Source organism: Mobula hypostoma, chromosome 6 (assembly GCF_963921235.1).
Source record: "Mobula hypostoma chromosome 6, sMobHyp1.1, whole genome shotgun sequence".
Lineage (NCBI taxonomy): Eukaryota > Metazoa > Chordata > Chondrichthyes > Myliobatiformes > Myliobatidae > Mobula > Mobula hypostoma.
The window spans coordinates 167,098,786-167,387,143 of NC_086102.1; the positions used below are offsets into that span (position 1 = coordinate 167,098,786).

The 288,358-nt window shown below is 40.4% G+C and overlaps 2 protein-coding genes across 6 annotated transcripts; one reads left to right on the plus strand and one right to left on the minus strand.

Moving 5' to 3' along the window:
* Positions 1-3,593: 3,593 nt before the first annotated feature.
* slc25a12 (solute carrier family 25 member 12) lies at positions 3,594-102,674 on the plus strand. Of its 2 annotated transcripts, none has more exons than XM_063052179.1 (18): positions 3,594-3,746; positions 4,451-4,504; positions 24,038-24,180; positions 26,366-26,481; positions 36,680-36,819; positions 39,141-39,287; positions 51,765-51,903; positions 53,000-53,093; positions 53,364-53,448; positions 63,189-63,273; positions 66,081-66,239; positions 74,100-74,152; positions 76,928-77,008; positions 83,846-83,986; positions 90,145-90,283; positions 91,142-91,300; positions 91,407-91,497; positions 100,744-102,674. In XM_063052179.1, exons 1-18 carry the CDS (start codon positions 3,735-3,737, stop codon positions 100,934-100,936), a joined length of 2,031 nt encoding a protein of 676 aa, XP_062908249.1. In that variant the 5' UTR covers positions 3,594-3,734; the 3' UTR covers positions 100,937-102,674. The 2 variants fall into 2 exon arrangements, with proteins under 2 accessions (XP_062908249.1, XP_062908250.1); XM_063052180.1 differs by having other exon boundaries at positions 3,741-3,804.
* A 281-nt stretch (positions 102,675-102,955) lies between these two features.
* LOC134348585 (cytoplasmic dynein 1 intermediate chain 2-like) lies at positions 102,956-208,582 on the minus strand. Of its 4 annotated transcripts, none has more exons than XM_063052182.1 (17): positions 208,516-208,582; positions 192,435-192,558; positions 171,617-171,728; positions 161,014-161,101; positions 152,923-152,982; positions 152,543-152,658; positions 136,844-136,924; positions 134,092-134,254; positions 133,901-134,000; positions 119,505-119,630; positions 117,871-118,017; positions 116,075-116,188; positions 113,035-113,168; positions 109,683-109,827; positions 107,760-107,900; positions 107,453-107,578; positions 102,956-104,608 (listed from the first exon to the last, which is right to left on the minus strand). In XM_063052182.1, the coding sequence occupies exons 2-17, from the start codon at positions 192,546-192,548 to the stop codon at positions 104,507-104,509; spliced, it is 1,869 nt and encodes a 622-aa protein (XP_062908252.1). In that variant the 5' UTR covers positions 192,549-192,558; positions 208,516-208,582; the 3' UTR covers positions 102,956-104,506. The 4 variants fall into 4 exon arrangements, with proteins under 4 accessions (XP_062908252.1, XP_062908251.1, XP_062908254.1 ...); XM_063052181.1 differs by having other exon boundaries at positions 102,957-104,608; positions 136,844-136,927; XM_063052184.1 differs by lacking the exon at positions 152,923-152,982 and having other exon boundaries at positions 102,959-104,608.
* Between the last annotated feature and the right edge of the window lie 79,776 nt (positions 208,583-288,358).

A 288,358-nucleotide genomic window follows, 5' to 3' on the forward strand; every position in this document is an offset into this window, starting at 1 on the left:
CTCAGATTGACAAATACAGATGGCCACAGAATATTGGCACACTTAGCCTTAGATCTATTCCTTAATGTGTCCTTTCCCAGTTCCTTCCCTCTCTCAGGACCACCAACCTCTTTCTGACATCCCCTTTCTCCCTCAGCCCCTGGCTATTTCTGGACATGCATGTAATGCACAATAGAATCCGGCTCAATGTGCAAAGCATACAAACAGCACCATCCTGTCAAGCTTCTATGCCCAGAGCAACATCTCCATTCCAAGCTGGAAAGGCAGAATGGCACAAATGACTTCCTTTATAAGAATCTGCGCTCAGTACAGATGATTTTCTACTCACTTTGTTTGTAATACGTTCCGACCAACCTAACACATAGTACCTCTCAGGGTTCGTGAGTGCTTCAGTTGACTTTGTTTTCAGATCCAGTTGAGCATTTTATTGAAAAACTACTGGTTAATATTCTGATTATTTTTTAACTTTCACATTCATCTTTATATCCAGGTATGGATATCATTAAAATCATAAAGTAATACAGCATGGAACAGACCCCCCCGCAGCCCAAAAGGTCCATGCCAACCACTGCATCTTCCCTGCTAGTCCCAGTTTGCTGCATTTGGCCCATAATCCTCCAAGCCCTTCCCGTTCATGTTACTTTCCAAATGCCTCTTAAAAGTTGCAGTTGTACCCACTCTGACCACATCCTCTGGCAGCTCATTTCAGGTACTCACTACCCTCAAAGTTCACAGTAAATTTATTATCGATGTACATGAGATGTTTTCTTGTGGGCATACTGAATAAATCCAATAACCATAATAGAATCAATGAAAGAGTGCACCCAACAGGGTGGACAACCAGTATGCAAAAGACAACAAACTGTGCAAATACAAAAAAAAGACAATAAATATCGAGGACATGAGATGAAGAGTCCTTAAAAGTGAGTCGATAGGTTGTGGGAACATTTCAATGAGGGGGCAAGTGAAGTTGAGTGAAGTTATCCCATCTGATTCAAAAACCTGATGGTTGAGGGGTAATAACTGTTCCTGAAGCTGGTGGCGTGGGTCCTGAGGCTCCTGCACCTTCTTCCTGATGGCATCAGTGAGAAGAGAGCATGATCTGGGTGGTGGAAGTCCTTGATGATGGATGCTGCTTTCCTGCAACAACATTCTGTGTAGATGTGCTCAATGGTGGGGAGGGCTTCACCCGTGATGGACTGAGCTGTAACCACTACTTTCTGTAGGATTTAATGTTCAAGGGTATTGGTGTTTCCACACCAGGCTGTGATGCAGCCAGACAATATACTCTCCACCACACATGTTTAGAAGTTTTTCAAAGTTTTAGATGCCTTGCCAAACCTTTGCAAACCGTGGACCTGCTGTCCTCGTTGGCAAATTGGAGAGGATCCAAGTTGCTTATCAGGCAGGAATTAATATGTTTCATGACCAACCTCTCAAAATACTTCATGTCTGTTGATGTAAGTGCTACTGGACAATAGTCATTTTACCCTCTGTGTAAAAATAGCATTAATTTCAAAAAAGACAAATGGCAGATCTAATTACATTTATCCATTTACAGTAAAACTCTGATAATTCAAGAACCTCAGTTGTTTGCTCTAGAAGATAATTGGAACTAATGGGTGGTACTTCCCAACACAATTTTAATTCTTTTTTTCTGTAATAATTTAAGTCTAATAATTTTTTTCATAGTGAACCTGGTAAAGTTAATGGAAACATGAAAACTGGGGCCCCAGCGAATTGAAGAGGTACGCTGCAAACTTCACCTGGTGACCTGGATGTCAGGTTATCAAGATTTCCAAATAGTTGTACAGCAGATATAGGAGTTAGCCAGTATATTCTTTATGAGTTGCTTCCACCATCCATCAAGAAATAAATCAGTGCATTTAATCTACTTAATAACTTACCAGAAACATTTCACATTATGGAGCCATAGAACACTACAGCACAGAAACAGACCCTTTGGCCTACCTAGTCTGTGCCAAAGTATTAAAATGCCTCGTCTCATCGACTTGCACCCTGACCATAGCCCTTGATACTCCTCCCATCCTTGTACCTATCCAAATTTCTCTTAGATGTTGAAATCGAACCCACATCCACCACCTTTGCTGGCAGCTCGTTCAACACTCTCCGAGTGAATAAGATTCCCCTAAACATTTCATCTTTCACTCTTAACCCATGTCCTTCAGTTCTAGTCTCACCCAACCTCAGGGGAAAACCTGCTTATATTTACCCTGTCTATTCCCCTCATAATTTTGTATGCTACTATCAAATCTCCCTTCATTCTCCTACACTCTAGGGTTTAAATTCCTAACCTTTTCAACCTTTCCTCAAGTCCTGGCAACATCTCTGTAAATTTTCTTTATGCTCTTTCAATCTAACTGACATTGTTCCTGTAGGTAGGTGACAAAAATGGCACAAAATACTCCAAATAGGCCCCACCAATGTCTTATACAATTTCAACATAACATTCCAACTCCTGTACTCAATAATTTGATTTATGAAGGCCAGTGTGCCAAAAACTTTCTTTATGACCCTATCTAGCTGTGATGCCCTTTCAAGGAAATATGGAGCTGTATTCCCAGTTCACTTTGTTCTACCATACTCCTCAATGTCCTCATCTCACACTTGTCTGTATTAAATTCCATCTACCATTTTTCAGTTTACTTTCCCTTCTGTTTCAGATATCACTGCAAGTTACTTGCTGTCCACTAAACCCCATCTTGGTGTCATCCACGTTATCATCCAGATCCTTGATACAGATGACAAACACCAATGTACCCACCATCAAACCCTGCTGCACACCACCAGTCACTGGCCTCTAATCAGAGAGCCAACCATCTACTACCTACCAGTCTCTTGCTTCTTCCGGGAAGCCAAAGTCTAATCCAATTTACTACCTCATCTGAATGCCAAGTGACTGAACCTTCTTGACCAACCTCCCATTTGGACCTTGTCAATGGATTTGCTAAAGTCCATATAGACTTCATCAACTTTCCTGGTAACGCCTTCGAAAAATTGTAAGATCGGTTAGACACGACCTACCCCGCTCAAAGCCTCGATGACGACCCCTAATTAGTTCCCGTCTTTGCAAATACTGTACTTACATATCCGGTCTCTTAGAATACCTTCCAATAACTTTCCCACTACTGATGTCAGGCTCACCGGGCTATAATTTCCTGGTTTATTCTTGGAGCCTATCTAAATAACGGAACAACATTCGCTATCCTCCAATTCTCTGGCACCTTACCCGTGGCTAAAGGACGTTTTAAATATCTTTACTAGATAGATATTTAAGTAAGCTTTAACCAAGATGTAACCTACATATAAATTGTACCATATATATTATTTGCAGAATTGCGGTACGCTTTTAATCTCAAAACGAAATCCTACAACTACAGTGGATCTAAACAGATTGCAAATAAGAAATTTACGCGAATGTGCAAGATGCAGGCTAAGGAGGGAGTTTCCTTAAACGATATCGAGGTAGAATTCTCCTCGGCCGGAAAACTCCTTTTTCAGTTTCCCGCAATTCTCATGTCATAGCGACAGGCGGAATTTCCCGAAGCACAGCCGGCGAAAGGCTGCCAAGCCCCAGGAACAGCGACTCGCCCGACTCCGAGGGCCTCGGCCCCCCGCACCGCTCGAGCTGCTTCTCCGGTGACACCTCGACCCCTGACACTCCGACGCTCGCGCGCTTACGTCACAGCTTCTTGTGACATCAGAGCTGCAGCATGGCGGTCAAGGTGACACAACTGAGAATAACTGATATTAGGTTTTAGAATAGTTGGAACTGAATAATTTGTAGGTTGATTTGCTAAGCTAATGAAGCTGGTTGTATTGTCAAGCCTTATATAAGATTTTAATTGAAAAGTGAATGCTAATCGTTTTTAAGCTTGTTGGTGTTTATCGTTTACAGGCCTCGCGCTAGTCTGGCCTTGAATTAGGTTTAAAATAATTCTAAGTAAAGGAAATCGTTAATTGACTTTAACGTCTGACTGTAAAGTCACGATATTGCAAGTTTTGTTTTGACAATTCGCTATCTTCTCCCAGCAACGAACTGTTTCTGTGCAGTTCTTTATGGTTCCGAGATCGATAGTATGAACTGTCTTTTGACTGTCGGGGAGAAATTCAAACCCCAGTTTTGCAAATAAGAATAGAATACTTGTCATATTTGGTAGTACTTGTGTAATTTTAAAACGGCTAGGCTTGACGAAAGATCATTCGCGAATCTTTTTATCAAAGGGAAAATATATTTCAAGCTTGAGTTATTAGTTGTAAATTATGGGCAACACATGACCTCACCGTTCACATACATAAGGTAATCTGTTGTATATGAATGGCGAGACACTACAACTGAATATTGAGAAATGGAGTATTCCAATGAAATGAACATTTTTATCACTATGTTTATTTGGATTGATGATGACAAGAATGTTTTTTTCCTCAGGTGCAGTCAACAAAAAGGGCAGAGGTCAGCGAATTAAAGGCAGTATTTTTGAAGGTACATATTTATGGTGTTTGTTTAATAAACTGTAGTTTTTTGCTGCTAATGTGTAATTTTGCTTTCACATGAGGAAAACAATGGAAATCATACATCATTCTGAAGTAACATACTTTTAAGTTGTGTTATAGTGCTTTAGTTTTTTCGTATTTTTAGTTCTGTAATCTAGATTGTGAATTAGGTTAGGTGGATGAGTTTAACTGTCTTTAGGTCATTGTAGCTAATGTCAAATTGGTAAATGAATTTATTATTGTCACGTACTGAGGTACAGTGTTAATGAGAGTGTCAAATACTATGAGGAGAAGTCAAGGAAAATGGGCTTGAGAGGGAAAAATCATTCAGATAGCAGAGCATATTTGATGGGTGGAATGCCCTAATTCTGCGCCTATGTTTTATGGTGTTACACTTTGACACTGAGTAATTTGGTATTATGATTTCACTTTTTACATAATGTTTGTAATGGTAAAAGTAGAGAGATATTTTTATAATGCACATCAGAATACAGTATTTGAATACAATGTTTGAGATTTAAATTCAGTTTGCGATAGAGGTTGGTTTCTAGCAAAGGGATTATTTTATTTGTAACAATTTTTACCTCTAATACAATGTTGCACAGAACCAATCCTTTCTAAAGTTAATATGTAGGAAGGTAATTTTGGTAGTTATCTTTTCTTTTTCTTCTATTCCTACCTGGAAATATAAAAATAGTTTCTTCTGATCTTAGATGATTAGATTACGAAACAGACAACTGGCTTATCTGTTGGAAGAAAGGTCATTTTGTTTTTGTAACCTTCACACCCAAGGAAGCATGATGTTTAACACTTTGTTTAGCTGTACTTCAGAAAACTTGTCTGGGGTCTTTATGAGTCTTGGTGTGAACAGAATCAGAATCAGGTTTATTATCACCAACACGTGACGTGAAATTTGTTAACTTAGCAGCAGCAGTTCAATGCAATACATAATGTAGCAGAGACAGAAAAAAAGGTAATAATAAATAAAATAAAACCTAATAAATAAACAAGTAAATTACACATATTGAATAGATCATTAAAAATGTGCAAAAACAGAAATACTGTATATTAAAAAAGTGAGGTCGTGTCCAAAGCTCAAAGTGCATTCAGGAATCAGATGGCAGAGGGGAAGAAGCTGTTCCTGAATCGCTGAGTGTGTGCCTCCAGGCTTCTGTATCTCCTACCTGATGGTAACAGTGAGAAAAGGGCATGCCCTGCGTGATGGAGGTCATTAATAATGGACGCTGCCTTTCTGAGACATCGCTCCCTAAAGATGCACTGTGTACTTTGTTGGCTCGTGCCCAAGATGGAACTGACTAGATTTACAACCTTCTGCAGCTTCTTTCGGTCCTGTGCAATAGCCCCTCCATACCAGACAGTGATGCAGCCTGTCAGAATGCTCTTCATGGTACAACTATAGAAGTTTTTGAGTGTATTTGTTGATATGCCAAATCTCTTCAAACTCCTTATAATGTATAGCTGCTGTCTTGCCTTCTTTATGACTACATGAATGTGTTGGGACCAGGTTAAATCCTCAGAGATCTTGACACCCAGGAACTTGAAGCTGCTCACTCTCTCCAGTTCTGATCCCTCTGTGAGGATTGGTATGTGTTCCTTCGTCTTACCCTTCTGGAAGTCCACAATCAGCTCTTTCGTCTTACTGACGTTGAGTGCCAGGTTGTTGCTGTGGCACCATTCTACTAGTTGGCATAACTCACTCCTGTACGCCCTCTTGTCACCACCTGAGATTCTACCAATAACGGTTGTATCATCAGTAAATTTGTGGATGGTATTTGAGCTATGCTAGCCACACAGTCATGGGTATATAGAGAGTAGAGCAGTGGGCTAAGCACACACCCCTGAGGTGCGCCAGTGTTGATCATCAACGAAGAGGATATGTTATCACCAATCCACACAGACTGTGGTCTTCCAGTTAGGAAGTCGAGGATCCAATTACAGAGGGAGGTACTGAGGCCCAGGTTCTACAACTTCTCAATCAGGATTGTGGGAATGATGGTATTAAATGCTGGGCTATCGTCGATGAACACAGCATCCTGACGTAGGTAACAGGAATTCTGCAGATGCTGGAAATTCAAGCAACACACATAAAAGTTGCTGGTGAAGCAACTTTTATGTGTGTTGCTTGAATTTCCAGCATCTGCACCTGCTGCATTCACCAGCAACTTTTATGTGTGATCCTGATGTAGGTGTTTGTATTGTCCAGGTGGTCTAAAGTCATGTGAAGAGCCATGGAGATAGCGTCTTTCTGCTCAAAATCTGACCAAAACAGTCCCTTTCTGACCAAAATCTTAAGTTTTCAGTGTGCAATTTCTTTGTATTCTACTTGATTTTATAGCTAAGTTAAAAATGGACAAAACTTCAAATAAGAATGAGATCCTATTTCCATGCCTCCATTTATTTTATAAGTACATCAGTGTTTCCAGTATTTCTTCACAGCACATATGAAACATGATTATAAAAAAGAATGGGAACACTGAGGGCAGGAAAAATTTTATTTTGTCGTAAGAAAATATTGACAGTGCTCAACAGATATATTTACAAAGGGGAGGAGAGGATTAAAAAGACTAGGCTAAAATTGTTCATTGAAATTCAAATTAGTAAATGAATCATTGTTGCAAGACCAAAGAGGATTAGTAAGTTACTGCCACTGCTCACAATTTTCCAAAATTAATTTTGGGAAATGTTCCACAAGATGGAAAGAATAGTATGGATGACTTTAGACTAGTAAACTTTGCTGGAGAGTCCAGGTTTGTGATAGTTATTTGTCAGACACATATTCAGGCAATGTGGATTTGTAAAAGACCAACCTAATTGAGGTAGTATAATTTAGATAAAGTGAAACCAGCGAGAGGGACATTTGCTGGAGGTTATAATCAGTGCAGCAAGTCCTTCATGGTTCATTCAGAGATGGAGAGCGGTATACGGCCTTCGACCAGCACCACTTAGCAACCACAAGTTAATCCTAACTGAACCATGGGACAATTTACAATGACCGATTAACCCAGCTGGTATGTCTGGACTGTGGGAGGAAACCTGAGAAAACCCACACATTCCATGTACAGGTCATCCTTGTAAAGGATACCAGGATTGAACTCTGAATTCTGACCCCCCCCCCGCCCACCCAAGCTGTATTAAAGTCATGCTAACTGCTACACTGCAGTGCTATAATTACAGATGAAACATTTAGGACTTTATTTCAGCACAGGAAATAGTAATTATTTAAAGTGTTATTTTTTGTGAGCGTTTGCAGTGAATTGTATTTTCTGTTAAACTTTGATAGTCGGAAATTATTAACTTATTGAAATCAGCAATTGATATATTCTCGGAAATTCTAGTGAGATGGTCTTGATTAGTCTTAGAATCATAGAGAGTTACAACTTGAAAACAAGATCTTTGATCCACTGAGTCCACATCAACCCTTAACGGTAATCCTACATTAATCATATTGTCTTTTTTTAATTCCCCACATTTTCATCAACTTTCCCCAGATCCTTTCACTTATTTACACACTAGAAGTAGTTTACGGGGACTGATTAATCAACTAATCTATGTCTTTTGGATGTGGGATGAAAGTGGAGCATGAGGAGAATCTGCAAACTCCACAGGCAGCACTCGGATCAAGGCTAAAGCCAGATCTCTAGCACTGAGACAGTGGCTTTGGTAGATGTATCACTGTTATTTTTCTCTTTTGTCAGCAGGCATGTTTGATACCATTTTAAATTGTATGAAAGCAATTATCATCTCAATTATATTTAGCTATTTGCATATTGTCAAAATTGATTAAAGACTATTATTGAGTCAGACCACGACAGCACAGAAATAGGCCCTTTGGCCCATTTAGTATGTACCATAACTCTCCATATCCCACCCATCCAAATTTGTCCACATTTCTCTTAAGTGTTGAAATCGAACCTGGATCCATCACTTCCTCTGGCCCCTTGTTCCACACAATCACAACCTTCTGAAAGAAGAAGTTACCCCTGAGGTTCCCTTTAAATATTTCACCTTTTGCCCTTAACCTATGATTTCTAATGTCACCCAACCTCAGAAGAAATGCCTGCTTGTATTTCTTCTATCTATATCCTTCATAATTTTCTATACCTCTATTAGGTCTCCCCTCATTCTCGTACACTCCAAGGAATAAAGTCCTAACCTATTCATTCTTTCTCTATGACTCAGATCCTCAAGTCCTGACAACGTCCTTCTAAATGTTCTCTGCACTCTTTCACTATTATTGATATCTTTCTTGTAGATAGTTTACTAGAACTGCACACAACACTTCAAATTTGGCCTTGCCAAGTCTTGTACAACTGCAACATAACGTCCCAACTCCTGCCTTTTCCTTATAACCTCAGCTGGCTGGCTGTACTTTGATCTAGGGCAGGGGTTTGCAACCTTTTTTTTTAATGCAGTGGATCGAAACCATTAAGCAAGGGGTCCATGGACCCCAAGTTGGGAACCCTCGATCATAAGGCTAAGTATATTGCTTATTAGAAGGACATACTTGCTTGGTCTGAGTTTAGCATTGTACAGAAGTTGCTGAAGCCAGTTTAGTATGTAGTAAAAATCTAGAATAGCCTATCTTTTGAATCTTAACTAGACAATGGGGTGATCCATTGGGGCACCATTGCAGAGAAGGGTAGTGCAGTCTTATGTGACCAGAATGAACATTAAGTTTTCCTGATGCTGTTGGTATCGCTTTGCTTTGGAAACTGAAGCAGAAAACCTCAGTTTATTAAAGAAGAATGACACGTAGCAAAGCAAATATAACTGCTCCTCATTTAACGAAGGACACTTTTGATGGCATCATTTCTGGTTTATCTGTCATCCTTGTGCCTCTCGTTGTCATTCTGGAGATATACAGCCCTTTCATCCCGCGTGTCTTCATCTCTTCTGTTTGTTGTTTGTCTCTGATCCTGGAGACGTGCATTTCTCAGCTCCTTTGTCTCTTCCTCTCTCCTCCTGTGCCTGTTTTTGTCATTCTGGAGACGTGCAACCCTTTCATCCCCCGTCTCTTCATCTCTTCTGCTATTTGTTGTTTGTCTCTGATCCTGGAGACGTGCATGCCTCTCCTCCTCTGTCTCTTCTTCTCTCAACTTTTTTTATCCTGACTCTTTGTTCCTGGAGTCAGTTTAGTATGCAGTAAAAATATAGAATAGCCTAACTTTTGAATCTTAATTGTCACTGGGGGAAGTGCAAAACTGTTCAAAATATTGATTGGAAGAAAAAAATGAAATATCAACAAAAATTTATTTGAAATGCTTTCATTAAAACTATACTTTTAAAACAGCCTGGTGGCAGGGTTATTTGAATATGGTTATTTCAGATGTAAATGCCAACAAGCTTGCTGAGCTGGGTGTATGCCATTCGCACTTGACTGGCTACTGAATCGGATGCCATATCAAAGTAAGATGGTTGATTATGGGGGAAGTGAAAATATGGACCAGCTGCACTGTGACCTGTCATTAAATTGCAGTCAGTTGGCGAGAGGTTTGATGACATCTGTGACCGTTGGTTTTCAGCAACCATTGCTTTTGGAGAAGTTTGGGAGGAAAGAGGATCTTCGAAGTTTAATGGTTGTAAACATTGTTTAATGTATCTTTATGGAATTAGTACGTCGTAAAGTAACTCGTGAGACTTACAAATTTAATCCTTGGTTTTATTGATTTAAATGATGTGAATGAATGGTGGGTTACTGGTATTACTTATCAGTCCAAATTAGTAACTTCTGTAGTTAAAAGGTAAATACTAATTAAAAATGAGCTTCTAAAATGCTTATGTAGATTTGTTATGCATTTTTTTGAAGTGCAACCCATACATTTAACAGTGATGATCAGTGGTTATTGTGGAATAACAGCTTTGAATATCATAAAAATATTTGGCTTATAATAGTGGTGTTGACTGAAGAAGAGCTATCTTGTTCATCCCATTTTTATGATCTTTTGTCATAGCTCTGTAAATTTGACATCACTTTTAGTTGCGTGGCACTGGAATGTAAATAGAGAAATTTTAAAGTCATTCACAATTCATCGTAATGATCTACCATTTGTTGCTGGAAGTAATCTAATAAAACAATAATTAGAATTTCCCTTGCATGCATAGCTTTTTACATCTTTTCCAGGACAAACAGTTGAAAGTGAGAGTTGAAAATGTCGCAGGGAAATGCACGGATCTGGGACATGAGCAAAAGGGTTAAGCAGTAAACTATCTCCTTAAGCAATAGGTTGATAAGGAAGTGTCAATTAGAACAAGTGAACTCAGTGCCAGATTGTATAAAGAACAAGTTAGGAAAAGACGGATCAACGTTAAAATGGCTCTGGATAAAAGAAGACAATGGAGAAGTAAAATGTGTTTATGAAGTTTTCACCAGTTAAAATCTGAAAATATGAAACTTAACAGTCCAAATTAATTGTATTTATAACCTTTTAACCATCAAAGCTAGCACAAATTGCATATTGAAGAGTGTCATATATTTCTATTAGGCATATTGATAAAGTCTTTCACATTCATTTTGTGGCGATAGTTATTGATTTTCGTGTAGCAGTAATCTGTAGTATCATCAGGCACAGTAGAAGTAACTGTACTGCTAGAGGAAAGACCAGAGAGGAAATTTTCCAGTACTTAAATTAGCATGCTTAAATTCATGGAAAGTTCACAACTGAAAAGGTGATCACTTGGTCCATTATTTCCATGTGTCCTGCCTTTTGGAGCAACTCACTAGATTCATCTCCTGACCTTTCACCTTGCAGATGTTTAAAGTTTTAAATATTTTATCCAATTCCTGCTTTGAAGGGCACTGTGAAACTGCCTTCACTATTTCTGCACATTGCATTCCAGGTCCCAACCATAAGCCACGTTCTACAACTTAACAATTATACCAAGACAGTAGTCTTCTTTTTTTCTTGTACTTGTAATTGTAGTTGCGCGTGGCCAAGTGGTTAAGCCGTTGGTCTAGTGATCTGAAGGTCACTAGTCCAAGCCTCAGCTGAGGCAACGTGTTGTGTCCTTGAGCAAGGCACTTAACCACACATTGCTTTGCGATGACACCGGTGCCAAGCTGTACTGGTCCTAGTGCCCTTCCCTTGGACAACATCGGTGGCGTGGAGAGGGGAGACTTGCAGCATGGGCAACTGCCGGTCTTCCTGGAAACCTTCCAAGGCACAAATCCATGGTCTCACGAGACTTATCGGATGCCTATATATATTAATGTATTAATATATTAGTTACAAGGAGAATAATGCATGAGATTTACTAAAAATGCTCGACAACAAGCAAAGCAAAGAAAGTTAAGTGTTAAGCATACTAGAGATAAAATTTTTGTAATTTTAGGGGGTTGTAAAAGATGGGTGTTGTTCTTAGAGTGGCATTCAAGACAGTTATTCTGGAGTGGGATTATTACTTAAAGGTTACCAAGATGTGAAGGAAAGGTTAACAACTTTATTTAGTGGCTATATACATATCAAAGCTGGCGAAAAGCCAATTTCTATTTTCTGTCCTCAGATTATTTCTGAACAGGCAGCTAGATTTCTGTCATTGACCTTCTGTACCAATGGTGACTTGGGAACTCATGAAGTTTCTGTGCTATTGGAGTCTGAATCCCTTTTTTCTTGTTAGTCCAGAACGTTATAGCATAGAAACAGGCTCTTCGGCCCAGCTAGCCCATGCTGAACTATTGTTCTGCCTAGTCCCATCAATCTGCACCTGGATCACAGCCCTCCATACCCTTCCCACCCATGTACTTACCCAAACTTTTCTTGTCTTGCTATCAACCCCATATCCTCCACTTCCACTGGCAGCTCGTTTCACGTTCTCACTACCTTCTGAGTGAAGTTCCCACTCAAGTTCCCCTTAAATATTTTACCTTTCACCCTTAACCTGTGACCTCCAGTCATAGTCTTACCCAACCTCAGTGGAAAAAGCCTGCTTGTAATTACCCTTTCTGTACACTTCATAACTTTGTGTACCTCTACCAAACCTCCCCTCATCTTCTCTGGTACAGGGAGAAAAAAATCCTAACTTAGTCAACCTTTCCCTATAACTCAGATCATTAAGTCCCAGCAATATCCTTAAAATGTTCTGTGTATTCTTTCAATTTTATTGATTTCTATAGGTAGGTGACTAGAACAGCACGTGATACTCCAAATTTAGCCTCACCAATGCCTTGTACAGCTTCAACTTAACGTTCCAGCTCCTGTACTCAATACTTTGATTTATGAAAGTCTAATGTGCCAAAAGCCGTACCTACTTGTGATGGCATTTTCAAGGGGACAAAGAAATGGCAGATGAACTTAATGGGTACTTTGCATCTGTCTTCACTGTGGAAGACACTAGCAGTGTGCCAGAGTTCTCTGAGTGCAGTGGAGGCATGGTTCTGGAGGAATAGAAGATTACAAATGTCACTCTACTCTCTAAGAAGGGAAGAAGCAAAAGAAAGGAAATTATAGGCCATTTGGCTTCTCAGTGGTTGGGAAAGTGTTGGAGTCTATGAGTAAGGATGAGGTTTTGGGGTACTTGGAGACAAATGAGAAAATAAATCAAAGTCAGTATGGTTTCTGTAAAGGGAAGTCTTGCCTGACTTCTTCGATGAAGTAACAAGCAGGGTGGACAAAGGAGAGGCAGTGGATGTCATTTACTTGGATTTCAGAAGGCTTTTGACAAGGTGCCACACTTGAGGCTGCTTAACAAGATAAAACCCTGTGGCGTTACAGGAAAGATGCTGGTGTGGATAGAGGAATTGCTGACAGGCAGGAGGCTACGAGTGGGAATGAAGGAGGACCTTTTCTGGTTGCCTATGTCTAGTGGTGTTCCTCAGGGGTCAGTATTGGGATTGCTACTTTTCCCATTGTCAGTGATTTGGATAATGGAATTAATGGGTTTGTGGCAAAGTCTGTGGATGATACGAAGATAGGTGGAGGGGTAGGGAGTGCTGAGGAAGGAATGCGATTGCAGCAGGACTTGGACAAATTGGAAGGATGGGCAAAAAAGTGACAGATGGAATGCAGTGTTGAGAAATGTATGATAATGCATTTTGGTAAAAGGAACAGAAGTGCGGACTATTATATAAATGGAGAGAAGGTTCAAACATCAGAGTTGCAGAGGGATTTAGGAGTCCTTGTGCAAGACTCCCAGAAGGTTAATTTACAGATTGAGTCTGTTTTAAAGTAGGCAAAAGCAATGTTGGCACTTATTTCAAGGGGAATCGAATATAAAAGCAAGGTGATAATGCTGAGGCTCTTTAAGAATAGTCAGGCTGCACTTGGATTACTGCCAACTGTCTGAGCACCTCTGTGATATTTTTCCAGAGTGATAATGCCACACCTCCCTCTTTAATACCTCTCCCACAATCATATAAAAAATAATGAAACCAAAGACCAGTGAGCTGCCAGTCCTCCCCCTCCTGCAACCAAGTCTCACGAAAGGCTACAATGTCATAATTCCACATGCTGATCATCTACCTTGCCTACAATACTCCGTGCATTGAAATAGATGCAACTCAGGACATAATTCCCACTATGCTCAACCTATCAATTCCTGTCTTTGTATGTAGACTTAACATAATCTTTTCACACAATGACTCCACTATCTGCCCTGGAACTCTGGCTTTCATCACCTGTTACTCTAGCTTAAACCCCTCGGAGCAGCATGAGCAAACCTTCCCGCAAGCACATTGGTTACCCTCCAGTTCAGGTATAAATCGTCACATCTGTACAACCTTCCCTAGAAGAAAGCCTAATGACCCAAAAATCTGACGCTCTCCTTCCTGCACCATCTTCTTAACCATGTGTTAAATTGTATTATCTTCTTATTTCTGGCCTCACTAGCATGTGGCACAGGATCCTGGAGGTCCTGTCCTTTAACAGACAGTCCTGTTCTGCCTGTAATTTTCTCAAAGAATTTCAACAGAGTTGTCAGGCAATATTTCCCGTCAAGGAAACCATGTTGACTTTGGCCTATTTTATCACGTGTCTCCAAGTGTCCGAAATCTCATCTTAATAATGGACTCCAGCATCTTCCCAAACAAGCTCCCTATTCTAACCCTGGCTGCTCCGCCCAAACCCAACTTCTTTGTATTGGTCATCGCCAAGTGCCTAATTACCCAATGATTTCAAGCCTATTGAATATCCCAAATGGTTCCGCTCACACACACTTGTCACAAGCAATAGCTCACACGATCCCAAGGCTGCCAAATATATTCATCTTTTTCTCACAAGAATTATTTGATTACATTAAAATATAACAATAAAGGTATTCTGCTGAAATAAGTAATAAACAGGCAATGGCCCTGAGCTTGCAGTAGTACTGTTGTGTGGCTCCCATGTATGAATACTTAACGGAGGAAATCTGTAAGTTTGTGTCATAATACTGTTCCTCCATCGAAAGCACATTGACAGAGATAACATCGGCAAGTTTCAGTGATATTTAAACTTCAATATTTAAAACAAAATGCTGTTATTCAAATCGGTAAATTAATAGATAATTAATTTTGAGTGTATATAGTTGAAGGAAGTAAACTTTGTCATTATTAAATGGTTCTCAATTTATTTTCCTTCTGTTGCTGACCCTGGCAGCATCATCTTATCTACAGTTGATGAATACAAGACCAAAGCAGATAATCATTAAACATTGAAACATGGAGAAAAAATATGTCAAATCATGGCTGTTGCACATGTTCTTTGTGCCTGTCTACGAGTACCTTATCCTGGCTGGTGAACAATGTACATTTGCAGTTGGGTAGGTGGTGTCTGCAAAGAACAACATTCCTGAGCCAACCAGCCTTTTCTGTGGGACTTTATTAAAAGCCTGATAATCCATGTAGATAACGCCTGATACTTTCTCTTTTCCATTTCTGCTGCCTCAACAAAAAAATTCTATCATGTTTTCTGAAACACTATTTGTCATTTAACATATTGGGCTGCCTTTCCTTCGCCAATTCACACTTCAGGTGCCTTTTAATATTTCCCTTTATTACTCTTCACAAAAGCTTTCCTAGAATAGAAGTAAAATTTCATAGCATGCCTTTGTCTGCCCATGTCCTTGCACTCTGTTTGAATATAGGTTTTATTTTTGTCATTTTCCAGTATTCTGGCACATCTCTTGTCTAGGAAGAATTGAAAATTATGACAAGACTTTCATTAGCCTCTACGTCTAGTAACCTGTTTCAAACACCTAGGATGCATCCCAGTACATTTTAAGGATAGCCGGCCTTTCTAATATGCCATCCTTTCACTCTATTACTGAGTCTGTATTAATGTTTTGACAACATCTCCTTCCCTGGGAAAGACTGATTTTAAAAATGACTCAATATTCCAGCCATACTTTCTGTATCAAAGGATAGACCAGTCTTTAATCAGCTTGCCTCATAAAACCGATTTAGAGATTTTCATACCTATAGAGACTTTTCCAGCAGGTCAGGCAACATGAGTGGAGAGAGAAGATCAGTTGATATTTCTAACCATTTGAATTCTAATGAAAGATCATTGACCTAAAATGTTTATTCTGATTTTCTCTTTCCACAGATGCTGAGTACTTCCAGCATTTTCTGTCTTTATGTTGGATATTTAGTATTTGATTTTTCTTGTTTTCACATTAGACTTATTCAGTTGTATCTGTCTTTTATTCATCACTTTTACTTTTTCCTCATGCTCTGGGCCTGGTTCCTTTAACTTTCTTCCTTTTTTTGCTTTCTATCTTGCACCAGATTGGTTTTATTCTTTACCAACAATCTGTTGAGAACACAGTGGATTGAACAACATTTGTGGGAGGAAAAGAATTGTTGACATTCGGTTCAACAATTGTATTGGGACAGAGAGATGGTCAGTACATGGGGTGTGGTGAAACAGGAGTCTGAGGTGATTAATGGATTTAGGAGGAGTGTAAATTCAAAGTAGATTTTATTATCAAGGTACATGTACATCACCATATACAGGCCTGAGACAGGCAGATTGTGCCACTTAGGGGAGGGATGCATGGATGGAGTTAGGACAGTGGCAAGCGAATGTTAGTTGGAGGCAAGCGAGAGGGGGGAGAAAAGGAAAAAAGGTGGGGGAAGATGAGTGTAAAGATTGGAGACAGCTGCTGTAGGCAGATAAGCGGGGACATAAAGGGCTACCAGTGCTGGATTCAATTAAGTAGAGGAACTGAGAATGGGAACTATTAGGGGTAAGGTGAATTGCATTTAGGACCAGACCAGATGGGGGAGGGATTTATAAGGAAACTTGTGTGTGTCAAGAGTGGATGAAACCAGGAGTGGAGGAGGTGAAGAGGCGTTTTCTCTTTCCCACCAGTCTTGGATGGTGGTGACCAGTTTATGCTTTCCCGTTTCTGTAATACAGGTTTTCCCCACCATCCGAAGGTAGAGCGTTCCTATGAAACGGTTCATAAGCCGGAATGTCGTAAAGTGAAGAAGCAAATACCATTTATTTATATGGGGAAAAATTTGTGAGCGTTGGCAGACCCAAAAAATAACCTACCAAATCATGCCAAATAACACATAAAACCTAAAATAACAGTAACATATAGTAAAAGCAGGAATGCGATGATAAATACGCAGCCTATATAAAATAGAAATGCTTTTCTACAATCATTGCGGCACTGTTCTCCGTAGCGAAAATCTCACATGAGTGCTCTCAGCAAAACACTCGGCGCAAGTGCTCTCGGCAGAAACACTCTCTCCAGTAATCCTTAAGCTATGAAGCTGCCAAATCATACCAAATAACATATAAAAATACACAGCCTATATAAAGTAGAAATAATGTATGTACAGTGTAGTATCACTTACCAGAATTGGGAAGACAGCGCCGAGCACACTGATGATGGTGTGTTAGGCTGAGTCATCGGAGGTTGGGCTGGTGCAGTGGTCCCCAACCTCCGGGCAGTGAACCGATACCAATCCGCGGAGAATGCAGCGGTTGCCGGGATGCACCCAGCACATCTTTAAGAAAAAAGCCGAAATAAACAAGCTAATTAATTATTTCAGCTTTTTTCTTCAAGATGTGCTGGGTGCATCCTGGCTACCGCGCATTCTCCGCAGCAATTTATCGGTCCGCGGCCCGGAGGTTGGGGTGATGGGACACTGGGGTATCATCTCATCGTTGTCTGTTTCCATCAGGCCAGGCAGGTCATCTTCCTCTATGTCTGCCTGCCTTGATGTCGAAGGTTGAGGTTCGTCGTCTGCTGTGGCTGATAGGGAAGACTTGAAAAACGACACTATGCTTGACTGCTTAGCCTCGTGCATTTTTCTGTCATACAGTGCTTTGTAAGCACTCAAACCATCTTGCAAATATGCCCTAAATCAACGTACCTTTTCAAAATTAAAGTCGTACTTTTCTGCAATCATTGCAGCGAAAACTCATGTAGTTGCTTCACGTTCAGTTTCTGGACGACTTCGCTTTCGGTCCATTCGTTACTGCATTCGGTTTCGATTGTTATCCTATCCTCTTCCAGTTGCATCAGCTCTTCATCTATCAGTTCTTGGTCATGGGATGCCAAAACCTCTTCAATATCATCTTCATCAACTTCCACAAGCCAAACCATATAACCACTTTGTCCTTACTTCGTTCACCACGATCGAAACGCTTAATTATGTCTAATTTTACGCTAAGTGTAACACCCTTACGAGCTCTCTTAGGCTTTTCCGATACCTTAGAACTCACCTTGCTAACGGCTGCTCACAGGCACGTGTTTAAGCAATGCCGGCTAGAATGCAATTCCGGGAGAGGAGCTTGGCTGCTCGGGGCGCGCGCTGCCTTTTATCACGCACTGCTTTTTTCGCGCGCTGCCTTTTTTCATAACAGTGAAAACATCTTCTGTTAGCGAAAACATGTAACTAATGTAGGTCTTCCATAACAGTGAGGTTTCGTAAAGCGAATGTTCAAAAAGTGGGGGACCACCTGCAGCAGAATTTTAGAAGAAGGCAATGAATGGTTCCACAATTTCTTCAGCCATTTAAAAAAAAATGCAATGTAGGGCTTCAAGTCCAGAGGATGTGTTTCTCAGAACTGGGTTTAATACCACTGACACATGATGTGAATTTTGTGTTGTTTTACAGCAGCAGTACAATACAATACGTTAAAAAAAACTATATAAATTACAGTAGAGATACTGTAAATGAGTGGTGCAAAAAGGGAGCAAAAAATACGTAATGTTTGTGGGTTGGCTCATTTTCTGTTAAGAAATCTGAATGGCGGAGGGGAAGAAATTGTCCCTAAAACATTAAATGTGTGTCTTCATGCTGGTCTACCCTTTGATTCAGAAAGTATGCTGGAATATTGAATGAGTCATTTTTAGTGTCTTTCCCATCGGTCCCTGATGTTAGCAAAGAGTGCATGTTCTGAGTGATGGAGGTCCTTAGTGATGCGATGCTGCCTTTTTGAGGCATTGTCTTTTGAAAATGTCCTCGATGCTGGGGAGGCTAGTGCCCATGATGGAGCTGGCTAAGCTTGTGACTTTCTGCAGCTTTTCCAATCCTTTGCAGTGGCCTCTCCATACCAGCTGGTGATGCAACTACAGTGTTTTCCATGGTACATCTACAGAAATTTGAAAGAATCTTTGGTGACTTAGTTACAACTACATAAATATGTTGGGTCCAGCAGAGATCTTCAGAGATGTTGACACCCAGGAACGTGAAACTGCTCACCCTTTCTACTACTGATCCTCAATGAGGACTGGTGTGTGTCTCTTCAATTTTCCTGTGCTGAAGTGAACAATCAATTCCCGATGGTGACTGCAAGGTGGTTGTTGCAATACCATTCAATCAGCTGATCTATCTTGCTCTAGTATTCCTCCGCGTCACCATTTGAGATTCTGCCAACAACAGTTGTGTCATTGGCAAATTTATGAATGGCTTTTGAGATGTGCTTAGCCACACAGTCATGGGTGTGGAGAGGGTAGACCAGTGGGTAAGCATACATCCTTGAGGTACGCAGTGTTAATTGTGAGTGAGGAGGAGATGTTACTTCTGATCTACACTGACTGTGATCAGTCAAGAATCCCGTTGTAGAAGGAGGGACTGAGGTCCAGGTTTTGAAGCTCGTTGGTTAATACTGACGGTATGATGGTGTTGAATGCTGAGCTCTAATTAAAAAGTAGACACCTGATGTTGGTATTGCTGTTGTCTAGGTGGTCCAAGGCCGAGTGGAGAGTCAGTGAGATTGCATCTGCTGTAGAACTATTGAGGTGGTATGTAAATAGTAGAGGGTTAGGTAAGGTTTGATTCTGGCCATGACTAACCTCCCAAAGCACTTCATCGCTGTAGATGTGAGTGCAACTGGGTAGTAGAAGTTCACCCTGCTCATCCTGAGCCCTGGTATGATTGTCACCCTCTTGAAGCAGGTGGGAACCTCCAACTGCAGCAGTGAGAGATTGAAGATGCCGTTGAATGTTCCTGGTTTTCAGTGCCCTACTAAGTACACCATCAGGGCCTGACACTTTGCGAGGATTCACCGTTTTGAAAGATGTTCTGACGTTGGCACCTGAGTCAAAGATCACAGGGTCACCAGATGCTGCAGGGTGTCATTTTATTATCCTTTTCAAAATATGCATAAAGGCATTAAGCTTATTTGGGATTCAAGCATCACAGCTATTCATGATGTTAGGTTTCGCCTTGTAGGAAGTAATGGCCTAAAAGTCCTGCCAGAGCTGGTGTGCATCTGATTCTGTCTCTGAATTTCCATTGGAATTGTTATTTTGTTTTAAACGAGCCTATCTTAGGTTATACCTGGACTACTTGTATATTTCTCGATAACCGGTCTTGAATACTATAGACCAAGCTGCAAATATCCTGGTTCATCCATGTCTTTAGTAGCTTTTGCATTTTGCTAGGAAGATATACAAAATATTTGCTTGCTGTTTCTATGCTTTTGTATTCCAATTATTATTCCCTATCTCAGCTTGTGAGGACCACAGTTCCCTAATGCAGTTCTCCCCTGTGTCTCTGCGATTAGAGGGCTTCAGCTGGGACATTGAAATATCAGCTGTCAAATATTTCATTGATTTGAGTTTACAAGCTTTACTGGAGCGGGTAGCACTTTCATGCTGGAAAGGAAAGGCCACAAGCTCTGAAGAGAGGAGCAAAAATGGAGGGGGAAAAAAAGCGACGCATGCTGACGCAATTTCTATGTTATAAATTAAAATAGATTGTGGGATCGGTGACCTTCTCAATAATGACCAATATGCTTTTCTGTCAATGAACTGTTGGGACAGGTTGTTCACTGAGAGTCAATTCTTGGAAGAGATTTTGAGCTACTAGTTCTCATGAGCATGCTCATGTTGCAGTGTATGTGAATGATGTTCCAGCCAAGGCTGATTATCAAGGAATGCATGTTAAATTGTGAACATTAGAGTAGAGCAACCATGTCTTCAATTAGTGCGTTTTGATGAGACTGGATCAAAAGTTTGCGTAAGCCTGGTCAATGGAGCAGTAACTGGGAGATGAGATTTTTTAGTATTTTCCTGTGAGATTATTAACCTTTTGGACACTGCATCCAGATCCAGATTTTAACTTCACTCACCATTTCCACTCATTGGTACTTAATGATAGCAACCTGGAGATTCAAGCTTATAGAAACTTTCTTCTATTTCATATATTGAGATGTCAGAGCAGCATGATGAAATTAGGGCACTTGTTCAAACGTGTGTTCCAGTATGGCTTTGTAACTATCTTACTGAGGACTTGAAATAATATTTGAAGGCAACAAATATTGCTTCTTTAAGTCAGGTTTCAGTGAGCGTGAGTAAGCATCCATCTCATGAAATTGCACTCCTGTAAAATTCTTTGTACAATTTCGAGTGTAATCTAATTTCTTTATCATGGACTTTAAATTGATGTTCTCCACCTTTATTTTTAAGTTATAGCATAACTTTGGCCTTCTCCACCATGCTAGTGTTTTTTCTCTCTGCTCACTTTGCTCTTTCTGGATAATTTTGAATTTGGGGAATGATGTAAAACCAGTGCTAATGGTTTCAGCCTATAGCTGTGCTTCTTCGCACTTTCATTTCTCAATCTCCCATATGTCTCTTTATTCTCTTTCCTGAGAATTGTTAGTATATATTAACAATATTGTTTTAGGGAACACCTCTATTTTAGCAGAATAATACTCTTCTGCATTGTGAGTGTATAATTCAAAAACACCATAATTTCCTATCTTGCAATTTAAACAAGAGTAGCCTTAATCACTGTATGAAAATAACTTTTCCTAGCTGGCAAAATGTGACTTGTTAATTGAGAGTGATATTTCAATGAGAAAATTCAAAACAAAAAATCTTACAAAACAGTGAAAATTGGGATTAGCTTTCTGGGTACTGTGGTTGCATGTACTCGTTGACCAAATGGCTTGTATCTGTGCTTTATTGCTCAATGGTTTTGAGTATAACATCATCACTGGCTTGTGAGAATTCCTGGCGTATGATTACTCAAATGGAGAAAGAACATTTGGGATGGTATTAAGAACTTCTAGTCTTTTTGGAGTTAGGGAACATAGAAACCCAGCAAAAATGGCCTAAATAGCACAGTACCTCCCAAACTACACACCCTGCCCTCCCCATTTCTAACCTCCTGCCCCACTAACGGCTGAATCACCGAATGTGGAGTAGAAGTAGGTCATCCTGTATTGAGAGACTGCATAAAATAATGATGATAATCAGTATATTATATGTAAATTATGCTGTTTGAGATTATGGCTTGTATTTGAAGCAGCAATGATTGAATGAGTTCTTTGGGATCTTTTAGATTAATGCTGATTTAGCTGTTAATTATATGCTTAGGTTTGCTCTTTCATTCCCTATGTTTATGGCCTTGAAATCATTGGGAAAAGCAGTTTTGTGTTGTATTTGATTTGTCTTGGTTAATGATTTGTAGATCTGCTGTGCACTGCATAGATAACCAGATCAGGCTCTATTCATTTCCAAATGATGTAGTTGCTAGCAGCAGATGATTCTCAAAATGATAACAACATCAATAGCAATATGAAGGAAAGAAAGAACTTGCAATCCGTGTAGGGATTTATACCAGGTACTCCAGTACCCAGATTTGTGACACAGCAGTATGTGGCTGTCACTGTATAATGCTATAATGGCTCTTAACATTGACTCCATTGTACTGGGAATATGTCATAGGTGCTAAGTGAAGTACAGCGTCTTGGACATCCACAAAAAGTGATCTGATATTAACCAGATAATCTCTCTTCATAATGTTGATTGAGGACTAATTCCCACCATTGATCTTCAAAATAGTATCACTTTTAAGTACTCATGATGGTGTTGCTAGGGTCTCATTTTAAAGACTCACAAATGACGCACCTCCTACAGTGCCCCACTTCCTCATTACTATGGTGAAATCTAACACCTCTCCCACTTCCTCTTGGGCTCAAAGTTATCCTTCATCCGAGTATCCAGGCTCAATCGGTGTTGCAGTGGGATCACAGACACCCTCTGCATAATCTTCCCTGAGTGCCACTTCAAGCTTCATGATTTATGCCCTTTCATGATATCTTCCCACCAAGTCCAAAGCATCTTAGGCTGTAGGCATTTTGTTTTGAAACATTTCCCTACCCAAAAGTCAGCTAACTTATCGTTCCAGCTAGTGCAGAAAAGAAAATCTTTTTTAAAAAAAATATAATTTTGAGAAAAAATGGCACTTCCAGATTCCCTAAATGTGAAACCTCTACCAACATTGCCAACTCTCTCCAAAACCCACTGTGTTCAAGATGGTAACCTTCAATTTTTATTGCTGAATAACTCTGGCACTCAACTTTGAACAATACTGTAAAGTTTGGGAAAGCTTATGGTGACCATAAATGCTAGCCTTACCAGTGTCATCTCCATCCTTTGAACAGATAAATGCAAAAATTGTTTATTGTGACCAATTTGGAAAACATTATAACTTAATATGTCATCTGGAAATGGCATCTGATCAGGTAATGTTTGCTGCTGATTCCTCCATCTGGCCAGTCTTGATTCCTGTACTTCCTGACTTGCCATGTTCTAGTTTATCCGCTCCCTCACAATTAGCTGGGCTTTTTCAAAGTCATCTATAAATAAACTTATCAGTGTCCTGCCATTTATATGGTGAAGTGCAGATTCCATTCCTATACTGTATAGGTTGATACCTAGTTGATAACAGCGTAGTAGTCAAACTATGTTCTTTTAGGGATAATTGGATTTTTTTTACAACAAACGATATTTGCATTCATTATGAAGAAACCCACAATACTTGAAAGCAAATACTACATATGTATTTTCATGTTAGAATTCTTAGAGTTAAATACTAAAATATATGTAAACAATCATTTTGCTCTGGAAGATACTGTATTATATGACAATTAGCATGAACATCTGATTGATGTCATTGGGAGGTTAACTCATGGTTCCTGAATTAATTACTGTACTACCTCCTAACAAAGTACTATTTGCGGCATACATATGTATTGAACATTACTCCACTACAATCCTAGAATCCTTCCATTATCAATTATTTGCTATCGCAACTTTATTATTTCTCTCTTAGTTTTGCAGTGTGACCAAGGATGGGGAGCAGTACATGACTCCGGCAGACTTTGTACAGAGATATTTGGGCTTATACACAGATCCACTGTATAACCCAAAGACTGTACAGCTTCTAGCTGGGGTCGCGGATCAAACTAAAGATGGGTAAGATGCTAAATTAATAGCTAATTTTAGAAAAGGACTAAGATATTTTTTGAAAAACGTTTGTTGTGGTTGTGGTATACTGTGTAAACAACACTGGACCTTTGGGGAATTTGGAAGCATTGAGTCAGTTAAATTTGTGATTTTACTATTACAGTAAAAGCAAAACCTATAGTTGTTGGCACAAACATATGAGAAGCAAGAGTCTAATTAAACTATCGAAATTGTAGCAAAGTGTGTAGAATTTGATATGTTCTCTCATTTTGTCTATTTTACTTAAATATTCTGATAATTATCAGAATAAAGAAAATGTGATTTCTTTTGCAAGAAAGTTTTCAGATAAATTTCCAAAGAAGTTATTTATCATTTCACTTGGTACCTGAAGTATAATTTTTGAATTTCGTTCTGCAGGAGAGTTGGGTTGATACCTTAATGGAGTCTTTACCATTATTACTTTTAATGTTCACATCATTTCAGAGGAATATATTTTTAACTGTCTTATTTAAGAGCTTAACAAAATTGACCAAGCTACCTTATTTGTTGTGCTCTCACTAACTTGGAATGGAAGAGACCAGATTTTATTGAAATTGAACCCTGATGGTTCAAATACTACATGATGAAAATTGCCACATCTTGGTTGAGGTGATAATGCTAAGAACAAATCATCAGCCCGCATTCAAGATCAGTAGTGCATTCGACAAATTAGAAAGATTGCTTTTATTCTGTTGTTGCATTAATTTATTTTTGATGTTTTATGTCTTTTCAATATTGAAAATACTCTTCTCAGTTAGTTACTGAATAACCTTCCGTTATCTTGATTTCTTAATTGAAGAATGATTCTTGATAAGTTTAATATAAATATAGAATGATCAAAATATTAGTCATGATTAAGGGGTGAAATTTCAGCAAAGCAGTGACTGTGCAAGTATAATTGGACACAGGAATGAGGCTAGTGGACACTATTGGTTGCATACTTTGTCATCGGCATACTGATAGAAGGTTTGCATACATTGTGGTCAAGTGGCATTTACTCATTGATCATTACACACATTAGATCTTTATTCCCTAGAGCATAGGAGAATGAGAAGTAACCTCTTAGAAGTTAATAAAATCACGAGGGACATGAATAAAGTGGATAATGTTGTGGAGTGCAAAACTAGAGAACACAGAGCTTTTAAAGAGACCTGAGGGGTAACTTCTTTACGCACAGGGGAGTGAGTACCTGGAATGAGCTGCCAGATGAAGTGGTCAAGGCAGGTGTAGTAGTAACATTTAAGATGTTTTTGGAGAGATACATAGAGGGAAAGGTCTTGGAGGGTTATGGGCCAAACGCATGCAACTTGGATTCACAAGGAGGACGCTATGCTTGGCATGGACCAGTTGGACTGAAGGACCTATTTTCCCTACAGTATTATTTTATGACTTTATGTTCAGCACTAACTGAGAACAATCAAGACAAATATAATCTTTATGACATCTCAAATTTTATATTTTAATGCATTCTTATTCTTTGTGAAGGTTTTTTAAAAAAAAAACTAATGAACACATTATCTAATTAGTTCACACAAACACGAGGAAAACTGCAGATGCTGGAATTTCAAGCAACACACATAAAAATTGCTGATGAACGCAGCAGGCCAGGCAGCATCTCTAGGAAGAGGTACAGTCAACGTTTCGGGCCGAGACCCTTTGTCAGGACTAACTGAAAGAAGAGCTAGTAAGAGATTTGAAAGTGGGAGGGGGACTGAAACGTCGACTGTATCTCTTCCTAGAGATGCTGCCTGGCCTGCTGCGTTCACCAGCAACTTTTATGCGTGTTGCGTCTAATTAGTTCAACCTACTTTAACTCAGCTTTGATTACTTAAATTGATCAGTTTAGCCAGCTAACTACATCACATCTTGGTGATCAGACTGCAGTTGGGCACTGTAATTAGCTTACTCACTGCAAAATAGCATTTCTTGTCTGAAGTTTGAGTACTACTCATAGATGTCATTTCCTGTAATTTAACGCTTCATCAGACGACTAATTTAATTCTCCCAGTGCCATATTTTATGTGTCTTTGAAGTTAAAAAGGTATGTGCAGATGAGAGTTATATTCTTTGTTTTGCTTTATAAACAAAAAAAATCCTTGAGGCATCAGCATTTTTGTTGAGTTTTCTTTAATAACAATTAATATTGAAATTATAGGTTGATCTCCTTTCAAGAATTCCTGGCATTTGAATCTGTTCTTTGTGCCCCTGATGCCTTGTTTATGGTGGCTTTTCAACTATTTGACAAGAATGGCAATGGAGAGGTGACATTTGGTAAGTTAATCATTTTGATATTCATGTACATAGAAACCTAGAAACATAGAAAACCTACAGCACAATTCAGGGCCTTCAGCCCTCAAAGTTGTGCCGAACATGTCCCTACCTTAGAAATTACTAGTGTTACCCATAGCCCTCTATTTTTCTAAGCTCCATGTGCCTATCCAAAAGTCTCTTAAAAGACCCTATTGTATCTGCCTTCACCACCGTTGCCAGCAGCCTATTCCATGCACTCACCACTCTGAGTAAAAAAAAACACAACAATAACTTACCCCTGACATCTCCTCTGTACCTACTCCCAAGCACCTTAAACCTGTGCCCTCTTGTGGCAGCCATTTCAGCCCTGGGAAAAAGCCTCTGACTATCCTCTCATCATCTTATACACCTCTATCAGGTCACCTCTCCATCCTCCGTCGCTCCAAGGAGAAAAGGCTGAGTTCACTCAACCTGTTTTCATAAGGCATGCTCCCCAATCCAGGCAACATCCTTGTAAATTTCCTCTGCACATGGTTTCCACATCCTTCCTGTAATGAGGTGACCAGAACTGAGCACAATACTCCAAGTGTGGTCTGACCAGGGTCCTACATTGCTGCAATATTACCTCTCGGCTCCTAAATTCAATCCCACGAATGATGAAGGCCAATACACAGTATGCCTTAATGCCTTAATTGAACTAAATGTTATCCCGGGCTCAATGTTGTGGAGTAAATGATTAAATATGCATCAAAAGCAGCAAGAATTCAATTTGTTGTTTAAGAATTGCAAATAAGCAGTCAAGGGGTATTGTTATGTCTGTCAACTGTAACCCATTTTACCAGTTAACTATCTTTGAACACAGTCATAGTTCAATAGTTTCCTTGTATATATTTGGCAACTTTTACTACAAAGTGAGTTATTCCATGATTGTAGACACCTTTGGTCACAGCTACTGAAACTCTGGGAGAATTGTGCAATAAAAGTGTGCCTGAAAAGGTCAGTAGATTAAGCAGTGTATGGTGAAGGGAACAGAGTTGACGTAGATTAGTGGAATTTCATTAAAATTGTGAATTGTATAGGTTTACCATAATGGAGTACATACTTGTTTCATCATTTTATTCTTGCTGGACATGTCACTGTTTATTTTTGAAACTACTTTTCATTAATTATTTTGGTTTAATTAAAATGGTTGCTGGTAACAAAATGATTGTAATTTTTACAGGGTGTATGTAAAAAGATAGGGGAATGTGAATCTGGGAGAAGATAGGGCAGAATAACTCAATTCTGAAAAGTTGTATTTGTTTAAATGTTTTTCAACAACAAAAATTGAGTAGTTTAATAAATGAAAATGATCTGTTCTTTCAAGTTGTTTTGACTTTTCAATCTCTAAGTTTATTTTTTTATATAATTCTTTTGTTGCATGTTGCAAATTCCTAATACACGTAAGATGCATGTGGCAAATTTTCCTTGATTTAGTGTGCTTGCACTTATTTAGCATTCAAGCATTTGGCTTTTTTTGGAGAATTATGATGGATTCAGTGAGCCTAAACATGCGCTGTGGGGGCAAGTCTGTTGTAGAGTTATTGTTTGCTCACATTTTCCTAGAACTAGAAAAGTGTGTGGATTTAGTCGAACAAAGAACAAAAGATAAAAGTTATAGATTTCAAAATGCAGTGTTTGCTTCCATGTTTTTGCAAATGTGGCTTTTTAGTTTGTAAGCAGAGGTATACATTAACTTGCAATTTGTTGAAGATGATAAGTGATTGCACGTGTGCAGTGTACTTTGGAATGATGTTTGAACAGTGATTAAATGGTAGATTCTCAAATATTTTTTGAGGTAATAATTCCTGGGTCTGCAGATGTTGATGAGATTGAACCAGACTTGTTGCAGTTGGGTATGGGAGAGGTGATGGAAAATTGAGTGGGGGTGATGCATGTTGTTTCAGTACTGGATAGGAGGATTTTAAGGAGTGGCAGGCCTGTCAGGTTCCAGAGCAGTATAGTATGGGAACACCAATGCCTTTGAGTGGAAAATCATACAAATAGTGGTGGATTCAGCGCAGTACATCATGGGTAAAACCCTCTCAACCATTGAGCACATCTATGTGAAATGTTGCTGTGGAAAAGCAGTATCCATTATCAAAGATCCTCACCACCCAGGCCATGCTCTTTTCTTGCTGCTGCCATCAGGTGTCTCAGGCCTTGTACCACCAAGTTCAAGAATAGATACTACCTCTCAACCATCAGGCTCTTGAGCAAAAGGGGATAGCTACACTCATTCTATTTGTGTTCCCATAACCAATGGTCTCACTTCAAGGACTTTTTATCTTGTTATTTCATGCTCATTATTTATTGCTATTTATTTATATCTGCATTTGCACAGTTTGTCCATTGATCCTGTTTAAGGTTACTGTTCTATAGATTTGCTGAGTATGGCCACTGAGAAAGAATCCCAGGGTTGTATGTGGTGACATGTATGTACTCTGATAATAAATTTCACTTTGAAGAGGAAAATGACAAGTAAAAAGTGGGTGGAGTACCTAGATCATTTGGGAGGACATTGCCAAAGTTTATTGATACCGAGGCCAAATAGCTGTGGGATGTGACACACTGGTGGGTCTGTGAATTCTTAAGAGTAGAATAAGTGCTTTTTTTTTACATTTGTGGTTTATTAGTTCTTGTCATTTTACGTAATATCAAATCGGAAGTGTTTGTGCCTGAATATGGAATTTGCCCAGAAACACACCTTATAGCTCACCAATGTCCACACCAATCAGCCCCTTCCTAAAATACCACCTTCCTCTGTCTCCTTCTGTACCTTAGTGGCTTAAGTGTTCATCAGGATACTTTTTGATTCTTACAATAACATCTGCCTCTGCCACCCATTTAAGCAGTACATTCCTTATTCCAACCACCTTCTGTATGGAAAAAGTTCTTTCTCCTCCTTGTCTGGATGTTTTGCATGAATATGAAAGAAGGTTTAGAATATTGCTAAATTTGGTCTTTTATAAACCTTTGAGCTGTAATCCAATCAAATTCCTATCTGGGGACCAAGACATATTGCACTGAGTAATTTGCATGTTTGTTTTTGGTATTTGTCAAGAACTAGACAAAGAACAGACCATGGCTGGGAAAATTTATTGAAGGAATTCTGATCACAATATGACCAGTCGTATATTCAGTGATATAGGAAGTACCTAATAAAATGGCCATTGAATCTGTGTTTGTGTAACCTATCCACTTCAAGGTTCTATATGTTGTGCATTCAGAAATGCTCTTCTGCACACCATTATTGTAATCCATATTTATTTGAGTTATTGTCACCTTCCATGTCAGCTTGAACCAGACTGGCCATTCTCCCTGATCTCATTAACAAGGCATTTTAGCCCACAGAACGAGAGGTCACTGGATGATTTTTGTTTCTTGCTTCATTATCTGTAAACTCGAGAAACTTGTGTGCAAAAATCCCAAGAGATTAGCAGTTTCTGAGATACTCAAACCACCCTGTCTGCTACCAACAATCATTCCATGGTCAAAGTCACTTGGATCACATTTCTTCCCCATGTTTATGTTTGATCTGAACTACAACTGAACCTTTTGACTGCAATGCTTTTGTGCATTGAGTTGTTGATACATGATTGGCTTATTAGACACTTGCATAAATGAACAGGTGTATATATGTACCTAAATAAAGTGGTCACTGAGTGTATTATGTTGGTTATTTTTTTCCAGTCATAATCTAACATTTTTATTTGGTTTAATAAAGTTATTAATAAGTACACACATTAAGTAAAGAAAACTGGCAACTAAATGCATTTAAGAACATATTTTCCATCAATAATAGTTCATGAATTTATCTTCATATAAATAGCAAATCGTGTGATTTAATTTATCTTTTCATTCTTGTTGCTTAAACACCAAGGTGGTTGGGATATTGAAGAGTGTAGGGGTGATAAAAGGGAAGTTATAGGTGGAAAATGTTGTAAGGAACTTCTGAAGTTAATTCCCTGTTAATGAATAGGGATATTATTCTGAAACATTTTGCAGGGATGTGGTAACTTAGGCAAAAAGCTGGGTAAGGGTAGTGGACAACATGATAGTTTTCTGCTGGTGGAGACATGTGGTGGATCTCCCAGTGGAGTGTAATTAATATAAAGTTCAGAAATTTGAAGTAAATTAGGCAATGTAGTAAATAGTGACCAAGTTGTTAACAAATATGGGGGAAGTGGAAGGGACAAACGCAGCATTATTAAATGTGAAATAATCCACTATTGGAAAACTGAAATGAAAAGACTGTGTAATATAAATTATCCTATTTTATGAAGATGAGTACATATCCACAAGTTCTTTGAAGGTGATAGAGAGGTTACGGTATATGGCATACTTGCTTATTAAACAGTAGTATTGAAGAAAGGAACAAAGCCATCATGGTAAGTTATTACAAATCATTGATGAGGTCTTTTATGTATTGTGCTCAGAAAGTATGCAATATCAGGGTGAGGGTACTGATATGATTTTTGAACAACTGCAATTGTTGTAAAGCCCAAGGGGAATTCCTTTCGGTTCTCAAAATGACACAGGATTTTAATAGAGCAAAGAAAGGATCAATGGCTTTCTTTGATAAGTGGGTTCATAACTGGGCATCACATTTAAAATAAGTAGCAAAAGAGCTCGAGGCGGAATAGCAATTTATTGTACACAGGATTAAGATGGAAACTGTTATATAAGAGTGATCACAGGTTATTCCATAGTGATCTTTCAAGATCTATTGGGCATGTACTTGGAGGGGAAAGAGAGAGGAATTGATAGAAAGAAGAGTAGTGGGAATAGAAAGTCATGGACATTGGCATGAGAGTTTTCAATATTCAATTTCCTATGTGTGCCTCCCCCCCCAACTGGGTTGGGAAGGTACAGTAGGCTTTTCTCAGAATGTGGGCACAGAGTCTTGAATCTATGCAGGGAGTACTTTTGATCAAAAGAATCAATTTAAATGTCAAAAATGCAAGTTGCTTTTGAGAGTGATGTATTTGATATGGAGCTGGCCAAATTCATTAGGAGGCAAATATAGACAATAGGTGCAGGAGTAGGCCATTTAGCCCTTCAAGCCAGCACCACCATTCACTGTGATCATGGCTGATCATCCACAATCAGTACCCTGTTCCTGCCTTCTCCCCATATCCCTTCACTCCGCTATCTTTAAGAGCTCTATCTAATGCTTTCTTGAAAGAATCCAGAGAATTGGCCTCCACTGCCTTCTGATGCAGAGCATTCCACAGAACCACAACCCTCTGTGTGAAAAAGTTTTTCCTCAACTCCGTTCTAAATTATCTACCCCTTATTCTTAAACTGTGGCCTCAGGTTCTGGACTCCAATAATAATATAATACAACAAGGTTCAAGAAGTCTTGGCAAAGGTAAAAGAAATGTGTATGAGAAGCAATTATGAATTGTGAAGCAGACAGATGGGACGTTTGGTTGTATTTGTTTGTCCTCACTTTTTCATATATTACTTTTAATAAAGTGATTACACAATGTTATTACTCTAAAAAGATCAATGTTAACAGTATAATTCCTTGCATTGAAGTAGGAAATTGCTTTTTGTCCAGAATCTGTTTCTAAATTGTAAGTCATGTATCACTTCTGTTTCTCCCTCTGCCCTGCCACCTCCTGATCCTCCGGTCCTCCCCCTTCCTTACCCATCCATGTCCCCTTTCCCTTCCTGATCCATCCTCCTATTTCATACACGTTCCAATCTGGTTTGAACTGACATTCATTTGTTTCCCCCTCTTCTAATGGTTCCTATTCTCACCTTTATCAGAATGCGGCACTGGCTCTGCTTTATGTTCCTGTCTCTCAGCAGCTGTCTCCCATCATCACACTCTCTCCCCCACCCCCACCCTGCCTCTTGCTCTATCTGTTATTGTTTTTCCTTTCTCTACCTCCATTTTCAACCCCTGCCACAATCTTCAACCCCTTTCCTGCTCTCCTCCACAACCTGCCCATCATTTCACACCTCTCCTCAGTCCACCTATCACCTCAGAATCCTTTCTTGCTACTCCCCTTCTTCCCTCATTGTTGGTCATCTTGACTCTCCACTCTCGATCTGGATGCAAGAATTTGACCTGAAATAGCTCAGCATGGACTAGATGGGCCGAGGGGCCTGTTTCTATGTGGTCGTGTTTTATGCCTCCTTTTAAAAAAAAGGCAAAAGTATGAACATGTTCAGAGATGCTGAAAGCTAATTTCATCTGAGTGATTCTAAAACAGCAGGAACATTTTTTGGAAAACTTACAATTAATTGAGTAACAAATTAATAATTAAAAATAAGTCACTGAAAATTCCCAACCAACCAAACTTGAGTTTTACTCCAATAGAATCAAAAAAATCTAAAAGGATGATAACAGATGGTAAAGATCTGATAATACAATCTGCTGAAGGCTGTGGGAAGAAAGAAACTTAATATTTCAGGTCAAATCCTTGCATCCAGATTGAATGGGCAAAGAAGTGGCAGATAGAAAATAGTGTAGGGAAGTGAATGGTCATGCACTTCAGTAGAGGGAATAAAGGTGTAGACTATTTTCAAAATGGGGAGAAAATTCAAAAATCAGAGGTGCAAAGAGAGTTGGGAATCCCACACAAGGGCTCCCTGAAGGTTAACTTGCAGGTTTATTAGTGGTAAGGAAGGTAAATACAATGTTAGCATTAAATTCAAGAGGACTGGAATACAAGAGCAAGCATGAGGCTTTATAAGGCATTCAGACCACACTTGTAGTACTGTGAGCAGTTTAGGCTCCCTTACCTAAGAAACTATTTCCTGGCATTGGAGAAGGCCTAGAGGAGGTTCACAAAAATCATTCTGGGATTGAAAGGGTTGATGTCTGAGGAGTGTTTGATTGCTCTAGGCTTGTGCTTATAATTGAAATCGATCAAATATTGAAATAGAGTGGATGTGGAGGGGTTGTTTCCTATAGTGGGCGAGTCTAGAATCAGAGGGCATAGCCTCAACAGAAGAACGCCCCTTTAGAACAGAGGAGAGGGAGTTTCTTTTGCCAGAAGGTGGTGAATCTGTGGAATTCATTGCTGAATCATTGAGTACATAGAAAGCAGTGGTTGATAGATTCTTGAATGTCAAAGATTCTGGGGAGAAGGCAGGACAATAAATCAGAAGGGGATAAAAAATCAGCCATGATGCTATAGCTGAGCAGGCCATTGGGCTGAATAACCTGACGCTGCTCCTGTGTCTTATGGTCTTGTGCATACAGTTCTCTACTACCCTTGTATTTCATGATTCAGTTTAGTATTTTTATAACTGTCCTCTGCAGACTTTGTACAATTGACTTTATTTCTTACATCCTTCACACACGAGGAGTAAAAATCTTTATGTTACGTCTCTGTCTAAATGTGCAATGTGCAATCATAGTAATTTATAATAACATAATAAATAGAACAGTCAATGTAATATAGAGTACACTCAGATCAAGCTGTCCCGGAGCTAGTTGGTCCTGGCTTTTATGCTGCGGTACTGTTTCCTGGATGGTAGTAGCTGGAATAGATTGTGGTTGGGGTGACTCGGATCCCCAATGATCCTACAGGCCCTTTTTTACACATCTGTCCTTGTAAATGTCCTGAATCATGGGAAGTTCACAATTACAGATGTGCTGCGCTGTCCGCACCACTCTCTGCAGAGGTACAGTTCTCATACCAGGCAGTGATGCAGCCAGTCAGGATGATCTCAATTGTGCCCTTGTAGAAAGTTCTTCGGATTTGGGGGCCCATACCAAACTTCCTCAACCATCTGAGGTGAAAGAGGCACTGCTGTGCCTTTCTCACCACATAGCTGGTGTGTACAGACCCTGTGAGGACCTTGGTGATATGGATGCTGAGGAACTTAAAGCTGATTTCCCTCTCAACCCCAGATCCATTGGTATCACTAGGGGTTAGCCTGTCTCCATTCCTCCTGTAATCCACAACCAGCTTCTTTGTTTTTGCGACATTGAGGGAGAGGTTATTTTCTTGACACCACTGTGTCAGAGAGATGAGTTCATCCCTGTGGGCCACCTCGTTATTGTTTGAGATAAGGCCAATTAATGTAGTGTCATCGGCAAATTTAATTAGGAGATTAGAGCTGTGGGTGGCAACACAGTCATGAGCATACAGGGAGTAAAGGAGGGGACTCAGTACGCAGCCCTGAGGGTTCCTGTATTGAGAGTCAGAGGGTTGGTGGTGAGGGAGCCCACTCTTACCACCTACTGGCGATCTGACAGGAAGTCCAGGATCCAGCTGCTCAAGGCAGGGTCAAGGCCAAGGTCTCTGAGCTTCTTGTCGAGTCTGGATAAAACTGTAGTGTTGAATGCTGAACTGTAGTCCAAGAACAGCATTCTCACATAAGCATCCTTCTTCTCCAGATGTGTAAGGATGGTATGTAGAGCAGAGGCTATTGTGTTGTCTGCCGATCGATTGTGTCGATAGGCGAATTTTAGGGGGTCCAGTATAGGTGGTAGCAAGCTGCGGATGTAATCCTTGACCAGCCTCTCAAAGCATTTGCTTATTATTGAGGTGAGTGCGACAGGACACCAGTCATTCAGGCATGTTACCTTGGTCTTTTTTGGTACAGGGAAAATGGTGGATAATTTGAAGCAGGAGGGCACTCTACACTGGGAGAGGGAGAGATTAAAAATGTCAGTAAACACACCGGCCAGCTGTGCTGCACACATCCTGAGTACTCGCCCTGAGATGTCGTCCGGTCCTACAGCCTTGCGACTGTCCACTCCTTGGAAACATCTGCGTACCTCAGCCTCGGAGATGACCAGGTTGCATCTTTCCTCGGAGGCTCAGAGTTAGCGACATTGAACCGAGCATAAAAGCAATTGAGCTCAACCGGGAGAGAGGCCGCGATGTTGGTGGCTCCACAGCGTTTGGCTTTGAAGTCTGCGATGGTATGCAGCCTTCGCCACAAGTTACGTGTGAACCTTGACTCAATCTTGACTTCCTATTGTTAGAAACATGCAAAGTGCCAGCACTATTTAAAGTAATAGTGATTGTCCTTCGCATTTTATAGCTCAGGTGTAATGATTCAAAGACAAATTCAATTTGAATTGTTGCACTTCTGTTTATCTGTGCTAAGGCATTTCTAATTTTTATATTCCTGTTCATCTTTTAAAAATTACAGTTAAGGAATATTATTGTAGCTATCTAATTATTCAAAGTTCAAATTTAATGTCAGAGAAGTGTATACAATATACATGCGGAAATGCTTTTTCTTCGCAAGCATCCACTAAAACAGAGAAGTGCCCTAAAGAATGAACGACAGTTAAATGTGAGAGCCCCAAAGTTCCCCCAGCTCCACCCTCCTGCGCGTAAGCAGCAGCAAGCAACAATCCCCATCAGCAAAAAAAGTGCATCGATAACCATCACCAAGCCCAAGTGTGTGCTAAGCAACAGCAAAGACACAGACCAAAGTTACCCCAAAGGCTTTGCATTTCAGCTGAAATTTGACAAATTACAGGTTTTCTCTCTCTCCCTGGGAAGGGAGAGGGAGGTGTCCCCCCCCATTTTCACAGCAAGCGGGAGACATAACAACAACCCGCTGGTTTACAATCTTAAAAGTCCGTTTCATCACTTTTTCGAGCTCTGTGTCCACAGATCGCAAAGACCTTGGGTCTTTGGACCCACAGCGAAAGATTTTCTGCCCTCCCTAATGACACACGGTGCCATGACACCGACCCTCGATCTGCCTGTCTTCAGAGCCCCGAGATCTTAGGCTTCCGAACACAATCGAGATTCTCAGTCCAAACCTTTGGCATGTTGAATAGTGGCCAGTCGTGGAACCCGAAGAATGGGCCCCATTTCCGCAAAGAACCAAAGCCTGCATGTAACTCCAGGTCAGGGTCTTCAAAAGAACCCTGAAAGGGAAATATAAAGATATTAAAGGTGGAAATAGAGCTGTTTCCAAAGATGCAAGCAAAGGAGTTGCCGTTAGGCGCCATCATCACTCCTAAACTCTGCAGTAATCTGGTAAAATAGGCTCTGACTTTGGGGATTTCAATTCTTTGCTTACTTTTTTTAAATACGCTTAATTTTGTGATAAGATATTTGACAGATTTACTTTCAGCATTTCCATTGCCTAAACAAATCACAGCTTTAACAATTAATAACGTGCATGATTATTATTTGGAACTAATGTGAAATTTATGACATTATCTTTTAAATATTATTTTTAGAAAATGTTAAAGAGATCTTCAGCCAAACAATTATTCATCATCATATCCCTTTCAACTGGGATTGTGAGTTTATACGCTTGCATTTTGGATTTGACAGGAAAAAGCACCTCAGCTATTCTGAATTTACACAGTTTTTACAGGCAAGTTACAATTTTTGTAATTCATCTTGAACCTATAGCCAAGCTATTTAAAGTAATCTATGTTTTAAATGTTAATCTATAACAAATCATTTTCCTTACTGCCACAAGCCTAATTTGTTTTTTTTTCCTGCTTAATTTGCAGAGTATTTTTAGTATCCTCTATTTTATTTCAGGTTTCTGATGTCTCATTCAACTTTACCTCCAAAAGCACAGCAATCCTTCAGAACTACATTTTGCTTTCATAAAATATAAAGCTACTTTGGTGACCTTAAATTTGGTATATTAACCTTTTGTGCTTAAAATAACATTTTAATCAAAGACAAACAACAGGAATTCTGCAGATGCTGGAAATTCAAGCAACATACATCAAAGTTGCTGGTGAACGCAGCAGGCCAAGCAGCATCTATAGGAAGAGGCGCAGTCGACGTTTCAGGCCGAGACCCTTCGTCAGGACTAACCTTCAGTTAGTCTTAATCAAAGAATTGGGTTTAGTGCCATTATCACATAACTTTGGGGTTCTCCCATTCATATCATTCAAGGACAGCGGCATTTATCTCACCTCATGCACAAATAAACACTCAAAATGCTGAAAACCTCAAGTGGGGCTTAAAGGAGTATTAGCCAGTGTTATTTTTGGATCAAGATTGCTGAAAAATGCAACTTATCTCTCCACTTAACTAGGACCTGGCTTTGTTTAATTGGCCGTTAAGTATCCTGTACTTTAATTGTAAAATAACAAAATCACTTGTACATTAGGCTGTGATGCATGGATTAGATAGAAATACTTCATGAATTTGTAATTTCACAAGCATTATCCCCCGCTCCTGTCTTCACTCTCCCCTACTCCCGTCTTGCTCCCTTTACTTACGTGTATGTATCTGTCCCAATCTTACTGCCCGCCTTTCTCCCTATGCCTCGCACTGCTCACCTTGTGCTCTCTATCCTTTATGCTGTTCTGGCTCTCCTCTTCCAGCTCCATTTTATTTATTTTATTTTAACGCTTTTGTCCTTTAATTGTTTTTATTTCTGTCTATTTGTGTGTTCCTCTTTTATTGTATGTGTTGTAGCGTGGATGAAATTACCGGAGAGGCAGTCACTGGTAGATACAAAGCAGCTTCTTTATTCGACACAACAAGGTACAGCAGGTATCTATGTACCGAGAGGCTTTCCGCAGAAAGGTCTGCTAGCTAAAATGTGGGCTCGATATTTATATGCTAAACACAAAGGCAATCGCTACTGTAAAAGTTACAGGCAATGCTTCCTTTTGAAGTTACATACAAACATCACACCTTCGGATTTCATCCTTTCCTTCCGACGCCAACATGTCTGTGTTGGTATCCACAGCCTTTAGTTCAATCCACAATACATTTATTTGGCATTTTACGTGCTAACATAGAAGACAATTAATATTTATAATGTATAGATAAGACTGTCTTTGAAACTACAGCATCAGGCACCAGAAGCATCTGGTATTTACACCTTTTAGGAAGCCTATTGTGGTGGACTCAATCCACAGTCCTTTGTCAAACAGTTAAAATAGAAGTCTGGTGGCCAAAGTCATTTAAGTTTTAACAAATCATCTACCCAAAAAGAAATTCACCCTAACAGTATGATTCCTCGCCTGTATCAGTTGCTTGCCTTTCATTTCTTTTTGTATTTTATCCTCCCATTCTTCTCTTCTTCATGAGCTCTCTTCTCATTCATTATTAAAAAGAGCTGAATATGAATGAAATGGAGTAAGTTAAACAACCTCGATGTATTGATGTATGGAAAAGTGTTGGTATGGCACACAAGCAAATGCTTTTCATTGTATCTCGGTACATGTGACAACCTTCCAGTTCCAATAAATGGTGAATGTCTCAGATACCAGGAACATAAGGCTAAAATATACATGATGGCACCAAATACAGAAATATCTTTGGAAATTTGTATCATGTTATAGAAGGTAATGAAAATTTGATATAACTTGAATGAGAGCATCACATCTCTCTCCAAAGAGAAAAAGGAATGACAAGTGCATTTATGTAAGGGTGAGTTCTGTGGAACTAGCAGGAACTTCTTAAGCAAATTGGCTTAAAGATCCTTTTTGGTCTGGATGCTACCTTCCTTTTGGAAGTTGATTTCCCCCATTCTCTTTTAATAGTCGTTTCCTTGGTGACATTTGTTAGAATTGATGTGATGTATGCAGAAGACAGAGTTATAATTTTTTTGTTGTATTGTTTTTCTTGGCGATAATGGGTATCACCCCAATGAATAGAGCAAATTTTTTTAATGAAATAATTCAATTTCTTAAAAATAATTGTGTATTTTCATTTTTGCAGGAACTACAACTTGAACATGCAAGGCAAGCTTTTGCACTCAAGGACAAAAACAAGAGTGGCACAATTGTAGCATTAGACTTCAGTGATATCATGGTTACAATTCGTTCACGTATGCTCACTCCTTTTGTTGAGGAGAATTTAGTTTCAGTAAGTGAAATAAATTCTTCTCTGAGAAAAGACTTGTAAATTGAAGTTAAATCCTAGATGAAATAACTTGCTGAATAATCCACTGATTGATTGTTCTTTATTAATGAAACCCCACTTAACACTGTTTTCTCAGTATGAGCTTTTATTCCGTTTTCAATTTGAAATAGAATATTAGAGTTTGTTTTAAAAGTTGTCATATTCAGGAAGAACATGCCATAAATTGTTACATTGTTTGTTGCTTCATTCTCTGGTCTTACAGTATGGTAATCTGCTGCCAAAGAGATTATGCTTTGAATTGCCAGCATTTGTATGAATTGGGGGATACACACAAGCATGTGGAGAATTCAGATTCTTGTTTTGTGTTAGTCACAATGATTAATTTCTAAAGGCACATGAAATTTAACATAATGGACAACCCTGGCATTTCACAAGCTTCAGCCTTGGTTCTTGATTGAAATATTGCATAACCAGTAGCATCAAATGTTGATTTATTTTAAACAACTGAAATAGTTTAATTGATCACAATTTTCTAAATTAACATCATCAACTTCAACTCTAGTCAAAAATATAACAAACCCTTAGACAGGAGCAGAATAGGTTTCGCGTTAATATTCTGTATGAATAATCATCACCACTGGTATACTGTTTAAATATTGGAAGTAATTTTAAACTTCTTGCTTCAGCTTTTTGAGATTTAGAATTTCATGGTTACTACAAGTATCAATATGATTGGTCTAAAAGGACTTTCTTTGCTGAGGAAATGCTGATGAAGATTTCCAGAACTTGTGGATTAGTTGGCATTTAATGAAGCTTTGAATACAGGAAAGCAAATTAACAAAATAATGCCCACTTTTCTTGAATATTCAGTTAATTTGGTAATGTTGACAGATTAATGTATAGAGATTAAAAACACGTGTTATTTCCCTTGAGATTTTTCTGATTAATTGCAAATAGTTTGAGATTGTCACATCTTTTGACAGGAATTTATAAAGCTGTATTTATGCAGCTTTGAATATAGTGGAATTGGATGCCTCCTACTCAACCCCTAGTTGTCACATTTCATAGTGCATAAGGATAAATAGTATTGTTTCTATTATTTACTCTTTTCATACCTGTTTATTGTGTGGTTGGTATTTGATGTATCGTGTTAGATATGAAAGTGGTCAAAGTTCTTCTCTGTCATCGTTTTGTTTAGTTATATTATTTGTGTTCTTTTGCCCTTTTCTTTTGTCCTCTACTCCTGACAGTACTTCATATTCTCTGTACAGCAGCCAGCATCAATCCTACTCAAGCAATTGCTGCTGTTTCTTAAGCTTGTGAGCGTTGGCAGGCTCTTCTAAAATGGTGTTAAAGCTGAAAGGTCATTACAGGTTCTCTCTGAACAGCAATTAGTGAGAATCTTGACAGCTTTTCAACTCTTACAAGTTTATCTTCCATTATACTTAGTTATTTAATGTTATTCAATGCAAATTTTGAAAAAACTTCTGCTGGAAATTTGGAACAAAATACTAGATATTTCAGACACTTGTGGAAAGAAAATAGAGATAATGTTTCAGGTTACCATTTGTTTAGAACAGTGATTATTTACCTGAAAGATTGACCCTGTTTTTCTTGCTTTACAAATACTGTTACCCCATGAGTAATTCCAGAACTTTCTCTTTTTATTTGTACTCTCTGTTGAAGCACACTGCAGGACTCATTTCTATGAAAAAGTTTTTAAGTTTAAAAAAAGTGAAGATGATGGAATCTAAAACTAAAACAGAAAATGCTGGAAAATTTCAGCAGTCCTTCAAGCATTTCACTGGATCACCATGAGCATAGTGTGAAAATGATATAAGATCTTGTCTCCTACCCTATCCTTATGATCCTTGATTTGAATATATTTGAGAGTTCAGACATCACATTTTAATTGGATGGGGAATTCCAGCAAAATTCCTCCTTGTCTCATTCTTAAATAGGTGCCCCCTCGTTCTGTATTTAATACAGCATTTAATCTGTCAAAACCCCAGGAATACTTCAGTAAAATTAGCTCTCATTCTTCTAAACCTTGATGAATGCAAACCCTACCTGTTCAGTCTTTTTACTTAAAACCATCTCTCCATACCAAAATCATTGCAGTGAACCTTCTCTGAAATGCCTGCAATGAATACATATCTTTCTGAAAACGGGACAAAATCTGTACATAGTGCTTCAAATGTAGTACGCACATTCAGGACTATGCAGAAGTATTAGGCTTATGTAAAAAAATTTGTGAAGTAAAGAAGCTTTCTAAAAAATTTACTATAAAGAGCAATAAGAGGTAAAAGCACTAAATTAAATCAATATTTGTTGTGACCACCTTTTTCCTTTAAAACTGCATCAGTTTTCTTGGGTATACTGTCATTCAGTTTTGTAAGAAAATCAATTGGTAGGTTGTTCCAAGCATCTTGGAGAACTTGCCACAGTTCTTCTACAGACTTTAGTTGTCTTGCTTGCTTCTGTCTCTCTAGATAATTCTAGGCAGCCTCAATGATGTTGACATCAGGGCTCTGTTGAGACCATACCATCTGTTGCAGAACTCCTTGTTCTTCTTTTTGCTAAAAATACTTGTCTGTGACTTTGGCCGTGTGTTTGGGGTCATTGTCCTGCTGCAAAATGAAGTTGGGACTGATCGGACACTTCCCTGATGGCATTGTATAATAGATGAGAATCGGCTTGTACATTTCAGCATTGAGGATTCTGCTAATTCTGACCAGGTCACCAACTCCATTTGCAGAAATGCAGCCCCCAACTTGCAGGGAACCTCCATTGTGTTTCACTGCTGGCTGCAGACACTCATTCACATCGCGCTCTCCAGCTCTTTAGCTCTTCTACATAACAAACTGCTTCCTGTTTGAACCAAAAATTTCAAATTTCAACTCATTAGTCTGGAGCACTTGCTGTCATTGTTCTTGTGTTTATGTGCATAGGCAAGTCTCTTATGGCCTTGTTTTCACTTCAGAGGAATGGCTTTTTGGTAGCAACTCTTCCATGAAGACCACTTCTGACAAGACTTCAAAGCAACACACACAAAAGGCTGGAGGAACTATGGAAATGAATAAACAGTCAATATTTCAGGCTGAGAGCCTCCTTCAGGACTGGAAAGGAATAAAAAGGTGGCATGGGGGAGGAGGCTAGCTGGAAGGTGATAGGAGAAATCATTTGGGTGTGAAAGGTAAAGGGCTGGAGAAGGAGGAATCTGATAGGGGAGGAAGAGTGGACCATAGGAGAACGGGAAAGAGGAGGGGACCTAGGGGAAAAGGATAGGCAAGTGAGAAGAGGTAAAAGGCCAGAGTGGAAAATGGAGGAAGAAAGGAGGAGGAGAGAAAAATTTATTTTACCTAATGGAGAAACTGATATTCATGCCATCAGTTTGGAGGCTATTCAGGTGGAATGTAAGGTGCTGCACCTCAGCTCTGAGGGTGGCCTCATCTTGGCACAAGAGGAGGCCATGGACCGATATGTTAGAACGGAAATAGAAGTCAGAATTAAAATGTTTGACCACTGGGAAGTTCCGCTTTTGGCGGATGAAGTGGAGATGCTCAGTGCTACTCCAGATTGTAGAGGGGTTGGATTTGGGTTTCTGTGGGTTCAAAGCCAGTAGCATTGTTGGACTACTAATGGTTTAAAAAGGATGTCAGTTTGATGTATGTCTCGCTTGCTGCAGTCAGCTGCATGCCCACTCTGTTTCTCTTCCTCAACCTCGCTTGCTTCTTTGGGGTTCTTCAGAAGAGCTTGGACAGCGCATCTTGAAACTCCTGTGTGCCACAAAACTTCTGCTTGGGAGAGACCTTACTGATGCTCTGTGGAGGCCATACCATCTGTTGCAGAACTCTTTGTTCTTTTTGCTGAAAATAGTTCTTTGTGACCTTGGTTGTATGTTTGAAATCATTGTGCTAACAATGCTTGTATCTATATTCGGTTAAACTGTCACATCTACCACACCCTCAGCTTTTTATTTTGGTTGTCCTTCACCCAATTTGATTCCTTCTACACCGTTTTCTGTTTGAGTTAACCAGTTTAGTTCATTCAGCTTATTATCATTGATAATTAGCACCTGTTTGTTATCTTTGTTTAATCATGCACTGGGCTATATACCTCTTGTCTTTACCTATCACCCCAGGAGTCTCCGCATGCTACACATCATTCTCTGCAGCTTCTGCTATTTCCAAAGGGATCCTACCATTAAACATATTTTTACCTCTCCCCTCTCTCTGCTTACCACAGGAATTGCTCCCTCTGTGATTTCCCCTGTCCATTCTTTCCTCCCTACTAATCTCCCTCCCGGTACTTATCCCTGCCAGCAACCAACGAGCTGCAGTTCTTCTAGCTGCGGCAACACTTCACCTGTGAATCTGCTGGGGGAATCTGTTGTGCCTGGTACTCCCAATGCAGCCTCCTCTACATTGGTGACATGCATTGTATATTAGGGCAAACACGAGGAATTCTGCAGATGCTGGAAATTCAAGCAACACACATCACTCCATCCTCCCGCCACCCCACTAGAAATAGGGTCCCCCTTGTCCTCACCTACCACCCCACCAGCCTCCGGGTCCAACATATTATTCTCCATAACTTCCTCCACCTCCAACGGGATTCCACCACTAAGCACATCTTTCCCTCCCCCCCCCCCCCCGCTTTCTGCAGGGATCGCTCCCTATGCAACTCCCTTGTCCATTCATCCCCCCAATCCCTCCCCACTGATCTCCCTCCTGGCACTTATCCTTGTAAGCCGAACAAGTACTACACATGCCGTTACACTTCCTCCCTTACCACCATTCACAGCCTCAGACAGTCCTTCCAGGTGAGGCGACACTTCACCTGTGAGTCGTCTGGGGTGATATACTGGGTCCGTTGCACCCGATGTGGCCGCCTGTATATTGGAGAGACCCGACGCAGACTGGGAGATCGTTTCGCTGAACACCTACGCTCTGTCCGTCAGAGAAAGCAGGATCTCCCAGTGGCCACACATCTTAATTCCACGTCCCATTTCCATTCCGATATGTCTATCCACAGCCTCCTCTACTGTAAAGATGAAGCCACACTCAGGTTGGAGGAACAACACCTTATATTCCGTCTGGGTAGCCTCCAGCCTGATGGCATGAACGTTGACTTCTCAAACTTCCGCTAATGCCCCACCTCCCCCTCGTACTCCATCTGTTATTATATACACACATTCTTTTTCTCTCTCTCCTTTTTCTCCCTCTGTCCCTCTCACTATACCCCTTTGCCCATTCTCTGGGTTTTTCCCCCCTCCCCTTTTCTTTCTCCCTAGGCCTCCTGTCCCATGATCCTCTCGTATCCCTTTTGCCAATCAACTGTCCAGCTCTTGGCTCCATCCCTTCCCCTCTTGCCTTCTCCTATCATTTCAGATCTCCCCTCCCCCTCCCACTTCCAAATCTCTTACTAGCTCTTCCTTCAGTTAGTCCTGACAAAGGGTCTTGGCCCAAAATGTCGACTGTACCTCTTCCTAGAGATGCTGCCTGGCCTGCTGCGTTCACCAGCAACTTTGATGTGTGTTGCTTGTATATTGGGGGTCCTCTTCTTCGAGTACCTCCACTCAATCCACCAAAAGTGGAACTTACCGATGGCGAAGCATTTTAGTTTAGATTCCCATTCACTTCCCATATGTTGCTCCATGCTCTCTTCTTGTGCAACAATGAGGTTTCCCTCAGGGTGGAGAAGCAATACTATATAATTCATCTGGATAGCCTCCAACCTAATGGCATGAATATTGATTTCTCCTTCTGGTAATAAAAATCCCTTCCCTCTCCCCTCTTCTATTCCCCACTCTGGGGCTCTTCTCTCTTCTCACTTGCTTATCACCTCTCTCTGGGTCCCCCCCCCTTCCCTTTTTCCTGTGGTCCACTCTCCTCTCCTATCACATTCCTTCCTCTCCAGCCCTTTACCTTTCCTACCCACCTAACAGTTTCTAGCTACCCTCCTTCCCCACCCCCCACCATTTTATTCTCGCATCTTCCCTGTTCCTTTCCAGTCCTGAAGAAAGGACTCACTGTCAACTGTACTTTTTTTCCATAGATGCTTCCTGGCCTGCTGAGCTTCCCCAGCATTTTGTGTGTGTTATCTGTTTTATCATATTTCCTTCCAAAATAAAAAACCTCATGTTTTTCACGTTACTTTCCATTTAGAAACTTCATATTATGAATTGCCTCCTTAAATGTTTCCAATTAATTGTCTAACTTGTTACTTGGTAATCTATATTCCCTTTCAACTTTATCTAATTCTATCTATATATTGCTTTTATCTTTTAACACAGTTGATAGAAGTTGAAGTTTCTCACTCACATGTTCTATCCTGCTATGATCACCATGACCTTGGGTGATCGTGTACTCTGAAGTTACACTTGCCTCATTATGTGTTGCTAAATTTAAAATCCACGCATTGCTTTAGGAGCATAATGCTTTGGGAAATTATCTTCAATACACCCTGTGATTTATTGTTGCTGTTTTCTATATAGAAACATAGAAACATAGAAAATAGGTGCAGGAGTAGGCCATTCGGCCCTTCGAGCCTGCACCGCCATTTATTATGATCATGGCTGATCATCCAACTCAGAACCCAGCCTTCCCTCCATACCCCGTGACCCCTGTAGCCACAAGGGCCATATCTAACTTCCTTTTAAACATAGCTAATGAACTGGTCTCAACAGTTTGCTGTGGCAGAGAATTCCACAGATTCACCACTCTCTGTGTGAAGAAGTTTTTCCTAACCTCGGTCCTAAAAGGCTTCCCCTCTATCCTCAAACTGTGACCCCTCGTTCTAGACCTCCCCAACATCGGGAACAATCTTCCCGCATCTAGCCTGTCCAATCCCTTTAGGATCTTATACGTTTCAATCAGATCCCCCCTCAATCTTCTAAATTCCAACGAGTACAAGCCCAGTTCATCCAGTCTTTCTTCATATGAAAGACCTGCCATCCCAGGAATCAATCTGGTGAACCTTCTTTGTACTCCCTCTATGGCAAGGATGTCTTTCCTCAGATTAGGGGACCAAAACTGCACACAATACTCCAGGTGTGGTCTCACCAAGGCCTTGTACAACTGCAGTAGTACCTCCCTGCTCCTGTACTCGAATCCTCTCGCTATAAATGCCAGCATACCGTTCGCCTTTTTCACCGCCTGCTGTACCTGCATGCCCACTTTCAATGACTGGTGTATAATGACACCCAGGTCTCGTTGCACCTCCCCTTTTCCTAATCGGCCACCATTCAGATAATAATCTGTTTTCCTATTTTTGCCACCAAAGTGGATAACTTCACATTTATCCACATTAAATTGCATCTGCCATGAGTTTGCCCACTCACCCAACCTATCCAAGTCACCCTGCATCCTCTTAGCATCCTCCTCACTGCTAACACTGCCACCCAGCTTCGTGTCATCCGCAAACTTGGAGATGCTGCATTTAATTCCCTCATCCAAGTCATTAATATATATTGTAAACAACTGGGGTCCCAGCACTGAGCCTTGCGGTACCCCACTAGTCACCGCCTGCCATTCTGAAAAGGTCCCGTTTATTCCCACTCTTTGCTTCCTGTCTGCTAACCAATTCTCCACCCACACCAATACCTTACCCCCAATACCATGTGCTTTAAGTTTGCACACTAATCTCCTGTGTGGGACCTTGTCAAAAGCCTTTTGAAAATCCAAATATACCACATCCACTGGTTCTCCCCTATCCACTCTACTAGTTACATCCTCAAAAAATTCTATGAGATTCGTCAGACATGATTTTCCTTTCACAAATCCATGCTGACTTTGTCCGATCATTTCACCGCTTTCCAAATGTGCTGTTATCACATCCTTGATAACTGACTCCAGCAGTTTCCCCACCACCGACGTTAGGCTAACCGGCCTATAATTCCCCGGTTTCTCTCTCCCTCCTTTTTTAAAAAGTGGGGTTACATTAGCCACCCTCCAATCCTCAGGAACTAGTCCAGAATCTAACGAGTTTTGAAAAATTATCACTAATGCATCCACTATTTCTTGGGCCACTTCCTTAAGCACTCTGGGATGCAGACCATCTGGCCCTGGGGATTTATCTGCCTTCAATCCCTTCAATTTACCTAACACCACTTCCCTACTAACATGTATTTCCGCTTGGTATACGTAGTGCACTGGTTTATTATGTTATGCAAAACAATATTAAATACTTTGCATTTCATCTGAAACCAGAATTTAATAAATGCAACTCGATGTGCAAACAGCTAATGTATTGGTGTGTTCGCTTGCTGTAACCTCCTGGCTAAATCCGATCTAGAGTATGAGAAGTCCTGCTATTGGCTTCTTTAGAGAACTTATTGGAAGTTCGTGTGGATAGTCAGAGGCTTTTTCCCAGGGCTGAAATGGTTGCCACAAGAGGACACAAGTTTAAGGTGCTGTGGAGTAGATACAAAGGAGATGTTAGGGGTAAGTTTTTTTACACAGAGAGTGGTGAGTGGGTGGAATGGGCTGCTGGCAATGGTGGTGGAGGCGGATACGATAGGGTCTTTTAAGAGACTTTTGGATAGGTACATGGAGCTTAGAAAAATAGAGGGCTGTAGGTAAGCCTAGTAATTTCTAAGGTAGGGACATGTTCAGCACAACTTTGTGGGCCGAAGGGCCTGTATTGTGCTGTAGGTTTTCTATGTTTCTTTAGTAATAACTGACACAGTTTGAGGATCTTGATGCTAGTTTTCAGGGAATGTGAGTAATCATCCAGGTCAGGTTATGCCTGTGTTGTTAAAGTTTTCTTCACTTTTGGAAAGAAAGAACACTGGTCTGGAGTGACATGGGTGCTTTTGGGATGTAAGAATTTGTAGAAAGATCTTACTAAGGTAGATGCTTGATATTTTGGTCACTTAGAGGAACTAGCAGTAATTGTCTTGAGGGTGATCATGACAGTCTTGAATCAAAGTAGACCTATTTAGCTCTCTTATCTCCAGTTCTACTTATTTATTTATCTCAGTAACCTATAATACATGTTCCCAAACATCACTACCACTGAATGCTATCAAATCACACAATCCTCTGCACGCAGTTGCTACTAACTGCTTTTGCCTAAAGCCTGCTAATGAAATCTTCATTTCTAATTGTGTTTTGAGTTTTAATAACAATTAAGGTAGTGACATAACTACGTTCATGAAATGTGCTTGCAAAGCTAGCCATCTCTGCTTACTGGCTAGGGCCACACTTATCTGGAGCAAATTCTCTGGCAGCAGCTTCCAGAGCAGTCAGGTGTAAAATGACAGGCAGAACACTGCTGACCTTCTGACCATGTGTGCTTCAACGTGGCAGGGCCAGCATAAGCCTTGGCCAAATATATGCATGTGGATAACTCTGACATTTAAAACCTTTAAAAGCTAATTCTGTTATCAAAAGAAAAATGGATGGTAAAAAACAACAGTAACTGACTTTCACTGCACTCTGTCCAATAGGTGATACAACTCTCTCAAGGACAGTAATGCTGGCAGTTCACAGCATTGGTAGCATTTCTGAGGAAAAAGAAAGGCATTAATTTAAAACTAGAACTATAATTGCACAATATGCTGTAACAGTCACATAGTTTAATGTATTAAATTAAGACCATAAAATATAGGAGCCGAATTAGGCCATTGAGTCTGCTGTACCATTTCATCATGGCTGATCCAATTTTTCCTCTCAATCCCCATCTCCTGCCTTCTCCCCGTATCCCTTCATGCTCATCAAGAATCTCAACCTCTGCCTTAAATATACATACAGACTTGGCCTCCACAGCTGCCTCTGGCAAAGAATTCCACAGATTCACCACTCTCTAACTGAAGTTGTTCCTCATCTCTGTCCTAAAAGGACAACCCTTTATTCTGAGGCTGTGTTCTCTGATCGTAGACTCTCCTGCCATAGGAAACATCCTCTCCACACCCACTCCATCAAGGTCTTTCACTATTTGATGGGTTTCAATGAGCTCACCCCTCATGTTTCCGAATTCCAGTGAAGATAGGCCCGGAGCTATCAACTGCTTTTCATATGTCAAGCCATTCAATCTTGGAATCATTTTCATGAACTTCCTTTGAAACCTCTCTAGATTCAGTACTTCCTTTCTAAGATAAGAGGCCCAAAACTGCTCACAATCCTCCAAGTCAGGCCTCAACCGTGCCTTATAAAGTCTCAACATTACATCCTTGCTTTTATATTCTTGTCCTCTTGAAATGACTGCTAACGTTGCATTTGCCTTCTTCACCACAGACTCGACCTGCAAATTAACCTTTAGGGAATCCTGCACAAGGACTCCCAAGTCCCTTTAGACCTCAGTTTTAGTATTTCTCTCTATTTAGAAAATAGCCGTTTCATTTCTTCTACCAAAGTGCATGACAGTACACATCCCAACACACTATTCCATCTGCCGTTTCTTTGCCTGTTCTCCTAATATGTCTGTTAATCTGTAGCCTCTACTTCTTCAAAGCTACCTTCCCCTCCACCTGTTGTCATATCGTCTGAAAACTTTGCAACAAAGCTATCAATTCCATCATCCAAATCATTGACATATAACATAAAAGGAATCGGTCCCTACACAGACACCTGTGGAACACCACTAGTCACTGCCAGTCAACCAGAAAAGGCTTCCTTTATTCCCACTTTTTGCCTCCTGCCAATCAGCCAGTGCTTTATCCATGCTAGTATCTTTCCTGTAATACAATGGGCTCGTAGCTTGTTAAACAACCTCACGTGTGGCACCTTGTCAAAATCCAAGTGCAGAACATCAACCGATTCTCCTTTGTCTATCCTGCTTCTTTTGTCAAAGAATCCCACCAGATTTGTCAGGCAAGATTTTCCTTTGAGGAAATCATGCTAACCAAGGCCTGTTTTATCATGTGCCTCCAAGTACCCTGAGACCTCATCCTTAATAATCACCTCCACATTTGACCACTGAGGTCAGACTAACTGGCCTATAGTTTTCTTTCTTCTGCCTCTCTCCCTTTTTGAAGTGTGGAGTGACACTTGCAATTTTCCAGTCTTCTAGAACCTTGAAATTTGAACTTTGATTCTTGAAAGATCATTACTATTGCCTCCACAATCTCTTTAGTCACCTCTTCCAGAAATCTGGTCCAGGTGATTTATCTACCTTCAGGCCTTTCATTTTCCCAAGAATCTCCTCTCTAGTTATGGTAACTGAACATACTTCATGCCCCCTGACACCTGGAACTTCCACCATACTGCTAGTGTCTTCCACGGTGAAGACTGATCACAACACTTATTCAGTTCATCTGCTATTTCGATGTTCCCCCATTACTACCTCTCCAGCGTTGTTTTCCAGCACTCGGATATCCATTCTTGCCTCTCTTTTACACTTTATATATCTGAAGAAACTTTTGGTATCCTCTTTAATATTATTGGCTAGTTTACTTTTGTATTCCATCTTTGCATTCTTAGTGACTGTTTTAGTTGCCTTCTGTTGGTTTTTAAAAGTTTCCCAATCCTCTTAACTTCCCACTAATTTTTGCTTTATTATATGCCCTCCCTTTGGCTTTTATGTTGGCTTTGACTTCTCTTGTTGTTAACAGTTGTTAACACTGTTGTGTTAACTTTACTAGAGAATACTTTTTCCTCTTTGGGATGTAAATATCATCTGCTATTCGAATTGCTTCCAGAAATTCCAGCCATTGTTGCCGTCATGCCATCCCTGCTGGTGTTCTTTTTCATTCAGTTCTGGCCAACTCCTCGCTCATGTCTCTGTAATTCCCTTTACTCCACTGTAACACTGATACATCTGACTTTAACTTATGATCACTTTTCCCTAAGGGTTCTCTTACCTTCAGCTCTCTAATCAATTCTGGTTCATTGCACAATATCCAGTCCAGAATAATAGGTCCTTTAGTGGGCTGAACCACGAGCTGCTCTAAAAAGCCATCTCGTCAGCACTCTAGAAAATCCCTCTCCTGTAATCCAGCACCAGCGTGAAGCTACCTGCATATTGAAGTCCTCCATGCCTATTATAACTTTGCCCTTTTGGCATGCATTTTCTATCTCCCTTTGTAATTTGTAGACCACATCCTTATTACTGTTAGGAGCTTTTTTTGCAACTTCCATCAGTGTCTTTTTACCCTTGCCGTTCTTTAGCTCTATCCACAATTATTCAACACGAATACAAATTAATTGTGCCATTTGAGATGAGAAAAATTATTATGCCAACAGTTGATTTACTGATAATGTATGTGACACAATACATTCTCAGTATTAACACTTTTATATTAAAATCCATTATGAATATGAGCTGCATATTCTAATCTGAAATCCAAGCAGTAATTAAACTGAATTGCCTGAGACATTTAAAAGGATTTGCTAATATAATGGGTCTATATTATATGGTATAATACTCTGATAATTTAGAATTTTTATCACTTTTAGTTGAGCAGCATTAATAGTGATTTCTCAAAGTTATTTTTTTGCAGCTATTTAAAACAACACTATTCTTTTTATTCAACAGGTAGCAGGTGGAACTAGTTCTCATAATGTCAGCTTTTCTTATTTCAATGCTTTCAACTCTTTGTTGAATAATATGGAACTGATTAGGAAGATATACAGCACTTTGGCAGGCACAAGAAAAGATGTGGAGGTTACTAAAGGTAAAAACATTCTTTGATTTCCCTCCTCCAGACAAGTGAAAAAACAGTAAATTTACAATGGAAAGGATGGGAAAAATCAGGGGACATGTTAAATATGAAGACATCCAGTTGATAGGTTAATAAGGGCAGTAAGAGAGAAAGAATGTCAATAAAGAACTTAAATACTTCGAATAAGAGCAGCTAGAGAAAGAAAACATAAACCTAAAAGAATCTTAAAACTGCAGAAGAAACTGAATGATTTTGTCCTGTGCAGTTTTACTAAATAAACCCTATACAATGACATGGGTCCTACTTGATAATATGCCAAAATATCATTGTTACTTCACAACTTTAGATCATTCATGAACCTGCAGTTGCTCTCAGTATGAACTTGAACAATCTGGTCCCAGCACAGGTACTCATGCTAAATTAAATTTAAGTCTAATTTACTTGCAAAATATATTATAGAAGAACTTTGAAGTCGATGACTTTGGAAAATTGGGTTTTGGCTATTTTTATAGCATTTGTTTTAGAATTGTTGTCATTGTAGCACTAGACAGATAAACTGGTGTATCTCCCTCACTATCCTGAGTGTCCTCTTTCACTGGAGAGTCAAATGGTGTAGCCATGTAAATATCATGGCAACAAGGGAAGATCAGAAGTTGATGCAGCAAATGACTCGCCTCCAAACACCACCATGCTTTTCCATCATCCACAAGGCACAAATCAGGAGCAGTGCCACCGTTATAAAAGATATTGATGCTATCTGGGACAAAGTAACCTGATTGTTTAGCATCCCATAAATCACCCTAAGCTTTGATTATCCACTGTATATTATCCACAAAATGTATTGCAATTATTCATCCAAGTTACTTTGATAGCACCTTCTGAAAAGGAGTAGGTTCATGGCTCTGTACCCAATTGCAGGTTTCCCAACTTCTTGCAAACTTGGAAATGTACCATTGCTTCTTTAATTTCATTTCATACCACGGAGGGCTGTGCTTTCTTGGTTTCAGGAAGAGTTTTATCCCAAATGCTAATTGCTTTTATCTGTACTATGTACTATGTTTGTCATTGGAAATGACCTATATTATCTTTATTTTCTTTTGAAATTTAGAGGAGTTTTCTCATGCTGCTAATAAATTTGGGCAGATTACACCCCTGGAAGTTGATATCCTTTTCCAGCTTGTGGCTCTGTACAGTCCAACCGGGTAATGCATTTTTTAAATGGAAGGATATTTTTAAATTTTTTAGTTTGATATTCATTTGTTTCACTTGAATGTATGGTAACCTTGGTGGATGATAACAAAATACGTTGTATTTAGATATCAATTACAATTAAAATCTTAACTCTTAAGTAGCAAAATAAAATCTTTCTCTGATCAAATTTGTTCTGTGTTATAATTATTGCAGCAAAACAAAGATAAGACATATTGAGCTCAGTGTGTGTTACACTTTTAATACCTGGGTTTTGTCTTCAGACGAGTCTCTCTGGCAGATATTGAAAGAATAGCACCATTGGAGGAAGGAGCCCTACCCTATAACCTGGCTGAAATCCAGAGGCAGGTAAGAGGCAAATTGAGATGAATACAGTTGCTTAACAATATTGATGGAGAATATTAAAAGGACGGCAAAATTATGAATTTATACTGCTGGTATTTTATAAAGCCTTGGAATTGCATTTCTTAATTTGCTCTGAGTAAATGACTGTAAATATTCTGAAATCCTTGGTCATTTTGTTTTGAAGCTTGCATCAGCATTTGAATGGTTTCATTCAAATAATGGCATGCATTAAAAGCTAATATGCAATCCATGCAAAGACTTATTAGGGAAAATAACAGGATGATTTAGAATAAGAATTTAAACAAAACGTTTTTGGATGTTGGGAAAGGGAAGATTGGACAGAAGAGTAGATGGATGAGAAAGGAGAGCAAGAAATGGGGTTGAATCAAGGGAGTCTAAGTTTGCTGGAGAAGAGTGAAGATTAGAGAGCGGGGAAAGCAGATGACTGGTGGCAGGCAGGAAATGCAGGCAAAACCTGGCTAGGAGAAAGCAAAGTGAGGGAGAAACTTCAGGTTGAGTGTCTGTGAGTGTAACAAGTTTGTACTAGCCATGAAATTTTTCCTTCATAAAATTGTATGTTGTCAGTAGAGGGTTTAGCTGAACATATTCCTGTATCGGTTGTGTATTTATCAAGGAATTAAGGTTATTCTCAAACCCGGATAAACATTAGAGAAGAATGCAGCCTCTTTTGAGGAGAGTAATGAGCCAACCATAAAAGGTTTAAGTCTGGTTGTTGGTCCCAGTTATCAGATGAAATAAAAACAGTAACTGAGTCCACATGAGCAAATGAGCAGAATTGCTGTAATAACAGCAAAATGAGTTATGATTCAAAGTAAGTGTTCTAACATGTTCAGTCAATTTAACCATTCAGACTTGCAGCAAATTGAGAATTTCATTGTTGCATCTCCACATTTTGACATAACTTCCTCTGGCAATGAAAGATAATTATGTGTTACTTTTGGAATGAAGTTTGGAAACATTAGATATTAACTAGCTTGTATGTATTCCCATAGGCCCTGGTGTTAGCACGTTATTTTGCATGTTCTTTTCAATTTTGCAGTTTTCAGTGCCTTATTGGTTCAAATTCAGTGGATGCTGTAAGCATTTATGGAGAAATACACATGCTCTCGTTTTTTTTTCTTTTGGATCTATGTTTCTGCAGTTTCTTTACAATTTTCAGCTGCAGGGAAGTGCACTTTTAGAACAAGGTAACTGAGGAAAGTTATAGAGTCATAGAAAAGTACAGGACAGAAACAGGCCCTTTGGCCCACTTAGTCCATGCTGATCCATTTAAACTGCCTAGTCCCATCGACCTGCACCCAGACCATAGTCCTTCATACCCCTGCTATCCATGCACCACTTGCGCTGGCAGCTTGTTCCACACTCTTGAGTGAAGAAGTTTCCCTTCATGTTCCCCTGAAACTTTTCACATTTCATCCTTGACCCATGACCTCTAGTTGTAGTCCCACCCAACCTCAGTGGAAAAAGCCTGCTTGCCATACCCTTCACAATTTTCTATACCTCTTTCAAATCTCCCCTCAATTTTCTGCATTCCAAGGAATAAAGTCCTAACCTATTCAATCTTGTTCTTGCGACATCTTTGTAAATTTTCTCTGTACTCTTTCAACCTTATTGGAGGTAGATGACCAAAACTGCACGCAGTACTCCAAATTAGGCCTCACCAACATCTTATACAACTTTGACATAACATCCCATCTCCTGTACTCACTACTTTGATTTATGAAGTCCAGTGTGTCAGAAGCATTCTTTAGGACCCTATTCCTACTCACCTGTGCTGCCACTTTCAAAGAAATTGTGGACCTGTACTCCCTGATCCCTTTGTTCTACCATACTCCTTAGTGCTATACGTTTGCTGTGCGAGACTTATCGTGGACGGTCCTCCTAAAGTTCAACAATTTGCACTTGTCTGCATTAAATTCCATCTGCCATTTATCAACCCTTTTTTCCAGCTGCTCCAGTTACCGCTGCAAGCTCTAATAGTCTTCTCTGCTGACTACTACACCCCCAGTCTTGGTGTCATCCACAAATTTACTGATTCAGTTAACCACATTATCATCCAGATGATTGATACAGATGACAAACGACAACGGACTCAGCACCAATGCCTGTGGCACACCAGTAGTCACAGGCCTCCAGTCAGAGAGGCATCTATCTACTACCTCTCTGGCTTCTTCCACAAAGCCAATGTCTAATCCAATTTACTACCTTATCTTGGTTTGACCAACTTTCCACGCAGGACCTTATCAAATGCCTTGCTAAAATCCATGCAGACAACACACTGTCTTGCCTTCATCAACTTTCCTAGTAACTTCCTTGAAAAACTCTATAAGATTGGCTAGACCTGACCTACCATGCACAAAGCAATGCTGACTATCCCTAATCAGTCCCTGTCTATCCAAATATTCATATATGTGCTCCCTTAGAATGCCTTCCAATAACCTTCCCACTATTGATGTCAGGCTCACCAACCTATAATTTCCTGTTTTATTTTTAGAGCCTTTCTTAAACAGCAGAACAACATTAGCTATCTTCCAATCCTCTGGCACCTCACTTGTTGCTAAGAATAACTTAAATATCTCAGCTAGGGCCCCTGCAATTTCTGCACTTGCCTTCCATGTGGTCAGAGGAACACCTTGTCAGGTCCTGGGGATTTATCCACCCTGATTTGCCAACACCTCCTCCTCCTCTGTAATCTGTATAGGGTCTATGACTTTGCTGCTGCTTTGCCGCACTTCTATGAACTGTGTGTCCATCCCCCGAGTAAATGAAGTTGCAAAAATCCATTGAAGAGCTATCCCATTTCTTTTGGCTCCATGTATAGATTTCCATTCTGATCTTCCAGTGATCAAAAGGAGAGAGAAATAGAGTGAAAACAGTTTAAAGTTTATTGTTCTCACTATATTAACAGGTTGAGATGTAAGCAAATAACTCAACAGAGAATTTTTTTGTGTATTTAGACTTGTGTCCTGGGATATTATTTTACTACTTTAATCTGATAGAAGTATTAGTTAAGAGTAATATTACGATTAGTCAGTCAGGAGATCTCTTTATTTGATTATATAGTGTTAATAGTAGTGACCTTAATAGTCAAGATATTACAAACTACTTTAGTCCAATGAAACTCCTTATAGCCTGTTACATCTTTTAAGATGAACCTGCTGGCTTTGAAATTAGATTTGCTATCATTGTCCCTCACTGAGCCGCTCCAGAAATCCATCAATTCAGATTCATAGCTTGCATCCTATGTAAATTATTGTTCCTTGACTTTATTGATCTTAAAAATATATTTTGATCCAGATTATCTTATCATCCCACTCCATAGCCTTTCATTTGTCAGTCAGTTGAGTCTGCTTACACTTGAAGGCATTCTTACCTGTTTGCTTGCAGCAAGAGGATCAGCTATAATGGATTCTGTTTCTAAATTCCTACAGCTACCTTTGCTATCTCCCTCGGATCTACCTTGCTTCATTATGTTTATCATCTGCATGCTACTCTTGGTGACCACATCTGAAAATGCATAATTTTCCATTTGTATATGAGAATACCCATTTCTACCTCGCTGTTATTGGCCATTATTCTTATTCCCCTATCCTTCTCCATGGTATATGCCTGAAGCTGAACTTACCTGCTCAAATATGACACAGCATTGCATCCAAGATGAGCTTTTTTTTTTATAGATGTGCTCCAGCACTAAGACTGGTTATTTCCATCTCCATAGCATCACTGGACTTTGTGTCTATTTTTGCACAGCTGCTAAACACCATCGTGCCCTCCTTTCTTCTAAAACTGGCACTGCCAATGCCTGATTAGCCAGCTTCCCAGTTCAATGCTTCATAAACTTAAGGTCCTCTCAGATTCTGTTGCTGAGGTCCTAATTCAGAGCACTGCTGTCATTTTTGTGTGTAGTTTCATCATTGTAATTCCTCCATATCTCTACATGTTTGCCACTCTCCAATTCCAACCTCAGAAAGAGCCCCCATGCTAATTGCTGCACAATTTGCGCAGGTATTTAGAGCTGCTGTTGTTAGCGATTAACTGGACTTTGACAACTTGCTCTCATTTCTCAATCATACTTTATTTGTGCACAGGGAGAACAGTCCAGCCCTTGTCATCAAACTGTTCTGAAACTGCTCAGAATGGTCAATGTTTGACCTAATTGAAAACTTTGTGCACTTTCTAATTATTTATTTGTTAATATGTAGCAGGCCGGCTGGTGGCACAGTGACATCAGCGCCAGACTTTGGAGCGAAGGTTCCCAAGTTCAAATCCAGTTGGGCCGCTCCCGGGCACACTTTCCATCCGTGCCGGCTTGAGTGTTGAGCTGGCAACTCGGCCTCGTAAAAAAAAAACTGCGCTGTGAGAAGGACGTGGGGGACCACCCACAGAATCTTTCCCCCAAGACAACCACTTGAAAAGTGGTCGCCGAGGCTCTGGCAGAGTATGGCACACAAAAAAAAAATGTAACAATCACAATACATTCTTCAAGTGTTAATAACCAAAAGAAACTATACGTTAATGGCCATTTATACCTTAATGTCCATTAGTTAGTGTGTGTCTTGCAATTCTTCATTTGCATCCATATCTCATGTTGGTCTGCTGAGTGTGTCCTTGCTACTTCATAGCTGTTCACATGGAAGTTTATTGTCCTGGCAACTGTCCTGTACAGCTGCCGTTTGCTGCCTATTTTAACCATTTCCATGCTGCAGAGCAATGTAACTTCTGGTTAAGCTGTGATTTTTTGTGTGTGTGTGTGTATTTTCATCTTCATTGCAAATCTCCCATCCCTTTTAGGTTTTCGTCTCTCTTCAAATCCATCCTCTAAAGCAGGCCCTGTATTAACTGCTGCAGCTCTTGCACCTATACTGAGAGTTGTCAAATCCTTAAGCTTGATAATCCCCTTCCAAAAGTTTATCTACTTCTCTAGGATGCTGCTTAAAACCAACATTTGATCATCTATGGTTATATATCTTTGTATCATTCTGTGTCAACTTTTATTTGGTTGCACTCATGCAGACCCTTTAGAATCAGAATCAAGTTTAATATCACTGGCATATGTTGTGAAATTTGTTGTTCTGTGGCAGAAGTACATTGTAATACATAATAAAAACTATAAATTACAATGATGAGTATGTATAAAAAAAGAAAATTAAATTAAATATTAGGGCAAAAAGAGAGGGTAAAAATACTGAGGTAATGTTAATGGATTCATTGTCCATTCAGAATTCTGAAGCTGTCCCTGAAGCATTGAGTGTGTGTCTTCAGGCTCCTTCACCTCCACCTTGGGGTAGTAATGAGAAGTGGACATGTGCTGGGTGATAGGGTTCCTTAATGGCAGTTGCTGTCTTTTTGAGGCATCACCTTTTGAAGGTGTCCTTGATTCTCGGGAAGTTAGAAGTGGCAAATGAAATACAATGTTGGAAAGTGTATGGTCATGCACTTTGGTGGAAGAAATAAACGGGCAGACTATTATTTAGATGGGGAGAGAATTCCAAGTGCAGAGATGCAAAGGGACTTGGGAGTCCTTGTGCAGGATACCCTAAAGGTTAACCTCCAGGTTGAGTTGGTGGTGAAGAAGGCGATTGCAATGTTGCCATTCATTTCTAGAGGTGTAGAATATAAGAACAGAGATGTGATGTTGAGGCTTTATAAGGCACCTGTGAGACCACACGGAGTATTGTGTGCAATTTTGGGCTCCTTATTTTAGAAGGGATATACTGACATTGGAGAGGGTTCAGAGAAGATTCACAAGAATGTTTCCAGGAATGAAAGGGTTACCGTATGAGGAACAACAGGAATTCTGCAGATGCTGGAAATTCAAGCAACACACATCAAAGTTGCTGGTGAACGCAGCAGGCCAAGCAGCATCTGTAGGAAGAGGTGCAGTCGATGTTTCAGGCCGAGACCCTTCGTCAGGACGTCTTGGCCTGAAACGTCAACTGCACCTCTTCCTACTGTATGAGGAACGTCTGGCAGCTGTATTCCCTGGAGTTCAGGAGAATGAGAGGGGAGCTCATAGAAACATTCTGAATGTTAAAAGGCCTGAACAGATTAGATACGGTAAAGTTATTTCCCATGGTGGGGGATTCTAGGACAAGAGGGCACAACTTCAGGATTGAAGGACGTCCATTTAGAACAGAGATGCGGAGAAATTACTTTAATCAGAGGGTGGTAAATCCGTGGAATTTGTTGCCACGAGCAGCTGTGGAGGCCAGATCATTGGGTGCATTTAAGGCAGAGATAGATAGGTTCTTGATTAGCCAGGGCATCAAAGGGTATGGGGAGAAGGCAGGGAAGTTAGGATGACTGGAAGAATTGGATCAGCCATGATTGAATGGTGGAGCAGACTCGATGGGCTGAATGACCTACTTCTGCTCCTGCATCTTATGGTCTTATAATAGAGCTGGCAGGTTTTACAACTTGCTGTAGCTTTTTCTAATCCTGTGCAATGGCCCCTCCATACCAGACAGTAATGCAGTCAGTTAAGAATGCTCTCCACAGTATATTTTTGGATATTTGTGACCGTGTTTGGTGACATATCAATTCACCTCAAACTCCTCATGAAATATAGCAGCTGTTGTGCCTTCTTTGTAATTGCATCAATTTGTTTGGCCCACTATAGATCCTCAGAGAAGTTGACACCCAGAAATCTGAATGCGCACCCTTTCCACTTCTGATCCCACTGACTTCCCCTTCCTGAAGTGCACAATCAGTTCCTTGGTTCTGCTGGCATGAATGCAAGGTTGTTTCTGCAACACCACTCAATCATCTGATCTGCTTCGCTCCTATACACCACCTCATCACCATCTGAAATTCTGCTAACAATTGTTGTATCACTGGCAAATTTATAGATGGCGTTTGAACTGTGCCTAGCTTCATAATCGTGGGTGTGGAATGAGTAGAGCAGTGGGTGACTGTCAGCAAGGAGGAGATGTTATTTTTGATCTGCACGTTCTGTGGTCTTCGGGTGAGGAAGTCAGGGATCCGGTTGCAGAGGTGAGGTACGGAGGTCCAGCTTTTGGAGCTTGTTGATTAGAACTAAGGGTATGATTGGTATAGGGATATCATTTAGGACTGTTTTACCCTGCTTTATATTCATTTTATTCATCCTGCTCAAGTTTATTTTATCCTGCTTTTTAAAAAAAATTTTCACTGTGGATTACTGATACTGTGACTGTTTTATGGAACATCAAGTTGATGAAAAAGGTGAAAACTTAACTCACTTTGCTTACTTCCATCGTTCAGAGATGAGAGATTAGAAAGGTTTGACATGGACAAACAAGTGGGCAGCCCTGAGAATCTGTAATGCCACAAATTCACTCGAGCTGAATATAGATATTCCCCCCATCCCTGTGTTACAGCTGTTCAGGTTATGGATTTCACCCTTACAGAGCTGACAAATTGCTATCCAAAAATTTGAGATACCAAATCACTGTCGCAGAATTTCTACAAGTGTTAGTGTGGGGCTGGGGTGTAAATACAAACCCCATTTCCAGAAAAGTTGGGATATTTTCCAAAATGCAATAAAAACAAAAATCTGTGATATGTTAATTCACATGAACCTTTATTTAACTGACAAAAGTACAAAGAAAAGATATTCAATAGTTTTACTGACCAACTTAATTGTATTTTGTAAATATACACAAATTTAGAAGTTGATGGCTGCAACACACTCAACGAAAGTTGGGACAGAGTTAAAATAAGATTGAAAAATGCACAGGATATTCAAGTAACACCAGTTTGGAAGACTCCACATTAAGCAGGCTAATTGGTAGCAGGTGAGGTATCATGACTGGGTATAAAAGTAGCGTCCATCAAAGGCTCAGTCTTTGCAAGCAAGGATGGGTCGTGGCTCACCCCTTTGTGCCAAAATTTCTGAGAGAATTGTTAGTCAGTTCAAAAGGAACATTTCTTAACGCAAGATTGCAGAGAATTTAGGTCTTTCAACATCTACAGTACATAATATTGTAAAAAGATTCAGAGAATTCAGACATCTCAGTGCGTAAAGGGCAAGGTCGGAAACCACTGTTGAATGCGCGTGATCTTCGAGCCCTCAGGCAGCACTGCCTTAGGAACCATCATGCTACTGTGACAATTATAGCCAGCTGGGCTCGGGAGTACTTCGGAAAACCATTGTCACTCAACACAGTCCGTCACTGCATCCAGAAATGCAAGGAGGAAGCCACACATCAACTCTATGCAGAAACGCCGGTGAGTTCTGTGGGCCCGAGCTCATTTCAGATGGACCGAAAGACTGGAGCCGTGTGCTGTGGTCAGACGAGTCCACATTTCAGCTAGTTTTCGGAAGAAACGGGCGTCGAGTTTTCCGTGCCAAAGATGAAAATGACCATCCAGTTTGTTATCAGTGAAAGGTGCAAAAGCCAGCATCTGTGATGGTATGGGGGTGCATCAGTGCCCACGGCATGGGTGAGTTGCATGTATGTGAAGGTACCATTGACTCTGAGGCGTATATTAGGATTTTAGAGAGACATATGTTGCCATCAAGGCGACGTCTCTTCCCGGGACGTCCATGCTTATTTCAGCAGGACAATGCCAGACCACATTCTGCACGGGCTACAACAGCGTGGCTTTGTAGACACAGAGTGCGTGTGCTTGACTGGCCTGCTGCCAGTCCAGATCTATCTCCTATTGAAAATGTATGGCGCATCATGAAGAGGAGAATCAGACAACGGAGACCACGGACTGTTGAGCTGCTGAAGTCTTATATCAAGCAAGAATGGACAAAATTTCCAATTGCAAATCTAATACAATTAGTATCCTCAGTTCCAAAACGATTAAAAAGTGTTATTAAAAGGAAAGGTGAAGTAACACAATAGTAAACATGCCTCTGTCCCAACTTTTGTTGAGTGTGTTGCAGCCATCAAATTCTAAATTTGTGTATGTTTACAAAATACAATTAAGTTGTTCAGTAAAACTATTGAAAATCTTTTCTTTGTACTTTTGTCAGTTAAATAAAGGTTCACGTGAATTAACATATCACTGATTTTTGTTTTTATTGCATTTTGGAAAATATCCCAACTTTTCTAGAAATGGGGTTTGTAAGTCAAAACTATTGTTTCTGCAGCTTGAGTTACTTCCACATAAGATATGCCTTATTTATGGAAAATTTGGATACAGCCGGTCTCCCTTCAACCAACTTGCTGCACTCAGTTTTACTGATCACAGTAATGATAGCTTTGTAAGTCTGTTGAAAATTATATTGAAGAAATATAAAAGACTAAAATTCAGCATACTTAAATGCTTTAGATATGAACTGCTATATTTTTCATATTGCTTGAATTAATCCACAAGGAAAGAAGATTCCAAAAGAATAGGGTTTATCCTTAGGACAGCTGTGTTCAGCAAGGCAAAAGTATTGTATGTTGGTTTGTGCTTTTCATTTGTCTAAATAAAACTTGGTTATGAAAGTGAAATGAACCTAACTTGTTATGATGATCATTGCTACTTTTTGCAATATATTCTCCTTCTAAAAAAGTCGTCGTGGCTATCCCTCGAGGTCGAGGATGATGGTCTTCATCTACTAAAAAACTACTAAAAAAGTAGTTGTTATATAAATTGAAGTTAATCCAAATTTGAAGTTGCCTGGTTTACTATTATAGTAACTTGTGTAATTCCAAACAAGATTTGCAGTAATAATTTTTAAAAAGAAACATTTCGAACAGCTAACTTTCTCACATTCCACTCCTTTGTCTTTTCTGTTCCAGCAATCATTCAGTGATACCCGCAGGCCTATATGGCTCCAAGTTGCTGAATCTGTTTACAGGTTCACTTTGGGCTCAATTGCTGGAGGTGAGTGATATGTCTCAATGTTGTTCAAAAACTTTGGCTAATAAAATAGGATTTCATCAATCCAGTCCTGTCCAAATCAGCTAAGGTGCAAGCCATTGAAATAAAGGGACATATCTGGAAGGCTTTGTAAAGTTCCTTTTATATGTATTTGTGATCAGAGGATTGATATAATACTGCAATTCCACTTCTGGCTCCAGACTGTCTTTGGGGCAAAAGCTCAATAATTGCAGCAGACTTCCGGATCAAGTTATGAAGCATATTAATTATACTTAATGGGAAAAATTATCTCAAGTGTTTCAAGATGAATTTAAAAGAAAATCCAAGGATTAAGATAAAATCTAGATTCGTGTGCTGTTTAAAAAAAATCTGTATTATGATATGCAAGTGAAGTCTTTTTTTTAAAGAACACAGATATTCCTCTCTGGCTTCATGTTTCCCTTGCATTTTGCATGTGCCTTGTCTACATTATATTGAGAAAAACTTCTGGAATTGGTACCAATTTTTATAAGCCCGTTTCATTAAAGGTGCTGTTTAATCTAATTGGATTCAGGAAAGAGTTTCATTGAGATTTATCATATTGCAACTTGAACAAGAAATTTTAAAACTTAAGTAGAACTTCCCCACTCATTTTGATTTGTTGCATGTATAATTTTCCACTTCTAGAATATTGGTTTTTGTTGGTATTTTAGTGTTTCGCATAATTGCATGAATTCTCCAGACAACTTAGCTGGTGGGATCTTAAAGTCATCGTTCTATCTATCACCCAGTCACTGCAAGATTGCATTTTATGTTTACTGGATTGAAGCTGGTCATCATTCCTGCAAGATAGAATTTGCATATTAAGGTGTTTGGTATTTAACTGACATTAGTGTAGCATTTTAACTTTGGCAGGAGACCTGTAAGGGCCAGTGTCACAGCCAAGAAACGGTAGCAGTTACAGGATGGTCAAAGGTGGCTACAGTACAAGTAGCTGGTGTTTGCTTCTTTGTTGATGCCCAGGTTGCAGTACTGCTATTCACAGATAAATTTGATCCCAGTAACTGAACTAAAGTGTATCTGTTTGGAGACCATATTTTGATCTTACCAGCACTGCTGTTGGTCTTTACCAAGATTTAGTTGTGCAATTTTGTTAATTCTTGTAAAGAATGCAGCAATAGCTGTTATTATTTTTCTTCCTCTTGTACAGTGTGCCCTGCGAAAAGATGAACTTCCTCTCCAGATTAAGCTTTCTGGCAGAGGCAATCAGTTTTTTATCCAAGATCTCCCTTTATTTAGCAGTGTTCATCTTCACATCAATCTTGGCCAGATTTCCAGTCCCAGCTGCTGAAAAGCATCCCCAGAGCATGATGTGTTACAATAGAGATGGTGTTACCTAGCTGATGAGCAGTATTAGATTTACCCTACAAGTACTGCTTAGTATTGAGGCCAAAGAGTTCCACTTTAGTCTCATCTGACCACAAAATCTTCTTCCACATCTTTACAGTATCTTCTAATACTGTAATATCAATATCTTTATGGGCAAGGATATGCTTTTTTTAAAAGCAGCACGTGTTATAAATCTAATATTGTGCATCGGTCAAGTAACACCGTCCCTAATGTAAAGTATGGTGGTGGCGAGAGGTAGTTCAACTAAGTACTGAGCAAAGGGGGATGAATGCTTTTGAAGGGCTGACATTTAAGTTTTTGAATTTTTAGTTTTACACCTTTGCCTGTTTTTTTTTGGCTGGACTGTGAAAATAGGAGCATTGGATTCACAACTAAGAATTCTCAGTTAAGTTGATCAAAATCCCTAGTTGTAATACTCATTTATGTGATCAAAGGGTTTGGGGGGGGGGGATGCTGAATAACTTTTCAAGACAGTGTATATTTGTTTATGCCTGTACAGCCTGCATAGTTTAAAATGGACACATTGCCACTATTGGACAAAATCATCATTGCCCAAGACACACTGCAAGGAATTTAGTGTGTAATTGAAAGCTATTAAGTAAATCCAGTTGGGTTAAAGCTAACAGCATGTAACTCATTTACGAAAACTACACAAAATAATGCTAGCATTTAAGTATGTGCCTTGCTGTCGTATTACATAGTACCTAAAAATTTCTTGTTTCAAAGCTGTTTGTTGTAGTTTAGAAGGTTTGAAATTAACTAGTTCACAGTGGATATGAAGAACTAACGCTAAAGTTTGCCTTACAGCAATTTCAATTGACGTGTATATAAGTTTGAGTGTAAAGAGTAAGTAACTAAGGAAATATCCCTTTAAAAAGTGCAGTAAATTTATTGAGTTGCTCAAAATAGCTGCTGCACTTAATATCTTGCAAAGTTATGGGCATGGCCCAACAGTTACATGAGCTGATCAGTAATCCGGGGGCTGAACAAATAATCTAGAAAACTGGGTTCATATCTAAACTGCTGAATGTAAATTTAGTTGCGATATTGAAATTAAAATAAAATTACTAGATTGTTGTAAATGCCCTTCTGTTTCCTTAATGGCTTTTGGGGAAGGAAATCTGCTGTCCTTGCATGGACTCATCTATGTGTGCCTTCAGTGCCACCAATCTTGTTCACACAAGGGCCCTTTGAAATCGCCTGTTGAGCTACTCAATTCAAGGGAAGATAGAGATGGGTGTTAAGTGTCAGCCTTGCTAGTGATACCCAGGTTGTTACTTTGTAATTAGTTTCTATAATCGTGGAAAACTATTGTAGAAAGTTACTTGCTGTAAACATGGCCATTGTAAGTAGGGGTAATATTTAAATATTGACAATTAGTACTATTATTAAACTTACCTTGGCCTTTACCTCTTTTGCAGCGGTGGGAGCAACTGCAGTTTATCCTATTGATTTAGTGAAGACACGAATGCAGAACCAGCGCTCTACAGGATCCTTCATTGGAGAACTGATGTACAAAAATAGTTTTGACTGTTTCCAGAAAGTTGTGCGTTATGAGGGGTTTTTTGGCCTTTATAGAGGTAGGTCTGTAGTAGAATTATGCAACTATCTGGTTTATTGAGTATGAAGCTTTACTATTTCTTTGCCAGAATGGGAAGGTATTTGAAATATTTGATCCTAAGTTCATACTCCTGCTTCTCTTTGAGTGCTAGATGCTTTTTGGACTTAGTGTCTTAACCTTCATGCAGTAAAGTTGGCACTTATTCTGTCTTGTATGAGATTGCTAATAAGTGTCTATCAGATGCTATGTAGGCAGGCAGCATAGTAGCACAACACGTAGGGCTTGTGCTTCACAACTCTGCAAACCTGCACTTGATGCTTTCCCCCAGTGCTGTCTATGTGGAGTTTGCCCATTTTTTCCCTTTTACTAATTAAGATTCCTCCAGGTGCTGCAGCCTCCTTCCATATCTCAGAAACATTTACTCGTTGGGAAGTTAATTGACCACTGTAAGTGATGCCTAGTGTAATATTACAGAATATTGGAGAGTCAGCCAGTGGAGCAGACTGGAGGAGGCAATTGATGAGAATGCAGACAAATAAAAAAGGGGCATATAGAAACCAATGATATAAATTAATCACTTCTGTCTGTACTTGATCCATATCCCTCTATTCTCTGTACGTTTATGTAGCTCTCTAAAAGCTACTTATTAGCTACAGTAACAGAGTTGGGTATATTCTAAAATTTAGAATTCAGGGAAGAGCTTGATTCACCAAAAACAAAAGTTATCTGTATTGCTTAGAAGTATCTTGTGAGGGACTGACATGGGACAGAACAAGATCATACATATTAGACTCAAGTTCCATAAATCTACTTTATTCAGTGAAGATAACTTTGAATCATAATGAGACTGAAAAAGCAACTTTTAAAAAGTGGTAACATAGTAAGCAAGAATATAACTCAAATTGTTACCACATATTAAAAGTTGCGTTTTCAGTTTCATTATGATTCAAAGTTATCTTCACTTTATAAAGTAGATTTATGGAACTTGAGTCTAATATGCATGGTTCTGTTCTGTCCCAAGTCAGCCCCTTAACAAGATGCTTCCAAGCAATGCAGATAACTTTTGTTTTTGGCAAATCAGGCCATGAAAATAACTTAGTTGTGCTAATGAGGTTAAAATTTTTAAAAAGACATTTGCCACTATTAAGGTAACCATGATACTATAGTCAAAGTGTCCCTTCATTTGAGTAGACCAGCAGGTAATTTGCCAAGACCATAGTTGTTTCATCTGGAGAAAAATAAATCAGCAATATGATAAATTGGGATGCATGGCCTTAGTTGTATGCTCAAATGAAGGAAAGACTGCCAGCCTCTGATGGGTTATTTAATTAAGTGTTGCACTGATAGTTATCTAAGCATGTTCAGCTATAACTGAATGTTTCCATGATTTATTTTTGGATAATTGTTTCATGTCTTTTGATCAACTTTCTAATAAATATAACTTACCCAGATCTCACATTTTTAGATATCTACAGATTAGAAACTTTTTAATTACAGTTTCTCCTAATTTTCCACACTCATATCCAATGGACACTTTGGAAAAAATTTTAGATCTCAATCTCTCTCAGAAAAGTATTGTAGCAATTATATATAATATAATTATGAATTTATGTCCTGATGTTTCCAATAAAATTAAAGCTGATTGGGAAAGAGAACTTAAGATTATTATACTGATTGAAAAATGGGAAAAAATTCTTCAATTGGTTAATTTATCCTCTATATGTGCTAAACATGTGTTGATGCAGTTTATAGTGCACAGGGCTCATATGTCCAAAGATAAACTATCTCGTTATTATTCTTATATTAATCCTAAATGTGATAGATGTCATTTCGAGATAGTTTCTTTAACTCACATGTTTTGGTCATGTCCTTTATTGGAAAAATATTGGAAAGATATTTTTGATATTATTTCAACGGTTTTGAATATAGACTTACAACCTCATCCAATTACTGCTATCTTTGGATTACCAATGATAGACTCAAATTATTTAACCTCTTCAGCATGCCGGATGATTGCATTTCTTACTTTAATGGCCAGAAGATCCATTTTGCTGAATTGGAAAGAGATTAACCCTCCTACTGTATTTCATTGGTTTTCATAAACTATGGTGTGTTTGAATTTGGAAAAAATTAGAAGTGCGGTTTATGACCCTTCCATTATATTTGAAGAAACTTGGAAGCCGTTCATTCAGCATTTTCATATGATGTAATTTGACCATTTCCAAACTTATTTCTCTGTACTGTTGGTTGAGAGAAATGGAGTTGTCGACACTAAGGTTTTCTTCTTTTCCATTTTTAAGTTGTTAGAATTGCCCAAGTCTTTTAGTTTAGTTGACTAATTCTGTTTAGTTTTTTTTGGGATGGGGGTTTTTTTCTTTTTTTTTCTTTTTCATGATTTTTCTTCAGTTTTTTTTTGTCCTGTATTATTCATTGTTATCCTACACGATTGGGAGTTTTGTCAATTTATACTATTTGGTCTTATAATTACTCATTTTAAGTACAACAATGTATCTCCTACTATTTGTATTATTGCTATGTTATGTTTTTATTTTATGAAACTAATAAAAAGATTGAAAAAGAAAAGAAAAGCTATAACTGAGAACCTTTGACTGGCAGCCACAGGTATTCTGCATTGGCGGAGTAGCAGCAAAAATCACTTGACCGTTTTGTTTTCAAAAGCAGATCAGGTTCACTGGCAGACGTCATTAAACAAGTAAAGACCAAAACACTGGTTAGGTCACACTTGAAGTATTATGTTCATTTCTGGTTGTCACACTACAGGGAAGGATATGATTGCATTTGAAAGAAGGCAGAGATTCACCAAGATGTTTCCTGGATTGGAGGACTTTAGTTATGGGAAGGGATTGGATGGGCTTGTCTTGTTTTCCTGGGAGTGAAGTAGATTGAGGGGTGACTTGATAGGTGTATGAGAGGCATAGATAGGGTAGAAAGTCAAAAGCATTTTCCCATGGGAGAGGTGTCAAAATCAAGAGATCATAAGTTTAAGATGCAAAGAAGGAGTTTTAAAGGGGATCTGAGGGATAAGTTTTTCTTATACTGAGAATGGTTAATACCTAGAACGTCTTACCAGAGGAGGTAGCGGAAGTGATTACATAGACCATATTGCAGAGGTGCTTAGACAGACATGTAAATAGAAGAAGGCGGCGCAGAAGAATACAGTCTTATGGGGTTAGAGTAAATGAGCAAAAGGGACAGATACGGTAGCCAAAGTGTCTATTTACGTATAAATAAGCAGGCTTGCTGCATGGAGAAATACAGCAGCAATTCATTAAGTTTTACTGTAAAGTTGAATTTCGGTATTTTATTTGTTCTTGACCAAGTTAAGATCAGCTGTCCCAAAAAATGTTAATTTGGTTAATGTGACTTTACTTGAGTCCTCCTTGTTCCTTTCTTAATCTTATCACATAAGTGATAAAAATACAAATGCTAAACAGAATTGGTGCTTCATAAAGGTAGAAAACCATCATATTCATCACCAACATACATCAAAGTTGCTGGTGAACGCAGCAGGCCAAGCAGCATCTATAGGAAGAGGCGCAGTCGACGTTTCAGGCCGAGACCCTTCGTCAGGACTAACTCCTGACGAAGGGTCTCGGCCTGAAACGTCGACTGCGCCTCTTCCTATAGATGCTGCTTGGCCTGCTGCGTTCACCAGCAACTTTGATGTATGTTGCTTGAATTTCCAGCATCTGCAGAATTCCTGTTGTTTGCGTTTATATTCATCACCAGATGTTGTGTCAGAGCTCGCTGTTATAAAATATTGGTGTAATTTTTTTTTTGTTTTAAGGTGATGAATTTGTTTCTTCATGACTTTGTAACTTTAAAAATAATTTCATGTTCATTTACTGAGGCAGCTAATATCAGAACTTTGGCAACTTCAAATGCCAAAGAGCATAGATTTGATGTGAGAGAGGGAAAGTTTAAAGATTTGCGAGGCAAATTTTTTTTCACACAGCGATAAGTGCCTGGAAAGTACTGCAGGGGTTATGATGGAGGCATTTATGAGAGGCATGTTTGAGGCATTTAAATAGTCACATGAACAGGTAGGGGATTGAGGGGTACAGAGCATATGTGGGCAAATGTGTTTAGTTTAAATTGGCATCAGGGTCAGCACAGATAATGTAGGCCCAAGGCCAGCGTCCTATGCTGTATTTTGAGACTTGCTGTTCTAAGCATTTTTATCTTCTGTCTGTCTCTATGCTGACTGAATTGAACAACATTTTCTTGAATATGATTAATGTGTATAATTGTGTCTTCATGAAGAACAAAGGACATAGGAGGTAGTTTTTATTTCCACTATAATAGGCAAAGCACGGTCTGTTCAGCAGGATCTAATGGAGTTCAGTGATAGGCCCTCAATTCAAAATAAAACTGTTGCATTGCTACTGCTAAACAAAAAGTGACTTGCCAACATCTCTATTGGCAAGCTGCTTATTTATTTAGCAGTAGCAGTGCAACAATTTTATTTATGCTATTCCAAGGACAATTGGTTTGATTGCAGTAAGTTTCATCCAAAAGCCACCAAATTGGATTACTGTCATTTGTTCTTTGTGTATAAATTGTTCAGAAAAAGAAGAGTTATCACTGGATTTGTGGCAGGTCTACATAAATGCTTGAACTTTTTGAGTGCCCGGGTCTGCTACAGACAAACCCAATCTTCAGCCTTAAATACCCCAGGAACCTTCCTTGGATAGCAGTAAGGAGTGATAATAGACAATAGGTGCAGGAGTAGGCCATTCGGCCCTTCGAGCCAGCACCGCCATTCACTGTGATCATGGCTGACCATCCACAATCAGTACCCCATTCCTGCCTTCTCCCCATATCCCTTGACTCTGCCATCATTAAGAGCTCTATCTAACTCTTTCTTGAAAGCATCCCCAGAATTGGCCTCCATGCCTCCTGAGGCAGAGCATTCCACAGATCCACAACTCTCTGGGTGAAAAAGTTTCTCCTCAACTCCGTTCTAAATGGCCTACCCCTTATTCTCAAACTGTGGCCTCTGGTTTTGGACTCCCCCAACATCGGGAACATGTTTCCTGCCTCTAGTGTGTCCAATCCCTTAATAATCTTATAAGTTTCAATCAGATCCCCTCTCATCCTTCTAAATTCCAGTGTATACAAGCCCAGTCACTCCAATCTTTCAACATATGACAGTCCCGCCATCCCAGGAATTAACCGCGTGAACCTCCGCTGCACTCCCTCAATAGCAAGAATGTCCTTCCTCAAATTTGGAGACCAAAACTGTACACAATACTCCAGGTGTGGTCTCACCAGGACCCTGTACAGCTGCAGAAGGACCTCTTTGCTCAATTCCCCTTGTTTTGAAGGCCAGCATGCCATTAGGTTTCTTCACTGCCTACTGTACCTACATGCTTACTTTCAGTGACTGATGAACAAGGACACCAGGATCTTGTTGTACTTCCCCTTTTTCTAACTTGACACCATTCAAATAGTAATCTGCCTTCCTGTTCTTGGCACTAAAGTGGATAACCTCACATTTATCCACATTGAACTGCATCTGCCCACTCACCGAACCTGTCCAAGTCATCCTGCACTATCTCAACATACTCTGCACATTTCACCCTGCCACCCAGTGTTGTGTCATCTGCAAATTTGCTAATGTTACTTTTAATCCCTTCATCTAAATCATTAATGTATATTGTAAATAGCTGCGGTCCCAGCACTGAGCCTTGTGGTACCCCACTAGTCACTGCCTGCCATCCTGAAAAGGACCCGTTAATCCCTACTCTTTGTGTCCTGTCTGCCAACCAATTTTCTATCCATGTCAGTACCCTACCCCAATACCATGTGCTCTAATTTTGTGATGATAGAGGTGGGCCGAATAGTGCCTGATTATAACAAGATGGCGATTAAAATTCTACAGTTTTCTCCTATCCTGTCTCCAGAATTCTAAAGTGATTTCACTGACTGCCCTCATCTAAATTTACATAGCCCTTTGAAGCAGAGATTTCCAAACAACCACCAATCACGGTCCTAAGTGGCCAACTTCCATCATCACCTCTTCAACTAGCAGTTCAAAGCCTATTCATGTTTCCATAATTTTGCCTCTTTTTTTTAAACTTCAAAAAAATACAGGCCATTTTGTTCAACCTATTTTCATAGCACATCCCTCGATAGCAGAAATTTTTTTTTTGCCACGTGCGTACGTGTGCGATGTTGGTGGGACGGTGTCTTTTTCAGGCCTTTTACAAGGCGCGGAGCGAGAGAGAGAGAAACTGTGTGGCGCGCCACTCGTCACACAGACATTTCGCAGCATTTTCCCCTTTATTTTACGAGGTTAAGTTGCGATCTCGACATTCAACCCGGCACGGATGGAAAGCGTACTCGGGAGTGGACCTGGCTGGGTTCGAACTCGGGAACCTCCGTTCCAGAGTCCGGCGCTGATGTCATTGTGCCACCAGCCAGCCCTTGATAGCAGAAATTAATCAAAGCTGCATTACCTTTTGGATTTGCCATTGAGCTTGATGGAAGAGCCGTAACTTGTTGGAGCAAGGTTCCATGTATATCTTGCATCTGATTCTCAGCTAAGAGCAGTTATTGACATTGTTTATGAAAGAAATTTGCTAACTGACATCTAGAAGTTTTCAATAGGGCGGCACGATAGTGTAGCAATGATCATATTCACATTACAGCACCTGCGATCATTGATCAGGGTTCGACTCCTGCTGCTATCTCTAAAGAGTCTGTACGTTCTGTGTGTGACTGGGTGGGTTTCCTCTTGGGTGCTCTGATTTCCCCACACATTCCATAGATGTACAGTTAGGCTAAGTGAGTTGTGGGCTTGCTATATTGGTGCTGGGAGTGTGGTGACAATTGTGGGCTGTCCCTAGCACAGTCCTGATTTGATTTGACTTGATGCAAACTACACATTTCACTGTATGTTTCAATATATGTATGACAAATAAAGCTAATCTTTTTATTTAATCTAGCGCTTCCTCTGTGGCTAAGGATGTTTTAAATATTTCTGCCAGAACCCTTGCAATTCCTGCACTAGTCTTTCACAGGAGGAGTTTCTTTAGCCAGAGGGTAGTGAATCTGTGGAATTCATTGCCACAGACTGGAGACCAAGTTATTTGGTATAGTCAAGTGGAGACTGATAGATTCTTGATTAAGTCAGGGTGTCAAAAGTTACAGGAAGAAGGCAGGACAAGGATGTTGAGAGGGATAATAAATCAGCCATGATAGAATGGCAGAGCAGACTCAGTGAGCTGAATGGCCTAATTTTGCTCTTATGTCTTATGGACACCTCATCAGGCCCTGGGGATTTATGCACCTTGCGTATATTTACCTCAAGATGGGATGCACCTCCTCTTCCATAATTAGAAACAATCCATGACCTCGCTACTCTTTTGCCTCAGTTCAGTAGTCTGTGTGTATTGCCTGAGTAAATACAAAAGGTAAAAAAAAAATCATTTGAACTCCCCATCTCTCTTGGCTCCAAGCATAGATGACCACACTGATATTTAAGAGAACAAATTTTTTCCCTCGCTATCCTTTCACTTGTCATATAGCTATACTTGTTAACTAAATTTATTGTTGTTTTCTGTAGTCAACTGAATTGTGGTAGACATCAGGGATAATATGAGACTTAATAATTGTTTATCCATAGCACAGTTAAATTAACTCAAATTTGCTTTTTGATCTGAGTTTTCAATAATAGAATCATCAGATTTGTATAAAGCCTTGCAGTAAGGAAAATAAAAAATGATTTGATTTGTATAACTTGTGCAACTACAATAGTCTGAGGCAACTCCAATCTTAAAAGTAAGACTTTTACAAATACTGTTCATTCTCCATTATTATCAATTGGTTTTATGATGAATGTCTCTACCTTTAGGTCTTTTACCACAGTTGTTGGGTGTTGCTCCGGAAAAAGCCATTAAACTTACTGTAAGTGTTTATTTTGTATTTAATTCCTTGTTTTGTTGTATTTTTATTTGTTGCTTGCATTGTAATACAATAACTAGGAATTCTACAACTTTATTAGATCCTGTGAGGTAATTTGAGTTTTTTTTCATTGTTATGTAGGTCTTGCTTGTACATAGGAATATATAGTGCTGCTTGCATTTGACTTTTCAAAAGCAAAACTAATTATGTTTTCTGTATTATCCTTATGAAAATAGCTCATAAAATGTTCCTAGTGAAAACAGCCAAAGAGCATGATTGTTGATTATCACCAAGTGCATGCTAAACTTCTTTCTTCCATTGCCCATATCCACTTTATTCCCATTGAATCTGTAAAGAGATGATATGATAATTTTTTTGTAACACTTCCTAACTTATGGGACTTATTCAAATATTACCATATAACAATTACAGCACAGAAAGAGGCCATCTCGGCCCTTCTATTCCGTGCCGAATGCTTACTCTCACCTAGTCCCAGGGACTTGCACTCAGCCCATAACCCTCCATTCCTTTCCTGTCCATATAGCTATCCAATTTTATATTGTGCATTTGTTTTTAAATCACTAATTAGGTATCTTTGTAGCTGCAGAAATTTTGAAACCTCAGCTAGGATTTTATGAACATGTGTTCCAGATTGTAATGTTTGAATTAGATTATAAGAAATGTTTCAAAATAAAGAGCTCTTTCCTCAAAAATCATAATAGAGTTATCAGTTCCTGGCAGGATGTCTCCAAGTGTTCCCTTTTTGTGACTTCTGTGGTTTGCTCATGTTTTACAAGTTACAACTTTGCCCTCTCTTCATGTCACCTTCCCTTCAGCAACCTCACCTCTCACTTCATTAAAGAATGGGACTCTTAAATGTCTTTGGCTGCTTATAATTGCTTGCACAATGTTAATTTTTGAACAACTTTAGAAATAAAGGATCCAGTGCTTTCCCAGCATATATGCTGAATAAAATCTTCTCTGGCTTCCAGCCAAGTACAAATATCGATTATAATTGACTTTTCGATGACTAAGTTCTTTTCCGCTAGTTTTATTTCAATGGTTTCTTTTACCAGGTGGTCTCAAAAGCCATTGGCACAGCACATTAGTTTTGTGCCATTGAAGTCAATCTTATGACCATTTTGAATGCAATGTTCTGCTACCACTGATTTCTCCAGGTAACACAGACAGATACACCTCCTGTGCTCCATGATGTGCGTTTCCTCCGTGTGCCCCATCTGGCCCATATATGCTACTCTGCCTTCACAGGGAATCCTGTAAACACCAGCTGACTTGAGTCCCAGGTCACCTTTGACCTGCATAAGCTGTGACTTAAGCTTCCTTACAGTTTTGTGGAAGGTGTTAATCAGATATTTCTTCAGGATCCTGGAGATCCTTCCAGAAGCCATGGAAATACAGGGAAGACAGGTAGTAGTGATGGGTTCCCCCTCGTTGTTAAGTTTCCTGGTTTCCTTGGTCAGCCCTTTTAAGGGCCCAATTGATTTCCTACACCTTGTAGCCATTCTGTAGAAACGTCGTATGAAATCGTCCTTGGGGAGACTCTCTGGGTCTGAAATAGACTTCGCACTGGGAGGCATGATGGGGGCTGTTATTGTTGAGGTAAAAGCCGTGAGAGAGAGTTTCCAATAGGTGCCATGTCCAAGGCTACCGTCTAGTTTCTGACGTAATAGAATGTCCAGCAAAGGGAGGCAACCATTCTTCTCCATCGTAAATTGAATGTTTGGATGTATACTGTTCAGATGGTTGTGGAACTGTTGGAGAGCTTGGTGTTTTAAATTTATAGTGGGAGATACAGCACAGAAACAGGCCCTTCAGATCACCAGGTCCGTGCCAGCTATCATTTACACTAATTCCACATTTATACTCTTAAGTTTATTCTCACCACACTCCGATTAACTACTCGGGGAAACACAGGGTCACGGTAAGAATGTGCAATTTTCACAAAGGCGGCACACCCAAGGTTACGATTGAACCTGGGTTTCTGATACTAAAGTTCATCTTAAATTCATTATTATTATAGTTCTGGAATTGAATTTAAAACTTTAAATTATGATGCATTTATTCTGTAAGCTCCTTCATCCAGAAAGAGGCAAATTCCATTGTATCAATGTAAATACTTAAATGGTTTTTAAAAAAAAGACTAGCATATAACCCAGAGAATAGTGTAACCTGTATTTTCATCACTTGCACAATCCAATTCGTTTTAAAAGCCACATACAAAACAGAGAGAAATCCTTCTTGCTTGAGTTTTTTTTGGCCCCTTTGGGCTAAATGGCTTCTGTACCATGCAATTCCGTGATTTTGTGCCTGTAATGTCAGTTGCTGTGGGTGTTCTAGTTTGCAAGTTGCAAGTTTCCTGAAAGGTTATAAAAATGCTCAGTTTAGTTATTTATCTTTTTGATATGGCTATTTATCCACTTTTCAATTTGTGAAATAAACAACTTGAAAAGAAAAATTATTTCATTGCACCAGTTTGGAATTTAATCCATGCAAAGCAATGGGCCTATGTGTTAATAGAAACACAGCCCATGAGTAGCAACCTTTCGTCTCACTGTTTTTTGGAAGAAGGTAATATGAGGGAAATTTTAGTGCATTCTCATATTTTATAAGTGGGTTCAGTGCAGGTTGTGGTGCTGGGAGGCTTGGTAAAGGAGGAGACAGACAGGGAACTTATTCTTTAATTAAAAGTTTGCCACCTTGCATGAATGCATTGTCCAATAAACAATTTTTCTTATTGCCCATTTTCCCCTTAAACAGGTAAATGATTTTGTGAGAGACAAGTTCACGCAAAGAGATGGCTCAATTCCTGTACTTGCAGAAATCTTGGCTGGTGGCTGTGTAAGTATTGTATATGATTATTTTACATTTCTGTAATGTGTATTTAGAATATTATAATTTTGGAACAGAAGTTATTCTGATGAATTGGGAAATTAGTGATGTATCTTTTTAATAATGTTGACTAAAGTTGAATGTTTCTGCTTATAAACTGCTATAGAAAGGCTAGCAAAAGAATTACAATGGGCTTATAATAAGCATATTAGCTCTTAAATTATTAAAGTTGAGGATAGAAACATTTTTAAATACATGAGTCAACATAAACTGGAGTTTTAATTTGGATGTAAATAATTCAACAAACCAATTCACATTGCTTTATCTGACACACCTACATCTATATGTACAGCAAATTTCTCTCTCTTTTTACTTTTCTTTTCATTTATCTTTTTCCTCCAGTAAGTTTCCCCTGATCAGAGCAGAATCAGATTATGCTTCCTGGTGATTTTATTCTGAGCGTACTGCCAATGTGTGTTGTCCCTGTTCTTGATATTTAAGGGCTGTATTGATGTTGTGTGTGCATCCATGCCAACATGATACACCCTGAAGTTGGTTCCAATCCCGCGGCTGGTCTGCCTCTCATTTAGAGTCCTCATATGTGATTTACAAGGCAGTTATCTGGGCTCTATTTCTAGTCAAGTCTCCCATCCCTGATGCTGCTTTAAACAACAAACCTTAGGATTAGTAATAAGCTTCCTCATGTGAAAGTGGTGTACATGAATGGCTCCACCCTGACACTCAGCAGCAATTTCCGTAGCTCCACAGCTGAAAATAACCAGCTGAAAGGAATACATTCTCGTCATCCCAGCTGCACATCCTGCTTTCTTCCAACAAGCCACCTGTGGGAAACTAAATACCAAGCAATTTTCATGCTAGAAAATAAATTTAATTTCTCCTGCTCCATTGTCGCAAAATTATTTTTCAGTGTTTTCCAGACTGTTTAATTGCATATGACTCTTCAGTTATTCAGTTTTGCTCTTTCTGAGTGCATCTATCTTTTCAAAATTGATTCAGAGTAAAATATTTTCCTCTTGGGTCAGTCAAATTTGCTATAAATAACATGCTATCAAGCAGCAGAAAGTATCACAGGTTATGAAGGCCAATGTTTGAAACCCTACATATCAACAAGTAAAAAAATAATTAAGTTCAGAAGTGTTGTTCATATATATATTCTTACCTACAAATGGAAGATATAGTGTCCTCTCTACACTTATCGTAATTGTTCTTATGAGCTTTTACGTGCTTTTGATGGCATTCATGACAATACGGTGGAGGTGTGGTTACCACATCGAGTAATTTTTAATTGTTTTCTGACTAACACACAAAATCAACTTATAAACATGTAAAAATGGAACAATTTGTTTTACCTGGTGACAGCCTGCATAATCCTCTAATTTACTTTTGCATTTTACCTGCTGTGAAAAGAGTCAGAGTTATACAGTATAGAAGCAAGCTCTTCAGTCCACCATACAGTTCACTATATCTTTGCTCACCATCATATCTATCTGCACCAATGTCACTTACCTACATTAATGTCATATCCTCGCTCATTCAAATACGCGTCCAGATACCAATATTGTTGCCTCCAGCAGCTCAGATTCCCTTTAAACCTTCTCCCTCTCACCTTAAACCTTCTAGTTTTTGGCAATGCTACCATCAAGAACACACTCTATTAACCCAATCATTGCCTCTCATAATTTGATGTACCTATTATGTCTTCTCGCATCTTATCCAATCTCTTCTTGTAACTTAAAGCCCTCTATTCCAAGCAACATCTGTATGAATATCTTCTGCATTCTCTCTAACTAAATCTCATCATTCCTGTAGTGTGGCAACCAAACTGCTCACAGTCATATGAAATTTTGTATAACATGATGTTCCAGTTCTTGTATTTAAAGCCTCGGCTGATGGAGGCAAACACACCATATGCCTTTCTTCATCAGCCCGTCTAGTTTTGTTGCTACTTTTAGGAGGTACCTAATAAAGTGGCCACTGAGTGTATGTTGCTTCATTTATCTCCATTATCTCACTGAAATTATCAGTAATGCTTAATAATCAAGATCTTCCTTGAGGACAAATCCACAGAGTGGTCAGTGTGCAAACTGTGACCTTTTTACTGGTGGATTTCACTGTCCCCAGGGCTACACAAATAAATTCTGCCATCCAATCTTCTATTTTGCTTGATCTTAAAGGAAGTACTCAGGAAAACATTTCCTCACACATATAAAAGGCAGCTGTGAAGAAAAGTCAAACACTTTCATTAGAGATGAATTTAAACTCTTACTGATTGAGAGAATTGCTGCTCTAAGTAATAAAAGGGTAGATAGTTTGAGAACTATATCATCTGTGCCGAGAAGATACACCTGAGTGTTCAAAATATTACTTCCTGAATAGACTTGAAAAAACAATTTGATGGAAAAAATGTTTTCAGCAGCAATTGTTACCTCCAGGCTTGATGTGCAGTAGTCATATAAATTACTAGTTGTTTGATATATCCAGTTTTTATTTTCCTACACCAAATATAACACTGCATTTACTCAAATTTCACATGACATACGTAAGGCCAACCTTCCAGCATGCCTACATATTCTTTATGTACCCCCCCCTTGCCCCCTTCCCCCCAAAAAAGAATTGCAGTAGGTAATTCCAATAATTTTTGCTTAATAAATCCATGTTGACTCTGCTGAATCTGTTCAGAGACCTCTGCTCTTTGTGAGTTTTATAAATGACTTGAATGAGGAAGTGGAAAGGTAAGATTATAAATGACACAAGGTTTTTGATGTTATGGATAGTTTAGAGGTCATTGTAGGTTACAGTGGGACATTGGGATTCAGAACTGGGCAGAAAATTGACAGATGGCGTTCAATCTGCAATTGATGGCTTTGTGGCCAAGTTTGCGGATGACATGAAGATAAACCTGTCGAATATTGAATGGCCTAGATAAGGTGGATGTTGAGCAGATGTTTCCAATGGTGGGGGAGTCTAGGACCTAAGGGTTGAGCTCAGAATAGAGGGCTGTCCACTTAGAACAGAGATGAGGATGAATTTCTTTAGCCAGAAGTGAGTGAATCTGTGGACTCCATTCCACTACTCATTGTGTAGGCCAAGTCATTGGTTATAGTTAAAGTAGAGGTTGATAGGTTCTTGATTAGTCAGGGCGTCAAAGGTTACAGGGAGAATGCAGGAGAAGGGGGTCGAGAGGGATAGGTCATCCATGATAGGATGGTGCAATTAGCTTGATGGGTGAATGATCTAGTTCTGCTCCTGTGTCTTATGGAAAACTGAAGAGCTACACTTTGGAAGACAGAGTACAGAGTTAATGGCAGGATTCTTAGCAGTGTGGAGGAACAGAGGGATCTTTGGGTCCATGTCCCTTAAAGTTGCCGCACAAGTTGATAGAGTGGTTAAAAAGGTGTATGGTGTGTTGACCTTCATCAGTCAGGGGATTGAGTTCAAATGCCATGAGGTAATGATGCAGCTCTATAAAACTCTGGATATACCACTCTTCATGAGTATCGTGTTTAGTTCTGGTTACCTCATTATAGAAAAGCTGGAATTTTCAGAGAGGATGCAAAGTAATTTTACCAGGATACTGCCTGGATTAGAGCAGATGTAATATGAGAAAAGCTTGAGCAAGCTAGAGTTTTTTTTCTCTTTGGAGGAAAGGAGGAGGAAAGGGGACTTGATAGACGTGTATATGATAAGAGGCTTTGATAAAATGGCTGACCAACACCTTTTCCCTAGGGCAGAAAAGGCCAATAATACAAGAGGGTATAATTTTATGGTGATTAGAGGAAAGTATAGGGGGAATTTCAGAGGTTGCTTTTTTTTTACATAAAGTGGTGAATGTATGGAAAGCTCCTCAGGGGCAGATACATTAGGGACATTTAAGAGACTCTTAGGCATACGGATGAAAAATGGTGAGCAATGTGGGAGGGAAGTGTTAGGTTGATCTTGGAGTAGGTTAAAAGGGTGGCACAACATCGTGGGCCGAAGGGCTTGTACTGTGCTGTATGATTCTGTGTTCTATTATTATTATTCTTCGCAAGGTGTTCTGTTATTACATCCTTTATTTTCTATTCTAGCACTTTCCCACCACTGACATTAAGGTTTCTCTCTCTGAAATGGGATAAGTATCTACTCTCCAGTCTGCTGGAATATTTCCAGAATTTATCAAACTTTGGAGGATTATAACCAGAATGTTTAGTACCCCTTTCAAAGCTCTAGGCTGCAGTTTATCACATTCTTCTAAAAGGGCCGAGATGACTTGTTTCTGTGCTGTAATTGTTACATGGTTTAGTCTTTTTAACTATGTATTCCTTCAGATCTTGAACCTTGATAGACTCTTGTTTCTACTATATTTCTGGCAGGTTTGTGCTTTCCACAAAAACAGAAACAAAGTGTTTGCTTAATTCCTGTGTAGTTTCCTTATTTATCATGCTAAACTTGCCTGCATAAGGGAGCCACATTTACCCTCAACAGACTTCCTTTTACGTACCTAGGGAAGCTCTTAGTCTTTTTTTTAAATTGCCAGTTTATTTTCACTTTTTTTTGCCATTTGTTTTTAAGTTAATTACTTAGTTTCCTTTAGCTGAGTTCTAAAACACTGTCAATCCTCTAGATTACTGATTTTTTCTGGCAATTCTATATGGCTCTAACTTTGAATACTATCTTTAAGTTCTGTTGGTTCTGTTGCCATGAGCCACTTTTCTGCTTTGAATTCTGTTCTTTTGAGGAATATGTTTTATCTTACAAAATATTTATTTAAATGTTGGCTATTTTTGGTCAACTGTCAAACATTTTACTTATTCAGCCACACTCAATTCTCTGGTCATACTTTCATAATTCCGTTTGTATTTAGATTATGACCTTAGTTTTGTGCTGATTTTATGAAACTTTCTTATTACACAATTTGAAATCTGAAATAGCCGTTTCCCATTTGGTTGCTCAATGTGTTGATGTAGAAATCCATCGTGTATATATACTGTGAATTAATACGCCTCTTTTTTACTAGTCTAGTGTACCTCTAGTCTCCCTTGATTATGTTATACAGTATCTCTTTGATTTCTTGGATTATGCTTGGTCCAGTATTAGAGCTACTGTTGGTGATGATTGCAAAGCAACTTACTAATCTTTGTTGTCCTCTGCTGTCCTTATCATAACATTTATTAGCTGCGTTATGAAAATTTCTGCTCAGCTACTGTTGCCCGATCTATTAGATTCTTCCTGTTAAGATTGTGTTATTTCATTGTCGCAGATTTGCTTTGAATTACTGTTGAAAGACTTGTTTCAGATGTAACAATGGATGTCAGCAACTCCTAGTGTCTTCTTTGGTTGGAATATGTTTACCTTACTGTCCTCATTGTTTTTGGTATGATTCATTTCAAATGGATGTGTTTGAAGATTTTTTTTCCATCATTGCAAAGTGCTTTGAGAGACTGGTTCTATCACATTTGAAATCCTGTCTGCCTACTACCCTAGACCCTCACCAATTTGCCTATCGTACCAACAGGTCAACAGAGGATGCCATCTCCACGGCACTTCACTCTGCCCTGACCCACCTGGACAGCTCCAACTCTTACGTCAGAATGCTGTTCATTGACTTTAGTTCGGCATTCAATACTGTGATCCCCTCCAAGCTGATTGCCAAACTTCGCCAGCTTGGTGTCAGCTCATCCCTCTGCAACTGGACCTTGGAACTTTCTGACTGACAGACCCCAATCAGTTAAGTTAGACAACTTCTCCTCCTCCACTTTCACCCTGAACACTGGCGTGCCTCAAGGCTGTGTGCTAATCCTTCTTCTGTACTCCCTTTTCACCTATGACTGCATTCCTATACATGGTTCTAACTCCATAATCAAGTTTGCAGATGACACCACGGTGGTTGGCCTGATCAGAGGGGATGACGAGAAGGCCCACAGGGACGAGGTCCAGCACCTGGCTACGTGGTGTGCCGACAACAACCTGACCCTTAACACCCAGAAGATCAAGGAGATCATTGTGGACTTCAGGCATGCTAGGAGCCACACTCATGTCCCCATCTACATCAACAGAGCTGGAGTGAAGCGTGTATCAAGCTTCAAATTCCTTGGTGTCCACATTTCCGAGGATCTCACCTGGTCCCTGAACTCCTCCATCCTGATCAAAAAGGCACAACAGCGCGTTTATTTCCTGTGGAGCATCAAGAAAGCTCACCTCTGTCCCAGGATACTGATGGACTTTTACTTCTGTACCATCGACAGCATCTCCCCAACTGCATCTCAGTGTGGTATGGCAATTGTCCCGTATTGGACTGCAAAGCACTCCAGCATGTGGTGAAAACTGCCCAGCAGATTATCAGCACCCAATTGCCCACCATTGAGAACATCTACCATAAATGCTGCCTGGGCAGGGCAAAAAGCAGTATCAAGGATGCATCTCACCCTAACCATGGGCTTTTTGCTCTCCTCCCATCTGGTTGGTGCTACAGGAGCCTCCGCTCCCGCACCAGCATGCACAGAAAGAGCTTCTTCCCTGAGGCTGTGACACTGCTGAACCTCATATCACAGCGCTAAGCAGTATTGCACCCATATTGTACTGTGTCAGTACTTTTATATTTGTGTGCTGTAGCACTTACTTTTTATTCACAGTTACTTTGTAAATAACACTATTCATTGCATTTCTGGTTAGATGCTAACTGCATTTCATTAGCTTTGTATCTGTACTCGGCACAATGACAATAAAGTTGAATCTAATCTAATATTAAGTAAAATTGTATATTGATGAGATAAAACATGGGGAGACTGGAATGAATCAAATTAAAATGCAAGCTTTAACATCTAATTCTTTTTCTAATTCTCTCAGGCTGGAGGTTCTCAAGTAATCTTTACAAATCCATTGGAAATAGTGAAAATTCGATTGCAAGTTGCAGGGGAGATTACCACTGGTCCCAGAGTCAGTGCGCTTACTGTAATGCGTGACCTTGGATTTCTGGGTTTATACAAGGTTGGTGGTTCTTCATGATAACATAGCTATCCTCATGCAAGTAGATGAACATTGAAATTTATTAGTTACTTGGAGAAAAATAGCTGAAGTTTTTATCACTTGTGAATTTATTCATTATCACATTTATTGGATGATATCTCAGCAGCACACAGCATTCAATCAACACACATTTAAAATCCTTTTAAATTGCTCTTCAGATATGTTCTGCTGCTTAGTTTCATCAGTGCTGATCTTCTATCTTGTTGGCTTTTTAGCCAATTCCCATCTCTCTTAATTCTCTGAATAGCTCAAAGTGTGCTGAAGTTCAGCTTGAATAAACTAAGCATTCACATTTCTCTGAAAAGAGAATTTCAAAGATCCACATTTTTCCTTATTTGGAGTCTCTGATCTTATTCTAGGTTCAGAAGCCATTGGAAATACTCTTTTAACATCCGTCCTGCCAGTCCCTCTCAGAATCTTAAGGGTTTCTGAATCTTATGAATTTCACTGATTATAGTCCTATCCTACTGAAGTCTGTCTGGTAGAGACTGAAGATGTACAGTATGTTTTTCCAATAGCATAAACTCTTCATCCCATAATTCTAATGAATTGATACTGCAGCCTAATTTGTGTGATCAAAACTATATGCACTATTCATGGTAATTGCATAATTGCATCCAGATTTTCTTACCTTTTGAATTCCAAGTCCTTTGTAAAATACAGTACACCATTTGCATTTCTAATTGATTGCTATACACTTTTTTTGCATCTTTACATCCAGTCTCCCCTCACCCCCCAAGTCATCACTATACATTTTTTTTTACTGTTTTTTGTTCTTCCTACAGAAATAGCATCAGCTTTACCCACATGATGTTCAAACTGTTGCCTTCTTTGATACTTCCAGCCATTTTCCTGCTATTGTCAGTAAACCAGAAAACTATCTGCTCTGAAGTATTAGATTATTTTGGAATTCATCTGCTCATATTTGCGTTACTCTTCAGTTTGCTTTTATTTCATTTTAAAATTTCTGGTCCTTTCTATCTTTGGTCACCAAAGTATTTCTTTTATTTTCCAACGGAGATATTTTTGGTAATCAATGTTGCATTCCTTTCATTGTGAGCTTCATTTAATGTTTCTGTGAAATCCAGAGGATAAATTGCATACGTATGTTCGCTGTGCCCTTCTCAGATTTTTAGTAACTTAAATTTTGAATAATTAAAGTCCACAGAATAGTGAGCTGCTGATTTTACACGTAGTACCAGTGTGGGGAAACTGCAATCCAGATGGAAAGGCTTGCAAAGCTAGAAACTTGCAAGCCTCTCCGTGGCTAGCAATATGCTAGGTAAAAACCATAGAGTTTCAACATCAAAATAGTGGAAGGGGCTAGACCCCAAGGCATTGTGTGTACAGAAAATAAGTCCCATAGATGGATCTGGTTCTGGTTTAGAGTGCGGTGGTGGCAGGAATACATTTTTGTTGGTTTTAAACCTATGTAATTACTCTTTGCAACTTTCATCATCTTCAGGTACATCTTCCCCCCACCGCCCTTCCCCATTCCGTAGAAGTCAGTATCTCTACTACTCCCGTATCTGCTTGTCCATCCCAAACAGTACCTGTCTTGACACTTATCCCTGCAACTCCACTGAGTGTTAACACCTGTCCCTGCACCACCTCCCTCACCCCATTCAGGGCCCCAAACAGTCCTTCCAGGTGAGGCAGCGCTCACAGGTGAATCCACCTTTCATTTATGGTATCTGCTATTCCCCGTATGGCCTCCTTCACATTGGTGATATCTGATGCAAATTGAGGGATTACTTTATTGAGCACCTTCTCTCTACTGCCATAACAGCCAAGATCTCCTGGTATTTTAATTCCACTTCCCATTCTTACATTTGCATGTCTGTCCGCAGCCTCATCTTCTGAGTTGAAGCTAGATACAAATTGGAGGAACACCACCATATTCTGCCTTGGTAGTCTGCAAGGATTTTCCTTAATCTCTCTGGCCTCTTCACCTCTTCTTTTTCCCCTCCCTAACCTCATAACCTGCCCATCAACTATACCTTCCTCCCTCAACACACATCAAAGTTGCTGGTGAACGCAGCAGGCCAGGCAGCATCTCTAGGAAGAGGTACAGTCGACGTTTCAGGCCGAGACCCTTCGTCAGGACTAACTGAAGGAAGAGCTAGTAAGAGATTTGAAAGTGGGAGGGGGAGGGAGAGATCCTCCCTCACTTCTTCTTTCCCTTTATTCTGGGATTTACTGTCCTCTCATATCAGATCCTTTCTATTTCAACCCTTTACCTCTTCCTAGCTTCTCATACCATTTCCACTTCTCTCTTCCCCTCCCTCCCCATCTACCTACCTTCACCCTCTTACCTGGATTTATCTATCATCTGCTGGCACAGCTCCTTCTCAGTCCAAAATATTGGCTGTTCATTTGTCTCCATAGATGCCGCTTGACTCACTGAGTTTCTGCCACATTTTTTGTATATTGCCGTAAGAACTCTGGGTCAAGTAGCATCTCTGAAGGTAAAGGGGTGGCCAACTTTGTGTCAATATGCCACATCAGTGTAAAGGGTTAAAGGGAAGATAACTAGCATAAAGAGGTGGGTGAGAGGAAGGTGTGAGATAGAGACTGGTAGGTGATAGGTAGAACCAGATGAGAGGGAGGTGATGGTGATGATGGGTAGATGGAGCCTGCTGTGGGAAGAGTGTGTTGAGTCAACAGCTGGTGCGTGAGTGGAATCCATAAGGGAGTGATGATGAGCAGATGAAACTAGATAGATGAGGGGATGGAAAGGTGAACTGAGGATGAAGAAAACCAGGTAAGTAGGTATATTAGGTAGTGATAGGTCTCAGCAACAAGGTGAGGGGATGGAAAAGATGACAGAGACCTTGGAGGATTGGTGGGGGTGCTAAAGGAACAATGGGGAGTGGATTACCTGAAATTGACAAATTCAATATTTTGCAAGTTCTCAAAATGGTGGAGAACCTAAAAGGTGTCCTAGATATAGGTTGCATGGGATTGGACAAGGGGAGACAGGAGAGGGACTAGCTATGAAGAGTTGAGAGGGGCAGGCAGGAACAATGGGTCTACCAGGGCAATATCATTGTGGATCTTGAATAAGACATGGAAATGTACAGTGCAGGATTGGGGCACTGTCAGATTGGAAGCTGGTCAGGGTAGATCTCTTGATTTGATAAGATCTGTAATGGTCCAGGAGATGGCCTGGTGTCCGTCATGCTCCAGGACAAGGTGTGAGGAAATGTCGAGAGCTGCCATCTAGTCTTTGCAAGGTATAGGTCAGTGCACTAAACCACATCAGTATCACTCGTATGTCTTTTAAGTAATGGATTTTTAAAAATCATTTTTTGATATGTTTCAGTTGGTGACACAGACTTTCTTGCAAATAAAGTTTTCATTAATTCTCCACTAGGATTTCTGGTCTGGTGGAATTAATCTCTTGATTTCAAGTTTTTCAGCTTAATCAGTCAATTCGTACATTATTGTTGTTTTCAGTGGCTTTTTTTAAATTCAAAGTTTCCCAAAGGGCATTGTCCTTACCAATGTTCATTAGGTCTCCTTGAGTGAAGAAATATAAAACCCATGTTAGCCTTTTAATAAGCATATACCAGCTTCATCTACCTGCAATATTTGGATACACACATTTCTCTACTTGCTACTTTTCCATGCTCTCAGTTTTTGTTTGTTCATTCCAAAAGTATTAAGCTCTCATTTATTAATATTTAAATTACTTCTTAATCATGTCCTCCTAAGTTTGTCATTTTATTCTCCAATATTTAAAATTTGTGCTGTTGATGCAATCTTCACCCATTCTGGAACTGTGATCCTATATGGAAGTAAGAACCTCTTTAAGTGTTCTGATAAAATTAAGTTCTGTTTAAGTTTATAGAATGGAGAATTAAGAGTGACATGAGGAAAATCTAAGGCACAGTATAAGGTTAGAATCAGGGATGCACTGCCTGCAGATGTTCCATTGTAGTTTTCAGATAGTGGTCGCCAACCGGTCGATCTTTGAGACTCCCAGTAGATCCCGAAAAAAATGAAAAATAAATAAATACACAAATACTGTTGTAATGTGAGCATTATAAAAATAAGTAATACTAATTAGGATAATGGTAATTAGCAATACTCCCGCTACGGAAAGCCGTTTGTAAAGAGAGGTTGTTTCTGGGTTGCGGGGTTTTACTTCCGGTCTTTTCTGCCTAGTGCACATGTGTGTGACTAAACGATTTAGTAGGTCGATCTTGCCTTTCACTAAAGCCGAGGGAGGGGATCTTGGGCTTAAAAAGGTTGGCGACCACTATTTTAAGAGGTAATTGGATAAATAATGGTGAAAAAAAATCCAAGCCTATGAATGCAAGGGCCCAGTGAGCATACAGTGGCATGCAAAAGTTTGGGCATCCCTGGTCAGAATTTCTGTTACTGTGAATAGTTAAGTGAGTAGAAGATGAACTGATCTCCAAAAGGCATTAAGTTAAAGATGAAACATTCTTTTCAACATTTTAAGCAAGATTAGTGTATTATTTTTGTTTTGTACGATTTTAGAGTGGAAAAAAAGGAAAGGAGCACCATGCAAAAGTTTGGGTACCCCAAGAGATTTTGAGCTCTCAGATAACTTTTACCAAGGTCTCAGACTTTAATTAGCTTGTTAGGGCTATGGCTTGTTCACAGTCATTGTTAGGAAAGGGCAGGTGATGCAAATTTCAAAGCTTTATAAGTACCCTGACTCCTCAAACCTTGTCCCAACAATCAGCAGCCATGGGCTCCTCTAAGCAGCTGCCTAGCACTCTGAAAATTAAAATAAATGATGCCCACAAAGCAGGAGAAGGCTATAAGAAGATAGCAAAGCGTTTTTAGGTAGCCATTTCCTCAGTTCGTTATGTAATTAAGAAGTGGCAGTTAACAGGAACGGTGGAGGTCAAGTTGAGGTCTGGAAGACCAAGAAAACTTTCCGAGAGAGCTGCTAGTAGGATTGCTAGAAAGGCAAATCAAAACCCCTGTTTGAGTGCAAAAGACCTTCAGGAAGATTTAGCAGGCTCTGGAGTGATGGTGAACTGTTCTACTGTGCAGTGACACCTGCACAAATATGACCTTCATGGAAGAGTCATCAGAAGAAAACCTTTCCCGTGTCCTCACCTCAAAATTCAGCGTCAGAAGTTTGCAAAGGAACATCTAAACAAGCCTGATGCATTTTGGAAACAAGTCCTGTGGACTGATGAAGTTAAAATGGAACTTTTTGGCCACAATGAGCAAAGGTATGCTTGGAGAAAAAAGGGTGCAGAATTTCATGAAAAGAACACCTCTCCAACTGTTAAGCACGGGGGTGGATCGATCATGCTTTGGGCTTGTGTTGCAGCCAGTGGCACAGGGAACATTTCACTCCTAGAGGGAAGAATGAATTCAATTAAATACCAGCAAATTCTGGAAGCACACATCACACCATCTGTAAAAAAGCTGAAGATGAAAAGAAGATGGCTTTTACAACAGGATAATGATCCTAAACACACCTCAAAATCCACAATGGACTACCTCAAGAAGCGCGAGTTGAAGGTTTTGCCTTGGTCCTCACAGTCCCTCAACTTAAACATCATCGAAAATCTGTGGATAGACCTCAAAAGAGCATTGCATGCAAGATGGCCCAAGAATCTCACAGAACTAGAAGCCTTTTGCAAGGAAGATTGGGTAAAAATCCCATGCAGGGTGCCCAAATTTTTGTTTCGGGCCTGTTTCCTTTTTTGTTATTTTGAAATTATAAAAGATGGAAATAAAAAAGTAATCTTGCTTAAAATATTAAAGAAATATGTCATCTTTATCTTTATGACTTTTAGAGATCAGTTCATCTTCTACTCACTTAACTATTCACAGTAACAGAAATTTTGACCGGGCTGCTCAAACTTTTGCATGCCACTGTAACTAGGGTTTCCCTGGTTGATAGTCAGTTTGGGCGTGGCAGGCTAAATGGTCTGTTGTAACCACGCAAATATGTTGTTTAATTGTGAATTCGGGTCATCATGGGTTTAAAGACCAGAAATTTAAGTTGACATTTAATATTGGGTTAACTTTTTTATTTGAACATGGTTAGTTGACAATTATTTGTTTGCTAAGAAGTTGCAGCTTGTGCCTAAATCTTGATTTTTTTTGTTTGCTTATGATAGGGTGCTAAAGCGTGTTTCCTTCGTGATATCCCATTCTCTGCAATCTACTTTCCCGTTTATGCTCACACTAAGCTATCCTTTGCAGATGAGCAGGGTAGGTTGGGCCCATTGCAACTCCTTGCAGCTGGTGCTATTGCAGGTAAGAATGTCAGACTACTACAAACCTCAAATTAGGTTGGGAGTTAATATTACATTTCTGTATTCTGTATCAGAATTGCGTTGTACTTGTTAGTATCAGGTACTTAAGCTTTAATTTTAGTTTAGTAACTTGAGAATGTACTATGTGTTTCAGACTTTTTATAGTGAATATGATAACTCAAGATTAGTATTGCTAATAAATGAAAATTTGTCAGTATTTGCTTAACAATTTTTGATTCCAGGCTACTTGAGTCTGTCCCTTATTAGTCCTCCTTAGCCTAGCCAACAGTTTTTCTTGTCAACATCATTAAAATATGTTGCCAGGTCATTTATCTGATGGTACCCCTGCCATGTAAAAAATTCCAGTAGTGTCAGCACATTATTGAAGTACTTTGGTGCTTTTCATACCAAATGATGTCCTTTGGAAATGCTGGTTCTTTCATTTGTAAATGGGGAAACATTCAAAACATTTTCATTTATATAGTTATCAGTGGCGTTAGTCCCACAAGGCATTCACCTCTTACTTGGTCAACCTGAATAATGTCAGCTTAAGGATTTGTTTTGTCTTCATTTTATAATTATGTTTTAGTATCAGAAAAGAGAATAGGAGACTGAGCATAGTTTATATACACACTACAACAATAGAATACGACAGGGTCTTTAAATGGATACAATAGGGTCTTCTGAGAGACTCTTGGATAGGTACATGGAGCTTAGAAAAATAGAGGGCTACGAGTAACCCAAGGTAATTTCTAAAGTACATGTTCAGCACAGCATTGTGGGCCGAAGGGCCTATATTGTGCTGTAGGTTTTCTATGTTTCTATGTATGTATAACATGGTTATTCCATTATATTTTAGGTATTCCAGCTGCTTCATTAGTAACTCCTGCAGATGTCATCAAAACAAGACTTCAAGTAGCAGCTCGTGCTGGGCAAACTACCTACAGTGGTGTTATTGACTGTTTCAGAAAGATCTTTAGAGAGGAAGGTCCTAGAGCATTTTGGAAGGGAGCAGGAGGTATACATACACTATCAAAATAATTAAGCAAGTCTTGAAATAGTAAACATTTAACTATATATTAGTCAAACAGCCAACTATAATTGCTTTTTCATTTTTTCTATAGCTCGAGTCTGTCGGTCTTCTCCTCAGTTTGGTGTAACTCTGGTGACGTATGAACTTTTGCAAAGGTGGCTTAATATTGACTTTGGGGGAATGTAAGTATGCTTTGAAACGTCTTCACAAAATACAGTATTTCTTGCCATTTCTTAAGTTCTAATTTTTAAAATAAAAAATTTCTGGATAAAATGTACTTGCCGTACATAAAATAGAATTGTAAAATGTTTTCAATGTTTCTTAATGTTTGAAGTTCTTCTCTGCCAAGAAGTTGTAACTTCAGCAGGGGTAACATTTGCTCCTGAGGATTTATATTTGGTGGTAGTTAGGATTGGTTGCACTTTGTCAAAATAGTTTACTGAGCTGTTATAAATGAATTCAAGGTTGAGGAATTCTTTGAAGAAGGTGTCTGTCTCCCTCAGGATAATGATCTGTTGGGAGCAATAACCTTAAGATGTATGGGGTCATGGCTATTAACAAGTTGCTGGACCTCCAGGACAGAGAATGAACACAATCTATTATTTTGGTCACAGGTAATCTGTTATACCTGTGCCTTTAGGTCCCTTTGAAGCTTGTTTGTCCACCTTGAAGCATTGTGCGTTTTCCAATCTTAAAAAAAGGCTTGGAAATGGAGGAAGCAAATTTAGAATATGACGGTAGGAATGAGAAGATGTCCTGGACACAGGAAAGGCTAGTGCCCACGATGAAGCTGGCTGAGTTTACAACATTTTGCAGCTTTTTCCAATCCTTTGCTGTGGCCTCTCCATACCAGTCAGTAATGCAACCAGTTAGAATGCTCTCTATGGTACATCTTTAGAAATGTATATGTCTTTGGTGACATACCAATTTTCTGCAAACTGTTAATGGTGTTGTGACACCACTCAGCCAGTCTTGCTCCTTTACACCTCTTTGTTACCAGCTGAAATTCTGCTAACAATAGTTGTGTCATCAGCAATTATATAGAATGCGTTTGAGCTGTGCATATTCACAAAATCATGGGTGTAAAGAGAGTAGGGCAGTGGGCTAAGCACGCATCCTTGAGGTCCACCAGTGTTGATTGTCAGCGAGGAGATGATATTTCCAATCTGCACACTGTGATCTCCTGGTGAGGAAGTCAAGTATCCAGTTGCAGAGGGAGGTATTTTGGAGCTTGTTGATTAGAACTGAGAGTATGATTGTGTTGAATGCTAAGCAATGGTCAATTAATCGCACCCTAAAATAGAACATAGAATAGTACAGGCCCTTCAGCCCACAATGTTGTGCCGACCCTCAAACCCTGCCTCCCATATAAGCCCTCACCTTAAATTCCTCCATATACCTGTCTAGTAGTCTCTTAAACTTCACTAGTGTATCTGCCTCCACCACTGACTCAGGCAGTGCATTCCATGCACCAACCACTCTCTGAGTAAAAAACCTTCCTCTAATATCCCCCTTGAACTTCCCACCCCTTACCTTAAAGCCATATCCTCTTGTATTGAGCAGTGGTGCCCTGGAGAAAAGGCGCTGGCTATCCACTCGATCTATTCCTCTTATTATCTTGTACACCTCTATCATGTCTCCTCTCATCCTCCTTCTCTCCAAAGAGTAAAGCCCAAGCTCCCTTAATCTCTGATCATAATGCATACTCTCTAAACCTGGTAAATCTCCTCTGTACCCCTTCCAATGCTTCCACATCCTTCCTATAGTGAGGCGACCAGAACTGGACACAGTACTCCAAGTGTGGCCTAACCAGAGTTTAAAGAGCTGCATCATTACATCTCGACTCCTAAACTCTATCCCTCGACTTATGAATGCTAACACCCCATAAGCTTTCTTAACTACCCTATCCACCTGTGAGGCAACTTTCAGGGATCTGTGGACATGTACCCCCAGATCCCTCTGCTCCTCCACACTACCAAGTATCCTGCCATTAACTTTGTACTCTGCCTTGGAGTTTGCCCTTCCAAAGTGTACCACCTCACACTTCTCCGGGTTGAACTCCATCTGCCACTTCTCAGCCCACTTCTGCATCCTATCAATGTCTCTCTGCAATCTTTGACAATCCTCTACACTATCTACAACACCACCAACCTTTGTGTCGTCTGCAAACTTGCCAACCTACCCTTCTACCCCCACATCCAGGTCGTTAATAAAAATCACGAAAAGTAGAGGTCCCAGAACAGATCCTTGTGGGACACCACTAGTCACAATCCTCCAATCTGAATGTACCTCCACCATGACTGTCTGCCTTCTGCAGGCAAGCCAATTCTGAATCCACCTGGCCAAACTTCCCTGGATCCTATGCCTTCTGACTTTCTGAATAAGTCTGGGTATTACTCTTATTCAGGTGATCCAAGGCCAAGTGAGATTGCATCCGCTGTAGACCTATTGTGGCGATAGTCAAATTGCAGTGGTCCAGGTCTTTGTTTAGGCAGGAGTTGATTCTAACCTCTCAAAGCACTTATCACAGAAGATGTGAATGCTACTGGGCAATAGTCATTGAGGCAGCTCACCCTGCTCTTAAACACTGGTATGATCGTCCCACTTTTGAAGCAGGTGGGAACCTCCAACTGCAACAGTGAGAGATTGAAGATGTCTTTGAACACTCCCGCCAGTTGATTGGCTCAGGTTTTCAGAATCATACCAGGATCACCATCAGGGCCTGACTCCTTGCAAAGGTTCATCAACTTGAAAGATGTTCTGATGCCAGCCTCCAGGACAAAGCTCACAGAGTCATCAGATGCTGCTAGGATTTGCACAGGTGTAGTTTTATTCTCCCTTTCAAAATGCGCGTAAAGGACATTAAGCTCACCTGGGAGTGAAACATCACAGCTATTCATGAAGTTGGGTATTGCTTGTAGGGATAATGGCCTGCAAACCCTGTCTGAGCTTAAGTGCATCCAGCTCTGTCTCTAACTTCAACTGGAATTGTTTTTCACCCTTAAAATATTCTTCCATGGGCACTTGGCTCACTTCATCTCATCAGATAATTTGTGTTTTCTGGTAGCGAAGCAAGATGGCAAACGTTGGGACAGCCCAGACCTCATGGAGATAGGATGTGTCCAGTTGGTTGAGGTCATAATGTTGTCTGTTAGCTGCCATCTGAGAAGAGCTATTCTGGAATGTTGAGACCAGTAACTTTGCATTCCATACAGCAACATTTCTATTGTCACCTTTATTTAGGTCTATTGAGCAGAGGTGATCTCTTCTAAATCTTGTATGTTACAGAGTTATTGTCTACCTAGAACAGGTGCATCTAAGCACTGGCTACCACCAATACTGTCTCCACAATGTCCTTAAACTGCAACAACACTTCAGCACTGACGTCTTAATTGAGTCGACTCCAGTGGACAAGGCATATTGTTTACATGTCCAGCACCAGCAAGAGATCTCCAGCTGTACAAAATGATTCAGGGGTATCCTCAAAGGCCCTTTTGTGAAAATGTAATGACTACATTATTTATGAGAATTCTAGACTGTGTTTACTGAAAAATGTAGGGCTCAGGATGGCATTTAGAACCTTGATTTTTTTTGGGGGGAGAACACCTAGAAATTTAACATAAATGGCAGATGGAATGGACCAGCTCCAAAATGCCAACTGGGCCACTCAACCCAGAATATCTCTGAGAACCTAACCTGGACATAACATATTGATGCAGCTATAAAGAAGGCAGGACAGTGGCTATGTTTCATTAGAAGTTTGAGGAGATTTTGTTTGTCAACTAAAACACTTTAAAACTTCGACAAATGTACCATGGAGAGCATTCTGACTGCCTGCATCACTGTCTGGTATGGGGAGGGCTATTGCACAAAATCGAAATAAGTTGCAGAAACTTGTAATAGCTCTATCTTGTGTACTAGCCTCTGTAGTATCAAAGGCATCTTCAAGGGGTGGTATCTTAAGCAGGCGGCGTCCGTCATTAAGGATCCCCACCAGCCAGGACTTGCCCTTTTCAACACTGTTCCAATCAGGAAGGAGGTAGAGAAGCCTGAAGGCGCACACTCAGCAATTCAGGAACAGCTTCCCTGCTGCCGTCTGATTTCAAAATGGGCATTGAACCCATGAACACCACCTCACTACTTTTTACTTCTGTTAGTTTGCACGACTTACTTTAACTTTACTATTTAATAGATATCTATACTTAACGTAACCATTTTTTCCTCTCTATTTATCATGTATTTCTTCGTACTGCTGCCATAAGGTTAACAAATTTCATGATATATGCTGGTGATATTAAATCTGATTCTGATTTCTGATATGTTTAAACCTCAATACTCTCTCAAACAACCCAGAATGTGAATGACAGCCTTGATCCTGAGGGCCTGCGAGATGTAACTGATTTACTAAATGAGTAAATTACTGTGTAGGGGCTTTGAGTTTAACTAGTCATTCCATAGAGTGAACATATGAAAAGCATCTAGTTCAGATGTCTCTGGACGTGTCCTTAGAGATCCTTCACAGATCACCTGGCATAGCAGTATTGGCAGACATTTTTAACCACTTCCCTCTTCAATATGTGGCCACAAGAAACTGCAGAGTTGTGAACACAGCTCAGCACTTCATGGAAGTCAGCCTCCCCTCCGTGGTCTATACTTCTCGCTGCATCAGTAAAGCAGCCAGCATCAAAGTTCCCACCCACCCCAGGCATTCTCTGTCCTTCCCTGATCCATCAGGCAGAAGATAGGAAAGCCTTGAAACATATACCACCAGGCTCAAGAATACCATTTATCCCACTGTTGAGACTATTAACTAGTTCCCTAGTACAATAAACAACAGGAATTCTGCAGATGCTGGAAATTCAAGCAACATACATCAAAGTTGCTGGTGAACACAGCAGGCCAAGCAGCATCTATAGGAAGAGGTGCAGTCGACGTTTCAGGCCGAGACCCTTTGTCAGGACTAACTGAAGGAAGAGTGAGTAAGGGATTTGAAAGTTGGAGGGGGAGGGGGAGATCCAAAATGATAGGAGAAGACAGGAGGGGGAGGGATAGAGCCGAGAGCTGGACAGGTGATAGGCAAAAGGGGATACGAGAGGATCATGGGACAGGAGGTCCGGGAAGAAAAACAAGGGGTGGGGGTGTGACCCAGAGGATGAGCAAGAGGTATATTCAGAGGGACAGAGGGAGAAAAAGGAGAGTGAGAGAAAGAATGTGTGCATAAAAATGAGTAACAGATGGGGTACGAGGGGGAGGTGGGGCCTTAGCCGAAGTTAGAGAAGTCGATGTTCATGCCATCAGGTTGGAGGCTACCCAGACGGAATATAAGGTGTTGTTCCTCCAACCTGAGTGTGGCTTCATCTTTACAGTAGAGGAGGCCGTGGATAGACATTTCAGAATGGGAATGGGATGTGGAATTAAAATGTGTGGCCACTGGGAGATCCTGCTTTCTCTGGCGGACAGAGCGTAGATGTTCAGCAAAGCGGTCTCCCAGTCTGCGTCGGGTCTCACCAATATATAAAAGGCCACATCGGGAGCACCGGACGCAGTATACACATCTTTGCCTCCCCCCCTCTCTGCATTCTGCAGGGATCGCTCCCTACACAACTCCCTTGTCCATTCGTCTCCCCCATCCCTCCCCACTGATCTCCCTCCTGGCACTTATCCGTGTAAGCGGAACAAGTGCTACACATGCCCTTACACTTCCTCCCTTACCACCATTCAGGGCCCCAAACAGTTCTTCCAGGTGAGGCATCACTTCACCTGTGAGTCGACTGGGGTGATATACTGCGTCCGGTGCTCCCGATGTGGCCTTTTATATATTGGTGAGACCCGACACAGACTGGGAGACCGCTTTGCTGAACATCTACGCTCTGTCCACCAGAGAAAGCAGGTTCTCCCAGTGGCCACACATTTTAATTCCACATCCCATTCCCATTCTGAAATGTCTATCCACGGCCTCCTCTACTGTAAAGATGAAGCCACACTCAGGTTGGAGGAACAACACCTTATATTCCGTCTGGGTAGCCTCCAACCTGATGGCATGAACATCGACTTCTCTAACTTCGGCTAAGGCCCCACCTCCCCCTCGTACCCCATCTGTTACTCATTTTTATGCACACATTCTTTCTCTCACTCTTTCTCCCTCTGTCCCTCTGAATATACCTCTTGCTCATCCTCTGGGTCACACCCCCCCCCTTGTCTTTCTTCCCGGACCTCCTGTCCCATGATCCTCTCGTATCCCCTTTTGCCTATCACCTGTCCAGCTCTCGGCTCTATCCCTCCCCCTCCTGTCTTCTCCTATCATTTTGGATCTCCCCCTCCCCCTCCAACTTTCAAATCCCTTACTCACTCTTCCTTCAGTTAGTCCTGACGAAGGGTCTCGGCCTGAAACATTGACTGCACCTCTTCCTATAGATGCTGCTTGGCCTGCTGCGTTCACCAGCAACTTTGATGTATGTCCCTAGTACAATAAGATGGACTCTCGACTTCACAATCTACCTTGTTGACATTGCACCTTATTGTTTGCCTGTAGATTAGATTAGATTAGATTAGATTCAACTTTATTGTCATTGTGCTGAGTAGAGATACAAAGCCAATGAAATGCAGTTAGCATCTAACCAGAAATGCAAAGAATAGTGTTATTTACCAAGTAACTGCGAATAAAAAGTAAGTGCTACAGCACACAAATATAGAAGTACTGAGACAGTACAATACAGATGCAGTACTGCACAGCGGTGTGATGTGAGGTTCAGCAGGGTCACAGCCTCAAGGAAGAAGCCCTTCCTGTGCCTGCTAGTGCGGGAGCGGAGGCTCCTGTAGCACCTACCGGATGGGAGGAGAGTAAAAAGTCCATGGTTAGGGTGAGATGCATCCCTGATGATGCTTTTCGCCCTGCCCAGGCAGCGTTTATGGTAGATATTCTCAATGGTGGGCAATTGGGTGCCGATAATCTGCTGGGCAGTTTTCACCACACGCTGGAGTGCTTCGCAGTCCGATACGGGACAATTGTCGTACCACACTGAGATGCAGTTGGTGAGTATGCTCTCAGTGGTACAGCGGTAAAAATCTGTCAGTATCCTGGGACAGAGGTGAGCTTTCTTTATGCTCCGCAGGAAATAAAGGCACTGTTGTGCCTTTTTGATCAGGATGGAGGAGTTCAGGGACCAGGTGAGATCCTCAGAAATATGGACACTAAGGAATTTGAAGCTTGATACGCACTCCACTACAGCTCCGTTGATGTAGATGGGGACGTGAGTGTGGCTCCTAGCATGCCTGAAGTCCACAATGATCTCCTTGGTCTTCTGGGTGTTAAGGGCCAGGTTGTTGTCGGCACACCATGTGGCCAGGTGCTGAACCTCGGCCCTGTAGGCTGTCTTGTCATCCCCTCTGCTCAGGCCAACGACCGTGGTGTCGTCTGCGAACTTGATTATGGAGTTAGAACCATGTACAGGAACGCAGTCATAGGTGAAAAGGGAGTACAGAAGAGGGCTCAGCACATAGCCTTGAGAGTGGAGGAGGAGAGGTTGTCTAACTTAACTGATTGGGGTCTGTTGGTCAGAAAGTCCGAGGTCCAATTGCAGAGGGATGAGCTGATACCAAGCTAGCGAAGTTTGGTAATCAGCTTGGAGGGGATCACAGTATTGAATGCCGAACTAAAGTCAATGAACAGCATTCTGATGTAAGAGTTGGGGCTGTCCAGGTGGATCAGGGCAGAGTGAAATGCTGTGGAGATGGCGTCCTCTGTTGACCTGTTAGTGCGATAGGCAAACTGATGGGGTCCAGGGTAGTGGGCAGACAGGATTTCAGATGTGATAGAACCAGTCTCTCAAAGCAGATTGCAATGATGGGTGCGAGTGCAACTGGACAGTCATTCAGGCTCGTGGCAGTGGAATGCTTTGGCACTGGCACGATGGTGGCGACCTTGAAGCTTGTGGGGACAACTGCCTGGGCCAGGGACAGATTAAAAATGTCCGTGAAGACCCCGGCCAACTGCCCTGCAGAGACTCTGAGCACACGGCCAGGTATTCCATCCGGACCAGCTGCCTTCCGTACATTCACCCTGCTCAGGGTGGCGCAAACATCGGAGGTGGAAAGTGAGAGAGGCAGTTCACCAGGTGGGAGATCCGCTTTGAGGGTGACCTCCTTGTTCTCTCGGTCAAAGCGAGCATAGAAGTAATTGAGCTCATCAGGGAGGGAAGCAGAGCTGGATGGGGGCACGGTACTAGGTAGTTTGAAGTCTGTAATGATCTGTATGCCATGCCACATGCGCGGGGGGTCCGAGGAGTTGAAATGCTCTGTACTGCAATTCCTCTGCAGCTGTTACACTTTATTCCACATTAATAATTTTACCTTGTGATACCTCTTTGCAGTGTGTATTGATTTGATTTCTATGAATAGTATTTAAAACAAGCTTTTCACTGTATCAGAACATGTGACAATAAAATTACAATTCCAGTTCAGTGCTCTCTGACAATAATGTTTTGGAAGTTTGAACCAGAAGGTACATAGACATGAAAGTTCATTAAAATAGCTGTGTTTGATCCTAACTCAGCACCATCTATAAACAAAACATCATACTTTGCAATACATTTATACAGGAGCACACAAGTAACTAAGGCCACAAATGGTGAAACTGAATTTTTATTAAAGCTAGAAATTGTTTTCCGCAGGTTTTCAATTAATTCTAAATAAAATCTTATTTGTTATTTTGGTTTAATCTTGAATTATATAAAAAACTAAGGAAAAAGGTGTAGTACAAATTCACTAGAGGCGAAAATTATGAAAAACAGGTTAAATTGGTGTATTTTCATGTATAGTTTGGCCTATGTCATATCACTTATTTTAATGTTAAGGACCATCAGTTGACAGTTTTATAAGAATTCCATTCTCTCCAAAGCTCAAATCCCAAACCTGAAAGTACATCATTGCTAATGAATACATTGGTTTTTCTCAACAAGTATTGTAGTTTGCATTAATCAATACATTTTAACTATTATCTCAGCTGATAGTTCCCCTCATCTGGGGAAACTGATCTTGAGAGTAGTTCAGCTGAACAATATAACTGCAGTTTTGTATATGACCAGCAGTGGAAGAAATGCAATTATGAAAGGTATGACTAAAATATTTACTGTTTAATGCTTTGATGCTCCTACACCTATTTTCTATGTTTCTATGAGGAGATAATGTACCAATGTACTCTACTTTGTTTCATTATGGAGAAGAATGGAGTGCTGTTGATCTTGGAAGGTAGTATGGGGAAGAGGTTCACTATTCTGTTTCACTGTAGCATTTTCCCTGCAAATGTTAATTTGAATAGATGAGTCTGATGCCATTCTCTTTGCAAAAAAAAAATTGTTAATTAGATCTTTTGAATGGACCTGTTTTGCTAAAGGCTACTTACTAAAATCTGTTACATATTTACTTAACAGCAAACCAGTTGGTTCTGAGCCTACACCAAAATCTAGGATTTCTGACCTTCCTCCAGTCTCTCCTAATCATATTGGAGGATACAAACTAGCTGCTGCTACTTTTGCTGGTATTGAAAACAAGTTCGGGCTTTACCTGCCTAAATTTAGATCTTCAGACCATCCACAGGTATTGGCTGTCCCTTCGAAGTCTTAGGAGATCTCTTTTATGAGGTGCATCAAGTAACATGGAGCAGTGTTGAAAATAATAGCTGCATATTGGTGGAGGTCAGTTCAAATTTGATTGAAATCATGTATTTCCTAATTAAATTTTTGTATTAATATGTCTGAATTGTTTGCATTGCAGAAAATTGTCATCAGACATTATTTGTATAATTTTAGAAATCATAAAAGACAAAAACAAGGGAAGTTAATGCAGCTAGAAATACTTAAAACCAATTAAGTAATGATTGTTTCAGAAAGCAGTGTATTCAGTCGGTGATTCTGGTTTGAAGAGTTAATATTTCTGTTATGCTAACTCATGATCACTTTAAACAAAAGTTTATTGATGTGCTTTTCCTTGGTCAGTCATTTTCCTCTGTTGCTTATTGATGCATCAGAAATAGTTCAAAACAGTACTTGTTGAGAACAGTACTATATTAAACTTGCTATTCATGAAAAAAAATCTAATGTTACAAAGTCTAATGCACATCTTATTTTGTTGTCTCAATGGCTTATTTTGTTTATTAAAATTATGGTATACAAGGTTATAAAAATAGTTTCACAGTAATATGACTGGATCTAAGAAAAATACTGTACCTACAAAATTGAAATCAACCTGCTTTCTTGAAACTGTGCCTAAGAACAGTAAACTGTGAATGTGGCAGGTTGGTTATGTTGTTTTAGATATCAAGATTCCAGCTCAGTTATGGATCATAATTAAAGAACACTCCCTAATTATTGGCAATGAGTTATGGCATTTCGCAAAGAATAATTGCAGCAAAATATTTTTCCATTAACTTTTTTACGCTCTTCACCTTATCCTGTGTAATAGAGTTGCCTACTTCCAAGATTTTGCACAAAATCTGCACGTTTGACATATGGGGAAAGCATGATCTTCATGCTAGGTTTAAGGAGGATTCCAATTGAGGCAGGGGTAATAGTAATAATATTGATTTGTTACTCTAAGAGGAAGGCAGAATGATCTAGGTTCAAGATATTGTGACTTCTGGCATTCATCAAGGGTATTGTCTTTGGTGGAAAAGCATACCCATGCATAGTAGAAAAGTTGGTCATTTCAAGTCTATTATTCTTTAATTGTGTTTATCTTTATAGCTGATTTTAAATAAAATTATTATCTATGTATGATCTTTAATTTAAAATATCTGCGGTGTTACTTTAGACTTTGCTTTGCACAGCTTGCACTTAATAAACCTGTACATATTGTACATCTGTACAGACACATCATAGAAGACAGAATAGATCACCTGACGCTGGGGCAATATGCTTGAGTTAAAGGGTTGCTGAAAAATATTGTACAGATTTGTTTTGTTAAATCATGGCATTTAAACTATAAACTGTTACCATATCACTGTTTTAAAGAATTATTTTTACTGCATTGATTTGTTTTATGAAAATGTGCTATATTTGGTGTCTGAATTGCAAGGAAAACTTGATCTGACTAAGCTAATTTTAGGACATCAGCAAAGCCCGAAAATTTGCTTTTTATTATTATGTATACTTCAGCATATTTGCTGAAAAAATTCTTTAATTTTGTAATTGGGAGTTTCTCGATGATACGAAGTTACATTTGAACTATGTACAGATTGTTTCCTTGGGCACTATTCAAGTATGTACATTAACCACCAGCAGTTTACCTGTGTGAGAAGGAATACACCTAATGTGACATTTCTACAATTAAACTGTATATATGGCGGATAAAACCAGTCGCATTTTTGATGTTTCTGTAGTAAACTCAAATATATTAACAGTAAATTTGATATTGCCTGTTGAAAAATATTGTTCATTGTACTCTAAATTCCATTTAAAGGTACCATGTAATAGTATAAAAAACTCATGCCAACAAGGAGAGCCATAAATTATTTTCAAAAATGAGCACTTATACTCTCATCTGATAACAAACTCGGAAGGGTAACTGATCAAGTTACACCATGAAAAGGATAGTATGTGTGTGTAAATATGTGTGCAATTCAATATAAAACATCACATCAGATATTTACTTTCCTGTATATTTATTATTTGTAACAATTTTACATAACTTTTATAAAAACTTAAGAACAAATTGATTACTTCAAACATTCTCCTTTTGGGCTTAAATAATAATCATGTGTTTTACAAGTTTTTGCAGAAGAACAATCATGTCAGGTGTGTCCCTGTTTTAAGATTTATGCCCTGGAAGTAATACATACAAGAACTTAATAACGTTGTAGGTTCAGACTTTTCCCAGAGACAGAGGTAGAATATGAATAGTGAAGCTGGCTAACAGAATTTAAACTGTGTAATAATTTGGGTTTTATTTTGTGAAATAGTCACAGCAGTTAATATTTGACAACTATTTTACGAACTTTTATTACTGTTTCTGTAAATTGAGAACTTCAAATATATTTAAAGTAGTTCCACTAAATTAATGTTAAAAGAAATGTGTGTTTGCTTTTGCTTTGCTTATTTTATGCCTTAGCTGTTAAACGCGAGACATACTTAACAGGTCCCACAGCATCACTGGGGGGGGGAGTTTCTCTTTCATAGTAGAGACGGCCTATCTGTAAATTCCAATATTTTGTATTATTTTAGATATCCTGCATCTGCTAACAACCAACCAGTTGTAACTGTTGTTAAAACTTCACATTAAATCAAAATAATTTTTAAAATGACATTAATTTCAAGACTAATATGGAACTATTCATATTCCAACTATATCAGAACTACAGGAGAACAAACTTCCCACACTGACACTTGCTTTTGTGGTCGACTCCTGCAGTATACATGCAATGGGATAAGGGATAAGGGATAAATTTGGTGTACAGATGGAGACTGTGGTATCAGCAACACTATACAATGGAAACTGACTTTCAAAAGAATAGTTAGAGTGGATGTGGAGAGAATGATCCCTATAGTGGGGGATTTTCAGACCAAACAGCGGTCTCAAAATAGAGGGATCTCCACTTCAAATGGAGACAAGGAGAAATTTCTTTAACCAGAGGATAATAAATCTGTGGAATTCATTGCCACAGGTGGCCGTGGAGGCCAGGTCATTGGATGCATTTAAGGCAGAGGTTGATAAGTTCTTGATTAGTCAGAGCATGAAAGATTATGAGGAGAACGTGGTTGAGATGGAAAATGGATCAGCTATGATGAAATGAAGCAGACTTGATGGGCCTAAATGGCCTAATTCTGCTCCTATGGTCTTAAAAATTACAAATCTAAAAAAATTACAAATCTAATACAGGAAAGTACAATTTTTTATAATTCTAGCTGTCAAAAATACAACAGCTATAATTAGTTCCCGAAATATTAATGTTTATAAAACTGCTCCTATCACCTGCCATTGCACATATTGGTGACACTTTAAATATTTATTTGACTAATTTGTGATGGGACTAGTTATTTCACTGAAATATGGGGAGAATGAAATTAAGAAATTTGTTGCACATGAGTTCCTGTGCCATTTCATTGTTACCAACCAAGATACTAAATTTAATTGGACACTTAATTGAATTGCTGTTTCCTACTCTACATACAGGTCTTGGCTTGAATTCTGATCTGCTATTCATGCTGCAATTTCTTCCTCTGCATCAGCTCTGTTGGCATTTATTTCTGCCAAAGTTCGAGCAAAGCGTGTCCACTCATCACTTCGAGGAACTGCTATTTGCTGTTCAGAAAGAAAGAAAAGTTTTAAATTCTCACATCCTTCAGTTAGATGGGTATGTGGACAATTTAAAATGACAGAATTGACAGTCATCTTCCAACAAAGGAAGTGTCTAGAAATGTTAAATTCTCATGGTATAATTTGAAATACATCCAGTTACTTGGGAGTGAATTATAATTTTATGATGCCTTTGGTAATAAAGCTTGAGGCACAATTGGCTGAATGATTTCCCATACTCTGTCGTTCAAATGAAGTCTCATTATGATGGGCTTTCTGAACTCAAATGAACAGTTAGCCCACCATAGATACGTCATCCTTTACTACATATCAGATTAATTGCCAATTAGCATTCCTACTCAAAAGAGATTGTATGGTAGCAAAGTTCTGAACTCATTGACCTGTTTAATTGTGAAAATAATGCACTTCTGGTGAATGAACAAGGAGCCAATGAAGGTTCACAGGTCCTTTTAAGTTTACAGTCAAGTGATTTAAACCATGTAATTTTAAAGTCCACTGATATATAGTGGTAAAAATGTAGCCTTACATCTCCTAGGCAAATGGCAAATCAGCTGGAACTGGATAAATGAAGTCAGGTGAAAGAGACAGACTTAAATAAATACAGTAAGTATTTTAAGACAGCCAAGGGTAATGTGTATCAGTTCTTTGCTCAGGAGGCAGTCATTCTTGTTAGATTAAGTACAATGGAACTGGTCTTCCAAGAGAGACAGAAAGTGTAATTAAAAATGAGGCAGGTAAAGGGATCCCAAATATAGCCTGTCGTAGTAAACTTATGAGCCAATTTAAACAAATCATTTGTACAGGGCGTAATTCAAGTTGAAAGACTAAAAAGGAATAATGATAATGCTGCACTTCTGAGAGAACAGATACTGTTCTCTCCAGTGGTAAGTGCAAATGCCTTGTGTCAGGGTTAAGAGTGTCTTTAGGCTGGACAATTGAAGTATAATCCAGCTGTGGGGAACCAATAGCATGAATAGCAAAGGACTTTTACTGAAAGGACATGAGCAGTAAGGGGTTGAAATTGATACAGATTAATGATGATGTGAGAATTCAATATGTGTAAAAGAAATGGATTTCAATTCATAAGATATTGGCAATTCCACTGATGAGCAGTCTGTTCCATCAGGAAGGACCACATTTGAATTAAATAGCTCCAAGTTTTCAATAAAACTTAAAATTGATTAGTGGGGAAGGGGGAAGAAATGGTTCTGAAGAGATAAAAATTAGTAATTTTAAGAGAATGTAGGAGGTCATACTGCCAGATTGCAACATGGATCATGCTCCAACTGTGACTACCTAAATTCAAAGGTAGTATTGAATTAAAAAGGACAGCTTACTCTGCTGCCAAAAAAAGAAGCAAGTGTGAGGACTAGGAGCATTTCAGAATTCACCAAAAGACCAAGCAGAAAACAAGGGTAGTCTAGTGAGAAACAAAAAAGTCTGTGAATATGTAAAAATGAAAAGATTTGCTAACATTAATATTTCATGTAGACTAAAGAAATTATATTGGAGTAATCAGTAGAGAAATTAGCCAAACATGTGTATCTTCGTATCTTCACAAAAAGTCTCTCAGAAATAATAGATCTATCAGTTTTGTGGGAATGGAAATCAAAGAAATCAATGAGATTGAGTAATAATAAATCCCCATGTCATGATAACCTGCATTGTGGACTTTGAAGAAGGTGGCAGGTAAGGAAACAATGGATGCATAAGGTTGTCATTTTTTCAAAATTCCATCGATGACCAAGTTTTTTGCATTGTACAGTAGCAAATGTAAACTCATTGTTAAATAAAGAAGGGTGAGAGAACACAGGGAATTATATAAACAAATAATAGTACTGGGCAGAATCACCATGGATTTATTAAAAGAAAATGTCTTACAAATTGTTCAATTTTTTTTAATTGAAGTAACTTGAAAATGAAGCAATACAGATGATGTGATGTATTTGGACTTGCAAAAGAAGTTTTTGAGATTACTGAACAGATGTACAGCCTTGGTATGATGAGTGATGTCCTGACATTGAATGAGGGTTTTGTTAATGGACAGAAAAAATGAGTAGGAACTAAAGGATTGTCTTTGTATTGGAAGCATGTTGCAGTGAGGCAGACAGAAGGGTAGAAAGAGGCTTCAGGAAGATATAAACAGAATAAATGAATGGGCAGCTGCAATACCAGGAGGAAAAGAACTTCTTTAAATGAAGAGAATTTGAAAGAGTAAGAATAACCTAAGAGTAACTGTATAGAAATCACAAGTTAACATGGAGAGCAACAGTTAGGAAGGCAGCCCAACTATAACAGCTTTTACTGCATGAGGATTGAGTACAATAGTAGACAAATTTTACTCCAGTTATCAAGGAACCTAGTGAGGCTGCATCCAAAATATAATGTACAAGTCTTGATATCCTACCTGAGGAAGGACATACTTGTAAGAGATGGTGCAGTAAAGATTTGCTTGATTTCTGCTATGATCGGTTTATTCTATTAGTTAGCACTAATATTCTCAAATTTAAAAGAATGAGATGTAACTTCGTTGAATTGTGCAAAATTCTTATGCATTAAAGATAATTTTTCATTTAACTGAAAAATCAATGGCCACAGTCTCTCAAAATAAAGGACTGCCTTTTATAAACAGATGATTTAATTTCTCACCCCAGAGTGAAGAGAGTTCAAGGTGCAAAAGCAGTTGATAATATCATTGATAACAATTTCCCACCTACTCTTTTTGCAGAATCTCTCATATGTAATGTGTCTACCTTTACCGACCAAATCCAACCTATTCTGCATTGATGTGTTATATATACAATCTAATAGCAAGAATGAGCTACTCACCTCTCCTACATCATAAATTAGTATTTGCCCTTCTGAGTTACCCACAGCAATTTCTCTTCCAGTTTGAGTCCATTTCACTCGGTTCAGTGCAGGATTTTTGTCCACTGTTATACTTGCTGTTGGTACCTGGAGAAGTAGATTAGAAATGTATGCTGGAAATATAATAAGGTTTCACAAAACGTACCAGGAAAAGTATGTTGAAATTTTCATGCTGATTTTGTTTCGTCTTTGCAGTACTATATCTAAAATTACATTCATACAAGTCTAAAAACAGTTTTGGTGGTATGAACTAATAGATTTTACTCACCTCTGTATCATTATTTAGATTCCATAAATCAAGTCTTCCCATTCCATCAACGCATGCAAACATGGCAGGATGGGTGGGAGACCACATAACATCATAAACATAATCGGCATTGTCTTCAAAGGAGTACAGAGGTTTGTTATTCTGAAAAAGGTTTTGGCATCAGTTTTAGAAACAAAACAATATTGCTATCTTAAAAACAAAAAAAAAGTTCAAAATAAAGGTACACTGCAAACTTTTGTCTACCTACATGCAATTTATACTGTTTTAGCTTGTGTTCCTCGCACCACCTGATGTTAATGTGAAATAGTGCATATAAAATATAACCATAGAATATTATTGTACAACCAAAGCCTTCTTGGACACAAAATTAAAATCTAACTCCAGCCCATGCTAGAGTCATATTATTCCCTTCTTGAGATGAAAAAGGCACTTCAAGCCTACATGGAAAACATCTTCAAGGTTGATACCAGCAGAAATTTGTAGACTAACTGCATCAATATAAGGGGAACGATTAAGAAAACTATAGGGCGTGCTTGACACTGCTTCACAGTGATTAAAATTATGGCCCATATTGTCATTCTGCTGCAGCTGTAAAATGGAGCCAAGTTTTGTGGCAATTATATCAGAGAACAATCATATTTAAAATCATATTCCACACCCCCTCTTGACTGATGGAGTCAAAGGGTTTTGTGAGGTCAAAATAGGTCACATTTAATCTAATCTTGGACCAGTTGGTAAATGGCAGATGGATTTTAATGCAAACAAGTGTGAGGTGTTGCACTTTGGGAGGACAAACCACTGTTAGACTTACAAAATGAATTGTAGGGATATGGCAATACAAATCCATAGCTCCTTGAAAGTGGCATCACAGATAGTTGTTTGGCACATTGTCTTCATAAATCAGGACTTTGGGTAGGGAAGTTGGGATGTTATGTTGAAGTTGCATAAGATGTTGGTGAGCCCAAATTTAGAGTGCTGTGTGCAGTTCTGATCACCTACTTGCAGGAAAGATATCAATAAGCTTGAAAGAATGCAGTGAAAGTATACAGGGATGTTCCTGGTACTTGAGGACCTAAGTTATAGGGAAACATTGAATAGGTAAGGCCTTTATTCACTGGGGTGCAAGAGAATGTGGGGAGATCTTATAGAGGTATACAAAATCAATAGGGGTTATAGATAGGGCGAATGCTTGCAGGGACCCCACCCCCTTGGGTTGGGTGAGCCTAGACCCAGAAATTAGGCTTAGGCTCAATGGAAAAATATTTAAGGGAAATCTGAGGAAGAACATCTTCACTCAGAGGGTAGCGCAAGTGTGGAAAGAGCTGCTAACAGAAGTGTTGGATGTGAATTCAATTTGAATAAGTACATGGATGACAAGCATATGATGGTTTATGGTCTGGGTGCAGGTAGATAAAGACCAGGCTGGTGAAGATTATATGGGCCAAAAGCTTTGTTGGTGCTCTGTGGTAATCAATTTACTCTAATGTAAGGGAGAAAGAAGTGAAAGAGACAATACAAAATGGTTGTGGTCACCTTATGCTGAAAACTAGTCCAGACTAGGGAGATAGTAAGAAACTCCAGTGATAAATAACCAATGAAATAGATTCAGTGGTGTGACACAGGGCGCAGAGAAACTTCTAAAAAAAAGTACATAATCAGCTATGCTACAATTAATGAAAATTCACTGCACAACTATACACATACAGATGATTATATTAAAAACTATAAGCAAACATAGGAAAGTTAGATTACAAGAAAAATAACAATTCTACACTCTAATCCATGATTGCACCATGTGTCAAACCAACCTGGATAAAGTACTAGCCCAAACCAAAGGCAAATATTTTTAATGAACTGAGCCCAAGATTCTCGTTAGCCAGGTTCTCATTCAATTTAGTAATATGAACAGCAATAGACACCTACCTTGGTTGTCCATAATTTGACTGTCCAATCAAAGGAAGAGGTTACAAAAAGATGAGAGAAGTCAGCTGGACCAGCAGCAGTGTGATAATGAATACCTGTGATTGGTCCTTGATGACCATCAAAAATCTCACTAATTCCAGCTTTGCTGCAAAAAGTAGAAAGTCAATTATGTAAATCAAACTGACACCAAATCATATGCGCACACTTCACAAGGACATGAGGTTTTGGATATGGGAGAAGTGTGAGGGAACATGTGAAAAATGGAACTATTTCAAGGTTGCTACAGGAACTGACTCAGGATGTATTTTTACGAATCTCAAGCAGCAGAGGAACAAGTCAATAAAATAGGATATGATACTTCGTGTAAATACGACAGATTAATATGAAAAACAGAAAACTTGCTTTTACAAATCTGGCAAGACCTCGGTTGAAATAGTTGGTATAATTGACACCCACTTTGAAGAAAAATGTCAATATGTGCAGATACAGAGGTCATTACTGCGATGATCCACTGAAATGGAAGCACCCTCACGCAGGGAAGTCGGAAAACAATTGCATCTTTCTCATTACATCAGAAGGCATGTATAGATACATCTACATATACAAAATTATAAATGGCTTTCTATATTAAGTAGAGTAAAACATTCCTTAGTCAACCAGAGAATATAAATTTACAGTTTGTGAATATGGTTATCCTGGGAGCCATTAAGAAATTGAACTAGAAAAAAATGATTGAAAATGATTCCAAATGAATTATAAGAAAAACTGGATATAAACCCGAAAGACTTGAAATCTGCAAGACAAGGGTGGAAAAATTCTAGGACTGGAAATGAATTGGATAGCTGTTGTAAAGGGTGAATAGCTGGCCTCTTTCTGCACTGTAAAGTGCTATGATTGTACTGAGCAGGCTCTTGCAATGATGTGTAATCCAACTAATTTTGTTGTTTAAAAGATCACTGTATAGAGAGACCTCCGTTGGTCTGGTCAACTATGGATGTTGTGCACTAGCTGTCTGCGATCAGTCAATACACAAGCCACTATGATATGGAATCAAGCTGCTGACCATGCAGCAAGATCTCCCTCTCCATGCAGCTGATGAATCCAAAAGAACGGCACAGACCAATACAGTTTGATACCAGCAGCGTCACAGGAGTTGCCAGCCAGCATTGAACTCAATGTAGGACTGCCTGAGGGACTCCCACTCAGGAGTTTTCATTCAGGTTTACTCCAAAGCCTTCCCTACGAGTGGGTAGAGTGCAAGGCAGCGGACAGTTGAGTCCAGAGGGATCCTTCTAGATGACCTGTCAAGTCACATCTGTCTGAAATCACTATTATTAGAATTACAAATAACATCCTTCCTTATCCAGGTACATACAGGCAGAATAATTTTAAAGGAAGAGCAATAGACCCAAGTACATAGCTATGGACACAGTAGCATTAGGAAGTGCAGCGAGGTTAGAAACAAGTAAAAATAACAGAAAAGCTGATAGAACAAAATTATGTTATTGAATATAAAAAATGTATTCTGAAAACAAATGACATGGCTACTAAAGAGACAAGGTGACTTCGCTATAGCAGTGATATGATAAAATATGCATAATTATAATTATTTACCAGGGAAATTAACATGGGCATGACAGCAGTGATTAAGAAAAGAATCAAGATAAAAGGAGGGAGATAATTAATGTATTGATCACATTTGTGGACTTAAGGTCTCTGATCCATAAAAGTTGTAAAAAGTAAATACAGTACTATTACATTAATGTAATAATATAGCCAGTGTAATGGTAAACAACTTGTGTTGCTCTTGTATTTAAAAAGATTATCAACTAAATAATGTACTTGTTAGTCTGTCATGGAAAGCAAAGATTTCGCAATCCTTACTCAAAGATGCAAAAGAAAGAAATTGAGAATTTTTGTATATTTGTAAATCTGCCAGACTCACTGACAGATTTAGTACATCTTTCAGCTCAGACTACATATGCAGGATCCAAGACTTCATCAATTTCAATAGCAAATCAGATTGTGGGTTAGGAACGAAAGGTTCATTAAAGAAGCTATCATCACATTTTAGCTAGCTCTGCTTTCATTTAATAATTTTTGGCTAATCCCGCAAAGTAAACTTCAACGCTTTATAGCCATTGCAACCTATACAAGATCGCCTTTTAATTGGATCTCATTGACAATACCGAGTCTCATATAACATGCTCTTTGGTCTCAACTAACCTGAGAATATTCAATTAATTTGTCATCTACGCTATTTTTGCATATCTAACTTTTCCGAACCTCGTGTTGATTATGATCTCCCACGATTATCACTGTATTCTTTCCACAAGCTCCCATCACTTCTTGCCTGTTCCAAAGTCTGGGAACCCCAAACTACTTGCACAAGTGACCTCTTGTCTGTATTTCTCATTTCAACTCAACTACGTATATACACTATGTTGGTTTCCTGAACTAAGTTTCATCTTTCTTTTGCACTAAGATCATTAATTAACAAAGACACGCCTCCACCTTTTCCTAGCTTCCTATGCTTCCTCACTGTCATGCATCCTTGAATATTCAGGTCCCAAACCTCCTCATTCTGCAGTTGTGCTTTTGTAATGACTATCAAATCATAACAGCATTTATATAGAAATTTTCTTGACCCTGTAATGTTCCAAAGTGTGTAACCACAAATGGTGCCCTTTGTGAAGTGCTGTTATGCCTGTATTGAATGAACATACCAGCAAATTTAGGCAATACAATCAACGCAGAGATTTGTGTTTTCTATTTGGAAAGAGGAGGGTGGGGAAGGATTGAGGAAATTAAAAATTAAACAATTATTTAATGACAGTTTTTGTTCATATAATTTTATAAGATTCAAATTTTAAAAATCAAAATTTTGGTACAATATCTGGTATTTGTAGTATGTCTGTCTGAAACTTATTTTACATCATGAGGTCAACCCTAATCTGCACACCATTTTATTATGAAATAGTATGGAAAAATAAAGGCAACATATTGGCACAGGAATTAGTATTGCTGTCACGACACCAGTGACCCAGCTCAATTCTGAACTGAAGTACCGTCTGTGTGGAATATACACATTTTGTGTGCCTTGGGTTTACCCCTTTGCTCTGGCATCCTCCCACATTCCAAACACAGACAGGTTAAACAGCTATTGCTGATTGCTCCTAGTAAAGACAGATGGCAGGAGAAACAGAGATGACGGACATCAGAGAGAACAGACTACAGGAAAGGGCTGTGGATGTGAGACTGATGGGAATGCCCTGGGAGTCAGCCAAATAGCCATTGTGAGGAAATATGAGAAATATTTAAAGTTTTTTTAAAATACCATTTTGCACCTTACCTTCCATGACGGCATGCAGTGTATATAGAGCCTTCCTCACTGCCAACTACAAAATTGTTGACGTCACCCAATGGGAAGGACATACAAGTAGCAGCTACCGCCTTTGACTGCTTATGCATCAATTCCATGCTATCCTGCAAAAACACAAGAGTTTGTAGATTCAACATTTTGATTCATATATTGTTCCAGAATTATGAATTCAAATGAAATAAAAGTTTTTTTACTGAATTCCAAGCTGTTGAGACAAAATGTGTGGGGGAGGTGGGGGGGGGGTGAGGAATCAGAAAAGTGAGAGGAAAGAAGCACAGCTTAAGTATATATAAAATCCAGAGGTACCAAAGCTTAGTGTCCCCTTACAGACATAATCTGATTCAATTATGCGATTCCTGATTCTCAACTATTTCATTCACATTTCTGTCCAACGTTTTCAAATGTCGTCTTTGTACTTCTCATGAATTTTGTTACAAGGGACAATATGGAGTTGATTAATCACAAAAGAGAATTTATATTTATATAAGTTAGGTAAACTGGATCATAACTTTCTTTGGAGCCAATACCAAGTTGTTTCATTATTAGAATACGTGAATTATGGTTTGACCATACTAGCTATTTCAATGCATTCTATCAGACCACAAGACATAGGAGCAGAATTAAGTCATTCTGTCCATTGAATCTACTCTGCCATTCCATCATGACTGATTGTGCCAGGCTCACATTTTGAGTAATTAACCAACTCCAGGAGGAACCAGCATCCAGGATTGCATGATCTCCATCAGTCCACCTCCCAGGCCCACATCACTGGTCTTCTGATATGCCCATCCTCACCCTCCCGTAGCCTTTGGAAAGCAAAAAGGGTCCAACCCCATTTGATCATTCTTGATTTTACTGGACTATATAGAGTGAGCAATACATATAAATGTTGATATCTGTCTCTTTGAAAAGTGTCAAACAATACAGAAGGTTCTTGTAAGCTAGTTAAACTCAAACATAGAGGGAAACATTTCATTCCTCACGTCAATCAATCAGAAAGGGTTAGAAAATGTTTTCATTTATAGAATAAGTTGTTTGCTGGCAAAGCCTGCAATACTGCCCAATAGTAATACCAGTTATGTATGGAAATTCAGAGATTAGGATATCATAGGGTGACGGAGGTATTGGTTGATGGTTAGGAAGAGTTTGAAAGATGAAAATTTAGAAATGATGGTAAGATCAGTTCAGGATCCAACACCAGTCAGCAAGTACATATATGGTTGATGAATGACTAGAATCTAATGCAAGTTATAGATGTAGTAATAAAAAAGGCAAGACAGTGGCTATACTTTATTAGGAGTTTGAAGAGAATTGGCATGTCGACAAATACACTCAAAAACTTATACAGTTGCACTATGGACAGCATTCTGACAGGCTGCATCACTGTCTGGTATGGAGGGTGTACTGCACAGGACTGAAAGAAGCTGCAGAAGTTTGTAAATCTAGTCAGCTCCATCTTGGGCACTAGCCTACAAAGTACAGAGGACATCTTCAGGGAGCGGTGTCTCAGAAAGACAGTGTCCATTATTAATGATCTCCAACACCCATTGCATGCCCTTTTCTCACTGTTGCCATCAGGTAGGAGGTACAGAAGCCTGAAGGCACACACTCAGTGATTCAGGAACAGCTTCTTCCCCTCTGCCATCCAATTCCTAAATGGGCATTGACTCTTCGGACACTACGTCACTTTTTTTGAATATACAGTATTTCTGTTTTTGCACTTTTTAAAAAGTCTATTCAATATACGTATACTGTAATTGATTTATTATTTTAAAAAAAATTATTTTTTTTTTCTGCTAGATTATGTATTGCATTGAACTGCTGCTGCTAAGTTAACAAATTCCATGTCGCGTGCCGGTGATAATAAACCTGATTCTGATTAGGGTATGAACTGCAGTTTTAAGTAAGCTTGAATTTATGGAAGTCATCTAACAGAACTGAAATTATTGATATAATGCCAAGACAGTTTCAGCAATAGATGTGATGACGCAGGAATGTAGATAGCAAAATTCCAGAGGAAAAAGTAGGGTGACTTGCCGATAGAATGTCTACAGATTTAGAAGCTGAAAAGTGGGTTAAGTGGTTTGCCTTGTAATCAGCATAATGTACACTGAGTCCAATGGTCTACAATTTCCACAATAAACTATCACCTAAATACTAATGAAAATTGCAGTTCTCTGAAGCCACTTAGCACATTGGAAAATTGATCTTGAATTTAAATTTCAGTCATCTGCTAAAAAGGAACGATTTTCATTTAGTATTGAATAACTGAAAGCAGCATAAACAAGAAAAAAAAAGCAAAAGTAACACAAATCCTTTCAGCTTGCCACACGATTTAATAAAATCATGGCTGATCCAATCTTTGCCTTAATATTATTTTCCCACTCTCTTCCCATATTCCTTGATTCCCTTGTAGTTCAAAAATCACTCTCCTCCTTAAATATTTTTAATAACTACCACCACAGTTGTCTAGTACACAATTCCAAAGTATCATGACCAGAAGTATGAATTCGTCTCTTAATCTCCATTTCAAATGGGTAATTTGTTATTCTGAAACAACAGTGCCCCCTAGTTCTACAAATTAGCACAAAGGGAAATATTTTCTCAGCATAAAGGCACAATAAATTAGTGTTCCAGTGCATTTTATCAGAAGCAAACAGAACACAGCATCACATCTATAGATCTCACCCTGAGAATTTATGATCGCAACCCTTCCATCAGCAAAAGCTGTCAAATAACAGATGTGTGCCTCAGGAAGAGACCTGTCTTTTTTTATATAACCAAAACAAATAGGCAGAAAAATACACACATTACTGTTTTAATATTAATTACCGTATACAAAATTAACTTTGGTGAACCATTTCAGCCTTCTTAGCTTTAGTGGTTTTCCAGATATTTTTCTTAATCCTAAAAATGCTTAGGAGTGTGTGTAATAAAGGATTATATACAGAAATAAATAAACCGACTAAAAGTTAACACCATCTGCTTTTGATTCATTTATTTACATTACCTGTGGTTGTGAAAGCATATCCAGACTCCAAGAACAAATCTTCCCATCAGTGGAAACACTAATCAGGTTATGGGCATTTTGAGAACCAACCACATTCACACAGTAGACAGGATGCTGCAGAAGATTATTATTAAGTTTAATATGATTAGTGCAAAATCTTTCAATGATTCAAAAAAAAGCTGATGCTGAAAATCCTTAAGTATAACAGAAGGCAAGCAACATTGGTGGAGAAAACATTTCAGATTGATTATCTTTCAGAGCTGAGAAAAGTGAGAAAATAGGCATGCTTAAGCTGAAGAAAAGAGGGATGGAGAGAACAAAGAAATTTATCTCTGAATGGTCACAAGAATCTTAGTGATATAGACATTGTTGGTTATCTGAAAGAAGATATGAAAGATGTTTAATTATAGCTGATCATTCTGGAGCAAGTGTACTTAGGTAGTGATGAACAAGGATATTGAGAGATAAAATTCTGGAGAAGCTCAGCAGCTCAGATAACTCTGCAGAGAAAGGCAAATTAAGTGAATTTACACATTGATGGCCTGGTATCTGAACTGGCCAGTTCTAACAAAAACAGGTTATCTGAAACTGCTGAATTCAATGTTGAGTCCTCAAGAGCTGTCGTGTGATTAACAAGATGATAGCTTGCTTTCTGCTCTAATATCACTTTTACATGGTACTCATTTGACTTTCCATTCCTTTTAACTCACTGACCTTCATTTCAAAGGGTGGACTAGATATTAATAACCATTACAAGCCAACAAAATCTTGGAGCTATCTCAACTAACTTGCTACCTACAAAGATTTCTGTTCTGTTTGCCCAATACCCCCTGTTCCATCAAGTCTCATCAGTTGATGACATTTTCCACTCCACTACTTCTGGACTATCTTTCTCTTTATAAGTGGTTTCCTCTCTACCACAGCAGACAGGGTCCTTAACTGCATCCACTGCAGTTCCCAAAAGTTATGTATATATGCATTAGGAGCAGCAGTAAGCCACTCAGTCTCTCAAGCTGCTCCTTCACTTATTAAGATCATGACTGATAAGACTGTGACCTTAACTCCACATTTCAGGCTACTCATAGTAACCCTTTTACTCTATTGCACATCAAGAATCTAGCTAACTCTGCCTTTATAAGTATTCCAAGCCTCTGCCTCCATCCCACTTTGAAAAAGATTTCCAAAAGCCTAATGAATTTAGTCTGAAGCATCAACTGTTTATTCCCTTCCACAGGTGCTGCCTAACTTGCCGAGTTCCTTTAGCATTTTTGCATGTGTTTCTCAGTTTTTTACCTGTCCAACTGAGTATTTCCTATGTTCTGTTTTATTTTAGATTTCCAGCAACGGACATATGCTACAGCTGAGAATTCCAGCAAATATTTTCTTCTCTTACTTTCTCATTATTTCCTTCTATTTACAACATTCTCAGGTAGATTGGATAAGATTTATCAACTTCCACTTTCACCTTTCAGATACACCAACAACACATTTGAATACTCTTGGTCTTCACACTGTGAGACATTCACTTTGTTCTTCACTTCCCTTCACTGCATTTTAAGTTACGTTCATTTTCCAACAAAACATTATCACCTGAAATGTTAACTCCATTTCTTCCTGAACAGATGTTGCCTGACTTCCAAGTTCCACCACTTTATTTCATTATTGATTTATTTTACAAAGTAAAGCATCAGAAGATTTTCTTCATCAGTTTTTCCAAAATACATTTTAATCTGTGACTTTTAAAATACTTCAGAATGTAAAGAGCAGTTTCAATGCTTGAATGTTCTAAACGGTACCGTATGAGCAGCAGCAGAGAGTGGTGTTCTCTGGACTGGTGTCCTTTTGTTACTGCGATTATCCCATAGCACAATCTGACCAGAGTATGTTCCTCCAACAACCAGATTTGGATGAAATCGTGCAAAACAAGCTGACATTACAGATGACTGTTGAAAAGCAAAATTAGTTTTGATATCAACAACAGTATTTTTCAACATCATGTGATTGGTAGATACAATAATCAGAACCTGTTGTTTTCCTTACAACTCATTCAATGTCCCATCTAATGCATAATCAAAAACAGTTTGTTAAAATTTATTAGGTTACATTTTGTTCCACCAACATTCATTCCCTTTATAAAACATATTCCAGTAATTTGCTCTTTGAATCATAGAATCAGCCATTCAGCTCAACTTGTCCACACTAATCTTCCACATTCCACCTCTTGCATTTGGGTCTTCTATGTAAAATTGTAAAAATATTACCATTTTTAAGAACTGAATATACTTCAAACTTATAGTTTTTCTGAAGGCCATAAAGGTGATGTTTTGGTCAATGTGATCCATTTTTTGTGGTATAAACAACTTTCTGGAGCCATTTAATGAGAATAGCAGAATGGAAGGAAAAAAAAGAAACGTTCATTTTTCATATTCATTCCTTGCCAGCTGGGAATTGAAAGTATTCTTCGATTGCAATTAGACATTTCTAATTTTAGTAAAATAGATATTCATATTCTGGAAACTCTACTGGCTACATTGTAAAACTTATCTGTGTAACTTGTGAATTCTATTAAAAAGCAATCATACCAAATTGATAGAGTCCCAAAACCTTAAAGGCAACATTTACCTATTCCTCAGAAAGAAAATTAGGGATGTGAGTAAAATAACACAAGGGAAAATTCAGATTTCTACAGTTTAAAAATCTTACCAAGTTTAAAACACTGACACCGAAAATTGAAGTAATTGCCCTTTGGCCAAACATCATCTCGCTTGGACTTGCTATTTTTAAATCAAATCATTTAAAAAATGTCTTTTTATGAACAACAAAGTATTTAATTTTGTTTTTACCTATTCATCCGTAGAAAATACTAATACATACTATGCATAAAACATTATTTGCTTTATCTTTTTATGAATATCATCAAATTTCCATTTAGTCTTTAGATTTTTAGTCAGCTAATGGATCTTTAAGGCTACAATTATACTCTGTTGGTGGTTGGAAACAGGTAACAACATTGAGCAGTTCTCGACTAAGACCAGTAAATTTATAATGCAAGCCTAAGATCTAAACTGATGTCATTGAGTAGTCTTTCTACATTCACCACGAAGCAACAATGGAAAAGTGACACTATAATCTGCATGCTTCGTTCTGATAATGTCATTAACATTAGAATGTCTAATATTATCTGTATGTCCATCAATCTGATCTATTTTCATTGCTATTAAAGTCTAATATAATATCTTACATGTTGATAAACATTCCTCACAGATATACTAAAATGTGTAAGTGTTAAAAATTACCATGCTATACTGATGAAATGACATTGACAATCACTCAAGAATCTCTTGCAACAGTCCAATCTTCTTTAAAAGCTATTTGGCAAAATTCCAGCTTTTCTTCAAAGGACACCATATCCAAACAAGATATACTATACCTGGCAGTGGAAGACATACTCTGGAGTTGTTTTCTTAAATTTCATGTTCCATACAAGAGCTACACCATCTGGTTCATGGGGAGCATCCTCATTATTGTTGTACGAAGCAACAAGGAGTTCTGGGTACTGTTGATAGTGAAACCAAGAAAGGAAAGGAAAATTAACATAAATGCTAAACACAAGAGATCCTGCAGCTGTTGGAAATCCACACAAAATGCTGGCAAAACTCAGCAGGTTAGGCAGCATCTATGGAAATGAATAAACAGTTGACTGAGACCCAAACCCAGACCCTTCATCAAGACCGGAGAGAAAGGGGGAAGCTCCGTGCCAGAATAAACAGGTGGAGGAGGGGAAGGAGGACAAGCTAGAAGTTAACAGGTGAAGCCATCTGGGTGGGAAAGGTAAAGGACTGGAGTGGAAGGAATCTGACAGGAGAGGAAGGTGGACTATGGGAGAAAGGGAAGAAGGAGGGTATGAGGCTGAGTTGATAGACAGGTGCAGAGAAGAGGTAAGAGTGGGGAATGGAAGAAGAGGGAAGGGGGAAGGGAAAAGAAAAAATACCAGAAGGAGAAATCGATGTTCATGCCATCAGGTTGGAAGCTACCTAGATGGAATATGCAGTGTTACTCCTCCACCCTGAAGTGGCCTCATCGTGGCAAAAGAGGAGATCACAAACCTACATTTTGGAACGGGAATGTGAATAGGAATTTAAAAATTGGCCACCAGGAAATTCTATTCTTTAAAGATGAAGCAGAGGTGCTCAACAAAGCACAGAGATCCCCCAATTCACGCTGGGTCTCACCAATGTAGGAAACTGCAAGGGTAAAAAGATCCTGGTGGGAGTTGTATATAAGTCTCCAAATACTAAGCAGGATGTGGGATATAAATTACAATGGGAGACAGAAAAGAAATGTAAAAAGAGCAATGAATGATAGTGATGGTGGATTTCAATATGAAGGTAGGTTGGGAAAATCAGGTTGGTGCTGGATTACAAAAGAGGGAATTTGTAGAATGCCTACGAGATGGCTTTTTAGAGCAACATCTGGTTGAGCCCACTAGGGAAAAAATAATTTTGGACTGGGTGTTGTGTAATGAATCAAATTGATTAGGGAGCTTAAGGTAGAGCAACCCTTAGGAAGCAGAGATTATAATATGCAGTGCACCAGGAATTCGAGAGTGCCGGGGTGGGGGGGGGGCGTCCCCATATATGCTGATGCTCTTAAGGAGAAAGTGCTTGGGAAGATGAAAGTTCTGAATTGCCAGATAGAGATGGACTACACCCCAGGGTTCTGAAAGAGGTAGCTAAAGAGATTGTGGAGATATGAGTAATCATTCTTCAAGAACCACAAGATTCTGGAATAGTTCTCCACTCTTGACAAAGAGAGGGAGGCAGAAGAAGGAAATTACAGGCCAGTTAGCCTAACTGGTTGAGAAGATGTTGGAGTCTATTATTAAGGAAGAGGTTTCAGGGTACTTGAGGTGCATGATAAGATAGGCCAAAGTCAGCATGGTTTCCTTAAGGGGAAATCTTGTCTGACAAATCTGTTGGAATTCTTTGAGGAAATAATAAGCAAAATAGGATTAGAGGACACAACCTCAGAATAGAAGAACATCATTTTAGATTAGGTGGAATTTCTTTAGCCAGAGGGAGGTGAATCTGTGGAATTCATATTTCCTCTTTCAGGACATAACAGGCATGATAGATACAAGAGCATCAGTGGATCTTGTTTACTTGGGTTTTCAGAATGCCTTTGACAAGGTATTGCTTGCGAGTCTACTTAACAAGAGCCTATGGTATTATAGGAAAGATACTAGCATGGGTAGAAGATTGGCTGACTGATAGGAGGCAAAGGGTGAGAATAAATTAGGCCTTATCTGGTTGGCTGCCGGTATCTCGAGGTTTTCCACAGGGGTTAATGTTGCGACTGCTTCTTTTCACGTTATACAGGTTTCCCCCCGCCATCTGAAGGTAGAGCGTTCCTATGAAATGGTTCGTAAGCCAGGATGTCATAAAGCGAAGAAGCAATTACCATTTATTTATAAGGGAAAAATTTGTGAGCGTTTGCAGACCCAAAAATAACCTACCAAATCATGCCAAATAACACATAAAACCTAAAATAACAGTAACATATAGTAAAAGCAGGAATGATATGATAAATACACAGCCTATATAAAATGGAAAAACTTCTCTACAATCATTGCCGCACTGTTCTCGGTAGCGAAAATCTCATGCAAGCGCACTCGGCAGAAAATCTCACGCAAGCGCTCTCGGCATAAACACTCTCTCCAGTAACCTTTAAGCTATGAAGCTGCCAAATCATACCAAATAACACATAAAAATACACAGCCGATATAAAGTGGGAATAATGTATGTACAGTGTAGTATCACTTACCGGAATTGGGAAGACAGCACCGAGCACACGGATGATGGTGTATTAGGCTGAGTCGTCGGAGGTTGGGGCGATGCAGTGGTCCCCAACCTCCGGGCCGCAGACCGATACCAATCCGCAGAAGATGCAGCGGTGGCCGGGACGCACCCAGCACATCTTTAAGAAAGAAGCCGAAATAAACAAGCTAATTAATTAGGTGCAACCCGACATTTACATGCTGGGCGGCACCTAATTAATTAGCTTGTTTATTTCAGCTTTTTTCTTAAAGATGTGTTGGGTGCGTCCTGGCTACCGCTGCATTCTTCGCAGCAATGTATCGGTCCGCGGCCCGGAGGTTGGGGTGGTGTGACACCGGGGTGTCATCTCATCGTCATCGGTTTCCATCAGGGCAGGCAGGTCATCTTCCTCTATGTCTGCCTGCCTCGATGTCAAAGGTGGAGGTTTGTCGTCTGCTGTGGCTGATATGGAAGGCTTGAAAAACAACAGTATGCTTGACTGCTTAGCCTCGCACATTTTTCTATCATACAGTTCTTTGTAAGCAATCAAACCATCTTGCAAATATGCCCTAAACCTATGTACCCTTTCAAAATTAAAGTCGTACTTTATCGTTGCAGCGAAAATCTCACACAGTTGCTTCACATTCAGTTCCTGGACGACTTCACTTTCGGTCCGTTCGCTACTGCATTCAGTTTCGATTGTTATCCTTTCCTCTTCCAATTGCATCAGCTCTTCATCTATCAGTTCTTGGTCATGGGATGCCAAAACCTCAACATCATCTTTGTCAACTTCCACAAGCCAAACTCACTTTGTCCTTGCTTTGTTCACCATGATCGAAACACTTAATTATGTCTAGTTTTACGCTAAGTGTAACACCTTTACGAGCTCTTTTAGGCTTTTCCGATACTGTACCTTAGAACTCATCTTGCTAATGGCTGCTCACAGGCACGTGTTTAAGCAATGCCGGCTAGAATACAGTTCCGAATCCGGGGGAGGAGTGGCTGCTTGGGGCATGCACTGCTGTTCCTCGCGCGCTGCTTTTTTTTGTAACAGTGAAAACACCTTCTGTTAGCGAAAACAGGTAACTAATGTAGGTCTTTCGTAACAGTGAGGTTTCATAAAGCGAACGTTCGAAAAGCGGGGGACACCTGTATGTGAATGATTTGTATGATGTAATTGATGCCTTTGTGGGCAAGTTTGCAGACGATACAAAGATATGTGGAAGGGGAGAAGGCAGCGAGGCTGCAGAAGGACTTAGATGGATCGGGAGAATGGCAAAGAAATGGGAGATAGAATATGGTGTAGGTAAGTGTATGGTCATGCACTTTGGTAAACGAATAAAGGTGTAGACTTGTTTTCTAAATGGGAAGAAAATTCAAAAATCAGAAGTGCAAAAGGACTTGGGAGTCCTTGTGCAGGATTCCGTAAAGATTAATTTGCAGGTTGAATCAGTGGTAAGGAAGGCAAATACAATGTTAGCATTCATTTTGAGAGGACTAGAATATAAGAGCAGGGATGTAATGCTGAGGCTTTATATGGCACTGGTCAGTCTGCACTTGGCTATTGTGAGCAGTTAAGATGTGCTGGCACTGAAGAGGGTTCAAAGGAGATTCACGAGCATGATTCCAGGAATGAAAGGGTTAACGTATGATAAGCCTTTGATGAATGTGAGCCTGTATCCACTGGAATTTAGAACAATGGGGAGGGGGGAGGAATCTCCTTGAAACCTTTTAAATATTGAAAGGTCTGTATACAGTAGATGTAGGGAGGATGTTTCCTCTTGTGGGTGAGTCTAGGATCAAAAAGCACAGCTTCAGACTATAGAGGGACATCCATTTAGAACAGAGATGAAAAGGAATTTCTTCAGCCAGAGGGTAGTTAGTCTGTAAAATTCATTGCCACAAGTGGCTGTGGAGGCCAAGTGATTCAGTATATTTAAAGCAGAGATTGATAGGTTCTCGATTAGTCAGGGTGTCAAAGGTTACAGGAAGAAGTCAAGAGAATGGAGTTGAGGGTGATAATAAATCAGTTAAAATGGAATAGCAGAGCACACTCTGAACTGAATGGCTTAATTCTGCTCTTCTGTCTTATGCAGAGGAGGCTGCATCAGGAGCGGATACAATAGACAACTCCAACAGATTCGCAGGTGAACTGTTGCCTCATCTGGATGGGATGTTTGGGGCCCTGAATGAAAGTGAGAGAGGAGGTGAATGGGCAGGTGTAGCATTTCTGTTACAAAAGGGAGATTAGTGAGGCGGGACAAGCGGACAAGGGAATCATGGAGGAAGTGATCCCTGTAGAACGCAGAGAGTGGTGGTGAGGTAAAGATGTCTCTAGTGGTAGGGTGGGGTCCCATTAAAGATAGTGGAGGTTGCAGAGAATGATGTGTTGGATGCAGAGGTTCATGGAGTGGTTGGTGAGGCCAAAAGGCACTCTTTCCCTGTTAAGGCAATGGGAAGATGGGGTAAGCATGGATGTCCGGAAAGCTAAACTGCTTCAGTCAGAGAGAGTACTCTGAATGGTAGTTAAAACTTTGATGTGCATCACTTTCAAACAGACGTAGCTGAAGTCTGCTGCAAATATTAAAATGAGCACAAGAAAACAGTTGAGGAATTCAAAGAATTCCTGTTGAGTCATAAGAAATATAAAATAATTGTTTATTAACTAAAGATAATTATGAAATTCATAAACATTAAAGCTGAAAATTTAGCATGTGATCTTTAGTTGCTAGAATTACAACTGCAGTTTACACTATGGTTTAGGTTTTGTTATTGCTTTCACCAATAAAGAACAAAGCCCTTTAGAAGTTATTAAAATCTGAATCTAGGCCTATATTGAGTGTTCATCATAACAGGGACATTTTTTTTTTAAAGTCATCCATGATGTGGCTATCAGTACAAGGCCACCATTTACTGTATATAGCCTATCCTTTCTGCAAAGATAATGCCAAAGTATGTTGGATGTTTATGAAATCAAATTTTTCATGATTAAATATATGAGAATAGTTTCAAAATGCCTCTATCAGAATCTTTTGTCTGCTAATAAGCCACTAAAGTAATCAGTGTTCCAGCGATGGCGCCTCAGAATATGCTGTCTGATGTCTGCTAGACCATGAAGGCAACTCCATCAGATGAAGCCCTCCGACAGGAATAATATCCAATAGCCTGGATTAACCCTAACCCAACACATCTTTAATTTGTGCAGCATTATAATGCATTTTCAAATGAATCCACTGTTGAAAGAGAACAAGGAAATAGGGTCCTGGCAAATTTAAGGGGAGCACAGGAAGCTGATCCTATAGTGTCAAGGGAGTGCAGCAAATATTGCCCGATATTTCTGATGTCAAGCCATCTGGATTCCCAATAGGAATTACAATTGGAAATGACACAGCAAATTGTATCTGCCGTGTTCTTGCTCATCTTGTGTCTATCTCCTTGAAGTGTCTTTACATCCTCTTACCTAATCTCAATCTCATTTATCTTTTTAAAAAAATATCATTTATAATATAATTTGCTTCACAAATTAAATATTCTGCATGGAGGTCAGTGACCAGTGGTGAGCCGCAGGAATCCATTCCGTAACCCCTACTCTTCGTGATTTTTATAAATGACCTGGATGAGGAAGTGGAGGAATGGGTTAGTAAACTGTTTGATGACACAAAGGTTGGGGGTGTTGTGGATAGTGTGGAAGGCTGTCAGAGGTTACAGCAGGACATTGATTGGATGCTAAACTGGGCTGAGAAGTGGCAGATGGAGTTCAATACAGATAAGTGTGAAGTGGTTCATTTTGGTAGGTCAAATATGATGGCAGAATATAGTTTTAATGGTAAGACTCTTGGCAGTGTGGAGGATCAGAGGGATCTTGGGGTCTGAGTCCATAGGACACTCAAAGCTACTGCGCAGGTTGACTGTGTGGTTAATAAGGCATACGGTGCATTGGCCTTCATCAATAGAGGGCTATGGGTAACCCTCAGTAATTTCTACGGTAAGGACATGTTCGGCACAGCTTTGTGGGCCAAAGGGCCTGTATTGTGCTGTAGGCGTTCTATGTTTCTATAAACATTCAAAGCAGCAAGGTTACAGCAGAATGTATAGGCAGACAAGTGGTTGTTGGAGTTTAATCTGAACAAGTGTGGGAGGTGTGCACTTTAGGAGATCTAATGTAAGGGGAAAGTAGTCACTTAGCTGCACTAATGTACAGATGGGTCTTTGGATTCAGGTCGCTAGCTCACTGAAAGTGGCCATGTAAACAGATAGGGTGGTAAAGAAAGTATATGGTATACTTACCTTCATTAATTGAAGCACTGAGTTTAAAAGCCAGGAACGTGTGGTAGCTATATAAAGCTTTAGTTGGACCATGCTTGGAGTATTGCATGTAATTCTTGGTAGCCCTGTTACAGGGAGGACGTGGATGCTTCAGAAAGGGGAAGAGATTTACCAGGATGCTACCTGGATTTCAGGGTATGAGCTATAAGGGGAGTTTGGGCAAACTTCAGTTGTTTTTGCTGGAGTGGCAAAGGCTGAGGACAGAACTGACAGAAGTTTATAAATTCATGAGAGGCAGAGGCAGAGAATCAGAATCTGCTTCCCAAGGTAGAAATATCATGTACTAAAGGATATGTATTTAAGGTGAGGGGAGAAATGCTAAAGAAGATTCATGGAGCAAGCTCTCATTTTGCCAAGATGATGTAGGTGTCTGGATAGGCTGCTGGAGTGGTAATGGAAACAGATACAATAGTCATATTTAAGAGACTGTTACAAACCCCATTTCCAGAAAAGTTGGGATATTTTCCAAAATGCAATAAAAACAAAAATCTGTGATATGTTAATTCACGTGAACCTTTACTTAACTGACAAAAGTACAAAGAAAAGATTTTCAATAGTTTTACTGACCAACTTAATTGTATTTTGTAAACATACACAAATTTAGAATTTGATGGCTGCAACACACTCAACAAAAGTTGGGACATGGGCATGTTTACCATTGTGTTACATCACTTTTCCTTTTAATAACACTTTTTAATTATTTTGGAACTGAGGATACTAATTGTAGTAGATTTGCTATTGGAAATTTTGTCCATTCTTGCTTGATATAAGACTTCAGCTGCTCAACAGTCCGTGATCTCCGTTGTCTGATTCTCCTCTTCATGATGCGCCATACATTTTCAATAGGAGATAGATCTGGACTGGCAGCAGGCCAGTCAAGCACATGCACTCTGTGTCTACAAAGCCACGCTGTTGTAGCCCGTGCAGAATGTGGTCTGGCATTGTCCTGCTGAAATAAGCATGGATGTCCCGGGAAGAGACATCGCTGTGATGGCAACATATTTCTCTCTAAAATCCTAATATACGCCTCAGAGTCAATGGTACCTTCACATACATGCAACTCATCCATGCCGTGGGCACTGATGCACCCCCATACCATCACAGATGCTGGCTTTTGCACCTTTCACTGATAACAATCTGGATGGTCGTTTTCATCTTTGGCACGGAGAACTCGACACCCGTTTTTTCCGAAAACTAGCTGAAATGTGGACTCATCTGACCACAGCACACAGTTTCTCAGTCTTTCGGTCCATCTGAGATGAGCTCGGGCCCAGAGAACTCGCCGGCAGTTCTGCATAGAGTTGATGTATGGCTTCCTCCTTGCGTAATACAGTTTCAAGTTGCATTTCTGGATGCAGTGACGGACTGTGTTGAGTGACAATGGTTTTCCGAAGTACTCCCGAGCCCAGGTGGCTATAATTGTCACAGTAGCGTGACGGTTTCTTAGGCAGTACCGCCTGACGGCTCGAAGATCACGCGCGTTCAACAGTGGTTTCCGACCTTGCCCTTTACGCACTGAGATGTCTCTGAATTCTCTGAATCTTTTCACAATATTATGTACTGCAGATGTTGAAAGACCTAAATTCTCTGCAATCTTGCGTTGAGAAACGTTCCTTTTGAACTGACTAACAATTCTCTCACGAATTTTGGCACAAAGGGGTGAGCCACGACCCATCCTTGCTTGCAAAGACTGAGCCTTTGATGGACGCTACTTTTATACCCAGTCATGATACCTCACCTGCTACCAATTAGCCTGCTTAATGTGGAGTCTTCCAAACTGGTGTTACTTGAATATTCTGTGCACTTTTCAATCTTATTTTAACTCTGTCCCAACTTTTGTTGAGTGTGTTGCAGCCATCAAATTCTAAATTTGTGTATGTTTACAAAATACAATTAAGTTGGTCAGTAAAACTATTGAATATCTTTTCTTTGTACTTTTGTCACTTAAATAAAGGTTCATGTGAATTAACATATCGCAGATTTTTGTTTTTATTGCATTTTGGAAAATATCCCAACTTCTCTAGAAATGGGGTTTGTAGATAAGACACATGAATATAGAGGAAATGAAGGATCACATACAGCCAGAAGAGAGTTGGCTCAATGTGGCATCATTCTGTACAGACATTGTGGACTGAAGGGCCTTTTCCTGTGCTGCACTGTTCTGTATTCAAGATGGTTAACACTAACCCTTGAAACAAAACTGCTTGCAAGCCTCTCATTCAAATGGTATTGTTAATCATCAAACTGTGTTTCACCTTTTACAAATTCACCACTAATGCACAAGTATCATTGTGGTTTAAAAATGTTATTGGAAAAGCCATATAAATGACATTAGTACAATAAATTTATTTCATATTTCTGTTATTTTCTCAGATATTTGTATTTGATGCATTTTTTTGCCCCTACAAATGAGCACTGTCAACCCCTAACCAACCAGGACTTCGAAATTCTTCATTTTTTTCTTGAACAAATGAGTACTATTGAAACAGAATCCACGTAGGAGTCTGGAATACGCTGCCAGGGGTGGTGGTAGAAGCGGATATGATAGAGGTATTTAAGAGGCACTTAGATGGATATATAAATATGCAGAGAATGGAGGGATACCGAACACGTGCAGGCAGAAGGGATTAGTGAAATTAGGCATCATTAGTTTAATTAGTTCAGCACAGCCTCGTGAGCTGAAGGGCCTGTTTCTATACTGTAATGTTCTCTGTCTATGAAACCGATCTAAAACACAAAAATTATTTTTCAGTTGCACAAAGTCTACACAGTTCATTAATGTTTATTCTTTTTGTTCAGACAAGTCAATCCCACAGTCTATGAAAGGTTAAACTTAATTTTATCTAGATTATACAGGTGTGCCCCGCTTTTCAAACGTTCGCTTTACGAAACCTCGCTATTACGAAAGACCTACATTAGTTACCTGTTTTCGCTAACAGAAGGCGTTTTCACTGTTACGAAAAAAGGCAGCACGCGATAAAAGGCAGTGCGCATCCCGAGCAGCCAAGCTCCTCCCCCGGAACTGCATTCTAGCCCGTACTGCTTAAACATGTGCCTGTGAGCAGCCATTAGCAAGATGAGTTCTAAGGTATTGGAAAAGCCTAAAAGAGCTCGTAAGGATGTTACACTTAGCGTAAAACTAGACATAATTAAGCGTTTCAATCGTGGTGAACGAAGTAAGGACAAACTGAGCTTGGCTTGTGGAAGATGACGAAGATGATGTTGAAGAGGTTTTGGCATCCCATGACCAAGAACTGATAGATGAAGAGCTGATGCAATTGGAAGAGGAAAGGATAACAATCGAAACTGAATGCAGTAGCGAACAGACCGAAAGTGAAGTCGTCCAGGAACTGAACATGAAGCAACTGCGTGAGATTTTCGCTGCGATGATTGCAGAGAAGTACGACTTTAATTTTGAAAGGGTATGTCGGTTTAGGGTATATTTGCAAGATGGTTTGAGTGCTTACAAAGAACTGTATGATAGAAAAATGTGCGAGGCTAAGCAGTCAAGCATACTGTCGTTTTTCAAGCCTTCCACATCAGCCACTGCAGATGACGAACCTCGACCTTCGACATCGAGGCAGGCAGAGGTAGAAGATGACCTGCCTGCCCTGATGGAAACAGACGACGATGAGATGACACCCCAGTGTCCCACCACCCCAACCCCCAGGGCCGCGGACCGATACATTGCCGCGAAGAATGCAGCAGTAGCCAGGGCGCACCCAACACATCTTTAAGAAAAAGCCGAAATAAACAAGCTAATTAATTAGGTGCTGCCCGGCACGTAATTAATTAGCTTGTTTATTTCAGCTTTTTCTTAAAGATGTGCTGGGTGCATCCCGGCTACCGCTGCATTCTCCGCAGATCGGTATCGGTTCACTGCCTGGAGGTTAGGGACCACTGCACCACCCCAAACTCCGACGACTCAGCCTAACACATCACCATCAGTGTGCTCGGCGCTGAACCAATTCCAGTAAGTGATACTACACTGTACATACATTATTTCTACTTTATATAGGCTGTGTATTTTTATGTGTTATTTGGTATGATTTGGCAGCTTCATAGCTTGAGGGTTACTGGAGAGAGTGTTTCTGCCGAGAGCACTTGCGTGAAATTTTCACAGCTGAGAACAGTGCAGCAATGATTGTAGAAAAGTACTTCTACTTTATATAGGCTGTGTATTTATCATATAGTTCCTGCTTTTACTATATGTAACTGTTACTTTAGGTTTTATATGTTGTTTGGCATGATTTGGTAGGTTATTTTGTGGGTCTGCGAACACTCACAAATTCTTCCCATATAAATAAATGATAATTGCTTCTTCACTTTACGACATTCCGACTTACGAACTGTTTCATGGAAACGCTCTACCGTCGGATGGCGGGGGAAACCTGTAGAGCTCTTAATTGATATGATGGCAACAAATGTGCAAAACTGAGTTTCTATAATCACTAATTTCTATACCAGAAAGTGGAAATCCCACTTTGACATACAAGCTCTAAAATTCTTCCACTGAACATGGACTTAAGCTATATTAAAACAGAAATAATTGTGTTATTTTATTTAATTCTGTGCTTTATGGCAAATTAACAACAGAATCAAAACCAGACGGAATATTACTTTTGATGATAATTGATCAATTAGACTTGAACTAGTACCTGCAAAAAGGGTCTCTTGATTGATTAATTGCTGGTTCTTGTTTAACTTCAGTTAAACAATCAGAGTTCCCAACAATGGTTAATTTTTAACAATAAGAAAAACATAAAACAGGATCCCAGACAGGTGTAATACAAAAAGTTGGTTTCATACATTTTTTAAATTTAGGATCATGTTGGATTACTTAAGCAATGTGAAGTAGTGTCAATTTATAAGTTTTCTGGGGACTAGACACCAGTTATCTTGACATTTTAATCACCTCACACTGTTGGAGCAGTGCTGCCGGGATAATCAAGGACACGACCCACCCAGCCAACACACTTTTTGTCCCTCTTCCCTCCGGGAGAAGGCTCAAGAGCTTGAAGACTCGTACGGCCAGATTTGGGAACAACTTCTTTCCAACTGTGATAAGACTGCTGAATGGATCCTGACTCGGATCTGGGCCGTACCCTCCAAATATCTGGACCTGCCTCTCGTTTTTTTTTGCACGACCGGAGGAATGCCATACTAGATCTAGTACTAGGTAATGAACCAGGTCAGGTCACAGATCTCTCAGTGGGTGAGCATCTGGGGGACAGTGACCACCGCTCCCCGGCCTTTAGCATTATCATGGAAAAGGATAGAATCAGAGAGGACAGGAAAATTTTTAATTAGGGAAGGGCAACTTATGAGGCTATACGGCTAGAACTTGCGAGTGTGAATTGGGATGATGTTTTTGCAGGGAAATGTACTATGGACATGTGGTCGATGTTTAGGGATGTTAGGGATAAATTTGTCCTGGTGAGGAAGACAAAGAATGGTAGGGTGAAGGAAACATGGGTGACAAGTGAGGTGGAAAATCTAGTCAGGTGGAAGAAGGCAGCATACATGAGGTTTAGGAAGTAAGGATCAGATGGGTCTATTGAGGAAGCAAGAAAGGAGCTTAAGAAGGGGCTGAGAAGAGCAAGGGGGCATGAGAAGGCCTTGGCGAGTAGGGTAAAGGAAAACCCCAAGGCATTCTTCAATTATGTGAAGAAAAAAAGGATGACAGGAGTGAAGGTAGGACCGATTAGAGATAAAGGTGGGAAGATGTGCCTGGAGGCTGTGGAAGTGAGCGAGGTCCTCAATGAATACTTCTCTTCGGTATTCACCAATGAGAGGGAACTTGATGATGATGAGGACAATATGAGTGAGGTTGATGTTCTGGAGCATATTGATATTAAGGGAGAGGAGGTGTTGGAGTTGTTAAAATACATTAGGACAGATAAGTCCCCGGGACCTGACGGAATATTCCCCAGGCTGCTCCATGAGGCAAGAGAAGAGATTGCTGAGCCTCTGGCTAGGATCTTTACGTCCTCGTTGTCCATGGGAATGGTACCAGAGGATTGGAGGGAGGCGAATGTTGTCCCCTTGTTCAAAAAAGGTAGTAGGGATAGTCCGGGTAATTATAGACCAGTCTGTGGTGGGAAAGCTGTTGGAACAGATTCTTAGAGATAGGATCTATGGGCATTTAGAGAATCATGGTCTGATCAGGGACAGTCAGCATGGCTTTGTGAAGGGCAGATCGTGTCTAACAAGCCTAATAGAGTTCTTTGAGGAGGTGACCAGGCATATAGATGAGGGTAGTGCAGTGGATGTGATCTATATGGATTTTAGTAAGGCATTTGACAAGGTTCCACACGGTCGACTTATTCAGAAAGTTAGGGATCCAGCGAAGTTTGGCCAGGTGAATTCAGAATTGGCTTGCCTGCAGAAGGCAGAGGGTGGTGGTGAAGGGAGTACATTTAGATTGGAGGATTGTGACTAGCGGTGTCCCACAAGGATCTGTTCCGGGACCTCTACTTTTAGTGATTTTTATTAACGACCTGGATGTGGGGGTAGAAGGGTGGGTTGGCAAGTTTGCAGACGACACAAAGGTTGGTGGTGTTGTAGATAGTGTAGAGGATTGTCAAAGATTGCAGAGAGACATTGATAGGATGCAGAAGTGGGCTGAGAAGTGGCAGATGGAGTTCAACCCGGAGAAGTGTGAGGTGGTACACTTTGGAAGGACAAACTCCAAGGCAGAGTACAAAGTAAATGGCAGGATACTTGGTAGTGTGGAGGAGCAGAGGGATCTCGGGGTACATGTCCACAGATCCCTGAAAGTTGTCTCACAGGTGAATAGGGTAGTTAAGAAAGCTTATGGGGTGTTAGCTTTCATAAATCGAGGGATAGAGTTTAAGAGTCGTGATGTAATGATGCAGCTCTATAAAACTCTGGTTAGGCCACACTTGAAGTACTGTGTCCAGTTCTGGTCACCTCACTATAGGAAGGATGTGGAAGCATTGGGAAGGGTACAGAGGAGATTTACCAGGATGCTGCCTGGTTTAGAGAGTATAGATTATAATTAGAGATTAAGGGAGCTAGGGCTTTACTCTTTGGAGAGAAGGAGGATGAGAGAAGACATGATAGAGGTGTACAAGATAATAAGAGGAATAGATAGAGTGGATAGCCAGCGACTCTTCCCCAGGGCACCACTGCTCAATACAAGAGGACATGGCTTCAAGGGGGATATTAGAGGAAGGTTTTTTACTCAGAGGGTGGTTGGTATGTGGAATGCACTGCCTGAGTCAGTGGCGGAGGCAGATACACTAGTGAAGTTTAAGAGACTACTAGACAGGTATATGGAGGAATTTAAGGTGGGGGTTATACGGGAGGCAGGGTTTGAGGGTCAGCAGAACATTGTGGGCCAAAGGGCCTATACTGTGCTGTACTATTCTATGTTCTATGTTCTTACTTTCCTTTTTCTATTTTCTATTTGTGATTTATAATTTAAACTTTTAATATTTACTATCGATTTGTACTCCAGGCAGCGTGAAGCGCAGAATCAAATATCGCTGTGATGATTGTATGCTATAGTATCAATTGTTTGGTGACAATAAAGTATAAAGTATGAATGATAAATATTAAAACTTCTCTGGATCAACAATAAAAATCAGACTTTTCAAAATGGCCCACTTTTAATAGATATTTTGTACAATTCAAATGCATGAAAAAGTCTTCAATTTACCTGAGGTGACCAGTCCATGCATGTAACAACACGATGTTTTGACCAGCGTTCATCAGAAAACTCTCTATTTAAAGAAAGTTTAGCTCCACCTTGGAGTTCTCTATTGGGAAAAAAAATGCAGTCAAAACCATTGATTTGTTTACCAGAAATAGTGCAATCACTAGAAATGCAGTAAAGGATTTAAATATTACCCTTCTTTTTCTTCTAAATCCTTGCCACTGTAGTCAAAAAACAAGTCTTTATGCTCTGCAAGAGCTCGTTCAATTATTCTAGTGCTGTGATCAAAGAATGTGAGGAATTCATCAGAATGAATTATCTGTTGCTTTTCTTCTTCTGTAAGTTCATGAGGTACACCTATAAAATGAGGTAAACAAAGCTTTTTTCCTCCTTCAGAATCTCATAACTGTTTACATTCTATAAATATTAAATCTATTTAGCATCTTAACCTTACCAAAATTAAAATTCTATTTCATCTTTAAGATATATCTATATAAGATATAATTAGGCATTCTGACCACAGATCTTGTGTTAACTTCTGTATTTTCTTTAACAGAAGTCTCCATTTTAATAGTCAGGAATAAATCTTAAAAACCAGATGACAGTTCTCCCCACCTGAATTACATTACTGAACCACATGGATTTTTTATGATGATCTAGTAGCTTTGTGTTAATTAACTATAAGGCAAACTGCATTTAATAAAAATTCAGATTAATTGCCAGGTTGAAAGCCATAGCCGCCACCGCAGATTTTAAATTCAAGTCTTGTTTGTTAACCTGGGTCACTGAGAGATGGACCCAGGAACTTAATTGTTGTGTTATTCCATACTAATTAGCCAAAAGTGTCCTTACATAAGTGTCTCCGTGTGATGGTGCAAAACAAGGATGAATCTTTAGAACCTGCAATATAGTGGAAATACATAGTTCGATACTGATGGGCAGGGCAAGTGAGAAAGAAGGGAAAGGAGGGCAGACAAACACAGTGGGTGAAGAGATGGAAGAAAGTAGGCACTCTCCCACCTTCACTCTGCCTTCCTCATTTTCTCTCTCTTTCTTTACACCTCATCCAACATGATCTCATTAACTCTCAAGCATGGACAAGCTTGCCTCTTTTTCAAATCCTGACACCCCTCTGCAACATCCTTGCTTCTCTCCTTTTGCAATATTGATTTATGACAAAACAGTAGTGAATGAAAAAATCTATCTGATGATGGGTGACATGGTCCCAAGCCAGTGGCAGGAGGCAAAGAAAAGTGTTGAAGGTGTGGGATGGTGTGTGCATCTCAAGGCTGTGGAACTTTAAGTAGTTACCAAGGAAGTACAGAATTAAAGCTATTTTAAAATTTATTGACAGCCCTAAAAATTAGACCATAAGACATAGCAGCAGATTTTGGCCATTCAGCCCACTATTCCATCATGACTGATTTACTTTCCCTCTCAACCCCACTCTCCTGCCTTCTCCCCATAATCATTGATGCTTTAACTAATCAAGAACCTATCAACCCCCATTTAAATATACCCAATAACTTGGCCTTTGCAGCCATCTGTGACAATGACTTCGACAGATTTACCACCCTCTGGCTAAAGAAATTCCTTCTTATCTCCATTCTATAGGGACATCCTTTATATTCTGAGGCTGTGCCCCTGATTCTAGACTTCCCCCACTATTGAGAACATTCTCTCCACATCCACTCAATCTAGGATTTTCAGTATTTGATAGGTATCAACAAGATTTCCTGTCATTCTTCTAAACTCCAATGAGTACGGGCCCACAGCCATCAAACACTCCTCATATATTAATTCTTTCATTCCCGGGGTTATTCTTGTGAACCTATTCTGGACCCTCTCCAATGACAGCACATCCTTTCTCAGATAAGGGCCCCAAAATTGTTCATAATACTCTAAATGCAGTCTGACCAATGCCTTACAAAGCCTTAGTAATTAAGCTTGTGAATATCAAGAAAAGATTAGATTCAATTAGAATTTTCATCCAACCTCTAATCTAGTCTATATTCCCAAGTCATTCTTCATGTCCTTTCCAAGCTTTGAATTGCTACTTAGACTAATTTATTTAGTTATTGAGGTCTGTCAACTGGTACGTCTTTGGAGTGTGGGAGGAAACCAGTGCACCCAGAGGACGCAGGTAGCAGTGGGAATTGAACCCAGGTCACCTGTATTGTAAAGCACTGTGGTAACCACTACGCTACTGCATAATGCAACAACTGGCAACAATGAAAGCACACCATATCACAAAATATTGATGGAAATTAAAAGGAGGAACAGGGAATGTTAAAACTCAAAAGATAAACTTGCTTAATTTCAATAAGAGCACAAAATGTTTAATGCAGCCTTGTTAATGCAATATTGCATTCAACTGGAAATCTATGGATTTTTTGCTGAGACAGTTAAAATAGTTTTACTGAAATATATCTGCATTAAAAAGTCATAAGAATAACAAATATGATCTCAACTAAAAAAAGTCAAATTAAGTAGACCAAGGAAATACAAACTCTAAAAGGAAATCAGTATCAAATAAATTTTCAACAACAAATCAGGGAATATATGATCTCTTGGGAAATTATAAGATGCTTTGCAAATATACTGGGGTAACTTAAACCCACTCTCATGGGAGAATACTACATGGATAAGGTTCAATCAGAAAAATGGCTGTTCCTTAACTCCTGACATTGTTTTGCAAAATTTCAATATCTGTCTTCCCCAGGATGAATTTAAGAACCTCAAACTCAGCTAATAAATACTCATTATTTGCAAAATTTTTGTTTGCCTGATCTGTAAAGGAATTTTCTGCTGACATAAATAAACAAAATGCTCTGGAACACAATGGCAAATACAAAGAAATCTGTATTTGTGGACTAAGCACCCAAAGCATTTAAAACAAATTTCAATTTTAAAGAACTTTTCAAAACAATTTTCACCCCAAAATACCTTCTTTATCTTCTTCTTTCTGTATTTGTACTGGTTCTGGTTCAACTACTTGCTTGGGTACAATTTCCTCCTCCTCCTCTTCTGCTGAAACATAACAATCATGAAATTCAATACTGTAGTCCTTCAGACATTCTGAAACACCTCATCTCCCATTACATTGTTTTGATATTGTCCTGAAGTTTTCATATTAAATGTGCCTTTTCTGAAGTTAATATCATGTAAATTTTGATTATCTCAAGAAATATTTCTAAGATCATTATTAAAAATGGAGAAAGATAAATTGCAACTGTCTGAAGAGCTATATTATTACTCATAATCTTCAGGCCATCAATGTCAAGGCAATGAACTATCTAATAGCTTCATTCTATCTTGAAAATGGCATGACAATCACTTCATTTGACGTTTCTATTGTCAGATGTACTGACACTTAGCAGCTTTTTATCTTGTTCACAGCTTATTAGCTGTAAATCAAATAGATCTGAAAACTGGGAAAAAGTATGTTTCACCATACACTTGGACTCCATTTGAGATATGTAAAAAACACCAAAGAAGCCTATCTGAATATGTTCTATTTTTTGATGGTACCGTAAGTTAAATACTTCAGAATTTCAAATATGGCTTTTGAACTTCTATCATTTTATCATTCTATAGACATGAGTTATCATTGCAGCATCATAAACAAATACAATAAGAAAGAAATACAGATAAGCGGAAAGAGAAAATAGTCTGAAGAAGAATGTCAAACAACATGCACATTGACAATCTTTATCCTTCCAGGATCTGAATCAGTTTTATTATTACTGATATAAATAGCGTGGTTTTTTTTGCAGTAGCAACAAAAACTTAAAATTGCTATAAATTATAAAAAATATATAAAACTAACAAAGTAGTGTTCATGGATGATTCAGAAATATGATGGCAGAGGGCAAAAAGCTGTTATTGAATCATTAAGTATGGGGCTTCAGGCTCTTGTACCTCTTCCCCCATGTTAATAACCAGAAGAGGCCAAGAAGTGATCCTTGCCATGGATGCCACCTTGTTGAGGGATCGCCTCTTGAAGATGGGCTCGATGGTGTGGAGGGTTGCACTTGTAATGGAGCTGCATCGGTAATGTTTTATTTAACAATATTCAACAAGCCAACAAATAAAGAAAACTCTTCAAAAGTTTTGCATATGGCTGTCTGGGTAACAGAAATTCTACCTTATAGAATTTACAAATCCTACCCAAAAATTTGACAGAGTAAAATTCAGCTTTGAGGAATTTTTAAACACAAATTTTATGTATTATCAATTTACATTTCTCGACACGTGCAAATGACACAGATTCATATTGAGGAAAGTAATGACCAGTACCTTTCCCTATGAATATAGCACCTAGCCATCAGCCCCACCCCCAGCCAACCCAATACTGGGGTTGACTGACTGAGCAAAGATTTTCCAGATGTACGGTATCTTTCAGAACCTCAATATTCCTCTGTTCTTATATTCTGCTTTATTAGATATCTTAAAACCTTTTATATCAAAATCAACAAGCAGAAGAAGCTTCAGCTCTCAGTTAAAGACAGTCAAACATTACCTCTCAAAACATTTTATTATAAAATAAGGTATAAGCACATGATAATATTTAATGCTTTAAACAACAGCCTCGTGATCTCGTTCTGATTTATACTAACCAAATGAAAGCAGATCATGGACTCTTGAATGTTGTAGAACATCAGGGGTAGCTTTTACTCTTTATAAAATGGTGTTCCAGGATTCAACTTACAAATTTATTTTAATTAATTTTATCACTAATAAAGAGACTTTCAAGTAGGGTTTTCCTTCTGAATGGCACATTCTACTTAATTGTTTTCTGGAGCTTATGTTCTAAAAAGAACTTAGTTAATTGACTGCCAAGAAATTTGGTTGATAAAACAAATTCTAGTTTATTAGAAAAGGAAATAACTAGGTCATTTTAGAATTGCAAAAATTGAAGAAGAAACCATTGTCAAACAATACAAGGCAAAAATTTGCATCGGCTATCCATAATTAAAGCAATCTGCTTTCCATCTCAAATTTCCACACGGTTCTCTCAAGCAAACTCCATAGAATGAAATAAAAGTACAAGCTTCCATAAAAGAAAAACATCAATCCGCCAACTCAAATCCATTTAAGCAAAAATTGGAAGGAAACCATATTAATTAACTCAAATCAGATGATAGTAGTGGGCAAAAGAACCCCACCTTTTCTCGAAATCAAATCGAGGATCAAAAGTTCGACTTCTGATTTTCTCCAAACTAAGGCACAGCATCACCTGAGAGAACCATTGTATTAAAGTAGGAGCAGAAGCATCTTTCTATTTCAACAAAATAGCCCTTCTGGCCAATAATGTAACAAATGCAATTACATGTTGGTCTGATAGAGAAATACCATGAATATGTTGAGGGATTATACAAAACAAAACTGTCAATTTATTAGGTTGTAAATTAATTTTTTAAACTTCGGAAATTGTAGAGAAAATAGATTTCCAAAAATGTTTCAATACAGAACACGACCAAAACATATATGTCAATGTAGCTGTCTCTCACACCGACTATCAACATTAGGAAACATTTCAGATAGTCTCTCCTTTGTCAAATAGTGGCGATGTACAATTTTAAATTGAATTAAAGAGTGACTGGCACAGATCGAAGAAGAGTTAACCAACTTCAAGATCTGCATCCAATCCTCTGTTATCAAGGCCACGTTAAGCTCTCTCCCCCAATCTTGCTTAATCTTAAGTGAAGGGTAATTGTGCTGTTGTAACAATAAATTATAAATTCTCCCAATAAAACCTTTCACTAAAGGGTTCATTTCTAAAATAATATCTAACAGGTCAGAATCCTGTATATATGGAAAATTACTTAAATATTCTTGTAAGAAGTGTCTGACCTGAAGATATTGCAGGAAATGTGAATACGAGGGAGTATTTAGTTACTAATTTCTCAAAAGACATCCATCGGCCATCTTGGAACAGATCCATGAAGGAATAAATTCCTTTATTCCTCCAAAGAAGAAAGGTAGGATCACTTAATGAAGATTCAAATAAATAATCTTGATAAATTAAACTAAAAAGTTTAAATTTTTTGAGATTAAAAAAATTACAAAACTAGAACCAAATTTGTAATGACTGCTTAATCACAGGATATAAATTTAAATTAGCAACTTTGGCCAGTTGTACAGGTAGAGAAGCTCCTAATAACGAGGTTAAGTGAAACTGTTTCACAGCTTTCAATTCCAAATCAGCCCAAGGTGGTCGTTCATTTTTATCAGCCCAATATAACCAAAAACACATATAACGTATGGGTCCAGGGTTGTGCTCCTAATGGGTTTTTTCCCCCTTTTTTTTTTAAGTTAATAGGGAGTTTTTTTCTCTTAGTAGGGGTTCTTTCTTTTTCATTCAAAAAAATATTCTTAACACTTTATTTTTTCTTATTATTATTGATATATTGCTTGGCTTTGTTAATCAGTTATTTGCTAATTTAATTCTTCATTGTACATATTGACATACTGACTTGATTACCTTAATGTATTTTTTGTTGATCTTTAATAATAATCAATAAAAAAGATTTTAAAAATGAAAATAAAAGTATCCAATCATCCAATGGGGAAAGGAGTGAAAGTTTATCCTAATGCTGCCATTTCTTTGACCACTGCCACGGATGTATCCTGTCACATTATTCAATTCTCTCGAGATCTTGGTCTTATCAGAGGCCTTCAGTCAAAGCCTGCTTCTAATTCTCGAGTCCAAAGTCTCTTTTAGTGCAGTTCCTGCCTTGGTGTTCCAGGAATACTGGCACTTCACTGGAAATCCACAGAACACAGCATCCATGTCGAACTTCCTTCAATATGATTACAAAATGCCTCAGGGCCTGTGAAAGCATGCAACTCCTCAAGTTTACTATGATCGCTTGGTATATTTGAATGAATTAAATCTGAACCAAAACGAATGAATCCCTCTACTAATATTGTCTTCGTAATTCCTTGCAAATGTGTGTAATGCAAAACATTCTTAGTGACACTGGGAATATATAACCTTTTATTAAGTGCTGCAATTCTTGTGTTGATAATATTCTCACAACACTGATAAAGAATTCTAGAATTTGCAACAAGCCAAAATGAAGCTATAATTTCATAAGCACAATTTGGAAGGTATACAATCTGGAAGCAAAAGTTTTCCATTTGCTGCTTTTATTTTCTTTGATCGCAGGAATTATGGAATTGATTGCATTGTTAAGTAAGCAATAAGCAAGCAGAAGATGAGTCTCTATTGGACAATCTTGAAAAACATACAACATTGTACTGATTAGGAAAAAAAGTTGCCCAAATCTACATGACCAAATTTAATTATTATTAAAATTTAGTTCTACTTTTGCCATCCTCCTGTTGCCTTGATTCATGTGGTTTAAATTTCAAATTCCACACTAGTTCATTACGTGTTTCTCACCGCTCCTACCTCCGAGAAGGTTTCCTATACCTAGAGAAACTGAATACAAAGATTTTTGGAAGCTATTGGTTTGACAAGTCAGTTTATTTACTGAGGGCTACATGAAATGAGCTGGTCAAAGAATGGGAACCAGCTGCCCAAATCAGGTCCCAGCAGCTAGTCCAGATGACTAGACAACAAAGAACAGATGGTACTACTGAGATTATGTTCTCCAGTACAAAGTGGCACTGGGATGGCACAAAATTTTCTGCCTGACTGCCTCCAATCACATTTTCTCCAACAGCAAGACTGTAATTACTGGCCCACCAGGGGAGTTAAAGGCAACTATTCAGGCTGAAGACTGAATAAAATACATCATGAAGGCTACAACAGCTGCCAAGCCACACTAACACAAATGTGTTTGTTATAAGGATTTTCGAGTCCTTACAACAAACACATTTATGCAGACAATAAATGTAATTAAGCCACCCCCAGAGTTTAGAAAAATAGTGGTGAAATGCACACTACGGTATTAACTTTTGCTTTATAAAAATGATAATCGTATGTGTAAATTTAACAGTAAATATGAATTGAATTTGCCTACCATTCTGACAAGTTTACAGAAATGGGTTGATAACATGAACAATTTCAATATCCTGCAGATATGCTCATACTTGCAACCAAATTGGAAAGTTAAAATTTTTCCTTTCAAGGGCTTCAATCAGCTGCAAAGGAAAACAGTAATCACTGCCTTTTGAGCAAGCACTGCTGCATTTGTCAGCCCTTTCTCTGAGAATGTAGCCAGAGCAATCAACCTGCCATCCATTCAGAAAGAAAAAACAATCTGAAAACACAGGGTATAATACACCTGCCAGAGAAAATGGCCATTTCAGGAGAAGCTAGTGATCTGCATGACCCCACTGAGGAGGCGGTGGTGCAGAGGGGAAGAAATGCTTAAAAAGAATTCATAGTGATTCCGATCTCTCATACACTGACACTTCCGTACAAAGTGTACCAATTATAGCTTTTGTGCTACTTAAAAATGAAAGCTTTTTTTTTCAAAAATAATCACACTGAGACACAGAAGACGCACATCCTTTCACAGAAATTACTTATACACTGAACAATCTATTAATCTGAAAGCAGTCTGTCATAGTAGGGGTCCAAAGCTGTTCAAGCACAAAACTAGAAACGTGACACCAAAGATTAAAATAATCTCTGCAGGTGTGCTTGCCACCCCATGTCACTTTGTTGACAGCTTTACATAAAATCAAAGCCAAAACCTTAACATTACATAATTTTAAAATGAACATTTTCTCAAGACCAGAAACTCTATACTATAATAACTGTATTTTACATCACATGGAATCATCTTAAAGTGGAAATACAGATACATTTATTGAAAAATAATATATACACAGAGACAGAATGATTACCTTAAGTCAATATTACCCTGTAATAGTGGTATCTCTGTTGAAACTGACCAGTGACACTTCAAACTTTCTGTACACATCACCATAAAGTATCTGTTTCTAATAATAGATTACATATTTGAAATTACATAAGACAAAGCCAATTTAATACTGAAGTTAATCTGAAAGAGAAAGTTATTTAAATATTATAAGAGATCTGAAAGGACAACAATCGTAAAATGGAAGAACACATAACTGTGAATGATTTGTTGAACAACCAAAAATATTATTTTCAGTAGTGCACGTTGTACACAGTAAAGTTACTGAACAAAAATCTAAAAAAACTAAAAATGCTGTAAATCCAAAATAAAAAAAGAAAATGTTGGAAAAACTCAGCATGCCTGAACAACATCTGTGGAAAGAACAGAGATATCATTTCAGGTCAGAGACACCTGTTGGGGGTTTCCAGCATTTTCTGTTTTTATTGCAAGTTTGCTTTTCTGTGCTAACTTGACACATGAAACACTAATGACTACAGCACAGGGAATTCTAAAGCACATTAGGCCACTTTCAGAGAACACTTTAGCAAGGCCTTTGACAAGCTCAGTCATGGCAGACTAGTCTAGAAGGTCAGATTGCATGGGATCTAGGGGGACATAACAAATTGGATTCATAACTGGCCCAGGGGGTGATGGTTGTTCTTGAATTAGAGGCCTGTGTATAGTGCTGTGCCATGAAGCTGGTGCTGAGAACTTTGCTATTTGGATGTGAATATACAAGACATAGTTACTAAGTCTATGAATACTAAAATAGGTGGTGGTATAGATTGTGTAGACTGAAATGAGGAAAAGAATTTTTTGACTCCAAAAATTGGAGAGCTTTGGAGCTCATGATCTGAAGTGGTGGTAGAGGTAGAAACACCACTCACATTTTGATACTACTGGATGTGATCTGCAGTGCAATAGATCACAAGCTGTAGGAAGGAATTTCCTCTTTTAGTACCAGCACAGAAAAATCAGGTCAAATGGGTCAGTTTTGCTGTGAAATTCCTGTGGTTCACTGGGTTGAAAGATCAGATTTCCTGCTGACCAATTATCTGAACAAACTTTGAAATCCTAATATTGGAAAAGGTGACATTTGTAATCCTGAGTTTTGGTTAAAGAAATAGAGATATGAAACAGCAGCAGGCAATGGACAAAGGTTATTCACACTGGTGTCCAGTCCTATGCCACAGTGATCAGTGGTGGGACCTTCATTGTTGGTATTTATATAAATGATTTGGATGTGGTTAGTAAGTTTGCAAATGATAATACAATAGCTGGTGTTGCAGACAGTGTACAATGTATGAAAAAATTACAGGGGGATCTTAAACAGCCTAGTATGTGGACTGAGGACTGGCAAATAGATTCCAAACCAGACAAATGTGAGGTACTTGCAATTTGGGAAAACAAACCAGAATGGTAGGGCCCCAGGAGTGCTTTAGAACAGAGGGAACGAGGAGTCCAAGTGCATAGATGGCTGAAAGTAGCATCGCAGGCAGATAGGGTGGTGAAGAAGGCAATTGGAATGCTGGCCTTCATCAATCAGGGACTTGAGTACAGGAATTGGGAACTTATGTTGCATTTAAATGGGATGCTAGTGAAGTATTGGAGTATTGTGTACAGTTTTAGTTGCCTTCTCATAGGAAAGGTGTTATTAAACTAGAAAGAGTGTTGAGAAGATTTACCAGGATGGTGCCTTGGGGGCCTGAGTTACAAGAAGAGGTTGTGTAGACTAGGACTTTATTCCCTTTAATTTGCGATTGGAGGGAAGGGGTGACCTGACAGAGGTACAGAAGATTTTGAGGGTGAAAGCCCACAGTGTCTTCCCCAGGGATGGGGTGCAATAAACGAGAGGACATGATTTTAAGATCAGAGGCGATAGACTTAAAAGGAAAATCAGGAGCAGCTTCTTCAAGCAAAAGGTGGTGCATATTTGGAATGAAATAGTAGTTGAGGTGAACAACTGCAACAGTTAAAAGATACCTAGACAAGTACCTGGAGAAGAGAGTTTTCAGGGGTTATGGAAAAGGTGGACCGTAGACCGTAGTGCAATAGACACTATGACTTTAATCCAAATAAGGAAGCAGATTGCAGGGGGTCAAAATAATAGTGAAAATGGTAAGAGGCTCAAGAAATTTTAAACTTTCAGGCCTTATCATCAGTCAAAAATCTACTGGAGGAACTCAGCAGGTCAAAGATTATCTGCAGGAAGAAAGGAATTATTAACGTTTTGAGTCAAAATCCAGCATCGAGAGAGAGCTGAGAGGCGATATAAACAGTATAATGAGGAAAAGGAATGTGAGATGAGTGGTGGATTGAAAAGCGGTGTTTGATAACAGGCAGGTTGTGTCAGTTAGGGGAGGGGAGCAGAGGTGGAGTTGGAAAATAGCTGCAGGTGAATAACAATTTTGAGGCAGATAAAGAGAGGAATGTGGAAAAAGGAAAACGGATAGAGCAAGATGGGGGGAATGGAATGTGACACTGGAAGCAGCTGAAATAAACAGTGACACAAAGGGCTACAAGTGCTGAACTCTGATAAGGTGCTGAGAATGGAAACCATTCTGAGAGATGTGAATGGCAGATGGAACCAGTTGAAAGGGTGGGTTAACTGTAGGTGAGCAGTACGTATGTAGCGGACAGATGGAAACAGGAAGGGGAAAGGACAATGATGGATGAAGTGGGGTTGGTGAGTTATGAGGAAAAGACAAAAGACGGGAGGACATCAGGAGGATCAAAGGGTGGGGAGACAGTGGAGGGAGATAAGTAAAAAAAAAACACACCAGAGGAGAAAGTTACCTAGAAATGAAAAAAAACCTCAATATTCATGCAGTTGGGGTGTAGACTACTCAGGTGGAACATGAGGTGCTGTTCCTCCAGCTTGGACCACATCCTGACAGTAAAGAAGGCCAAGGATGGTCACAGCAATGAGGGACTGGGAAATGCAATGGAGCTCAAGGTGGGCAGTGCGATTCCAAATGTAAGTGTTCTGCGAAACTGATGCCCAGTTTGCACTTGATCTCAAAGATGTGGAGGAGGCCATAGGAGCACTGAATGGAGTAGTTGAGGTTGGAGGAGGTGCATATGAACCTCTGTCTCACCTGGAAGGGCTCTTTGGGTAACCTGGAAGGTGGAGAGGGAGGACAAGTGTTAGACTTACAGCAATGGCAAGGGAAGACGACATGGCTCAGTGAGGGATGAGCGTGAGTGAACCAGAGTCATGGAAATTGGTTTCTGCAGAAGGCAGGAAGGGGTTGGGAGAAGATGACGTAGCTGGTGATGTGGGTCTCTTTGCAGTTAATAGAAGTGAAGGATGATATCCTGGTTCATAGGGTGAAAGGTAAGGATGAGGGATATATCTCTATTCTGTCTGGGAAGAGATGTGGTGAGAGAAGTATGAGAAACAAAGATGATGCGAGAGCGGGCTCCATCAACCACAGCAAATGGGAAGCCATAATTCCTGGAAAAGCAAAAGCAAAACAAAAGCTATTGATAATATAATGAGGTATACTGTCAATAGTTTTACTGGTGTTAAAAGAAAATTAAAAGGGTCTCGGCCTGAAACGTCGACTGCACCTCTTCCTATAGATGCTGCTTGGCCTGCTGCGTTCACCAGCAACTTTGATGTATGTTGCTTAAATGTATTTAGGTATATTTTTGACGGTATTTCTATAGTCACTATTCATATGCAAATACTGTGCCAAGTATTGAAATAATTTTATTTTACTTTTTAAAAAATCTAATTCCACTCTTTTGGTTTTGTTATTCAATCCCCTAACAAATTCTATTTTCTAATTTCTAATCACAGAACAGGTGTTTAATTTCAGAACCACGCAGACAGCCATTTTTAAAACTTCCATTTGGTACACTAACTTTCAAATTAAAACATTTATTACAAAATTGCAAATATTCAAATTCTGTTTAGAGAGCTTTCAATAATTAGCTATGATAATCAGTTCAACGTTAATATTGGTTGCTGCTGAATATTCGCAATTTCAGTCTTTTGTACAGAGAAGTACATGAAAACACCATATTGCAGGAGTTAAAGAAAATATTTCCTTTTCTGAAATAATAACATACCTAACAAATTTAGAGTACAAGAGGGCAGCTACCATCAAAGCAGTTTTGTGCCATATTGTCAATTCTAAAATAAAATGCCACTTGCTTTTAGATTTACTGCAGTCCAGCTTTCATCAACAGATTTATCTCCAGCAGACTTTACAATAAAGATTCTGCACTGAAATAGCAGTTACTACCAAAGTGATCAACTGTCGTCAACGAACACTGAACACAGGGTTAATGAACCACTGAGTTTTAACTCTGTCTTAACATCAAAATTGTAATGTATTGCATTGAGGTGGAAAGAAAAGTATGGCTGTAAATTAGGGTGCATCTAACAATAACCAGGAGTTGAAGTTACAGCTGTCTAGATGATGAGCTTCTATGGAAGCGGGTTAATCAAACTTAAATCATCTGTGAAATAGTTGTGCTTTGTTAACTCAGAAGTCCTTGTGTCCTTCTAGGAATAAGGCATTTGACTCAATTTATCTCCTACAATCACAACACAATCAAACATACATGCAGCACTGAATGATTTTAGCTGAGAAATTAATTATAAATGCAGTTCAAAATCATAAATTAAAACTTATTATTGGAAAGAGCATCTTTCAGTTTAAGTGTGTAAACTTGTAATGTTTATAATGCTTCACTTAGGAAACTGTGGGTTATAGTTCCAAGACTTTATGTAATTTACATTTAACCTTCATTATTTCAGGTGAGCTTTAAATTGAGGGCCTACTTGTCTGCTTACAAGTTCAAGTGATCATTGGAAATCTTACAGCATGATTCACAGTCACATCCTAAACTACAAAAACCAGTTCTGATAAAATGCAGCTTTAATCACCTCACATTTCCAAGCTCCACCATGGACACTGGCCTCCCAAGCAATGAGGACATCTTCAAAATGCGATGTCTCAAAAAGGCAGCATTCATCATTAAGGATTCCCACAACACATGATGTGCTCTCTTCTTAGTACCACCATAAGGGAGGAGGTCATCATCATCATCAGGTGCCATGCCCAGTTTGAGTTTTGACTGCTATGGCCCACACACTCCTGTTTCATGTCAAGTGGATCAATTCATTCATTGGTATTCATTTCCAGTTCTCTGGCTGCTGTCTCCATCATCATTTGTCTTTGTCTTCCTCTTGCTTTCTTCCCTTCAATCTTTCCCATAATTACCGTGCATTCTAACTCCTCTTTCCTAATCACATGTCCAATGAAGTTACGTTGCCTTTTCATGATCTCCTACATTATTTCTCTTTTTATGTTTGCTCTGTTCATGACATCCTCGTTAGATATTTGTTTCGTCCATGATATTCTTTGTATCCTCCTCAAAAACCACATCTCTGCTGCTTCAATTCGTTTCCTCATGTTACTAGATGTTGTCCAACACTCTGAGCCATATAACATAACTGTATAAACGTAACATTTCAGTACTCTGAGGCGGGTTGTCATGCCTAGTTTAGCATTGGTCAGTATACTCTTCATTCTCATAAAGGTGTCTTTTGCCATCCCTATTCTTCTTTTGATGGCCAAGTCACACCTGCCATCTGATGCCACCCAGCTTCCTAAGTAGCAAAAGTTCTGTACTTGTTTTATGTCTTCCCCGTTTATTCTTCAGCCTGCAGATAGGATTCTCCTTCTTTTTGGATATCACCATACATTCTGTCTTTTTGCAATTGATAGACCGACCCATTTTTGCACTTTCTTCAACAACTATATCAATTAAGTTTTGTAGTTCTTCCTCCGTACTTGCAATTAACATAGTGTCATATGCATATCTGAAATTATAGATGTTTTCACCACCAACTTTGATTCCTAAGATAACTCTTATTTTTTGTAATATTGTTGCACTGTACACATTAAATAAATCAGGGGAGAAAACACATCCTTGTCTAACGCCTCTCTTGATTTTCGTAAACTGACTCGCTTCTCCATCTATTCTTACAGTGGCAGTTTGTTCACAGTACAGATTTCTGATTAGGTGGAGGTCTTTTGAATCTAGATCTAGAGCTTTCTGTAATATTTCAAATAACTTATTGTGCTTCACTTTATCAAATGCTTTTGTGTCATCGATAAAACAAACAAACAAATCTTTTTGCACTTGAATAGCTCATTCTGGTAGTATCTTTAACATCAATATTGTGTTTCTTGTATCTTTGTCTTTCACAAAACCACTTTGTTCTTCACCTATTTCAGCTTCTATCTTACTTTTAGATCTTGTCATCAAAATTCTTAGAAGTATCTTGGTGATATGACTCATTAAACTTACGGTCCTATGTACTTCACGTTCTATTGCTCCAGGTTTCTTAGGAAGAGTGATAGATACTGATTTTTTCATCTCTTCTGGTATTATTCCAGTCTCATAAATGTCACTGATTAAATCAGTAAGTTTTTCAATTCCATAATCTTCAAGGGCGATAATTTGTTCTAGTACTAATTCATCAGGACCTGCTGCCTGAAGACACATACTCAACATTTTAGGAACAAATTCTATTCCTTATAATACCTTATTGTAATTTGTAGTTTTTTAAATGTATTGCACCGTAATGCTGCTGCAAGACACCAAATTTCACAACATATGTCAGAGATATTAAACCTGATTCTGGTGTCTTCTCAAGTATCTACAAAGAACTCCAGTTGTAGGAAGCAGGAGGAGGAAGGTAAGCCACAATTATTTTGACAATTCCATTTTTATCAACATTGATCCAAAATACTGTCATGAAGATGAGTGATCACCATAATGTGCCTTTAGCTCACAGTCGTGGAGCTTTGTAAATATCAAAGTTAGGCCTGGTCTTTCAGATTTGTGGTGAGTTCAATGACTGGAGGTGTTCTTTACTTTTGGGAACTATATGACAATTTAGTAATTGAAGCAGGTTTCCAAAGCCAACAGATCTAGTTAGCACAAACATGGAGAGCAATTGCTTTTGGGTAGAGCTGAAGTACAGTAGGTGGATTAAAAAGTGAAGAGCACACGAGGTTCAAAGCATTAATCAACACTGCAACATTGAAGAGTCTCCATTATGAGCTAATTTGGTTTCTTCTTCTGTAGATAAATCCCCTTAATTACAACAGTTAACAAATACATCTCAATTTTAGGATTTGATTTTGTAATCTATTAAATATTCAGATGAGGAATGTATGGTTACAAATCATCTAGGAACTTGAAAAGATTAATGTCAATTAGCATTTAATACAGAGAAAAGAAGAAACATTCTGAGAGGAAGAATAAGCAATGCAAATACATGCTAATGAGAGAAAATGTAGCCCCAAGCAAAAGTGCATTAATTTATAATTCAAAAACACATAAAATTTGAAGGCCAAGTTTATAAAGTTGTTTGCCAAAAGTGTGGGAGTTCTACATTCTTTTGAATAAGAGTACTATGTACAAAAATAAAGCCAATGATAGACCAATTCACTATTAGGTGGTTAGGCTGAAATTTTCATACAGTTTTGGGCAACTTACTCTCATTAGGTGATAGAAGCCCAAACAATGTTAACCAAGATGATCATCTGGTTAAGGTTTTGGTCTTAAGACAACACTGGAGGCACTGGATACTTTTATATAGCAGAGAAATTCAATGCAAGATTTGACAGAATGTTCAGAATTACAAAGAATTTCCCTGATAAAATATTTTAAAAATTCAACAGATGGTGAACGAGCTAGTAGATTATATAAATATATCAAAAGAAAGAAGACATTTTATTTTGGTGAGATTGTTAGGACATCAAAAAACTAAATCAGATAAGATTTCTTCATTTTTACAAAGAGCAAAGGAGTTCAGGAGTAAGTCAAGATGGACCATATGTTCATCGTTCTCGTTGAACAATCAATGTTGTCTCAGCCTTCCCTTTAGCACATATATGCTATGTTCTAGAATTGATGATGATGGGAATTCAAGTTTGTGGTCTTATAATTTGCAGACAATGGAAGAGTCAAAACAGGTAGTAAGAAGTCGAACACAGTGCTGTCAAATGACATTACTGAGGACATCATAAACATGAAAAAGTATGCATGCCCAAAGAAGATCTTTTGCAACTTTAGAGGAAAACTGTAGATCCAGAAAGGAAAACCTGGATACTAATATATGGAGGACTTAAATGCCCATCACCAGGAACAGTTTAGTAGCACTATCATTGATGTAGCTGGCTGACTAAGCACCTTTCTTCCTCTTGCTCCTCCACATCCCTCTCCTTCCAATCCTTGTCCATCCTCCCATTTTTATTCCTTCCCACCTCAAGCCACCCCCGGCCCATGTACCCATTGTTAACCTCCTAACTCTTTCTGGCTCCATCTATTTAGTACACAGTTCACCCACAGGATCCACCATAAGCTCCCATCTGGATCTGTTGGAATCTTATCAGATTCCAACATTAGTAGCCTCTGCATTCCTGTTTATCTCCCTCTAGCGGTTATCTCCAACTTCACCATCCCCTTCTCCGTTCCACCTTGTTCCATCTGCCACTCCTTTCTTCTCCTCTGCCATCATCAACTCCATCCTTCCCATCCTCTACCTGGCCTCTCCTGCCTTTGATCCCTCGCCCCTTCTCAGTTCATCGATTACTTTGAGCTCTTGTGTCTCCATTCCCCCACTCCTCTTTATACTGGCCATCTCCCTGTCACTTTCAACCCTGATGCAAGATGTGACCTGACAATTCCTTTTCCTCCAAAACAGACAGTCTTTGTTCAACATGAGGGACAAATCAACTTGGCTTCATCCTTACAGATCTACTTGTTGTAGGTGCACACGTCCATGACAGCATTAATGGAAGTGTCCACTGCAAAAACATTGTGGAGCTCATCACACCTGTTGTAAGGCGATACAATTGTGCTAAGTGGAATAGATTAAGTGGAATAGATTCAAAGTAGATCTAGCAGCTCAAAAGCAAGCATCCATCTGCAGTTTGAATAATCTGCGGTAGAAAGGTTTAGTGAAGAGTGCAAAAGGGTTTACTGGAGCAGCATGTGACATACTTAAACAAAAAAGGTCTGCCAACTTGGTGAAAGTGCAATACAGAACACTTACTAAACAGCAGAAGTAACAAGGAATAAACAGAAACACAACCAATGAATCATATTAAACTGAAGCTCTATAGTCTTGCCACATTTAGTTATAGACAATTCAACAAACAGGACATGAGGCATCAACTGGTTTACATTACTTATGAAATATAGTTCACCTATTCAAATAAAGTGCAACTGTGTGTGGCAAACTACAAAATACAGAAAGGAATATGCATAAAAAGTCATGGCTATTACCAAATTCACCATTAGTGGCAATGTGATGTGAGGACTGTTATTGAGATAAATGGAATATATTCAAATCACCAAAGCTGTGAGACAGCTGCAATACCTGTAGCTCCACAGTGCAGCCACTACGTTTTATTATATTAAACTAATCTAACCTCTGTGGATTTTGCTGTAAATTGCACTTCAGTACAGTAATAACATAGTCTGGAATATTTTACTTTTTATGAGCATATCATCATCATCATCATCAGGTGCCATGCCCAGTTTGAGCTTTGACTGCCATGGCCCACACACACTCCTGTTTTGTATGAGCATATATCATTTGTAAAAAGCAATGCAAGAATATGATTTTGAAAAATATTACAACAAATACTTACCTTATCTGCCACATTACTGAAACACAATTTTTTTAATAGAGAAAAGTATTTTTTATTTTATAGTTTTTCAGTAATATCTAAAATTAGTATTTTTATTTTAAATATCAACATACCTTCAGCTTTCTGTGTAATAACTGGAGTTTGTGTTCCCTTAGTATAAGTAACAATCTCCCGTGGAAGAAAATCTACCTGTGTGATCTTTGCCATCTCCAATTTGATTGTTCCACGCCTGTCAACAAATGTTCAGGATAGGAAATGAAATTTATGTTAGAAAATAATCATGTGAGCACTTCTAAGGATTTAACAAAACATTGTGGTATTCTCACTTAAAATCAGTAAGAGTGCAGATGAAAAATATAAGCTGGTAAATAATTAAAAAGTACAATTTGTAGCTGTTACATTCAAGTTTTTCATAAAGTAGCACAAATGAGGTCAGAAATATTTGTTAATTAATTCTTAAAAAGTAGAAAAAGATAGAATAAGTAAGCAATACCCAAGATCAGATTCAGCTTGAAGCTGGAGAACTGAAGGATCGGTATCCCAATGAAAGGTCCTAATTGATTGACAAGTCAACCATGCAGCATTATCAAAAAGAGTTTAAATTAATGATGTTAGTATTGATGAACATATTACAGACAATTATTATAAATTGAATATTATATTTGCTAAAGTACATTCACACAATTACATGTTACGGCAATCAATAATGTTAAAACTTTCAAGCTATACAGGAAGAAATAATAATCTAAGGAATTTGTATCAAAAATTAAGATAAAATTGACTAAAAGAAAATGATTAGGTCAAGTGGGTATAAAAATATTCAATGATAGATTAAAATATGCCTCAATAAAGGGCTATCCAATATGGCATGCAGTGAACTGAAGAAAAATTTAAAAGGTTTTGGATTGTGTGTCCTTTAATCGTGAATGATCAGCTCTGGCACATATGGAAAGAGATACTCATATACAAATAAAATTTCCCACTGCGACATTTCAACTGGGGCACTAGGTTTGAAATTCATTGACTCTCTCCCTCTATTAATCCAATAATAAGATTTTCATTCAAACTTCTTTTACTAAGCTTACAGATAACTAACCCAGATATGTTTTCCTGCAGCTAAGTTCAAACTCTTTTTACTGTCACACTTCTGTTAAATACTAAGGGATAATTTGTTTCACTAAAATATTAAGTTCTCATGACTTAAAAGAAGCTTCTTTATGAGTTTTAACCAATTATTAATAATTTTTACAACTGAACACCTATTAAAATTAAAGAAGCTGCATTTGACAAAGAAACAGAGAATTTTTTTTGGCCAAAAACTAGATGATTAATTCAAAAGGTATGAATTGACCACTCCCAAAAAGTTAAGATACAAACAGACTTTCCCCAACCTTTTTTCCATTTACCAATACCAATCACAGTGTAATGGTTTGAACAAACTATATCAATGGACTACAGGAAGTCCCCAGCTTACGAACATCCGACTTACAGACAACTCGTACTTACAAACAGACTGCCATAAAGCCTATTATATTAAAAATTTGAGTTAAATACAATGGTTTGCAATAACGAACGCACACGCTACTTTGTGACGCTCCTGAAAACATTGCACAGCTTCAGCGGTTCATTGGCTCGAGGAAGGAGTACGCCGTCCGCCATTTTAAGTCGGATCATGTTGCCATTAACACTGTGTTGAGCGTGTAACTTTGTATTTGGCTTAAATTTTTCTCTTATTTACCCTTGTAACCGTGCCTCCAAAGCGAAAATCCAATGGCAAGTGCTGGTGATGCATCAAAGAAAAGGAAGATGATGATGATTGAAAATAAAGTGGAAATAATAAAGCAATTGGAAAGAGGCGAAATGCCATCAGTCACTGGAAAAGCGTTAGGCTACAGTCAGTCAACGATCGGAACAATTCTAAATGATAAAGTGATGATAGCATTTGAGGAAGAAGACTGGGACCTAAAAACTCCAGAACCGAAAAAGTTTTTGACAAAAGAGTTAGCTGAAGCCTTTCGTCTCATTGAAGCCGGGATGGTAAAGTTAGAGATGCAAAATCCTAATACAGAGAGGTTCATCTAAGTTTACCGTACAGTTACTGAAGGCCTCAGCTGCTACAAGGCCATTTATGACAAAAAAAAGAAAAGCTCTGCATAGAAAGGTAAAATATATACTATATACTAAGACAAACATTTGACTGACGCTAAATAAGAACCATATGTACCTGTTCCAACTTACCTACAAATTCGACTTAAAGACAGACTTAGGAACGGATCTCGTTCGTAACCCGGGGACTGCCTGTATATCTTATTTCCTCATAGCAAAGGAGGCTGCCATGACACCTACCAAATACATGCCAGTTACCACAGCATTCCCATCTCTCCACATATTTCCCTGTAACCTATTCTTTGTAATGTGCCCATCAAAGTCCCCCCACCCAATTTCACTCCTACTTACACTAATGGTACTTACAGTAACCAATTAGCCCAAAAGTATATCTTTAAGATATATTAGGAAATAAAGAATCAGAAGAAATCCACACAGCCACAGGGAGTGCATGCAATCTCCACGCAAAGCAGAATCAAACCCAAATAAGCTAAATGTGTTACCAAACCAGCTAATTTTTAAAATAAAGCACTTATGTAACCAGAGAGTTCTTAGCAATTCACCCGTACTATATTTCAGGTTAGCAAAAGTGTAAAAAGGTAACACGTAACAATATTCTAATCTCACTAACATACCAAGTGCTGAATCATTAAACAAAAATGCCTTTTGGGAGATTAAATAATTTTGTGTGGTGTGGAGCCAGCAAGGTTTTGATGACAACTTATTGCTGCCCTAGTTCTTTACTGACAGACATTTGACACAAATTTCAGATAAATTCTGCACAAGTTTAAACCTATCCAGAAATCTAGCACTGGCATTTATTCAAGTATCTGCCTTTCATCTATCCAGCATAGTCTCCCTTGTGTATTCATCTCCAATTGATGGCTTATTCATACAATCAGCATGCACCAGAGCTGCATTTTCGCTATAAAACTGCCTTCTCTCAACTTCAATATTATCCTCAAAAATTCCTCTAATCTATTCTTTAGTTAATATCTGCTATCTTCTTACCCACTGTTATTCATTTCTAATTATATTTTGCTAAGACATTTTGGCTATTTCATTAGGTGAAAATTACCACTAAACTTGCAAGTTGTGGTAGCAATACATTGGGCTAGATTAAAAGCTGATACTGAAGTAATGTATGATAGTTACTGTTACAATTTGTTCAGCAATCTGTGCAACAATTATACTGCCCTGTCTCTAATTTTCACCATAGTAGGAACTGCTTTCGGTGAGCTCATCACTGTATCATCTTGAATCTCACAGTGTATTTTAGTCCAGTCTAGTGATTCATGCTTCTCTGTCGTTGACTTAGAATGAAAGTACTACAGCATCCTAACTGAATTGACCGTTCAAACTTGTTTGGAAACTTCATAGCTTATCTGTTAGACATCTAGAAGCATTGTGTGCCGGCTGGTATTGTATTGGCATTAGCACTGGACATCAAGGCAAGTGGTCCCAGCTTTGAATTAGGCCAGCTGCTTGCACATTTCCATCCGTATTGGGGTGAAAATCGAACTAGCAACTCGTCCTTGTAAAAATCAGACAATAGTACTAACGAAACAGCAAGGTCGCTGCCCAATACACCACAAGGCGCAGAAAGGAACAACAAATGAGCATTGTACTATAATATCAATCAGTAAATATGACACTGAATGCCAATAATTTGCAAATGAATATGTGACATTTGTAACAGTTATTTTCCCATGCCAATGAGTGAGTAAGAGGTTAAGCAAGTAGCATCTTTGACACATGTAGCACAATGAATATCAGAAAATTAAATGGGTTGCAGCATAAACCCACTACATTTTCCTTCAATTTTAATTGAAAGAAAAATCAGGCAGGCCCTTTCTCCAACATTCACTGTGCCACCACATGAACTTAGATGAAGATTCAGAAAAATAAACCCCTATAAGAATCTTAAATGTATACACAGTCTGCTAATTCCAGAAAATACTTCTATATACTCTCTGGACATTATCGCTATTTTATAATTTGGTAGATATGTTGCTTTGTTTCACATTTTAAAACACAATGCTGAATTTCTCCATCCAAGTATGCTGAAATATTCATAGAATTAACATATGGTTTTCATTAAAATGGTCAGCCACAATTGACTGCTGTATTTATTTAAAGTTGCTAAAACTGATTAAAACTCTTTTCCGAATACTTTATACTTAAGCTTTAAAAAGTGTGCATTTAAAATGGACCTATATCTAAACTAACTTCTCAGTCCCAGCGAAAAATGCATTCTATCTTCTTCTGAATTAACAGATTGTTTCCATTTTTTAAAATGCATACAGGAAATTGTAACATTTGTACAGGAACTGGGTTAACAAGTAACCCCACAGGTAAAGAGCATCTCTGAGACTCTACTGGCTTTTGAAAATATGTTAACAGTTGCCAAGTCGTGACACTGGTGTAATTATAGGTTAACTATAGCCCCAGGCGTTAGCAGAAATGTCTCTGCTTTTGCACTCTTGCCAAGGTTCCCTTCTAAATGTTGAAGTACTCAGTAGAATCTAGGTTTTTCAATGAAATTTATCTAAATAATTAAAAGATATGCATCCAGGATGCAAGTTAATAATACTCTTCCAATAGTTTTAGTCCTGATTGGCAAATTTAAATATTTTGCTTTTACAATTATGCCTTCTTTAATTTTCTTGGCAGACCAAAAACTGAGAAATTTATAATGATTACTGAATTTCCATCAGTGGTATAGAACTTAGAGTATCAACCAAAATGTTACTTTCAAAAATATTTAAGAACTTCTGACACAAATTAGCACTTAAAAGTCTTAACATTTACATCAAATTCATATTATGCCAATGAAGTTCAATAATGTTATGCACTATATTTTAATACTTACTACAAAATTATCCAGTATTTATCAAAAAAACTTCTTGTTAAGTACTGTAATGTAAATATTCAGGTCTGAAGAAAGTGTTTTAATACAAACCTTCAGTGTACATTTCAAAATCTGATGGACCAAAAATAAGTTATCTAAAATGAAGCCATTTCCTTTACATGATAAATTAGATTCGAAGTTCAATGACCAAAGTAAATTTATTATCAAAGTACATACATGTTACCACATACAACCCTGACATTCATTTTCTTATGGGCATTGTAAGACTGCCTCCAATACGACAGACAACAACCAAAATGCAAAAGATAACAAACTGCAAATACACAATGAGGAAACAAAACAAAATAACAATAATAAATAAATATCAAGAAAATGAGTTGTAGAGTCTTTGAAAGTGATGCCATAGGTTGAACGAACAGTTCAGTGATGGGGCGAGTGAATTGCTTGACATTATCCACTCTGGTTCAAGACCTTATGAATGTTGGGTAATAACTATTCTTTAACTGGTGGTGTGGGTCCTGAGGCTCCTGCACTTCTTCTTGATGGCAGCAGCGAGAAGGGAGCATGGCCTGGAAGATGGGGATCCTTGATGATAGATCCTGCTTTCCTAGGGCAATGCGCCATGCAGACGTGCACATTGGTGAGGAGGGCTTTACCAACGATGGAACTGGGCATATCCACTACTTTTTGTAGACTTTTCCATACAAAGACATTGGTGTTTCCATACCAGGCCACGATGCAACCAGTCAATATACTCTCCAGCACACACCTGTAGTAGTTTGTCAAGATTTTAGATGACCTGCTGACTCTTCACAAACTTCTAAGAAAGTTGAAGCACTGCTGTGCTTCCTTTGTAAGAGCACTTATGTACTTGCAGGACTCAGGACAGATCTCAAAATTATAACATGAAGGAATTTAAAGCTGCTGTCTCTCAACCATCAAGAAGTCAATTATTAATTATCAATTTAATGAAGTCAATAATCATCGCCTTGGTCTTGCTGACTTTGAGTGAGATGTTGCTGTGGTAACACCCAGACAGATTTTCAATCTCCCTCCCATATGCTGATTTGTCACCTCTTTTGATTCGGCCAATGACAGCAGTATCACCTGCAAACTTAAATACGGCATTGGAGCTGTGCTTAGCCTCACATTCGTAAGTATAAAGCAAGTAGAGCAAGGGGACAAGCACACAGCCTTGCAGTGCACCTGTGCTGATGGGAGATTTTGGAGGACAGGTTGTTGCCAATCCAAACTGACTGGAGTCTGCAAGTGAAGAAAATGAGAATCCAGTTGCACAAGCAAGTATTATGGCTTAAGTCTTGAAGCATATTGACTAGTTTTGAAAGGATGATAGTATTGAATGCTAAGCTGTAGTCAATGAAGTGCATCCTGATCTTTGCTGTCCAGCTGTTCCAGGGTTGCGTGAAAAGCCAAAAAAAGTGGCATCTGCTGTTGACCTCCAACTTGTTTATATCAAGAATATGTCATGTAATTGATATTCTTGCCCTGGGAGAAATTCAGCACTACCATGAGTTCCATATATTTTCATAATATTGCAGAAATGTAATGCTGCATTATGATCTGTAATTCCGGGAATCTACGCAGCATTGCACCTTGCTTCAGAGTCACCAATTTAGTCTGACCTGGGACTAAATGATGTACACCGATTAGTTTGTGCCTAATTTACAATAAAATCCTGAGGCCCTGCAGAGCCCGAGAAGGTAGCCCAATGACACTGAAGGGTATGGGAGGAAGAGCTCTCTCATCTTTATTTAACCGCTCTCAAGGAGATTACAACACAATATGACTAAGCAGACAATAAATTCAGTAGCTACAACAGATTCAGAAATAAAATCAAATCAAACCAACATTACTTAGTAATTCTCAATTATGTTGCTTTTCTCCATTTCTTAATTTGTGTGAGGATAACTATGTCAGGCTGCTGCCTGACTAATACATGGGATGTTCCTTCCAATTTAGACAAAAGGCCCAGATATTCTGTGATGAGAGCTTTGCAAAGTCAAATAATCTGGGAGACAGTTTGCTCATCTGAATTTGCTAACAAGGTCAATACTGGGTAGTCCACCAATTTCAGTCTTCCTTTGTTTCAAAACAGCATGGTAATAGGCTTTCTAACACTATAATTGAAAAGTTAATCAAGATTCTCAAGAACTAGACTTGGAGCAGGTTCCCTGCAATATAGTAGCATTGCAGAAAGGATCTAACCATCCAGGTTGAAGCTGCTTTGTCATCAATTGTCTTGTGTCTTTGTATCACAAGAAATAAATTGCTAGATGTGTTCTGACTTCCGAAAATTACATTGCACTTAATGCAAAGCACTTTACAGAAATACACGCACTTTACAAAGTGACATTTCACCCTAAGTCATTGCATTTCAATTACCAGCCTCTCAACTAAAATGTTCTGGTTCAAGCAGAACATTCAGCTATAACACATGATCCTCTTTTTATCATAAATAGTAGTAGGATCTTGTGCTCATTGAATGTTAAGAGAACCACAGCTTACAAAATCAGCAAGGCATCCTGCTAATAGTTTTAGCTTTTCTTTATTTGCACCTCTTAGTTGACTTGAGAGATCATGAAAAATGGTGACACTAAATACATACATGCCTCTTTTTAAAATCTTGATGAAAGGCAGAAGGATCAAGTTTTTCAGAGAGGTGAACATTTTGCCTCTAGGATCCACCAAATCATATTTCTTGAACTGTCTGTTGTATTTTCTACTGCAGGAAATGTTGATAGAATAGACACTATCTGTACAATATGGTCACCTTACTGGAGTAATTAGACTCTAGTCTGATAGAGGGAGCATTCATTATCGTGCTAAGCTATGATAATACAAATCTACTATTCCCTGTTCCAAATATCTAATGCACCAGCTGACATGACATCTATCTGGATTATACCCTCAGTGTAACAGCCCCATCATAGTTATGTCACAAGTTGAAAGCAACGATGTGATTTTACAAACCAAAATTGATCTCAATGTTTATTCCTGCTTTAATTTAACATGAAAGGAGGTAAATCTAGTTCACTAATTATCCATGATTTCATTTCTAACCATCAGAAGAAAGGAAGAAGTAAAAAAAAAATGCATATAACCGAACAACAAATTATTTTATTTTGGTCCCCTGCATTTATATGTGAAGAATAGCCATCGAAAATGCAAACATATTAATGGGAAATATGTCACCAAAGGACCCTAAATTAAAATAAATATGAAGGATTATTCGCAAATTTAGTTGCTTTAAGTTCCAACCTTCCTAGTACTGCAGAAAGGTACCTCTCAAACAAAGAAGAAAATAAATGTAAACAAGAAAGTTACCATCAGGCTCACATTCCGTATCATCTAGCAGCAGTGTGAAGAAAGGCATTCATAATCACTTATAAATCACAAGAGACCTCTGAGAATTGCACTTGGAGTAAAATTATGGGAACATACAAATTTCAGGAGGCTTGCTGTATATCAAACAGCAGCATTCACATCAGGAGAATGGAACAATAATGGAAAATGCAAACAGTATGAATCAGGCATTTTACTAGTACTTAAGAATACAAAGGGTAAGTATACAGTATGCTGACATACCTTGGTCCAAGAGTGCAATCAGCAGAATCCTGGCTTCCAGCCTCACTTGGTGTACTCACCGATTTTGAGGGAGGAGACGTAGGAGGGACTAAATAGTGAAACAGACAGGTATCCGCTGTTACTACCCGTAGTGGATGCACTGGTAATGATGTTTCAAAATTAATTTACATGAAGTATTGAACAAAAAAGTGATGGCATTAAAGAAAAATACATGAATGAAATGAAATTTAAAAGAGAGAAAGGAAAAGCCATAGTTAAATTCCATGCTGAACTTCCATGCACAGTACAATGTAAGCATTCAGTTGGTGGATGAGCAACCTGAATTCTGTACTTTAGTCGTGCTTTTATTGAATATAGGAAAGGTGTATTGCCACTGGTCATTTGAAAGGCCTAATAAAAGCAGTATCCCTTTTGCTGACATACAGCTGTGCACAGATTAAAAACTATTACTACCATATTCTTAAACATTTTACTTTATAAGAAAAAAGTGTTCAGACTGGATATCATATTAATTTGCCAATTCATGGAATTAAATATTGTGCATTACATATGAATATCTTTATGAAGTATGCAATATTTCCTTTTAAAAACCAAATGCAGGTCAGAGAAAAGGGATAAAGTGTAGCTTGTTCTGTTAACATGCTTTTGCCAATCAGGTGAATTCAAAAACAGGTATTACAAAGGTGACAAAAGGTTTTGCTTACAGATTGGTGAATAAATGTAAAATGTGTAAAATAGAACAACTCACAGAAAATCTTATCTTCATCATGAATAACATATTCATATAGAAAGTGATGACATATACAAATATTATATACAAATTACATGCAATTAGTAGGCTTCCAGATCATACAAGAATTTAACTTTTTCATTATATTTTCTTGTCAAATGAATATTTTAGGTAGGGTTACACCAATGAACTCATGTGCTTGAATTGTGTGTCACATACTCAAAACACTTGTTATAGATTGAAATGTTTTATAAGAAAGATATTAAAAATAAATTTATTTTGAAATACATTAAAACACTATAAAATAAAAAACTAAATGCATCTGTCCCTCGGGTGAGGAACTTGTGTGTCTACCAGCAGAATGGGAAACCAGATGAAATATGGTCTGATTTCCAGCTCACCCAACTTCCATGACACATGCGCAGATTACAGACAAGCTGACGTATCCCTGGCTGTTAGCTGATAATTCTCCACAGAACTTCCAGCTAAAAACTGATACACTCCAGACAAATACTTTGCTATGACTCTGATATAATTAGGTCTCATGTCTTTGCTCATGGTAAACTGGATGAAAAGAGAAGCAAGTCCAACAGTAAAGGAAGTTATGGGGATTTTTTTTTGTTTAGTCATTTAGCTTGTGTGTCATGGATGCAAATGGTAAGGCAGATGGCAAATTTGTTACCTATTTGAACTGGGCAAATTGGTGGTGAGCCATCTTCTTGAACAGTTTTTTCTGCTGAAGGTATTCCTATAGGAATTGCAGAATTTCAGCACAGTAGTATATTAAAAAAAATCATGATATACTGTACTTGCAAGTTAGTAGGATGTGTAATTTAGAAGGGAACCTGCAGGTAGTGGTATTCTTTCTTGGTAATAGAAATTGTGGGCTTGAAAAATGAAGCTGAAATGATGTTATGTATTACAGGCAAGGTATGCCAGCGACGGGAATAAATATTTAGGATGGTGGAGGGGTGCAAAGCAGGCTGCTTTATCCTAAACAATATCAAGTTTATCACTGAGTATTGCTGAATCTACGCTCATCCCAACAAGTTTAAACTATTCCAAAACAGTTCTGATATCCCTTGTAAATGGTGAAATGACACCAGAGTATTAGCAGGTGAGTTACTGGCATAGTTTTCAACCTGCATCTTTGGTCACAGTGTTTCTGTGATTGATCTAGTTGAATTTTTAGCCAAGATGACACCCAGCATGTTAATAGTGACGGTTTCATCAGTGATAATGCCATGAAATGTCAAAGGTGGGAAAGTGGCTAAACACAATTCAATTGGAAATGGTCACTTCTGCTTACCAAATGTTAATTGCCACTTATCAGCCTGTGCCTGAATGTCATCTACACCTTGTTGCATGCAGGTGTGGAATACTTCATTTGCTGAGGAGATGGTAATAGAACTGAACATTCTGCAATCACTAGTGAACATTCCAATTCAAATGTTATGACGAAGGTTATTAATGAAGCAACAAGAAATAATTCAAATTCAAACACTGCACTAAATGTCCTAGGGCTGAAATAACTGACTTCCACATGAGCCACAACACTCTTAGCAATTTGAATCCTTTCGCTTGCTCTCCCATCCTCTCACGGATGTTGCCTGACCTAATGAGTGTTTCTAGCACTTTCTGTTCTTTTTTAAACATCCATCTTCCTTCTGTGCAAGATTCAATTCCAACTGTTGGGAGTGATTTCCCTTTGACATACATTTACTTTAGTTTTACCAGGGCTTAACGCACAAGGAGCAATAGGTGGCTTTGGCTTATACAGGATTGAGTTCAGAAAGATTTCATTGAAATCTACTAGATACTGAAAGGTCTGGATAGAATAGATGCTGAGAGGATGTTTCCAATAGTATAGTTGTCACAGATCCAAAGGCACAGCCTCATAATAAAGGGACGTCCTTTTTAAACTCAAATGAGGCTGAATTTCTTCAGTTAGAGAATGGTGAATCTGTGGAATTCATAGGTACAGAGGGCTTTGGAGGCCAGGTAGCACTGAGTGCTTTTAAGACAGATATTGATGAGTTCCTGATTGGTAAGGGGGTTAAGGGTTACAGTGAGAAAGCTGAAGAATGAGGATAAAAAAAAGTCATGATGGAGTGACAATGCAGACTCAATGGTCCCAATGACTTTAATTTGCTTCCGTGTCTAATGGTTTCATGGTTCACTGAGCTATACTCAGTAAAATGCTACTTTGATGTCAAGGGCAATCACTGTCCCTCCTTGGAATTCAGATTCTGGAGATAAATCCCAAATTCAGAAATGGTGATCAGGCTAACCAAGACTGTGCCACTTGGACATTTATATGGACATTTTCCATCATTTTCCTGATATAGATACCTGATTGGGCAGTTGTTGGCTAAATTGGATTTGTCTTGTGTTTACTTAATAGGGTGTAACGGCAGGTTTCCACATGGTCAAATAGATATAAATTTTGTAACTGTACTTAAAAAAAATTAATCTTTTTGAGGCATAGCGTTTTGAAGGTACACTCCATACTGGGGAGGCTAGTGCCCATGATGGAGCTGGCTGAGCTTACAACTATTTAGCTTGCTCCTGTATGCCTCCTCATCACCAAATGAAATTCTGCTAAAAATAGTGTGTCCTCAACAAATTTATAGATGGCATTTGAGCAGTGCCTAGCTACACAAACATGGGTGTAGAGTAGAGCAGTGGGCTAAGCACACATCGCTGAGGTGTGCCAGTGTTGCTTGTCAGTAAGGAGGAGATATTATTTCTGATCTGCACAGACTGATCTCCTAGTGAGGAAGTCAAGGATCCAGTTGCAGAAGGAGATACAGGCCCAAGTTTTGGAGCTTGTTGATTAGAACTGAGGATATGAAGGTGTTGAATGCTGAGCTGTAGTCAATAAACAGCTGTCTGACGTAGGTATTACTGTTGTCCAGGTGAACCAAGGCCAAATGGAGGACAGTGAGATTGCACCCGCTCCAGACCTATTGTGGCAATAGGCAAATTGCAGTTGGTCCACATGACAAACTCATCAAAGCACTTCATCACAGTAGACGTGAGTGCCACTGGCAACAGTCGTTGAGGCAACTCACCTCGCTTTTCTTGGACACTGACAAGATTGCGCCCGTTTATCAAAAAGTGAATATGAAATAAATGCGTTAATAACTCACGGTAGAAGGATTAAGGGCTGATAATGAGATGGATCATGATACCTTTTTGTTAACATCTGTGATCTTATTATATATGTACCTATGAAGTTGTTGAACAGCAGTGTGCAGATAAGAAGGGAAAGGTCAGTTTAAGGGTAACCAAAGATGATACTACATCCAAAAACTTTGAAGAGGAAAGGGAGGTAGGAGATGGAATGATGGGTGGAGCAGATAAAGGAGTCATGAGTATGTCTTTTGACAAATAAGTGAAAAATAATGCCAATGAAGAGGTTTAAGATGGCGCTACTGAAACAGAGCAGTACCTTACTGGCAGCAAATAAAACTGCTAACTACTCTATTAATTACACTTTTCTGGACAAAGATCACTGCAATCAATAGCCTGTAAGATAAAGGAATCAAGAGTATGTCTTTTGACAAAAAAGTGATGGTGGCAGGCTGAAGGAGAAAGTTCACCAAAGGAGAGAAGCAATTCTATATAAGCCAACAGCTCAAGTCAAAAAAGGAAACTACGCTGGGAAAAAGACTGTGATTGCCTACCACATCTATTCTCCTCATGATTTTTATATGCCTCTATAAGATCACCCCTCAGACTCATATACCCCAGGTAAGGAGCCTCATTTTTATAATTCAAGCAACCAGTCATAATATCACCCTCATTAATCTTTTCTGCACCCTTTCCTTGCCTAACAACACCATTGCATTATCTGGCTGTCCAGAACCATGCGCAATCCTCCAAGTGTGGAATCACCAGTGACTTAAATAATTATAACATGATATGCCAAATTCCTGTGCTCAGTGCCCTTTCTGCTGAAGTGACCACTGAAGGCAGTGTGCCAAATGCCTTCACCATCCTGCGTCACCACTTTCAGGGAACTATGTACCTGTACCCTAAGTCTTTCTGTTCTACAACATCTGCTGCATACATCCTGTCCAGTTTAACTTACCAAAATGCAAACCCTCCAACTTGTCCAAAGTTAAATTCCAACTGTTATTACTGAGCACTTCCCCAGTTCATCAAGATCTTGCTGTAATCTTAGATAAACTTCTTCACTTTCCAGTACACTACCAATTTTGGTGTTACCTGCAATCTTACTAACCATATTAACAATATCATTCTCCAGCTAATTCAAAGTTCAAAGTACATTTATTATCAAAGTATGTATACTATATACAACTTTGAGATTCATCTCCTTGTAGGCAGCCACAAAACAAAGGAACTCAAAAGGACTGTCAAACACCTAGTGTGCAAAAAAAAAGAACAAATTGTGCAAACAATAAAAAGTAAGCAAATAACATTCAGAACTAAAGTTAACATAAGTGAATTCACAGCCACGAAGCTAGTCATCACTGCAGCTGGTCCAGGAGCCTATTAGTTGCAGCCTACAGCCTCAGTTCAGTACAGGGAATAAATGTCACCAAGCAGTGAGCTTAACGCTGGTCCCTCCCTCACCTCTGGCACCAACAAACCTAACCTTTTCAATCTGGCCTGTGCTATTTCAGCCAAACGTCAGCTTGTTCCACACACTCATGACTGGGACCCGCTGCCTCAACTCAGATCCACCACTTCAAATTGGCTCCCAGTCTGCTCCGGCAAAGGCCAAACAGTAGCTTGTTCCTCACTCTTGGGCACTGGCCCTGTTGCCTAAGTTAAGCCTGTACACAACATGCTGCAACCTTCCTGTACCTTCAAGATTTCACTTCACACCACAAAAATGTCAGGTGGTACAGGCAGTTCAAAAGCTCAACTCCAAAAGGGAAGTTACAGGCTATTGATTGCAGTGATCTTTGTCCAGAAAAGTGTAATTAATAGAGTAGTTAGCAGTTTTATTTGCTGCCAGTAAGGTACTTCTCTGTTTCAGCAGCGCCATCTTAAACCTCTTCAATGGCATTTTTTTTCACTTATTTGTCAAAAGACATACTCGTGACTCCTTTATCTGCTCCACCCATTATTCCATCTCCTACCTCCCTTTCCTTTTCAAAGTTTTTGAATGTATTATCATCTTTGGTTACCCTTAAACTGACCTTTCTCCTTTCATCTGCACACTGCTGTTCAACAACCTCATAGATACACATATAATAAGAATACAGATGTTAACAAGAAGTTATCATGATCTATCTCATTACCAGCTCTTAATCCTTCCACCGTGAGTTATTAACACATTTATTTCACATTCACTTTTGGATAAAACCAAACGTTCCTCCAATTAAATGAAAGGTGAGCTAAAACACATACTTCAGCCTAAATCTCACACACTCTTCACTTGCATGTTCTGTTCTCTTTCTATGTCACTCTCTCAAAACTACTTGCAATTTCAAAGTCCTCCATGACCATCAGCAGAGCTTATAACCATATAGTTTTGCTATTAGGAGTACATAACCACTGCTGAAACCTGTCCATGATTTTGTGATCTCCAGTATCAGTTATGCCAATGCTCTCCTATTTATACTTCCATCTTCCAATCTCTAAGTTTCAGATGAAAATTTTACTGTCCACACTTCTAACCTGCACTGTTTCCATCTCATAAATACATTCATGCCCACTGGCCCAAACTAGCTCCAAGTTCACCAACATCTTATATTTTTAATTTTCATTCACTCATTCAAACCTTCTCAAGGCCTCAGCTCACTTTTCCCCTGCCTTCAGTCCTGCAACCTCAATATTCCCTTCAGCACACAATCGTGCTTTCAGCAGTATAGACACCATGCACTAAAATTCCCTCTTGTAACCTCACTGTGCCTTCACAAATTTTTCCTTCTTTTAACCTCCTTGTCTCTGATTATAATTTTGACCAACCACTCTAATATGTTTCTCTGGCTCGGTGTCAATTTTGTAAAATACCCTAGGACATTTTCTTACATTACAGTTACTTTATAAAAGTAGCTTTTTGTTCCACTATCATCAATCAATCGTCTCATATTGTGCTGCTCCTGCTCCATTTTAGCTCCCTTGACCTGCTAATTTTACTTTCTAATAAGTCTTAAGGTCACTGTGTTTAACTTCCTAAAAAGTGTCTGCTAATTTCCTTCAAATCTTCCCAAAGATAAAGCAGGGAACAAGCAACCTGTTAAACTGCTATATGCCACTCTAGCATTATGTGCACCATTTAATGATTTCCAGCCTACTCCTGGTTCGTTAGCTTTGTTCATGGCACTGTAGCAGAGTTTGACAAAGAGAAAGGGTATTTTGATAGGAGCCACAAAATCTCTCATGCTGAGAAAGAACACAAGGTCATATGAAAATAAGAAATGGAAGCAAATGCAAGTCGTCCAGCCCCTCATGTTTGCACAACTACTGAACTGTAATATGGTTAACCCCATAACTCCTTAATAGGTAAAAAAATGATCAAATCACTGGCTTGAATTTATTTGCTGACTGAACCTCCAAAGCCTTCCAGGATCGAGAAAACCAAAGACTCACTACCCTCTGGTGAAGAAATTTCTTTACAACTCAATCGTGAATGACTGATCCCTTGTCTTAAGGTTATGAACTCCAAATTCTAGGCATATTAAAGGAAGGAAAAAATATACCTCTATCTAAAATGGAGGGCTATGGGTAACCCTAGGTAATTTCTAAAGTAAGTACATGTTCAGCACAGCATTGTGGGCCAAAGGGCCTGTATTGCACTGTAGGCTTTCTATGTTTCTAAAATGTCATCATTCCATAAGAATCTTGCAAATATAATTGACATTCTTCTAGGGTATATACTTAGTCTGTTTAATCTCTCCTCTTACCAGGAATTAATCGACTGAATTTTCATTATACTTCCTTCCTCCTTAAGACCAATCTTGAACAAATTCTGGGTATTACTAGTGACCTAAATAATTGGACAAAGAAGTATTTACTATTGCACTCAAATACTCTTGTTATGAAGACTAACATACTGACTAATCTCACCTACACATTACTTTTCAATGAAGGTGCAGCATGTTATCAATTGGAATGACCAGAGTAAAGTATGCTGCAGAGAATATGGAGTGTGCTGGGGCAAGTTTAAAAATAATAAGGAATGCAAGTGTGAGGAGCAAAGAACACAGAGGATGACAACAGGGAACTGTACATGTAGAGGACACAGATGAGATGGCTTTGTTCAAGCAATAACATATCCTGTTAAAAGCATGGGCGAAGCAGAGAAAAGAACAGTGAGTTAAGTGAAAAGTCTAATGAATGGAATAATAAGTGAATGGAGAGTTAACAAATAGATGGAAAAGTTGAGATGGAGGTTGGGGGCAATTTTTAGGACAGAATTGCCAATAAGGGTAATTGAGAAGCAGAAGAGTATAACTGGAAAGGTGAGTTGATACTGAAACACAGTGCAGTGTAGACAATATGGGCAAGATTCAAAAATTAAAATGATATTTGCTAAAGGTATCAATATAAAGAAAAGAGACTGCTAAGAAATGAATGAATGGATTATTGTATTAAAGGAAGTTGTGACATAAGAACAAGAAGAAAACCACAGTTGGCTACAGCCTGCAAATTTTGCAGTTTGAATCTGATTTCCTTCTTATCCATGATCAAGAGTCCAATCACTCCTCTGAAATTGAAAAGCAAGTGGAAAAAGAGCAAAAAAAAACAAACTGCTGAAGGAACTCAGTAAGTCAGATCAGGGGTGGGGGGGGTGGATGGTTAAATGAACAGCAACGTTTCAAGAGGACTCTTCAATTGAACTGAAAGATAGAGCGGAAATAGCCAGTATAAATAAATGAGGGGAAGGGGGTGAGCAAGATCCAGGCGAGGAGGGGTGATAAGTAGATGGAAGAGAGAAGAGTAGAAATAGTGACAGATGCTGGAAGGTGATTGATGGAGGCAACAACAGACTGCAGGTGATGGAAGTAGAACTAATCTGAAAAAGGTGTGCACTATCTGCCAAAGATGAAACAGTACAAGGGATCCACTTAAACACATATTACTACTTCCTTAAGACCACTGGAAATCTTCTATATTGTAAACATAATATTTTGCTGTCAAACTGTTCACAACCTTTCTTTAAAAATAGCATGAAATCTGACTCACCATGAGCAACAAGCGTGTATCACTTCATGCCTTTGTAGCAACCAATCCAAAAATAAATCTATATCACTATCAAACCCAATTAACACAATCAATTCAAACATTTGCTGAGTTTGTGGTTTAACTCACAATAAATTGCTACATGATAAAGTTAAATGAAATATGACAAGATAATGTTTTCTATTTTGCTACAACAAGTTCTCCAGCTGGACTTCACAAAAGCACTTTTTTCCCCAACAACTAATTCTATACTGAGAACAGATAAACATAATGATGCTCTACTGCCCTCTACTGATACCCCAGAATTATTAGAAAATAAATGGTTTTGAAATTTTAAAGCCTGAAAAATTTGCAAATTTTAAGAAAGGAATAAAATAAAAAGGGAAAATAAGGAAAAGGAAAAATGTTCACTTCAATAAACACTTCATATGGTTAGCTAGTTACACCAAAGAAACCTGACAGAGAAAATTCATCTTTGGAACACTGTGCTGATCTAAAACATAACTTCTGTTCTGTTATTCTTTCAACAATTCAAGGCAAAGAAGCATATCTATCCTAAGTGTAGAATCAGTGAATTGCAACAAATCTTGCTATACTCTTGGTGTATTTTAAATAACAGTTTCCTCCCCATTACAATCCAAATTCAACTTGCATTTTGAATTGGCCTCAATGTGGCCCTCAGTTGGTCGAGATCGACCATGGATGTTGCGTCCAGCTATCTATTTTGTTGGTGCAGTTATGTTGTCGGTGTGGCTGATGAGACCAATATGAGAGTGGCAGTCTCTGTTGCAAGATGCAGCGTTTCCTTCTGTGGGTCCATTTGTCTTCTGTTGCTTTCAGGAATTTTTCCTCGCCTGACTTAAGGTGTTGTTTCAGAGTACTTCTACACCTGGTGCAGTCGGCTGCAAGTTCCTTCCAGAACTCAATGCTTATGTCCTGCAGTTTCATGTCCTGCTTGCAGACATCCTTGTAGTGCAGTTGCAGGCAGCCAGTGGTTCTCTTGCCTGAAGCCAACTCACTGTAGAGGATGTCTTTTGGGACGCGGCTATTCCGCAGGTGGCAGACAAGGCCCGACATGGCTATGCTGCTGGAGCAGGGTGTACACACTAGGGAGATCGGCACGAAAGAGAACCTCAGCACTGGGTACTCTGTTTTTTTCAGAAGATGCCCAAGATGCAACAAAATCACTTAAATGGGAAGTGTTGAGCCTTTTCTCCTGCTTAGCACATGTTGTCCAGGTCTTGCTGCTGTACAACAGTGTGCTGATGACACAAGCATTGTACACCGCCATTTTTGTTTTGACTGAGAGCTTGTGTGGTGAGGCAGGGAAGAGCTGGTGCAGCCTTCCTGATGTACTTGTCGACTTCTGTGCTCAAGGAAAGGTTTCACTGGTGATGGACCCCAGGTATGTGAACGGATGAAAAACATCCAGTTTATAGTTATCAATGGTAACAACTGGTGGTGCCTCCACATTTTGTCCCAAAACATTTGTGTGTTTCAGGCTGACAGTTCAACCAAATTCCTTGTAGGCCTGGTAGAAGTAATCCACCAAACTCTGGAGGTGTTGTGCAGAATGGGTTGCAACTGCTGCATCATCAGCAAACAGCATGTCTCTCAGTATAGCCTCAATGAAATAAAACAAAACTGCAGTGATTCAGAAATTATACTTTTAACAGAAACATACCTTGCAAAATAAATCCACATACATACCAACAGAGGGCTCAGATGTAATGCCCATGCTCTGAAGCAAGGCTTCAGCTTCCCTTCGTTTCTTCTCAATATCAGTTTCTTCATTCTGTGGCAATTCCTTCTTCTGATCAGCCTAAAACAAAATATAACATTAGAAAAAAAAACAAACACAAAATAAGATTACATGATTACATTATTTTTGATCTATAATTACTGTATTCTGTATTAGAAGTCATGTTATCAATATTACTGCTTTTAACTAATTTTTTTGTGTCTTTCTTAAAGAAGGATCGAATATAATTCAGTTGACTCCATACATTCTTGGATGGTAGTTGCTCACAATTTAACTACAAAATCAACAACAGATTAATCTTCTTTGTTATTTGTGGAAGAGAGTTCCAAATATCTACCAGACTAACCACCCCTGAGAAGCTTGGCTCCAATCCACCCCAATTCCAAGACTTGCCAATAAATGGAAATAGCTTATCTATTTTATCAATTCTAATTTTCATCTTAACAGCTTCAATCAAATCAAATTTCAACAAATACGACCCAAGTTTCTTTAACCTCTCTTTGTAATTTATTCTTTGACCCTCAGTGTTATATTGGTAAATATGCACTACCTCTCTCAGAAGCCAATATTCAAATATTGGACATAGATCTGTCAAACAGCAGTCTGGATAGCTTTGTTTATAACCTCTTCATAGTCAGTTTTTAGAAAGAAAGGCTAGCTTTCTGTAGTTTTTAAAACTATTTTCAGTAACCGTTATTTTAATAATACATTTACTCAAATCCCCAAATTTCTTTCAACCTTCATTAGCTTCAGCTTTTCATCATTTTAAAAGTGCATTGTTCATTCATTTTTAGGTCTAAAACTTTCCATTTGCCTGTTTTTGTCTTTTTGCTTGACTGTTATACCAATGCCATTTCATTTCATCAGTAGGTTTAAAAGTGTTTTTTTAAACACAGTACAGATACTTGAAGCACAACATAATGCATCCTGACAATTTAAGTGTGCCTCTGCCCAAATATTCCTATTCCCTTCCCTACGCAAGTCAATAATTCAACCTCAGCTCAATGAGATTCAACTTAAGCAAACAGTCCCACATAAGAAACTTCATTATAGCTTTCTGAAAGTTTTTTAATTGGTATTTTGCTATCTCACCTCAAGAAAATTCTGTCTTAACATACCATCACAAATTTACCCTGGCTCTCAGTCCAGCTGAAAACAATTCATGTCATTCCACCTTAACTGTAGATTCTAGAGTTGTAAATTCCCTCACAGATGTTAAACTGACTCCTCTATAATTCCCTGGACATCACCCACCTCATACATCCCACTACTTTTCTTAATTAGAGCACAGACATGAACAGATCATCTTATAGAAGAATAGTACCCAAGTCAGAAGAACTTCATAACATTATATTACTAAGGTTTACATTGCCCTCACCTGCTTCTTCTGCTCCTTTGTCTTATGGTCTTAACACCTCCAATTTTTATCCCATCTGAGTCTTCTATTTTTCTGAGAATCATTTCACTATAGATATTAAATAATTCCGGTGAGGCAACAGATCCCTGTCTAACTCCTCTTTGAATTTTAGCCCAACTGTTTATATAATCATCAATTTTTACCGCCGCCATTTTATTCCAATATAAATTTTGAAGCAGTTGTTGGTCCCTTCCATCAATGTTCAGTTTAGCGAGAATTTGAAATAATTTTTCACGTTGCTCTTTGTCGTATGCTTTAGTGAAATCAATAATATAAAAAGACATCACTTTGATATTCAATTGCCCTTTCTGAAAGCATTCGTAGTATGAAAATTGCATTCATAGTTCCTCTATCCTCAATAAACCCATATTGCAGTTTAGAAGTTTCTGGTCTTAACTTGTTTTTAATTCGACTCAGAACAATTCTCAACAAAATCTTTATTATGTGACTCATAAGACTGTACAAATGTAATAAAAGTTCAAAGTATTGTAAATTTATTTTCAAAGTATGTATGTGTCACCATATATTACCTGAGATTTATATTCTTGTAGGCATTCACAGTAAAACAACAAAACACTATGTACAAAGACTGACAACTAACCAATATGGAAAAAAAATAACCGAAATGTGTAATAAATAAACAAACCAAACTGACCACATGGGTTGTACAGCCCTTGAAAGTGAGTTATAGAATCAATTCACAGTTGAAGTGCGTGACTAAAAGGATGGTGGTACAGGAGACTTAGAACGCACACCACCAGGGTCAGGAAAAGTTATTACCCCTCAACCATTGAACCAAAGAGGATAATGTCATTCAACTTCACTTGCCCCATCACTGAAATGTCCCCACAATCAATGGACTCACTTTGAAGGACTCTTCGTCTTATGTTCTTGATATTTATTGCTTAGTTATTTACTATTATAATTTCTTCTTTTTGTATTTGCAGTTTATTGTCTTCTGCACTCTTGTTGAATGCCCCAGTTGTGTGGTCTTTCATTGATTCTGTTATGGTTATTATTCTATAGTTTATTGAGTATGCCCACAAAAAATGAATCTCAAGGGTTGGATATGGTGACACTGAGTATGGGAGCAGCCAAAGCTCCCTCAGCACCAACGCCTCCTCTCCTCCCTCCTCAATTCTACATGTGGATGAACAACATAGGCTACCACTGTCAACATCCCTTATTTGCCTGGCACCTACCATCCGCACCTCCACATTCCAACTGCTATCATCTCAATATTCACCTCCATCAGCCCCCACATTCCACCAACTCCCCAGTCATCATGGATTGACTTTCACTACTGTGCAGGTGAGGAAGGCTCTGGGGAAACTCAGACATGGCAAAGGATTGGGACCAAATGGTGTGAATCTCAAGGTCCTCAAGGAGTGTGCTGACTAGTTGTATGTTCTTCAGCGCATTTTCAAGCTGAGTCTCAGCCGGAAAAAGGGTCCCGTCTGTGTGGAAAAGATCATGTATTGTCCCAGTACCCAAGAAGGGCCAGCTGAAAGTCTTAAAATGACTACTGTCCAGAGGTCATGAACTCACACATCATGAAGACCCTAGCGAGGCCAGTCTTGGCTCACCTCCAACTCCTGGTCAGATCAGCTCTCAATCCCCTGTAGCTTGCCTACCAGAAGCACACTGGAGTCGATGATGCTGTCATCTACCTGTGAAACAGCCTACTCCTACTTGAATAAGCAGGGCAGGACTGTGAGGATCATGTGTTTTGATTTCTCAAGTGCCTTCAATACCATACAGCCCTCATTGCTGGGGCACCTACATGACAGACTTGAGTGAAGCAGCAACACAGAGGCTGTGTATACTAGAAGGGCTAGAGTTGCCTCTACTTCCTGAGGAGAACAGAGGTCCTTTGGAGTATGCAGGCCTCTTCTTCACACGTTCTTCCAGTCTGCTGTCGTCAGTACAACCTTCTATGTGGTGGTGTGCTGGGGCATTGCAATCAACACGGGTAATGCCAGCAGACTCAATAATCTGATTAGAAAGACCAGCTCTGTTATAGGAGTTACACTGGACACACCGGAGGCTGTGGCAGAACGAAGGCCCCACGGAAAATCCTGGTAATTCTGAACAATATTTCTCACGCTCTGCATGCTACCTTGGCTAAACAGAGGGACACTTTTAGTAATAGACTAAGACAGCTGCACTGTTCCAAAGAGCGCTATATGAGGTCATTCTTACCCTCGGTCATTAGGCTCTATAATGATAACCAGGGAAGTGATAACCCCCCCCCCCCGTTAGTCCGTTTGAGGTAACTTATTTTTTTCTATTTCTCTTCTAATATTAATATCTATGCACTGGTAATGCTACTGTGCCACTAATTTCCTTTGGGATCAATAAACTATCTATCTATCTGTGTACTTTGATAACAAAATTTATTTTGAACTTTGAAGTTACCCACACTGGTTCAGGAGCTTGATGGTCAAACTGTTCTTGAACCTGATGCTGTGGGACCTAAGGCTCCTGTACTTCCTGCATGATGGCAGCAGCAAGAAGAGAGCATGGCTTGGATGGTCAGGGCTATGGATGATGGAAGCTGCTTTTCTGTGACAGTGCTCCTTATAGATATGTTCAGTGCTGAAGAAGGCTTTGCCTGCAATGGACTAGGCTGCATTCACTATTTTTTATAAGCTTTTCTGTTCCTGGGCATTGGTGTTTCCATACCAGGCCATGATGCAACTAGTCAGGATATTATCCATTGTGTATCTACAAAAGTTTATCAATATTTTGGATGATATGCCAATTCTGTGCAAACTTCTAAGAAAGTAGAGTCACTGTGGTGCCTTCCTTGAGATGGCATTTATGTACCGGTCCCAAGACAGATCCTCTGATATGATAATACCAACAAATTTAAAGCCACTGACCCTCTCCACCTCCTCTCCCCTAATGAGGACAGGCCTACTAACCTCCAGTTTCTTCTTCCTGTAGTCAATAATCAGCTCTTTGGTTTTGCTGATGTCGACAAGAGGTTGTTGTTGTGGCACCATTTTTAATCCTCCTCCTAGATGCCGAATCAACACCACCTTTAATTCAGCCAGTGACCAACAGGGCATCAGCAAACTTAAACATGCCATCAAACACACAGCCGAGGATATAAAGTGAGTAGGCAGGGGGCTAGGCACAGAGTCTTGTGGTGATGGTGATTATGGAGTAGACATTGTTGTCAATCCATACTGAGTGGGGTCAGCAAGTTTCATCATTATTCGTCATATCTACCTTTTCCTTATTTTCAATTCTATCCTTGCCTTTCATTTTATGGAGCCTAATATCACTGCTGGCCACCTGTTAGTTTGTAATTTAGTAAATATGTTTGTAGTTAAATGCGTATATCCTTTGTTTTTATCATTTTCTCTTTTTTGTGGCTCTAAGCATTTGTTTTGTTTTATCATCATTGATTTGGGTATCTGCTTACCTACCTCAGCCTTCAAAATCTGTGCTTGTGGTTCAACAAGACCGCATCATTTTTATCTGTCTTTTCCGTTACTCTTAACATTTTCCTAATACCTCAATTGTTGCTTTTGACTCTTTTGGGCATCTTTTCCCTTTTGGGGTATAATCTGGTTCATTATTATATCTTTTTCTGAACATCTTTTAAGATCCACTGATATCTAATGCATTAGCAAATTTGTGATGGTTATTTGTAATCACATCATATGGTAATCAGGTTTGCCCAAATATAGAATCTTAGCAGCTATTTCTCCCTTTGTGGATCAAAATCGTCAGTTAATACTTCAGATTGAAGACTCTTCAACAGAAAAAGGAAAGATAGAAAAGTTAATTTTAAATTGCACAGAAGGCTACGAGGGAGAGCGGAGATGGAGCTGGAGGGGATGGATAGGATAAAGTGAGTGAGTATGTGTGATAAAATTATGTTACCATGGGAGTAAGTTGTATCAGTCCTCTCGTCAATGGAGTCAGAAAAAGGGTGAGAATACAAAGAAAGGTCTTCAATTATGAACGGTAAGGCACTGGAGTGTAATGAAAGAGAATAGCCGAGGAGTATAAATGCATAGTACATTGAAAGTGTATCGCAGGTAGACAGGGTGGTGAAGGGGGCATTGTGCATGCTGGCTTTCATTGATCGGGGCACTGGGCATGGGAGATGGGATGTTTTTGTTGCAGTTGTCCAAGTCATTGGTGAAGCTGGAGTTGGAGGACTAATACAGTTTTGGTCAACACAAAATAATCTGCAGATACTGGGGTCAAAGCTCACTCCCTCTGAACGCACTGCCCTCCACTCCTCCTCCGACCCCAGCCCCAACCCTTGCCGTGTCTTCACCATCCCCTCTGACCTTCCCCTTTCTGAGGCAGAACGTTTTGTCCTTAGCAAGGGCCTCACTTTTGTCCCCCTCCGTCCACACCTCAGTGAGTTCTGTGCCCGCTACAACACTGAACTCTTCTTCCGTCGCCTACATCTCCGAGCCTACTTCTTTGGCAAGGATTCCCCTCCCCCTACTGAGGACCCCTTCTCCTGTCTTCAACCCTCCTCCTCCTCCTGGACACCCCACCCCAGCCTTCTACCTGCACTCGATCTTTTTATCTCCAACTGTCGCCGAGACATCAACCGTCTCAACTTCACCACTCCTCTCTCCTGTTCCAACCTCACTCTCTCTGAACGCACTGCCCTCCACTTTCACCTGGAACCTACCAGCCTTCTCCTTCCCACCCTCCCCCCACCTTCTTTATAGGGCCTCTGCCCCTTCCCCCTTCAGTCCTGATGAAGGGTTCCGGCCCGAAACGTCGACTCATCGTTTCCACGGATGCTGCCCGACCTGCTGAGTTCCTCCAGCGTGTTGTGAGTGATAGAGTTTTGGTCACTCTGTTATAGGAAAGATAGGGTTTAACTGGAGAGTGCAGAAAAGATTCGCGAAGATGCTGTCAGGACCATAGGGCCTGGGTCATAAGGAGAGGTTAGCCAGGCAAGCTCATCTATTAAAAGTTCATTCCTTGGGACACAGGAGAATAAGGAGCGACATTATAGAAATGTTTAAAATTATGAGACATAGATAAGGTGAATGGTAACTTGTCTTTTCCCTAGGGCAGCAGAGACCAAAACTGCAGGGCATTGGTTAGTATGGACTAGTTGGATCAAAGGGTCTGTATCTATCCTGAATATGTATGTGCTGAAGCACTCTATAACATTATCATCCAAAATGTTAACAGAGATGGTTACTTCATTATAGGAAGGATGTGGAAGCTTTAAAGCAGACAACCCCAATAGGCGGACCGCGGGCCAGGTCCAGACCACGAGAACCAAATGTCTGGACCGCACCGACCCACTGGCACTTACGTGAATGCACCTGTCATAACATGTAAATAAAGCGCGTGCTGCTCTAATTTATATTAACCTCATCCCACACTGTACACTTAACCCATGCTCCCGTAGAGCGTGTGACCTACTTCCGCTCTCTATGGTCCTCGACTGGACAGTGACACGCACCAGCTACCCGCCTGTCAACTAAGAAGCAAATCTGTCATCTAAGCGAATTGTTACCAGCAGCAAGTCATGGACCCTAAACCAAGAACAACATGGCATGCATGAAAAAGCGCAAAGTCGACCAGGAAAACCGTCAGTTCAAATCTGACTGGACTGATCAGTTTTGTTTTATTTTACCGGACCATGCCAATGCTAAACCGACATGCTTAATATGCATGCAGTCCGTAGCTGTCTGCAAATCAGAAAATCTAAAGCAGCACTTCAACACTGTGCATGCTGCCAGTTTTAATGCCAACTATTCTGCAAAATCAGAACGCAAACAAAAAATTGCAAATATGATTAACATCATACAAGCACTCCGTTTCTACTATCTATAAGTCAACATCTGCACAAGACAGCACAACAGCTACATCATTGCATGTCTCATGGAATCTTGCCAAGGCTAAGAAGCCACTGGCTGATGCCGAGTTGATTAAAACATGTGCAATTGATAAGGTTGGCGACGTTTTAAGTCATGATGAGAAAACCAAAAAAACGGTTGTGGAGCTATTAAAGACGGTGCCATTGTCAGCTAACACGGCAACAAGAAGATTAGAAGTTTTAGCAGAGGAGTGTTTTTCCAATCTACTCACTGATTTGGAGAAAGCAGAAGCCATATCACTAGCTATAGACTCATCCTGTGACCGAACCGATATAGAAGAGCTATCTGTGTTCGCAAGATTTTTTGATGGGAAGACCTTTAGGGAAGAGCTACTTTGTTTGCTTCCTCTGCCTGGGCACACAACTGGGGAAATAATTTTTAACAAATTGACACAGTTCTTTGAGAAGAAGAATTGATGTGATCAAAATTGTGTCCGTTGTCACCGATGAGGCTCCGTCGATGGTGGGACAACACAAGGGCTTGGTAAGCAGGCTTGCCGCTGTTAACCCAGCACTCTTTGTATTTCATTGCATTATTCACAAATCAGTGTTGTGCGCTAAACTGTGTGGGGAAATGAAAGGGGCGATGGATACCGTGACGAGACTGGTAAATTTCATTGTGAGAGTTCTAGTCTGCAACACCGCCTTTTCAGAGCATTGCTGGAGGAAATGTCAGCGGAACACAAAGATCTTCTGCTGCATAATGATGTTCACTGGCTGAGCAAAGGCCGTTTGTTGGAGAGGGTGTGCGACCTGCGCGATGAGCTTGTGTCATTTTTGTCCAGCCTGCAGAGCCAAAAAGCCCAAGTATTTAAGAGGATTTTAAGAGACAACAAGGTGATGGCACATGTTCTTTTTTTGTGTGACATCATGTCTCACCTAAATCAACTTAATCTGCAATTACAAGGCAACAACCACACTGTTGCGGACATGTACGAGGCGACTGAAGCTTTCCAGTCAAAGCTGAACCTTTTGGAGAGAGACATTCACGGGAGAAAGTTGCGCTTTCCATGTCTGCAGCAGCGTTGCGAGAAGAATGAAATGCGGGAGGATCCAGTGATGAAGGATTTCGTGACTAGCCTGGCAGAAGACTTCAGGGAACGATTTAAAAGCTCCCCTAAACTCTCAGGTGACATCCTCCTCTTCCTGAGACAGTCGTTCTCCGTTTAGGCTAACGGCCAGTGGACTGCAGAGGCCAAGAGGCTCATGCCTTACATAGATGAGGCAATTCTTCAGATGGAGGTCTTGGAAATGGGAACATCTGATTTGCTCAAAGCACAACACAAGGATGTTGGGGTGAATGACTTTTGGATCAACGTGGTTCCCCAAGCTCAATTCAAAAACACGAGAGCTATTACAATGCTCCTACTCACACTGTTCCCCTCCACATACATATGTGAGTCATCGTTTTCTTCAATGAACTCTATCAAGAACCAGGACAGAAACAGACTCTCCAATGCACATCTTGGACAGTGCCTCAGGATTGCCACAACAGAATACAGGCCCGACATCAGAAGGATTGCCTCATCCCGTCGCTGTCACTTCTCTCACTGACTGGTGAGTGAATCAATTTATTTTTGTTCATTTGTCAATCTTATTGTGGTATAATAATACTACAACAACAATAATACTGATAATTTCATTTATAGCTACATTTCATACTTCAAATGCTACACAGCTTTAATTAAAAAGAACAAACAGATTAAATGAGAGAACAGAAACAGTGGAAAAGGCAGTACTACCAAAACTCTTTGTGTGGAAGAGAAGTGGTGAAGACTACCATGTTTTGTGTGTGTGTGTGTGTGTGTAAGTCCCAGATGAGTTCTCAATGTGACAGCTGACAGTTGTGATAGGTAGAGTCATAATTAAATGGTTGGTTTTGGACTTATTTTGTTTCAAGAGTGCACTTTTTTTCTTGTGTGACCCACAACACAGGCTTTGAAAATCCCAGGCCTAAATTATTACTACTGCTACTACTATAATAATGGTAACATACATCAAAGTTGCTGGTGAACGCAGCAGGCCAAGCAGCATCTATAGGAAGAGGTGCAGTCGACGTTTCAGGCCGAGACCCTTCGTCAGGACTAACTGAAGGAAGAGTGAGTAAGGGATTTGAAAGTTGGAGGGGGGAGGGGGAGATCCAAAATGATAGGAGAAGACAGGAGGGGGAGGGATGGAGCCGAGAGCTGGACAGGTGATAGGCAAAAGGGGATACAAGAGGATCATGGGACAGGAGGTCCGGGAAGAAAGACAAGGGGGGGGGTGTGACCCAGAGGATGGGCAAGAGGTATATTCAGAGGGACAGAGGGAGAAAAAGGAGAGTGAGAGAAAGAATGTGTGCATAAAAATGAGTAACAGATGGGGTACGAGGGGGAGGTGGGGCCTTAGCGGAAGTTAGAGAAGTCGATGTTCATGCCATCAGGTTGGAGGCTACCCAGACGGAATATAAGGTGTTGTTCCTCCAACCCGAGTGTGGCTTCATCTTTACAGTAGAGGAGGCCGTGGATAGACATGTCAGAATGGGAATGGGATGTGGAATTAAAATGTGTGGCCACTGGGAGATCCTGCTTTCTCTGGCGGACAGAGCGTAGAGGTTCAGCAAAGCGGTCTCCCAGTCTGCGTCGGGTCTCACCAATATATAAAAGGCCACATCGGGAGCACCGGACGCAGTATATCACCCCAGTCGACTCACAGGTGAAGTGATGCCTCACCTGGAAGGACTGTTTGGGGCCCTGAATGGTGGTAAGGGAGGAAGTGTAAGGGCATGTGTAGCACTTGTTCCGCTTACACGGATAAGTGCCAGGAGGGAGATCAGTGGGGAGGGATGGGGGGGACGAATGGACAAGGGAGTTGTGTAGGGAGCGATCCCTGCGGAATGCAGAGAGAGTGGGGGAGGGAAAGATGTGCTTAGTGGTGGGATCCTGTTGGAGGTGGCGGAAGTTACGGAGAATAATATGTTGGACCCGGAGGCTGGTGGGGTGGTAGGTGAGGACCAGGGGAACCCTATTCCTAGTGGGGTGGTGGCAGGATGGAGTGAGAGCAGATGTACGTGAAATGGGGGAGATGCGTTTAAGAGCAGAGTTGATAGTGGAGGAAGGGAAGCCCCTTTCTTTAAAAAAGGAAGACATCTCCCTCGCCCTAGAATGAAAAGCCTCATCCTGAGAGCAGATGCGGCGGAGACGGAGGAATTGCGAGAAGGGGATGGCGTTTTTGCAAGAGACAGGGTGAGAAGAGGAATAGTCCAGATAGCTGTGAGAGTCAGTAGGCTTATAGTAGACATCAGTGGATAAGCTGTCTCCAGAGACAGAGACAGAAAGATCTAGAAAGGGGAGGGAGGTGTCGGAAATGGACCAGGTAAACTTGAGGGCAGGGTGAAAGTTGGAGGCAAAGTTAATAAAGTCAACGAGTTCTGCATGCGTGCAGGAAGCAGCGCCAATGCAGTCGTCGATGTAGCGAAGGAAAAGTGGGGGACAGATACCAGAATAGGCACGGAACATAGATTGTTCCACAAACCCAACAAAAAGGCAGGCATAGCTAGGACCCATACGGGTGCCCATAGCTACACCTTTAGTTTGGAGGAAATGGGAGGAGCAAAAGGAGAAATTATTAAGAGTAAGGACTAATTCCGCTAGACGGAGCAGAGTGGTGGTAGAGGGGAACTGATTAGGTCTGGAATCCAAAAAGAAGTGTAGAGCTTTGAGACCTTCCTGATGAGGGATGGAAGTATATAAGGACTGGACATCCATGGTGAAAATAAAGCGGTGGGGGCCAGGGAACTTAAAATCATCGAAAAGTTTAAGAGCGTGAGAAGTGTCACGAACATAGGTCGGAAGGGATTGAACAAGGGGTGATAAAACAGTGTCGAGGTATGCAGAAATGAGTTCGGTGGGGCAGGAGCAAGCTGAGACAATAGGTCGGCCAGGACAGGCAGGTTTGTGGATCTTGGGTAGGAGGTAGAAACGGGAAGTGCGGGGTGTGGGAACTATAAGGTTGGTAGCAGTGGATGGGAGATCCCCTGAGCGGATAAAGTCGGTGATGGTGTGGGAGACAATGGCCTGGTGCTCCTTAGTGGGGTCACGATCGAGGGGTAAATAAGAGGAGGTATCCACGAGTTGTCGCTGTGTCTCGGCAAGGTAGAGGTCAGTACGCCAGACTACAACAGCACCCCCCTTATCAGCGGGTTTAATAATGTTAGGATTAGTGCGGAGGAAGTGGAGAGCAGAGCGTTCCAAAGGAGTGAGGTTGGAATGGGGACAAGGTGCGGTGAAGTAGAGACGGTTGATGTCCCGTCGGCAGTTAGCAATAAAGAGATCCAGAGCAGGCAGAAGACCAGAGCGGGGTGTCCATGAAGAAGAGGAGGGTTGAAGACAGGAGAAGGGGTCATCGGTGGGGGTGGAAGAGTCCTTGACGAAGAAGTAAGCTCGGAGACGGAGGCGGCGGAAGAAAAGTTCCGCATCATGGCGAACACGGAACTCGCTGAGATGTGGGCGAAGGGGGACAAACGTGAGGCCCTTACTGAGAACAAAGCGTTCTGCCTCCGACAGTTGAAGGTCGGAGGAGATGGTAAAGACCCGGCACGGTTGAGAGCTGGGATCAGAGGGGGGAGGGGGGAGGCTGGGGGTGTCAATGGAGAGGGGAGGGTTGGGGTGAGAGGAAGATGGAGCCTCCGAGGGCCCAGGAGCTGACGGTGGGATCTGAGGGAGATGGGGTTGCAGAGGGGTGGTGGGGGAAGGGGAGACGGGAGTCACAATAGCAGCACATAAAGACCCAGCTTGGAGTTCAAGGCTGGAGTCGCAGTTGGTGATTGCACAATCGCTGTGAAGGTGTCCATGGTCGTTGCTGGAGTCCGGGTTTTGAATATGCCCTGAGGTGTTGGAGCCGGTGAGATCAATGGCAGGGACCGCAATCTGAAGTTCATGCCTGCTAGCGTCGGGGCCGGCAGGCTCTGCAGTCCGTAGATGTAAGATCTTGCGATCTTTGCCTAACATGACAAAGTCAAAGAAACGGCGATTGCAGGCGTGGATCCGACGGAGGATGAAATAGCGGGTAGGACCATTACAGACGGCGAAGAAAGTGTCCCGAAGGTGTGGAAGGGTCTGGGATAGGGACACCAAGTACCTCCTCATGGCGGAGAGAGTCGCCTTCAGAGCTTGACGGGAGAAGCGGCGAGAGGCAGAGTCAATAAAATGTGAGTACCTGGGATCCTCAGAAGGTCCAAATTGAGAGGCTTGGAAACGAATCCTAAAGCCAACTGGAGTAAGTTGGCGACGGAGGCACGTTCCAAGAAAGGATATATGGCTGTGATAACGAGTCTGAGTCAAAGTGCGGTCGAAAAGTTGAAGAGCCGAAGAAATTACAGATGGGGAGCAGTGAGAGATGGTTTCACTGAACTCCCATCGAAGAGAGGATCTAAACTTCTTCGGTGTAGGCATCACCGGAAGAGGCATAATAATAATGGTAATAGCAGCAACAACAACATCTGCCCATAAAACAACTTACTGGCGCAATGAAAAAAAAACCCTGGATGTTTTGGCCCTTGGCTTGGCATGCTTGACATAATTTGGCCCTTGTGGAAAACTAATTGGGGAACCCTGCTTTTAAGAGACTGCAGAGCTAATTTACCATGATGCTCCTGGACTAGAGAGTATATCTTAGAGCTTGAATGCACCAAGGCATTTCTCTTTGGAGCAAAGGGGGATGAGAAATGACCTTATTGAGGGGTACATGATGATAAGAGGCATACATTACGTGGATAGCCAGAGACTTTTTCCCAGAGCGGAAAAGGCTAATGCAATGGGGCATAATTTTAAGATAACTGGAGAAAAGCATAGAGGGATGTCAGAGGGAAACTTTTTTTTACCTGGGGAGTTGTGTGTGCATGGAACACCCTGCCAGGGGTGATAATGGCACATTTAAGACACTCTTAGACAGGTAAATGGATGATAGAAAAATGACGAGCTACTCTATGTAGGAGGAAAGGGTTAGACTGATCTTAAGAGTTGGCTTAAAGATCGGACATCATGGGCCAAAGGGCCTGTACTGAGCTGTAATGCTCATAAGTATGTAGCAGGACAATGGAATTTGTCTGGCAGATCAGACAGTGATGGATTAAAAACTCAGCCAACATCATGCATTTGTCATGAACAGCTCTCACACAGAAATCACAGAATTGTAATAGACCACCATGTCAATGACCTCTCCCTACCAGCACAAGTCTCTAGTTCCACCACTGTCCCTTTCAAATTGTTTCCATTGTGAAATTCAAGGGGGCATTGGGTAAGTCTCCAGATTTGCAGGCAATGCACTGCAGATTCCAATAACACTATGCAAATAACACTGTTTCCTCATGTTACTCTTCACTTTCTTCCCTTTTATATCTATGACCTCCAGTCCTTGATATTTTTACCAAAGAGAAGAGCCTATCATTATCCTGTGGAAGGTTCTCAGCCTGAAACGTTGACTGTTTATTCATTTCCATAGATACTGCCTGACCTGCTGAGTTCCTCCAGCACTTGGTGTGTGTTGATTTGGATTTCTAGCATCTGCAGACTTTCTCATGTTTATGAGCATTCCACTACCAGTGTCTAAGCCCTACATCATTTTATATACAAATATCAAATCTTTCCTTCACTTTCTCTACTTCAAAGAAAACAGTCCCGGCTTTTCTAATCAATCCTTGATTTCACGAGCCATTCTTGTAAATCTTTTCTGGACCTTCAGAAATGCCTTCACAACCCTTCCTGTAATGTGACTACTAAAACTGAACAAGCTTTTTTTTTTAAAAAAAGGCTCAGCATAATCTCCATGCCTTTATTATTAATACCCAGAAGAGGCAGGTTGAGGAAGCAGTTGGCTTATTAACTGCTTCCTCAATCTGCCCTGCCACGTTGAATGATTTACGCACTCATGCCCCTAGTTATTTCTTCTTCCAGCTGTTCTTTAGAACTTTATTCAATATTCATTCAGTATATTTTATACTCTTCATCCTTCCTACCAAAATGCATCACTTCATGTTGTTTTCTACTCAAGAGGTACAAAGAGTTGATGTTTCAAGACCCGTTTCCCTTCCTGCAGATGCTGTCTGACTTACTGAGTGTCTCCAGCATTCTCTATACTGACTTCAGATTTTTACCATCTGTAGTTCTTTTGATTCTCATTCACTATCATTTCCTTTCCAGGAATACCAACATTGAAGTTCTCCAAGGTTCAGGTTCTGAGCTCTTTGGTGGTATTTCTGTCTCTTTTGACTTGTTTACCCTCAATGGTTTCTTTTTCTGTTCTATTGCTACGAAGGATTTCACTACTGAAATGTTATTCTTTCCACAGATGCTGCCTAACTTGTTGAGTATTTCCAATATTTTGTATTTTTTGGAAGGCTAATGTCACTTCCCAGGATGGTCTCAGTGTTCAGCATTAAAACCCTGAGCGATAACAGGTTCAGATCACAAGATAGAGTGACATAATATAATAAAAATGTACATCATGGAAACAGGTCACTCAGTCCAACTCATCAATCTGTACCAGTGACCATCTTTTTGTATTAAACCCAGTGCCCAGCATTTGGTCCACAGTCCTCTATGTCTAACCAATTCAAGTTTTCATCATGACCAGAATCAAATGCTGCCTAAGGAAGGACCTGGACCCACTGCAATTTGCCTATCGCCCTAATAGGTCTACAGCAGATGCAATCTCACTAGCTCAACACTTGACCTTGGCTCCCCTGCATAATTGCAGTAATCATTGATTACAGTTCAGCGTTCAACACAACCATACTCTCAGTTCTAATCAAGCTCCAAAACCTGCGCCTCCGTACCTTCCTCTGCAAGTGGATTCTTGAATTGCACAATGGGAGACTACAGTCAGTGCAGATCAGAAATATAATATCCTCTTCAATGTTGGACACCACTATTTTTTTAAATAATACTTTTTATTAGATTTGTACATTTCAATAAACACATATATTTTTCAGAGTATGTGGTGATTCATCCCCACTATTGGCAGAAAACAGTATAGCAGTTAAACTAATATTTTATTTTCTTTCATTTTTCATTGGCTAAGTATTAGCAGATAACTCATGAGATGTAATTGTTTTAATTATGTAGCCTATGAACTAGTTTATTCTCTATCTAAGGAATTTTCCTTATCTTATTAATAAAAGTGATGGATTTTTTAGAGGAGGTATCTTCTTTTCTATCTTTTGTCTTTGCATTCATTCTACGTCTTAGCATTGTTTCTCAGCTGTTTACTTAGTTTGGTTAGTATCTGTATGTTTGTTTGTACTCTAAAATAAAGTGAAATTTTGGAATTAAGACTGCTCGTCATTCGTGACTCCCGGAAGAACCCCAAGGTTAATAAAATAAACAGAGATCCAACATCACTGACAACACTGGCACCCATCAACTGCTGTACTCTCTCTACACTAATGTCTGTGTGACTAGGCACAGCTCAAACGATCCAACATCACTGACAACACTGGCGCCCATCAACTGCTGTACTCTCTCTACACTAATGTCTGTGTGACTAGGCACAGCTCAAACGCTATCCATAAATATGCCGGTGACACAACTACTGTTGGCAGAATTTCAGATGGTGACAAGGAGGCATACAGGAGCAAGATGGTTGAGTCTTGTTACAACCACAATCTTGCACTCAACATCAGTAAGACCAAGGGATTGATTATGGACTTCAGGAAGAGGATGTTGAGGGAACACATACCAGTCCTCATCGAGGGATCCGAACTGGAAAGGGTGAGCAGTTTCAAGTTCTGGGTGTCAACATCTATGAAGATCTATCCTGGGTTGAACATATTGATGCAACTACAAAGAAGGCATGACAGCGGCAATTTTTTATTAGGAGTTTGAGGACACTTGGTATGTCACCAAAGTCTCGCAAGTACCTACAGGTGTACCATGCAGAGCATTCTAACTGATTGCATCACCTTCTGGTTTGGAGGGGCACATGGCACAGGACTAGAAATAGCTGCAGGAAGTTGCAAACTCAGCCAGCTCCATCATGGACACTAGCCTCCCCAGCATCAAGGACACCTGCAAAAGGCAATCCCTCAAAATGGCAGCACCATCATTAAGGACTCCATCACTCAGTACTTGCACTTTCTCTCATTGCTAACATCAAAGAGGAGATACAGGAGCCTGAAGATATACATTCAATGTTTCAGGAACAGCTTCTTCCCCTCGGCCATCAGCCTTCTGAATGGACAATGAACCACAAACACTTTCTCAGTCTTTATTTTTGCTCTTATTTTGTACTACTTTCTTAATTTTTAATACATTTCTTGCTGTAATTTATAGATGTTTCCTTAATTATTAAACATTGTAATGTAGTACTGCCATAATTTTATAACATATGTGGTGATATTAAACCTGATTCTGATTCCGATTCATTCATTACGCCTTTCATTCCCAGGACTATTTTTGTGAGCCTCCTCTGGCCCATCACATCTTTCCTTATTCCTCAGGGCAGTTCCTTGGGGAGGTGCCTTAGTCCCAACCATTTTTCAGCTGCTTCATCAATAATCTTCCTTCCAAATATCATTAGTGGAGATAATTAATTCTATTCACAACTCCTCATGCAGTACACAAAAGTCAGATTCAGAATCAGGTTTATTGTCACTTTCTTATAGGACATGAAATTCGTCGTTTTTCACCAGTAGTACAGTGCAGTGCAAAGACATAAGCTTATAAATTACCTAATCAATAAATAGTGCAAAGAAGGGAATAAGGAGGTGGTTGTGATGGACAAGAATAAGCTGCTTTGAATTACCGAGCGTGGATCTTCAGGCTCCTATCATCTCTGATGGTAGTAACAAGAAGAGGACATGTCCCAGATGTCCTTTATAATGGAAACTACCTACTTTAGGCACCACCTCCACCACTAGCAGGCAGTAGTTGTAGTGCACATCATGTACAACATTCATAGTCAAACAGGACATCTCTACACCTACAACAAAGACAACCAGCACATCAGAACACCACCAACTTCAAATCCTCCTGAGTCACATACTTGGAAATGTAAACACAGGTCTTTCACTTTCGCTGGATTTAAAAAATGGAATTCCTTCAACAACAGCACTGTGAAAGCTTCTTCACCAGCAGCACTAGAACAGTTCCAAAAGGTGACACTCCACTACCCTCTCAAAAGATAGCATATGTATTAGATAGCCAATGTATATTGAAGTTTAAGTTAACTGATGTTTGTGATATTTGTAATATAATGTGCTGCTGCAAAAAGCCAACCCCCCATTGCATCCACACACTGGTTATGTATGCCTATGGCAACAACAAACATGAACTTGAACCTGAAATTGCTGATGACTCACAGATCCCAAAAGTGATGTTGTCTGTGTGGAGCTTGCACATCCTCCCTGTGAACATTCCCCAAGGTCTCTCCAACATCCTAAAACATGCAGGTTGGCAGACCAACTGACTGCTGCAAATTGCCCCCAGAGTGAAGGTGAGTGGTAGAGTCTAAGAGGAATCGATGGGAATGTGGAGAGAATACAATGTAATTAGTGTAGGAGTACTGAAAATGGTGATTGATGGTCAGCACGGAGAAAAAGAGAGGAGATGTACAGACACAACAGACACCAGATTCAAACAAGGTGCTGGAGGAACCCAGCAAATCATTCATGATGCATGTCCTAACCTCATTCGTGTTCCCAAAATACTAATTTGGTGGGACTAAACCCCACCTACCATGTTTCACTCCCAATTTATCAGTATCAACATCTCTCTGCAGTCTAAAAAGGAACTTTCCATACAATCAACAACTCTACCAATCTTCATGTCCATCACAAACTTATAGATCTTGATTTCCACAGTAACATTCAAGTCATACACAAATATATCAAACAAAAGAATTCCTGCCCCAATCCAAATGGAATACCATTAGTCATAGACATCCAGTTGTAAAAACGCTACCATCACCTCCAATCTCCTATTGCCAAGCCAATTTTGGATCTACTTTTTTGCCAATTAAATGCAGTACACAAAAAAACAATTCAAGCAATAACTCTGCCTAACAGCTACACTTCTTTCTTAATCCAATTAATTCAAATGGCTCAAAGATTCACTAATTAGCTTCAAGCAAGTCTCATTAACTGTTCACAACTCTTGCAACTTCCAAAACTCACGACTTACACTTTGGTGTCACCTGCTCTTGATGGACCCAGCTGGGATTCGATTTTGGTGAGCTTTTCTCCGAGTCCCTGACCTAGGGTCTTTATTGTCAGTGTATAGTCTCTCAAGTTACTGCTGCTGATCAACCTTTTTATATACTTTCCAGCACTGATATAGCTGCAATTCCAATCCTCATCCATATGTGTATGTGTTTCTTTAACTTGTTGAAGTTTCTGCTGGTGCCATCCCACAATTATTATCAGAGTGTTTGTTTGAGCTTCTTGTAATGTATCACATTGTCTTTTCCTAAAACATTCCCATTTGCTTGGTCTGTCCTCCTGATAGCTTGCTCCGGCATAGTTCACAATGGGATAGTTCACAGGGCAGTAAACCTACCTCAGCTATGCTGTCAATTGATACCGACCACGTGTCAATTACATGACCTTCCTTCTGTGGTTCCCGACATCTCTTCCTGGCCAGGACAGCATCCTTCCAAAGCATGATGGGATACTTGACATTGCTCTGACTTCTATAAAGTTTGCCAGTTTGTCCACGGATTCAATGGGCCCTAACCTTTTAAACCAGTTCCCCATGTGTGACAGGTACAGGAATTACTGAAGTCCATGTAAATTACATCTACTTGTGAAAAGAGTAGCTTTATTTTTCACATGTATGTTGAAACATACAGTAAAATGTATTGCTTTATGTCAACAACCAACACACTCCAAAGATTGTTCTGGGGGCAGCCCACAAGTGTTGCTGTGCTTACAGTGCCAATGAAGCATGCCCACAACTCACTAGCCTTAACTATACGTCCTTGGACTGTGGAAGGAAGCTGGAGTACCTGGAGGAAACCCACATGGTCACACGGAGAATCTACAAATTCCTTACAGACAGCAACAGAAATCAAACCTTGATCGATGATCACTGGTGCTACCTCTTCATAGAATTTTAAACAAACTGCTCAGATAGGATCAGCTCCTAACAAAGCCATGTTGGCAATCTCTAATTCATCCTTGCCTTTCCAAGTGATCATTGGTCCTCTTCCAACCACAAGTTAAGCTCACATGTCTATAGTTATCTTGCTTTTCCTGTAACCGTTCTTGAAAAGGAGGACCATGTTTGCTGCTTCCAGTCACCTGGTACCTCACTTGCGGCCACTGAAGATCGAAAAATCTTAGCCAGAGTACAAGCAATCTCCAGGCTAAATTCCATTTGGTCCTGGGGATTTATACTTGCATCTACCCCTTCAATGAATTTTCCAACCGCAGTCTCCTTTGGGAATACTGCGGAAAAATATTCATTTTATATTTATACCTCCTGGCTCTACACACAGATTGCCTCTGTTGTCCCTAATGAGCCTACATTTCCTTGGTTCTTCTTATACCCTTAATATACATAAAGTGTCTTCAGATTTATCTTAATCCTGTCTGTCAACAACATCTTATGACCCCTCCATTCCTTTCTAATTTACTTTTTAAGCACCTTCCTACACTTCCTATATTCCTAACAGCTTCCCATGTTCTTTGTTCCCTATACCTTAAATGTGGTCAAGTCCATTTGAAAGGGAAGATTCCGAACTTTACCCCACTGAATACTGTATCCTAATTCTCAGGAATTGCGTCATTGGGTGATTAGATTATGTGACTCGCACTAACACTGTACTACCGTATCAAATGGTTGGGTGCGGATATTACACAATTTCTTCAGTCTAGATTTCTCATGATATGCCATATTCAGAAGTGTAACATTGATTTCCAACTATAATACATTTTGAGCAAAGTCTAAGAGAACAGTGAGTTAGCAAGAGATGAGGTGATTACATGATCATTGTAATTATTATGAGACACTGAGGATCAAATACTTACAATAAGTAATTCATTTCTTAAATTAAGGCTGTACTTCCTCAGCTGCTCTCCTTGCCACTGAGTGCCCCCCACCACCCCCTTTATCTTTATCACCCCCCTTACAAACTCCCACCACGGACTTTGGGAACCACTGCTCTAGCAGATTGTTTGTTGACTGCACAGAAAAGGCTGGAACAGGGTTCTGAAATTAGACGACAGATCAGGATGTCAGTGCAGTCTCAAAGGGAAGAATGGCCTTCTCCAGTTCTTGTTTTCTGGGGCTATATGTTCTGTTTAACTCCTTTGTTTTGGAATACATAAGATATTCTTAAAAAGCAGGCAAATGGGTATTCTCCATAAGGTTACACAAAAATAAACTGGATTGTAGCACAGGAAATAGATAATACAAAAATAATTCATATCATGGATGTACATAGAGAATACATCAATAGAGGAAATAAAAATGTACAGGTTAAATTTATGACTTACTTCCTTTTTCTTTCTCTCCTCTTCTTTCCTTTTCTTTTCCTCTCTGATTTGAGCCAACCGTTGTTTTTTACGCTCTAATTCTGCTTTAAGCTCACTTTTATCTTTGTCTGACATGACTGCAGCTCTGTTTATAAACGGAAGAAGAGATCAGCAGAATATTATAAATAGCACTTTTGTATTTGTATTTCATATCCAAAAATACAATATATTTCTATTAACATACCTCATACTTCATAGCCTAAATTAAGAAAAAACTTTAAAATGTGATCTGCATACAGTACTTGTTAATTATTTAGTAGTTTACAAGAGAAAACCAAAGCACATTTAACTATACAGTAAGGAAAATGCTGCAATAGTTATAAACTACAGGTTGACCACTGAATTTCTGGCATCCTTGGTTTCTGAGCCCTGCTATATTAACATTTTTGCTGAATTTTAAAAGGTCACACAATAATAAAGGCAAAAATGGACTGTAGAAGCTTAAAAAGGATTATTAATTAAACAAAAACTAAATGTAAATTTATTAATTACTGTGCTTAGAAAGACTAACTGCCAATCACTGGGTCAGGTGATCGGGCTCAAGTAATTCACTAACTTTGACTCTTCCTCTCTAGTCCTTCTAATGTTCACCTCCCAATCCTTAAATCACATTTGGTAAAGAAGGCATTTTGTTGGTTCATAATTCACAAATTTCCAGATATCCTCTTACCCTTGGCTCACATGAATCAGTTTTATTTCAGCAATTTATAATACAAATGGCTTTAAGGGGAAGAAAACAGGTAAAAGTCTGGTATATATTTACATAGTCATCAAAGAGACACATGAAATATAAAGGGCAGAGCACAAGCAGCTGCCATCTTGCCCTCTTGCCCTCTGTGCACATGCCTAGTATGTGAAAGAGCCTTCTAAATGGACTTACTTCTCTACTTTGTCCCTGCAGTACTCCAATTTCTCCTTTTCAGGTATCTATGAAATTTCCTTTCAGTTATGACTAAGTCAACTTCCAATTCCATTCCAAGCCATTGATGACTTATGTTAACATGAGTGTTTCATCTTTTCTTTTGCTATCTAATTTAAATCTATGTCTACAGTTGTTGATTTTTCTAGGAATGAAATCTTTATTTATTTTAGCAAAACCTTTGAATACCTCTATCAAATCTCAGACAGAAGAAAACCATTTGTCTATCCCAGACAGAAGAAAACCATTTGTCTAGTCGCCCCACATATCTGAAGAATTGTGGAATTGTGTGCATTCTAGAAAATCCCAGCATTCCAAGACCTTGTGCATCTAAAATTTGATGCCCAGAATTGACCACAAAAGTCCAGCTGAGCCTTCAGTACAAGTCCTTTGCTTCTCTCCTCTTACCTTTCTACTCAGAAACCCCAGGCGCCGTTATAAATAGTTTCCTCAAAATGACTAATCCTCAAGACTTTAGATGCCTCTATTCTTGCATACAATTTAAAATAGCACTATTTAGATTGCCTTTAATTCATCTTATCAAAACCAACTGATTCCTACCCGTGTTAAATATCATTCATTTACCTACTCATTACATTGGCTTCACTATGTTTTGCCCTCAATGTTTCAAACATTTTCAAGAACAAAAGCATCATTTCATGCAAATCACCAGAAAAGGCAATCGGTATACAGATGTCCCCCGCTTTTCGAATGTTCGCTTTACGAAACCTCACTGTTACGAAAAAAAAGCAGCGCGCGCCCCGAGCAGCCGCTCTCCCCTGGATTCGGAACTGCATTCTCGCCAGCATTGCTTAAACACGTGCCTGTGAGCAGTCGAATTGCAAGATGAGCTCTATGGTATCGGAAAAGCCTAAAAGAGCTCATAAGGGTGTTACACTTAGCGTAAAACTAGACATATTTAAGCATTTCGATCGTGGTGAATAAAGTAAGAACAAAGAGAGTTTGGCTTGAGGAAGCTGACGAACATGATGTTGAAGAGGTTTTGGCATCCCATGACCAAGAACTGATAGATGAAGAGCTGATGCAATTGGAAGAGGAAAGGATAACAATTGAAACCGAATGCAGTAGCGAACGGACTGAAAGTGAAGTCGTCCAGGAACTGAATGTGAAGCAACTGCGTGAGATTTTCGCGGCAACGATAAAGTACCACTTTAATTTTGAAAGGGTACATAGGTTTAGGGGATATTTGCAGGATATTTGAGTCCTTACGAAGAACTGTATGACAGAAAAATGCATGAGGCTCAGCAGTCAAGCAAGCCTTCCGCATCAGCCACAGCAGACGACGAACCTCAACCTTCTACATCGAGGCAGGCAGTCATAGGAGAAGATGAGCTGCCTGCTCTAATGGAAACAGACAACGAGATGACACCCCAGTGTCCCACCACCCCGCGATTCACGGAGAATGCAGCGGTAGCCGCGAGGCACACAGCACATCTTTAAGAAAAAAGCTGAAATAAACATGCTAATTAATTAGGTGCCGCCCAACACGTAATTAATTAGCATGTTTATTTCGGCTTTTTTCTTAAAGATGTGCTGGATGCCTCCCGGCTACCACTGCACCCCTGCATGCTTTGCGGTTCGGTATCTGTCGGCGGCCTGGAGGGTGGGGGCCACTGCACCACCCAACCTGTGATGACTCAGTCTAACACACCATCATCAGTGTGCTCAGCGCTGAACCAATTCCGGTAAGTGACATTACACTGTACATACGTTATTTCTACTTTATATAGGCTGTGTATTTTTACGTGTTATTTGGTATGATTTGGCAGCTTCATAGCTTAAAGGTTACTGGAGAGCGCTTGCGCCGTGTTTTTGCCAACAGTGCTTGCGTGAGATTTTCTGCCGACGACGCTTGCGCGAGATTTTCGCTACGGAGAACAGTGCAGTAATGATTGTGCAAAAGTATTTCTACTTTATATAGACTGTGTATTCATCATATCATTCCTGCTTTTACTATATGTTACTGTTATTTTAGGCTTTATGTGTATTTGGCATGATTTGGTAGGTTATTTTTGGGTCTGCGAACAGTCACAAATTTTTCCCATATGAATAAATGTAATTGCTTCTTGGCTTTACGACATTTCGGCTTACGAACCGTGTCATAGGAACGGTCTACCTTCGGATGGTGGGGGAAACCTGTATAGAAGGAAAATGTTTGGCCCAGAATAATGGAATACAAGGGTGATGTCAACAAGGTTAACAAAATACAATCGTTCTTTATGAAAAATTACAAATGATTCCTTGTCATTCTATCATTCAAAGTGTAGTTGGTAGTTGTTGGCATCCTTCTGTCTCGAAAGACAGTGGGGTAGCAAACAAGAAAAGTCAGCTCGTGGTGGTGTACTTCCTAGAGTGGTTGAGGAGTCCCACTCTGGAGTGGCAGTCTTCCACAAAGGCTGCAGGTGAAGGAAGGCAGGCAACTGGTTGGAGTGACCCTCTCAAAGTGTACAGTAATGGATAGTTCACATTTACTGTTACTTCAGTACCCAGTTACTACCAAAAGTAACAAGATGTCATTTTTTTTTGCAGTCTTAGTTCACTTTTGGTGTTCTGTAACCAAGGTATTCAGATGCGTGAATTCAAATGATATATCAAAATTAATTTTGCTTCTAATCTGAGGATTGACATTGTTGGTTAGTTCTGTATATTGTCAATATTTCAAAAGCTGGTATGAAGAAATTTGTGCCCATACAGAAGAAAACCCCTCGTGTAAAGTTCCAGGATAGATTTCTAATATAGTTTATATTTATGAAATTCAATTTATTTTCAATATGTGAAAGCAGTTCATCTGTCAATGGCAGTTATGCACTTTTCACCAGTGCCAATCAAAGTGTTACAAAAGAACTGGACAAAAACTGATCAGAGTCTAGCTTATTCATGTAAAACCATCCTGGCAGTCACACGATAACAGAACTATTGAATAATTGCAATGATCAACTCTTTGGTAAATCTCTAACAATCTAGACATACTGCGTGAAAAAAATATTGAGATCTGCTTGTGGATCTTGAGACTTAAGGTCTAAGTTATCCATTTTTCATGAGTATGCCACATGATACTGCCGCTCATTTTACTTTTTTTTAAAAGAGAACCACCTAATTTCTATTTAAATTAATCCATTTTAACTGCATCACAATCATCCTTGGGGAGCTGGTTCATAAGCTGACCATCTGCTGAAATATTATTTTAACGTCATTAATTTCTCGATCATCCTAAGCAGCATTCTCCTACTCCACCATCATAGAAGCAGTGATACAACTTATTTCATTTCGTCCCTTTACAATCTGAAAAAAAACAGCTGTCACATCACCTCTCAACTTTCTATAATGTACAAACTGGTTCTTAAAATTCAATCATTTTCCCTATCTGCACCTCTTCAAAGTTGCTATCTTTTCATACAGCACTAACTTATTTAGTTTAAATGTGGTTTGCATCAATAATATATAAAACATCAAAATTACTACATTATTTTTGGTCCATATTGATCAACAACTATCACCCAGTTTCACTCACATTTATAGTGACAAAGTGCAATCAGAGGTTGCTCATGGCCAGAATCTACTCCTCCCTGAGCAAGGACCTCGACCCACTGCAATTTGCCTACCGCCACTATTGGTCTACAGTGATACAATCTCATATAACCATATAATAATTACAGCAGGGAAACAGGCCATCTCGGCCCTTCTAGTCTGTGCTGAAAGCTTACTCACACCTAGTCCCATCTACCTGCACTCAGCCCATAACCCTCCTTTCCTTTCCTGTCCATATACCTTATCCAATTTTTTTTAATGCCAAAATCGAACCTGCTTCTCCCACTTCTCCTGGAAGCTCGTTCCACACAGCTACCACTTGCTGAGTAAAGAAGTTCCCCTTTATGTTACCCCTAAACTTTTGCCCCTTAACTCTCAACTCATGTCCTCTTGTTTGAATCTCCCCTACTCTCAACGGAAAAAGCCTATCCACGTCAACTCTATCCCCCTCATAATTTTAAATAGCTCTATCAACCTTCTACGCTGCAAAGAATAAAGACCTAACTTGTTCAACCTTCCTCTATAACTTAGGTGCTGAAACCCAGGTAACATTCTAGTAAATCTCCTCTGTACTCTCTCTATTTTGTTGACATCTTTCCTATAATTCGGTGACCAGAACAGTACACAATACTCCAAATTTGGCCTCATCAATGCCTTGTACAATTTTAACATTACATCCAACTCCTATACTCAATGCTCTGATTTATAAAGGCCAGCATATCAAAAGCTTTCTTCACCACCCTATCCACATGAGATTTCACCTTCAGGGAACTATGCACCATTATTCCTAGATCCCTCTGTTCTACTGCATTCCTCAATGCCCTACCATTAATCATGTCTGTCCTATTTTGATTAGTCCTACCAAAATGCAGCACCTCACACTTATCAGCATTAAACTCCATCTGCCATCTTTCAGCCCACTCTTCTAACTGGCCCAAATCTCTCTGCAAGTTTTGAAAACCTACTTCATGATCCACAATGCCACCTATCTTAGTATCATCTGCATACTTACTAATCCAATTTACCACCCCATCATCCAGATCATTAATGTATATGACAAACAACATTAGACCCAGTACAGATCCCTGAGGCACACCACTACTCACCGGCCTCCAACCAGACAAACAGTTATCCACCACTACTCTCTGGCATCTCCCATCCAGCCACTGTTGAATCCATTTTACTACTTCTATATTAATACCTAACGATTGAACCTTCCTAACCAACCTTCCGTGTGGAACCTTGTCAAAGGCCTTACTGAAGTCCATATAGACAACATCCACCGCTTTACCCTCATCAATTTTCCTAGTAACCTCTTCAAAAAATTCAGTAAGATCTGTCAAACATGACCTTCCACGTACAAATCCATGTTGACTGTTCCTAATCGGACCCTGTCTATCCAGATAATTACATATACCATCTCTAAGAATACTTTCCATTAATTTACCCACCACTGACGTCAAACTTACAGGCCGGTAACTGCTAGGTTTACTCTTAGAACCCCTTTTTAAACAATGGAACCACATGAGCAATACGCCAATCCTCCGGCACCATCCTCATTTCCAATGACATTTGAAATATTTCTGTCAGAGCCCCCGCTATTTCCACACTAACTTCCCTCAAGGACCTAGGGAATATCCTGTCAGGACCCAGAGACTTATCCACTTTTATATTCCTTAAAAGCGCCAGTACTACTTCTTTAATTATCATAGTTTCCATAACTACCCTACTTGTTTCCCTTACCTTACACAATTCAATATCCTTCTCCTTAGTAAATACTGAAGAAATTGTTCAAAATCTCCCCCATCTCTTTTGGCTCCGTACAAAGCGGTCCACTCTGATTCTCTAAGGGACCAATTTAATCCCTCACTATCCTTTTGCTATTAATATAACTGTAGAATCCCTTTGGATTTATTTTCACCTTACTTGCCAACGCAACCTCATATCTTCTTTTAGCTTTTCTAATCGCTTTCTTATGATTCTTTTTACATTCTTTATATTCCTCGAGCACCTCATTTACTCCATGCTTCCTATATTTATTGTAGATCTCTCTCTTTTTCCAAACCAAGTTTCCAATATCCCTTGAAAACCATGGCTCTCTCAAACTTTTAACCTTTCCTTTCAACCTAACAGGAACATTAAGATTCTGTACCCTCAAAATTTCACCTTTAAATAACCTCCATTTCTCCATTACATCCTTCCCAAAAACAAATTGTCCCAATCCACTCCTTCTAAATCCTTTCGTATCTCCTCAAAGTTAGCCTTTCTCCAATCAAAATTCTCAACCCTGGGTCCAGTCCTATCCTTCTCCATAATTATATTGAAACTAATGGCATTGTGATCACTGGACCCGAAGTGCTCCCCAACACATACGTCTGTCACCTGACCTATCTCATTCCCTAACAGAAGATCCAACACTGTCCCTTATCTAGTTGGTACCTCTATGTATTGCTGCAAAAAAATATCCTGCACACATTTTACTAACTCCAAACCATCCAGCCCTTTTACAAAATGGGCTTCCCAGTCTATGTGTAGAAAATTAATATCTCCCACAATCACAACCTTGTGCTTACTAAAATATCTGCTATCTCCTTACAAACTTGCTCCTCCAGTTCTCGCTCCTCATTAGGTGGTCTATAATATACCCCTATAAGTGTTACTACACCTTTCCCATTCCTCAATTCCACCCAAATAGCCTCCCGAGACGAGCCCTCTAATCTATCCTGCCAAAGCACCGCTGTAATATTTTCTCTGACAAGCAATGCAACACCTCCCCCTCTTGCCCGCGCCCCCCCCCGCCCTGATTCTATCACACTTGAAGCAACGAAATCCAGGAATATTTAAACCAGCAACTTTGATGTGTGTTGTTCCAGGAATATTTAGTTGCCAATCACACCACTCCTGCAACCATATTTCACTAATAGCTACAACATCATATTTCCAGGTATCAATCCATGCTCTAAGCCAGCGGTCCCCAAACACCAGGCCTCGGACCGGTACCAAGCTGCAAAGCATGTGCTACCGGGCCGCGAGGAAACAATATGAGTCAGCTGCACATTTCCTCATTCCCTGTCACGCACTGTTGAATTTGAAGATAGGGTTGCCAACCGTCCCATATTTGCCGGGACATCCCATATATTGGGCTAAACTGGTTTGTCCCATACAGGACTGCCCTTGTCCCGTATTTCCCCCGCTAAGGTACAGCATTCCTATGAAACCTTACGTGCTGAAATGGCGTAAAGCGAAGAAACAATTACCATTAATTTATATGGGAAAATTTTTAGAGCGTTCCCAGACCCAAAAAATAACCTACCAAATCATACCAAATAACACATAAAGCCTAAAATAACTCTAACATATAGTAAAAGCAGGAATGATATGATAAATACACAGCCTATATAAAGTATAAAATAATGTATGTACAGTGTAGTCTGGAAAATTAAGCCAAAACCGATTTGTGGGGGAAAAAATCAGCATGTACACACATACGCACGTCACATATGCGCACACAGGTACCCGCACAAGGTTTCACGGTCATGGTAGTCTTTCGCAGGATAAACACAGGTGTCTCATCAACACACACAAAAAATGCTGGTGAATGCAGCAGCATCTATAGGAAGAGGTATCGTCGACGTTTCGGGCCGGGACCCTTCGTCAGGATTTGACTGCTACTTTTGTCCCTTATTTGGGAGTGAGAAAGTTGGCAACCCTAACTGTAGAAGACATGTTGAGGTGAGTTTAACCCTACTTCAACATCCCCGCCCCCCGGTCGGCAAGAATATTGTCAATATTAAACCGGTCCACGGTGCAAAAAAGGTTGGGGACCATTGCTCTAAGCTCATCCACCTTTCTTACAATGCTCCTAGCATTAAAATAGATGCATTTAAGAAACTCTCCACCTCTTACTCTCTGTTTATCCCTAATGGTCCAAACAACTTTATTATCTTTTTCTTCCTTCTCCCCTACATCTTCGGTCTGAGCGCTCCCCTTCTCTGTCACTTGCCTAACCTCCCTCACACACTGTCTACTAGCTTTCTCTATTTGTGAACTAACCTCCTCTCTCCTAATCTCTTCAATTTGATTCCCACACCCCCCCCCAACCATTCTAGTTTAAAGTCTCCCCAGTAGCCTTCACAAATCTCCCCGCCAGGATATTGGTGCCCCTAGGATTCAAGTGCAACCTGTCCTTTTTGTACAGGTCACACCTGCCCCAAAAGAGGTCCCAATGATCCAGAAACTTGAATCCCTGCCCCCGCTCCAATCCCTCAACCACGCATTTATCCTCCACCTCATTCCATTCCTACTCTCACTGTCGCGTGGCACAGGCAGTAATCCCGAGATTACTACCTTTGCAGTCCTTCTTCTCAACACCCTTCCTAACTCCCTATATTCTCCTTTCAGGACCTCTTCCCTTTTCCTATCTAGGTCATTGGTACCTATGCTCACTGGCTCTAAGCTCAGCTTTGGACCCCATGGCCAATAGCAATACACCCTATCCTCGTAATATGCGTCTTCAGACAAGATGGATTCACAGTTATGCGAGGAACCTATTTCTACCGTCTCCTTATATGCATCCAAATCTCAGAGTTATGCGAGGAGCACTGCTTTCCCGCCAATACAAGTCAGGTGCACACGCCTCACAATCTCTCTCCCGCCACTCTCGCATTGGTTTTGGCAAGGTGCGGATGTGCGAGCTTGTGCTCTTAAACTTTTGTTGGTTTTACCTACGGTGCAGTGATTTTGTGCTTGAAATATTTAGTTATGCCTCCTAAGCGTCCGATGTCATGTCCTGGGCTACCGAGCAGCAGAGAACTGCTTTGACACTTGGAAAAGTTGGAAATTATAAACAGTGCGGCATCAGCTGAAGGTAACACAGCTCTGGGGCGCTACTGCCAGGAACAGAATCTTGCCTTTAAAGTTCTTTTGTTGCTTGACAATGTGCCAGCCCATACTAAACATTTGGACAGCATTCATCCTAACATAATAGTGTGTTTCCTGCCGCCTAACACAACATCGCTGATTCAACCACTTGACCAAGGTGTGATCCACATTCAAGACGTACGTATTTTTTTTTATGGCAAACTATCTCTCAGATGCTGCAAGCAACAGACGATTTTGAAAATCCCGGGAGTTTACCAACAGTGAGAAAATGGTGGAAGTCAGAACACTTGGCACAAATGGCGATGGACACGGACTCAAACTTAGAACGGAGTCAGCATTTCAGTCGTTCCCTGCAGTCAACCCTTCTTCCCTACAAGCAAATTTATGCTGAAAAACAAAATGCTGCCAAGCAAACAACCCTCACCACTTTCTTCAAATCGGTGTCATCTCCTGCTGCTGGCAGTTCTAAGAGTTCTGTGAGTCTTCTTTCACCCCTTGCTGTGCTTGATATGATCCTGATGACCACAACCATGCACTTTATCCATGTAAAGTTGCCTGACACCACAACAACCACTCATCTCCTGGAGCGAACACACCTGCCACTGTTGGTGAGTACTGTACACCCTAGGATGTTAACTTTCTATGATTTATTACATTGAATATAACCTTAAATTGATGAAATATAATACAAATGTTGTCTTGTGGTACTGCTTTTGTGTCATATTGGTATGAAAATGTGAATAAATTACAGATAAAACGTATTTAGGAAGCCTTCTGGAACACACCCTATTTTCTCCATTTAAATAATTATTCACATTATGCGTCAACTGCGAGGAACATATCCCCCGCATATAACGAGGATAGGGTGTACTTACATCAGGCTGCTGTTATTGATAACAGCTCAGTGTTCAACACCATCATACCTTCAGTACTAATCAACTAGCTCCAAATCCTGGGCATCTGTACCTCCCTCTGCAACTGGATCCTTGACTTCCTCATCAACAGAACAACAGTTAGTGCGGATCAGAAATAACATCTCTCTGTCAACACTGGTGACCTCATGAATACCCTCTGCTCTACTCACTCTACACACGACTGTGTGGCTAGGAACAGCTCAAATGCCATCTGCAAATTTGTGATGACACAACGATCACTGGCAGAATTTCAGGAGGCGACGAGGAGGCGTACAGTAGTGAGAAGGATCAGCTGCTTGAGCGGTGTCAAAACAACCTTACACTCAACTTTCCTCAGTAAGACTAAGGAATTGATTGTGGACTTCAGAAAGGAGAAGTCAAGGGAACAAACACCAGTCTTCATCTAGGGATCCACAGTGAAAAGGGTGAGCAATTTCAAGTTTCAATGTGTCAATACTAGGCCCAACATATTGATGCAATTACAAAGAAGACACAACAGTGGTAATATTTCAATAGGAGCTTGTGGAGATTTGGTATGGCTGCAAATGCTCGTGCAAAATTTCTGCAGATGTACCATGGAGAGCATTCTATCTGGCTGCATCACCATCTGGTATGGAAGGCCACTGCACAGGATTGGAAAAGACTGCAGAAAGTTGCAAACTCAGCCATCTCCATCATGGGCACCAGCCTCCTAACATCGAGGACATCTTCCAAAGGTGATGCCTCAAAAAGGCAGCATCCGTCATTAAGGACACCCATCACCCAGGACACGCCGTCTTCTCATTGCTACAATTAAGGAGGAGATACAGAAACCTGAAGGTGCAGGTTCCTAAACCTCAATGTTTTAGGATTCTTCCCCCTCCACGATCAAATTTCTGAATAGGCAATGAACCCATGCTGCCATACAAAAAAACACAAGTTCCATCACATTTGACGTTTTGATAAACCTGATTCTGATATGGGTCTTTTGTGGGCTGAGAGTGGGAAGGGGGCAGGAAGAAGGGAATTGTGGTTGGGTAAAGGGGAAGGGAGAGGGGAGAGAGCAGGCTGCATCAGGGAGACATTCTGTAATGATCAAACAAATTGTTTGAAGTCAAATTACCTTAACACGAGGAAATCTGCAGATGCTGGAATTTCGAGCAACACACATAAAAGTTGCTGGTGAATGCAGCAGGCCAGGCAGCATCTCTAGGAAGAGGTACAGTCGATGTTTCGGGCTGGGATCCTTCATCAGGACTAACTGAAAGAAGAGCTAGTAAGACATTTGAAAGTGGGAGGGGGAGATCTGAAATGATAGGAGAGGACAGGAGGGGGAGGGATGGAGCCAAGAGCTGGACAGTTGATTGGCAAAAGGGATATGAGAGGATCATGGGACAGGAGGCCTAAGGAGAAAGAAAAGGGGGAGGGGGGGAAAGCCTAGAGGATGGGCAAAGGGTATAGTGAGAGGGACAGAGGGAAAAAAAGGAGAACCATGATCCTCTCATATCCCTTTTGCCAATCAACTGTCCAGCTCTTGGCTCCATCCCTCCCCCTCCTGTCCTCTCCTATCATTTCAGATTTCCCCCTCCCACTTTGAAATCTCTTACTAACTCTTCCTTCAGTCAGTCCTGACGAAGGGTCCCGGCCTGAAACGTCGACTGTACCTCTTCCTAGAGATGCTGCCTGGCCTGCTGTGTTCACCAGCAACTTTCGAATTACCTTGCCTGGTTTCTCACAGCTGGGTCCGTCTGCATTCACGCCAGCCCCTACATTGACACTCCTTCTCTGTTGCCTGTTCCACATCCCACTCGTGGTGCTCCACCCTTGCCATTCCCAACATCCGTTGCTCCCGCCAGATTTATAAACTCACTCTCTGCTCCACATTGACAAATGCAATACTGTGCAAAAGTCTTAGGAACCGTAGGTATAAATGTGCCTCAGTATTTTGCACAGTGCTGTGATTGTGTGTGTATATATCTTGTCATTAATAGTTTTTGTATTAAGTATTACACTGGACAGCTGCCAAAAACAAACTTCATGACATATGCCTGATTCCTTTAACACACCCCAACACCTGTTTTGTTTCATTTACTGTAAAAGGAAGTGTAATTGTTTCAGTTTAGTACTACTTTTGACTTTCAGTTTTCTCGTTTTCCATGTATATTAATTTATTTCCATAAAACAGTTAACCAATCTTGAATTCCTTTAATCTTGAAATGAAACACTTATTATTTTTCTGTACTGAATTTTGCATGTTATTTATGGGTCTAATTTCCAAGTTTATTTATGCAACCAAGCAGGAATAAGTTCTACAAAATGATAGCTTTCTCTAGAAAAGACTGAGAAATTATTTTATAGAACTTAAAATTCTGAAAGAATTTGATGAAATTGTTGAAATGGTTACACTTGGTAAATTGTATGTTAGTTTCTATTATGAAAAGATTTCCATACAGGAATAAGGAAGTCCAATTGCAATCATACTGGGCCTTGGTGGGAATATGCCCAGAGTACTGAGTAGTTTTGGTCCTTATGTAAAAAGATATGTACTTCCCATAGAGGGAATGCAGTGAAATCTCATTGAAACATACAAAATACTTCCAACACCTGACTGGCTAGAGGAAGGGAAGATGTTTCTTGAGGCTGAGGAGGCACAGTTTAAGATTGGGGTAGGCCATTTAAGACTGAGGAAAGTATTTTATCCCACTCAGAGGGCAGTGGTAAACCAGTTGGACTGTGAAAGGTGAAGTTATTTGTTCATTCAAAACATAGATTTCTGAACGTTAAGGGAATCAAAGGTTATGGGGATAATTCTATAAACTGGCATTAAGGTGATCTTAATGAATGGCAGAGCAGGTTAAAAGGTCTGGTTGCCCTAATCATGCTTCTATTTTTTGCAGTTAAGATTAGAACAAGAGATCATCATTACAAGCTAACCATTAATAAATAATGAACTGAATAAAAAATATTTACTTTAGAACCAGAGTAGAACTCACTATAGAACAGGGAGCATTTGGTGTAAGGTGTACAGATGGACTCAGGGAAACCTAGATAAACAAATATGGGGGTAGATAAAAGCACAGGAAAGCACAGTTATTAGTGTAAAAGGTTGAAAAAAAGCAATATAAATGCCATATAAACAAGTCCATGGAATTACATCAAGTTTAGGAGCTTGACAACATGAATGGAAATGTCAAGATTACTAGCATTGTAAAACAGTGTTGAGAGCAAGAGAAAATAAATCAAAAGCATTGAGAATTGGAAGAGCAGGGATGAGATACAGTGAGATGGGAAGAATGAGGTTAAGCTTGAGAAGTGAACACCTCGAAAGCAAGTTAGTAATTGGGGATCAGACAGCATACTTTACAGTCTTAAAGATGTGATCATTCCCAGCAGTGACACAAACTGAAAGCTTAGCAAGGGAAAATCAGCACAACAGAAGGAAAAAGTGTCTGGATGTATGAAGATTTCTTCAAATCCTGATTTGCAAACTAATAAATACAACAATGCCTAAAAAAGTACAAGAAACAAACACCTGAAAGACAAATAAAAATTTTTTAAAATCCTATTTCATTATTTACATGCAAATACTGTGGTCTTATATACCAAGATAACTATGCTCTGGGTAGTGCAAAAGAAACGTTTGTTTTGGTTATTCACAATACACAGTAGGAGTATCAGCTGATAACTTGCCGAGGATGCCAGGAGCATGCAGGCAGCTCTACTTCAGGTTGAGGAGATTTGGTATGTCACCAACACCTGCGAATTTGCACAGATGTATAGTGCACAGCATTCTGACTGGTTGCATCACAGCCTAGTATAAAGTCTTCAATGCACAGGATCACAGACTTAGCCAGTTCCATTACAGCACAAACCTCCCCACCACTGAGGACATTCTTAAGAAGGCAGCATTGATCATTAAAGACCCTCACCATCCAGGACTTGCTCTCTTTACCATCTGGAACGAGGTAAAGGAGCATGAAAACCCATACTCATTATTTCAAGAACGTCTTCCTTTCTGCCATCAGATTTCTGAACAGTACCTTATTTTTCATCTTTTGCACTATTTATGTTGCAATTTTCAGTAATTTTTATGATTCCAGTGTATGCTGACACAAAACAAGTTTTGCAACATCTGTCTGTGATAATAGAGGTAGCTTCTGGCACATTGGCCTTCATAACTCTAAGTAATGAGAACAGGAGTTGGAATGTCATGCTGAAATTGTGTAAGACATTGGTGAGGCCTAATTTGGGAGTATTGTGTGCAGCTTTGTTAAGATGCCAATATGATGGAAAGAGTGCAGAGAAAATTTATAAAGATATTGTCATGAATTGAAGACCTAATTAAAAGGGAAGTTTGAATAGGTTTGGACTTTATTCCCTGGCGTGTAGAAAAATGGAGAGATTTGATGGAGGTGTACAAAATTCAGGGGGCAATAGACAGGCTAAATGTGAGCAAGCCTTTCTACTGAGGTTGGGTGAAACTAGAGCTAGAGATCATCGGTTAAGGGTGAAAAGTGAATTCATTTTTTTCACTCAGAGGGTGGAGAGAGTGAGGAACGAGCAATCAGTTTAAAGTGGTAAATGTGGGTTTGATATCAACGTTTAAGAGAAATCTGGATAGGTACATGGCTGAGAGGAGTATGGAGGGCTATGATCCAGGTGCAGGTCAATGGGACTAGGCAGTTTAGCACAGACTAGATGGGCTGAAGGGCAGTTTTTGTACAGTAGCATTCTTTGACTCTACTACCTGATTCTAATAATGAGGTTTTGTATGGAATCTGATGGATAAGCAAACTATTCCTCCACTCATTAGCCTCATGTGATGCATCTACAGCTGCATCCCACAGAACCAACGGCTTAAATGTGGACAGCAGTATTTTGTCCTTAGATGATTAGCAGAGTGATCCACATCATTATCATTCTCTCCCCCCACACACAACTTTTCTAAAATAGATGCATTCCATTAACGTCCATATTCTTTTATTAATTTTCATTCTCTAACGAAAGGGGCAAATTCATTCTAAGAAAGTGTGAAGTACAACTACTTCCTAATCATGGGGAATTCTTTATGCCAAATGGGGGTGTCTTTGGATAAAATAACATTTTATTTGTACATTGTGAAGTGACTTTTGAATTTCCTTCATCAGATCATGGAAACCGACCCTACAGCTCAATTCATCTATGCAACCACGGTGCCTACCTGAGCTAGTCCCATTTACCCGATTCTTCTCTAAATCATTCCTATCCGAGTATCTGCCCAATTGTCTTTTTCTTCTGGCAGCTCCGTCTTTCCAGGACTCTGCCTGAAAAGTTGTTTTTCGTGTCCCTTTTAAATCTTTCCCCTCTGCTACAAGAAATCCTTCAAGCCCCAGGGTTCTAGGGAATAGAACGGAACCGACTGATGATCTGCAACAGCGTAAAGGCCAACGCAGCCTGGTGCGAATAACAGAAGGTGTTCTTATATCAGAATAACTACCGAACAGTTCTGCGAAATGGAATAAACAAATCGGGTATCTAACAGGCAAAGGAAGGTGGTTGCAATGACATACACAAGACCCTGCAGTAAGCACTAATTTCCCCAAGGAAACCAGGATTATTGTGCCAGGAACCGACGCCCTGCTCGCCACACCCCGGCCTGTCGGCGGCACGGCGGCGGCCCCGGTCCAGCGTCGCGCGCGCTCCCGCGCACACGGCCCGTCCTGACCGCGCTGGCCCACAAAATAGCTCAAGGCCGGTTGGGGAGAGGAAGCGATACCGACCAGCGGCTTTAACCTGAACTGTTCATCGGTGCCTGACTGACCTGTGAGCCCCGACGCCCTCCAGTCACCGCTCTGACTGACGTAAGCTAGAGCCGCGCGCAACTTCCGCCCAGCTGACCGCGCGTCTGCGCCTGCGCAGGGCCGGCAGCTCAGCCGAGGGAGGTAGACGAGCAGATGGTCGTTCAAATCTAAATCACGGAAGATATTCCAAACAAATTAAGATTTACATAGATAGCTATCTGAAGGTACAAATTATAGAATGCTCACAGGAAATGATGAGTTTTTATGCAGAGAGGAAATTAAGAACCCGGTGGCATGGTGCGAAGACAATAACCTATCCCTCAACGTCAGCAAGACGAAGGAATTGGTTGTTGACTTCAGAAGGAAAAGCGGACCACACGACCCCATTTACATCGGTGGTGCGCAAGTGGAACAGGTCAAAAGCTTTAAGTTCCTCGGGGTCAATATCACAAATTACCTGACTTGGTCCAACCAAGCAGAGTTCACTGCCAAGAAGGCCCACCAGCGCCATTACTTCCTGAGAAAGCTAAAGAAATTTGGCCTGTCCCCTAAAACCTTCATTAATTTTTATAGATGCACTGTAGAAAGCATTCTTCTAGGGTGCATCACAACCTGGTATGGAAGTTGTCCTGTCCAAGACCGAAAGAAACTGCAGAAGATCATGAACATGGCGCAGCACATCACACAAACCAATCTTCCGTCATTGGACTCACTTTACACCGCACGCTGTCGGAGCAGTGCTGCCAGGATGATCAAGGACACAACCCACCCAGCCAACACACTTTTCAGCCCTCTTCCCTCCAGGAGAAGGCTCAGGAGCTTGAAGACTCAGATAAGACTGCTGAACGGATCCTGACCTGGATCTGGGCTGTACCCTCCAAGTACCCGGACCTGCCCCTCGGTTTTTTTGCACTACCTTACTTTCCATTTTTGTATTTTCTATTTATGATTTACAATTTAAATTTTTAATATTTACTATCAATTTGTAATCCAGGGAGCGGGAAGCGCAAAATCAAATATCGCTGTGATGATTGTATGTTCTAGTACCAATTGTTTGGCGACAATAAAGTATAAACAAAACTATCCAATATTTTCAGAAACACATCTGAAATGAAATATGATGAGGCCATTCTCAAGTTGAAGGAGCAACACCTAATAGTCCTTTCCTATCTGCACCCGTGACACTTCTTTTCAATGATTTTGTGTTCCCTGGTCCTGATTGTCTCATTTTCACTATGGATGCCCAGTCCCTGTACACTTTCATCCCCCACCAGGAGGGCCTGAAAGCTCTCCTCTTCTTTCTGGACTACAGACCCAACTAGTTCCCCTTCACCACCACTCCGTCTGGCAGAACTGGTTTTCACCCTCAGCAACTTCTCTTTCGCCTCCCTCCCCCACCCCGCTTCCTTGAAACCAAAGGGCACTCCCACCGGACTCTAGCCTGCCTTTTCGTCGGCTACGTGGAATTGCTGTTCCAAGACTACGCCGGCATCGCTCCCCAACTCTTCCTGTGCTGCATCGACGACTGCATTGGTGCTGCCTCCTGCACCCATGCTGAGTTCATCGATTTCAACTTTGCCTCCAACTTTTATCCTGCCTTCAGATTTACTCGGTCCATTTCCGACACTTCTCTCCCCTTTCTCGATCTCTGTCTTCATCTTTGGAGACTCTCTGTCTACTGATATCTTTTTATAAATCCACTGACTATCACAGCTATATGGACAACATTTCTTTCCCACCCTGTCAATTGCAAAAATGTCTCAGTTCCTCTGTCTCCGCCGCATCTGCTCTCAGGATGGGGCTGTTTCATTCCAGAGCAACTGAGATATCCTCTTTCTACAAAGAAAGGGGCTTCCCTTCCTCCACCATCAATGCTGCCCTCGCCCGCCTCTCTTCCATTTCACGCATATCGGCCGTCACCCCATCCTTCTGACACCACACCAGGAATAGGGTTCCTCTTGTCCTCACTTACCACTCCACCAACCTTCACGTCCAGCACATAATTCTCTGTAACTTCTGCCATCTCTAATGGGATCCCACCACCAAACACATTTCTCGCTCCCCACTTTCTGCTTTCTGCAGGGATTGCTCCTCACATGTAAACACAAAATAATCTGCAGGTGCTGGGGTCAAAGCAACACGCACAACACGCTGGAGGAACTCAGCAGGTCAGACAGCATCCGTGGAAACGATCAGTCGACATTTCGGGTCGGAACCCTTCGTCAGGACTGTAGAGGGAAGAGGCAGAGACCCTATAAAGAAGGTGGGGGGAGGGTGGGAAGGAGAAGGCTGGTAGGTTCCAGGTGAAAAACCAGTAAGGGGAAAGATAAAGGGGTGGGGAAGGGGAAGCAGGGAGGTGATAAGCAGGAAAGGTGAAGAAGGTCAACTTCCGGTAACTCTCTCCCCCTCCCTTCCTCTATCCCTACGTCACTCTGCCCCCTCCCCCAGCTGCCTATCATTTCCCACATGGTTCCGCCTCCTTCTACTACCCATTGTGTTTTCCCCTAATCCTTCTTCACCTTTCCTGCCTATCACCTCTCTGCTTCCCCTCCCCCACCCCTTTATCTTTCCCCTTACTGGTTTTTCACCTGGAACCTACCAGCCTTCTCCTTCCCATCCTCCCCCGACCTTCTTTATAGGGCCTCTGCCCCTTCCCTCTACGGTCCTGAGGAAGGGTTGTGGCCCGAAACGTCGACTCATCGTTTTCACGGATGCTGCCTGACCTGCTGAGTTCCTCCAGCGTGTTGTGCGTGTCGCTCCTTACACGACTCCCTTGTCCACTCGTCCCATCCCACCGACCTCCCTCCTGGCAAGCGGAACAATTGCCATACCTGCTTCTACACCTCCACCTCACTACCATTCAGGGTCCCAAACAATCCTTTGGGTGAGGCGACACTTCTAAGTGTGTTGGGGTCATATATTGTGTCCGGTGCTTCTGGTGTGGTTCCTGTACATCGGCAAAAGTCGACTTTGATTGGGAGACCGCTTCACGAAGTAGAAAAAGCGGGATTTCCCAATTCCACTTCCCATTCCGACATGTCAGAGCACGGCCTCCTCTACTGTCGCGATGAGGCCACACTCAGCTTGGAGGGGTAACATCTTATGTTCCATCTGGTAGCCTCCAATTGATGGCATAGACATCGATTTCTTGAACTTTTGATAATGCCCCCCACCCCCTTCACCATTCCCCATTACCGTTTCCCTCTCTCTCCTATCTCGTTACCTGCCCATCATCCGGTGTTATTTCCATTTTTTTTCCTCCATGGTCTTCTGTCTCCTCCTATCAGATTCCCCTTCTCCAGCTCTTTAACTCTTTCACCTATCAGCTTCCCATCTCTTTTGTTCACGCTCTCCTCCTCTCCCAGTTCCACCTAGCAACTGTCACTTTGTACTTCTCCCTCTCGTCTTCCCACCTTCTTAGTCAGACTCCTTCCCCCTTCCCTTTCAGTCTTGATGAAGGCTCTTGGCTTGGAATGTCGACTGTTTACTCTTTTTCCAAATATGCTAAGTGGTCTGCCGAGTTCCTCCAGCATTGTGTGTGTGTTGCACTTAATATTCTGCCTTGGTAGCCTCCAACCTGATTGCTTGAACACCAATTTCTACAATTTTCAGTATTTTTCCACTACCTCTTCCTTCTTCATTTCTCCACTCTGGTCTCTTACCTCTTCTCCTCACCTGCCTGTCACCTCCCCCTGGTGTCCTTCCTTCTTCCCTTTCTTCCAAGGCCCACTCTCCTTCTTCTCCCGCCCTTTGCCTTCTCCACTATCATCTCTTACTTCATGCTTCTTACTTCATCTCACTTGGCTTCAGCTATCACCTTCTAGCTTGTCCTCATTCCCTCCCCCTACTTTATTCCGTCATCTTCCCCTCCCTTTCCAGTACTAATGAAGGATCTTGGCCTGAAATGTCAACTGTTTATTCATTTCCATAGATGCTGCTTGACATGCTAAGTTACTCCAACATTTTGTGTGTACTTATCTGATATTTACTTTAGCTTTTACTGATTCACTTTCCAGGTTATAGATGGTGCTGTCCTCAATGGGCCTTAGGAAGATTGTGGCGAACTGCTAAATTGACCTGTTACTGTCCTACCGGTGAAGGCACTTCTACAAAATACACTTGGGCACAAGTTCTAGAACTTCGACTCCATGGCAATGAAGATGTAGCAATCTAGAACTTCAACTCCAATGCAATGAAGATGTAGCAATCTATTTCTGTATTAGAATAGTAACGATGTTCCTGGATTCCTGCAGCCCATGTTGATGGTAGAATTTGCAGGATTTTATGGATGTAGTCAGAATAGTCTTGACATATAATTGAAGCGCACTTTGTAGATCGTACATGCAGGAGACATTTTGTAGCAGGACTGGAAGGAGTTGTACGTTGATGGGGTGCCATTTGGGTAGATGCTTTGTCCAAGATGACGTCAAGATTCTGGAGAGTGATCGGAACTGCATTCATTCACAGAAGTGTTTCCCATCACTGTCCTGACTCTCAGATGGTGGAAGGATTTTGGGGTGTCAGGACGTGAATTATTCACCCAGGCTCTGAGAATATTTATGTGGCTGGTTCAGTTACGATCTCGATCGGTGACAATGAATATCTACAGTATGTGGTTAGACTATCTCATTGAAATCATCTGGCAAGATTATGATGCCAATGTAACACAATTTATCACCCCATTCTTGTATACATATGTGGATTGCTTAAATCGCTTCACGTTTTAGTAGAGTTGAACATGGAGCCACTATCAGCATAAACACTGCTTCTGACCATATAATGGATTAACAATTGCTGAGCCTGGGATACCGTCCTAAGGAACTCCTACAGAGTGGGATGATGCCCCTTCAATAACCATAGCACTCCTTTGTGAAATGTGTGAACCCAACCATGAGAGTGTTTTCTGCTTAATACTCTTTGATTTCAGTTCTACCAACACTCCTTAATGCCACACTACATCCAGTGCTCCTTTAATGTCAGTTTCACCTCACTTCTGGATTTAGCTCTTATTTATGAGGAAATCTAGACAGGGCATCTGATTATTGATCAAAGTTATTGTTGAGTGAACACCATCTAGCACTGGTATTGACTTTGCTGATAATTGGGACTAGATTGATTGGATGATAGTTAGTCAGATTAGACTTATGCTTTCTGTGAATTTTCCACATTCTCTAGTACGACAGCTAGAATTTTACCCATATCCTTTTTTGTATCCGCTACTCTCCAATGCTCTCTATTAATGTTTGTTGCTCCTCTCCATGCCCTGTGGCGCATCGAGCAGCAACTCGATGCTCACCCCAGCACAGATGGAAAGCGTGAAAGGAACCAGCCAGATTCGAACCCGGGACCACTCACCTCGAAGTCTAGTGCGCATGCCTCTACACCACCGGTCAGCTAGTCTTATAAATGGATTGTGTCAGATTGATTGAAGAATGGCTTCTGTGGTGGGGATCTCAGGAAGAAGTCTGTGATTGGTCATCTACTTGGCGCATCTCGTCAAACAGCCTTGTCTCTAGTGCTGGAGCGCTGGCCTTTCTATCCTTGTGGGGGGGGGGACATTTGTGAGGCCTTCTTCTATTAGTTGTTTAACTAGCTACCACCATTCATAACCAGATGTAGGACTGCAGAGCCACAATCTGATCTGCTAGTTGTGAGGTCATTCACTATTGCATGCTGTTTTGATATTAAGCGCACATGGTCATCTGTTGCAGCTTCACAAAGCTGAAGCATTTAAGTGCCTGGCCTGGCTCCTGGTGTGCTCTTTTGCACTGAATTAAAATTGATCTTCTGTCACAATAGTAATGTAGTTTAAGGGATACATCAAGCCATGGTATTACCCATTATGGTGTATCCATAGAGGCAACTGAATGTCGTGTTTTGAGATGACCTGTTGTTGAGTCTCCTTGGCCCTACACTCATCCTTGGAGCATCTGAACAGTAAAGACACCCATGACAGACTATTGTTTATTGACCACAGTCCTGCCTTCAATAATGCTATTACAAGGAAACTCATCAGAAAACTCCAGATTTTTGGAGTCAATGCCTCCCCCTGCAACTGGATTCTTGACTTCCTGACCAACAGACCGCAATCAGTCAGGACAGGCAGCAACACCTCTGCCACAATTATTCTAAACACTGGTGCTCCCAAAGGTTGCATCATCAGCCCTCCGACTCTACTCCCTGTGTACTCCTGATGGCATGGCCAGATCCTGCTCTAACTCCATCTACAATCCACCTACCAGTTTGCAGGTGTCAACACCACAGTGTGCCACATCTCAAATAACGATGTGTCAGAGTACAGGAAGGAGATGGAGTGCATAGTGACATGGTGTTATGGCGACAACCTTTCCCGCAATGTTAACAAAACAACAGAGCTAGTTATTGACTTCATAAAGGGACTGGAGTGGGGGAGCATGCACATGTTCCTGTCCACATCAATGGTGTTGCGGTGGAGAGGGTTAAGGGCTTCAAGTTCCTCGGTGTGAACATCAGCAACAGCCTATCCTGGTCCAACCATGTTGATGCCACAGCCAAGAAAGTTCAGCAAGGCCTCCACTTCATCAGGAGGTTAAAGAAATTTGGCATGTAGGCGATGGCGCTAAATTAAGATTCTTTTGCGTTCATTTATGAAAACAGCTGAATTTCTACTGTTGATGTCCCTCCTTTTCGCTTTCAGGGTGGATGGGGTTCTGTTAAAGACCCTCAGCTGGAGTTACATTCAGACTTTGGTTCTTTGTGGTGCTGGAGCCTGCTCTCAGGGGCTCATGACTGGCCATTTTTCAATATCCTCGGGACACGGCCCAGAAGCTGAGTGTGGCTTCGGGGTTTTGAGGTTTCACTGCCCTGTGAACGGGCTGATTCTAAGCCGGTGCCACCGACAGAAACTTCGCAGGACAGAACCAGAACGGAACATCGGGAACAGTGGATCAGCTGTTGAAGGCTGTGTACTCTTTCTCTCTCTCGGTGGTGGGGAGCAGATTGTTGCCGATTTTCCGATCACAGAACTCGGGGAAAAAATGGTGTACAGACTTTTAACACCATAAATCAGGGAGTTGTTTTGTTTTGTCTCCTCCTCTCACTATGAAAGGGGACACTTCTTTTTCCCTTTGTTAGGGAGAGAGAGGGAAAGAAAGAAAGCCTGTGGCATGTTGAATTGTCGGCTAAACGATGAGTTTTTGTTGTACTGCAGATCATGGTCTTTACTGGAGGCTTTGCTATTGCATGCTTGGTGGGTGGAGGCTGCTGATGCTTTATTGTGGAAGTGGGTGTGCCTGGGGGAGGGTTATTGCTTTGCTACTGCTTGTGTGTGTGAGGGGGAGTAGGGGAGCTTTGGGGTTCCAACGTTTTTACTGTCATTCATTCTTTGGAGCATTCTTCTGTTTTCGTGGATGTCTGCAAAGAAAAAGAATTCCAGGATGTATATTGATTCCATTTCTCTGATAATAAATGGAACTATTGAACTAATGTACCCATTGATCCTTACCAATTTTTATAAATGCACCAAAGAAAGCACTTTGTCTGGATGTATAATGGCTTTGTGTAGCAACTGCTCTGGACGTGACCACAAGAAACTGCAGAGTTATGGACACTGTTCAGCACATCATGGGAATCAGCCCACTCTCTATGGACTCTGTCTATACTTTTCACTGCCTCAGTAAAGCATCCAGCATAGTCAAAGACCTCTCTCTTCTTCCCTCTCCCATCAGCCAGAACATACAAAAGCCTGAAAGCAATTACTGCTAGACTAAAGGGCAGCTTCTACCCACTGTTATCAGAGCTTTGAACTCTTGTATAATAAGATTGACTCTTGGCCTCACAATCTATTTCATTATGAACTTGCACTGCATGTTTTGGGTAATGTATACATTTCATTCTGCATTGTTATTGTTTTACCTTACTCTAGCTCAATGCACTATATAATGATTTGATCTGTATGCAAGACAGACTTTTCATTATATCGTGGTACATATGATACTAATAAACCATTATCAATCCCACTTCTGTTCTGAGTCTTCCCAATTACCTCAATTGTGGTTATTTAGAATTTATTATTTCTAACCTTTTAAAATGCGTGCCAAGAATGGGGAGATTTCAGTTGATGATTTATTCATTTTAAATGACAGTCAAATCTGTAGAAAGAAGAAAACATGAGATGGCTGTCAGCAGATGCAGAATTTTTCACAGTGTCCTCATCAGAGTCTTTTAACCCAACAACAGGATAATATTATTCTTCTGGGTTTTTCAGTCAACTAAGCCAAATGACTGTGATGACAAATCACCCAAATCAAATCTCAGCTCCACTATTTTAAGGTCTAATTTTCCAGCTGGTCTAGATAATGCAGCGAGCTTTGTTAGAATCACAATCGGGTTTAGTATCACTGACATATATTACGAAGTTTTTGTTTTGCAGCAGCAGTATATTGCAATACATAATAATAAAAGCTGTAAATTACAATAACAAGTATATATTAAAAATTAAATTAAATTAATAGTGCAAAAAGAGAGGAAAAATAGTGAGGCAGTGCGAATGGATTCAGAAATCTGATGGTGGAGGAGAAGAATCTGTTCCTGAAACATTGACTGTGTGTCATCAGGCTCCTGTACCACCCCCTTGATGGTAGCAATACAAAGAGGGCATGTCCTGGGTGATGGGGGTTCTTAATGATGGATGTTGCCTTTTTGAGGAATTGCCTTTAGAAGGCATCTTCGATGCTAGAGAGACGAGTGTCCACGATGGAACTGGCTGAGTTTGCAACTTTCTGCAGCTTTTGTCAATCCTGTGCAGTGGTGCAATCAGTTAAAATAACATCCATGGTACACCTTTAGAACTTTGCTAGAATCTTTGATGGCGTTACAAGTCTCCACAAACTCCTAATGAAATATAGCTGCTGTTGTGCCTTCTTGGTAATTGCATCAATATTTTGGCCCAGGATAGATCTTCAGAGATGTTGAAACCTAGAAACTTGAAACTGCTACCCTTTCCACAGCTGATGCCTTCATGAGGACTTTTATGTGTTCTCTTGACTTTCTCTTGCTGAAGTAATCCCTTGGTCTTACTAACATTGGGTAGAAATTTGTTGCTGTGACATCACTCAACTAGCTGATTTATCACGCTCCTGTATGCCTCCTCGTCACCATCTGAAATTCTGCCATCAATAGTTGTGGCACTGACAAATTTGTAGATGCCGTTTGAGCTCTGCCTAGCCACATATTCATGGGTGTAGAGAGAATAGAGCAGTAAGCTAAGCATGCATCTTTGAGGCATGCCAGTGTTGATTGTCAGTCAGATGGAGATGTTAATTCCAATCCACTCTGAAGTCAAGGATCCAGTTACAGAGGGAGGTACATAAACCCAGGTTTTGGTGCTTGTTGATTAGAACTGAGGATGTGATGATGTTGAATGATGGGTTGTAGTCATTAGTCCGCAGCCTAATGTAGATAATAGAATTGTCCAGATAATCCAAGGCTGATTGGAGAACCAGTGTGATTGCATTCGCTGCAGATTTATTGTGGCAAGAGGCAGTAAGTCCAGGTTATTGCTTAAGCAAGAGTTGATTCCAGCCATGACCAACCTCTGAAAGCATTTCATCCCAATGGATGTGAATGCGGTATTCACTGAGGTAGCTCACCCTGAACTTCTTGGGCACTGGTATTATTGTTGTACTTTTAAAGCAGCTGATGAATCCAAAGGAATGGCAGAGACCGATACAGTTTGGCACCAGTGGCATCGCAGAGGTGCCAGTCAGAGTCAAACTCAACATAGGACTGCCTTAGGATTTTTCATTGGGGTTTATTCCTGAAGCCTTCCCCATGAGTTAGTATAGCTGCAAAGCAGCAGAGATTTGAGATCAGAGTGGTCCTTCTCCTAGATGAGCTGTCAGCCTCAGCTGGTGAAGCCCAAAGGAACTGGTTTTGAAGTGTGAGTAACTCGCCTTTGACCCTTCTGTTGTCAGTAGAAATGGTTCTGCTTGCCTTACTAGTTAAACCACACGTGAAGGCCAAGAGCCAGACTTGGTTATCAGAGGCTATTTGAGACACACACCATTGGAGCATTTAATTGGTAGTGGGATCTTATCCTCACTGTCTACCATGGCTGAGACAATCATAAGGAACCTCAGAAGACCTCCAGCCCTCAGCAGACTTTGAATCTCCTGGTTTATCCACAGCTTTTGGTTTGGGTAAGTCCAGTATGTTCACGTTGAGTTAATCATAAAGCATACTCCACCTCCCCTACCTTTAAAAGACTCAGCTTTATGGAGAATGGTGAAGTCATCGGGCTGCAGTTCTGCGCAGGAAATGGCACCTTTGAGTCGTGTTTTCAGGAAGCAAAGTACACAGCAGTCTCTGATGTCCCCTGGTACTGCAGTCATGCTCTGAAGTCTTCCATTTTACTTCCAGAGACTGAATATTTGCCAGCAGGAGAATTTCGGAGTGGGGGTCGGAAGCCACGGCATTTCAATCGTACCTGTAGACCAGCACGCCAGCCCCACTTCTGTTTTCGTAAAGGGGACTGCACTCACAACCCAAGTCTGCCATTTGTGGTCCACTGAATTTTAGTATCTATAGATTTTTTAAACATCTTAAAACGATGCTGCTTACGGGAGTACCCATGGCTGTGACTGTGGATTTCAGCTGTAATACTCCTAAGTGGGAATATTTAATCATTTCCATCGGAGCTGCATGCAAAGTGTTACCACTTTTCAGCACCATCTTAAATGCCTTTCTCGCTGTCCACTACACCCCCAGTTTTGGTGTCATGCTTGCTGATGCAGTTTACTACATCATAATCCAAATTGTTGACATGAATGATAAACATCCCTGTGGCGCACCACTAGTCAGAGAAGCCAATATCAAATCCAATTTACTACCTCATCCTTAATGGCTGAAAAATGGCAGATGGAATTTAATGCAGAGAAGTGTGAGGTGTTGCAGTGTGAGAGGACCAACCAGGGTAGGTCTTACATAGTGAATGTTAAAGCACCGAAGAGTGTGGTAGAACAGAGGTATCTGGGAGTACAGATTCATAATTCTTTGAAAGTAGAGTCACAGGTAGACAAGGTCATAAAGAGAGCTTTTGGCACATTGACCTACATAAATTAAAGTCTTGAGTATAGGAGCTGGAATGTTACGCCAAAGTTGTATAAGACATTGGTGAGGCCAAATCTGGACTATTGTGCGCAGTTATGGCCACCTACCGACAGGAAAGATATCAAAGAGATTGAAATAGTACAGAGAAAATTTACAAGGATGTTGCTGGGACTTGAGGACCTGAACTCTTGGGAAAGATTGAATAGGCTAAGACTTTATTCCCTGGAGTGTAGGAGAATGAGGGGAGATTTGATAGAGGTATACACAATTATGAGAGGTATAGGTAGGGTAAATACAAGTAGGCTTTTTCCACTGAGGCTGGGTGAGACTAGAACAAGAGGGCAGAAGTTAAGGGTGAAAGGACCACTAGCTTCTTCCTCCTGTAATCAACAATCAGCTCTTTGGTTTTGCTGATGTTGAATGAGAGGTTGTTATAGCAATACTCAGCCAGATTTTCAGTTTCCCTCCAATATGCCAATTCGTCACCTCCTTCAATTTGGTCCATAACAGTTCTGTTGTCCTTAGCCACCAAATCGTAGGTATGAAGTGAGTCGAGCAAGTGGCTAAGCACATAGCCCTGTGATGCACCTATGCTGATGGTAAGTGTGGAGGAGATGTTTCCAATCCGTACTAATTGGGATCTGCCAGTGAGGAAATTGAGGATCCAGTTCCACTTTTCAACAGTCAGTCTGCTTTCATTCAGCCAAGATAGTGAACATCAGTGAAATCTGATCCTCACGGTGTCTGGTCATCCATCCCCAATGGCTAAATCTTTGGCTTTCTTAAATTGGACAACGGAGAGGGATGGGAAGAAATTCTGCTGGTAGCAGTTCGAAGTTGGGGAGAGTCAGCTCTTCCTTCGTATTAAGTAGTGCCAGAAGGAAGCTTGCCTCCTTCCCAAAGCACTCTTGCTTCCTAACTCCTGTCCAGGCAAAACTGAAAACCCACCATAAAATGAGTAAAACTGTTTAAATTATTTACTTCTGGCTTCATTACAATATTTAAATCCCCAACAGTCTTCATTAATTACTTAAGTAGGTGGTTTAGAATTACATTATTACATTCCAATGTTTGAAGAATTTTAACATGATTGTTGGAGTAATTTTTTGGCTGCTATAATTAAGTCCAATGCAACTATTTATAAAACAGAAACCCAAATGCTTTTTTTAAAAAGTCATTTTTTCAACGTATCCTATCGGTTGTAATGATTTGTTTATGTGAATGCCAAATCCAGATGATAGGACCTCCAGCAATACTTCAGTTTATATTACCCTACTGAAGTGAGAGTCTGGATTTTGTCCCCTGGTTTTAATGGGGCTCATGCTCCTGATAAGAGTTATACCACTGAACCAAATCCAAAATTCACATCTTCATGACTGAAGAGAGGTTATTATCTTGTCAGCTGTTTTTAATCATTAAAACCTCACTGGCAGCAGGAAGCTAGTGAGTAATATCCTGCGTGTGCATTTCATTATGCACACATCATGGAGCACTGCCTTTGGTAACTACGCAATAATGTCAGGAAGCAATGAAAGCATAATTCCCATTTACTGTACATTGCTATTAAAAGTAGATCCAATTATATCCTCATTTATCTACTTAGACAGCCTGCACATATATTAGATTTGTAAGGGTTTCTCTTATGTTTTCTCTTTGAGAGGCAAAAAGAAACTGCCACAAAACACTGTGTTCGTGTGTGTGTGTGTGTGTGTGTGTGTGTGTGGTTGGGGGGGGGGTGGAGGAGAGGAATAATCCCATCAACAAATTCCATATTGAAGGCTCTTTAAATAAGCTTGTAGTGATGTGCTACACACAGCGCTAGAATAGCCACACGGAGTCGGTGAGTTAGAGTTGTGATGAAAGAGATTAATTCAAACTTCGCGGCCCGCTTTAAAGCCTTCCCGTTCCCGCCCTCCCTGGGCGGGATTGCTGTGGGGAATGCATATTCCCAGACCCTTTCTGCGCGCGGGGTTTCCCCCTGCTGGTGAAGATGGCCTGGCGCCCTTTTTGGGGCCGGCCCTCTGCCTGCGCGCACTGTTGTGAGCCGGTTTGTGTGTGCCAGAAAGTGGGTCGCCACAAGCTTGCAATTTATACTTGTAAGATTCAAAATTTTAAAGAAAGTTCAAATAATGAATGGAACATACAGTAAGTATGAGCGTGCTCCTGCAATTCCACTCATCCGTGACTGATTACAACCCTAATTGCACTAACCCACCTCAGTTCTATGTCCCGCAATACACTAGTTAGCAAAAACCTACCAAACTAGAATAAATTTCTGGGGGAGAGTGTTTCTGAAATCCAGTACTCTTTTCTGTGAGGAAGGAATTCCTGACATTGCTGTTTTTTCCTGGATATACTCACCAGTGGAAATACGTCAGAGTCAGAGAGCGCTACACCACAGAAACAGACCTTCAGCCCGTCTAGTCTGGGTTGACCTGTAATTCTGCCTAGTCCTATTGACCTGCACCTGGGCCATAGCCATCAATATCTTCCCCATCCATGTACTTCTCCAAACTTCCCTCAAATGTTGTAATCAAACCCACATCCACCACTTCCGCTGGCAGTTCATTCCACACGAGCATCATCCTCTGAGTGAAGAGGTTTCCTTAAATATTTCACCTACCATACCTAACCTCTGACCTCTAGTTCTGGTCTCACTCAACCTCAGTGGAAAAAGTCTGTCTGACCCTATCTATACCCCTTTTAATTTTGTACGCCTCCATCAAATCTCCCCTCATTCTCCGGTGCTCCAGCGAATATAGTCCAAATCTAGTCAGCGTTTCCCTATAACGCAACACTTCACGTGCATCTGCATTATATTCCATCTGCTATTTTTCAGCCCTTTTTTCCTGCTGGTCCTGATCCTACTGCAAGCTTTGATAAACTTTCTTGTTGTCCACCACACCCCCAATCTTCCATAAATTTTCTGATCTGGTTTACCACATTATCATCCAAATCAATAATATCGATGACAACAATGGACTCAGCACCGCTCCTTGCAGCACTCCACTAGTCACAGGCTTCCATTCAGTGAAGCAACTCTCTACTGGCCTCCCCCACTTAGCCAATGTTGAATCCAGTTGACTACTTCATGCTGAATGCTGAACAAATGAACCTTCTTGGCCAATCTCCCAAGCGAGACATTGTCAAAGGCCTTGCTAACATTTATGGAGACAACAACCACTGTCTTTCCTTCATCACCTTTTCTGGTAACCTCCTCGAAAAACTCTTATTGGTTAGACATAATCTACCATGCATGGAGTCATGCTGATTATACTCAATCGAGTCCTGTCTCTTCAAATATTAAAAATCCTGTCCCTTAGAATAACTTGCAATAATTTACCCACTACGAATGGTCGGTGTATAATTTCCAGGTGATGCACTATCAATTACTCCAAAAGACTGGAAGTAGAGTAATTACTGAAAGGCTTTTATTAGCAGTAAAATGGGACCTCGTCCATGCTGAGTATCTGCCCTGGACTGAGAGAAGGAGCAGTGTCACAATCGCCTTTATTCAGGGGTCTGTGGGAGAAGCCACAGGAGCAGTCAGCAGAGGGGCATGTCCAGACAGGTAACCCAGTTACAACATATATATATATGGTTTACCACACCAGGCTTATTCTTAGAGGCTTTCTTGAACAACAGAACAACATGAACTATCCTTCAGTCCGACGGCACCTCAACCATTGCTAAAGGCATTTTAATCCCCCTACCAAGACCTTTGTCATTTCCGCTCCAGCCTTCCACAAGATCCGAACAGATACCTTGTCTGGCCCTGAGGAATAACACATCCGCATTTTCCTCAAGGCTGCAGCCATCTTTTCTTCTGTAATCCTAATACAGTCAATGATCTCACTACTGCTTTGCCTCAGTTCTATAGATGGGTGTGTCCATCACTTTAAAGGACCCTTCATATCATGTTCTCAATACTTATGGCTTATTTAATTATTATTATTATTATTATTATTATTATTTTATATTTGCACAGTTGTCTTTTGCACATTGGGTGTTTGCCTGTCCTGTTGGGTGCAGTCTTTCATTGACTCTATTGTGTTTCTTGGATTTACTGAGTGGGGGGTGGTGGCATTGGTGCAGACACGCCCAGCTCTGAGACATCAGATAAGGTCATTTGATTCTAAACAATTGGTTTATTGATCATTACAGAACAGCTCTCTGGCGCTTTCTGCTCCCTCCCCTCTCCCTGCCCCCTTCCCAGTCTCTATCCACAACAGAGATCCATATCAGAATCAGGTTTATCATCACTCGCGTACATCAGCATCAGAATCAGATTTATCATCACCGGCATGTGTCGTGAAATTTGTTAACTGAGCAGCAGCAGTTCAATGTAATATATAATATAGAAGAAGTAGAAAAAAATAATAATAATAAAAAACAAGTAAATAAATAAATAAATCAGAGCATATGTATATTGAATAGATTAAAAATTGTGCAAAAACATAAGTAATATATATTTTAAAAGTGTTCGCAGGTTCGATGTCCATTTAGGAATCGGATGTCAGAAGGGAAGAAGCTGTTCCTCAATCACTGAGTGTGCGCCTTCAGGCTTCTGAACCTCCTACCTATGGTAACGGTGAGAAAAGGGCATGCCCTGGCTGCTGGATGTCCTTAATAATGGACGCTGCCTTTCTGAGACACCGCTCCCTGAAGATGTCCCGGGTACTTTGTAGGCTAGTATCCAAGATGGAGCCAACTAAATTTACAACCCTCTGCAGCTTCTTTCAGTCCTGTGCAGTAGTCCCTCCATACCAGACAGTGATGCAGCCTGTCAGAATGCTCTCCAGGGTACATCTATAGAGGTTTTTGAGTGTTTTTGTTGACATAATAAATCTTTTCAAACTCCTAATGAAGTATAGTCGCTGTCTTGCCTTCTTTATAACTACATCGATATGTTGGGACCAGGTTAGATCCTCAGAGATCTTGACACCCAGGAATTTTGAAACTGCTCACTCTCTCCACTTCTGATCCCTCTATGAGGATTGGTATGTGTTCCTTCATCTTACCCTTCCTGAAGTCCACAGTCAACTCTTTCATCTTACTGACGTTGAGTGCAAGATTGTTGCTGCGACACCACTCCACTAGCTGGTATATCTTGTTTCTGTACACGCTCTCATCTCCATCTGGAATTCTACCCACAATGGTTAGGTGCCCTAGCTATAAAAATGTGCCTAAAACTTTTACACAGTACTGCATGTACTTTGATAATAAATTTACTGTGAACTTTGAATACAGATGCAAAAAGTCAGTTTTAGATCTTCCCCATCTTTTTTGGCTCCATGCTCAGATGACCATGCTTCTCTTCAGGTGGACCAATTTTGTACCTTGCTATCCATTTGTTCTTAATGTATCTGTAAAAGCCTTAGCGATTCCCCTTCTTCTTGTCTGTCAGAGCAACTTCATACCTTCATTTAGCCCTTCTGATTTCCCTCTTAATTGTTCTCTTGCATTTCTTATACTCCTCAAGTGCCTCATTTTTTCCTTGCTGCCTCCTCCTGTCACCCTTGCCTCTTATTCCAGCAAGAACACACAAACTCTGCACTCTCAATGTTCCACTTTTGAAAGCCTCTCACTTACGAGGCATCACTTTGCTAGGGACAACCTATTGCAATCCAAAACTGCCAGAAAGGCCTTTCTCTAATTTAGAATCTCAATCCAAGGACCTGCCCTATCCTCCTCCATAATTATCTTGAAACTAATAGATTTCTGATCACTAGATCCAAAGAGTTCCCCTACGCACACTCCTGTCACCTGGCCAAAGTGTCTCCTACACACACTCCTGTCACCTGGCCAAAGAGTTCCTACACACACTCCTGTCACCTGGCCAAAGAGTTCCTACACACACACTCCTGTCACCTGGCCAGAGTTCCTGCACACACTCCTGTCACCTGGCCAAAGAGTTCCTACACACACACTCCTGTCACCTGGCCAAAGTGTCTCCTACACACACTCCTGTCACCTGGCCAAAGAGTTCCTACACACACACTCCTGTCACCTGGCCAAAGTGTCTCCTACACACGCTCCTGTCACCTGGCCAAAGAGTTCCCCTACACACACTCCTGTCACCTGGCCAAAGAGTTCCTACACACACACTCCTGTCACCTGGCCAAAGTGTCTCCTACACACACTCCTGTCACCTGGCCAAAGAGTTCCTACACACACTCCTGTCAACTGGCCAAAGAGTTCCTACACACACACTCCTGTCACCTGGCCAAAGTGTCTCCTACACACCCTCCTGTCACCTGGTCAAAGAGTTCCCCTACACACACTCCTGTCACCTGGCCAAAGTGTCCCCTACACACACTCCTGTCACCTGGCCAAAGTGTCCCCTACACACACTCCTGTCACCTGGCCAAAGAGTTCCCCTACGCACACACACTCCTGTCACCTGGCCAAAGTGTCCCCTACACACACTCCTGTAACCTGGCCGAAGAGTTCCCCTACACACACTCCTGTCACCTGGCCAAAGTGTCCCCTACACACACTCCTGTCACCTGGCCAAAGAGTTCCCCTACACACACTCCTGTCACCTGGTCAAAGAGTTCCTACACACACTCCTGTCACCTGGCCAAAGAGTTCCCCTACACACACTCCTGTCACCTGGCCAAAGTGTCCCCTACACAGACTCCTGTCACCTGGCCAAAGAGTTCCCCTACACACACTCCTGTCACCTGGCCAAAGAGTTCCCCTACACACACTCATGTCACCTGGCCAAAGAGTTCCCCTACACACACTCCTGTCACCTGGCCAAAGAGTTCCCCTACACACACTCCTGTCACCTGGCCAAAGTGTCTCCTACACACACTCCTGACACCGGGCCAAAGAGTTCCTAAACACACTCCTGTCACCTGGCCTGTCTCATTCCCTAATAAGAGATCCAGAATCACACTTTCTTTCGTTGTGATTAAGATGACTTCTCTGAACACGTTTGTCAAACTCTGTCCCATACAGTTATTTTACAATATAGGAGACCCAGTCAATAAATGGAAAGATAAAGTCACTTACTCTCCTGAACTTGCTTTTCTTGCCACTGTCTCCTATCTCTCAACAAATTTGCTGCTCTAAATCCCACTGACTATAGGGAGGTTGATAATATAATCTTATTAACGTGATCCCTTTTTTATTCCTCATTTCTACCCATATTGCCTCAGTAAACAAGCTCTCCAATCTGTCCTGTCACAGCACTACTGTGTCATTTTCACTGACCACCACTCCCCCTTTAATCCCCCTTGCTCTCTCATGTTAAAAACAACAGAATCCTGGAGCATGTGTGCCTAGACTACTCCTCCTGTAGCCAAGTCTCACTAATGGCTACAATATAATCGTAATCCCACATGCTAATTCATGTTCCAAGATCACCTTCCTTGCCTACAATATACTTTGCATTGAAATAGATGCAACTCAGAACATTAGTCCCACCATGTTCAAGTTTTGGTTCCTGTCTTTGTTTGTAGGATTAACATTACCTTTCCAGAAGCTGCCCTGGGACCCTGGTTCCTGTTTCTCGTTCTGCCTATGTTTTCTTGATCCAACCAGAAAGCTATGAAGTTGAATCATGTATATTCCACCTGGGTTAGATAGCTTTTCAGTGCTGTTTGGCCCTCTTCCTATTATTCATTGACAGATTCTTCCTCACTAAGCTGCTTATGATAAAATAATGGCAATATTCTTCCAAGTAAAAATAATGTTAGGATTGAAGAGTGTGATGGATATTCACTTCTAAGTCAATAGTCTTCTTTCTTGGTTGTTTGTTAGGCTTGCTTTCTAAACACAGCAGTTGCCACTTGCCAGATGTAAGTAAACTGCTAACAGATATTGCTTCGTTTAACTTCTGTTTGTAAATGAGTCAGTCTTCTGTTCTTAAAATGTAAATGAAAAGCAGTAATCAGCTTGAAGTTATAAATGCAGCTTTGCAAATAAGCTCTGTATTTACTGCAGTGGTCCTCTCTCTGTAGAAAGTCACAACGCCTGATTTATTGCTTCTCAAGGGTGCATTATATATCGATGGATTATTTAATTTGGCTTGCTTCAAAACAGACAAGCTGGCTAAGTTACATAATTCAAGGAAGCTTGCAGACCAGAAGTATAATATTGTTTAGATGATCAAATAACTGATCTATTAACGTTTGAAGTTTTATGTACTCAAGGAAGTTAGCTTCCCACCATTAATTGTGAACTATGAACATTAATCTGAGAACTATGCCTTTAGGCCGTTAGTGTAAAAAGGCCATCTGAGGAAACATATGCATATGAAGTCATCCAAGTGGGAGAGAAAAGGGTAGACAGCAGTTCAGGCTTATTAGGAATGGGGTAAAGTAACATCAAGAAGCATAGGAAAAACAGAGTGAAATAGAGACCATTCCTCTGGCTTAAGTTTTTGTAATGGATGATTTGTTTGTATGCATCTTTGGTATGTCTTCTTAGTTTATAGGAATTGTACCTGAGTTTTGGAAATCCCTTGTGCTTTGTCCTTTGTGTTTGAGAAATGGTTTGTAATTTGGAAATGTTTAAAATAGAAATCTTCTGTAATTTTAAATGTGTGTTAAGAATGTTGTTTGGAATGAAACATGTATCACTGAAAATAAATTAACTGTGTTTTAAATTACTTTGTTAGCTGGAAGAATCTTCATCCTGGTCTGGAGAGGGGCCCCACCACTCAATTAGTGGGGTTTTGGCAGCTAGACTCACTGTGGAGAATGAACAGGGAAGTGAATTAGTCTTTGAAAAATGGACAGTTACAGCATAATCTCCCTTTAGTGAGAGTATTCGTGGCTATTTATATTCTGTTGGGCTTAATATCAGCAATCCCAGTACCATCACAGTTGGCACCCGATGTGGTCATGTTTAACCAGAAGTATTATTTTAGAAAGGATTATTATTTAGCAGTAGTGCAACTCAGAGATCTCTCGATAAATGCTACAACACCCCACCTAGTACTATAAAATGCTCAGCATTCTGGTTTGCAACAGTTGCGCAGGAAAATGCTGGAAGATATTATGAATGTGTTAATAATATATCAGAAATATGAGATAATACCCCAAGTGCTCCTCAAATTGAACATGATGAATATTTTATTCTTCAAGTCAGAGACTGTACCGCTGAAAGTCCCAGAGGAGGGACTAGTCCAAGATGTCCTTCAGTGGCGCTGGTAGATAAGTGTCATGGTGTGCACTGCCAATATCAGAACCAAAGACTTTCACATAGAGACAGACACAAAAGCTTAGACAGAGGTAGCTCCACCAAGTGACCCCGTGAGACAAATCATTCTGAAAATGAGGACCCTCTGATTGGAGCTAATCCAGCATCTGCTTCAAGAATAAAACTGACACAGAATCTGAATTTATCGAAATAAACTTAAACCGAAAGCACCAGGAAACCACATTACGAAGAGCAAGTCGCTCGAGAAAAACACAACAAGCTCTAAAACTATTAATAACTGTTAAGCAACAACTAACCAATTCAGGTGCTCTAAAAAAACCTCAAAGCCCAGAAGGTCTCTGATGTCCTGCACAGGCCTGAAGTCACTACAGGACCCCCCTCCCTATAGCTGGCACTTGATGGCCCAGGAAGACCCAAAAACTCGAGAGGCCTGGGAAACTTGAGAGAGGGTCTTGGGAACCCCAACAGACCGAGAAACCAGGGAACCCTGAGGGGCCTGGGAACCCCAACAGATAGATCAAGAAACCTCGGGCGGGGCTGAGGGAGGCTTGGGAGTCCAAAATGGGGAGGACATTGAAAAATCCTAAACACATTAAGCCTTGGAAACGATCAGAAAAAGAAAACCCTGGGAACATAGAGGAAAGTCCTTGGGAAAACTTGAAACCATGAAACTTGAAACCTAGAGAAGGAACCTTTTCAAATCTTGTTCACATTGTTTCATCTTTCACAATTTTTTCCAGAGACAATCTGGATATACTTTCAGTTTTACAGATCAAGACAGCATAAATGGATTTCTTTAATCACCAAGCTAGGTGGGTCTTTGTAGATCTGTTTAATTTGCTCATGAAAGTTCAATTTTCCCAGTCTGTACCATGACTTTCATCAAGGGGTTAAAAATATTCCTGATAGGGTTACTTTACTTGTATATTTGCACACTCCAGCCAGTAATCAGCTTTTGGAGTAGGGCTCTTCCAGAATTTACACTTTTGACTTGAATGATGATTTGTTGAATCAATTGATAAGCTTGCTTGAAGTGCTCATTTGCTACGCAGACCTGAGTCACGGGACCACAAAGCTGGGAACCTGTGTTCTTGTGACGTGAAAAGCTTAGAATGGATACAGGAGAAACTCAATGTGGACTAGAGAGGCTCGGAATGTAGACTCGGGACTCTCGGAATGTAGAGTCAGGATATGCACTCAGAATAAAAGGCACCGTCTCCTCAAGCCACCAATGTCAAAACGTCACTGTTCAAACTTCGCTGGGTCCATTACCTGGCAAGATCCTTGTGTCACGCTGGAGACAGAAACAAGAGTTTATACATAGGAACTCCAATGGAACAATGAATCTCATGGCCAAGGTCAGCTGCTCCCTCTCTGCTGGGTCCATCTTTGTGCGGGTCAAGACTTGCTGTCCCCTGGTGCGGACATGGCCCGAGTGCTGAGTGAGAAACACTGAAGTGGGTCAATATTTCAGACTTTAATGCCAACAATATTAGAGGGGAAAAAAGAAACCAATAAACACTAGGCTAAACAGGGCCATTGACTACAACACTCAAATGGAAAACAAAGCCTACACTGCGGCTGAAAAGAACAACTGAGAATACAACGAATACCGCTAGTCTTCAGAGTCAGTTTCTCAGGCAAGGCAGAATGCAGAGAATGAAGTGTGGCTATGTCCAAGTCTCGACAAAATACTGCAATGAAATGAATGGAATTAAATACTATCACAACTAAATAATAATTGGCTGACGTGCATATTCACGAGCACAACTGCTGAATCTGATGCGCTGTCAAATCCGTGGTTGTGACAGTGGTAGCAGGATTTCTGCTCAATCCTATACAAGGGCAATAAGATGCTGGCACAGGTCCTCCCCTTTACCTCCAAAGCAGGGATTACTAACATTTTTTATGCCATGGACCAATACCATTATGCAAAGGGCCTATGAATCCCATGTTGGGATTCAAAATTCAACGTCAGAAGTTTGCAAAGGAACATCTAAACAGCCTGATGCTTTTTGGAAACAAGTCCTGTGGACTGATGAAGTTAAAATTGAACTTTTTGGCCATGATGAGCAAAGGTATGTTTGGAGAAAAAAAGGGTGCAGAATTTCATGAAAAGAACACCTCTCCAACTGTTAAGCACGGGGGTGGATCGATCATGCTTTGGGCTTGTGTTGCAGCCAGTGGTGTGGGGAACATTTCACTGGTAGAGGGAAGAATGAATTCAATTAAATACCAGCAAATTCTGAAGCAAACATCACACCGTCTGTAAAAAAGCTGAAGATGAAAAGAGGATGGCTTCTACAACAGGACAATGATCCTAAACACACCTCAAAATCCACAATGGACTACCTCAAGAGGCACAAGCTGCAGGTTTTGCCATGGCCCTCACAGTCCCCTGACCTAAACATTATCGAAAATCTGTGGCTAGACCTCAAAAGAGCAGTGCATGCAAGATGGCCCAAGGATCTCACAGAACTAGAAGCCTTTTGCAAGGAAGAATGGGAGAAAATCCCCCAAACAAGAATTGAAAGACTCTTAGCTGGCTACAGAACGCGGTTACAAGCTGTGATGCTTGCCAAAGGGGGTGTTACTAAGTACTGACCATTCAGGGTGTCCAAACTTTTGCTTCCAGCCCTTTTCCTTTTTTGTTATTTTGAAACTATAAAAGACGGAAGTAAAAAAGAAATCTTGCTTAAAATATTAAAGAAATGTATCATCTTTAACTTTATGCCTTTTGGAAATCAGGTCGTCTTTTACTCACTTAGCTATTCACAGTAACAGAAATTTTGACTGGGGTGCCCAAACTTTTCCTAGATACTACAAAACCTAATTTCAAACAATTTCCATAACAGTACACATATGAAATTGATGATGAAGGTAAAGTTTAAATCTGCCACTCCAAAAAATATGAGAAGCAAATAGTTCCTGCCCACGGCTGGGAAACACTGATTCAAGAAGGCCACCGAGGATTTGGACCCAATCGTGGTGGCTTACAAGGCACTCATGTGAAATTAGCCATATTATATTGGTGGTCTTATATGTTGAGTGATTGTAAGCAGTTCGTTGCACCAATGCTGGTGTGGCAAATTGATTATATAGGCCCATTTCTGGCATCTCAAGGCAACCCACCTTATTGTAAACCTATTAGGTATATTCTTGTGATAATTGATCTCTGTACAGGCTGTATCAGGTTAGTCTCCATAACATCTTGTAATGAGACCCCAACTGTCACAGCACTCCTAAACTCCATATTCCCATACGCTGGTAACATGCCGACCAAGGGTCTTCCTTCAGTGGTAAAGGCTTTCAAGCCACGTGTGCACAAACCGGCAAAGAAGTTGAATCGGAGGCCTCCGTTGGTCAGGGTTGACCGTGGAGGTTGCATCCCAGCTATCTGGATACGCAAGCCAGGACAGTACAATATGGAGAGCAAGCTGTTGTCCATGTAACAAGCTCCCCGTCTCCACGCATCTGATGAACCCAAAGGAATGGCAGAGACCGACAAAGTTTGGTACGAAAAGTGTCACAGGAGTTGCCAGTCAGTGTTGAACTAGACTGCTTTTGGGGCTCCAGCTCCGGATTTTTCCCTCATGGCTTACACCCGAAGCCTTCCCCATGAGTGGGCATAGCTGCAAAGGGAGCAGAGGTTTGAGATCAGAGTGTTCCTTCTCCCTGATGAGCTGCAAGTTGAGTATAGCACTCTATTCCAGCTGCAACCGAATGGCATGGTGAAGCGAAGGAATCAAGGAGGCAAACTGGTTAGTCTAGAGGCAAAGTAGGCCACACCAATCCTTGAAGTGCAATTGTCTGTAAACAACTTGCTAATTGTGAAAATATGGTTACACAAGAATGCTACACCTTATTCTTAACATACAATGTCTACCTAAAAACACCCCTGATCGCTAACTCAGGCCAACCATTGCCCACACCCAATGCAACTCTCCTCAGGGAAATATTTAAAAGTTTATGGGAATTCAAGAGAAAGTAAAAGAACCTGACAAGACAGGTTGGAGACCACAAATGGGGAACTGGGTCCAAGAAAAGAAATTCCATAAAAATAATTCTGACCCTAGTTTCCATCCTACATAGAAACCTGCTTGTCTGATTATCCAGGTTATCAACGATAGGACTGTGGTAATCGAGACCGGGAGGGAAAACAAGACTGTAAGTAAAGCTGTCTCTATAGAGAACATCAAACCTGCCCCAGCAAGATTTATTGCCCTGGTCTGAGTGGAACCCTTATATTAGACCGGTAGAAGGGTCCAGCATGGAACCTCTACACCCTGACGGGAAGTGGGTGAGATGTATTGAAAAGATAAAATACACGTTTACATCTGAAAAGCAAAGAAAAATAATTCCTATTCCCTTGAGGAAGCTCTCACAGGTACATTGCCAGGGATAATATAAACAAATAATGACACTGTTTTCAGAGGAAGGCCAACTCAAACTCCAGGAAGAAATGTTTTCAGAACATAGAAATCTACAGCACATTACAGGCCCTTCAGCCCACAATGCTGGGCCAACCAAGTAGCCTACTCTAGAAACTGCTAAAATTTCCCTTGCGCATAACCCTCTATTTTTCTAAGCTCCATGTACCTGTCTACGAGTCTCTTAAAAGACCCTATTGTATCCACTTCCACCATTTCAATGCACCCACCACTCTCTGTCTGAAAAACTTATCCCTGACATCCCCACGGTACCTATTTCCAAGCACCTTAAAACTATGCCCCCTCATGTTAGCTATTTCAGCCCTGGGAAAAAGCCTCTGACTATCCACACGATCAATGCCCCTCATCATCTTATACACCTCTCTCAGGTCACCTCTCATCCTCCATCGCTCCAAGGAGAAAGGCCAAGTACACTCAACCTATTCTCATAAGGTATGCCCTCCAATCCAGGCAACATACTTGTAAATCTCCTCTGCACTCTCTCTATAGTAACCACATTCTTCCTGTAGTGAGGTGACCAGAACTGAACACAGTACTCCAAGTGGGGTCTGACCAAGGTCTTATATAGCTGTATCATTACCTCACGGCACTTCAACTCAATCTCACGGTTGATGAATGCCAACACATTATATACCTTCTTAACAACACTACCAACCTGCGCAGCAGCTTCAAGTGTCCTATTGACATGGACCCCAAGATCTTTCAGATCCTCTACACTGCCAAAAGTCTTTGTCATGGTCTGGATTGGGGTCCCTTCAAATTTACTTTGATTATGTTATGATCCGGACCGTTGACTCCCTGTTTCCCTTTGGTTCCCTGTTTTCCCGTGTCCCTAGGGCTTGGTGATTGGAAGCAATTTACTCTCGGCTGAACCGGCAGTTTAAAGTCTCTGGCTTTCAGCCATTCGGCGTGAGAGTGTTAACAAAGTTACTGTAGCTACTGCGAGCCAATGTCATCTGGCCGGAGCAAGCCTAGTCTCCTCCTGAAGCAAGGGCCAGCAAGCCGCCTTCCCTTGTCAGTACGGGTCAGTCAAAGTTAACCCGCTGGGGGTGAGTCAAGAGCTCGCTGCGGCTTGGTGCGTACTTGAGCCCAGTTATAGTTCTGTCCATCGTTTTGTGGTCTCCGTATCCATGCCGGGTGTCTAAAAGGGGTCCCAGCCCTGTACCCTGGAACGGTCCTGACCCTGTGTCAAGAAGAGTCCCGACTCTGTCCTGTGTCTAAGGAGGATTCCCGGCTCCGTGTTTTATGTACTGTGTCTGAGTCTGTCCAATGAATAAGAAGAGTCCCAACTCCATCCTGTGTCTAGGGAGGATTCCCGGCTCCGTGTTTTATGTCCTGTGTCTGAGTCTGTCCGGTGAATAAGAAGAGTTCCTGGCCCCGGCGGTCCACGATTCCGAGTCCTAGCCCAGACCCTTAGTCCCAGCCTAGTCCAAGGCCTGAGTCCTTGTCCAGTTCGCTATTCCTGCTTCTGCTTTGCTCTCCTTGTAACGAGCATAGTGTTTTTGTGTCTTGCATTTGGGTCCACCCTTGCTCCCAGCACCCGCCTTCTGTGACAGTCTTACCATTTATATTATAGTCTGTCTTCAAATTGCACCTACCAAAATGAACCACTTCACACTTAATCTGGGATGAAGTCTATCTGCCACCTCTCAGCCCAATTCTGCACCCTATTGATGTCCTGCAGTAACCTCTGACAACCCTCCAGACTATTCACAACACCCCCAACCTTTGTGTCATCAGTAAACTTACTAATCCACCCTTCTACTTCCTCATCCAGGTCATTTATAAAAATCACAAAGAGGAGGGGTCCCAGAACAGATCCCTGAGGCACACCACTGGTCACCGACCTCCACGCAGAATACAAACCACCTACAACCATCCTTTGCCTTCTGTGGGCAAGCCAATTCTGGATCTACAAAGCAAAGTCTCCGTGGATCCCATGCCTCCTTACTTTCTGAAGGAGCCTTACATGGGGAACCCTATCAAATGCCTTACTGAAATCCATATACACTACAGCCACTGCTCTACCTTCATCAATGTGTTTTGTTACATCCTCAAAGAATTCAGTCGGGCTTGTAATGCATGACCTGCCTTTGACAAAGCCATAAACACGAGGAATTCTGCAGATGCTGGAAATTCAAGCAACACACATCAAAGTTGCTGGTGAATGCAGCAGGCCAGGCAGCATCTCTAGGAAGAGGTACAGTCGACGTTTCGGGCCGAGACCCTTCGTCAGGCATTTGACAAAGCCATGCTGACTATCCCGAATCAAATTCTGCCTCTCCAAATGCTCGTAAATCCTGCCTCTCAGGATCTTTTCTAACAATTTGCCCAGCACTGAAGTCTGACTCACTGGTCTATAATTTCTTGGATTATCTCTACTCCCTTTCTTGAACATTTGCGACCCTCTAATCCTCCGGTACTTCTCCCATTCCTATTGATGATGCAAAGATCATCGCAAGAGGCTCAGCCATCTCCTCCCTTGCTTCCCACAGTAGCCTGGGATATATCTCATCCGGTCCCAGTGACTTTTCTAACTTAATGCTTTTCAAAAGCTCCAGTATATCCTCTTTTTTAATGTTTATATGCTCAAGCGTTTCAGTCCGTGTAAGTCATGTAAGCTCTTTATCCCTGGTGAATACCGAAGCAAAGTATTCATTAAGTACCTCTGCTACCTTCTCCGACTCCATGCACATGTTTCCACAATTGCACCTGACTGGTCCTACTCTCACACAGCTCATTCTCTTGCTCTTCACATAATTGTTGAATGCCTTGGGGTTTTCCTTAATCCTGCTCACCAAGGGCTTCTCATGGCCCCTTCTGGCTCTCCTAATTCCATTTTTAAGCTCCTTCTTAGCAACCTTGTAATTTTCTGGAGCTCTAACAGTATCTAGTTTCTTGAAACTTTCATAAGCTTCTCTTTTCTTCTTAAACACGAGGAAATCTGCAGATGCTGGAATTTCAAGCAACAGGCATAAAAGTTGCTGGTGAATGCAGCAGGCTAGGCAGCATCTCTAGGAAGAGGTACAGTCAATGTTTCAGGCCGAGACCCTTCGTCAGGACGTCGACTGTATCTTTTCTTCTTAACTAGATTTTCTACATCCTTTATATGCCATGGTTCTTTAACTCTACTATCCTTTCCCTGCCTCAATGTATCATATCTATGTAGAACTCCATGCAAATGTTCCCTGAACATTTGCCGCATTTTTGCCGTGTATTTCCCTGAAAACATCTGCTCCCAATTTATGCTCCCAAGTTCCTGCCTAATAACATCATATTTCCTCCACCCCAATTTAATGTTTTCCCAAATTGTCTGCTCCTATCCCTCTCCAGCGCTACGGTGAAGGAGATAGAGTTGTGGTCACTACCTCCAAAATACCTTCCTACCGAGAGATCTGATATCTAGCCAGGTTCATTTCCCAATACCAGATAAAGTACAGCCTCTCCTCTAGTTGGCTTATCTACATATTGCGTCAGGAAACCTTCCTGAACACACCTAATAAACCACCCCAGCTAAACCCCTTGCGCTAAGGAGATGCCAATCAATATTAGGAAAGTTGAAATCTTCCATCACAACAACCCTATTATTAATGCATCGTTCCAGAATCTACCTCCCTATCTGCTCCTTAATATCCCTGTTACTATTGGGGGGGGGGGTTCTATAAAAAACAGCCAATAGAGTTATTACCTCTTTCCTGTTTCTGACTTCCACCCACACTGACTCAGTAGATCATCCCTCCACGACTTCCTCCTTTTCTGCAGCCATGACACTATCCCTGATTAGCAATGCCACACCTCACCGCTTTTGCCTCCCTCTCTGTTCTTTTTGAAGCGTCTAAAACCTGGCACACTCAGCAGCCGTTCCTACTCTTGAGACATGCAAGTCTCTGTAATGGCCACAACGTCACAGAGTATTGATCCACGCTCTAAGTTCATCTGCCTTGTTTATGATACTCCTTGCAATAGGATAGACACATCTCAAACCATCTGGCTGAGTGCATCTTTGCTCTAACATCTGTCTATCCTTCCTCACAAACTCCCTACAAGCTGTCTCTACTTGTGCTCCAACCTCCCCATCCTCTGCCTCGTCACTTCGGTTCCCACCCCCCTGCAAATCTAGTTTAAACCCTCCCCAAAGGCATTAGCAAACCTCCCCACCAGGATATTGGTCCTCCTCGGATTCAAGTGCAAACTGACCTTTTTGTACAGGTCACACCTGCCTCAGAAGAGGTCCCAAAGATCCAAAAATCTGAATCCCTGCCCCCTGCTCCAATCATTCAGCTACGCATTTATCCTCCACCTCATTCTATTCCTATACTCACTGTCACATGGCACAAGCAGTAATCCCGGGATTACTACCTCTGAGGTCCTGCTTCTCAGCTCCCTTCCTAACTCCCTGTATTCTGCTTTCAGGACCTCCACCCTTTTTCCACCTATGTCATTGGTACCAATACGTACCACAACCTCTGGCTGCTCACCCTCCCATTTCAGGATGTTGTGGATGTGCTCAGAAACATCACTAACCCTGGCACCTGGGAGGTAAACTTTTTTGCGTTCACTTAAACACCTATCTGTCCCCCTAACTCTAGCGTAATGCTGCCATCCTCTTCCATTCCCTACCCTTCTGGGCCAGACTCAGTGCCAGAGGCACAGCTGCTGTTGCTTCCCTCAGATAGGTTGTTCCCCCCCAGTGGTACTCAAAATGGAGTAGTTATTGTTAAGGGGGACAGCCATAGGGGTGCTCTCCACTACCTGACTCCCTCCCTTCCCTCTCCTGACGATAACCCACTTATCTGTCTCCTGTGGCCCCAGGGTGACTACCTGCCTGTAGCTCCTGTCTATCCCCTCCTCACTCTCCCTAACAAGATGAAGGTCATCGAGCTGCAGCTCCAGTTCCCTAACTTGGTCTCTAAGGAGCTGCAGCTCGATGCACCTGGCACATATATGGCCATCAGTGAGGCTGGAAGTCTCCCGGACATCCCACATCAGACACGCAGAGCAGAAAATGGCCTCGCAGTCGTACCCACTATTCTAATGCGCTGAGACCCGCGAGACGCTCCTTTTTTAAACTCTTCTCCTTGACCTGTGTGAAGCTCTCTCTCTCTTTGAATCAATTGGTCCGCCACTAATGTGCTAATTTTTGCTGTATTTAACTTGAATATTTGACCTTGTAATAATATTGTTCAATGCTGTCTTTCTTAACCATTTTGCTTTATCGCACATGAATTTGCATTTACTTTGGAAATTGTCTCATCTGACTTGGACACTCCTAAAATTTAACAACTCATATTAGATTAAGAGGATCTATGATACTAATTTAAATATCACTAAATGGCCCTTACCTCTTGGTCATATGTGAACTAATACACTGGAACCCTTAATCCTTGCCTCTAGCGAAGTGATTGTTCCTGTCTGCTTAAACATTCACTCCGACCACGTTGCAGATGAAGTGAACATAGATAGATGGGAAGACAAAGAATCACTTGCAGAAATGGTTAATAACATGCTAACAAAACGGAAAGATTCCAGCCAAATACTGAAGGTAAACCAAAAGAGTAATCCTTTGACATGGATCCCTCTATACCTGAAGAAAAGTATAGACACTGTTCTGCCAATGAATGATCCCACTCATGGAAATATGACATTGAAGCCATTAGACTAGAACACTGTGAAAAACAATTTTTAATGAAGATTTCTCCATTATACAGATACCTTATTGAACTTTCCTTTCATGGCCAACAAGTAGAAGAACTAAGATGTTAGATGTTTCTCTTTCTCCAATTATGGCCACGATTCCACACTGTTATTAAACGACGGTAGCATGATAACTTTTTTTGCATTTTGGGTTGCATTCTAAATGGTTCAGCAAAGACCCTGATCTGGATATTTCCATGGGAAGATAAGATGGAAAGATGCACTGAAGCAGAAGCTAAGATAAAACAACAATGGTTTCCTCCCTGGTCAACTGAAACTGATAAATCCATTGTTTTTTTATAGATTTTAGTCCCATAGATTTTTGTATCTATCCAGATTGTCTATTTGCTTTTAATCAAATAGTCGTGACTAGTCGTGCTGTGGTGCAAATGGTACCTTACAATGAAAATTATTTTAGAATTATTGGTGTCCTTGTGAATTCAATTATATTTCAGATAGACTTTGATTGCAAGTTGAAAACAGGGAAACAAGACAATGACAAATTTTACCGTTAGAGACCAATTGATAATGCTGAATTTTGGGCTTACTCAGAGAATATTACTTCCCAAATAGATAATGTTATACACACAGACAAGCCTTCAATTATTGCTGTGTATTCAGTCGCATGTTGTTATTAGCAACGCGCAGAGAGAAAATCGATTTGGCTCGAAACAATTTTTATGATTTAAAAAAATATATATATTAGAATATAACTGCCTGACAGCCATGCCTTGATGCTGCTCACTCTCATAATAGCACTAATGTAATCCTTTGTTTCACTAGGAAATAGAAATTTCTGATGACAAAAGCTTTTCCAACATACTGTTATCAGAGGATCACTCACTTTTTAAGGTTTTTAGAGGAAATGACTCTTGGAGTAATTCGATAGTTTAATCTATGTTGCGCATTACAAGACAAAAACACGTTCAGTTTTAAGGATGATATATGATAAATACAACAAATAATGTTCGAGAAAGACTTGATATTTGTCAACAATGACTAGAAGAAACTCAGACAAATTAAAAGAATATTTCTCTCCACACTACAAGAGTAACTGAACTGACATAATCAGACAGATGAGGCACCTCCTTTCACAGGTTTCCTCTGCAGACTCACTCTCTAAGCCCCTGACTGGCTTAACGCTCCAGCTGAAACTATAGCTAAGACTTTTCAAGCTGTTTCACATTTGTACATTTTGCTTCCATAGCAGTAAATACAGTTTATGGGTGGTTTGGCACTACTCTAAATTGGGTTGAAGTTGTTTTTTTGAAGTTTTCCAATGAACCGTTCCCCTAGCCATTGGAATTATTGCCTTTGTATTTCACTTTTTGTTGAAATGTTAAAGCCTGCAAGAATGGAAGATTGGTTACTTTTGCTTTTTGTATAATGGCTCCTCTCCTAGGAGTCTGTTAACTCCCATACATAATCTGTACTATTATGGGTTAACTCTCATATGACTGCTTAGCTGTCCCTGCATCGTACTCGCCTCTTTACCTATTCCTCTGGTTCGTCCTTAATCCTGGAAGAGTGAAGAGCAGGTACTGGCCTGGTTATGTTATCCTTGCTCCTCTTCTTTTCCTAGTCCTGATCATGAATGTTGCATATGAGTATTCATGTTTCTCACCTCATCTTGAGGGTCTGGGATGTGTCTGTCATGAATAATTGGTCTAATAACATAAACCCACAGAAAGATGAGTGAACAAACATTATTTTTTACTTACCTATTTGGATATTGCATATTTACTTTCTGAAATGGGTATCTTTTTATATATATGGTCCTTAAGATTTTATATAATGTACTTTGTAAATGTATTGTTTACTGCTAATGATGGCATTATACTATAATGGTTTACATCTTCGGTTTTTATATTCAAACCATCTATCTTGTTATATTTTGTGTGTTCTGTTATACAATGGTAAAAGATTTACCAGGAGGAGAAGGGAAGCTTCCCTGAGGAACACTATACTCCTGATAACTTTTTTACCTATTCTATTGTGATTTCTTCAGAAAATGAGATGTAATCCTAGTGACTCTGAGTTATATTGTCACAAGATAGAACAATTTGAATGTGTTTTACTTACTTGTGTATAAGCATTTATTGTGGATGTGGTATTCCTACAATTCCTATTAATACTGCTATTTGTGTTATACAATGTTATATATATAAAATCATAGAAAAGTACAGCACAGAAACAGGCCCTTCGATCCATCTAGTCCATGCCTAACAATGTTACCAGAACTATTTGTATATTTGATTGATAAGTCCATGGTCTGTCAGAACAGACCGAGTAGTCCTTGCTTAGGTAAAGTTTTCAGAGAAAACACAAAAGTTAGGAAGTTGTGTCAATTCTTCTCAGTTAAGCCCAATCCTCAACAAAGCAAAGGGGGAAGACTTGAATGATTAATACAGAATCCAAAATTAATAAAATGGAAGAAGCTTATGCACATCATAGATTAGTATCAGAATGTTAAGTTACAACATACCAATGGGTGTTCACTCCCATGGGAGGGACATAACTCTCCCCTATGTTTTGACATTTTTTTCTGGGAGCTTAGAATTAAAAGTATAAACAGAATCCTCAACAGGCGAACTGTACTCTTCCTCACTTATGTAATTTTTATGTATGTTATTATACTGTGAAATCATGTAACAGATGGATTTAATTTTCTATAACTAAAATGTGAGGTTATTTATCTTTAGGCAAAAAAGACAGCCATACACAATCAGTGATTTTTTCACAAGAATCGTTTTCAGGAAACTTGAGTCACATGGAAAGCAATATGAATGCCTCTGTGAAAGAGATGACTTATTTTCAGCTTAGTGAGAGGCATTGCCTGCTAACCTGATTGTCAATAGAGTCAATCATTGCATCAAGGTAATAGCAAGAACAGTTTGTGGGGAAGAAGATATTAAAGATGGACTGATGAGGACTTATAATATGGACATTGATGCATCATTGTCATGTGTTTATGGAAATTATAATGGTAACAATCCTCTAAGGTTAGGGAAATGTGTGCAGCTGAGAATAAGGAAGTGAAAACTCTAATGACAAAAATCACACAGAAGCCCCTACATTGGCAAGTACTCAATGAATGCTTTGAGCATCAGATCAAACAGGGTCTTTCTAGCACTAGTAACCTACTGGAACACAAAATAATCTGCAGATGTTGGGGTCAAAGCAACACTCACAACTCCAGCGTGTTGTGAGTGAACCTACTGAAACAATTGGAGGACTGGTAGTCTGTTCTCAAGTGGAGTCTTGGCAGGAGTCTTGGTCTCGAAGCTGATGTCCGGTAGGGAGGAGCTGGGTTAGAAATCTTCGCTTAGGAAGAGGAAGGTATGATGGATATTCACTTCCAGGCCAGTAGGCTTCTTTCTTGGTGGTTTGCTAAGCTTGCTTTCTAAACACAGCAGCTGCCACTTGTGGGATCAAATAGATGTAAAGAAACTTCCAACTAATATTGCTTTGTTTAACTTCTGGTCATAAATGGGAGTCAGCAGTTCTTATAATGTAAATAGAAAGCAGTAATCAGCTCGAAGTTAGAAACACAGATTTACAAACAAGCTCTGTAAATAGAAGATGCTCTGTCTGTATGAAGTCACAGCATCAGGCTCAATGTTGCATTATAAGAGAATGGGTTATTAATTTGGCTTGTTTCGATTCAGGGCAAGCTGACTAAGTTGCTTAGTTCAAGCAAGCTTGCAGATCAGATGGATTATAAAATTTAGTATATCAAATAACTCATCTACTAGTGTGGGAAGGTTTATGTACTCAGGGAAGTCAACTACACAGCATTAATTGTGGATTACGAAAATTAGGCTGAGAACTATGTATCCAAGATGTATTTACTTATTTAGACCGTTTGTGTTAAAAGGTTATCTGAGGAAATATCACAGACATGTTAAGTCATTCAACTTGAAGAGAAAAGGGTATAAATGCAGACAACAGTTCAGGCTAATTAGGAATGGGGTGAAGGAACATCAAGAAAGACATGGTGAAATAGAGGCCATTCCTCTGACTTTGGTTTCTGAGGTGGACGATTTGTTTGTCTGCATCTTTGGCATGTCTTTAGTTTATAGGTATTGTACCTATGTTTTGGAAATACCTTGTGCTTTGTCCTTTGCCTTTTGTGTGATAGAAATGGTTTGTAATTTGGAAATGTTTGAGATAGAAATTCTCTGCGAGTTTTAAATACTGTATGTTTTAAGAGTGTTGTGTGGATTTAAACGTGCATCACTGAAAATAAATGAAATGTGTTTTAAACTACTTTGTTAGACCATTAGACATAGGAGCAGAAATAGACCATTTGGCCCATCGAGTCTGCTCCACCATTTCATCATGACTGACCCAATTTTCCTCTCAACCCCAGTCTCCTGCCTTCTCCCCATATCCCTTCATGGCCTGTCCAATCAAGATTCTATCAACCTCTGCCTTAGATATACTGTACATAAAGACCTGGCCTCCACAGCTGCCTGTGGTAAAAAAATTCCACAGATTCACCACCAACATCTGCCTCCACAGCCTCTCCACTAACTGTTCTGGCGCTCTGGTTCCCGTCCCCCTGCAACTCTAGTTTAAACCCCACCGTGCAGCTTTAAAGAATCTTTCTGCAAGGATAATGGTCCCCCTCCAGTTCAGGTGCAAACCATTCTGTCCATATAGGTCACACCTTCTGTGAGGAGAGCCCAATGATCCAAAAATCTTATGCTCTCCCTTCTACACCAACTCCTTAGCCATGAATTAAACTGTATAATCTTCCTAGTTCTGGCCTCACTAGCACATGGCATGGGTAGTAATCCTGAGGTCACAATCTTGAAGATCCTGCCCTTTAACTTGGCACCAAACTCCATGAATTCCCTATGCAGAACCTCATCCTACCCATATCATTGGTATCTACATGGACCATGACTTCTGGCTTATTTACCCTCCCACTTAAGAATGCTGAGGACTCGATCTGGGATATCCCAGACCTTGGCACCCAGGAGGCAACAAACCATCTAGGAATCTCATTCTCGCCCACAGAACCTCCTGTCCATTCCCCTAACTAACGAATCCTCTATCACCACAGTGTGCATCTTCTTCTCCACTTTTCTTCCGAGTCACAGAGTCAGACTCAGTGCTAGTGACCTGGCCACTGTGACTTTCCTTTGTTAGGTCATCCCCCCGACAGTACCAATGTGATGTACCTGTGTTGAGGGGGATGGCCACAGAGCTACTCTGCACTGGCTCCTTAACCCTTACTGACTGTCACCCAGTTTCCTGTGTCTTCCAGCTGGGGTGTAACTACCTCTCTATATGTCCTATCTATCACCCCCTCAGTCTCCCGAATGACCCAGAGTTCATCCAGTTCCAGCTCCAGCACTGCTAGTAGCTGCAGCTGGATGCACTCCTCGCAGATGTAGTGGTCAGGGACACTGGAGGTCTCCCTGCCTTCCTATATCCAGCAAAAGGAGCATTCAACTATCCTGCCTGGCATCTTTACTACGCTAACTGAGCAGATATAAAGAAGGGAAGAAAAAAAAACGTAACCCTGACCTTTTCTTTCCTTTGCTTTCTCTTACTGAAACCTTGAAGAGCTAAAGCCTTGAGATCACCACTCTGACTCTGTCCACTCAGACAACTGCCGCTGTGATGGTGGCTGCTGCACTTGCCCTGCCTTCCTTTAACTTGCTCTTGCAAATCAATCCCACCGGGCAAAGCTCTTTTTCACTGTAGCAACATACTGCTGGCTTTTCTACTCGGGCAGTCGACCTGACTGAAATCCCTTCCTCTCAAAACTTCCAGTGTCCTGATTAGTCACTGGTCAAAGCTCCATTTCACTGTAGCGACCCTCTGCTGGCTTTTTTACTCCGGGAGTGCACCTGAGTGAAATCCACTCCTCTTAAGATTCCCATCCCTTTGTTGTCCCTTCTCTTCTGAATGGTCCCTTCTCTTTGAATTTGGAGCCTGATTTGTCTTGGATGTGTCCAGGTTTTTGAGCATTGACGGAGCTACACTCATTGAGGCAAATAGAGGGTCTCAACTCCTTACATGGAATGGTGGAAAGGCTTTGGGGAGTCCAGTGTTGAGTCCATTCCCACAGAATACCATCCTCTGGGTTGAATACCCATGACCTCTCCTGTATGTTACTAACTCCAAGATCTGCCTGCTTAGCTGCATGATTTTGTATTTGGTCCAATTAAATTTATTGTCATGGTAATCCATCAAGGTATATACAATTGGAATTCAGTGACAGTAAAGCCACTGAGTTTGATGTTAAGGGATTGGACTCTCTTATTCAGGAAGGTCATTGCTGAGAATAAATATTTCTAGACATTGTTAGCCAGCAATGGATTTCTCATTACCTGAGAAACACACACAAAATGTAGGAGGAACTCAACAGGTCGGGCAATATCTATAGAAAGGAACAAACAGTCGATGTTTCGGACTGTGATCCTACATCAGAGCTCATTATCTGAGCTTTGGAGATGCCATTTAGTCTCTTGGGATCTCGTTTCACTATGTCTTCTTACTGTGCAGTTATTGCATGGACAATATCCATATTATCGACATATTGTGGCCACCAGTATGCAGAATTATAGAGATATACAGCATAGAAACAGACCATTTGCTCCACCATGTCAAGGCTGATCATAATAAAACCATTTACACAAATCTTATCTTAGTCCAATTTTCTTCTCTTCACGTTCTCAGTAACTCTTCCAGATTCTGCACACTGTGAAACTAAGCATGGAAGGTTGACCTGTGTATCTTTGGGATGTAGGAGGAAGTTGTAGCACACAGAAAAAAACATTCCCAGGGAGAACTTTCAAACTCCGAATGTTTACCGCATTAGAAGAATGGGCAAATAAGTGGCAGACGGAATATAGGAGAATGTCTTCTAAACAGGAAGAAAATTCAAAAATCAGAGGTGCAAAGGGACTTGGAAGTCCTTGTGCAGGATTTCCTAAATGTTAACTTGCAGGTTGAGTCAGTGGTAAGGAAGGCAAATGTGATGTTTGCATTCGTTTTGAGAGGACTAAAATATAAGATCAAGGATGTAACATTGAGGTTTCATAAGGCACTAGTGAAGCCACACTTGGTGTATTGTGAGCAGTTTTGGGCCCCTTTTCTAAGAAAAGAGGTGCTGCCATTGGAGACGATCCAGAGGAGGTTCACGAGAATGGTTCAGGAATGAAAGGGTTCATGTATTAGGAGCATTTGATGACTCTGGGTCTGTACTGGCTGGAGTTTAGGAGAATGAGGGGAGATTCTCATTGAAACCTATCAAATATTGAAAGGCCTAGACACGGTGGATGTGAAGAGGATGTTTCCAATAGGACCAGAGGGTGCAGTCTCATGACAGAGGGTCGTCCATTTAGTACAGAGATGAGGAGGAGTTTCTTCCTGGTGGCTGGTGAATCTGTGGAACTCATTGCCATGGATGGTTGTGGAGGCCAAGTCATTGAGTATATTTAAAGAAGTTTGATAGGTCCTTGGTTAGTTGGGGCATCAAAGGCTACGGGGAGAAGGTAGGAGAATGGGGTTGAGATCAGTATAGTAATCTATGCAATGAACCGAAAGAGATGGGAGAGATTTTAAATGGATTTTTTGCATCTCTTACTCAGGTGACAGACACAAAGTCTATTGAAGTGAGGCAAAGTGATATCAACTTCATGGACCCTATATAGATTACAGATGAGAAGGTGTTTGCTGCCTTGAGGAAAATTAGGGTGGATAAATCCCCAGGGCCTGACAAGGTGATCCCTTGACCCCATGGGAGGCAAGTGCAGAAATTGCAGGGACCCTAGCAGAGAAATTTAAATCATTCTTAGCAAGAGGATAGCCAATGTTGTTCCTCTCCTTAACTAAGATTCTAAAATTAAACCAGGAAATTATAGGCTGGTGAGCCTGACGCCAGTAGTGGGAAAGTTATTGGAAGGTATTGTAAGGGACTGGATATATAAGTATTTGGATAGACATGGACCGACTGGAGGTAATCAGAATAGCTTTGTGCATGGTAGATCGTGTCTAACCAATCCTATAGGGCTTCTCGAGGAAGTTACCAGGAAAGTTGTTAAAGACAAGGCAGCAGATGTTGTCTACGTGGGCTTCAGTAAGATATTTGACAAGGTCCTGCATGGGAGGTTGGTCAAGAAGGTTCAGTCACTCGGCATTCAGGATGAAGTAGCAAATTGGATTCAACATTGGCTTTGTGAGAGAATCCAGCGCGTGGTAGTAGATGGTTGCCTCTCTACTGGAGGCCTTTAGCAGGGATCAGCAAGGATTGGTTCTGGGTTCATTGTTATTTGTCATCTATATCAATGATCTGGATGATAATATAATCAACTGGATCAGCAAATTTACAGTTGGCACCAAGATTAGGGGGTGTAGTGGATAGCGAGGAGGACTATCAGAGCTTGTAGAGGGATCCAGACCAGTTGGAAAAATGGCAGGTGGAATTTAATTGCGGACAAGTATGAGGTGTTGCATTTTGGTAGAACCAATTAGGGTAGGTCTTACACAGTGAATGGTAGGGCACTGAGAAGTACAGAAGAACAAAGGGACACACTCAAGATGCTGGAGGAACTCAGTAGGCCAGGCAGCATCTATGAAAAAAGGTACAGACGATGTTTCGGGCTGAGACCCTTCGGCACGTCTCAGTTCGAAAAGTCGACTGTACTTTTTTCCATAGATGCTGCCTGACCTGCTGAGTTCCTCCAGCATTTTGTGTGTTGCTCGGATTTCCAGTATCTGCAAATTTTCTCTTGCATACACGTAATCATAATCATTGAAAGTTGCAGCACAAGTAGGTGGGGTCGTAAAGAAAGTTTTTGGCATATTGGCCTTCATAAATCAAAGTATTGAGTACAGGAAATGGGAAAGATAAAAATAAGGTTGAAAGAACACTGAGAAAACTTACAAGGATGTTGCCGGGTCTGGAGGACATGAGTCGTAAGGAAAGTTTGACTAGATTAGGACTTTATTCCTTGGAACGTAGAAGATTGAGGGCAGATTTTATCAAACTATACAAAATTATGAGGGTATGGATAGGGTAAATGTAAGTAGGCTTTTTCCACTGCTGGTTCGGACTACAGCCAGAGGTTATGGTTAAGGGTGAAAGTTGAAAAGATTAAGGGGAACATGAGGGAAAACTTCTTCACTCAGAGGGTCGTGAGAGTGCGGAATGAGCTGCCAGCGCACGTGGAGCATGTAAGCTCGATTTCAATGTTTAAATAAATTTGGATAGGTACATGGATGGGAGGGATATGGAGGGCTATGGTTGGATGCAGGTCGATAGGAGTAAGCTGTTTAAATGCTTCAGCATATTCTAGATGGGCTGAAGGGCCTGCTTCTGTGCTGCACTTTTCTATGACTCTATGAGAGGGATAATCAATCAGCCACGATGGGATGGCAGAACAGATTAGATGGGCCGAGTGGTTTAATTCTGCTCCTATGTCTTATGGTCTTATGTACTGCTAGACTCACCCAGGCAACTAATGTGTTGTTTCACCATGCCTATGGTGTTCTCCAATATATTCTCATGGCTACATGTCTCTCAAAGTAAAACTGTTTTGCTCTGCTTCTTGCAGCCCTGAACAGAGTTAGTAAACAGATGTAAGTAAGGCATCTCCCCAAAGTCATTTGCTGTCTGGCATGATGGTTAGATCTTGATGGACATAATTATCTGCCCAACCACCAAGAAATTGTGCAAGCTTCTGAGCATCTTTGTTCTAATGTTCTCATGATTGCAGTAAAGTTAGTGATATAGGCTGTGAACCCCCTTGAAGATCTGTATGAAGTTCTGTTTTGTTTGGTGAATTCTTGGAAGGAATGTGGGAGCAATTAATCTCCTCTTGCCTGGTCTATGTCTGTAATAGTCAAACTCGTGGTAGTCCTTAGTTTCTTTGTTTTTGACTCCTTCCAGACTGGAGCTGGACATATCAGTATTATTTTCCAATCTGCAGCCAGCACTGCAGCAATTCATCACCAGATTAATTACAATGAGGCCTGTGTTCTATTTTAGGATGCATATCAGTGTTACTATTGCACATAGAAACCTTTTGGCTAAGATTATCCTAAGAACATTAACGCTATAATTGGCAGATGTACAGCCCCAATTGCAAGTATGCAGGCACAGATTTGGGGAATATTAGTTAAAAGGCCAACGTTCCAGTGTGCACATACAGTTCCAAGTTCGGGTGACCCATAACTTATGATAATGTCATTGAAGACCCAGTAATTTTCTGGAAAGACAAAACAGAACATAAGAAATATGAGGAGCACAACTCCTCAATCCTCCTCTGCTTATCAATAAGATTACTTCTGATTGCCAAGACCTGTAGTTAAACTAAGAATTTTACCGGTTACTACTTGCATGCATGTTTTGTTTTCTTTATGGTGTACATCCAAAATGTGTCTCTAAATTTGAGAATAATAGACATTACCTTGTACTGCATTATCATTTGTGATTTCCAATATGGTATTTTATTATTCCACTGCTCTTCACTTCCCTGACGAGAAATTCCATCTCAAATTGTAATGAATGAAGGAGAATTTAACTATGCCTTAAGAGAAGGAAATTACACTGCAAACCTGTTCTATTCATCCTGCCAAATCTTAAGACATTTTTTCAAGAGCCAAAATGATTATATTACAATGAATATAATACTCAGGGTACGCCAATAGTAATTTAGGATATAATCAGATGTTAAGTCAAACATGTGTGTTCTCAGTAATGGCTTTTGAAATGTATTTTTTTTTGCTGCCTATTTAAAAAAATAGAAGGGTTTTATTTTTCAACAAGAGTAACTACTGATTACACAATGCTACTATGGTATTTGGATGCAGTTACTGAGCCTATAATTAAAGGAACTCCACTCAATTAAATGGTGATGATACACTGCTCTCTTGAACTACTTTAATGATGATATGGGGTTTCTCATTGTTTATAATGTTTCCATTGTTAATATTAGTGAAAAAGTGTTTGTAAGTGATCCGTGGTTCTTCATGGGTATTACCTTCACAACAATGATATAACAAGGAGATAATATGGTTGCCCGAGTTTATTGATCAAGCCTGTGGATAATACTATTCACTTTATCTGTATGATTAAAAACAGGAATAACATAATGATGGCATGAAAAAGAAATGATTGACAAGGCCCTTCTCTCAGATGAGAGATAGTACAAATTTAGCTGGAACTTGTATCTTGTTAACATGGTCTCATGAGCAATGTGCCATTTGCACAATCCCCTCATTAAATAAGCAGATGCCCAACATCCAGTCAGTTTCAGACCTGCTCAATCCACTTTGTAACGTGCCCTCAATGCTCACCAGGATTCTAGTCATTTGGAAACTGTTCATCCCTGAAAGCCCTGACAGACAACAGTCAATAGCCAGAACTCAGATGCATGCAGTAAATAAGGTGTCCTTTACTCCACTGCACTGTACTCCACTCCACCCTTAGTCAGCAGCTTCCGTTATTATCAGGTGAGGATGTGAGTGAGGGCCTCCATCAGTCAGAGTCGACCGTGGATATTGCGTCCTACCTGTCTAGATATGCTACCCTGGGCAGTACGATATGGAGAGGAAGCTGTTGCCCACGCAGCAAGCTCTCCCTCTCCATGCATCTGATAAACCCAAAGGAACAGCAAGTTTGGTACCAGCAGTGTCGTACTCAATGTAGGACTGCTTTAGGGATTCCAGCTCCGGATTTTCCCTCGGGGTTTACTCCCAAAGCCTTCCCTATGAGTGCCACAAGGCAGTGGAGGTTTGAGATCCAAGTTTTCCTTCCCCTGGATGAATTGCCAACCATGATTGATGAGCTCCATCTACCCAAAGCGACTGGTTTTAAGGTGCCAGTAACCCCCCTTTGACCCTTCTCCCGTCAGTAGAAACGGATCCATCAGGCTTAATAGCTAAGCCACACGTGAAGGCCAGGAGCTGGACTTGGTTGCCAGAGGCTATTTGAGGCGCAGGCCATTGGGAGCATTTAATAGTTAGTGGGAGCTTGTCCCCATTACCACCCCTGGCTATAACAGCCTTAAGGAATGGTACAGCATTCAATTTCATCTTCCATCAGTCCCAAGTACTTGAACTGATGCAAGGGGGTAAGGCAGTAAGTAATACAGGGCTCTTCTTTCAGCCAAAGAAATATGTAACAGAGAAATGTGTGGCAGGATATGAAGTCCCGAGCAAATTATCCTCACAATTTTCTTTAGTAAATCATAGGAATGAGGTTGCCTTGGATCCATGCCAGTTCATCTGTGTAAGTTTGCCAGGAATGTGATAGTAATTGAGGAAAATTCCCATCTGTAAGTTTTATCATTTGCTAAAAATAATGGCACAGCCACCTTTGTTAGTCGCATATGGTCCAGTCGGGAATATGGTCCTGACCTTCAGGCCATCACCAAATGGAACCTTTACTTTAGCTGGTCTTCATCACAAGACCCACCATTCAGACACTTTGAACCTTAAGACTCCGAGACATAGGAGCATTGTGTCTACTCCGCTATTCCATCATGGCTGGTTTATTATCCCTCTCAACCCTATTCTCCACCTTCCCATAATATTTGACACCCCGAATAATCAAAAACCTATCAACCTCTGCTTTAAATATACTTATAACTTGGTCTCCGTAGTCATCTGTGTAATGAGTTCCACAGATTCACCATCCTCTGGCTAAAGAAGTTCCTCCTCATCTCTGTTCAAAATGGATGTCCCTCTATTCTGAGGTTGGACCCTTTGGTCCTAGAGCCACTCACCATAGAAAACATCTTCTCCACATCCACTCTATTTAGGCCTTTCAACATTTGATAGGTTTCACTGAGATTCCCAACTCATTCTACTAAGCTCAAGGGAGCGCAGGCCCGGAGATATCAAGCACTTCTCATGCTGTATGCTAACCCTTTAATTCCTAGCATCATTCTTGTGAACTTCCTCTGGACTCTCTCCAATGCCTGCACATCTTTTCTTAGACAAGGGTCCCAAAACTGCTCACAATATTTCAAGTGTGGCCTGACCAGTGCCTTATAAAGCCTCAGCATTACATCCTTGCTTTTATATTCTAGAAATTAGTGCGAACATTGCATTTGCATTTCTTACCACTGACTCAACCTGCAAGTTAACCTTTAGGAAATTCTGCACAAGGACTCCCAGGGCCATTTGCATCTCAGATTTTTGAATTTTCTCTCTTTTAGAAAATAGTCTATCCTTTTATTCCTTCTACTAAAGTGCATGAGCATACCCTTCCCTACACTATATTCCATCTGCCACTTCTTGGCCCATTCTACAGGCTCCATGCTTCCACAATGCTACTTGCCCCTTCACCTATCTTCGTACTGTCCACAAACTTGGTCACAGCATCATCAATCCCGTCATCCAAATAATTGACTATACTGTGAAAAGAAGCGATTGCAACACCAACTGCTGTGGAACTCCACGAGTCACCACGGCCAAGCAGATGTAGCCCCCTTTACTCCAACTCTTTGTCTCCTGCCAGTTAGCCAGTCTCTTATCCTTGCTGGTTTCTTTCCTGTAATTACATAGGCTCTTATCTTGTTGAACAGCGTCATGTGCAGCACCTTGTCAAAAGCCTTCTGAAAATCTAAGTAAACAACATTTACTGACTCTTCTTGTCTATCCTGCTTATTATTTCCTCAACGAATTCCAACAGATTTGTCAGGCAAGATTTACTCTTGAGGAAACCATACTGACTTTGGCCTATTTTAGCATGTGCCTCCAAGTACCCTGAAGCCTCTTCCTTAAAAATGGACTCCAACATCTTCCCAACCACTGAAGTTAAGTGAACTGGCCTATTAATATCCTTTTTTTTTGCCTCTTGTCCCATCTTAAAGAGTGGAGTGACATTTGCAATTTTCCAGTCCTCCTGAACCATTCAAGAATCTAGTGATTCTTGTAAGATCACTTCTAATGCCCCCATAATCTCTTCAGCCACCTCTTTCAGAAACTCTCGGGTGTAATCTGTCTGGTCCAGCTGACTCAACTACCTTCAGACCTTACAGTTTCCCAAGCACCTTCTCCTTAGTAATAGCAGCTACACTCACTTCTGCCCCTTATGCTCTTGAATTTCTTGTATACTGCTCGTCTTTCACAGAGAAGACTGATGCAAATTACTTATTAAGTTTGCCTGCCGATTTTTAGTCCCCAATTAGTACCTCAGCAGCATCACTTTCCAGCAGTCAGATATCCACTCTTGCCTCTTTTTTATGATTTACATATCTGAAACAATGTTCTGTATCCTCTTTTATATTATTGGCTATTTACCTTCATATTTCATCCTTTCTCTTCTTACAGCTTTTTAATTGCTTTCTCTTGATTTTAAAAGCTTCCCAAAACTCTAACTTCCCACTAATATTTTGCAATATAATATGCCTTCTCCATTGCTTTTATACTGTCCTTAATTTCCCTTGTCACCCATGGTTGCCTCATCCTCCCTTTAGAATACTTCATCTTTGGGATGTATTCTATCCTGGACCTTCTGAATTGCTCCCAGAAACTCCAGCCATTGCTGCTCTGCCATCATCCCTGCTGGTGTCCCCTTCCAATTAACTTTGGCCAGCTCCTGTCAAGCCTCTGTAATTCCCTTTATTCCATAGTAATCCTGATACATCTGACTTTAGCTTCTCCCTTTCAAACTGCAGGGTGAATTCTATCATATTATGATCACTAACAACAGGAATTCTGCAGATGCTGGAAATTCAAGCAACATACATCAAAGTTGCTGGTGAACGCAGCAGGCCAGGCAGTATCTATAGGAAGAGGTGCAGTCGACGTTTCAGGCCGAGACCCTTCGTCAGGACTAGTCCTGACGAAGGGTCTCGGCCTGAAACGTCGACTGCACCTCTTGCTATAGATGCTGCCTGGCCTGCTGCGTTCACCAGCAACTTTGATATTATGATCACTGTCTTCTATGCGTTCCTTTAGCTTAAGACCTGCAATCAAATCTAGTTCATTACACAACACCCATTCCAGGATTGTCTTTTTCCTAGTGGGATCATCCACAAGCTGCTCTATAAAGCTATCTTGTAGGCATTCTACAAATCCCTTCTCTTGGGATCCAGCACCAACCTTATTTTCCCAATCTACCTGCATATTGGAATCCTCCATGACTATCGTAACTTTGCTCTTATTACATGCTTTTTCTAACTCCCTTTGAAATTTATATCCGACATCCTGACTATGGTTTGGGTGCCGATATAATCACTCCCATCAGGGTCTTTTTACTCTTGTAGTTTCTTAACTCTACTCATGAGGTTCTACATCTTCCAATCCCATATCATCTCTTTCTAAGGCTTTGATTTCATTTTTACCAGCAGAGCCCCCCACCCCCTCTGCCTATCTCCCTGTCCTTTCAACACAATGTATATCCTTGGATGTTAAGCTCCCAACTATGATCTTCTTTCAGCCACGACTCAGTGATGCCCACAACATCATACCTACCGATCTCTAACAGAGTTACAAGATCATCTACCTCATTCCGTATACTGCATGCATTCACATATAACGCCTTCAGGCAACACACATAAAAGTTGCTGGTGAATGCAGCAGGCCAGGCAGCATCTCTAGGAAGAGGTACAGTCGACGTTTCGGGCCGAGACCCTTTGTCAGGACTAACTGAAAGAGGAGCTAGTAAGAAATTTTAAAGTGGGAGGGGGAGGGGGAGATCCAAAATGATAGGATAAGCAAAAAGTTGAAGAGCCAAAGAAATTACAGGTGGGGAGCAGTGAGAGATGGTTTCACTGAACTCCCGTCGAAGAGAAGATTTAGACTTCTTCAGTGTAGGCATCACCGGAAGAGGCTTCGCAGTAGTGAATTTAAAAACGCAAACACGAGGAAATCTGCAGATGCTGGAAATTCAAGCAACTCACATAAAAGTTGCTGGTGAATGCAGCAGCCCAGGCAGCGTCTCTAGGAAGAGGTACAGTCGATGCCTTCAGTCCTGTTTTCATCACAGTTTTCGATTTTGCTCCCATGTTACACTTCAACTCATCCCACTGACTGCAATTTTTCCCTATCATCTGCCTGTCCTTCCTTACAGTCTCACTACACACTGCATCTACTTGTATACCAACTGCCTGATCTTCAGCCCTATTCCTTCTGTTCCCATCCTCCTTTTGAAATATTTTAGACCCTCACCAACAGCTCTAGCAAACCTGCCTGCATGGATGCTAGTCCCCCTCAGATTCAGGGTAACCCGTCCCTTTTGTACAGGTCATACCTTCCCCAGAAGAGATCCCAATGATCTAGAATTGGAAGCCCTGCTTCCTGCACATGTTCCTCAGCCACACATTCATCTGCCAAATTGTCCTATTGTTAACCTTGCTGGCACGTGGCACAGGCAGCAATCCAGAGGTTACTACTCTGAAGGTCCTGTTTTTCAGCTTTTTATCTAAAACTCCCTAAATTCTCTGTTAAGGATCTCCTCCCTTTTGCTACCTGTGTCAACGGTGTCAATATGTAACAAGACTTCTGGCTGCTCACCCTCCCAATTTAGAATGCTGTGGACCCGATCTGAGAAGTCCCTGACCGTGGCATACAGGAGGCAACAGTTGTCTCCTTCATGTCCATAGAATCTCATGCCTACCCCTCTAACTATGGAATCACCTTATCACTACTGTAGCCCTCTTTGCCCCCTTCCCTTCGGAGCCACAGCACCAGACTCAGTGTCTGAGACCCAGTCACTGCCTCTCTATGTCCACTCTATCTAGCTCTTTCAATATTTGATAGGTTTCAATGACATCCCCTCTCATTCTTCTAAACTCCAGCAAGTACAGGCCCAGAGCCATTAAACACTCCTCATACCTTAACCCTTCCATTCCTGGGATCATTCTTGTGAGCCTCCTCTGGACCCTCGTCAAAGTTAGCATATCCTTTCTTAGGTAAGGGGCCCAAAACTGCTCATATTGCTCCAAGTGTAATCTGCCAGATGCCTTAGAAAGCCTCAGCATTATATCCTTGCTTTTATATTCTTGTACCCTTGAAATGAACTCTAACATTGCATTTTCCTTCCTTACCACCAACTCAACCTGCAAGTTAACTTTAAGGGAATCGTGCACAATGACTTTGTAAGTCCCTTATCCCTCTGATTTCTGAATTTTCTTTCTGTTTAGAAAGTAATCTACACCTCTATTTCTCCTACCAAAATGCATGGCCATATACTTTCCTACACAGTATTCCATCTGCCACTTCTTTGCCCATTCTCCTAATCTATCTAAATCCTTCTGCAGACTACCTGCCCCTCCACCTAACTTCATATCATCCACAAACATGGCCAAACAAAAACATCAATTCTGTCACCCAAATCATTATGGTATAAGTAAAAAGAAGCAGCCTCAACACCAACCCCTGCTGAACACCACCAGTCACCACTAGCCAATCCCTTATTCTCATTCTTTGCTTTCTGCCCGTCAACCAATCTTCTATCCATGCTATTATCTTTCCTGAAATACCATTGGTTCTTACCTTGTTTTGCAGCCTCATGTGTGGCACCTTGACTAAGCCCTTCTGAAAATCTAAGAAAAAACATCACCCACTCAATCTCCTTTGTCTTCTATGACAATTACCTCATCCTCAGCCTTATCTCCTCCGGTCCCATCCCCTGGCCAAATTAGCTTGAACACTCCCCAACAGCTCTAACAATCCTACCCAGAAGAATATTGGGAACCCCTCAATTTTAGGTGTAAACCATTCTTTTTTTACAGGTCATACCTTCCCCAATAAAGTTTCCAATGATCCAGAAATCTGAAACTCTGCCCCCTGCACCAGTACCTCAGCCACACATTCACCTGTCGAATCATTCTATTCTTACCCTCACTGGTGAACAGCACAAGTAGCAATCCAGATATAACTACACTTGAGGTTTTGCTTGAGGTCCTGATGAAGGGTCTGGGCCTGAAACATTGACAGTTTGCTCTTTTCCATTGCTGCTGCCTGGCCTGCTGAGTTCCTCCAGCATTTTGAGTGTGTTGCTTGGATTTCCTGCATCTTCAGATTTTCTCTTGTTTGGGGTTTTGCTTTCTACTTAGCTCCCTAAAATCTCTCTTCAGGACCTCATCCTTTTTCCTATCTATGTCATTGGTACCAAAGCATATGTACCAGGACTTCTGATTGTTCACCCTCCCCCTTTAGGATGCTGTGGACCCGACTCGAGACATCCCTGACCCTCGCTCTTGGGAGCAACATGCCATCCTGGCAGCTGGGAGGTAACATTAAATAGTCTGCCACAGACATCTCTTAGATGGCCTCATTGAGTCAAGCAACCAACTCCAGAACTCATCCTAGACTGCTTTTGCAGACTTTTGCTCTCGAAGTAATGTACAGTGGAAATTTAATATTGGTTATTCACAAACTGAAAATGCTTTCCCTCATCTCTTGTCTAATCCATCTTAATCCGCTTTAGATCTATGTCCCTGATGACCGAATACAATGCTCAGTGATATAGGTCCTTCTTATCCACTCAGTGAAGATTATTGAGAATTCAATTTCATCAACTCTGAGCCTACTCTGGTCCAATGAAAATAGCCCCAGCTTACTCAAATGAAAATCAAAAAAAACATAAATATAAATCAAAAGCAGAAAATGCTGGACATAGTACATCAGGGATCAGTGGAAAGAGAAAAGTTTCGAAGTTTCATGTCAGAGATTCAATGTTTCAGCATAGCTATTATTATCACACTTTGTAAGTCTTTGTCTCTTCACAGTTGTAATTTCCTGAGCTATATTTACAACTTTAGCTAGAAGCAAAACAATGTGCCAGACTCATTGGCAGACCCGTTGCATCATTTGTTTCTAGACTGTACAGGGATAATGATATCTAGCGGCTAGATAATCATTATTCCTGTACAGCTAAGAAACAATGGTGCAATGGGTCTGCCTTATCGACCTTATCATCTTTGTCCAACCAGTGGTCACCAGTTTTTTTTTCTCAACCTTTAAGGTAGCAATCTGGTTACCTCCGAATCATGCTGTATTCTGTTGGCATTTTCTATTCCAGCTCCAAATACACAACCTCAAGACTGCAAGACTGGTTTACTGGCGACAATTGAAGAAGAGATTAAATACCTGAACTTGCGCACTTCTCAATCTCACATTAAAATCCATTCCTAAATGGCCATTCCAGAGTCACTAAATTTCAGTCTTCCTCAGACACCAAACCCTGAACTCTGGATTTCCAACCTCAAGAATCGCTTTGGTATGAATACTTTGAAAGCTGATAAATGTTTTATAGTATTCAAGCCTAATCCATCACTGGCTCCAGCTGTATTCCCCTTGACATCGTTACCACTCAATTTACTTGAAAGGCTGCAGTTAAGAGGGAGCATCTGAACAGCGGGAAGAAGAATAGTATTACTATCTCAATCAGAAATGACACTTGGAGGAGGGCAATTTGAAATTACAAGGCACCCAGATTCTCACACTTGTTTGGGCTAGCTAAAATGGGATTTGAAAGAGGTAATTGGTCACATGGTGAAGACAGAAAGTCCAAAAATTGTTAAATAACTGCACCTCATTCCAAATTGTCTGGTGATGCAGAATGATTTTAGCCTCAAAAACAACAGGCTTGCTATAGCACTCTCAAGCTACCAGCCAAAACATTCACAGATATGTCAAAGTCAAGCTCAAAGTCATCTTGAGATTTATTTTATTGCAGGAATTTACAGGAAAATATTGAAATGCAAAAGAATTTATGAAAAGCTATACATACACAAAGACTGACAAACAATCAATGCGCAAAAAAATACTGAGAGCATGATTTATAAAAAGTCCTTGAAAGTGAGTCTATATATTGAGTTGTATTGGATTGTGGTGAATGATCAGGAGCCTCATGGTTGTAATATAACTGCTCCTAAACCTTTTGGTGTGGGAACTAAGGCACCTGTACCCTCCTGCCAAATGGTAGCAGCGAGAAAAGAGCATGGTCTTGATGGTGGAAGTCCTTGATGATGGATGCTGCCTTCTTGTGGGCAGTGCTCCAAGTAAATGTGCTCAAAAATGTGTAGGGCTTTCCCTGTGACAGACATGGTTGCATGTATCACTTTCTATAGACAGTTCTGTTCCTGGCATTGGTGTTTCCATCCCAGGCTGGAATGCAATCAGTTAGGATGCACTCCACTGTGCATTTATAGGAGTTCATCAGCTTTTGGTGACATGCCAAATCTACGCCAACTTCTGAGAAAGTAGAGGAGCCAGTGTACCTTTTTTGTCACTGCACTTATGTGCCGATCCCAGGATAGATTCTCGGATAGATAACCGCAGGAATTTAAAGTTACTGACCCTCTCCAGCCCCGAACCCAAATGAGAATTGGCTTTGGACCTCTGGCAACCTTCCACCTATAGTCGATAATCAGCTCTTTGGTTTTGATGGCACTGAGTGAGAGGCTGTTATTCTGGCACCTTTCAACCTCCGAATATGCTGATTCATCACCACCTTTGATTCAGCCAAAACAGTGTCATCATTAGCAAACTTAAATACAGCATTAGAGCTGTCCCTAGACACTAAATCAAAGGTACTTGTATGATAACTGTTATATAAATCGTAGATACTTGGGGAGGACTTAAGAGATTTGCTAGAAAGATTCCAGCAATGATGTTCTCCACTGAAGATGCACACCAGGCTATGCCCCGATACACAAGGAACCAGGTGCCAGCAACTTGCCTTCTGCTGATGTTCTCACTCTTTCTCTACCTGTATCTTGTTCTATAAGTATTTGAAGATAAATTACCTAGTATAAAAAGCGGGGGTGCAGTACCAAGTAAATTTAGAAAGGGCAATCTAAATTTTTGGCAGATTTTGCACAATACATTATAGTGCAAACTCAAGCAAAGCTTGAAAACTGTATCCAATTAAAAGCATCATTTTAAAGTTCAAAGTTCAAAGAAAATTTATTATCGAAGGACATATCTGTCACCATATACAATCCTGAGATTCATTTTCTCAATAAATCCATAATAGAATAATACCCATTATAGGATCAGTGAAAGACTGAACCAAATTGAGTGTTCAACCAGTGTGCAAAAGACAGCACACTGCAAATACAGAAAGAAAGAAATAATATTATTAATAAATAAATAAACAATAAATATTGAGAAGATGAGATGAAGAGTCCTTCAAAGTGAGTCCATAGGTTGTGGAAACATTTCAATGAAGGAGCCAAGTGAAGTTGAGTGAAGTTATCCCTGTTAGTTCAAAAGCCTGATGGCTGAGGGGTAATAACTGTTCCTGAATCTAGTGTTGTGAGTCCTGACACTCCTGTACCTTCTTCCTGATGGCAGCAGCGAGAAGAGAGCATGCCCTGTGTGATGGGGGCCCCTGATGATAGATGCTGCTTTCTTGCGACAGCACTTCTTGTAGATGTGCTCATTGGTGGGAGAGCTTTACCCATGATGTGTTGAGCTGCATCCACTACTTGTTGCGCGATTTTCCATTCAAGGGCATGGGTGTTTCCATACCAGGCTGTGGTGCAGCCAGTCAATATACTTTCCATCACATATCTTTAGAAGTTTGTCAAAGTTTTAGATGTCATGCCAAATCTTCACAAACTCCTAGGTAAGTAAAGGCGCTGCTGTGCTTTCTTCATAATTGCACTTACGTGCTGGGCCCAGGACAAGTCCTCTGAAATAATTACACCCGGGATTTTAAAGTTGCTGACCCGCTCCACCTCAGACCCTCTGATGAAGACTGGCTCATGGACCTCTGGTTTTCTCCTCCTGAAGTCTATAATCAACTCCCTGGTTTTGCTGACATTGAATAAGAAGTTGTTGTTATGGCATATTTTCAATTTCCCTCCTATATGCTGATTTTTCACCACCTTTGATTCGGCCTACGACAATGGTGTCATCAGCAAACTTGAATATGACATTGGAGCTGTGTTTAGCCACACAGTCATAAGTGTAAAGTAAGTGTAAGAGCAGGGGTTAAGCACACAGTCTTGAGGTAATGGAGATCGTGGAGGAGATGTTGCTGCCAATCCGAACTGCCTGGGGTCTGCAAGTGAGGAAATCAAGGATCTAATTACACAAGGAGGTATTGAGGCCAATGTCTCGAAGCTTATTGATGACGGTATTGAATGCCAAGCTGCAGTCGATAAACAGATTCCTGATATATGCATCTTTGCTGTCCAGATGCTCCAGGGTTGAGTGAAAAGCTAATGAGGTGGCATCTTGTGTAGACCTGTTGCTCTGACAGGCAAATTGGAGTGGATCCAAGTCACTTCTCAGGCAGGAATCAACCTCTCAAAACACTTCATCTCTGTGGATGTAAGTGCTACCGGGCGATAGTCATTAAGGCAGATCACCAAGCTCTTCTTGACACCGGTTTATCTGAAGCCTGCTTGAAGCAGGTGGGTACCTCGGACTGCCGAAGTAAAAGGTTACAGAACTCAGTGAACAATCCAGCCTGTTGATCAGCAAAGGTCTTTAGTACTTGACCAGGTACCCTGTCTGGTACGAATGCTTTCCGTGTGTTCACCCTCCTGAAGTTACTTGCACGTCGGCCCGAGAGATTGAAATCACAGGATCGCCAGAGGCTGTGGGAGTTCATGATGATTTCTCCATGTTTTGATGGACAAAAGTGAGCACCTCATCTCCAAGCGAAGTCATACTGTCACCTATGTCACTTGATTTAGCTTTATAAGAGTTGACAGTATTCAAGCCCTGCCACAACTGTGGAGCACCCTTCGTTGATTTAACCTGAAATGGTAACACTATTTCTATTTTCATAGTTGCTGCTTGTTCTGCTAATCATTTGCAGTATTTACTGTTTTTGTAACCCATTAGAAAGGATGGGAACTCTTGGAGAAGATACTGAAGAGATTTACTAGAGTAGTTCCAGTAGTGATGGATTGCGGTTACAGGATGAAATAAATTGATGGAGCCTTTGAGGCAGGAGGAGATTCGATAAATGTGTTAAAATCATGTAAATTTCAGATAGGATACATTATTAGAAACTATTTCCAACATCTGAAGTACAGATTCCTAAACTAGGTTGCAGGAGGTGGGTGGCTAGGTGACTCTCAGGAAAAGGAGTGGGATGGTGAATAGGCAGTTAGCGCAGAACTCCCCTGTGGCTATTCCCGATAATAACAAACATACCGTTTTGGATACTATTGTGGGGGATGACGTCCCAGGGGAAGACCACGGAGACGAGGTTATTGGCACTGAGCTTGGTCTGCGGTGCAGAAGGGAAAGAGGGAGAAGAGGGGAGTGGTAGTGAAAGGAGACTCAGTAATCAGAGGAACAGACAGGAGATACTGTGGACATGAATGGACACCCGGATGGTATGTTGCCTCCCAGGTGCCAGGGTCCGGGACGTCTCGGATCACATCCACAGCATTTTGGAGAGGGACGGAGAGCGAGCAGCCAGATGTCGGGGGACATATTGGTACCAATGACATTGGAAGGAAAAGCAAAGAGGTCTTGAAGAGGGAATTTAGAGAGTTCGGCAGAAAGCTGAGAAGCAGGACCTCCCGGAGAGTAATTTCTGGATTGCTACCTGTGCCACACACCAGTGAAGGTAGAAACAAGATGACTTGACAGATAAATTCAAGGCTGAGAAGCTGGTGCAGCGGGTAGGGCCTCAGGTTCTTGGATATGAGAGGATCATGGGACAGGAGGCCCAGGGAGAAGGAAAAGGGGGAGGGGGGGAAAAACCCAGAGGATGGCAAGGGGTATAGTGAGAGGGACAGAGGGAGAAAAAAGAGAGAGAGAAAAAGAATGTGTGTATATAAATAAATAACGGATGGGGTACGAGGGGGGAGGTGGGGCATTAGCGGAAGTTTGAGAAGTCAATATTCATGACATCAGGTTGGAGGCTACCCAGATGGAATATAAGGTGTTGTTAAAGATATAAGGTGTTGTCATATCCCTTTTGCCAATCAACTGTCCAGCTCTTGGCTCCATCCCTCCCCCTCCTATCTTCTCCTATCATTTTGGATCTCCCCCTCCCCCTCCCACTTTCAAATCTCTTACTAGCTCTTCTTTCAGTTAGTCCTGATGAAGAGTCCCAGCCCGAAACGTCGACTGTTCCTTTTCCTAGAGACTCTGCCTGGACTGCTGCGTTCACCAGCAACTTTGATGTGTGTTGCTTGAATTTCCAGCATCTGCAGAATTCCTCATGTTTAAATTTTGAAGCAGTTGTTGGTCCCTTCTGTCAATGTTTGGTTTAGCGAGAATTTGACATAATTTTTCATGTTGAACTTTGTCGAATGCTTTAGTGAAATCAATAAAACATAAAAAGACATCATTCTGCTATTCAATTGCCCTTTCTGAAAGCATTCGTAGTATGCAAATTGCATTCGTAGTTCCTCTATCCTCAATAATCCCATATTGCAGTTTAGAAGTTTCTGGTCTTAACTTGTTTTTAATTCGACTCAGAACAACTCTCAACAAAATCTTTATTATGTGAGTCATAAGATTGTTCTATAATTTTCGCCGTCAATAGTTCCAGGAATTTTGGGCAGAGTTATAAATATTGATTTCAAGAGATCGTCAGACAATACACCAGACTCATATATGCCATTAAACAGTTCAAAAAGAATATCTATGCCCAGATCTTCTATGGCTTGTATGATTTCCACTGAAATTTCATCAGGTCCAGTGGCTTTACCATGTTTCATGCTTTTCATTGATTTAGTTATTTCTTCTTTGGTAATAGGTGGGCCAGAATTAGGGTGTTTAATATCTGGGGGTTCCCCTCTATTATCCTCAAACAGCTGCTCTATATACTGAATCCACCTCTCACATACTTTATCTGGATCTGTTAGTATGGATCCGTCTGCTGATCTTATGCATCCTGTAGAGGAGGTTTTCTTATTTCCAGTAATTTCCTTAGTTTTCCTGTGCATTTCTTTGCTGTTGTTAATATGGCCTTCTACTTCATTGCATTTTTGATTCAGCCATTCTTCTTTTGCAATATTGCTCAATTGTCTGGTCCGTCTGTCTAGCTCTCTGTATTGCACTTCATTATTCTTCACTAACCTTCTTTGTTCCATCAGATCTAGAATTTCCTGGGTTATCCACCCCTTGTTGGTGTGTTGGATTTCTCGTACCGGGATTATCTCCTGTGCTGGTTGCTTTATAGCATATTTAAATCTGTCCCATATAGGTGTTGTTACGTTTTCGTTGAGGTGTTCTTCTACAGCTGTCTTAAATTGTTGCTTAAGTGTGTTATCGTTCTTAAATTCTCCCAACATATACTTCTTACTCTTTTTCCACGTTTCAGTTTCTTTAATTTTGTTTTGATGGTAGCTATTACTGGATGGTGATCTGAACCACAGTCTGCTCCGGGATAGGCTTTAGAATTTGTGATATTATTTCTAAAGAGTTCATTGATGCTAATGAAATCTATTTGATTCCTTGTTCTATCTCCAGGGCTAATCCAAGTACACAATCTATGTGGATGGTTTTTATACCAAGTATTGGTGATCACTTGGTTGCTTCTGACACATCAATCAGTAAACCTTTCTTCATTTTTCTCCCTTTTCTCCATTCTCCATTTTTCTCCATTTATCAGGCTAAAGGAATAATTAATTAGCATTGGCAAATCAAAGGTGTTGCCATTTGGGACAGATTTGCAATTGAATTTTATCAACTAGAAGTGTGCATATTTTTCTGAGAAATGTCAGAAATTCCACATAGATCAGTAGAATCCTTCAGTGCTGTTAGCTTTTACTTAAAAAAAGTTACATCGTTAATCCATTGATTTGATAAATATGTCCATTACCCATGTCTGCATTCCTCTATGCAAGATGTGCCCTTTTTTGTTTGTCCTTCATATTTTCAAGCAACAGTGAAGATAAAAATGTAGGAGATGATATGATTCAAAAACATTGTTTAAAGAAGTGAATGCAGAGGTTCTCTTTGACTTACTCAAATTGGTCAGTGGTGCACTATACCATGACCCTATCTTAAATTGAATGTCGAGATCCAATTATTTCAACTGCTCATTTTTTTCTACAAGATTTAGAGAAAAAGTGCAAGAGGGAATTTGCCTTATTGAGTTTGTGAAATGCAATGACAGAAAATTATATAATCAGCCAATGTATACTCCTGCATAGATAGAGATGTAGAAACTAAGTGTTTGTCCTATTTGGATGAAACAAGACAGTTAAACTTACAATAAGTTCAAATTCAAGCTTGTTGACATCTGACTGTACATATATATAACCAAACATTCTTCTGGACCACCGTGCACGGTGGAAGATGTACACTCTATGTGCACACTATCTCTAGCCTGGCTATAGAAAAGTTTCCTTGTGAAACAAGAAATCAAACACTGAACCATCAGACACCACTTTCACAGTTACCAAAACCCTTTACTAAAATGATCATTTATGTGCCATTGGTTGACAGGAGTGAGCAATTCCTTTGTTTCTGTTCGCTGTTTTGGAACATATGTGATTAGGGGGTGATGGAGTTTGCTGTGGAAGCTGGGTTGTGACCCAGCCTTCTTGCTGATTGACTGCCATCTCACTCATTGATTGAAATTCTCTGTGGGGTCTTTCATTTTTGTTCCAATAGTAAATGAAATTGAAGGTTTTTTCTTTGCTCGAAAACTTAATCTTTATCATGTTACTGAGCATCTCAATTCTGAGATATTCATTTGTCTCTCTCTCTCTCACACACACACACACACACACACACACACAAAATATTGCATCAAAATAGCAAAAAACATTTTATTTGATCTTAAAATGTCCTAAAATTGAGAATGTCCTATCTATTTTGTTGAATTTTCTTTTTGTCAGCATGGATGATTATTCCACATCTTATTAATTGTGGAGCATGCATTACATAAAGTAAATGGCAAGCTAAGCAAAGCAATATCATACACAATTCATAAATATAATTTCAGAACGTTGCAATAAAGTTTAATATCAAATTCATAACTATCACCCATTCTTCCACCATGGTATGCTACTTCTGTTTAATTATATGGTTTGAAATTTATTCCTGGTAAGAGAAATTATTTATCAATAAGTATTAAAGTACACCCTATACTAAAATATTTCTTACGACACAGGAAGAAATTTCATAATGAAAATTTGAAATGGAAATATGCTAGATGATTTAAAGCAACTCAAATGTAAATCATGTTTGTACTGCATTTATGTATATATTTACTTACTTATTTATTTGTTCATCCATCCATTTATCTATCTATCTATCTATGGTCTGATATTTCTGCTCCAATTTGGGAAAACCATATTATCATTATATATATTTTTCTACAATGAGTAGAGTAAATGATCAAGTTTCTTTCTTGCAACACACATTAAAGTTGCTGGTGAACGCAGCAGGCCAGGCAGCATTTCTAGGAAGAGGTACAGTCGACGTTTCAGGCCGAGACCCTTTGTCAGGACTAACTGAAGGAAGAGTTAGTACCTCTTCCTAGAGATGCTGCCTGACCTGTTGCGTTCACCAGCAACTTTGATGTGTGTTGCTTGAATTTCCAACATCTGCAGAATTCCTGTTGTTTGCGTTTTTAAGTTTCTTTCTTGTCAAGTTTGATCCCATAACATTATGGGCACATTAATTTCATTGTTGGTTTTGTACCTTCCTATTCAGCAGATGTTGACACCATTTTGGATAAAAATGCATGACCACATGTCCTGCCCTTCAATGCCTTACTTAAGTGGACATTATTCTTATGAGCCTTGATATTCTCTCAGGTTTTGCATCTCTACCAGGAGTCAGCAGCAGTCTGGTCCCTTCAGTTGGTTACACTATTTCGGCCCTCAAAGAATGTTGGAGTACATTTCTAGCTTTTTGTAAGTTCTGACAATATTTGGAAACCACACTAGTCCAAGCACTGAATCATTCATTAGCTGTGAAGGAATTTTTGTTAGTTGTCTGAGGGTTATAAGTCAGTAAATTTAGTTTCCAAAGCTGTAAAAAAGTAATATCTGTAATTATTAGCAGAGGAAGTACATCACCATTTCTAATTATCTGTATGCCAGTTTAAAATCTAACCAACCAAATAAATGCTAAATGATAATAGTCTAGCTTTTATCATTCACCCTTTGAGCAGATACAAGTAGAATAAAAATTTCCATGAGATATCTGCCAATTGAAGATTGCTGAATTAGAATATCTGGGACCAAAAGAATTATTTGAGAAAGTTGTGGCAGATCAGGAAAGTAGGACAGTAGACAATTAGAACTTCTCCCCCTGTGGATGTGAATTCTCTGAACTCCATGCCACTGGTTCAGTCAAACTGTTATAGAGTTTGCCGATAACCAAGGGAGAGGCAACAAAGTCTAGAAGCCACTGCACACAGCAAAAATAATAAGGGCAGACAACAGTTCCCTAAAATCATGAGTGCCATAACGTTGTCTTAGAAAACTTACATGAATTTAATGGCCATCAATTTGTAAGTACTCAACTGCGCAAAGGACCTAAAATGTCAACATTTGATAAAATGTTAAAAGATGATTCCTTCATATTTATCAAGTTGATCTTTGGAAAAGGTTGGCTAGTTACAAGACTTTTTTTGAAGCACTTTAACCATACCTGGAAGTGAGTACAAGATACTGATATACAATTCATGGTTGTCAAAATTAATGTTTACAAAATATTTATTTATTTAGGTATTCAAGATGATCAGCTTTATGGTTAAGTTTTAATCTACACACATAAAAGTTGCTGGTGAATGCAGCAGGCCAGGCAGCACCTCTTCCTAGAGATGCTGCCTGGCCTGCTGCGTTCACCAGCAACTTTGATGTGTGTTGCTTGAAATTCCAGCATCTGCAGATTTCCTCATGTATAAGTTTTAATCTAGCTGGTTTCAACCAAGAATCTAAAAGTTCTGATGCTACCTCAGATTCCCTAACATCTGCTAGTCAGTCAGCAGTATCACCAGGACTTTGAAACCTGTCCACTTGTACAAGCTGCTAAAACTGCAGGGACCTTAATTAAATAAATGCCACCCTCACACCACCACTCCCCCAGCTGAAACGATGAAGGCACATGAAATGATGAAAAATATGCCCAAAATATCGTAATTATCCTCACATCATTACTTCAAAAGCCAGGAATCCATCCTTTCAATCCTATGTCTTTCTCCACGATCTTTTCAAGCAGCTGCTCTGCCATGAATTGCCAGACCCTGACATACCGTGTTTGGTTTGAAAGGAACATCTGCTAAACAAACACCAAAACCATCGTATTTGTGATATACTTATGCAAGAACCTCAAGATCACAGACATTTAATATACATCCAGGCAATTATATTATTTTTCATAAATTAATGGCATTCATAAATTGAGCAATTGTATAATTTACTTCATGACTTTTGCTGCATGTTGTATCAATTCTTATATTAAAGTATTGTGAATTGATCAAATGCCAACTTCTGCAGCAATTGAAAAATAGACAAACAGCTGAGTTGTTTTGGTAGGACATTAATGTATATTCTGAAAGGCTTCAATATTATTTTTCTTTCAAAATATATTAAATTCATTATTTATAGAATAACAGACAATACTAGCACGTTGCAATCCCAGCATTAAAACCACTGCTCATTATGTCGGGCTCTGTCCGCACCCCAGCTCGTTTGTTCATCTATTTTTATGTTTGAACCTTTTGTTGCTTTATCAGTTAACCCAGTGGAAAATATCAGGATCGTAGAATCTCTGAACAGCCTATTTTGATTAAATCACATACCAGTCAGATGCAAAATACATTACTAATTCAATTATTCTGCCCAAGAAACTGATGAGAAGATTGACTGAAATGAAAGAAGCCCTGAGCTGGTGAGCATCTGGGAGTTGTCAGCAGCAGGATATTTCTGGAAATTGATGTTGATTCAAATTGAACGTGAAGTGACAATTTTTCCTTTAACCCTTTCAGAGCTGACTGAATTCTGAATTACACAGTTTCAATGGCTTTCAGCACGATAGCTCTCTTCACCTACCTTTTCAGTTAAGAGGGAAGCACAGGGGATGTTCCTACCTTGATTATGAACATTGTTGCACAATGCAGGGCTTGTAGCTGCTCTTTAAACAGGTACATTCTTCTTTATAGTGGAATACAGTGAAGACGCATGATTTTTCTCCTAAGTTCTTGAGAGGTGCTGGTGCAAATCCAGTGCACAGCCACAGAACATAATTGTAGTGATAATTCCTTGCAGATGATGTGAATGAAGTTAGGCATCTGGCATTCCATTTCTCCAGCTGAACATGAGTCCTAATGGCTGGTCTTTGTATTACACACTAATTTGGGCTTAAATCCTGCAACTCCTTACCTTCCAAAACTGTAAGGCTACTTCACTGGCTACTTCTCCAGCTCTCACATATTTGAAGAAAAATTGTGTACGTTCATTGTATTCCACAATAAAGAAAATCTTTTTTAAGGAAGTAAACAGTTATAAATCACACACAATTCAGGAATACTCATTGTTCACACAGAAACATTATACAGTGTATACAAATGCATGTACAGGTGCAGCAACACATACACTGAGCTTCCACAAAGGTTACTGGAGCAGAAACAGGCCGCAGAATTAGATTTCCATTTTCCAGACTGGGTGCACTTAAACTAATTTACCTGTCTAAGGTGAGTGGAATAGAGTTTAGGGGAGATGACAAAAAGGAGTTTTTAATTTAAACGGAGCGTGGTAAGTGCCTCGAATACACTGCTGGGGCTAGTGGTAGAGGCTGATATATTAAGGTTCAAAGTACATTTATCATCAAAGTATGTATGCAGGATACAACTCTGAGAATTGTCTTCTCCAGACAGCCACACAACAAAGAAAACCATGGAAGCCATTCAATGAAAAACATCCTCACACACAAAAATCAAATTGCGCAAACAGTAACAAGAACATCAAACACCCCCACGTGCAAAAAAAACCCAAGTCACGCAAACAGCAACAAGAATATCAAACCCTAAACCCCAAATAGGAACATTTAAGAGAGTCTTAGATACGCACTTGGTGAAAGAAAAATGGAGGGTTATAGACTACGGAGGAGGGAGGGGTTAGATTGTTTGTGAAGTAGGTTAAGAGGTTGGCACAAACTCGTAGGCAAAGGGCCTATACTATGCTGTACTGTTCTGTGTTTTATGTTCTACATACACAATCACTCTTGCTGACAGCAGTATACTGGTTGGCATCCGTCTGTCTCGAAGGACAACGGGTGATGATCATTATCACAAGCCTGGACAGAAGGTATGGAGATCCTGAGATGTCCAGTTGTCAAGAACCCCCTCTCAGCCTCACCAGTGTGGTCCAAAGGAAAACTTATGAAGCAATATGCTTGGCACCAGCTTGGCTGCTGGAGCTGCTGGAAGGATGTCCAATGACGTCCAACTGCGTTAGGGGCTCCGCTCCAGATTTGCTGTCTGGGTTTACTCCTGTAGCCTTACTCTCCCAAGGCTGCCCACAAGGCAGTGGGGCTACTTACCCATAGCTGGAGATCTGGTTCACGAGCACCAGGGCATGTCCACACGCCAGTGGGCCTGCATGCTACCTCCTCCCCATCCTCTGTAGTTCAGCCTGAGTCCGAAAGGAATTCAGTTTCCATGTGTCACCAGTGAGGAGGCACCACATGAGGCTTGCTGTTCCCGAGGCTATGTGCTGGTAGGGAGAGACTTACACACTCGGCTCGTCTTTTCTTCTTGCCAGTGGTGGAAGCTGAAAGTGAGAGCAACAAGCACTACCCACTACACTACCACACTAGACACGTCACAACCACCATTTTGACACTATCAGTATACTATGAGGATAGGTATCATTGCTTTATACCAGGGGTCCCCAACCTTTTTGCAATGCGAACCGGTTTATTATTGACAATATTCTTGCGGACCGGCCGACCCAGGGTGGGGGGGCGGGTAGGGTTGCCAATGGACAAGAGTAGCAGTCAAATACGTTGTGTTTACCCCGAGAAAGACTACAATGACCATGAAGCCTTGCGCGGGCACCAGTGTGCATGAGTGTACGTGCCGATTTTTTTCCTATAAATCGTTTTTGGCGATTCTGTTCGAGGGGGGGGAGTGTTAATCATGACCAGAATATAGGTGATAAGTGGCTAATACACTCAATTTCATTTCTAAAAGGGTTTATCTAACGAATTTAATATTAAACACACAGCACATATTTTCCTCGCATGAATATAGTGATAAGTCAATTATCAGGGGAGGACAGGGGGGCTTGAAGTGTTGAACGAACTTCCAGTAGAAGTGGTAGAGGCAGGTTCGATATTATCATTTTTAAAAAATTGGATAGGTATATGGACAGGAAAGGAATGGAGGGTTATGGGCTGAGTGCAGGTCAGTGGGACTAGGTGAGAGTAGCGTTCGGCACGGACTAGAAGGGCAGAGATGGCCTGTTTCCGTGCTGTAGTTGTTATATGGTTATATAAGTCACTTATAAGTCAATAGCATCATAACATTTTAAGTAATATTTGGATATTAAACACACAGCACCTATTTTCCCCGTATGAATGTATAAAATCATTGCAACAGACCAATATCGCTGAATCAGTGGGAGCCCTGGGCTTGTTTCCCTGCAACGAGACGGTGCCATCGAGGGGTGATGGGAGATAGCGATACTTGAAGGGGGTTCCTTATGTCCAGTCTATTCCGCAATTTAGTCTTCGTTGCATTCCTTGCAGACACATGTTGGAAATGGAAGCAACGTTTTCAGTGCTTTCGTGGCTATCTCAGGATATTTAGCCTTGACTTTGATCCAGAATGCCAGCAGAGATGTTATGTCAAACATACTTTTCAGCCCATCGTCATTTGCAAGCTCGAGGAGTTGATCTCCTTCCCACGCTGACATGGATGACGTGCGGGTAATGACCTCACGTGCGTTCAAGCTCAACAGTGGGCGTGACAGGGAACGAGGAAAGGTGCAGCTGACACATATCGCCAAATTATATCGTTTCCTCGCGGCCCGGTAGCACATGCTTTGCGGCCCGGTACCGGTCTGCTTTATACTGAAATGCCATCCCTCAGTTAATGTTTTCTGCAAAGAATAAAATTCCTCTACCTCCAATAGAAAAATAAATCAAATAAAATTAATTGTGGTAACTTAAACCATTTCCCTGGAAACACAACCAAAATCTGCTGATGCTGGAAATCCGAGGAACACACACAAAGTGCTGGAGGAACTCAGCAGGCCAGGCAGCATCTATGGAAAAAGTTTTGGCCTGAAACGCCGACTGTACTTTTTTCCATAGATGCTGCCTGGCCTAATGAGTTCCTCCAGCATTGTGTATGTGTTGCTCGGATTTCCAGCATCTGCAGATTTTCTCTTGTTTGCCATTTCCCTGGGACAACACTGCTCATTACTTGGTATTAACTGGGCAATCTGAATTTGAGGGCACTTGTATATCAGAGTCATATTTTGCATAATGGTATTCAGAAATAGAGTTAGCATATCAGCCATTTTAAAAAAAGTTAACTAGCAGGAGGTCAAAGAATAGATTGTCATTTTAGGGAGATTTCATTCTGAATATTTTTAATTGCAGATGAAGTTCTTCCTTTCTGTAATGTCATAAAGGGCAGCACAGAGGCACGGCAGTTAGTTGTGCAAACTCACAGTCCAGTCATCATTTCAATTCTGACCTGGAGAGCTGTCTATGTGGTGTTTGAAAGTTCTCCCTATGATAGCTGGGTGATCTAGTTTCCATCTGTTAGAGGCATGGTGCTGGTAGGTGAATTGGCTGCTCTAGGTTGCCCCAATGTAGGTGGGCAGCAGGAAAATTGGGAGGCACATGTCAAAGAATTCATGGGAAATTAAAGAAGTGAAAGGGGATTTGTGTAGGTGGGAAGTTGATAATCAGAATGGATCTAGTGGGATGAATTGCTATCCAACTCTGTGACTCTAATGGAGGATACCATGAAAACATAGAAACATAGAAAACCTACAGCACAATGTTGTGCTGAACATGTACTTACTTTAGAAATTACCTCGGGTTACCCACAGCTCTCTGTTTTTCTGAGCTCCATGTACCCCTTAACGGAGCCTCTTAAAAGACCCTATCGTATCCACCTCCACCACCGTTGCCGGCAGCCCATTCCACGCACTCACCACTCTGAGTAAAAAAACTTACCCCGACATCTCTGTACCTACTTCCAAGCACCTTAAAACTATGCCCTCTCATGCTAGCCAATTCAGCCCTTGGGAAAAACCTCTGGCTATCCACATGATCAATACCTCTCATCATCTTATACACCTCTATCAGGTCACCTCTCATCCTCCGTCGCTCCAAGGAGAAAAGGCCAAGTACACTCAACCTATTCTCATAAGACATGCTCCCCAATCCAGGCAACATCCTTTTAAATCTCATCTGCACCCTTTCTATAGTTTTCACATCCTTCCTGTAGTGAGGTGACCAGAACTGAGCACAGTATTCCAAGTTGTGTCTGACCAGGGTCCTATATAGCTGTAAGATTACCTCTTGGCTCTTGAACTCAATCCCGCGGTTGATGAATGTCAATGCACTGTATGCCTTCTTAACCACAGAGCCAACCTGTGCAGTAGCTTTGAGTGTCCTATGGACTCAGACCGAAATATCCCTCTGATCCTCCACACTGCCAAGAGTCTTACCATTAATACTATATTCTGCCATCATTTTTGATCTACCAGAATGAACTACCTCACAGTTATCAGGGTTGAACTCCATCTGCCACTTCTCAGCCCAGTTTAGCATCCTACTGATGTCCCACTGTAACATCTGACAGTCCTTCACACTATCCACAACACCCCTAACTTTTGTGTCATCAGCAAATTTACTAACTCATTCCTCCACTTCCTCATTCAGGTCATTTATAAAAATCACAAAGAGAAGGGGTTCCAGAACAGATCCCTGAGGCACACCACTGGTTACCAACCTCCGTGCAGAATATGACCCGTCTACAACCACTCTTTGCCTTCTGTGTGCAAGCCAATTCTAGATCCACAAAGTAAGTTCCCCTTGGATCCCGTGCCTCCTTACTTTCTCAATTAGCCTTGCATGGAATACCTAATCAAATGCCTTGCTGAAATCCATATACACTACATCTACTGCTCTTCCTTCATGAATGTGTTTAGTCACATCCTCAAAAATTTCAATCAGACTCGTAAGGCATGACCTGCCTTTGACAAAGCCATGCTGACTATTCCTAATCATATTACACCCCTCCAAATGTTCATAAATCCTTCCCCTCAGGATCTTCTCCATCAACTTATCTACCACTGATACCTTCCAAGCATTTCCTCCCACAGTCCAAAGACAGTTGGGTAGGTTAATTGGTTATTGTAAATTGTCACGTGATTAGGTTAGGGTTAATCAGGTTTGTCAGGGGTTGTTGAGGTAGCACGGCTTGAAGAGCCAGAAGGGCTGTATCATTAAATAAATAAATGGACGTCCCCCTATTCTGAGGCTGTACCCTCTGGTCCTAGACTCACCTACTATAGGAAACATCCTCTCCATATCCACTCTATTTGGGCTTTCAATATTCAGTAGGTTTCAATGAAATCCTCCCCCCCCCCCACTCATTCTTCTGAACTCCGGCGAGTGCAGGCCCAGAGCCATCAAATGCTCCTCATATGTTAACCATTTCATTCCCAGAATTATTCTCGTCAATCTCCTCTGGATATTCTTTTCCTCGCCACACATAGTTTCTTAGATAAGGGGCCAGAAACTGCTCACAATACTCCAAGTGTGGTCTGACCAATGCCTTATAAAACCTCAGTATTACATCCTTGCTCTTATATTCTCATCCTCTCGAACTGAATGCAAGTATTACATTTGCTTTCCTTACCACCGCCTCAACCTGCAATTTAATCTCCAGGGAATCCTGCACGAAAACTTCCAAGTCTCTCTGCACTTTTGATGTTTGAGTTTTCTCCCTGTTTAGAAAATAGACCATACCTTTATTCTTTCTATCAAAGAGAATGACCATACACTATATTCCATCTGCCACTTCTTTGCCCATTCTCCCAATCTGCTTAAGACCTTCTGCAGAATCCCTGCATCCTCAACACTACCCACCCCTCTACCAATCCTCGTATTATCCACAGACTTGGCCACAAAGCCATCAATTCCATCATCCAAATCATTGACATATAACATGAAAAGAATTGGTCCCAACACAGACCTCTGTGGATCACCACTTGTCACCGGCAGCCAATCAGAATAGGTCCTCTTTATTGCCACTCTTTGCCTCCTGCCAGTCAGCCAATCTTCTAGTCATGCTAGTATCTTTCCAGTTAATACCATGGGTTTTTATCTTGTTAACTTGTCTCATGTGTGGCACCTTGTCAAAGGCCTTCTGAAAATCCAAGTAAACAACATCCACTGACTCCTTTGTCTATCCTGCCTGTTATTTCCTCAGAGTGGAAAGATGTGGCAATCAATTCCACAGATTCACCACCCTCTGGCTAAAGAATTTCCTATCTCTGTGCTAAAATGACATTCTTCTATTCTGAGGCTGTGCCCTCTGGTCCTCGACTCGCTCACTACCGGAAACATCCTCTCCATGTCCACTCTGTCTAGACCAAGGGTTCCCAACCTGGGGTCCACAGACCCCTTGCTTAATGGTATTGGTCCATGGCATAAAAAAGGTTGAGAACCCCTCATCGAGACCTTTCAATATTCAATCTGTTTCAATGAGACCCCACCTCATTCTTCCAAACTCCAGCAGGTACAGGCCCACAACCATCCAACACTCTATATCCCTATCATACCTGTTTCAAGTTGGATTCAAAGGCAGCCAGAACATGCACTGTATTCATGTGAATGTACCTTTTAATAGCTGATGAACCTGGTCTCATTACATTCCTCATCATTATCTTGATCATTATCAAGGTTCAGTCTATCAGAACAGTGATTCATATCGGTAACCCATTACATTATTTCTGTCTGATACCTAATAACAAGGACATTTTTTAAATTTTTGCTGTTTGCACTAAGAGGAAAAGAAGTTGAAATTCTAATCATTGCAATTTTAACACAGCCAGCCCTCATGTTCAGGCGTGTGTGGCTGCTATGATCACTTACAACGAAGCAAGGCCCTTCTTGTGCATAGGATGCAACATTACATGCCTCTGCCCCATTTTCCCCCATGGCTATCCATAAATGAACATCAGAAGATCCTGTCCTGGAAATGACCTTAAGAATCCTGTTGAAGTAAACTTTTCAGCTGGAAGTTACAGTGGCTCCCCTCCACTGGAAGTTGCATTGGAAAGGATCATGGCCAAAGGAGACCCACAAAGCAAAGTTTTTTTTTAAAGTTCCTTTGGGGCTAAGAGGAAGGAGGAGAAATAATTCTATGGGCCACACAGAGAGAATATAGGCCACCCTGCCTACATACTCGCACCTTCCCTCCCCCAATTCCCAATTATGACATTTCTACAAAAGACCTACCAGCTGATTACCCCCAGCTACCTTGTATCAGAAGGTAGAAATTATAGGAAGAAAACTTTTCAGATACAGTGCTGCTGTTCTGCATGTAAATTTGTGAAAGAAACTGAGTTATTTTGTTCAGACATAACCATTTATAGTAATGTGTAATAATCTTGATATTAACTCTAGTTTAACTTGACTTACCGAAATTTGTTTTGCTAGCCTAAAAGAATGACCAAATGTTAAATATTTTAAATGTTCAGAGTAATGCGCTAAGGGAAATCTTGGATGCCAAATAAAGGTGCAATTAAAGAGCAGAGCTTGCTGTAATTGCTTTCTTGTTATCATAAAAAAATCCAAAGTTAGTAAGTATTTATTTTAATTTTGGAAATGGTCTTTAATTTATACTTCAATTAGTAAATGAATGAAAGGCTCTGTTTTCACAAACACACACACGCACACAAACACACATGCAAAGACACTCACACAAGCATACATACGCTCACACACACAAATACACACACTCACACATACACAAACACACACACACATACAAACATACACACAAACTCACACAAACACACACACACATACAAACACAAAACACACACACACACGACTTGGCACAGATCTCTGGTTCTTGGATTCCTGGAGGATCAGAGACTTAGTGAAAAGGGTTTCTTAATGACCATCTGACTAACTTATGATATACTTTTCCTTTAGCACCATGTATTATGAATTGGTTTCTCTGAAATGCAGTAAATGAAATACTTGCACAGCTTTTGCTGTGAGAAAGAACAAAAGTCTTCCATGTCTTTGAAAAAAATTTGAATATTTTTGTAAAATTATTGTACTTTGTTCATAAAATCTTACTTAAATAAAAATGGGTTCTGTAAAAGAGAATAATTTTGTAATATAATATTGTCACAAATGTTGCCCTACATTTATTAGCTTCCATTCCCTGTTAGTCCTTTTCTATGAAGTTGATCCTGTAATTAACCTTGTAGACAGCAGCTTTCCGGAGACCAGATTGCTTGCAGCACAATTCTGAGTGAACAGCAAAACATTTCCAGATGTACCTATGGTCGCAAATTACAAGACCTCCAGATTTACTTCATATGGGAAACATCACAACACTACATTTATTTACAAAACAGTCTTTAGGATCTAAGAAATGTAAGAACATACATAAATTCTTCCTATCTATCCCTCCCCATTTAAACTCCTTTATAACCAGGAATTAGTTCCCAAAAGGACAAGACAAGGGAGACTAATCATTATGCTATCAGAATGAACTATGACTAAAATTGAAAAATATTGATTATTTTATTCATAAGGTTGTTATAATAAATTAAATTTACCTTGAAAATAAATATTTGTGCAAACTGAATAGCAGACAGCACTTACTCCCAGTTTAATGAGGTATCTAATTCCATTCACCCAAACTGCTTCGTCACACCATTCGAAACAAGAAAATGAAGTTGCAACAGAGTCATAGAGAAGTACAGCACAGAAACAGGCCCTTCAGCCCATCTAGCCTATGCCGAAAACCAGTTAAAGTGCCTACTCCCAATGACTTGCATCGAGACCGTAGCCCTCCATATCCCTACTATCCATGTACCTCTCCAAACTTCTCTTAGATGTTGAAATCGAGCTCGTATGGACCACTTGTGCTGGCAGCTCATTCCACTCATGACCCTCTGAGTGACGAAGTTTCCCCTCATTTTCCCCTCAAACTTCTCACCTTCCACACTTAAGCTATGACTTCTGGTTGTAGTCCCACCCAACCTCAGTAGGAAAAGCCTGCCTGCATTTACCCTATCTACACCCCTCATAATTTTGTGTTGCATCATTATGGAATTTAAAAAGTGTAAAAGATTCTCTTTGATGAAATTCATAAACTTGATCTAAGTTTCTCTCTCTGTCTCCCACTGTAAATAAAGTGACTGATCATTGAGACACCATGAGGAAATTCCATGCACATCCAGGAGCTCTGTTATTCCTTCATTTGGACAATTACAGTGGCTCCCTCAGCACTCTTCAATCCTTGGTAAGGCATTAGATCAATGGGAGTGTAGAAGGGAATAGTAGGCAGGTAGCAGGGGATGATGAATTCTTGGCTCTCTAGCGCAGCAGATTTATAGGGTGAAAAAGGAGGAACCTGCAGGGCTGGTGCTAGGCAGTGAAAGTCCTCAACTTGCTCAACCACCCTGAACCACAAACCACAAACTAAAGTAAACTATAGTAAACTCATGCTGGGATACTAACTTAACATTAACTCCATAAACACCAGGATGGAAGCTGGCCTTTTTACATAGAAGATAAAAGCAGAACTGTTTCCAGCTTACCTAGCACATAGGCATTGAAGTTTGACACTGCAAAAGGTTTACCTCACTCCATGTATAAACAATTCCTGCTGGGTAGAGTTGGTGGGAGAAAGTGGATAAGCAATAGTATGAAAGTAATGAATACTTGGATCGGGAGTACAGTATTCATTCCAGGATAAGTGACTCCACTGTTGACGAGAGCTCGTAATATAGAGAAAGTTTGTTCTCAACAAACTCTGGACTTGATGTGAATTCTTTCCATCTACAAAAGGAGCAAGGAATATTTGCTCACTGTTATCAGGCTCTTCTGAGGGTTGGAAAGTAATATCCGTGGGGAATAGGTGGAGGTAGCGAGTAGTGTTATATAGTGGATACTTGGGAGTTAACATGAAGATTCTGTGGGATGTTAAATTATGCAGACTGTTTCTTCCCATAGTAATCCAAAATTATTTTTATTCTGGTGATAACTATTCACTGGCTTCCACCACCTCTTCTTCACTTCCAATTTCTCCTTCATCTGCTGAAAATTCCAAATATTTCCTTCCTACATTCACAGGTACATAGTCCCCTGAAAGTGGTGACACATTCGCTACTTGTGCGACCACTTTCATCGAACTATCCTGCCTGTACTTGTGACCAAGAAAATGTAGGAAAGGGGATATAAAATGGCGAAGAAGGCTGATGCAAGCTTGGCCCCATTGGATGGGACTTTGAGACAAGAACTGGCCATCATTTTCCAGCTGTACAAGCGGCACCAAGAATATTGTGTGCAGTTCTGTCGCCAGAGCATACAGAAGGATGTGATTAAGTGAGAGAGGATATAGAGAAGATTCACAAGGATGTTGCTGGTTATAAGGAGAGTTATAAGGAGAGATTGGACAGTTTTCCCTGGAGCAAAGGAGGCAGAAATCTTTTTTACATGGTAAGGGGAAGTAAAACAAGATGGCATAGGTTTGAGAAAGGGGAATGATTTAATGTAAACATGAGAGGCATGTTTTTCACACACGGGGTGATAGATATATAGAATGAGCTGAGGAATATTGAAAAATGGGCTCAAGTTTTGGACATTTTTTGCAGATAATTATCTCTATGAGGCTGCAACAGATTCATATTTATTTGCCTTTAAATCCACTGCTTGTTTGATAAGTCTACTCATACCATTATCAGTTACTAAATTTTATAAATGTTTAGACTCATCTCATTTTAACATTAGAAATTTGGTTAATGAGCAGACTGATGGGGGAAAAAGTCTTACGGAAGCATTGGTGGGGAAGTGATAAAATAGCACCACCCAGTGGTAAGACATTCGCAAATAAACTTTCTTTCAGGAGTTATTTGTATGTGTGAAAAGTCGAACTTGCTTTGATGTCTCTCTTATTTTCTCTCTCTATTTCTTCTTAATTTTCTTTTTGCTTATCAATCTGATCTTTAGTTTTTGCCTGGGGTGGAGACTTTACCCTTATAGTTCAGAGAGAACATTAAAATGGAAGAAGATAAGAGCAAAATGAGTCACTCAGCTCCTGCAGCCTGCCTCACTATTCAATATGATCATGATCAACCTGCCCCAAGCCTCATCTCCTCATCTGTACCAGTCTATGATCTTCAAATATTTATCTGCTCCCTCTTTAAGAATTCTTAATGATCTAGCCTCCACATCCTCTGGTGGAAAGAATCAAGAGGCTACCATCCTTTGCAGGAAGAAATTCCCATGTACCTCAGTTTTAAATGACTGCCTCCTAACATTAAAACAATCTCCCTCACACCAGATTTCCCATTAGTGGAAACACTTTGACGTGCCTCCTGAGGGTCTTCAGTAAGATAACCCACCATTCCTCTAAGTGCTAAAGAGAGCAGATGTAATTTCTTTAGCTGCATGTGACAACCCTCTCTTCCCAAGATTTAATGTAACAAATGTCTTTCAGGCAGTAGCCTTTCGTGGGGGGATGAAAATTGTGCCCAGTGCTCAGGCTCAAGGTTAAGTTTATCGTCAGTCAACCGTGCACATGTATACAGTTAAATGAAACTGTGTGGCTGGGCATTGCTCAAATACCATCTACAAATTTGCTGACGATACAACCATTGTTGGTAGAATCTCAGGTGGTGTTGAGGGAGTGTACAGGAGTGAGATATGCCAACTAGTGGAGTGGTGCCACAGCAACAACCTGGCACTCAACATCAGTAAGACAAAAGAGCTGATTGTGGACTTCAGGAAGGGTAAGATGAAGGAACACATACCAATCCTCATAGAGGGATCAGAACTGGAGAGAGTGAGCAGTTCCAAGTTCCTGGGTGTCAAGATCTCTGAGGACCTAACCTGGTCCCAACTTATCAATGTAGTCATAAAGAAGGCAAGACAGCAGCTATACTTTATTAGGAGTTTGAAGTGATTTGACATGTCAACAAATACACTCAAAAACTTCTGTAGTTGTACCCTGGAGAGCATTCTGACAGACTGCATCACTATCTGGTATGGAGGGGCTACTGCACAGGACAGAAAGAAGCTGCAGAAGGTTGTAAAGCTAATCAACTCCATCTTGGGCACTAGCCTACAAAGTACCCAAGACCTCTTTAGGGAGCGATATCTTAGAAAGGCATCATCCATAATTGAAGACCTCCAGCACCCTCTTCTCACTGTTACCATCAGTTAGGAGATATAGAAGCCTGAAGGCACACACTCAGTGATTCAGGAACAGCTTCTTCCTCTCTGCCATCCGATTCCTGAATGGACTTTGAAGCTATGGACACTACCTCACTTTTTTTAATATACAGTATTTCTGATTTTGCAAATTTTTAAATAATCTATTCAGTATATGTAATTGATTTACTTGTTTATTTAGTATTATGTTTTACTTTATTTATTATTATTTTTTTTCTCTGTCTGCTAGATTATGTATTGCATTGAACTGCTGCTGCTAAGTTAAGAAATTTCACATCACATGCCGGTGATAATAAACCTGATTCTGATTCTGATTCGGGTTCCTCTGGGGCCAAGGTGCAAAACACAGTACAGATACTCACACACAGCACACATAGTTACAATCCACCACATACTGTCACAAAATAATATTCACGAGAAATTCTACAGATGCTGGAAATCCAAAGCACAAGCACAAAATGCTTGAGGAACTCAGCAGGTCAGGCAGCACCTATGGAAATGAATAAACAGTTGATGTTTCGGGCTGAAGCACTTCTTCAGGACTAGAAAAGAAGGGGGAAGATGCTAGAATAAAAAGGTGGGATGTGGAGAAGGAGGATAGCCAGAAGGTGATAGGTGAAAGGTAAAGGGCTGGAGAGGAAGGAATCTGATAGGAGAGGAGAGGAGAAAGGGAAGGAGGAGGGACACCAGGAGGAGATGGTAGGTAGGTGAGAAGAGGTAAGAGGCCAGAGTGGGAAATAGAGGAAGAGGGGAGGGGAGGGAAATCTTTTTCATTGAAAGGAGAAATTGATATTCCTGCCATCAGGTTACAGGCTACCCAAACAGAATTCAAGGTGTTGCTTGTCCATGCTGAGGGTGGGCTCATCATGAAACTAGAAGAGCCCATGGACCGACATGTCGAAATGGGAATGGGAAGGGGATTTGAAATGTTTGGCCACTGGGAAGTTCCAGATTTGGCAATGAAGTGGTTCCCAATGTAGGAAGGGCCTCACCAATGTAGAGGAGGCCACATCAGGAGCACCGGACACAATAGACAACTCCAGTGATTCGCAAGTGAAGTGCTACATCAAATGGAAGGATTTTCTGGGGCCCTGAATGGAGGTAAATGGGCAGCTTTATATCAGCCTTTTGATCTTTAGACCATGCCAGTCAGGTGCCTCAGAGGCATGACCGAGAGATTGAAAGGTTGATATACAGTGTGAGATGCATGTTTATGTAAGACAGTATAATGTTACTGGCACTATTGTATAGAGCAAACAGTGATATAGGTATGTGAAACAGCAGTACTAAAGGCTGAAATGTGACCTGTGCAGGATGAGAGTGTGTCTGTGAGTTGGGGAGTTGGGGGGAGGGTGTGGGTGGTGGCAGGGCTTTCAGATAGAGTGTACATGTGTGCTGGGTGGCAGCAGTGTGTTACAAAGTGTAAAAGCCTATGGGGGGCATAGCTGTTGCCTTAAGACCATAAGATATAGGAGCGCATTCAATATGCTCTGCCATTTCATCACGACTGATCCACTTTCCATCTCAGCCCCAGCCTCCTGCCTACTCCCTGTATCCCTTCATGCCCTGATCAATCAAGAATCTATTAACCTCTGTCTTAAATATGTGTAAAGATCTTGGTTCCATAGCTCCAACCACTCTTTGACTAAAGAAATTCCTCTTCATCTCTGTTCTAAAGGGATGCCCCTCTATTCTGAGGCTGTGTCCTGTGGTCTTAGACTCTCCCACCATAGGAAACATCCTCTCCACATCCACTCTGTTGAGGCCTTCCAACATTCAATAGGTTTCAATTAGGTCACCCCTTATTCTTCTGAATTCCAGTTAATACAGGCCCAGAACCATCAAATGCCCTTCATATGACAAGCCATTCAATCCTGGAATCATTTTTGTGAACCTCCTTTTACCCCTCTCCAGTTTCAGCACATAAGGAGCTCAAACCTGCTCACAATACTCCAAGTGAGGCCTCACCAGTTCTTTATAAAGCCTCAACATTACATCCTCGTTTTTCTATTCTAGTCCTCTTGAAATGAATGCTAACATCACATTTGCCTTCCTCACCAATGACTCTACCTGCAAATTAACCTTCAGGGAATCCTGCAGAAGGCCTCCCAAATCCTTTTGCACCTCAGATTTTTGAATTTTCTTTCCATTTAGACCATAGTCTACCCTTTTATTTCTTCTATCAAAATTCATGCCCATAAACTTCCCAATACTGTATTCTGTCTGCCACTTCCTTGTCCATTCTCCTCATCTGTCTGTCCTTCGATAGCCTCTCTACTTCCTCAAAACTATTTGCCCCTCCACCTCTCTTCGTATCATCTGCAAGGCTCCCTTTATTCCCACCCTTTGCCTTGTGCCAATCAGCCACTGCTTCAAACATGCTAGAACCTTTCCTGTAATACCATCGGCTCTTAACTTGTCAAGCAGCCTCATGTGTGGCACCTTGTCAAAGGCCTTCTGAAAATCCAAGTACACAACATCCACTGATTCTCCATTGTCTATCCTACTTATTATTTCTTCAAAGAATTCCAACAGATTTGTCAGGCAATATTTTCCCTTGAGGAAACCATGCTAACAATAGCCTATTTTATCATGTGCCTCCACGTACCTCAAAAGCACACCCATAGCAATCAACTCTAACATCTTCCCAAATGCAGACGTCCAACTAACTGCTTATAATTTCCTTTCTTCTGTCTCTCTCCCTTCTTAAAGAATAGAGTGACATTTGCAATTTTCTGGTCTTCTGGAACCATGGCAGAATCTAGTGATTCCTGAAAAATCCTTACCAATGCCTCCACAATCTCTTCCACTACCTCTTTCAGATTCTTGGGGTGTACACCATCTGCCCCAGGTGACCTACCTAGCTTCAGTTTCCCGAGAATTTTCTCCCTAGCAATGGCAACTTCACACACTTCTGACCCCTGTCACCCTCGAGCTTCCAGTGTACTGCTAGTGTCTTCCACAGTAAACACTCATACTCATTCAGGTCATCCGCCCTTTCCAGTGTTATATCAAAATTACCATTACTACTTGAAACAGTTGATGTTTTCACAGAAGTACTTTATTGAAGATTCTGAATAAAGTTCAAAGACAGCAGTTAATTATTTTAAGAATCACTTATTATTAACGAGTAATAAGATTTCGAAAGAAAACTGTGTTGAATGTATTTACAACAGATTGCGGTGAAAAATTTATACTCTGCCATCTGGTGGTCAATTAAACAGATGCAATGTTTATTTTTATCCCATTATAAATTTGAAATAAAAGCAGAAAATGCTGGAATCTTGAGGGTGTAGATGAGTGTGGTGGATGTGGTGTTTCTAGATCTTCATGATGCTTTGTATAAGAAACCACACAGGAATTGGAGCCTGGAATGGAGTTAAACAACAGACAGAAAATACTCTATGAAATAAGTGGATCCTACTCAGGCTGTCACTCACAGTGATTATTCATACACTGCATCAAAGATATGACTGAGGGGAGAAAAAGGAACATTTTCTCCTTTGCTGATGGCATGAAGCTGTCTGCAAGCATGAGTCTGAATGAACAAGCAAAGAGACTTAATATGGAGTGGGGCAACATCATGCTTGATAGAGTACAAGGTGGGGAAAAAATCAGTATCCCAATTAGTTTTAAATTGTAAGAAATGGGAATTGTTAATGTTCAAAGAGATCAAGCATCTCCGCTCAAATCACTGAATCACTGAAAGCTAATGTACAGGCGCAGCAGGAAGATGCGTTGTATTATGGCCTTGGGAATAAGAGTAAAATCACTAAGAACCCCAGCTAGATAGCACTAAGTGTGATTGCAGCAAAGATTCATATTTCTGGTTCCTGAGATGGTAGATCAGTTATATGAGAGGTAATGGAGTAGGCTTAGGGTGGTGGGGTGGTGATATATCTCTACCAAAGGAGGTGTAAGGTGCTCCTTCCATTCCCCAGCCCATAGCTCACCCTTGGACAAGGTGTAATACTTGCTTAGCCCCCCAACTGGGGTCATGTGAGGCCACGGGACCAAGTGGTAAATGGTCGTATGAGCAGCTGGTGTATATCACGTCCGGATTACACCACCACTGACGCCAGGCAGACGTCTGAAGAGTATTGATAATGGATAGGGTCACCCATCTTGTGAAGACACTGCCCAGAAGAAGGCAATGCCAATCTACTTCTGTAGAAAAATTGGCCAAGAACAATCATGGTCGTGAGACCATGATCTCCTATGTCATACAACACAGCACATGATGATGATGATGATGGAGTAGACCAGGATTTAAAATTTAGATAATGAGAGGTGACATAATTGAAAGATTTAAATTGATGAGTGGGTAGATAGAAAGATAGAAAACCTACAGCACGATACAGGCCCTTCGGCCCACAAAGTTGTGCCGAACATGTCCTTACCTCAGAAATTATTAGGCTTACCTATAGCCCTCTATTTTACTAAGCTCCATGTCCCTATCTAATGTCTCTTAAAGACCCTATCGTATCTGCCTCCACCACCATTGCCGGAAGCCCATTCCAAGCACTCACCACTCGCTGAGTAAAAAACTTACCCCTGACATCTCCTCTCTACCTACTCCCCAGCACCTTAAACCTGTGTCCTCTTGTGGCAACCATTTCAGCCCTGGGGAAAAGGCCTCTGACTATCCACACAATCAATGCCTCTCATCATCTTATACACCTCTATCAGGTCACCTCTCATCCTCCGTCACTCCAGGGAGAAAAGACTGAGTTCACTCAACCTATTCTCATAATGCATGCTCCCCATTCAAGGCTACATCCTTCTAAATCTTTTCTGCACCCGTTCTATGGCTTCCACGTCCTTCCTGAGGTGACCAGAACTGAGCACAGTACTCCAGGTGTTGTCTGACCGGGGTCCTATATAGCAGCAACATTACCTCTCGGCTCCTAAATTCAGTTCCATGATTGATGAAGGCCAATACACCATACGCCTTCTTAACCACAGAGTCAAAAACTGCGTAGCTGTTTTGAGCATCCAATGGACTCGGACCCCAAGATCCCTCTGATCCTCCACACTGCCAAGAATCTTACCATTAATACTATATTCTGACATCATATTTGACCTACCAAAATGAACCACTTTACACTTATCTGGGTTGAACTCCATCTGCCACTTCTCAGCCCAGTTTTGCATCCTATCAATGTCCCACTGTAACCTCTGACAGCCCTTCACACTATCCACGACACCTCCAACCTTTGTGTCATTGGCAAACTTACTAACCCATCCCTCCACTTCCTCATCCAGGTCATTTATAAAAATCAAGAAGAGAAGGGGTTCCCGAACAGATCCCTGAGGCACACCACTGGTCACCAACCTCCATGCAGAATATGACCCGTCTACAACCACTCTTTGCCTTCTGTGGGCAAGCCACTTCTGGATCCACAAAGCAATGTCCCCTTGGATCCCATGCCTCCATACTTTCTCAATAAGCCTTGCATGGGGTACCTTATCAAATGCCTTACTGAAATCCATATACACTACATCTACTGCTCTTCCTTCATCAATGTGTTTAGTCACATCCTCAAAAAATTCAATCAGGCTCGTAAGGCACAATCTGCCCTTGACAGAGCCATGCTGACTACTCCTGATCATATTATACCTCTCCAAATGTTCATAAATCCTGTCTCTCAGGATCCTCTCCATCAACTTACCAACCACTGAGGTAAGACTCACTGGTCTATAATTTCCTGGGCTATCTCTACTCCCTTTCTTGAATAAAGGAACAACATTCGCAACCCTCCAATCCTCCAGAACCTCTTGCTTCCTCATTGATGATGCAAAGATCATCGCCAGAGGCTCAGCAATCTCTTCCCTCGCCTCCCACAGTAGCCTGGGGTACATCTCATCCGGTCCCGGCGACTTATCCAACTTAAACAACAGGAATTCTGCAGATGCTGGAAACCCAAGCAACACACACCAAAGTCGCCGGTGAACGCAGCAGGCCAAGCAGCATCTCCAGGAAGAGGCGCAGTCGACGTTTCAGGCCGAGAAGGGTCTCGGCCTGAAACGTCGACTGCGCCTCTTCCTGGAGATGCTGCTTGGCCTGCTGCGTTCACCGGCAACTTTGGTGTGTGTTACTTATCCAACTTGATGCTTTCCAAAAGCTCCAGCACATCCTTTTTCTTAATATCTACATGCTCAAGCTTTTAAATCTGCTGAAAGTCATCACTACAATCACCAAGATCCTTTTCCATAGTGAATACTGATGTAAAGTACTCATTAAGTACCTCTGCTATTTCCTCAGGTTCCATACTCTCCAACTGTCACACTTGATAGCTCCTATTCTTTCACGTCTTATCCTCTTGCTCTTTACATACTTGTAGAATGCCTTGGGGTTTTCCTTAATCCTGCCCGCCAAGGCCTTCTCATGGCCCCTTCTGGCTCTCCTAATTTCCTTCTTAAGCTCCTTCCTATTAGCCTTATACTCTTCTAGATCTCTAACATTACCTAGCTCTCTGAACCTTTTGTGAGCTTTTCTTTTCTTCTTGACTAGATTTATTACAGCCTTTGTACACCACAATTCCTGTACCCTCCCATAACTTCTCCGTCTCACTGGAACGTACCTATACAGAACTCCACACAAGTATCCCCTGAATATTTGCCACATTACTTCCATACTTTTCCCTGAGAACATCTGTTTCCAATTTAAGCCTCCAATTTCCTGCCTGATAGCCTCATAATTCCCCTTACTCCAATTAAATGCTTTTCTAAAGTAGGTATGATGTTTCTGATTGCTGAAAAGTCACAGTCTCAAAGAAATAAAGGGTATGCTTTCACTCAGAGGGTGGTGTATCACAACCCAAGAAGACTGTGGAGGCCCAGTCTTTGAATTCATTTCAAACTGAGATCAAGGTGGGGTAACTGGGCAGGAGAACAGTGCTGTGGACAAAGGCCAGCCGTGATCTTTTTATTGACATTGTGGGTTCAATGGACTATTCCTGAACCATTTTGCTCTTAAATACTCCAAAAGCAAAATGCTGTGGATGCTAGAAATCTGAAAAAGAGGACAGAAGATGCCGAAACTGCAGCACCAAAGGAGAAAGAAACAGAGTCAACATTTTACTTTGAAGACCTCTCATCAGAAATTGAAACACTGAGACTGATTCTAAAATTCATA

What these genes read in the sequence shown, in the direction of transcription:
- slc25a12 (XM_063052179.1), top strand. An exon ending in GATTTCTGGGTTTATACAAG is followed by an intron (nt 83,987 to 90,144) that starts GTTGGTGGTTCT and finishes TGCTTATGATAG; the next exon opens with GGTGCTAAAGCGTGTTTCCT. An exon ending in TGCAGCTGGTGCTATTGCAG is followed by an intron (nt 90,284 to 91,141) that starts GTAAGAATGTCA and finishes ATTATATTTTAG; the next exon opens with GTATTCCAGCTGCTTCATTA.
- LOC134348585 (XM_063052181.1), bottom strand. Translation starts at nt 192,548, where the DNA reads ATGTCAGACAAAGATAAAAGTGAGCTTAAAGCAGAATTAGAGCGTAAA. An exon ending in GATTGCACTCTTGGACCAAG is followed by an intron (nt 152,983 to 161,013) that starts GTATGTCAGCAT and finishes TCAATCAATTAG; the next exon opens with GACCTTTCATTGGGATACCG. An exon ending in GAAAGAAGAAGATAAAGAAG is followed by an intron (nt 134,255 to 136,843) that starts GTATTTTGGGGT and finishes CTCATTTTATAG; the next exon opens with GTGTACCTCATGAACTTACA.